Source organism: Pelobates fuscus, chromosome 5 (assembly GCF_036172605.1).
Source record: "Pelobates fuscus isolate aPelFus1 chromosome 5, aPelFus1.pri, whole genome shotgun sequence".
Taxonomy (NCBI): Eukaryota; Metazoa; Chordata; class Amphibia; order Anura; family Pelobatidae; genus Pelobates; species Pelobates fuscus.
In genome coordinates, this window is record NC_086321.1 from 44,948,119 (window position 1) to 45,236,476 (window position 288,358).

Here is a 288,358-nt window from a genome sequence, read left to right on the forward strand (position 1 = left end):
TCCTTTATGTTTGCTTGTTTTCTTTTTCTTTTATGTTATCCACAAATGTTCTACAGCTCTCTCACACTCTTACCACCCGGCCAACCATAAAATACATGCCCACCACGCTAACGCAGCATGAGCGATATAGCCTGACACGGCCCTAAAAGGCGTCTAATATACTGCACCTACGAGCGGTCACAGATTGATGATCCCCACTGGCAAACACATTTTATATACCACGCCCCGCCATCCCCATTGTTAGGGGCACCCCATGCAGAGGAGAACCCCAACACCAGAGTTGCTCAGACCTACACTACTAGCATGGAGAAGGGCTACTGCCCCCCTCATAACACAACGGGCACCACCGGTCACACTCCTTACTTCACCCCTCACTCTTACTCTACTCTCCCGATTCAACATGCAAAACACAACACTCATGCAATCTCTAGATCGAGTCCTGCATCACCCCCTCAACCTGTCATTTGTAAATGTAATCTTGACTCGTGTTACCTTGTTTAACTACCATATAAAACAGTGCTGAAACCCTAACAAGTGATACGATCTTGTACCATCATCTTAACTATCTTGCTGATGTCTTGAAGCGTTAATATGTCTTTGCAAAGCACCAACAAAATAAAGAAGTAAAAAAAAAAAAGTGGAATGCTAAAAATTGCAAGGAAACATCTTTACTAAGTATCTTAAGAAAAAGTGGTGTGTTTTTTGCGCACCAATTGTTTGAAATTATTTTTGACGTTTGTCTGAACTGTATCTTATAAAAATGGGAATTTAGGAAATCTGTGTTCATACTAGCAATCAATTAGTATAAATACACTGTATACCATAAGCCCTTTCCAATGCTGCTTAAAGGGACACTCCAAGCTTCATAACGGCTCCAGCTTATAGTATTTGTTATGGTGCAAAGGATTCTATGACCGCAAGATTCTCAGGCATCCAATGTCCAACGCTCATCTTGGTACGTCATATTATGTACAGGTAAGCAGGATCTAACTGTTTTAAATTGCAGTTAGACCTTTTGGTTCTGCTAAGTTTGATGCCGGCTCCAGTGAAGAGGTAACTGATGATTAGGTAGATCAGCATAAAGGGTACTGACTGAGAACTTAGACGGTGTCTGGTGTACTTGGTAAAGGCAGGAAAAATCTAGCCTTAAATTGACTATGTCTGCTGTGCTGGCCAATGATATGGTTAAGATGTGTTCAGGCTAAGCAGAGCAAGGTGTGATGGGGCATGTAATGGTGATATGTATCTGGATTAGATATTGAACGTTGTGTGGGATAAAGATTAAACTGGGAGATTACTATGCCAGACGTTGCAATTTGTGCTGTGGGCAGATAGGATATATATAAGTCAATGTAGTATAGGGTTGAGATGTAACCAAGACACTTAGTGTATAGTTATATAAGTGTATAGGGTATATTAGCGTATAGGGTATATTAGTGTATAGGGTAGTGGTCCCCAACCCAGTCCTCATGGACCACCAAAGTCCAGGATTTATGTATTTCCCTGTTTTATTCCAATAGAGATACTGACAAAACCTGGACTGTTGGTGGTCCATGAGAACTGGGTTAGGTTATATTAGCTTATAGGGAATATTAGCGTATAGGGTATGTTAGCGTACAGGGTATATTAGTGTATAGGATATATTAGCATGTAGGGTATACTAGTGTATATGGTATACTAGCTTATATGGTAGTTTTTATGCTACAGGGAGTGCAGAATTATTAGGCAAGTTGTATTTTTGAGGATTAATTTTATTATTGAACAACAACCATGTTCTCAATGAACCCAAAAAACTCATTAATATCAAAGCTGAATATTTTTGGAAGTAGTTTTTAGTTTGTTTTTAGTTATAGCTATTTTAGGGGGATATCTGTGTGTGCAGGTGACTATTACTGTGCATAATTATTAGGCAACTTAACAAAAAACAAATATATACCCATTTCAATTATTTATTTTTACCAGTGAAACCAATATAACATCTCAACATTCACAAATATACATTTCTGACATTCAAAAACAAAACAAAAACAAATCAGTGACCAATATAGCCACCTTTCTTTGCAAGGACACTCAAAAGCCTGCCATCCATGGATTCTGTCAGTGTTTTGATCTGTTCACCATCAACATTGCGTGCAGCAGCAACCACAGCCTCCCAGACACTGTTCAGAGAGGTGTACTGTTTTCCCTCCTTGTAAATCTCACATTTGATGATGGACCACAGGTTCTCAATGGGGTTCAGATCAGGTGAACAAGGAGGCCATGTCATTAGATTTTCTTCTTTTATACCCTTTCTTGCCAGCCACGCTGTGGAGTACTTGGACGCGTGTGATGGAGCATTGTCCTGCATGAAAATCATGTTTTTCTTGAAGGATGCAGAATTCTTCCTGTACCACTTGAAGAAGGTGTCTTCCAGAAACTGGCAGTAGGACTGGGAGTTGAGCTTGACTCCATCCTCAACCCGAAAAGGCCCCAGAAGCTCATCTTTGATGATACCAGCCCAAACCAGTACTCCACCTCCACCTTGCTGGCGTCTGAGTCGGACTGGAGCTCTCTGCCCTTTACCAATCCAGCCACGGGCCCATCCATCTGGCCCATCAAGACTCACTCTCATTTCATCAGTCCATAAAACCTTAGAAAAATGGTTGAGATATTTGAGATATTTCTTGGCCCAGTCTTGACATTTCAGCTTGTGTGTCTTGTTCAGTGGTGGTCGTCTTTCAGCCTTTCTTACCTTGGCCATGTCTCTGAGTATTGCACACCTTGTGCTTTTGGGCACTCCAGTGATGTTGCAGCTCTGAAATATGGCCAAACTGGTGGCAAGTGGCATCTTGGCAGCTGCACGCTTGACTTTTCTCAGTTCATGGGCAGTTATTTTGCGCCTTGGTTTTTCCACACGCTTCTTGCGACCCTGTTGACTATTTTGAATGAAACGCTTGATTGTTCGATGATCACGCTTCAGAAGCTTTGCAATTTTAAGAGTGCTGCATCCCTCTGCAAGATATCTCACTATTTTTGACTTTTCTGAGCCTGTCAAGTCCTTCTTTTGACCCATTTTGCCAAAGGAAAGGAAGTTGCCTAATAATTATGCACACCTGATATAGGGTGTTGATGTCATTAGACCACACCCCTTCTCATTACAGAGATGCACATCACCTAATATGCTTAATTGGTAGTAGGCTTTCGAGCCTATACAGCTTGGAGTAAGACAACATGCATAAAGAGGATGATGTGGTCAAAATACTAATTTGCCTAAAAATTCTGCACTCCCTGTATAATAGTGGGTGGGGTATATTAGTGCATATGTTATATTAATGTATAGGCTATATTAGTGTATAGGTTATATTAACATATAGGGTATATTAGCATATAGAATATACTAGCGTTCTTAGGCTATGTTAGTGTATAGGGTATATTAGTGTGCAGGTTATATTAGCGTATAGGGTATATTAGCATATAGGGTATATTAGTTCATAGGATATGCTAGCGTATTGGGTATATTAGTGTATATGTTATATTAGCGTATAGGCTATATTAACGTATAGGATATATTAGTGTATAGGGTATATTAACGTATAGGATACATTAGTGTATAGGTTATATTAGTGTATAGGGTATATTAGCATATAGGGTATATTAGTTTATAGGGTATACAAGCGAATAGGGTATATTAGTGTATAGGTATCTAGGTGTCAGGATTCTGGAACCAGAACACACAGACAGAATCACAAACCAGAATATTGTAATACCGATCCTTAGAATGGTTGGGTTATACAATAAAGAATAGTCAAAGTATGAGACGTAAGCCAGTCAAGAACCAAATCGCAAATCTGAAGGAATGCGCTATTGGGCTAACAAGAGACCACAACAGGGCAAGGAGGAATAGGTGAACAAATACACCAGGTTTACTTGTGATTGGTTAAACTTGCAAGTGAAATCTGTTGGTGGTCCATGAGAACTGGGTTAGGGTATATTAGCGTATAGGCTATGTTAGTATATAGGGTATATTAGCGTGCAGGTTATATTCGCGCATAGGGTATGTAACGGCACCCCGGGCATACAAGGGGCTAAACGCCGTTTAGTAGATATTCCCCTTCCAGATATAAAGGCAGCTACCGAATACATCAATCCGCCGAACAGGAAAACCATAAGCACTGCAGACCGAACCTCTCTTCCTGCAGAGAGCAACGCTGGAACAAGGTCTTAAAATAGCTTAATGATTATAGCTAGGGGAGTATACAGAGTATAGCAATCCCCCAGTGTAGATGCAGTCGTATCCCCCAATCATTAGACAAGGCTCTATGTTGAGGGTCAAAACAGGAACAGACTGAGCTGTGTCTTTATTGGCCATATATACACATTTTACAGACAAAGTCCCACCCACAGGGTTTTGTGGAACATCGAATCAAAACATACAACACAGATAAACACTCCCATTCATTCCAGCAAAATCCTCCCCTCTGCCTGTGATATAATTACTGAACACAATGGGCTAGCGTAATTATCGCAGGCGGGAAAATACACAGTTTTAAACAATATTCATAACTTTAAAAGTATACATCACATTCACATAAAACATTACATTTTCAGAATCAGCATACTCCAAATACAAACATACTCAAAAATCATGCAATTCCCTCCAGTGGTTTAAAAGTTAGGTTGAAGTCCTTTGTGACCAACTGAAGCATGGCTTTCCAGCCCAAACCTGTTCCACAGAGTCCTCTATCCTGGAGATAATTGGCTTAACTGGGTGTGGTAAGCCAACTATCTCCAGGTACAGAAAATATCTCTATTCACAACAGCAAAAATACAACTCCTATCATACTGAACAAAACCCCCACATTCAACCTATCCCTGGGTCTGAGCGCTCAATATATCCAAACCGCCCACAAACACAGTCAAATCGCCATGGGGCTGATGAGAGGGGCCATAGTCATGAGGCAAGAGGTTGGCAATCAGGCTTCTCCATAACCCAGTGGCGAGGTTAGTTTTGTCACAGGGTATATTAGTGTATATGGTATATTAGTGTATAGGGTATATTAGTGTATATGCTATCTTAGTGCATATGGTAGAGTTACCATAAGTCTGTATTCTCCCCAGATTTCTGACTATGTCCTAGTTGTACAACAGTTGTGGATCTACACTTTGGCCACCCATAGTCTAGCTGTTCACTCATTGAGTGAAAGGGGTGGTTAGTACAGGGCATTGAGTAAGCACATACCCTGCCAGGTGAAGAGTATGACATGCTGGCTTATTAAAATAGATATTTTGCATTTGATCCAATGTCATGAAGCTTGGTTTAGTTCTTTGAGATGTTTCTAGATCAGGAAATATAAGGTCTACTCTTTCACTGTTCGATGACAAGGCACACCCTACATTATTCGGTATGCTAAGAGTAGAATTCCTGGAGGTGCCAACAAAGCAGAACAAACATAGTTGTTCATTTGCTGGAACCAGGGATTGCTATCACTTTTCTCTTCTCCTGCTTCTCCTCGTTATATTACTTACATTTTATTTAATTCCCTGGGAAAGCTGGATTTATGGTGCCACTATATCGTTTTCAGATAAAAGAATACTATATTCACATCCAAAGCCTTTTACATTCTCCCCAAATGTATTTACCAAATTAGGAAATCTAACACCTCTATTGAAAAACCATTTACATGTGCTTGTAGTTCATTTTTAACATCTGCTAACGAAGCCTGTAAATTACTTTAAAGTAAAGTGCGGATAGATTTATAGTGTGCTGGCTGTGCAAAGTTACCTATGGCCCCTGTTTATGTTAGGAAAAATATAATCACTTAAAGTTTAGACACATAACGGTGAAAACTCAAACATTTCAGAACCTGGGAGCATGTTTTAAATGTGCCGAAGAGGTAGACACTTTGTTTTTGCACCTGTTTCACAAAAGGGATTCTTTCAGAAATGGCTCAATTTTGTTGGCTTGTTAAGCTTGATATACGACTAACCCAGGTTGTTGTTTTTGGCTGGTTTGATTACCTTCTCTCCTCCTTACAAAAATATGTAATTTGTGGCCCCGTGAGTTGGACTGATGCTTTTCTGTCAAACACACAGGGATGTTGAATGCCCACGGTTAGATTGAAAGGTACAAAGTCTGCCTTGTGTAAAGTGTTCAATTTCCTGTTTTGTCTTAATCCCTAATTAAAGTAGGCCACGAAACAAAGTGCCAGCCTAGCGTGGCCCCTGCCCGTGACAGATGTTTCAGCGGCTGTACAAACTGCACGGCACAGAACGAATTCAAGCGTAAATCACAGCATGTGTGTAAATATAATCTCGGTGTTTGTCTTGCGCTGCGCCGCTCTCCACAGGAAGCACGATGGGGCAGTGGAGGGGTGAGGACAAAAAAGGGTCTATCTGGTTTAAAAGAACACGGAGCAGCCAAGGGTAAATGTCCATCGGTGGCCACTGTGAAAGCTGCAGTTGTGCAGCTGCCAAAAATTCCTTCACCGTGAGGATAAATAAATGATTTAACTATTTACATACCCCTAGATCAATGTGCCCTCCATTGTTTGTTTTTGTAATTACTGCCACAGGATACGTTTAATCAAAGAAGGTACAAAATAAACTCCTTTTAACCCCTTTAGGATTACCATTTCCGTTAGAGAGAATGGTTAAAAAAAAAAAAAAAAGTCTGATAAAGAATGGTAAAAAAAAAAGACTGATAAAATAACATTTAAAAACAAATTAAACCCAAAACATGTATTTCTCTTTCTAGCAAAATGTTTAATTTGTCCGACTGTTTGCTTCTTTGCAGGGATCTAACCTTACATGTGATGTTGTTCCTGACAAAGCAAGACTTGACATTTTGTAGATTGTTAGGAAAAGTACAATTTCAATGGTTGCCAATAAGTCTTTAACCCCTTAAGGACCAAACATCTGGAATAAAATGGAATCATGACATGTCCCACATGTCATGTGTCCTTAAGGGGTTAAAGCAGGCGTGGGGAACCTTCGGGCCCCCAGATGTTTTGAACTACATCTCCCTTGATGCTTTGACAACATTATGGCTGTGGGAGCATTATGGGAGATGTAGTCCAAAACATCTGGAGGGCCGAAGGTTCACCACCCCTGCTTTAAAGGAACACTCCAAGCACTATAATCTGTACAGCCTACTGTAGTGGTTATGGTGCGAGAATTGCCCTGGCTCCTATCCATTATACGTAGTTAAATGTCTTGCTAATGTTTTGACCTCATTCCTGGGGTCCACTAGGTGCTGCTACCTGCCTTTCTGCAGCTAGAAGCTCTCTTCACTGAGCAAATCCCGATAGAGAAGGGAATAACTCAGCCAATGAGATGGCCCTGCACAGCGGCTTATGGCTTTCACTTTAAGCTGCAGAGAGGCAGAGTGTGGTGATCGGCAGACATTAGGTGGCCAGCAGAGGGTGGCAGGGCACTCCTGACACTATAACCACTACAGGGAGTTGCAGTGTATGTGGTGCGTGGAGTGTGCCTTTAATAACACTGATATGATCACAATGCCTCTGTGCTGATATTTTCTGACGCCACTTTTACTACCATGCAATCAGTAAAATGGGCTCTATACCTTATGTTAAACACTTGGATTTCTCAGAAGTTTTAAAAAGGACTTTAAAACACTTTTCTAACAAACAAGCAGAATCCTTAAATATTATTGTTGGTGCATGAGCAGATCAAACTACTAATTTGGTGATGTATGCAAGCCACATTGACAGGATTATTAGTACGAACGGCCCTGTATAGCATGGGGCAAAACCATCCGGCTACATAAGAGGCCATTTAAACTGCAAAATCCTAACATCATTCACGCTATTTAATAATCTCTGGATTTTGTAATTATATTTTGTAATATAGGTCCTAAATGGACCTGGATTTGGACTGAATGCTGCAAATCCAAACTATTTGCCCACTGGCAGCGCTAGCAGGTGGGTGCGTATATCCTAAATGTTTAACCCCAGCGACTTAGCAGCCATTGCTGTTCCGTAACTGGAAAGGTCCTATTCCATGGGGATTGTGCTGGCGAAAAAGCAGGGATGATGACATACTGGGGTGGACAAATCTCTGGAGGAGGGTATATTTTATTTTCCTTAACCACCCATTGTTAGGAGTCCGTAATTGTCATATTAAAGGGGAGGACCTAATGTCTCCCCCACCAGGGGGCTCAAACTATTGTCCAACTCCCAAATATTGGTAAGTCCATAGCCTCAAAGGCAGTTAGGAGTCCCCAATACCCATGCCAAACATATTTAAAAAATGTAATTTCCTAACCTACTCCCGCTCCCTTGCAAATAAATCTGATACCTGTAAAAATAAAAACTATACCCAGCCATCTAAAGTCTACTTTCTTTTAATTCTTCAGCCCTAAAAAAGGCAAAATAATTTCTAAATTCCGATATTACGAATACAAAAAAAATCCCAAAAAATAACACTATGTCAGCTGTTACATCGTATGAAAATATTTTGCACAGTATGTAATATCAGTAAGAGTCCTCCAATAGACAAGTCTTAAGGGATGAATTATTTCTTTTTTAGAATTCAAACAAAAGTTTAGTGAATAACTACACTTCTTTTAACATTTATTTTATCAATTACAGTAAATATAAATATAAATAAATTTGTTCTCAAAGTAATATATAATGCAGCATAATCAATAGCATAACAAATACACATATGCACAATATGGAAAATTCTGTTTGAAGACCATAAATGAAAACATACTGATATTTCTCTATGAAACATAATGGAGTAATTAAATACCTGTTACTTGTTACCAACATCATTGCACTTGGCTGCCCATAACCTTCAACCTGTGGTGTAATAGAAAATCAAGGAGCCAGTGTTTTGTTTGGGGTTTGTGGACCTTTCCGTTTTTGGGCCACTCATCAAAGTTTAGACCTGGTTTCGCGACTTTGACATTGTTCCCAACAGAAAATATAATTTATTAAATATGGATTGTGATCAAGTTGATGATAATAATATAATAATAACACTGGCAGACTTCATTGATCTATTACTTATGCATTTAACTCTTGACAGTTAAAGGGACACTATAGTCACCAGAGCAACTGCAGCTTATTGAATTTGTTCTGGTGAGTAGAATCATTACCTTCAGTTTTTTTTGCTATAAACACTGTCTTTTCAGAGAAACTGCAGTGTTTATATTACAGCCTAGTGATAACTTCACTGGCCACTCCTAAGATGACTGTTAGAGATCCTTCCTGGGTCATGGCTGCCTAAAATGCATCCAAACATTCAGTGTCTCCTCCCTCTGCATGCAGACACTGAACTTTCCTCATAGAGATTCATTGATTCAATTCATCTCTATGAGGAGATGCTGATTGGCCAGGGCTGTGTTTGAATCATGCTGGCTCTGCCCCTGATCTGCCTCCTTGTCAGTCTCAGCCAATCCTATGGGGTAGCATTGTGATTGGATCAGGCCACCTCTTCTGCTGATGTCAGCAGGCAGTGGGCAGGTCAAAAGAAAACAGGGACAAAGCCCGCAGCATCAGGCTTGAATACAAGTAAGATTTTACCATATTTAGGGAGGCATGACGGGGCCGGGGGGGGGGGGGGGGGGGGATAGATGGTGGTTTTAACCCAATAGGGTCAGGAATACATGTTTGTGTTCCTGACATTATAGTGCTCCTTTAACTGTCAGGGACTAAACCTCAAAATGTGTATCCAGCATAGCTATTTGTTGAATCCCTGCATCTAGGGATGCCAGAGGAAGTCAACCCAAAAAGGACAGTAAAAGTATATAGGCCATAGCTGTCATTGATTTTTTTGTTTTGTGCAAGAAAACTCCTACAGTGCTCCTGGCCAGGGCCGGATTAAGAGCCCAGTGGGCCTGGTGCTGATAATTATGATGGGCCTAATTACAAAATCTTATTGACCAAAAACACTAAAACAGTCCTACCTCCTAAGCATCATGTATCTGATGGAGATGATGCTGTAGGGAAACTCATAGGATGCAACTATGAGAAAACACATACCCTTTGCTAATCTCATGCTTTCATCTTTCAAGTAAACCCATACCCCCTAACAGCAGTGTCCAGTAAAGCAGGAAGTCTATGGATGCGGTAAAAGGGTGGGCTACTGACAGAAAAAAATCACATAACCAGAACGGCCGAAAGGGCGAACATACACAAAAAGGGGGAATGTCTGTGTCCCTATGTCTTCCAGTCCCTTAGTGTTTGTGTCCTCATGTCTCCCAGTGTCCCCATGTCACTAGGGGACATTGAGAGACATTGGGACACTGGGAGACATGGGGACACAGATACTAGGGAACACTGGGAGACCTGGGAAATCTGAGACTCTTGGGGACACTGGGTGACAGACACGAGGGGACACGGGGAGACATGGGGCACTGAGACACTGTGATATATAGGGGACCCTGGAGACTTGATAAAAACCTGGGTACAGGTCAAAATGTTGCAGTGTCCAATATACCTGCTTAAAGCTATCACAGTGAGTGCCTGAGATTTTTTTCTTTTATACTAGGGGACACAGACACTATGGGCACAGAGACACTGGGTGTCCAATAAACCTGCCTAAATCTATCACAGTGAGTGCCTGAGATTTTTTCTTTTATACTAGGGGACACTGAGACACTAGGAAACATGGGGACACAGAGACATTGGGAGACTAGGGGACTTTGGGAGTCTAGGGAACACTGAGACACTAGGGACACTGGCACACTACAGACACTGAGAGACACCAGGGACACATGGGGATACTGAGATACTAGGGACACTGGCTGGGAGACATGGGGACATGTCGCCCAGTGTTTGTATCCCCATGTCTCCCAGTGTCCCTTAGAGTCTGTGTCCTCATGTCTCCCAGTGTCCTGATGTCACTAGGACACTAGGGTCACTTAGAGACATGGGGACACTGGGAGACATGGGGCCACTGAGCCACTAGGGACAGTGGCTGGGAGACATGGGGCCACAGACTAGGGGCCACTGGGAGACATGGGGCCACTGTGTCCCTAGTGTCTCAGGGTCATGGGCATTCGAATGGGGGGGGTAAAGGGGGGTACTTGCCCCCCCCCCCACGATTTTTCAGCTTGTGCTGCTATTTTTCGTTTTAGTGTGAGAATACAGTGCAATACCAGCACTGGCCAGTAGGTGGCGCTGTGAATGGAGAAAGGCAGGAAGCTACAGCTTATCCCTGCCTCTCTCTCATGACTGAAACTGCAGGGGAGCAGCACAGAGGCAGCCTACAGAGCAGGAAGGTGAGGGATGGGGGGTGGGGGAGACCGCATAGAGGAAGGTAAAGTAGAAGGAGCAGAAAGGTTCTGCAAGGGGCAGGAGGGGTCAGCAAGGAATAGAAAAGGGCAGCAAGAAGCAGGAAGGGGTCGAAAGGTTTTCAAGGAGCAGGAGGGTAAAGTAGAAGGAGCAGCAAGAAGCAGGAGGGGTCAGCAAGGAGCAGGAGGGGTCAGCAAGGAGTAGAAAGGGTCTGCAAGAGGCAGGAGGGTTCAGCAAGGAATAGGAAGGGGCAGCAGGAAGGTCTGCAAGGAGCAGGAGGGGACACCAAGAAGTAGGAAGGGTCTGCAAGGAGCAAAAGGGGTCAGCAAGGAGTAGGAAGAGGCAGCAAGGAGTAGGAAGAGGCAGCAAGGAGCAGGAAGGGGCAGCAAGGAGTAGGAAGAGGGAGCAGGAAGGGTCTGCAAGGTGCAGGAAGGGTCTGCAAGGAGCAGGAAGGGTCTGCAAGGAGCAGGAAGGGGCAGCATGGAGTAGGAAGGGGCAGCATGGAGTAGGAAGGGGCAGCATGGCGTAGGAAGGGGCAGCAAGGAGTAGGAAGAGGCAGCAAGGAGTAGGAAGAGGCAGCAAGGAGCAGGCGGGGTCAGCAAGGAGTAGAAAGGGTCTGCAAGGAGCAGGAAGGGGCAGCAAGGAGCAGGAAGGGGCAGCAAGGAGCAGGAAGGGGCAGCAAGGAGCAGGAAGAATCAGAAGGAACAGAAAGGACCAGCAAGGGGCTGCAAGAAGCTGGAAGGGGCAGAAAGAAGCAGGAAGGGCAGTAAGAAGCAGGAAGGGTCTGCAAGAAGCAGGAAGGGCCATCAAGGAGCAGGAAGAGCCATCAAGGAGCAGAAAGGGATCAGAAAGAGAAAGGAGCAGAAGGGCGCAAAATAAGCAGAAAGTAGCAGAAAGGTAAAGGAGCAGAAGGAGCCTCAGAAGACAAAGAAGACTGTGTCAAATGAAGGAGAAAATGAGATTGGAGCACTTCATTCTGGACACCACATCATAAGGCGTTGGTACCTGGGCCTGGCAGGGAAACTTTGGACCTTCTCATCTCCCCAGGTAAAAACAAACAATATCAGTGTTAATGTGTTCACTTTTATTTACTGAGTGTCAGGAAACACAGAGGGCCGCTGGGTAGGGGTGCCGCTGATTGGCTAGATGGGTCAGCTAGCACTCTAAGCCAATCAGTAGCTCTCCATTCATAAAAACGTAAAACATTTTTATGAATCGGGAACTAGTGATTGGCTTAGAGTGTCAGCTGACCACTCTAGACAATCAACGGCACCCATGCCCAACGTCAATCTGCACTTCCTGACACTCTGTTTCAGAAGTCGAATACCACTGAGCGACCTGGAGATCTGGAGCTGAAGGAAGCCTTTGGGGGTAAACCATTTGAGAGCGGTTTCACCCCTTCAAAGAAAGAGCACCCAGGGGCCTCCTTGCATCCCAGCATTTTCATTTAGATAAAGTTGTTATGGTGACCAGAATGTTCCTGTAATTTGATGAAAGGAACACTATAGTGTCAGGAATACAAACATATATTCCTGACACCATAGTTGTGAAAACGCTATTCATCCTTGCTTTATGTGAAAATGACTATGCTCCTTCCCTTTCATGACCTGTCAAAAAGGGGCCAAGCATGGATGTCATTACAATTATGCCCCCCCACGGAAAAATTCCTGCGGACGTCCATGCTCAGGGTTCCCATGTTCCCCAGTGTCCCAATGTCTCAGCGTCCCCATGTCTCGGAGCTGCTGTCTGGAGTAGAGAGAGGCACGGAGGGAGATGCCGTAACTTCTTATCACTGCCTCTCTCCACACAAACAGCGACCCCTACTGGCCGGCGCTGGTATTGCAGAATAATCTATGTTTATACTGAGACAGACATTTGTATTGCTGATATTACTGCAATACCGGCACCGGCTAAGCAGCCTCAAATACCTGAGAAATACTTCTGAGAAATACCTGGCAACCCTAAGAAATACATGAGAAATACCTGGCAACCCTAAGAGTAGTGTGTAAAAAAAAATTTTTTTTTTTTTTTTAAACCAATGGGCCTATTCCATGGGCCTGGGCCTGGAGCTGCAGCTCCATCAGCCCCTATGTTAATCCGGCCCTGCTCCTAGCATGTGCTTGAGGGCTGGTAAATATGGCTGTGCCTCAGCCAAGCATTTTCTGACAACTTCTACGTTACCAGAACATAGGGAATAATTTAACAAATTTTCCACAGTTTTACATGCTTGCAAACTGTCCTGACTCTCAAAGTAATAACACTGGCAGACTTCATTGATCTATTACTTATGCATTTAACTCTTTACAGTTAAAGGGACACTATAGTCACCAGAGCAACTACAGCTTATTGAATTTGTTCTGGTGAGTAGAATCATTACCTTCAGTTACCAGAACATAGGGAATTCGATTGGCAAAAAATCGGAAATTCTGATGATGTCACCAAGAAAGAAGATCCGCGCGGCGCTGGAAATAAAGTAAGTTTTAACATTTTCTAAGGGAGGCATGCCCCCTAAATGGTGGATTAAACACTATAGGGTCGGGAATACATGTTTTTTGTTCCTGACCCTATAGTGTTCCTCCCATTATTCTCTATGGTCATCTCTCTGCTAAGCTGCTTACTTGCGAAATGTCCATGGAAATAAATCTCAAATGTTGACAACTATGCTCCCAAATAATAAATATGGCAATCAGCGTTATTCACTAAGCATTCATTTTTTTTTTTTTTTGGAATGCAAAGTGAATTTCACCTTTTAGACCAAAATATCAGCCTAAAACCATAGCTTGCCTGTAGAATTTTTCCATGTGGGTTATTTTGGGCTAAATTTGAAGATGCCTTTGAATTTCCCTTTGAATAATTCTGAAAAGCAAACAGTTTTTGACAGAAAATGTTTCTGTGGCAGACATTTCAAAGGTCTCAATGTCTCAAAAAGGTACAATTCAATGTTACGGTAATAACATTAAAATCCAAATAGAAAAAAAAAAAAATCAAAATAAGTTATTTTAACGTAAAAAACTAGCCGGAATAACATCTGTACATAAATCATTTGAAAGTGACACATTATTGGCTGTGAATGGACCTTTCACAAGACACGTCACATGCTGAGGTAGAAAGGGAAAAGGATCAAACAGCGGGTTCGGAGAGAGGACATTTTATATTGCTAAATATACACATTATTACATCTGTTGCATAACACCTCGTAACTTACATTCATTTAAACTCATTGACAAACTAAGACTTTATGTCTTCCACTTTATATGTAAATACTACACACAGTTTTAGGTTTTCAAATAAAATTTTGTTGAATAGAAGTGATTGTTTCAAATGGTGACTCTATCAGGAGGAGGAATAGCTGTGACTGGCTGTTTTATTTAATGGAAGTTAGCGTTAGAGTAGCGTTGTAGAAGCAATGGGTATTCATGGGCGTCCGCAGGACTTTTTCCAAGGTGAGTGGGGGGTATAATTGTAATGACATCCATGCTTGGTCCCTTTTTGATAGTGTCATGAAACAGAAGGGGCATAGTCATTATAACATAACGCCAGGGTGAATAGGGTTTTCACAACTATGGTGTCAGGAATACATATTTGTATGTATGTATGTTTAAGCAAATTAGAGGAACATTCTGGTAACCATAACAACTTCCTCTAAATGAAAATGCTTTGATGCCAGGAAGCCCCTCGGTGCTCGCTTTCCTTTAAGGGGTTAAACCGCTCTAAAATGGTTTAACCCCAAAGGCTTCCTCCACCTCCAGATTTCCAGGTCGCTCAGTGGTATTGGGCTTCTGAAACAAAATGTCAGGAAGTGCAGATTGACGTCAGGCATGGGTGCCGTTGATTGGCTAGAGTGGTCAGCTGACGCTCTAAGCCAATCGCTAGTTCCCGGTTCATAAAAAAATGTTTCGATTTTTTATGAATGGGGAGCTACTGACTGGCTTAGAGTGCCAGCTGACCGCTCTAGTCAATCAGCGACACCCCTACCCAGTGGCACTCTGTGCTTCCTGACACTCAGTAAATAAAAGTGAACACATTAACACATTTTATTTATTTTTTTACCTGGGGAGATGAAAAGGTCCAAGTTTCCCTGCCAGGCTGTCAGGATCGGGTCAGGGATCCAACACGCAAAGTACAAACAGGTAGAGGGTACGTATACCGGACCTTAGAATGGCCGGACTAACGTACAGAGAGTATAGAGAATGGTCAGAGACAAGCCGAGGTCGAGGGAACGAGAGGACAGGTAAGCGAGTAACAAGCGGGTCAAGGATAACAGAGGTAAACAGAGTAAGTCAAACAAGCCGGGTCGTAACCAAAAGGATAACTGAAAAACACCAGAGCACTGTGTGACTAGACAGGCTAGAACCACGACAGGGCAATGAGCAACAGGGCGAAGTATGTTTAAATACCCTGGCTAGAGAGGATAGACACGCCTCCGACGAGTCCTGATTGGTCTCCAACGGATTGAGTGACAGGTCGTTCCGGATTGGCGTCATGACGTCGGTCTCCGGGCACCATGCTACATAAGGAAGTAACTCCCTCGCGGCCGGCGTTTATGTGAACGGGTCGACCGCGAGGAACAGGAGAAACATGGCGTCCGGACGGATAAACGTCTAAGTCTCTACCTCTCTCGGAGGTAGAGACCTCAGGTACCCTGACAGTACCCCCCCTCTCAGATACGCCCACCGGGAACCGGGACGAGATGGGAAGCGGGAGTGATACGCCCTGCGGAGACGAGGAGCATGAACATCCTCTTGAGGTACCCAACTCCTCTCTTCAGGACCATAACCCTTCCAATCGACCAGATATTGAACCTTCCCCCGTGAGATTCGAGAATCAATAATAGAGTTAACCTCATACTCCTCCTGACCCTCCACCTGAACAGAGGAGGAGGGGCTGTTGTGGAGGAAAATCTGTTGCATATAAGTGGTTTCAGCAATGAAACATGAAACGAGTTAGGGATGCGTAAGGTAGTAGGAAGAGCTAGACGGTACGCAACTGGATTGATTCGAGTCAGTACCCTGTAAGGACCAATATAACGGGGAGCGAACTTCATGGAGGGCACTTTTAAACGGATGTTCCTTGTGCTCAGCCATACCCTATCACCTGGAACAAAGACCGGAGCCGCCCTTCTATGTTTATCAGCGTGTTTCTTAACCAGCATAGAGTTGTGCATAAGGATTTGTCGAGTTTGGTCCCACAACTTCCTCAAATTGGCCACATGAACATCAACCGACGGCACCCCCTGGGAAGGAGAAGCCGAAGGAAGAATAGACGGATGAAAGCCATAATTCATGAAGAAGGGGCTTGAATGAGTAGAATCGCAGACGAGATTGTTGTGTGCAAACTCCGCCCAAGGAATCAAACCGACCCAATCGTCCTGGTGTTCGGAAACAAAACATCGTAAATATTGTTCAATTTTCTGGTTGGTACGTTCAGCAGCTCCGTTAGACTGAGGATGATAGGCAGAAGAAAAGTTCAACTTGATACCTAGTTGTGAACAGAAGGCCCTCCAAAATCGGGAAATAAATTGAGAGCCTCTGTCAGATACAATTTGGGAGGGTATCCCATGTAGACGAAAAATCTCCATAGCGAATATCTCTGCCAATTCGGGAGAAGACGGTAGTTTAGGCAGAGGAATGAAGTGAGCCATCTTAGTGAATCTGTCAACCACGGTGAGAATAACAGTCCGTTTTTTAGAGATAGGTAGATCGACAATAAAGTCCATGGCCAAACAGGACCATGGTTTCTCTGGAACCTCTAAGGGATGCAGGAATCCACAAGGGAGTGTATGGGGTTGTTTGGTTTTAGTACAAACCTCACAAGCAGCGATGAAATCTTTAGTATCTTTACGTAAAGCAGGCCACCAGAAGTCTTTGGAGATCAAAGCAAATGTTTTGCGAATACCAGGATGTCCCGCCATCTTGCTGTTATGGAGACACTGCAACAGTTCCAGTTGAAGAGCAGGAGGAACGAAATGTCGACCCGCAGGAGTCTGTTTAGGTGCTAGATGTTGCAGCTTAATGATCTTGGCCAGTAACGGGGAGTGAATCCTGAGATTCGTATTAGCAACAATATTGCATTTCGGAACTATAGAAGAAAGAACCGGTTCCGGTATAGTAGAAGGTTCATATTGGCGAGATAAAGCATTTAGAGTTCTTAGAACCAGGTCTGTAAGTCAGCACATAATTGAAGTGAGTCAGGAATAAGAACCAACGCGCTTGCCTAGAAGACAGACGCTTGGCCTCCCCAATATAGGACAAGTTTTTGTGGTCCGTCAAAATAGTAATAGGGTGTAAGGTCCCCTCCAATAAATGTCTCCACTCCTTTAAGGCTTTAATGACCGCTAACAGTTCCCTGTCTCCGATGTCATATCTGCTCTCAGGCCCAGAAAGTTTCTTGGAAAAAAAACCACACGGGTGTAGTGGTTTATCCACCCCTAACCTTTGTGACAGAACCGCACCTACTCCTGTCTCAGAGGCATCGACCTCGAGTAGAAACGGCAAAGTCGTATCAGGATGGACTAAAATTGGAGCAGAGGCAAAAAGTTCTTTGAGATTCTTGAAAGCAACGAGAGCTTCAGTAGACCACGTCTTAGTATCCGCCCCCTGTTTGGTCATATTGGTAATGGGCGCAATAATAGACGAGTAACCCTTAATGAATAATAATTGGAGAACCCAATAAACCTCTGAATAGCCTTGAGTCCCTTAGGCAATGGCCAATCTAGAATAGACTGGAGTTTGTCAGGATCCATCTTAAAGCCTTCCCCAGAAATCACGTATCCCAGAAAGTCTATCTGGGTCTGGTCAAAACTGCATTTCTCCAACTTACAGTATAAACCGTGTTGCAGAAGTTTGTGTAACACCTTTCTGACTTGTCTATGGTGAGTCTCAATCTCTCTAGAGTGTATGAGTATGTCATCCAGGTAGACAATAACACAATCATGTTGGAATTCCCTAAGAACTTCGTTAATCAAATCTTGAAAAACTGCAGGTGCGTTGCAAAGACCAAAGGGCATGACCGTGTACTCATAATGACCATAGCGGGTATTAAACGCTGTCTTCCACTCGTGGCCTTGCTGAATTCTCACCAAGTTATATGCCCCTCTGAGATCCAACTTGGTGAAAATTTTAGAATCCTTTAACCGGTCAAAGAGCTCGGTAATCAGGGGAATAGGATAGGCATTTCTGATGGTTATTTTATTCAAACCTCGGTAATCGATGCAAGGTCTGAGTGAACCATCCTTCTTTTTAACAAAAAAAAATCCAGCCCCGGCAGGAGAGGAAGATCTCCTAATGAATCCCTTGTCTAAATTCTCCTGAATATACTCCTCTAAAACAGCATTCTCTTTAGTGGATAGAGGGTATACATGACCCCTGGGCGGCATGGTACCAGGCAATAGATTAATTTTACAATCAAATGTCCTGTGTGGGGGTAGCGTATCAGCGTTCTTCTTGTCGAACACTGCTTTTAAATCCAGGTATAGAGGAGGTATCTGTATCCCCTTAGACTGGGTAGAACTGTCTGGTGTGTTAATTACAGCCAATGGGGATACCCTGCGTAAACACCTCTCCTGACAACCCTGACCCCATGAGAGTATCTCCCCTAACTCCCAATCGATAATAGGATTATGTCTCCTTAACCATGGGTACCCCAGAACTATGGGAACAGAAGGAGACGAAATGAGCATAAGTGATAAGTTCTCCTCGTGTAAGATACCAACAGTTAAGTTAATAGGTATAGTCTCACGCGAGATAACAGGCTCGAGTAGCGGTCTACTATCTATGGCCTCAACGGCCAAAGCTATCTTTCTTAACTGGGATGGGATAGTGTGTTTAGTAGCAAAGGCTTGGTCGATAAAATTCTCAGCAGCACCGGAATCTATCAAGGCCATGGTCTTTAGCACTCCCTTCTCCCACGTTAAAGAAACTGGTAACAGCAACCTGTGATTTTTATAATCATGAGTAGAGGACAAAATAGAACACCCAAGGCCTGTCCTCTAGAGAAACTTAGGTGCGGGCGTTTCCCGAGCGAATAGGACAATTCAGGCGCAAGTGACCTCTGACTCCACAATACATACATAATCCCTCCCTTCTCCTGTACTGTTTCTCCTCCTCTGAAAGGCGAGTATTGCCTATCTGCATAGGTTCAGGAAACAGTGAGGTATTGGAATCAGGACTTTGAAATGCGGGTGCTAACTTAAAGGTAGGTCTAAGATTCCTCTCTCGAGTGTTCTGTCTCTCTCTTAAACGCTCATCAATGCGAGAAATGAACGAAATTAAGTCCTCTAAATTCTCAGGCAGCTCCCTAGTAGCAACTTCGTCAAGGATAACATCTGATAACCCGTTCAAAAATACATCTATATAAGCCTGCTCATTCCACTTGACTTCTGCCACCAGAGACCTGAACTCTAGTGCATAATCCACAAGTGTTCGGTTCTCCTGTCTCAGGCGCAACAGTAATCTGGCTGCATTGACCTTCCTACCAGGCGGGTCAAAAGTTCTTCTAAAGGCAGCTACAAAGGCATTATAATTATATACCAACGGGTTATCGTTCTCCCATAATGGGTTGGCCCATCTCAGAGCTTTCTCAATGAGTAAGGTGATAATAAATCCAACCTTTGCCCTATCGGTAGGATAGGAGCGAGGTTGCAATTCAAAATGAATACTGATCTGGTTTAAAAAACCACGACACTTCTCCGGTGAACCACCATAACGTACTGGTGGGGTAATACGGGAAGAGGCACCTACAGTGGCTACCTCTAGGCCTGAATTTACAGAGGAAATTGGAGTAGTACGCGTCTCCTCTGGTGGGTTATTAGCACGAGATAATAACGCCTGTAGTGCTAAGGCCATTTGGTCCATTCTGTGTTCCATGGCATCAAACCTGGAATCAGAGGGACAAACCTGACTGTTTGTACCTGCAGGATCCATTGGCCCTGTCGTAATGTCAGGATCGGGTCAGGGATCCAACACGCAAAGTACAAACAGGTACAGGGTACGTATACCGGACCTTAGAATGGCCGGACTAACGTACAGAGAGTATAGAGAATGGTCAGAGACAAGCCGAGGTCGAGGGAACGAGAGGACAGGTAAGCGAGTAACAAGCCGGGTCAAGGATAACAGAGGTAAACAGAGTAAGTCAAACAAGCCGGGTCGTAACCAAAAGGATAACTGAAAAACACCAGAGCACTGTGTGACTAGACAGGCTAGAACCACGACAGGGCAATGAGCAACAGGGCGAAGTATGTTTAAATACCCTGGCTAGAGAGGATAGACACGCCTCCGACGAGTCCTGATTGGTCTCCAACGGATTGAGTGACAGGTCGTTCCGGATTGGCGTCATGACGTCGGTCTCCGGGCACCATGCTACATAAGGAAGTAACTCCCTCGCGGCCGGCGTTTATGTGAACAGGTCGACCGCGAGGAACAGGAGAAACATGGCGTCCGGACGGATAAACGTCTAAGTCTCTACCTCTCTCGGAGGTAGAGACCTCAGGTACCCTGACACAGGCCCAGGTACCAAAGACTTATGATGTGGTGTCCAGAATGAAGTGGAGGGATCACTTCACTTGTCATTCCTGCTCCAGTCTCCTTTTCTTCTCTTTTATTTGACACAGTCTTCTTTTTCTTATGACACTGTCTTCTCTCCTCCTTGGCTCCTTCTGCTCCTTTACCTTTCTGCTACTTTCTGCTTCTTTTGCGCCCTTCTGCTCCTTTCTCTCCTGATCCCTTTCTGCTCCTTGCAGACCCTTTCTGCTCCTTCTCCTACTGCCCCTTTCTGCCCTTTCTGCTCATTGTTGTCCCTTCCTGTTCCTTTCTGCTCCTTCTCCTACTTTACCTTGCAGAGGGGGGGGATATCAAAATCACTTTTAAAAAAAAAATATATATATTTACTAATCTACCCTCTAACCCACAGATCCACAATCATTCTCCATTGTACACACACACTGCCCCCATACACACACAATGCCCCTATATACACACACACTGCCCCCTATATACACGCACTGCCCCCCATACACACACTTTGAGGCAGTTGAGGAGGCATTGTATCACAACCTGCAACTGGATTAGCTAACTGTCAGTTGATGGATCCAGAGGCTAGTATGCCTTATAGGCAAAGCAAACACAGCAATTGCTACGAAACGCATAAATCCATCCTTTTAAAGGTTGAGCCCATATTAATACATTTGCCCATAAACAAACCAGGGGCAGAAGCTCAAAGATTTCTCTTCGGGGAATCCTTTGTAAAAGATCTGGGGGCATACGTGCAGACCTTTACTGCGCTTGATAAGGCACAATCAAACATGTGTAGGGTCTTCAACCCTAAGGTTTTTGCTGGGATCGGAAGAGCCAGGAGCCGTCCCCCGAAAGGTTCATTTCGAGGTACAAGCCCAACCAACCATTCTTCCCACATCGGAGCAGGCCATGATCTGCCAGAGGACTATGGGGAACGCCTTCCGGAAGACGCCCTTATGGTAAGCTTGCTCAATCTCCCTTCTTACCTATGGTCTGTGGAGGGATGACTCACACGTTTTTTTTCCCATGTACGGGCTCTAATAACTCTAGACACATGGGTCCTCCAAGCTGTACGAGGATATGCTATAGAGTTTGTATCTCTGTCTCTCAAATTGTTCCCTCCCAAAGGGATTGTTTTTTCCCCGCAGGATGCTGACCTGGTCTCCCAGGAAATTCAGGAACCGGCCCACAAAAGGGACAGCCAAGAAACCCTGTTACCAACACCGGTATTTATTAGCAATCTGTTTCTAGTTCCCAAGAAAGGTGTTAGCGTCATCAACTTGAAACCTCTCAACGCGTATGTCAGGTACCAACACTTCAAAATAGAGGGGATCCATTGTCCACGCAATCTACTTCAGCCCTCAGATTGGATGGCCAAATTGGACCTAAAAGACGCATTCCTCACAGTGCCAATATCTATGACCGACCGCGACTTTCTCCAATTCATTTGGGAAGGAAATGGAGGTTCACATGCCTCCTATTCGGCCTCTCTTCAGCCCTGTGGTGCTTTACCAAAATTATGAAGCCAATGGTCGCCTTTCTGAGGAGCCAAGGCGGACGTCTCATCAACTACCTCGATGACATCCTCCTAATGTCGTCCTCCCAAAGGACACTGCATCTACACCTGGCCTGGATCATAAACCATCTCCAAAATCTGGGGTTCTTAATTCACGAGGAGAAAGCCCGTTCTCTTACCCACCCAACACATAGAATTTTTGGGGTTGCGGATAGATTTGTCCACACAGACTCTTCATCTACCCATGTCCAAAATAAAGTCTATCAAGAAGGAAATCTCCTGCTTGCTTCACACCCTACAGATCTCCCTCAAACAACTGGCTTGTATGGTCGGCCTTCTAGCGGCACTTATCCAGGCAATTTTTCCAGGACCGCTCCCTACAGGGCACTGCAACCCCTTCAAGCATCCTACCACCGAGCAGGTGCCTCTTACGAAGATGTTGTGCTCTTGGATGTGGACGCCAAAGAGGAACTCAAGTGGTGGCTGTGCCACATGGAGGCATGGAACGGGCACGCCATCTTTGGCATGTCTCCAGAAGAGATTGTAGAATACGACGCGAGTCTATGGTTGGGGAGCACGTTGCGGAGATATCTCCACTGACGGAAGGTGGTCCGAGGAAGAAAACGGCTGTCACATCAATTGTCTGGAACTTCTGGAAGGCTCGTTTGCAGTCAGATGCTTTTCCCAAACAAGCTTTCAATGTTCTATCCTCTTAAGGATGGACAATGTATTGACGGTCAGGTACATTAATCGCCTAGGCGGCGCACGCTCCAGGATTTTAGCAAACATGTCCTACGATTTTTGGCATTATTGCCTACATCTCGGTGACAGCAGAATATATTCCCGGCCTCTCCAACACTACAGTCGATTGGAACTCTCGTCAACCTGCGCGACTCCATCCTCTACTTTTTGTAGTTTTGAGTTTTTTTGTTTTTTTTTTAAATAAAGACATTTCTGATGAATACTGAGTGGAGTAATAAGAAATAAAACAACAGAACATTTTAATTGTAACTTTGGGTCCATTCCAAGGCCATTCCAATAGCCTCCCTGTCAATCTGGCACTGACAATGCGTAGGTTATGTATAAAAAGTGCTAAAAGTTGTAAAAAGACAAATGTTTTAAAAATAGACCAAACACCATTGGTACCATTAGTCTGTTATTGTTTATTTCATTGCTTTCCTTTGAGTTTTCTCAACTAATAAAATCTTCCGGCAGAACTTTACTACCAGTCTCTATACATCTCTTTCTCTGAATATCTTGTCATATTGGAAGATATGGAGGAAAAGAAGAAGAATGTAAAGATGCCGTAAAATATTAGATCAGTGGAATAGGTATGTACACAGTGAGAAGGAAAGAGTGGGCCTGCTGTACTGTTATATTTACCTTTCATTAATGTAATGAATGGCAGGCAGGCATATGGAGGTAAAATAAGACTTTAACAGTCTTATTGAAACCCACAAGATTGTTATTTACTTATTTATTTATTTTTATTTCAATCATTGTTTTATTGACCCCCGCAAGATTTTTATTTACCAGTTTTAAAAATGTTTTACATGTAGTGGCTGGCTAACAAGTGCTGGCCATCCACAACATAATTAACCTTTGCGCTGCCAACGGTTTTTAAAGGGACAGTATAGGCACCCAGACCATGTCATCTCAATGAGGTGGTTTGGGTGCACTTTCCTTGTTTCCCCTTAGTACTGCAATGTAAAACATTGAAGTTTTAGAGAAACTGCAATGTTTACATTGCAGTACTAAGACTGCCTCCAGTGGCTGTCTAACAGTCAGCCACTAGAGGCGCTTCCTGGAGTTTCAAGGAGTTTGACTACGAGAAACAATGCTGGATGTCATCAATTACAGAATCTTATCAACAGTCATACCTCCCAAGTGTCATGAATCTGATGGAGACAGTGTTTCTGAGGGAAACTCACAGAATATAGCTATCAGAAAACACACACCCTATGTTAATCTCTCTCCAATTTATACTTACATCTTTCAAGTAAATCCATACATCCTAACAACAGAGTCCAGTGAAGCAGGACGTCCATTGGTGGGGTAAAGGGGTGTGCCACTGACGCGAATCACGTAACCAGAACCGCTGAAAGGGGCGAACATACTCAAAAAGGGGGGCGTTTCTGCACAAGAATTGGAAGGTCAGAAGGGCATGAATGCATGTCAGGCTGCCTGCCAATCATGCAGGCTGACCAACTAAGGGCATACTGTGCAGACAGCACTCTGAGCTTGGCATAAATGCGTCTAATGATGCACTCGCTCCACTCTTTCTAAGGACTGTCCCCTAGCACTCACATGTCCACTTGTCTCCTTACCTTCTTACTAGCAGGCAGAAGCTCCTGGCATACAGTCTGAGAAGGAGAAAAGGTGGATGTAGTGAGTGTATAAGAAAGGGAACATGTCACAGTGTTAGAGAGACCAAAGTCAGCATTGCCCTAACTAATATCATTGTCAGACAGTAGAGATGTCCAGAACAGTTCGCCGGCGAACATAGCTTGTTCGCGGTCGCCGCGGCGGGCGAACATATGCGATGTTCGGTCCGCCCCCTATTCGTCATCATTGAGTAAACTTTGACCCTGTACCTCACAGTCAGCAGACACATTCCAGCCAATCAGCAGCAGACCCTCCCTCCCAGACCCTCCCACCTCCATGACGGGAGGGGGCGGACCGAACATCGCATATGTTCGCCCGCGGCGGCGACCGCGAACAAGCTATGTTCGCCAGCGAACAGTTCCCGGCGAACTGTTCAGGACATCTCTATCAGACAGTCCACACCAGTTTTGTTCCCCTACATCCCTCTCAAGTTTCCATACTTAAGCAGGAGTATGTGAAGAGTATTGTGTAAAAAAACAAACAAACAAAAAATTCCCCTATTTTGATCCAACCCTGCATACATACAAGTATTATAGCACATAAAACCAACAATCATAAAGCCAACAAACATATTAACAGGTGATTGGTTTACAACAAATATAAGAATAGACTGAAGGATGCACAAAAAAAGTGCAAAAGAAGGGCAAATCAAGCATTAGAGCCTAAATGGGATAACCTACAATGATCTAATAACTAGTAATAACACACCTCTTTCTATATATAGAAAGTGACACGTTGGTGAACCATAAAAAGAAACCAATATTGAACAGAAAAATAATATGAAAATAAAAAAGGGATATTTGGGCCCAAATATGAGAATAAATAGGTGCAAAGAGGAAAAATGTCAGAAAAACAGCCATTTAGATTTAGGTGAGAGTCGCATGCACCAATGTCTGTGCATTAGGAGGTTAGGAGGTAAAAAAATAAACGTTGTTTATTAGGAGGAGGTTAGAGGTACATAACTTTATGCCAGTGCAATAGGAGGGGTGTCTAACTAGAGTTAAACATGTCTGTGTATTAGGGGAGAATATATTTTCTGAGATATTCTATCAGCATTTTTTCCTGAGTTTCAGTTGGAATAATAGCTGCATTAGGAAATGTTTTCAGTCTAACTGTGTTGGTCTAACAGGAGCAGCTCTATAGAGGATCACCTTGCATGTGCTCTTTGTTAGTGCTTAGAATGAGCTCTGTGACTGTATGTGATTTATGGGAGCTCTGTGTTAGCATGCTCCTAACATGCATGCACAGGGGGAGCTGTACATATGACAGGGAGGCCCTCACACTCTAGGTGGGAGGAATGCAGGACCAGTGACTCATCTTACTTTGTAGAAGGAATGGGTCACACTACAAAGTGCTTACTGCCCCCTGCTCCTGACTGCACCTCCCCCTCACTCACAGGAAGAGCCCCCCAGCCCAGCCAGACTGGCAGCTGAACTCTCCAATGGGTGTGCTAGTGCAGCCTGTCCAGCCCTGCTTTACTGAGTTCTGTGTGGGGCAACAGGAGACAGAGATATCCAAGGGACACAGACAGGCTGAAAGAGACAAGCAATAGATGGGACTGGAGACAGAAGGAAAGTCAGAGCGAGCCTGCCTTACAGACATCAGGGGAGACAGACAGACAGTGGTGGAGACAGACAGAGCAGGAGAGAGGTGGGCAGGGTTCCCCACTCACACTATGGAGTTCCTGGCTGGATAAATGCTTGGGAGTATAAGGTAAGACTGGAATGACTGATTACAGTAAGTGGGCTGATACACAGAGTTCCATATGGAATGAACGTTAACCCATCACTTGCCAGAGATATTTGACACTGCACTGTGTGTACTGGATCTGAGCTCCTGCAGTGGCAGTTATGTGAAGTTGAATAATAGTTATATGGACATTGCACAATGATACCAGCAGCAATCTCTGCTTTTAACATGCAGTGTGCTGCAATGTGTGATGTTGCTGAATATTCCTGCTGTATGTATAGAATTGGTGTTCATTAGATGCAGGTCAGTAATAATAGCAGCTGTAATTGTTTTCATTTGACATCAGAAGATTGGCTGGCAATATGATTTGCCTATTTTAGTCATGCCAACTCTGCTGAGGTTTATAGTACTTTTTATTATATTAGCGTTTATATAGCGCCAACATATTCTGCAGCGCTTTGTAATTCATATAATAACATTGAGTTTGTTAGGTAGCTTCAATAGGGTTTTCTGTGTCAGGTTGGTATACCAAGATTCCCTGTGCCAGGTTGGTATACCAAGATTTACTCTGCCAGGCTAGTACACTTGCCAGGATGGTACACTGAGGTTTGCTGTGCCAGTTATGGTACACTGCACTTTTTTTTGCCAGATTCATACTGTAAGGGTTACAGTGCCAGGTTGGTACACTAATGTTTTCTGTGCGTGCCAGCTTAAGTACTCTAAGGTTTACTGTGGCATGTTGGTATATTAACATTCACGTTGCCAGTTAGGTATAGTAACATCTGCTGTGCTGGGTTTATACACTATGATTTACTGTAGCTGATTGGTATACTATCACTCTCTATTCCAGTTTGGTGCTCTAGGGATCATTGCGCATGATTGGTATACTAACATTCATGGAGTAGGAAGCTAAACAAGAAGCTAACAATCATAGAAACCAATAGACTATCTCCAAACATGTAGCACTTTGCACCAAAATAGCACCTGTTTTGCCATAATAAATCTCCCAGACATCCCATTAGTTACCATAGTAATTGTTACTTATTTTAGCAACTTGTCCTCGATTAGCACCTGCTTTTGCCTTGATAAATCTTTAAAGGGGCCCTCTGGGCACAATTACAACTTAATTTAAAATGAAGTTGTGATGGTGCCAGGAGGTCCCTAGTGCTGGCTTACCTTTTGTAGTTAAATCATTCACGAACAGTTTAACCCAAAAGTCTCCTTCCAGCGCCACATCACTCTGCCCCCTCCAACATCTTGAGAAACATATGTATTTTTCTCACGCCATTTTTATGAATCGGGTGCCACTGATTGGCTAAGAGAGTCAGCTGACTGCTAGGTTTCAATTTTGAAGCTTTTCAGCAAGCGCATGTTGGAGGGGGCAGAACAATGTGGCGCTGGAGAAGAGACTTTCAACGTAAACCATTTGTGAATGGTTTAACACTTGAAGGTAAGGGACCTTTTGTAGTATTCATTTAATGTCTGCATTGGCAGGGATGCTGCTGATTGACTAGAGCGGTCAACTGATGATATAAGCCATTCAGTAGCTTCCCATTCATTAAAAAAAGGTTTAACCGCTTAAGCTAAAAGTTCTCTTGGGGGCCTCCTGGCACCATAACAACTTAATTTAGATGGAGTTGTTATTGTGACCAGAGTGTCTCTTTAACCCCTTAAGGACCAAACTTCTGGAATAAAAGGGAATCATGACATGTCACACATGTCATGTGTCCTTAAGGGGTTAAACACTCTTAACAGTTTTTTGGCTTTTTTTTGTGGTCTTGGACTTGGACTGTGGTCTTGGACTCCCATCATATCACTTCCAGAACTAAAATGTGTAGTCCAATAACATCTGTATCAGCAATGCGCAGTGTAATATGCAATATGCAGATAGATCTCTGGATCTCTGTAATGTGTAGGAAGTCGTCTGTACAATGTATAATGCATAAAGGAAGTTATACAAAAAACTTATATGATGGTCCTGATGAAAGTTTTATGTGGAAACTGAAACGTTGATACTTTTTATCAAACAGATGGAATAAAAGTTATGTTTTATTTTTTTACATAAGTCTGTTGAGTTCTATCCTTATTACGGTATATATATATACCGTGGGGGGGAGACACAATAGTTAGGAACACAGACAGAGGGCAGGTAGGAATTGTATCTAGTTATCTAGTGCCATATTTTCCTGAAACCTGACCTTTGCACCCAAGCTGTATCTAAACAATAGTTCCCATGATACTTAGACAGACTCAAGGCTATCTGGATGGAGACCTATTCATTAACAGTACTGGACAAACACAAGCTTAGCCATTAGAACCTAATGATATCTGTGATGGTGGATATTTATATAGGCTGAAAAGTCTTGCATCTACCAAGTTCAGCCTCTCTCGCATCTATGGTGTTAAAGGTAAAAAAAACTGTTTGATGTTTTTTCCTTTCCTTTACTTTCTTTCTCTCTTTCTTTTTTTATTTAACAAACTAGGAAAAAAGTTCCTTTTTAACCTCAGAATGGCAGTCAGATCTCTCCTTGTATCAAGAAGCTGTTACCCCACAAAGTAAATATTATAGCGCTGAATAACTTTTTAAAGTAGCACTCCAAGCTCCATCACAGCTCCAGTTTGTTGTTGTGTTATTGTGCTAGGATTAGAAATCAAAAGTACGTAGAATCGAATGGGGCTTTTATTATTATTATTATTATTATTATTGGTATTTACATAGCGCCAACTAATTCCACAGCGCTTTACAATATTATAAAGGGGGGGAAATTTACAATTTGTGAGACAATTACATAGTGACAAAAGAACAATAGGTAGATAAGGGCCCTGCTCAAACGAGCTTGCAGTCTAGATGAGGTGGGGTACAAATGCACAACAGGGCAGCAAAGGTGACTGCCACCAAACAAGGTGTGGCTCTTTAGGAGAGCAAGTGACAGATTTGGATAAGTATAGATAGGTTTCTCTGGGAGTCCATAAGCATTCCTAAACAAATGTTTTTTGAGGGGCTTCTTAAACAATTGAAGGATAAGGGAGAGTCTGATGGGGGCAGGCAGGCTGTTCCAAAAGAAGGGAGCCACCCGCGAGAAGTCCTTCAAGCGCGAGTTAGCAGTAAGGGTGCGAGCAGTGGATAGGAGGTGGAGTTTTGAGGAAAAAGGAAGAAGGGATATGAGACAATAGTTGGCAGGGGAAAACTGGTCTAGGGATGACTTTTTTAGGATGGGTACGACAGTAGCATGTTTAAGGGGAGCAGGGACAACATCAAATGAAAGAGAGCAGTTTAGCATGTGTGTTAAGGATGGTACAAGACAAGGGGAGAGAGATCTGATAAGGTGGGAAGGTACTGGATCAAGCGGACAGGTGGTGGGACGAGAGGAGAAGAGAAGCAAAGCCACCCACCACCTGTTCTGTAACTGGGGAGAAGGCCTGTAGGGTAGGGAAGGTCCATGTGTAGTTGCGAGAGGGAGGAGCAATGGGGGGAGAATTCTTTCCTTAACTGTTCAATCTTGTCGGTAAAGTAGCATAGAAGGCTATCTGCTGAAAGGTCAGTTTGAGGAATGGTTTGAGGTGGGCGAAGGAGAGAGTTGAAGGTATTAAAGAGATGCCTGGGATGGCGTGAGCATGAACTAACAAGAGAAGAAAAGTAGGATTGTTTAGCAAGGGTGAGGGCTGTGCTATATGAACACAAAATGAATTTATAATGCAGGAAGTCTGACAAGGTGCGGGCTTCCTCCAGCAAAGCATCTCTGCAGGTAGTGGGTTGATTTAATGTGCCAAGGTTGGAGTCGCATCTTCCTTGAGGTGTAATTAAGCAAGTTCCATAGTTACAAGAAACAGTAGTTAAATGTATAGTTAAGACCTATGGACCTGTAGGACGAAACGGATTTTATGGTTTTATGTTTTCTCTTTTTTTCTCCTTATCTGTTTGAGTGCAGAAGACAACTTCTATTTGTTTATGGTCCTAGGAGGTTGCAGATACTATACCTTAGTTTTGTGTCATATCTTTTTTAATGGTTTGATAGAAACAGAGTGTCTCCCAGGAGTAATTGGCTCTCTCAAAACAGTTTGAATGCCTATTTAAAGGGTTACTCCTACCAAAAAAAGAGTCAACATAACACTTCCAATACTGGAACACCCCACCCCCCCAGTGCCAACTCCCTCCTGCCCCCCCCAAAAAACATTATATCTCTGGCAACAGAGGGATAAATCTGTGTATTATATAGAAATAGCAAAATGCTGCACGTACAGTCTCCATGTACCAGGACCATGTCAAATCACTGAAGTGGCCATGGTCTTTGGAGTAACCCTTTAAGCCTAATTACTATGTTGCTTAAAACAATGCATGACTAATCTATTTCAGTCTCTAAATGACCTGTTTGGTGATAAATCAGTCTTTCTACATGTTCTTGGCTCCTGTGTAGATGTGTACTTTAAGTGAATAGAGGTGATTTATGTCCCCGGTTGAGGCAGTGACATTTGATCCCTTGCTTTGCTGTTCTGTGCTATTGTTGTTTAGAGATTGTTGGCAAGTGATCTGAGCAGCTTGAGAGCTGTAAGAGGCATTGATTTCTCAAATGGAAATGTCTCTATAATGCAGAAAGACAGGAGACTGTGATCTAAAAACCACAACCACAAAGTAGCTATGATGTTTGTGCAGGTATTTCCAAGAAAAATAGTTTAAAACTGGCTGTGAGAAAGCGTTGTGGCTCTCGGATGTATGGCAGTTTGAAAGACGAGCTCCGTATCTCAGACCCGACAATCCACTGCAATCAGCCCATATACCGACTCCCAAACTGAAATCACAAGCAACGGTAGAAACCTCATGGGTCCAGCAACTTCCCAAAAGAAGCAAACCAAAAAACCATCTCCACTATTCTGGACGAAATCACTATTGAAAAAAAACAAACGGAGCTTTCCCCATTACCTAAGATGGTGGACGACATTGATCCCTCAACACGGCGTAGGTCACTTCACCACAAAGGTAGACTTGTGCCAACTATTTACCAAAGTGCAGATGTGCTTTAGAGAGGAGCTTACCTCCCATATTAATGAAAAACAAACAGACTTTACAGTGTTAACTTAGAGGACCACAGTGCTGGAGACCATGGTCAAGACCAACAAGATGAGCAGGCTGAAAGGCCTCTTAACATCGAAACCCACCTGCAGACCAGGATTTGGGCAACTGCAGGCCAACTTAGCAAGGAGATGCCAGTGGAAGTCACTGACAAGCTGAGAACTGGAGGCCTTAAATACGAATGGGGATTCCCCTTCAAGCTGAATCTGTTCTAAAACAGCTCAACCCAGGCCCGTCTCAACATACAGAGCTCTCAATCACCAAAAACTAGCTGTCTCATAAACCACTGGGCTCCCTGTTCATCAACAGATCACAGCCCATACCCAGTTGATACCAACTCGCCTGGACCATCTGGACTAAAGGTGAGCCTTTCTCTCCAGGGCATGGGCCCTCCAGACAGATGGTTTGACCTCTTTTTTGACCCCCTTTTATTTTTTGACATTTTTACAATGATGTAGGGGGTTTATTCTTAATTCCCCATGGTAATTTGCCCTGATATCATGGACCAATAGATACTCCCTGAGGGAACTTTGATGGTTGACCCTATGGAGCCTTGAACAGGTGTAGAACTGCACAAGTTGTACCTGACGGAGACTGGAAATTTGTTTGGGACTTCTTTCGGGTGTTTGAGGGGATGCGGCCAGACTGGGACATACGATCATCAATGGTGGGAGTTCAGAAACCATACTGGATGGATACAGGTAGCCTCATTGCTATTCCAAGCCTAACATAAACCTATTTAACCAAATCCATGGACACTTTTTCTCTCCAGGCCAGCGGAAGGCCTACAAAAGAATGAAAACAAGTTGATAGCTGCTGTAGCCCTAGTGGCCAGAAAACCACTATCTCGAAACTGGAAGCAGCCAACACTGCCCTCTCAGATGGAACTACACATAAACTCTCAGCACAAATGTTTTCCTTTCTCTTCTTCTTTTGTTCTCTCTCTGCTCCCCCTTATTGACTAGTTCATTTTTCATCAAAATGCAATTTGCATGCATAGTGTAATTAAACGAATACTAAAACAAAACAATTCTAAACAAATTCAGCAACTGTGTAAATAATAAATAGAATAGCGAGCATGATACTGGTACAAGAAACAGCATTTGCACTAGTGCTTCATATGGTTTTCAATTCTATTGCTGGGAAACTTTCGAACACAACAGTAGTACAGCCGACATTATTTACACTTGTTTTGTAAACCGATTAACACTTTATTGCAGAAATGATCCCCTTGTAATTTGTAAACTTAAAAACTTAAAAATAATAAAAAAAATAAAGAATTTTAAAAAACATAAAAAATTGTGATTAGTGAAACTGTAGGAGGACTAGGGGTTATTTGATATTTTATTAGTTAGCAAATCAATCAGTAAAAATGGAATATTGATTGCGCTTCTAAATGATTGATTGTGCTACTTGTCAGTTACGGTAAACAGCAGCATGCTGGTAATGTTGTTGACAATATTTATGGTTTATGGCAACCAGCTCGGTACTTGTAAACTTGTTTGGGCAGGACCCTCTTCACCCACTGCTCCCGTATGTCATAGATGTTTGGTATGGTAACCTAAAATTAGCAAAGGAAGATATCAAAAGAACAATAGCAAAAAAAAAAAAGAGAAACAAAGAAATCATCTTATCAAAAAATACATATACACTTACACATATAATACACATATTCCAGCTGTGGAAGAAAATGGAGACATCAAAATAAATGACACAATTTTTTTTTACTAGTGTCCTAGATGTAGAAAATACCTAGGGATGCACCGAAATGAAAATTCTGGGCCGAAACCAAAAATTCAGGATGCCCTTGGCCGAATAACTCTTCCCCCCCAAATGATTTTTAAATGTTTTTTCCTATGATTTTATGAATATTAGACTTTTTAATTAATTGAATTAATCTAATATGAAAAACTTCCCTTCTCTTTTAGTGGTCCCCCCCCTTAATGTTCCTCTCTCCCCCCTCTAGTGTTCCTCTCCCCTTCCTCCTTTTTAGTGTTCTTTCCTTCTTCCTCCCCAGTCCCATAGTGTTCTTTTCCCCCTCCTTCCCAGTCCTATAGTGTCCCCCGCCCTATCCTGTCCCATAGTGTTCTTGTAACCCCCCACACCCCGGTCCCATAGTGTTCATTTCTTTCCTCCCCTGTTCCAGTGTTCTTTCCCCCCCCCCTCCCCTGTCCCATAGTGTTCTCCCCCCCATCCCCGTCCCATAGTGTTCCTCCCACCTCCCCTGTCCCATAGTGTTCTCCTCCCCCCCCCCCCGTTGTCCCAAGTGCAGTATTCTTGACTTTTCATGTTATCATTACTATCTGTCATTGTGATATATAATCATTTGAATTGTTAATGCAAGCATGTCTGTTATACTATGCACTACAAAAATAAATGTTTTTTTTCAATTTCTGCAAAATTGACCCGTTTTCTGCCGAAACGGGATCGGCCCATTTTCGGCAGAAAATTTCGGCAGCTGAAATTTCGGTGCATCCTTAATATATCCAATATGCAAATACCTCAAAACATCCACTTACCGTATATACTCGAGTATAAGCCGAGTTTTTCAGCACATTTTTTGTGCTGAAAAACCCCAACTCGGCTTATACTCGAGTTAATAGTCTGTATTATGGCAATTTGCATTGCCATAATACAGACAGGGGCTGTGGGGGCTGGCAGAGAGTTTACTTACCTGTCCTGCAGCTCCTGTCAGCTCCCTCCTCCTTCGCGCCGTCAGTTCAGCTCTTCTGTCAGCTCACACTCTAAGTCTCGCGAGAGCCGCGGCTCTCGCGAGACTTACACTGGGAGCTGACCGAGGTGCTGAACTGACGGCGCGGAGGAGGAGGGAGCTGACAGGAGCTGCAGGACAGGTAAGTAAACTCTCTGCCAGCCCCCCTCTCCCCCCCACTGAACTGCCAATGCTGGACCACCAGGGAAGGAGAGCCCCCCTCCCTGCCATATATCAAGCAGGGAGGGGGGACGAATAAAATCTATATTAATAATAATAATGAAATGAAATAATAATAAAAAAGTAATAATAATGAAATTAAATACAAAATAATAATAAATAATAATAAAAAAAATTACAATAATAAAAAAAATAAAAAAAAATTGCCCACCCCCCACCAAGGCTCTGCAACACACACACACACACACACACACACACACACACACACACACACACACACACACACTGCACATATACACACACACACACACTGCACTCATACACACACACTGCATTCATACACACACTGCATTCATACACACACACTGCATTCATACACACACACTGCATTCATACACACACACTGCATTCATACACACACACTGCACTCATACACACGCTGCACTCATACACACGCTGCACTCATACAAACGCTGCATTCATACACTCACACTGCATTCATACACACACTGCATTCATACACACACACTGCATTCATACACACACTGCATTCATACACACACACTGCATTCATACACACACACTGCACTCATACACACGCTGCACTCATACACACGCTGCACTCATACACACACTGCATTCATACACTCACACTGCATTCATACACACACTGCACTCATATACACACACTGCATTCTCATACACACACACTGCATTCTCATACACACACACTGCATTCTCATACACACACTGCATTCATTATACACACACTGTAAATAAATATTCAACTAATATATATTTTTTTAGGATCTAATTTTATTTAGAAATTTACCAGTAGCTGCTGCATTTCCCACCCTAGTCTTATACTCGAGTCAATAAGTTTTCCCATTTTTTGGGGGTAAAATTAGGGGCCTCGGCTTATATTCGGGTCGGCTTATACTCGAGTATATACGGTATATTAATAGCATAGAATATAGAGAGAATAAAACAAAGCTATACTTCCAGGTTACAAAAATAAGCAATTACAGATTAGCAATTTTACATGTACAGTGCTTGTTACAGTATCTGGTAATATTACCTGTGCAGTGCTGGTTACAGTAATTAGTAATATTACCTGTGCAGCGCTGGTTACGGTAATTGCTCAGGTAATATTACCAATTACTATAACCAGCACTGCGCAGGTAATATTACCAATTACTGTAACCTGCATTGCACAGGTAATATTAACAGATACTGTAACTTGCAATGCACAGGCAATATTACCAATTACTGTAACCAGCACTGCACAGGTAATATTAACATATACTGTAACTTGCACTGCACAGGCAAAATTACCAATTACTGTAACCAGCGCTGCACAGGTAATATTACCAATTACTGTAACCAGCGCTGCACAGGTAATATTACCAATTACTGTAACCAGCGCTGCACAGGTAATATTACCAATTACTGTAACCAGCATTGAACAGGTAATATTACCAATTACTGTAACCAGCGCTACACAGGTTATATTACCAATTACTGTAACCAGCACTACACAGGTAATATTACCAATTACTGTAACCAGCGCTACACAGGTAATATTACCAATTACTGTAACCAGCGCTGCACAGATAATATTACCAATTAATGTAACCAGCGCTCCACAGGTAATATTACCAATTACTGTAACCAGCGCTGCACAGGTAATATTACCAATTACTGTAACCAGCGCTGCACAGGTAATATTACCAATTACTGTAACCAGCGCTGCACAGGTAATATTACCAATTACTGTAACCAGCATTGAACAGGTAATATTACCAATTACTGTAACCAGCGCTACACAGGTTATATTACCAATTACTGTAACCAGCACTACACAGGTAATATTACCAATTACTGTAACCAGCGCTACACAGGTAATATTACCAATTACTGTAACCAGCGCTGCACAGATAATATTACCAATTAATGTAACCAGCGCTCCACAGGTAATATTACCAATTACTGTAACCAGCGCTGCACAGGTAATATTACCAATTACTGTAACCAGCGCTACACAGGTAATATTACCAATTACTGTAACCAGCGCTACACAGGTAATATTACCAATTACTGTAACCAGCGCTGCACAGGTAATATTACCAATTACTGTAACCAGCGCTGCACAGGTAATATTACCAATTACTGTAACCAGCATTGCACAGGTAATATTAACAGATACTGTAACTTGCACTGCACAGGCAATATTACCAATTACTGTAACCAGCGCTGCACAGGTAATATTAACAGATACTGTAACTTGCACTGCACAGGTAATATTACCAATTACTGTAACCAGCGCTGCACAGGTAATATTACCAATTTCTATAACCAGCATTGCACAGGTAATATTAACAGATACTGTAAATGTAATATGGACTGACAGTGAGAAATAAATATACCCAATGGGATGAAATAACAGTAGGGCTGCGTCACATACAAGGGAGCGACTTATTAAATGAAACCGAAAAGATATAACTGGTATGTGAGCGCTCCAATTAATTATGCAGATCTACATAAAAATCAAGATGAGAATATCAATAAACTTAAAAATGACCAATCTCGCCGAGATCACCACAATGACCACCATAAACCACAATTGAATGTACTGGGTGAGTCTTATCTGAATCAGAATACTCTACACATATATATAAGAGTATAACAAAATATCATTTATTGTATAATAAACCAATCATAAAAAATGAAACAACATCTCAAAACGTCCAATATCAGATGTAATCGTGATGAATAGTAAGGGGCCCCTTATTCATATTCTTGTCGACAAAGGACTGATGTAAAAAATCCGAGATGTGCACATTAGCATAAAAACTATATGTGAACTCAAAAAAGTTCAAGCAGTAGGCTCCAGTCCAGTCCGTGAAAAAATATATAAGTGGATAAACGGATAGTGCCCAGACGACCAAGCCGTCTTACGGAGAGGGAGCTCAAACACCAGCCAAACACCCTGGTCAAGACTAAGAGGGAAGCGATAGGGATGGCCCCAAAGGTGAAAAATCACATCCAGATATGGAAAACTATGGGGATATCACTTCAGCAACTTACCCTATCCGTCCGACCATCGGGTGAGAAACTGGGAGCACATAAACTCCAAACCGTGAGGGCTGCAGGAAAAAGGCCGTTCTCGCCAGGTCGCTTGCCGAAAATCAATGGCGGGTCGTAAAGGACGAATCGGCTGGGAAGTTCAAATCCGTCGGCGGTGTGGTGAGGTAGCAAACAGCACGTCTACGCGTTTCGTCCTAGCTGGAGGACTTTTTCAAGACAATGTCTGCTGTCTAAGAGCCGGGTTTATATACCCACTCTTAATTGATTCATAGAATGGTCATGATTGTTAATTGATTCATAGAATGGTCATGATTGTTAATTGATAAACTGAGATCATTACAGATCTAAAGTAAATGGTCATAATTGTTAATTGATAAACTGAGATCATTACAGATCTAAAATAAAATATGCTGCAAGTGGATAGAAAAACACAAAATATAATAAATGAAAACATATATCCTTATTAGGACAATCTCATATTATTAACATCGAAAAATTATATATATATAGACATAAAATAAAGATTAAAAATATATTTTTATTTTTACTTTTATTTTTACTAATAAAGTATTTCAATCTCAAGTTTAACAGAGATAATTAATCAATCTTGATTTGTGAGCCTTTTTTTAAAAATAATAATAATGATAATATAGTTCAATTGTTTTATAAAAATCTGTTATTTATATATATTAGATTAGGAACAAGAACATTAAAATAAATGTTGAGCACTATATTTTTGTATATATATTTATATGTATAATTAAGAAAAAGAACATTGGAAAAAAATGCTGAACACTCATATAGGATTCATATAAGTGTTAAAGAGACCATGGGGTCTAAGGTGAATCGTAATATATATGTGGTTCCCGATTCATCCTCTCCCACATATAGAGACAGTGAAAGATCTTTCACTCACAGGGACAAATAAGTATGTCTTCCAAATTTTAAATGTTACATTCCACTTCTTCATTTAACCCATTAGGAGTAAGTGTGTTGAGTCTAAAGATCCATTTAGTTTCTGCTGTAATTAAGGCTAATTTTCTATTGGGTATATTCTCTGCAATATGCTCGATGCCCATTACTAAAAGCTGTGAAGGGTTACTGTCATGGGCCATTTGGAAGTGTCTGGCTACTGGAGATTTTTTATCACGGTTGCTGATGGCTCGTCTGTGTTCCCTGAACCTGGCTTTTAATGGTCTCGAAGTCTGACCTACATATAGCAAGTCACAAGTACATATCAACAGATATACCACAAATGAGGTATTGCACGAGATTCTAGTGGTTGTATGGAAGTTCTCATCTTTAGAGGATAAGACTCACCCAGTACATTCAATTGTGGTTTATGGTGGTCATTGTGGTGATCTCGGCGAGATTGGTCATTTTTAAGTTTATTGATATTCTCATCTTGATTTTTATGTAGATCTGCATAATTAATTGGAGCGCTCACATACCAGTTATATATTAACAGATACTGTAACTTGCACTGCACAGGTAATATTACCAATTACTGTAACCAGCGCTGCACAGGTAATATTACCAATTACTGTAACCAGCATTGCACAGGTAATATTAACAGATACTGTAACTTGCACTGCACAGGTAATATTAACAGATACTGTAACCAACACTGCACAGGTAATATTACCAATTACTGTAACCAGCATTGCACAGGTAATATTAACAGATACTGTAACTTGCACTGCACAGGTAATATTAACAGATACTGTAACCAGCACTGCACAGGTAATATTACCAATTACTGTAACCAGCGCTGCACAGGTAATATTACCAATTACTGTAACCAGCGCTACACAGGTAATATTACCAATTACTGTAACCAGCGCTGCACAGGTAATATTACCAATTACTGTAACCAGCACTACACAGGTAATATTACCAATTACTGTAACCAGCGCTGCACAGGTAATATTACCAATTACTGTAACCAGCACTACACAGGTAATATTACCAATTACTGTAACCAGCATTGCACAGGTAATATTAACAGATACTGTAACTTGCACTGCACAGGTAATATTATCAATTACTGTAACCAGCGCTACACAGGTAATATTACCAATTACTGTAACCAGCGATACACAGGTAATATTACCAATTACTGTAACCAGCGCTGCACAGGTAATACTACCAATTACTGTAACCAGCGCTGCACAGGTTATATTACCAATTACTGTAACCAGCGCTACACAGGTAATATTACCAATTATTGTAACCAGCACTACACAGGTAATATTAACAGATACTGTAACTTGCACTGCACAGGTAATATTACCAATTACTGTAACCAGCATTGCACAGGTAATATTAACAGATACTGTAACCAGCACTGCACAGGTAATATTACCAATTACTGTAACCAGCATTGCACAGGTAATATTAACAGATACTGTAACCAGCACTGCACAGGTAATATAACCAATTACTGTAACCAGCGCTGCACAGGTCATATTACCAATTACTGTAACCAGCACTACACAGGTAATATTACCAATTACTGTAACCAGCATTGCACAGGTAATATTAACAGATACTGTAACTTGCACTGCACAGGTAATATTAACAGATACTGTAACCAGCGCTGCACAGGTCATATTACCAATTACTGTAACCAGCACTACACAGGTAATATTACCAATTACTGTAACCAGCATTGCACAGGTAATATTAACAGATACTGTAACCAGCACTACACAGGTAATATTACCAATTACTGTAACCAGCGCTGCACAGGTAATATTAACAGATACTGTAACTTGCACTGCACAGGTAATATTACCAATTACTGTAACCAGCGCTGCACAGGTAATATTACCAATTACTGTAACCAGCGCTGCACAGGTTATATTACCAATTACTGTAACCAGCGCTACACAGGTAATATTACCAATTACTGTAACCAGCATTGCACAGGTAATATTACCAATTACTGTAACCAGCACTACACAGGTAATATTAACATATACTGTAACCAGCATTGCACAGGTAATATTAACAGATACTGTAACTTGCACTGCACAGGTAATATTACCAATTACTGTAACCAGCGCTACACAGGTAATATTACCAATTACTGTAACCGGTAATATTAACAGATACTGTAACTTGCACTGCACAGGTAATATTACCAATTACTGTAACCAGCGCTACACAGGTAATATTACCAATTACTGTAACCAGCGCTGCACAAGTAATATTAACAATTACTGTAACCAGCGCTGCACAGGTTATATTACCAATTACTGTAACCAGCGCTACACAGGTAATATTACCAATTATTGTAACCAGCGCTACACAGGTAATATTAACAGATACTGTAACTTGCACTGCACAGGTAATATTAACAGATACTGTAACCAGCACTGCACAGGTAATATTACCAATTACTGTAACCAGCATTGCACAGGTAATATTAACAGATACTGTAACTTGCACTGCACAGGTAATATTAACAGATACTGTAACCAGCACTGCACAGGTAATATAACCAATTAATGTAACCAGCGCTGCACAGGTAATATTACCAATTACTGTAACCAGCGCTGCACAGGTAATATTACCAATTACTGTAACCAGCATTGCACAGGTAATATTAACAGATACTGTAACTTGCACTGCACAAGTAATATTACCAATTACTGTAACCAGCGCTACACAGGTAATATTACCAATTACTGTAACCAGCATTGCACAGGTAATATTACCAATTACTGTAACCAGCACTGCACAGGTAATATTACCAATTACTGTAACCAGCGCTGCACAGGTAATATTACCAATTACTGTAACCAGCGCTACACAGGTTATATTACCAATTACTGTAACCAGCGCTACACAGGTAATATTACCAATTATTGTAACCAGTGCTACACAGGTAATATTACCAATTACTGTAACCAGCGCTACACAGGTAATATTACCAATTACTGTAACCAGCACTGCACAGGTAATATTACCAATTACTGTAACCAGCGCTGCACAGGTTATATTACCAATTACTGTAACCAGCGCTACACAGGTGATATTACCAATTACTGTAACCAGCGCAGCACAAGGAATATTACCAATTACTGTAACCAGCGCAGCACAGGTAATATTAACAGATACTGTAACTTGCACTGCACAGGTAATATTACCAATTACTGTAACCAGCTCTACACAGGTAATATTACCAATTACTGTAACCAGCGCAGCACAAGTAATATTACCAATTACTGTAACCAGCGCAGCACAGGTAATATTAACAGATACTGTAACTTGCACTGCATAGGCAATATTACCAATTACTGTAACCAGCGCTGCACAGGTAATATTACCAATTACTGTAACCAGTGTTACACAGGTAATATTACCAATTATTGTAACCAGCGCTACACAGGTTATATTACCAATTACTGTAACCAGCGCTACACAGGTAATATTACCAATTACTGTAACCAGCGCTGCACAGGTTATATTACCAATTACTGTAACCAGCGCTACACAGGTAATATTACCAATTACTGTAACCAGCGCTGCACAGGTAATATTACCAATTACTCTAACCAGCGCTGCACAGGTAATATTACCAATTACTGTAACCAGCGCTACACAGGTAATATTACCAATTACTGTAACCAGCGCCGCACAGGTAATATTACCAATTACTGTAACCAGCGCTACACAGGTAATATTACCAATTACTGTAACCAGCGCTGCACAGGTAATATTACCAATTACTGTAACCAGCGCTACACAGGTAATATTACCAATTACTGTAACCAGCGCTACACAGGTTATATTACCAATTACTGTAACCAGCGCTACACAGGTAATATTACCAATTATTGTAACCAGCGCTACACAGGTAATATTAACAGATACTTTAACCAGCGCTACACAGGTAATATTACCAATTACTGTAACCAGCGCTACACAGGTTATATTACCAATTACTGTAACCAGCGCTACACAGGTAATATTACCAATTATTGTAACCAGCGCTACACAGGTAATATTAACAGATACTTTAACCAGCGCTACACAGGTAATATTACCAATTACTGTAACCAGCACTACACAGGTAATATTACCAATTACTGTAACCAGCGCTACACAGGTAATATTAACAGATACTGTAACCAGCGCTGCACAGGTAAAATTACCAATTACTGTAACCAGCGCTACACAGGTAATATTACCGATTACTGTAACCAGCGCTGCACAGGTTATATTACCAATTACTGTAACCAGCGCTACACAGGTAATATTACCAATTACTGTAACCAGCGCTGCACAGGTAATATTACCAATTACTCTAACCAGCGCTGCACAGGTAATATTACCAATTACTGTAACCAGCGCTACACAGGTAATATTACCAATTACTGTAACCAGCGCTGCACAGGTAATATTACCAATTACTGTAACCAGCGCTGCACAGGTAATATTACCAATTACTGTAACCAGCGCTACACAGGTAATATTACCAATTACTGTAACCAGCGCTACACAGGTTATATTACCAATTACTGTAACCAGCGCTACACAGGTAATATTACCAATTATTGTAACCAGCGCTACACAGGTAATATTAACAGATACTTTAACCAGCGCTACACAGGTAATATTACCAATTACTGTAACCAGCACTACACAGGTAATATTACCAATTACTGTAACCAGCGCTACACAGGTAATATTAACAGATACTGTAACCAGCGCTGCACAGGTAAAATTACCAATTACTGTAACCAGCGCTACACAGGTAATATTACCAATTACTGTAACCAGCGATAAGAAGAAAAGAACATAGGAGAAATGTAAGTAAAGGAGTAAGCTATCAGGCAATGTGAAGAATATATTAAAAACGACACACCCATTGCTGGAAATATCTCCCATTTTTAAATTCAATACGTAAATAATGTATTAACCCCTTAAGACCGCAGCCAAATGTACAAGTTGTGAACCAAAAAAAATGTAAACAAACCACAGATTTTGACTATATGTCTGTTCAACAATAATTTACCTCTTTCATATTAAATGCACCCACACTTATTATATATCATTTTGTTCAGGGGAAACAGGGCTTTCATTTAACATCCAATATTTAGGTATGGAACATAACGTAATATGAATAAAATATAAAAAAATGAGAGAAAATATGATTTTTTTTAAATTTTCTTAGTTCTATGTGACATTCTAACTGTGAATGTCATAATACTGTTTGCTTTTACTGCAATAAAATACACATATTTGTATTCAGCGATGTCTCACGTGTAAAACAGTACCCCCTATGTACAGGTTTTATGGTGTTTTGGGAAGTTACAGGGTCAAATATAGCATGTTACACTTTTCAGTTTTTTCACATTGAAATTTGCCAGTTTGGTTATGTTGCCTTTGAGACTGTATGGTAGCCCAGGAATGAAAATTACCCCCATGATGGCATACCATTTGCAAAAGTAGACAACCCAAGGTATTGCAAATGGGGTATGTCCAGTCTTTTTTAGTAGCCACTTGGTCACAAACACTAGCCAAAGTTAACGTTAATATTTGTTTGTGTGTGAAAAATGCAAAAAACTAATTTGAAAGCCAATTTTGGCCAGTGTTTGTGACTAAGTGGCTACTAAAAAAGACTGAACATACCCCATTTGCAATACCTTGGGTTGTCTACTTTTGCAAATGGTATGCCATTATGGAGGTAATTCTTATTTCTGGGCTACTATACGGTCTCAAAGCCAACGTAACCAATCTGGCGAATTTCATTGTGAAAAAACTGAAACGCAAGCCTTATATTTGACTCTGTAACTTTTGAAAACACCATAAAACCTGTACATGAGGGGTACTGTTATACTCAGGAGACTTTGCTGAACACAAATATTTGTGTTTCAAAACAGTAAAAAGTATGACAGCAAAAATATCGTCAGTGTAAGTGCCGTTTGTGTGCGAAAAAGGCAATAAATTTCACTTTCCCTGACGATATCATTGTTGTAATAAATTTTACGGTTTTGAAACACAAATATTTGTATTCAGCGATGTCTCCCGAGTAAAACAGTACCCCCCATGTACAGGTTTTATAGTGTCTTGGAAAGTTATAGGGTTAAATATAGTGCTAGCAAATTAAATTCCCTATACTTTCGGCCTGGGTTGTTAGGCAGGTCCCGCTAATTGTAATTAATTAGGATACCTAATTATGTAAAATTATTACATAAATATATATGTAAAATTATTATATATACACGTGTGTGTGTATATATATATATGTATATATATGTATATAATTTTTTTACTATTATTTTTATTTATATATAGGTATACATATAGTGATGTATACGTATATACTTGGGTATATTATTTCGTTCTACGTGTATTTTGATATCTATATCTATATATATATATATCTATCTATATATATATATATATATATATATATATATATATATATATATATATATAGATAGATAGATATATATATATATATATTATCAAAATACAGTTAGAACGAAATTACACACATATATATTTTTTATTATTTATTTTTTTATTTTAATTTTTTTACGTATTTACATATTTTTTTATTATAATATATATATATATATATATATATATATATAATTATGTATATATTTAATCAATATCCTTCTACGTGTATTTTGATATTAATATATATATATATATAATTATATATATAAATATTAAAATACACTTAGTGTATGTGTAAATGTGTGCGTATATATATATATATATTATATATAGATCATATATATAATATATATATAAATGATGTAAGTGTATTTTATTTTTAACTCTAATTTATTTATTTTTTTACATTAAGGGGTTAATAGGGGAGGAGAGGGGCAGAGACAGTGTCAGCCAGTGATTTTACATCACTGGCTGACACACAGGATCAGTGATCACAGTGACAGGCTGTCACTGTGATCACCTCCTGCAGATCGCGGTAATTGGCCACAGGGGGAGTGCCTGGGTGGCCAGGCATGCCCCCCACCGCGATCTGCAGGGGGATCCTGCCTGCAGTTACTATGTGTCAGCCAATAGGCTGACACATAGTAACCTCTGATCGCAGTGACAGGCTGTCACTGCGATCAGATCGCAGGGAGAGGCTGTCTCTGCATTCAGATCGCAGAGACAGCCTCTCCCTGCGATCATACTCTGCAGATCGCGGTCACTGACCGCAGGGGGACTGCCTGGGGGGCCAGGCATGTCCCCCGACCGCGATCTGCTGCAGAGAATTCCGCCGGCTCCATGTGTCAGCCGATTTTAAAATCGGCTGACACATGGTAAATACCGATCGCAGTGACAGCCTGTCACTGCGATCGGAAGCTGCAGACCGCGGTCCCCAGGCACAGGGGGGCTGCCTGGGGGGCCAGGCATGCCCCCCGACCGCGATCTGCAGCGGCCATGTTCCGCCGGCCACGTGGGGCTGAAGACCGCCCAGGACGTACTATGCCGTCCTGCGGCGTTTAGAGCCACCAAAATAAGGACGGCATAGTACGTCCTGCGGTCTTAAGGGGTTAAAAATATACAAAAAAAAATAAAAAATCTTGGGTTTTGTGATGATTGGAGAGTCCATTTAAGAAGTAAAGATTAGGTTGAATATTTCCAGGTAGACGGATAATTATAAGGGAGACACCGGGGGCTATGTGTGATGAACAATGCTAGGGTAACATTCTAAAAATAGAATAGTTACCATGAAAACCATTTTAAGGTTCAGCATTTTCAAATACTCCACAGGAAAGCACTGGTTCAATGCTTTCCTATTGGGAAGTCCTAATGTGTGCACAGCACTCGCTGAGTATGAACAGAAAGCAGAGCCAGCTGCGAGGGTACAAAGCTCTGGAATCAGTTATTTATCCCCTTCAGTGGGGCATGGGGGACCAAAGGGGGGGCGGGAGGGGAGGCAGAGGAATACCTTAGTGTTAGCAATACAACTTTGTATTACTAACACTATAGTGTTCCTTTAAAAAGTGAACAGCACTGGGTGTGGTATAACAAATACAATGTGTAGTAGGACATGCAGATCCAAACTTTATGTATCATTAACTGTATATCATCTTTCAGTTTGACTGATGTTCTGAATTTCAAGAACTGTCTGAAAATTGTTTACGGGAGATTCCAGGCAGTTTTATGCATTTTATAGCCTTTGGGCTAAATAATTACCTGTTTTTTTACACGGTCCATGTTGTAAAATTGTAGAAATAAAAAAATCAAGTCTTGTAGCATTCTGCATCTTAAAGGAACACGATAGGCACCCAGACCATTTCATCTGGGTGAATAGGCACCCAGACCATTTCACCATTTCAGTGACGTTGTCTCAGTGCAGTGTCTCTGTCCTCTTAGCCTGCAATGTAAGACATTGTCGTTTTAAAGGAACACTATAGTGACCTAAATTACTTTAGCTAAATAAAGCAGTTTTAGTGTATAGATCATTCCCCTGCAATTTCACTGCTCAATTCACTGTCATTTAGGAGTTAAATCACTTTATTTATGTTTATGCAGCCATAATCACACCTCCCCTGGCTATGATTGACAGAGCCTCCATGAAAAAAAAAACTGGTTTCACTTTCAAACAGATGTAATTTGCCTTACATAATTGTATCTCAATCTCTAAATTGCACTTTAATCACATACAGGGGGCTCTTGTAGGGTCTAGCAAACTATTAACATAGCAGGGGATAAGAAAATCTCAATTAAACATAACTTGCAATAAAGAAAGCCTAAATAGGGCTCTCTTTACAGGAAGTGTTTATGGAAGGCTGTGCAAGTCACATGCAGGGAGGTGTGACTAGGGTTCATTAACAAAAGGATTTAACTCCTAAATGGCAGAGGATTGAGCAGTGAGGCTGCAGGGGCATGTTCTATACACCAACACTGCTTCATTAAGCTAAAGTTGTTCAGGTGACTATAGTGTCCCTTTAAAGAAACTTCAATGTTTATATTGCAAGGTTAAGACTGCCTCTAGTGGCTGTCTACAAGACCGCTACTAGATGCGCTTTCCGTGAAATTACACTGGACGTTCTTGTATGAAAGCTTTGTATAAAAAGCATTGAGTCAATGGGGAAGGCTTAATGCACGTGCAGTGCTTGCCCTTAGGTTCCGACCCAGCACTGAGGGAACAAGGAAGGAATCCAGATAATGTGGGGGCAAAGAGATTGGGGTTTGCCAGTCACTGAGGTTGAGAAACTCTGTAGTGTTATGAATACAGTTTGGTCTTCTCTGTCTCCCCCCTCTTGCACGTTGCTGGCTAGTATACCTGTGTACAGTTTTCTTTCTGTCCCTTACTCGTAACCCACAGCTTGTAGTCTCTTCATTGCTATAACTGAAAAAAAATTGACGTTGTTGTACATGGCATTAGGAAGCTTAACTAAGTTTTAAACAGAGTTTTAGTTCATAGATGGAAAGATGATAACTGAACATGTCACAGAAACCCCAATTTAAATATATCTAGATCTTAGATTGTAAGCTCACGGGCAGGGCCCTTTACCTGTTGTATCGGTCTGTTTTTATTGTATTGTCTTTTTCCCTAATTGTACAGCGCTGCGGAATATGTTGGCGCTTTATAAATACCAGTAATAAATAAATACATCTAAGGCTGTGCACAGAGAGGGTCATCCACCCCCTACACTGTATAAAATAAAGGGGCATTTTGACAGATTTATAGTGTGTGAGTTATCTCAGTGATGCAGTACTAGTCCAGTGACTAGCTGATTATCTCTGCAGAGATTAGAAATGTGATAGCCGCATGTCTGCATTTAAACTGTTGCACTGCTGGGTTAAACATGCCTGGTAGTCCAGATTTCAAAGGCCTAGAATGACAGGCCAAGTGTGGACAAAGGTTAATGCAGATTTGCACAAAAATGATTTATTATCTTGGATTGTTTTTATTATTATTATTATTTTTTTGTAAATGCATTATCTATACATTATATGGAATGTGTAGATTCCAAACTGGAATGCCACTTTAAATGAATGTATTGTTTGTGAAAAGCTTTGAGTCTTTATATGGGGATGTTAGGGATTAATATTTATATAAATGGTTATATAAGAAGGCTCATTCACATCTGGTAACGCTGCTGTTTGGAGAAGGGCTGGGACTCTGAGGGGAGCAGTTAGGCCGGTAATTAATGGCTCCCAACATCGGTCCATGTGGCAGAGACCCCCAGAAGAGGCAGCTATTGAGGCCTCTTAAAACATTTAGCAGCTTCCTGTCTTTGCAGAGAAGGTCTGGAAAACTGTCACTCATAAGCTGGATTTAGACATTAATAGTCCTCGGAAATGCAGAAACACACTTGGAGAGTATCCACGTGTTACGGCTGTGAATAGTACACAGTGTACCTTACACACTCTTCACATTCCCACCCTGGCCTCGGTACGCAACTGTAATACACTGAATATCTTCGCTGACCACATGTGGCTGGATGTAAAGCAGTAAAAGCTGTCAGCACTGCCTTGTGTACTAATATATTTATATTTCCCAATGCAAATTATGAACATACACACACACACATGCACACACACACTTGCACACTCTCTCACACTATATAGGTATGTAGAACAGGAGACATATCAAAATATATATATATATATACTCAAAAATGTGATTCTTTGTTAAACTAATTTGCATATGCCCACCCAGAATCCTTTGCGGTAGTAACATCACTGCAAATTTGTGATTTCTGTGGGAAAAGCAAGTCTTATGGCTTGATTGGTGTGCAGATTTTTTTTTAACATTGTATTAACTATATATATATTCCTGTTACACCTCAAACATCAGTGTCCTGTCAAGTGGAGTGCTGGTGGATGGGGTTAAAGGGCACTGGTACCTCCCACAGTGGGCAAGACCATCTGGAATGTAAGCATGTCCACCCGAAGGATTGGCAGGTCAGCCTAGTGTGAATGTACAAGAGGCTGCCTTGTCAATCATCCAGGCCAGCCCACTGAGGATGGACTATGGAGACACTGTTCCAGCAATCTCTGCTGGGTCCTAGTGCCATGGACATAGCGCAAGCACAAGCATGTCTGAAGCATTTATGCTGCGTTTCTAAGGGGCCAAAGCTGGACAACAAGGAACAGTCTGGACGGTGTCTGGACAGGACCCTAAATTTAGTAAATAACCATATTAACCCCTTCAGGACCGCTGACGGTTCAGGACCATCAGCGGTAAAACGTGCGTTTGGACCGCTGACGGTCCTGAACCGTCATAACGGTCTGGGGCTACTTACCTGATCGCCGTCGGTCCCACGGTGGCGATCAGCTCTCCTCCCGGTCCAGGGGGGTTGCCTGTCTGCCTGGGCAGTCTCCCCTCGGCAGATCAAGACCCCACGGCCACGTGATCACTCGATCACATGACCGCAATAGGGGTCCATGTGTCTGCCTGCAGGGGGACTGTTTGTGCTGACAGGCAGTCTCCCTGCAAGTGAAAAATCATAAAATAAAGTGAAATAAAATCAATCAGTGTAAAAAAAATAATAATATGTGTATATATATATGATATATATACATGTATTATATCTATATATACCTATATATAATATATGTATATATATCATATATATAATGTCATACTAAGTGTATTTTTATATTTATATATACGTATATTAATATAAAAATACACTTATATTTAAATTACACACAAATATATACAATATATATAATAACTATATATATAGTATATATATATTATTATAAAATACAAATAATATGTTAATAAAAATAAATAACAAAAAATAAAATAATTTGTAATAATTAAAAAAAAAATTATATATATATATATATATGCAATTTTATTCTAACAGTATTTTGATATTGATATATATATATTTATATCAAAATACACTTAGAATGTAATGATATATATATAGCTATGTATAAATAAATAAATAAAAATAATACGAAATATACATATGTCCACATACATAATTACATAAATAATTTCATAAATATACACGTAGACGTCAAATATATAAATATGTATATATATTAAAATTCTACGTGCGTATTTATGTAATATTTTTACCTAATTAAGTAATTTTAATGATTGCAATTTGAGGGACCTGCCTGCCAACCCAGGCCGAAAGTCCAGATAATTTAATTTGCTAGCACTGTGTTTAACCCTGTAACTTTCTATGTCACCCTAAATCCTGTACATGGGGGTACTGTTTTACTCGGGAGACTTCGCTGAACACAAATATTAGTGTTTCAAAACAGTAAAACATATCACAGCGATGATATTGTCAGTGAAAGTGGTTTATTTTGCATTTTTCACACACAAACAGCTCTTTCACTGAGGATATTATTGCTGTGATATATTTTACTGTTCTGATACACTAATATTTGTGTTCAGCGAAGTCTCCTGAGTATAACAGTACCCCACATGTAGAGGTTTTATAGTGTTTGTGAAAGTTACAGGGTCAAATATAAGGCTTGATTTTACTTTTTTATTGACATTTGTCAGATTGGTTAGGTTGCCAAGGAATGAGAATTAGCCCCATGATGGCATACCATTTGCAAAAGAAGACAACCCAAGGTATTGCAAATGGGGTATGTTCCACCGTTCCACCTTTTTTAGTAGCCACTTAGTCACAAACACCGGCCAAAGTTAGCGTTTTTTGAATTTTTTTTTTTTTTCAATGTTTCGTTTTTATTGAAATTTTGTTGCATTCAAATGTAAGGGGGTACAGAATGAAGAAAGGGGATGGGGACATGAATATGCAAAGTCGTATTATCTCATTTCACAGTACATATTAAACATTGATCTGAATTAAACAAAGGAGACGACAGGGGTTGATTCATTCAGGTGGTACATGCAAAATACATACAGAATGCATACATATTACACATCGTCTATTAAGTACCATACTCCAAGTTGTTTTCCTTCTGTAATTTTTGTGCCTATACTTGCATATAGTGCTGACTAATGTCCGCCCTGTGGACTGTGTGTGTTCGCCAGATTATATGCATATTCATAGGGTGGGGTATAGGGGGGGAAGTGGTGTTAGATAAAGTAAACAAGGGGGTAACTTAGTAACCAGTGTTTATACATTACGATACGAGAGTCTTGTACTAGTTCCATGTAGTGTTCAATTTGTGTTACTTGTCTGAGCTATGCGGTATACCTTAAATGCGTAAATTTGTAAGTTTGTAAATTTGTAAATTTGTAAATTCCCAGTTGCTAGCCTGTGGGGCGTTGGCTTTGAAGTCATGAAGTGTGTTAAATGATAGTGGTGTGAGTTTTCACTATTTCAATATTTCCTTGCGTGCCGTGTGCCAATTTTCCCAGTGTGTGGAGTAGGATTCGGCACGACCCTGCAGTTTGTATGCCATGCGTTCGTACATAGCGATATTGTCTAGTCTACCCCATACCTCTAGCGGTGTTGGGGCGCTCCTTTTCTTCCAGTGACATGCTATGCTGGTTTTAGCTGCGGTTAAAATGTGCAGGAGGACATGTTTAGTTTTGTCATTTAACAATTCTGGAGACAGGTGGAGGAGGAAGCATTCTGGTGTGAATGGGAGTCTGCGAGGTGTAATCAGTTTGATGGCTTTCCCTATTTGTCTCCAAAAGTCGGTCACTGCAGGGCATGTCCAAAAAATGTGTAGCATATCTCCCCTGGGGGCATCGCATCTCCAGCAATTAGGTGGTGTGGTCTTATATATGAGAGCCAGCCTGACTGGTACCATATACCACCTCATAAGTATTTTACAGTAAGCCTCCCAGTGCGCTAGGCTGTTAAACGTTTTTCTAGTTGTCTGAATGGCTTGTAGCCATAGTGGTATCGGGATGTTTACTTCGAGCTCGCGTTCCCACAGGCGCATGTAGGTGTGCTTGTGGAGCGGATCTCTATCGTTGAGAGCTGTATAGCACATGGATAATGATTTTGATTGCGTGGGTCGTTTTATGCAGTGTCGGCCGAAGTGTGTTAGTTGTGTTTCCTCACAGTAATGTGCGTTTAAATTTTGTAAGATGTGTTTTATCCTGATGTATTTGAAAATGTCCCTGGGGGGAAGGTTGAACTCCAGTTGGAGCACTGGAAACGGTTTCAGGCCTGCTTCTGTGTACAGTTGGGCTATCGAGTGTATGCCACTCGTAGTCCACGTTGTGATATTTTCAGCTAAGTCTGAGATTGTTTGTATAGGTGCGAAGTATAGGAGATTAGTCGCACCTGTGAGTGTGCCTGCCCACTTCTTCCAGCTTTTTAGTAGATGGTTTGTGCTCTGTAAGGGGTTGTTCGCGGGCGTCTTCCCGAGTACACCTGCCCGCAGTGCGGCTTGCACGGTGAGTGGCTTAATGCAGGCGTTTTCTAGGGAAACCCAAATGGGAGTGTGTTGGCGTGTGAGTATTTCCAGGCCTTGTGCCAGGATTGCTGCTCTATAGTACATCCTGATATTGGGGATGCCCAGCCCCCCTTTATTCGGGGAAAGCCAGGTTAGGCGCCTAGCTAGTCTTGGTGGCTTTTTTTTCCAAATGTAGGCATTGAAGATACTTTGGAATTTGTGTAGTAGTTTGTCATTAAGTGGTATGGGAATAGTGCGGAATAGATATAGGATATGTGGCAGTGCCATCATTTTGATGGTGTTCACCCTACCCAACCATGATATTTCCAGATCTTGCCAGCCATCTAGTAGCGATTGCAGTTTATGGGCCACCTTGGTGTGATTCTCTTTAGGAAGATGTTGGGCTGATTTGGTCAGATTAATACCTAAGTATTTTATGGATACCTTCCTCCAGTCAAATGAATGTGAGTCCATGAGGGACTGCACGGTGCGCTGGGGGAGGTTTATGGGCAGGGCTTGTGTCTTTTTGAGGTTATTCCTATAGTATGAAACTCTTCCATACTCTTGGAGAAGAGTCATTAAATTTGGGATGGATCGTTCTGGTTCGGAAACGTATACCAACACGTCATCTGCGAATAAGGCTAGTTTTTGGGTCCCTGCTGGAGTGTCTAAGCCTGTTATCAGGGGGTCATGTTTGATACGTTGTATAAGTGGTTCTAAACATAAGATGAAAAGTAGCGGGGACAACGGGCATCCTTGGCGTGTGCCGTTGCTTATGTGGAATGTGTTTGACAGGAAGCCGGAGTTGAAGATCTTGGCTGATGGCATTTGGTACAATGCCTTAATACCTCTCAGGGATTGGCTAGTGAAGCCCATTTTGGATAGGGTGGCCTCCATGTATAGCCAGTTCAGGCGGTCGAACGCTTTTTCAGCGTCAAGCGCCAGAACTGCTCCTGATTTCTTATATTTGTTAGCCCAGTTGATCATATTGATGAAGTGTCTAGTATTATCGCCCGCTTGTCTACATGGGACAAATCCCGCTTGTTCGGCCGAGACTAGGTCGGGGAGGTTACGTTTCAATCTTGTTGCCCAAAGTTTCGCATACAGTTTAATGTCTGCGTTCAGTAAGGAGATAGGTCGAAGATTTTCGCTTTGAGTGGGTGGCTTGCCTGGTTTGGGCAGGGTAACAATGTGTGCCTCCAGCATCTCCGCCGGGAGAGTGCCTGTTTGTTTAATGGTGTTGAATAGGTCTGTGAGGTGGGGTGTCAATGTCTGTGCTAATTTGTGGTAATAATAATTAGAGAGCCCGTCGGGGCCAGGTGCCTTGTGTTTGGGCAGGGACTTAATAGTGTTGAGCACCTCTTCTTCCGTGAATGGTTCGTCCAATTGCCTACAGGCTATTGGGGAGAGTCGCGGTAGTGATGTTTTGTTTAGAAAGGCCTCTATTGTCTCAAGTGTGGGTTGGGGTGTCGATGGGTCGTTTTCCAAGTTGTAAAGCGTGTCGTAGTAATGTGCCAGTTCGTTTACGATATCTAAGGGGTTATATAATCTGCCTCTTGTGGGGGAGTCAATGTAAGGGATTTTGGTTTGTAGTTGTTTGTGTTTGAGTTTCCTGGCCAGTATTTTCCCTGCTTTGTTCCCTTGCGTGTAATAGTTGAGTTTGAGAGACCTCATCCATCTTTCGGTGGATAAGAGGTCTAGTTCGTGTAGTTCCCTTTGTATTTCGGAGATTTGTTTTGTTATGGCTTTTGTTGGATTAGCTTTGTTTTTTGTCTCAAGGGGTGTCAGTTCTAGTCGCAGGAGGGCACGTTTGTCTTTAGTTATCTTTTTAAGTTTGGACCCTTCCCTTATGAGTACTCCCCGTAAAACTGCCTTGTGAGCAACCCAGATGGTTGGGGCTTGGATGTCATCTGATGAGTTGATATGGAAGTATTCCGTTGCTTCTTTGACTACTGTGTCAAGTATGTGTGGGTTATCTAGTAAGCTCTCGTTGAGTCTCCACTTTCCCCTACCTCTCGCCGAGTGTAAAGATCTAAAAGTGATTGATAGCGGGGCGTGGTCTGACCACGTCCTCAGTCCTATGTGTATGTCCTCTATATTATTTAAGGTCACCTTGTCTACCAGACAGTAGTCTATCCTTGAATACGTTCTGTGTACCTGTGAAAAGAACGTATAGTCTCTTTTGGTAGGGTATATAGAGCGCCATGTGTCATAAAGCTCATTGTGGGAAATTGTTTTGCTTAAGTCAGCGCTTATCGCTCTTGACTGAGCGGTGGGGGTTTTTTGGCCTTCTCGCTGTATATCAAGATCAGGGTTCAGGGTACAATTAAGGTCACCACATATTATCGTGTGGCCTTGTTTGATTTTAGCGAGGTGCAGCAAAGACTTACGAATAAACTTATTCTGGGCTTCATTTGGGGCATATAGTGTTGCTATAGTCATCATCATGCCATTTAGGTTACCCACCAGAACCAGCAGTCGCCCTTCTTTGTCAGTATATCTGTTTGTTTCTTGAAAGACCCAATCCTTGTGGAAGAGAATAGCGACCCCTTTGGATTTGGTAGGTGAGAGCGCGTGGAACACCTGGGGGTAGTGAGGGGAGTGAATGCGTGGGGTTTTGCGGACACAGAGATGTGTCTCCTGGAGGCATATAACTGCCGCTTTAGATTTCTGCATTTCTTGCACCAGGAGGCGCCTCTTATGCGGGCTATTCAGGCCTTTGACATTTAGCGAATAGATTTTAAACGTAGGCAGCGTCATGGTTGTGTGTGGGGATGCAGAGCTTTAGCGCCTGGGACCAGTAGGGCCTGGCGGCCAACCTGGGGAGTGTTGCGTGCGGTCAAGGGTAGGCAAACGCACAGACATTGCGTATTTAGGTCAGTTACACACATTATGAGTGGTGGAATACTGGTACCTTGCATAGCATCAAGGAACATTTTTATACATGTGAACAAATATCGTACAAACACATTTAAACCTTGGGATGGGGTGTAGGGGGGAGAACAAGGGGATACCTGTGTCCAGCACAGGGATGTAGATCGCCTCAGGTGAGAGTTTGGCATCTCTCGAGTGTGGGCGATGGGGGGTGCGGACAGACGGCTCCACCGAAGCCGAGCCTATTAAAATTCTACCTTGAGGAGCCAAATGGAATGAGATAGGTACCCATTAGAATATAGTGTTGGGGGCCCGAATCTAAAGCATACTAAAACATAACTGTCGGTAGCCCAATTTAGGTGATATATGTCCTAATGGTGTCGGATCTGGGGTGTACACCATACCGGCTCCCCCAACATGTTCCGACCACGCCTGTTAGGTAGGCTAAGGGTTTTACTTGTGGCGTTGAGAGACATTACTTCGCTATGGGGATCCACCTCATGGGCCAGTTGGGAGGTCAGCAGTTATTACTTTGCGTGGTTTCCTATAGGCAAGAGTCACCCTGTTGGTTTATGTAAACCTTATGCTGGATTGCATTAGTTTCGTTTACAGGGTGCTGGGTAGGCAAGTTGCTAAACTACTGTATTATAAACATAACACAAAACAGCTACGATCAGTTGCAATTAAAAACCGAGCATTAAGCAAAACCGTTATGTCCACTGATGTGGCTTAACCGGAAACCCTGAATACATGTATATAAGTTATTTAGTAAATCAAAAGCATATTGCAGAAAGTGATACTTAAGTGAGTGAGCCGGCAAGGCCTAGGCCCTGGATGTTCTGCTTCAAAGTTCTTAAGGTGCTGCCGCTTTCGAAGTCGATCCCGCCATCATCCAGTCAGCTGTCAGCTTCCTTGGTTGCGTGTGCGTGGGAGAGTTGCGGCCCATGTTATGGTGTAGGCCCCAGTCTTTAAGTTTCGCCATTCCGGCCTCCGGGTCTAATACTACTTCAGTTTTGCCTTTGTGCCAAATTAGCAGTTTAGTAGGGTAACCCCATCTGTACGGGATCTGTCGATTGCGTAGGGTTTTCGTAATATTAATAAACTCACGTCGTCTTGCCATGGTAGCTGCTGAGAGATCGGCAAAAATGTTGAGTCCTTGGTACGGTTCAGGTAGCGTTTCCAGTTTCCTCGTCGCAGACAAGACTGCTTCTTTTGAGCTGTAGTAGTGGAAGCGTGCTATAACATCTCTCGGCGTGTCTGCCGTTAGCCTGGCCGGTCTCGGCAACCTGTGCGCTCTGTCCAGCGTCCAGGCCTCAGCCCCGAGCTGTGGTACTATTGCTGAGCATAGGGTTTGTAGAAATTTTGGGAGGGCCTCATTCGGGATTGTATCAGCTATGCCCCTGAAGCGTAGATTATTTCTACGGGCCCTGTCCTCCATATCGGCCATTTTAAGCTTTAGAGTTGCTTGATCTTCCTCCAAGCGGTGTATGTGGTCCACCAACTCGTTGTGGGCTGTGCACATATCATCCGTTTTGGTTTCCAGGCGGTCAGTGCGGTCTCCTAGCTCTTGAATATCGTCGCGCAGTTCTTTGGTAATCTGCTTGAAATCGGTCCTAAGAGACTCTTTTAGGTCCTGCAGCATTAAACGAAGGCTGTGATTAGTTACCAGGGAGTCCCCGTGGGGGGTCTGATCTGCATCTTCGATGGATAATGCAGCGGCATCTGCAAAATCAGAGGCTTCTGGAGTTCCGCCGTCGCCATCTTGTTTTTGCCGCGGGCGGTCTTTTTTGGCATTCCGGACCGGGTCCGTCAATTTCAGCTGTCTTGATGGTGCCATGCTGTATTAGGATGTTGGGGCGACTGGATGGGTGAGTTTTGCGGTATGTCTGGCTCGTTTTAGACGGCTTTTAGGCTCGGTGGCTGCGGAGCTCCGTTACAGTGCGACTACTCCATGCGGTCGCAGGACACGCCCCCGTTTTTTTAATTTTTAACACACAAACAAATATAAATGCTAACTTTGGCCAGTGTTTGTGACTAGGTGGCTACTAAAAAAGACTGGACATACCCCATTTTGAATACCCTGGGTTGTCTACTTTAAAAAAATATGTACATGTTAGGTGTGTTTCGGGGATTTATGACAGATAACGGTGTTACAATGTCACTATTGATACATTTAATATATATATATATATTGAAACAGCAATTTCCTACTTGTATTTATAGGCCTGGGTGTGTTTAAACTCGGGACAAAATTTTGAATCTATTTAGCAGTTTTTTTCATTAGCTTTTGTAGATAAGTAAAAGATTTTTCAAGTAAAAGTCCAAAAACATGTTTTTTTTTTAAATTTTTCACCATATTTTATAAATTTTTTTAAATACAATATATGACATAATACAAATAATGGTATGTAAAGAAAGCCCTTCTTGTCGTGAAAAAAAAACAATATATAACTTGTATGGGAACCGTAAATGAGAGAGCGGAAAATTACAGCTAAACACAAACACCACAAAAGTGTTAAAACTGCTCTGGTCCTTAACGTACAAACATCGCAAAAACAGGCCGGTCCTTAAGGGGTTAAAGCAGATACAATGTAATCATGGTAATGGTAACTATATGTAGGTCTGCAAGACTTTAAATCGTAGGTCATTTAATATGAGCACCACTGTAGGGGATGCTGCTCTGTCTATTCCCGCAGTAAGAGATTTTTTACAGTGACAAGTAACTTTTGGGTTTGATCTATTTCATGGTACCTGCAATATACTGAGCCATGCCTTTATCATGTCTGACACATTATAACAAGGTGTGGGTCTGGTCTGACCCAAAATACAGTGCTGCCCACACCTTCCTTCTGGTGGTTTATAATATTGGATAGACATGTGACAAGCAATGATTGATATTGGGATTTACAATAGCCAGTCCTTCCTGTACCATAGGTGACATCATCCGAAAGCACTGCAGCCACTCCCTGCCCTTGTTTTTATACATTCCAACCGCTCATACATCTAGAAACAGTAATAGAAAAATAAACATTTTCTTTTTCCATAAGGACTATTGCTAAGTACTTACTAAATGTAGCCTGTTTGTGTAACCTGTGTGCTTTACCCTAGGCGTAAGCTGACCTCGTCATAGTTTTCACGAATTAAAGGGCATCTGTCATGCCCCAAACAATTTATGCTGATGAGATTGGGCACACGATTATATCTATACATTGTGCTACTAGCAAATGTATAGATTAGGAGAAAATAGCCTTTTTAATGATAGGATTTTCTCCCAGAAAAGTGTGCTGAGGCATTGGCTGACAATGGAGAGCATAAAAGACCTCCCACACAAGGTCCCTCTGCTCTCTACCCATAGCATGCGCTGCGGTTGCTATGGAAACTCCCTAGCCGATGCTTCTAGCGCCGGCTAGGGATTATTGGAATGGAGTGATGTGACATAACTCCTTTCCGACTCCGGCACGCTGGCAACAAAGCCAGTGTGTCATTGTCACTGACAAGGTTGCCCTCACCCATAACATCAACAAAGCATGAAAACAGCAGAGCTGGAACAGAGGAAAATTGACTAAACCTCTATATTTTACATTGCATTTACCATGTATCTTTGTAAAATATGGTGTATTGAATGGAACACTTAAAGGAACACTCTGATGTTCTAAATCAGGGGTGGGCAATCTGCTGCGCTCCAGATGTTTTGGACTACATCTCCCATAATGCTCTTAGGGCCATAATGCTAGCAAATCATCAAGGGAGATGTAGCTGTTCACTTTCGATAGCTAACAGGTGAACCATAACTTCTAGAAACCAAGTCATGCCATCATGTAATATTTTCTTCTGACAATTCACACTGTTAATTATCATATTATAACGGCATTTAAAAATCTGAAGAATACATTAGAGCGAAAAGTTTGTGGAGAAAGAGAGGCATTAACCTATTTGTGACCAGGAGGACCTGTACTGAGTTGGCTCATATGTCCTTTTGCGTGGAAAGTGGTCACAGCTGATCTTTCCCTTCCACATTCCTGCCTTAGTCACCCAGTTAGACATATTGCTGGCTTTGTTGGGAGGCTAGTAGACCTGTGATGTGTAAGGCTGGTGAGTGATGGAGACGGATGGTCCCTGAGAGATATGAAGTGTGCAGCCAGATGGATTGTGTCACTTCCCAGTTAATGGCACGTCAACAAAGGGTTAGAATGGAAAGTGGTAACATGAGTAAGCAGTGGTTTGGAGACGGGCAGGTTCAATTATGGCAGAACTTGCAATAACCTTTGCTGTGCGAGCTAAGAAAACAACACTGAACAACACTAAAAAGGAGCTTCGGCAACCAAACAGCCATCTTTGTTTCCATGTCGGTGCGTGCATTGCATCATGGGTAGGATGGCATGCTCTGTTTATCGTCTACTGTACATTCCATGGAGTGTGACTGTAAGTTATCGGATACCTTGTTCGAAAGGTGACGCCTAGGCCTAAATTGATTTTCTCATGGCTAACCTATGACACCTGTTCCCTAGCCATGACAGACGTTTTCCAGTGAGTGCTCTGAAGGGACATGAAGTAACCACCACGACCACTTCTGCTTTTAGAAATGGTCGTGGAGGAGGAGAGCATCACCCTGGCGCAGTTTTTTTAACTCTTTTTAAAGCCTTGGGGTCAAATAAAGTATCTTACTGCAGCAAATGAAAATCAAAAAAGAAGAAGGGGGATTTTAAAATGTATTTAAGTTGGTACATTTCTGATTGCTTATACTAGAAACACATTTCCCAGCATGCACTTGATATCCTAATTTTTCACAAACCCATCCAAAGGTTGGAGGGCAATGTTCCTTACAATTGGTTTGTTAAAGAAAGATGGTCATCATTTTGTATTACTGTATTTTTTTTTAATAAAGATTAGATATATTATAGCCTATGTCTACATTTTGTAATGCACATATATATCTTGTCAGTGCATCTCATGGCTTGGCGTTGCTCTATGGGCTCTAGTTAAGCCGCTTTGGTAAAAAGCTTTTCTTTACAAAAGCCTTGATGGTAGGTAGTGTGGGGTAGTGTGGGCTATACTAGTCAGTGAGCTAGTGCGGGGATATAAATCCATGCACAACCGCAGAGCATTTGAAATTACATTTTGGGATGGTTTGTGTAGATAACTACAACAATATAAAAGATGGCTGCCGCCATGCAGCATGTGTAAACTACGAGATGCAACATACTGGATAGTGTTTGCACTCAATTACTCGGTGGTGCTGGTATTTAAGAGGTATCCCTCTACTATAACCTCCAAAATTGTGAAAACCAAAATACAAATAAATAAAATACCGCACTCTCAATATAGTTTCCAAAAATGAAAAAGGTAGAAGTAATATAGTAATGCCAAAAAATAATTTAATAAGATATATATACAATCAAAAATTGATATCTATTCATCCAAAAAAAGTTTGATGATCTCAACCAGAATTTGACAATTCATCTGTTTGCTGCTTCAACTATTATGTAAATCAATGTGTACTAGTGTCCTACAAAATATATCAAATTAGAGATTACTTGAATGGAGCACAACATACTCCAGAATACATGTATATACCCATGTGCCTTTGCTAATCCAGAATATATCTCAAAATACATATATATACACACAATCACAGCTCTGCATAAAGGACAGACTATCCAATCAATCCTTTGAAATTCATAGGGTTAAAGTAACAAGTGCAGAACCTGCCTCTAAATTCATATATGTACACATTTGAGTATTAATCTGATCACTGTATATCCATCAATCAATGAGTTAATATAGAAATGGTGTCAGTAGTCATACATATAAATGAACAAACAGATAAATGTGCTGTTTAAACATAAAGGTCAGTCCTCAATCAATGTCATGGATCAGGGACTAATATCACAACTTATAGATCTGTATATAGCTCTGTAACATCACACAGTCCTGATAGATCCAGATCCTTGCAAGGATAAAAAAAGATGAAAAAGATGAAAAATTATATGGAGAAAAAATACCGCATTGAAAAAATGTGAAAAATATTGTAAGAAGAAAAAAAGGAAAAAGAAAAAATGAAAAAATGAAAAAATGAAAAAATAATAAGGAAAAAAGAGTCCTATGCGAAGTCACTATACACATGTGTAATGATCTTATGGATGGATCTCACCGCTTTAGTGTGTTAACACTTCCAACTCCCAGTGGTATTGCCGTCACTCCTGCGTTGTAATGAGCTGTCCTGGTAAATCCTCTTGAAGTGAAAAGTTCTCTGGATAAAGTCACACTGGAAGTCAGCTGGATAAAGTCCACTGATTGAGTTCCTCGGGCTGCGCGCTCGGGACAAACTATCCCTTCAATGGCCCAGGTTTCTCTGCTGAGTCAGAGACTTTTTAAATGCCGAAACCGGCGGATCATATCACCCCTAACACTCTGCTACATGTGTATAATTTAGCTAATTTAGCTATGGAATGTTACCAATTCAGTATAATAGTTCCCTGTTACTTACAAGAAGTTCCTTTAGGCATTCTGGTACAAATGGTTAATAGTGGTGTAACATTGTACATTAAAGTTAGTGAGGGTTTCCTCTTTTTATTTTATAACCTAGTATTTACAATACTATCAGTATCAAGATACTACATATGGTGTCTTTTTTACACCAAGGTCAATAAAGTCCATTTTGAATTGTATATGACGTTCCTAATTGATATTAGTGTCATTAGTTAAATGTCACATTAGGTATTTGTTACACCGTTGTTACAAGGTCAATAAAGTTTATTTGTGACGTTTTGTATTAGGATGACGTCATCACGTCCACACGGAAGTGGACGCCGTGTTTTACCGCCGGTTTCGGCATTTAAAAAGTCTCTGACTCAGCAGAGAAACCTGGGCCATTGAAGGGATAGTTTGTCCCGAGCGCGCAGCCCGAGGAACTCAATCAGTGGACTTTATCCAGCTGACTTCCAGTGTGACTTTATCCAGAGAACTTTTCACTTCAAGAGGATTTACCAGGACAGCTCATTACAACGCAGGAGTGACGGCAATACCACTGGGAGTTGGAAGTGTTAACACACTAAAGCGGTGAGATCCATCCATAAGATCATTACACATGTGTATAGTGACTTCGCATAGGACTCTTTTTTCCTTATTATTTTTTCATTTTTTCATTTTTTCATTTTTTCTTTTTCCTTTTTTTCTTCTTACAATATTTTTCACATTTTTTCAATGCGGTATTTTTTCTCCATATAATTTTTCATCTTTTTCATCTTTTTTTATCCTTGCAAGGATCTGGATCTATCAGGACTGTGTGATGTTACAGAGCTATATACAGATCTATAAGTTGTGATATTAGTCCCTGATCCATGACATTGATTGAGGACTGACCTTTATGTTTAAACAGCACATTTATCTGTTTGTTCATTTATATGTATGACTACTGACACCATTTCTATATTAACTCATTGATTGATGGATATACAGTGATCAGATTAATACTCAAATGTGTACATATATGAATTTAGAGGCAGGTTCTGCACTTGTTACTTTAACCCTATGAATTTCAAAGGATTGATTGGATAGTCTGTCCTTTATGCAGAGCTGTGATTGTGTGTATATATATGTATTTTGAGATATATTCTGGATTAGCAAAGGCACATGGGTATATACATGTATTCTGGAGTATGTTGTGCTCCATTCAAGTAATCTCTAATTTGATATATTTTGTAGGACACTAGTACACATTGATTTACATAATAGTTGAAGCAGCAAACAGATGAATTGTCAAATTCTGGTTGAGATCATCAAACTTTTTTTGGATGAATAGATATCAATTTTTGATTGTATATATATCTTATTAAATTATTTTTTGGCATTACTATATTAAACTACGAGATGGACAATAAAAAAAAAACAAAAAAAAAATGATAATAATATATATAAATATATAGTGGATTTCAAATTCAAATGGATACTCCATTGCCTAAATACAAAAACAAAAAATAAAAATATACCCCAATGTAAATGTAATATGCCTTATACATTAAGTATATTTCTAAAACCAGCTTGCAAATGCTGCCGATCTTTGGTCTGAAGCCTTAGCAAGCGCTCCCTTTCTTACCCTGCCCAGACTTTCTGTGCCTGTCCAATCACAGACTTCCCAGTGCAACTCAGTAGGAAGTCTTTGCAAAGTAGGTGCTCTCGGCCATTCCTGCCTCTTAAGTTTAGCTCCACTGAGCTAAACAAAACGGGAAGTAACAGGACCAACCAAGGGGGTGTAACAATGTTTGTTTATAAAAGTGCCATTTAATCTGCACTTTTTCTAAAATGAAAAAAGAAGGACACACTCTTCACACATAAAGTGGTCTGCAGTGTCTCTTTAACGCCAATGTAGCAGGCACTGTGCTCTGTTTTTGTTATATTAAGAAAATTATATTTAATATATTCAACAGCAGAAAGAATGGTTTAGATGTGCGTGCTCTCTCTACACTGTGTGTTAAATAACCGAGCTGTATATATTTGAGTAGATAACATTATTTTTCTCACTCTGGAGGATGAACGGTCTGCGTTGCGCGTACTGCCTGTTTGCCGTCGTATAACCTAAACATATATCACAAAATGAGTGAATAATCTGCACTCTGTGCACCTCTTTTGACACCACTGACCTTATGCGGCAAGTTTTGTAGCTGACAGTTTTGCCTTTAAATGGAGTATCCATCTTTTCGTGTCTTGCCCATACATGGAAGTGAGAATTGGAACCTGTTACACATACAGGGGATTTATCGTAGTAAACACTGGAGATTTCCTTCTCTGGAGTCTAATATTTCCACAAACCACTTTTCTACCTTCTTTAGTTTATAAATACACTGTCACTGCGCATTTAATGAAGGAGCTGGTGTAACCCTATAGTGACTGCGGAGAACTAAAACTCCTGGCAGCTAATTTGTACATTAAAGTAATATGTTGGTGACTGTTAATGGAGCTGAGGGATTAAAATACAAATTAATTGGTAGAATTTGTTTTCCATCATAGAAAAATAATTGTAATTAATTTTCCACGGAGCAAAATGCAGGTAACCAGGACTCTTAGAAGGGTACTGCAAACACTATAACTTCTTCAGTGATTTGAAGTGATCATGATGCCTATCATCTGTATTTGCAGAGTTTCCCAACATTGAGTGGTCGGTCTTAATGCTTAGGCAGAAATAAAACACACCAGAAATAAATACCGTACTAAAGAAATTCAGACCAGGATAATTCTATACCAAGAAGAACCAGTAAGGCATATTTCACTAAATACAGGATATGCCAAAGCTCAGGAGCAGGAACATGGTCAGGTCACACCTTAACTGCTATCGGGAATTCCTCACATGCTCCTGGGCGGTCTCTCTCGTTCCAGTGTGGACAGTGCCAGGTGTGTTGACGTCGGTCGACAGTGATGACAAATGCTCTGTTCCACTTTCCCTTTATGGTCACCATGACCTGCCTTTGTGTGAACGCCTGACCAATATACAATGCAGATGGTGTATGTTTTGGCATCACACGTGATGCAAGCCTATCAAAGGCCACCTTGCCCTTCGTGGTTTTATTAGCTCGAGAGTGTGTTCCTCTATATTTGTGTGTTTCTGGTATTGACTTGGCTTTGTATTACCTTGATTTCTATAATCCTTGACCCTTGGCTCTATTGTTCTCCATTATCTGATTTTTTTCCAGTCTTTAACCTTGGTCTGTATTTGTTTATTCTATGTTCTATACTTTCCTCATAAGTTAAGCCCGGACAGTCTAAGGTGTGGTAACATTTTCTTTTTTGAATAGGATACTAGCCTCTTGCATGTTCGGGAGGTTGTACTTGACACACATGAAATAGAGGACTAAGACTAAATGCAGGTTCAAGAACGTAGCCAGGTCTGATATACTGAGAAAGCTCAAAGTGGAGGACATGGCAAGGTCAGATAGACAGGACACAAAGACTAGACAAACCTTAGGGTGAAAGACGTAGCTGGGTCAGGAACAGATAATCAAGTAAGAGCAGCATGACATGCTGCATGAAAAGGCATTGGCCCAAAGCCCAAAGCTTACAGGGGTTTAAATACGTTCAGACCCTTGCATCATGTTTGCGTCACTTTTGCACAGGTACAGTGCCTCAAAAGAGATGCCAACACAAAAAGATGAAAAGGTGCAAAAGTCACAACTACTGCTTGGACTGCTGCCTAATTGACACTGCTGTGTCAGTATTGTAGTGAGGTTTCACAATTGATGTTGATATGTTAATATTGGTGAGTGACCTTGTAGCACTACAGCTCGCTTCAGTGGTTATGGTGCAAGATATCCCCAGGTGCCCCCATTATAAGGAGCCATACTGTTTTTGAAAAGTTTTGCTTCCTATCTCTTGTCCACCAATCACTGCTTCCCTCTTCCACTACTAATGACATAAAGATGGAAGTTCCTAAGTAGAATCTTTGGTTAGCTCTCCTGAGCTTATCTCATTGGCTGAGAGTGATCAGCTGATGCTCTCAACCAATAAGCTAAATCCTTCATTGTAGGACTTAGCTCAGTAGAACCTTTGGATCTCCGGCATCAGCAGTGGAGGTGAAAAGCTCTGCCCAGCAGACCAGGTAGTCTGTAGAGGTTATGGTGGTTGGAGTGTTCCTGTAAATCTACAAACCGTCACTTTTCTGGAAGGTACAGTTCCCAATTATTTCACACCATTAAACGCTATTGCAGCAGGGGTAAGTAAAAAAAAATACACAAGTTCCCCTGTAGCCTTTCCACATTCATACAAACATATTCTTCCAACGACGCTCTGCGCACGCTCTGGTGTGTTCAGGCATTTGCAGAACAGTGCTGTGCAACCATATACAGTATACACTTTGACATGTTTTTCATAGTGCTGCATTCGCACATTTGCCACATCTACAACACCATGAGGTTTATATTGACTTACAAGGCATGCTTTGACTGGGGAATGAAAGACCGGCACGCACTGTAAATTATAAAGTAAAAATCATTGGGAGTTTAAAAAACCCCATACCTAACATTTTGTTAGTTAAATAACTGCGCAAAGCCGCAAAATAACTCGCGTAACAGTTCAAATGCAGATAGATGCTCTGGAAACATTAATTTACTGCACTGTAGCCCAAGTCCTGCTACAAGCAGATTTATTGCGGCCTTGTCTCTGTAATGTACTCAGTCTCATTTTATCTCTGGTGGTTGAAACCACGACTGTTTTTATTTAAAGTGCACCCTTTAGTCCTGTTTAACCCTGCTATGTACACGATTTCAGTTTCTGGGAAAGAAGTGATGGTGGTGACTGACTAGGAGGTGGGATATGTGCAGAACACATGCACATTCAAATCTCTGAAAGGGTACGTGGGCTTATCTGCAGACATACATCGCCAATGACTAAAGGCTGATAGTCTGTCTGCCATGGAGTGAGGGGAAGACTATCTTTTAAACAAAATATTGGAAAATCAATAACGCTAGAACAATGTATAGATTCAATTACAGGGTGAATTAATTTATGCTAAATACATGTTAAAGTATAGGTATCCTTTAAAGAAACATCCATATTTTACCAATAAAAAGATTTATTTACAATTAAAAATCCACTACCCCACTTACACTTTTACTACATAGCGGCCCAACTAACGCAAATAACCCTATGGCATACCCCCCCAGAAACTAGACGATGGGTTGACCTGGAGTCATTACTCATGAAATCAGACCTCCCACAATTTTACATTTGGACCCCAAAAGAACACAGAGCATTACCAAGAACAGCATGCCCATCCATCACTAACTCCATCCAGCTGTGGGACACGACTGCCCTTAAATATGAACTAATGTCTTCACCCTCCCCCCAATATACCGCAACAGGGCCTTCTTGCCGGGCATGAGACCGTGGGACTTCAAGGGCCTCGAGCGCGCAGGCCTCCAGAGAGTCCACCAACTATATGTGGGGGACTCTGTGGTCTCATTCCCGGAATTGCAAACCAGAGCAACCCTAACCCCATCTGACTTTTTCAGATACCTTCAACTCCGAAAATACGCTACCCGAACGACAGTAAAAACCGCTGCCAAAACCAAACCGACCTTTTTTGAACAAATCTGCCACACAGAGACATACCAACGGGGCATGATCACCCGACTCTACTCCCACCTCTGTTCCACCACCAAGGAATGGGGCACTCTACATTACACTAATAAATAGGAAACTGACTTGGGCGAATCACTAGAGGGTATCGACTGGCAAGACATATGGGAGGCCAACTCAAAAACCTCTATATGCGTCACAATGCATATAAAACAATGTTCCGGTGGTACACCACGCCAGTCCAATTGTACCATATGAAAAAGACACCCACAGACCTCTGCTGGCGGTACTGCGGAGCAAAAGGGACATACACCCACATGTGGTGGACCTGTCCCCAGGTTAGAACATTTTGGGAAGGCATCCAAACACTGACATCCCAGATTCTATCCAGACCTGTCGAACTAAACCCATGGGCGTTCCTCCTGGCTAAACCATATGATAACTGGTCCAGGCCAGAACAACAGCTGTTCAACAAAATCGCCCTAACAGCCAGACGGGCCTTGGCCCAAACCTGGTTACGACCCACCACACCCCCCATGACCACAGTACTCTACAAAATTAAGGAATGTCACCTTATGGACAAAATGACAGCCCAAGTTCGAGGCTCCATAAAGTCATTCTCCAGGACGTGGGAACCATGGGAAAACTACATTGACAAACAATAATGACACCCGGATCGACCAACGAACCAACACATAATACACCAAACAAGACGCCATCCTTAAACCCACCTATTTACCCCCTTCCCCCCCTTCTCCTTACCCCCTTCCCCCCACCTCTCTTTCTTCTAGGCCGAGACAACCGGTACCCCGGCTTACTATCCACCACACTAAGCTACTGAAATACTACCTCAGTTAAACCCATTGTTACTTCCTGTTATGTAAGCAATTTCTCTTCATGTTCTACGAAAAACGCTGACAGACGGCGACTACGCCACAAGTGCAAATAAGACATATTAGGTATACTACCATTCTCCGTGCAAACTGCTCACTTTTGAACCATGCACTGGCTTTTGCACAAGCCTACATTGAGAAAATATGTCATATCCTCTGTCACCGCAAAAATAAAGAATTATAAAAAATAAAATAAAATCCAATTAGTTATATAGCGTCAACATATTCCTCAATAACAAAAAGTCTTCCTTTATTATTTATTTGTGACATTATCTATTATAGCTATTTGTATGCAGTGCTTTTGGAAGGCACAGTGCAATGAACCGCCAATCAGTTTTGTTTTTTGGGCTGTAAAGTTAATGGGATATCTGGGGCGCAGGATGGGAGACGACAAGAAACTTGCATTTTTCTCCTGTCACTGAAGCATGCGTGCTTATTTATAAGCCTATTCCTGTAGGCGAATAGTTTTAATATATTATAAAGGCAATTATTTCATCTGACTTGCCTGAGATATAGGTTGCTGGGAGAATGGAATGTCTGTGAAAGAAGGACAAAAAAAAAAAGTTTAAAATGGGCCACCGGAGCTGCTATGCCATTCCTCCTCCACGCTGGCATTCCTCAAGTCAAGAACGTCTGTCCCTATGCTGCTAAAGCATTCTTGCATAGGTTGAACAGCCTCAAGCACTTAGTGACCCTCTTTCACTGTACAATTCTCCCTTCTCCCAGAATTGGGACATCAGTGAAACAATGCAACATTTTTTGTTTTTTAAAATACTGTGGGATATGGCAACAAAATATAGAAATATTTTTGAACACAATAATATAATATGAATATTACCAAAATGATATGTTAGCAGTTTTGGTGTGTTCTCCTAATGTGCCCCTTATTCTCCTATACATGATCCTTACATGCTTCCAAAATGTCACTGGATTCCATCCTTCCATTCTATTTATACATTCTTCACATATCAAATCCCACAACATTCTATCCCATCCTCGCCACCCTGACCCTTGCCTTGTGCCCCAATCTCAGGGCTCCATCCCACTAGGGACATAGCCAGTTCGCTCAACTTCACTTGTTCCTGATCACATCGGATTATTATTTAATTATTTTTTACATTATTTATTATACATCTAGTCTGTAACAAATGAATGCTGGGTCCCATACAGTTACGTTGGATGCTACTTGTAACCAGCTGTAACTATTTGTATAACTCCCCCAAGTGGAAGTTGTGTATCACTACACCTAAACTCAGTGGGCTTTACTGTCTGTGTATCAGACGTAATTCGCAGGTGTGTACACATAGAATCTGTGCAGGTGCTGCTTGCAAGTTGCAACAGTCACCCCTTTATCCTGTACCTATTTCAAGAGCTCACAGCTTGTTCTACTGCTGTTTACACAGAAATTCGACTCTTATCGTGGCATGTGGATTATTATTTTTTACTATTGATAAACTTGAGTGCCAAGGACTTTTTGCAGGAGCTTAAACAGGCATAAATAGGGTTTTATTCATTTAATGTGTCAATCAATTTGAAATAATACACCAACTGCAAAGGAAAAAGTTAACAATATGAGAAAAAAAATTGTTTAATTGAGCCTTGATAGCACAAATTAGCACAGAACGAGGATAGAACTGCGTAGACCAAATTAAAGAGGCGGTATAGCATCATAGTAATTAAACAGGAGAAGAAACCTCAGGGTGGCTCAATACCCATGATTTTGGTAACATAGATCAAAGGGGCATTCTGTGTATCAAATAACTAGTTTATTGAAGTGATTATGGTGCAGAGAGGCTTTGGGCAGAACCCTAAGTATGTGTCAAATACTTTTCGAGTGGTTTTAAAAAAAACTGTAACTCTCAACAAAAGCTCTGCTTGGCTAATATAGAAGTGAATGTCTACATAAGACTGCCTAGCTTTGGGTGACCGTGATAGACCGAGAGCATTGGACTATAAGGTTATTTAGATATGGAATGAAAAGTTATATTTATTTGATCTATATAACCTTAGTATATAAATAGTGTGAGTCTAAAATCAGACAAGTAAATCTACAAGGAGTTAATTCATTAAAGGAAGATTTGTGATGAACTGAGCATCAAATTGCCAAATTTAGGACATATTAGACAGGCTGGAAAAATATCAGAATAGGAGAATTTGTCCAATGCGGTTCTTTTTGGCATAACGTTTACATTTTGAGTTACAATTTGCTAAATCTACTGTTTAATAAAAAATGTTTTAATACGTTCAAGATGGTGGCTTTCTAAATGGCACATGGGTGGGTAACATAAGTTGTAAGTACACCCATTGGTCATTATTCCAGTTTGGCTACTGTGACATAAAATTTGAAAATCACATTAAGTTCCTGACGGCTTAGTGAAAGACCCAGAATTTGTGTAGATCCAGACTTTGGTTGGTAGGTACACAACTTGTGATTCTCCCTGCATTTCGGAAGAACTGAATTTGGGAAATAAATAGACCCCTTATTGGTTATTTAATGTGTAGGATCATCCACTGGGTAGATATTAATTTCAACGTCCATCACTTGCTGACTTCTGAGTTTAGTTGAGCTATTTTACATCCTATGAAAGCTATGTAGATTTTACAATGAGTAATTTCTTTGACACCCCCAGGACTGGAGTCTTTATATCAAATGGACTGCTGGGGAGTGCGTGGGCTTATATAATAGCGATAACACATGTCCATTCTTAGGACAGCAGTGTCTGCGTCTCCTCATATAGAGAAATTTATAGTCATGTGCTGATTGCTGAGTTGGCAGGAAACGCTATGTCTCTAGTCTGCCATTACTGACATTTCCTGGAGTTTCGTTTTAGAAAGATTTGACTATTTGGCCTGTGTATGCAATTATTTTTTTTTGGATAAGGCATTTTTTAAATCCAGCAGTTTGTAGAAATTATTGCGAAATACATTACCTGCTTGCTGGATTTATGATACAAATATCTTTTATAGTCACGCTTCCTTTCATTACTTAAAGGGACAGTGCAGCTGATAGTTAAATAAATCCTTACATGATTTTAATTAGTTTATACTAGGCCAAATGTCCCTTTTCTCCACCCTTTCTGCTTTTATTGATAGCCAAGCATCACGTCTCTTACCATTTATGTGCCAGGAATACAATTTAAAGTACTAAACTAGAATACAGAGTAATGCTGAGCTCATAAACAGTGCCAGCCACAGCATATATATATCTGTACTATAAATATATATCTGTTGATCTTTTTGATGAGACTTTATCATGTGAGACTTTATGTTGTGTCTTTGTTGTTCTGAAGTATCCATAAATCATGTAACTCTCTTTCCCTGCTAGGCATGAAATGCTGGGATATTTACAAACACAATGTTTGCCACTCACAAATCACAGACCTGTTTTTTTGGCAGTAGACTTTTTAAACAAAAGCTCACACAATAATTTTCTGGTAGTTTAACTTTTTATTCACCCCAGAAACACTTTTAAACTCAACTCCCTCTGTATAAATATTTTAGTTGTATCAGTGCAACATGTTAACCATTCTCCTAAGGTTAATTGGTACAGTTACAGTCACTTAGAGATTCACAGCATTTTCTGTGATTGTCTTTTGACTCAGACCGATGACTGTGGTTATGATGATTATCAGGGTTAATTTACTCTGTTTGGTATCATATATTATGCCTGACACAGGGGTGATTGTCAGATGTAGCAAGTAATTTATATCTAGTTCATTACAGTGCTCAAATTAGAAACATAGAATGTGACCGCAGATAAGAACCATTCGGCCCATTTAGTCTGCCCAGTTTTCGAAATATTTTCATTAGTCTCTGGCCTTATCTTATAGTTAGGATAGCCTTATGCCTATCCTACGCATGCTTAAGCTCCTTTACTGTGTTAACCTCTACCACTTCAGCTGGAAGGCTATTCCATGTATCCACTACCCTCTCAGTAAAGTAATACTTCCTGATATTATTTTTAAACCTTTGCCCCTCTAATTTAAGACTATGTCCTCTTGTTGAAGGTGTTTAAGTTATTTTGCAAATGCAACAGAGATGCCAGCACTTAGACTGACACACCTGGGGTCCCCAGATAGATGAAGAAGCAGGGCTATTGCTCGATTTTTAGAAACACCCGGGTCTTTAGCTAGTGTTGTGTGCAGAAAAGTTCTGTTTATAATCTGTCATCTGGGGGGCACTTTTCATTTCCCCCTAAGTAGTCTAAAAGAGCTCTATTCAACTGATCTTCGCTCTATTCAACTGTTCTGCTCTATTAGAAGCAACTATCTGGTTTAAATTAAGATTTTAAAAAGCAATAATATTCTCCTTTCCGTTCTACCAGCTGTAGATATGTGGCACTAAAAGGGTGCTTCTGCTCCCTCCCAGCAACACCTATGCCAAGAAGTATTACAGTTGGGGTCCCTGTTCAGAGATATATGATGCCTACATCAGGCAGTCCTACGAGCTCAAATGTGGCTAAGCGTGAAAGTGTTTCCAATTTCAAGTAAGGGTGGTGAAGCACGCAATATAAATATCTAAATATAAATTGGACGCATTATGAATAGCAAGATATCAGTTCCGATAATGTTTTTCAGGAATGTTTCTGTATCTTTGGGTAGTTAAAATACAAATCTCAATAAAAACAGGGAAACGTCATGACAGGAACAAACAGATTGTAGTACTAATTTTTAGTAGCAGATTATAATCTTTTACAATCTGGACAGTGTTGACAGTCACAGCTGTTGGATACTGTCGTCATTCTCTGCGCTGTATTGTTAGCATTGTGTAAACAATCAGAAAACCGAAAACTGCAATACATCCTGAATGAGATAGGTGAGCGGCTTCAGGTCAGCGTGATCTTAGAATTCAATGCATTTGTATTTATTAGTGTGGTAGTATTGTGTGCAGTACAATAGCATGTGATAAACAGCTGTTACTCTCTCAGAGACACACAATTACGCAGCTGTTACGCAGGAGAGCTCAGTACTGAGTGTCTCAGACTGTCTCTGTGATGTATCAATGTACTACGTCTCTATGTGTGCTGATATCTCTATACTGACAGAGATATTCAGTAAAAGAAAACTGGCTGAAAAATTCACATTTTTAACTAAGAATGCCAAATTGGAAAACTTCTCGAAGTCAGCTTTATTTTCAATTCAGCAATTTAGACATTAAGTTTCAAATTCAGTTTGAATTCATTTTTATTCCTGTATAGTTTATCTTGTTCATTTTATTGGGGTTCATATGAAAAGTGTCACGTTCATTTTATTGGGGTTCATTTTAATGGGGTTGTATATGAAAAGTGGCACATTCATTTTATTGGGGTTCATTTTATTGGGGTTGTATATGAAAAGTGTCACGTTTACATTTTTTTTTGCCTAATTATACCATTGTTATTTTCCCAAAATAATCAGTTTTTGTGCATCTTGTGTTCTTTTATTTTCACTTTCCATTTTCATTCTTTTTTATAGGGGGGCGGGGGGGGGGAGGGCTTCGCACATTTGTTGGTTGAAGCCTATTTAAAGAAAAGTGTAAAAGGCACAATTTTTACTCAGCACAATTTTCTGACACAATCAGATTAGCAGGTTTTCCCAGACCTGTAATGAATTGTTAATGTATAAAAATCCTTCCAATTAATACGGATATTACTCATTAGTCTTCTTTTTTTGTGAATGCAATCAATAATTAAATGAAAATCCAGACGTGGACCCCGTGCTCACTGTGCCTAGGAAGTAATCAGCTACACCTCGCTGAAAAAAATATCGAAAGGGCCAAATCGATTGTCCGTTGTTTGCGGTATTTTTTGTGTTCTCATATCCTTTGTTTTTGCTCCAGTGTTAACATTATCAGAAAAGAAAGGATGTAAAAATCCAAAAATGAAATAAAAAGCGGTGAGATATGGATTATGTTGGTGTTCTACCGAAAAGGGGAAACATGTTATCAATGTGTATATGGCGGAATACCAGTTTCATATGAAAGATAATGGCATATGCACACAAAACCAGCGTAAATATGAACACTAACTCTGCACGTTTCATACGTGTATTTCTGCCTTTGGTGTCTCTTATTAAATATCTGTTTTGTGTCCACGGTGAGAAACTGTTGCATAGGTTGTTGTATAGGTTCTCCTTATACAGAAGAACCTTCAATTTTAGAAAAAGCTTTACTAAAAGCTTTAGATACATAAATACTTTCTAAGGTGCCGTAAACCTCCTACATTTCTCTCTTTGTCCCCTCTCCCTCTGACTGCCCCTTTAAGAGGAAGGATTGAATTTGTTTCCAATGACTGCTCAGTGTATCAGGAAAGACTTGGCCTGTAGACTGGGTTTATATAGTAATAGCCATGATGTCCTTCCAGGATCTATTTAAAACCAATTCTTTAAACACACCCAACACGCCTGTTCCCAATTACCATTCTGACTGCTGTGTGATAAGCAAAACTGTGTCCAACAGACATGTCTCCCGTCTCTGGACCCACTGGGACAATAAGCCGTAGAAGACCTTCTATTTGGATCTGATGATATTACTTCCATTTTGGGCTTTGTCTGGGTTGTTCAGAGGCTATTTCTGCTAGTCCAGATAAAATACACTTGTGTAACGAGTGCCGCAAAGCACCACTTTATCTCCCCGGATGTTAATGTCCTACTCCTGATTACAAGCTATTTATCTACCATACCCCCAGGCAGCAGATTAGGCAAAATATTTGTTTTGCTTATGTAGCAGAAGCATGTTCTGTAGCGTTTTACAATAGTCTTTGAGAGCCACAGTGTTTCTTTTTTAAAGGACCACTATAGTGCCAGGAAAGCATATTCGTTTTCCTGACACTATAGTGCCCTGAGGGTGCCCCCACCCTCAGGGACCCCCTTCCGCCGGGCACTGGAGAGAGGAAGGGGTTAAACACTTACCTTTCTCCAGCACCGGGCGGGGAGCTTTCCTCCTCCTCTCCTCCTTCCTCGCGATGTCATCGGCTGAATGCGCATGCGCGGCAGGAGCCGCGCGCGCATTCAGCCGGTCGCATAGGAAAGCATTTACAATGCTCTCCTATGGACGCTGGCGTCTTCTCACTGTGATTTTCACAGTGAGAAGCACGCAAGCGCCTCTAGCGGCTGTCAATGAGACAGCCACTGGAGGCTCTGGAGGCTGGATTAACCCTCAGTATAAACATAGCAGTTTCTCTGAAACTGCTATGTTTATAAAAAAAAGGGTTAACCCTAGCTGGACCAGGCACCCAGACCACTTCAATAAGCTGAAGTGGTCTGGGTGCCTAGAGTGGTCCTTTAACTGCATTTCGCTTTCATTTACATGTGTATGTGTTGGTCAGTCCACTTGGTCAGTCCAGATCAGTCCTCTTTTGATATCCGAAACATCTTGCATCTTTTTATAATCGGGGACAGTAGAATGTCTGCTGTGAATCACAGAGCTCCACAGTAATACAACTCCTAGTAATGTGTGGCATATTTTTGTGATCCACAGAGCTCCAGAGAAATAAGACTTTCACTGGGCTATTTACTAACATCAACCTTTAGCAAATACATCTAAGTGGCAAAATTGAAGCTAAAGTAGCAGATTTAGAAGAAGAAAAACGCTAACTTAGCTATCGTCAAAGTTTGGTTCTTGTAGCTTCAGATTTGCAGTTTGGTTACAATTTGGTGTTTATTGAATATCACCGTCAGTAATTTGCACTGGGTTAGTTATTAAAGTGTACATTTCCTAGACTTCGGTGTAAAGCAAAAATTAATGTAAAATTGAATGAAAAAATTGCCAAACTGAAAACATTGCTGATAAGGATATTTGTTTTTAAATTCAGCTGTTCAAGACTAAAATTTCAATTTTGTTTTGAATTCACTTTGAATTCCCAGCGATTCATACTTTTGTGAATAATCCTGTAATGTGTGGTGTGTACGCATGTGTTAGAGGTCCCCAGGAACGAACTCACATCAGTGTTTCTTTAAATGATATGTGATTGCTTTATCTTGTAGTTATCTAAATCGGTAGACGTGGCAACTACTGCAGCTGTTTGTCTTTGTCTGTTTGAAATGTTACGCTTATGTACCCTATGTTGAATAATAATCTGTCTGGTTATTCAATAAATTACGAGTTTTATAAATGAAATTGGAATGGAAAAGTTAAGGCAAAAATAGATCATCTTGAAAATTTCTCAAATTTAACCATAGTCACAATTTGCCTGTTTTTTACCCAAGTTTTATCATTCAGATTTAATTTGTGAAAATATGGAGTTTAGTGGATAGCACTTGTAATTATGAATGCCCCAAAGCTTGCTCTCTGACTTCTTGAGCAGGGATCATACAAGATTTGTAGATTGTTTAGTCTTTGAGAAATAATACCAGACTCTCTGCTGACAGATTAACCACAGAGGTACAGTTGGATCCTATGATGTGAACAATCACTGTCAGATCTCTCTGTGGATTACTGTTAAGTTCCTAAAATACTAACCATATTTACATCTCGGACCAACAGAGATAATGTGTGGGTATTTGAAAACAGAATGTCCACATAAGAGTCCCATGAGAGTTAAGCGAAATATGTACCTCGACTCGACAATCTGATTACTAGCACAGGATGAGGATACCAACGGAGAAATTATGCATTTTGAGATAAACGAATGAACAGTTGTAAAATGCACTAAGCAGAAAAGAATGAAAAAAAAAATGGCTAATAGATTTGATTTAAAAATTTCTGCAATTTGATAGATATATTTTAATAGTATTTTGTTCACAGCCAACATAGCAAAGTATAGGTTTAGACTCGGCTGTGTATCTAAACCACAACAGTAGTGTTTATAATATTGAGGAAGATTACTAATGAGGAAAAGGGATTTATTTACTAAAATTAATTTTCCAGAACTGACTAGAGAACTGAGCTTTATAGATAAAAATGTAAAAATATATTTGGGTTTTTATTGTTTGTGTTGCTATTTTGCCATGAAATTACCAATTCACTTCTCTGTTTCGTGAATAACAATAAACTCTTTTGGTTTTTAGAGCAGCTCCACAACTAAGAAATGCATGATAAAGATGTGCTCTCCAATTCCCTTTCAAGTGAATAAACGTTAACCCGTTAAACAAACAATTATTTATTTTTACCAGAGAAGTCAAGAATGCTTTGCTAGCCACTGTGAACCGAAATATTTCTATTTTAGCTCTTCATACCTTGCTTGATAGCCAAACATAACCGGTCAGGCTTACAAAGCAATATGGTACTTTGCAGAACTGACACTGATTTCTCCAATTCACACCGGTTTGAGAAGACAGTGTTTGAATTCTAAATGTGGTGATTTTCAAACAACATTATACGGTCTGGAACCTGAGTTAACCAGTGTAAATGTGTATGTCAATATTCTCTATGTGTACATATGTGTCAGTGTCTGCTGTGTGTAAATGTGCATGTGTGTCAGTGCCCTGTGTGTGTCAGTGTCCTGTGTGTGTGTGTGTGTAACTGTGTGTGTCGGTGTCCTCTGTGTGTAACGATTATGTGTATAATATATTTTCATTTTGTGACTTTTGTACTTCAAACTAATATTTTGTACACTCCTCCTTACATACGCAATATTCACATTACGTCATATTTATTATAAAAAAATATTATTTACTACCTTTAATCAGGCTTGTTCTCCAATATGGGATTTACTTAAATGTTAGTGTTTACATGTTTAATTTGGAATTTAAATTAATAGAAATTACTTTCTCAAAGCAGGGGACTTTTTTTTAAACCTGCAGGAGTCATTTTGCATTCCATTTTTCAAATCAATTTTTGTTAGCTACAATTTTCTCTTTAGTTAATAGACCCCCACTGCGTAGTACATATGGCTTTAACATTTGGTCCACAAAATATGTGGTTGATGGAAATTACACAATTTAATAAAACGTTTAAGATCACTTGTAATTTTTTTTTAACCTTTTTGTTATGTAATGCCACATTTTCTTTTACATTTATATTATAAATTTAGCGAATTACATCACATTTTAGGTCAGTCCAGGCACAACCAGGGCACACGTTGCAATTGAGGAGAACAAATCAAAGCAATGTTGTATTTCCTTTCTCTGTGTTGACTTTTAGGTGCAATGGGCAGACCTTATAACAAAGACTGACGGGAGCTAAAATGGATGCCCTAAAGAGGTGTGGATTTCTGCATTTAAAGATAGAATCTTCATGAAATACTCCTATTGAATGTGTTTGAATTTCACTAAAATGTCAACCCAGTCAAGATATATAATGAGACAAACTAGGAACTACTTTGTCTCAGTATTTTTCCTACGCCTGATACTGGGCAGAGCTAGCGTCATCTAGAAGTGTCAATATACCCGGTCGTCACCAGTGTTGGCTGCAGGGAAATTGACTCTTGCTATGGAGGATTCCATGGTCTCGCGAGATCCTCCACAGACCTATCTAATTAACTCTCACATATGCGCAAATTGTGGACTTGCATATTTATGTTTAAAACACTACCACACGGTACACTAATGCAGACAATATACTACAGTTGCTACACTTTTATTTACAATTTTTACATTGAATATAAGTTTTGGGCTCTATGTTTTTTTAAAACAAATTTTAGGGGGTTATTCACTAAAATGTAACTTGCAGCACATTAAAAAAACTGAATGTCAAGATTTATGCTAAAATAGCTTGGAAACAGTAATACTGTGATAGCAGCCCATTTGTTTTTAATATTTAGTCCATACGAAGATACATTTCAAATATCAAATTAAATAGAAATAGGATTTGCAGGATAGCCTGGAGTTAATGAACTGAATCAACAGGATCAAATTCAACTTGTGTCTTTTCCATAACATTAACAGTATGTTAGAAGCAGGCTATATGTAAAATATTGCATAAATACAAGACAATGTAAACCATTCCAATCTGGGAGGGTAATCAAATATGTCAGAGTAGTTATACGGAAAGAAAAAAAATACAGCATGGAAAATAATTACATATGACAGTCAGAACAAAAAGTCAAAACAGACGAATACTATAAACTTGCGACTTAGAACGAACAAACGGTAGAAAGTTCTGGCTTCACTGAGTCTCTGGGTCCTTAAAATTCGTTCCAGGTGGGATGACAGCCACCAGTGGTGGGATAGAAAGGAATTACTGTACATATATCCAAAAGATTTGTCTGTGGCTGTGTACTAGGAATAATGAATGGAAACGTCTCTGGTTTAAGTCTAAAGTTTTCAAGAATCCAAATACTCATATAGTCAGGGCAGAGTAGTCCTGTCTTTTGCAACTCTGTATAGTGTTGATGGCCCCAAAAGCACCTGACATTAGTTGTAAAGACTCCTGCTAACTGTGTAGAGGTAAGTGGCTGTAATGCCTTCTGTAATACTATCTGAGTAAGGGATGTTTAAAGGGACACTATAGTCACCTGAACAACTACAGCTGAATGTAGTTGTTCAGGTATGATCTATAGCTCCCTGCTGGCAATCTAATGTAAACACTGTATTCTCTCTCCAGCCTGTCAGCAGAGGAGGGGGGCGGGCAAAGACCGCAAGCTGAGCTGTCACTCAGCTCAGCTCGCGACCGCGCGCATGCGCGGTAGTGCGCTCAGGACTTCAGAGGGCGGCATGAATGCCGCCCTCTGAAGTATGTGCGCATGCGTGGCGAAGCCGCACATTCGCACAAGGGAAAGCGTCTGATTGCTCCCTGCTCGCGCCCGCCTATTTTGACGAAACCAGGTGAGTAAAGAGGCTTGGCTGGAGAGCTTGAGAGACTGCTTTCTCCGGTATTATGTTGTCCCTTTTGCTACATTATATTTTAGTTACAGTCTTTTTTTGTCCTTTAGTCGAATGCCTCGTTTCCACTGAGCGGATCGGTTCGGGTTGGTACAGTTTGGAAGGTTTAGAATGGACCAGCCCATTCTGGTGAGCGTTTCCACTGCAAGTCAGACCTTCAGGGCCATGCAGGGTTTAGAAAAAATGCTCTTCCTGTCCACCAATCAATGGATTGTATAGTAGTTCCGCCCTAACCGAACCGTTCCATTTTCTATGGCCCTACATCTGAAGCAGGACCCTGAATGGATTGGTACGGTTCGCTTGTATGGACCACTTTCATAATGGAAACACCCAAAATAGCGAACCGAACTGAACCGAACCGATCCGCTCAGTGGAAACGAGGCATAAGTGATTAACGAGGAATCGTCAGTTAACGTTGCTTGTACCTTGTCAGAAAAGTGTTTTCAAATCATTTTAGGTTTTGAATTTGCTATGTTTTTGTGTACCCTTTGTCATTAGATGAACATTGATTATAAAATCACACGGATGAGAATATAGAAGGATAAAATTAAGGTCAACTAACGGTGAGCACAAACCAGTTGCATCAGCCTGTCAGTTAGCTTTAATTATTTATTGTTTTGTTTTTATGAAGGCATCAAACCTAGATAATCTGTTATGCTATTCAAGTCTCAAATGAGTCAACATTTCAGAGTGTGACACACGGGGGTCAATAGAATAACTTGTCTCTGTAGTATCTTTGCATTAGTCATCTTCAGATCTTGTCAGTGTTTTGCAACATGGTATAGCTGATAAAAGATTTATTTCAGTTTTCTGACGAACTACACTCATGCAATCACAGACACACAGAGTTTATTAACAGTCGAGAAAAATGTAAAATTGTTACTGCCGGGAAACAAAAATCTAATATGTACTCTGCTGTTTATTACTCTGTTTAGAGGAACAGTCAGCATGGTATTTTTGGTAGTACTAAAAAAATAAACAAGCACTGATTTTGGTTCAGTTTATAATATTTATACGGTTTCTACATCTATAGCAGTGATGGTGGTCTTTGATACCCAACAAGTTTCAGAAAAATTTGGTTTGCCAAAGTTAGCCATTAGTGATCTAGAGCTTAACTCATTCAAATTTACATATATGATATAAGACTGTGTTAAAAGCTTTTTGTTTCATATATATGGCTCCGCAGACACGCTCAGACCTTTATCCACCCAACTCTTGTCCAACTCTATTGAAATATGGAGCAGAGTTACAAAGAAATTTCAGATCATAGACAATCCATCCCCACTCACCCCACTTTTGCAGAATAGTTTTCGCCCGGGTATGAACTCACAAGATTTTGTACAGTCTAAAGATAGCAATATCATTCGTTACTACAATTTCTTCATGAAAGGACAAATAATGCCATTCCAGAACTTGTCCCAACACCAAACTCCCCTCACCACTTTCAACAACCTTTAGATATTTCTAAATCATAAGTACAAATAGGAGCTTCCTAGATATCCCCAGCAACAAATTAGAAGGCACGTCAAAACCCACCGCTATGGAAAGGGCATTTTTACGCTATGTACCTCACCTACGCTGTATTAAAATCTGACAAATAATGAATGTGGAAAAAAATAAAATGATACATATATTTAGAACCTAGTAAGGAAGGGCTAAAACGAACTGCTTATTTTACCAGGCAAGTCCCCCCCATCGCGATCGCCGGCAGGGGATAGCCAGCGAGCAGGTAAATGGGAAGGACGGCGTGGACGTGCTATTATGCCGCCGGCGTTTAGAGCTGGGTCCCCAAGGACAACATAGCACGCCAGCCGTCCTTAGGGGTTAAACAGATTGTGCAATAAAGGAAGTTCAAACACTAGATCTCTCTACACAGGAAATGTTTAGGAAGGCTGTGCACGTTATATGCAGGGAGGTGTGGCTAGCGCTGCATAACCCCCAAATGGCAGAGAATTGATCAGTGAGACTGCAAGGGAGTGATCTATTCATCAAAACTGCTTCATTAAGCGAAAGTTGTTTTTGTGACTATAGTGTCCCTTTAATATGTTTGTTTTCTTTCTTTATTTCTGAAAGAAAGTAATAGTTAGAGAGGTTTCTTTTAATGACAGTAAATTAAATGCCAGTTACTATTTGTCTCTGTACCAGCATCAGGCGCCGTTGGTCTCAGAACCATGTGTTTTCTGCTTAGTATTGGCTTTGGCTCTTGAAGTGCCTCCATGGTACTTTATCCAGTTACGAATAGGCCAGACAAGCGCCCACACAGCGTGCAAGGACCAAGGGACAGTGCCAGCCCAGAAACCTTATATTCGCAAACTTAAAACAGGGACAAATGAAGCTGTATCATCGCTTTACAGGAGGTCAGATATCTGCCAGCAATCATTGGAAACATTGTGCCAAATCCTCTGCATCTTTAACGAGCTTAGTACTGAGAACTGATTTGCACTAAAAAGAACTGTCACTTCTCTAAAATGTACATCTTTGAATAAAACATTAAAATCACCTATAGACCTTGTATTTTCTCTTTTTTTCATTAGATTCTCAGTTTTCTTTGCAATGTATATTAAGAGTTTAGCAAATTACACCATAATGCAGTTTAGAGAAGACGACGGCCAGGGCAAACACACCAAATGAAGAAGAGGAGAAATATAAACATTATTTAATTTCTATTTTTCTGCCAGGTGCAAAGGACAGAGCTTCTAACAATGAGAGGAAGACACGATGGAGCCACCCGGTTGTAGGATAAAGAGGTTTAGGTTTCTACATTTCATTTTATTTTCAAACCTCGTAAACACACATTTGCTAAATATCGAGATAACTAAGCATTATATTAAGAAAACATGGAAAATGTCAGTTCTTCCTTAAAGGGGATCTTGGTACCGAGCTTGCAGTATAACAGGGGTTTCAATACCAAGCATCGTTGTTACAGGGTGCCTAGGTACTGAATTAGAGTGTTACATTTGGTCTAGGAATCGGACTGTAGTAGTAAAGGAACACTCTAGTGTTGGGAATACAAAGATATATTCCTAACACTAACGTGTTCCTGAGCCCCTGCCTTTCCCCAGCGATGGACATATAACGGTTAAATAACCCTTTATTTACTTACCCGATTCCAGCACCGCGGATGCAAGGCACTGGGTTACACCCCACCTTCTCCGAGCGCTGCGTGCATTAGGCCCTCCCCATAGAAAGCATTGACTGTGTTTTCCTGTGGAGTTTTCTCGAAGGCTGGATGTCCTCATGCAGAACATAAGGAGGTCCCTCGTTGTTTCATGGAGTCAAACTCTGTGAAACTTCCTGTCTGGTAAACAGCCACTAGAGACAATGTTTTACATTGCAGGACTAAGGGGGACAGGGAGAGTGCACCCCAACCGCTTCAATGAGATGAAGTGGTGTAGGTGCCTATAGTGTCCCTTTAATGGGAGTCTCCGTACTGAGCTGCAATATAATAAATGATGCACACTTCGTATTACAGTATAATAGGGAGTCTTGTTGCTGCTCTGTTGTAATATGGGTTCTAACAGTTGCAATCCAGGACATAATTTGAAACAAATATTAGTGTTCTTTTTATGATCTTTCTAAAAAAAATAAACAAATAAAAGAGGGTCTCATTAGGTAGGAGCTTTTTCACAGACATGCATCATGTTTATTACATTGATTCATAATACAGTAAATTGATTTATCTAATTTGCTGTGATCGCCACTTGCTGTAAATGTTTGTCAGTTGGTAACATCTGGGAAGACTGTGATCCCAATTGATTGATTAATTGTCTGGTAGCAGTTTTTTCTCTCTCCAGACATTTAAAAGGTCATTAGCAGATTGCTTTCTTTTATTGGAAATATTTTAACCGGAAAATGAAGGATGACATCAGACCAGCGCTTATTTTACATAAACATATGACGAGAATGATGGTTTGTCTAGAAGCATAGATTATAAATCATCGATAAGTTTAAGACCAGAGATGGACTCGTCCGAGGGGTTGGCAGGTTATTTCCTTGGATCATGCTAAAACAGGGTGCTCAAGGCTGCTTTTGTGAGGCCTGCTGATTACGCCATAGCCCATCACATTCTGATCAATAGGTATATTCCCAGAATTTATTCCCAGAATTTATTTCTGTGCATAGTTAAGTTCAGGCACCAAAAATGTTGCGTGTCACTGTCTAGCACCAATCTTGCTAATACAGTCTTGTTGCTTCAAATTCACGTAAGTGATCATTGTGCCAGTAGTTTGCTTCTCAGTAGTTGGGTCAGAAGATTAGAAAGTGCCTTCTTCCAGACAAAACATTCATGTCGCATTAGCAGAGCTGAGAGGAAAGACAGGAGAGTTATTTTTCTAGTGTTGGTTCCATCAATCTTTTACACCTTCATGGTGGGCCCATAGATTAAAAATATCTTTTAGTTGCCTCAGTCTTTTCCAGTTCTCTTGTGTCTTGCCCCCTGTCTGCTCCACTAAGCAATTGAAAATGCATATTTTACTTTGCACAAATATGCATTTTGCAATGTAATATTATTTCACATGTGTGCACCTCAAAGTATTTACAATACATTCTTTATTTTAAAGCAGCAAACACAAATATTTCTATAACATTTTACCTTTGAGTATCTGTGAAAAAGCAACCTGTATTTTATAGTATAACGCATCAATACTCATGTCTACAGGTGTGATGCCTGCAGGTTTTGAACAGGACAGTAAACCTCTCTTGCAGCCAACAGTAACACCTTCAGGGGGCAGTAAGTCTTACTTGCACTCATGTGTAATGCCTGCAGGTGTGGAAGGGGGCAGTAAGCCTTACTTATCCCCAGATGTAATGTCTGTAGGTGTGGAAGGGGCAATAAGTCTTACTTGCACCATGTGTAATGCCTGCAGGTGTGAAAGGGGGCAGTAATCCTTACTTGCTCCTTCCCTTGATACCCTCAGGTGACCGAAAGGACAGTAAGCCTTACTGAAACCAACAGGTAAGAGCTGCACACTTTTTATGTCTACCATTATTGCCATTAATGTTGTCCCTCTAATCAAGATATTCTCACCAAGAAACATGCCCTTGTTAATCCCAGTTCATCACAAGGTCACAACTCATCACACTGTCCATTACTTATATGACGTAAGCCAGTGCCCCAATGATATCAACAGTATCAGTCTATGTTTCCAGATATCCTTCAATGTAATCCTTATCTGTTTGGTGGCTGTACTGTCTCTGTAAGGTCTGTATTTGGAAAAGAGAAAGTGAAAGCCTTTTATTATCGCCCACATAGTTTCCTTCAGGAAAAGCTATAATAGTGGCAGTCTTTCGAAGGTCACAGGGTGCGGGGTGAGAAAGGGGCTGACTCACTATAAAATGGTGAGTAATTCTGAAAGTCTTCTCACTTGCAAAAGTCCAGTGTCTGCCTGTGGCCCCCAGGGACCCTTCTGTCTGCTCCAAGGCTACAGATGAACTCTTTCAGTACCGTTACAAAAGTGATTCGTTTTTCGCAAACTTTGTTTTAGCTTAAGTCTTAAAGAAAGTTGTGGTGAGAGCAAAACATTACAAATTTCAAAATGACTACTGTGCAAGTAAGACATACCTTCACACCTGCAGGCAAACATTTCAAAAAGTCTGTCTTGGACATAACAGTTCTTTGAGATCGTGTTTTAGCAATTTTCCCAGAATGCCTTTCTGAATATGCCCACGTATGTGCGCACGTTTTTGCTTGACTGACTATTCTGGACATGGGAAACGTCTTTATGTTCTCATATTGTGAAATTCCAGAAGAGCGTGTAAATAAGCAATGTTCAAATGTCTCATAATTCAAGTAGCGTAGTTTTGGCAGATTTTATTTCTATGTTGACTGTCGATTTTTTATTTTTTTTTATTTAAATATATTGAGCTCAGAGTCAGAAACTGAGAATTTTTATGTTTCGATTTTTGAAAGCAAAGTCTATCCTTCCTTAGTGCATTTCTCTTTTTTCTTAAGTTAAACCCAAATACAAGATCTCATTTGCGGGATTGCAGAGAAGCCCTTTTTGCTCCCCAGCCAGCCCCCTTAGATCTCCTAAAAACACCTTAAAGGGCTCAGTACAGGGGGTAGAAATGTCTTTCCAGAACAAGGAAGGTATTCAGTCTCACGAATGCTAAACCGATTATATCAACATAGGCTCTGGTACTCAGCCAACAGCACATATATATGCATTGTGGGATAATTGCAGAAACCTTTCCTGGTACTCAAACAGTCAAATATAAGAGCGTATAATAGTTTTCGTTTAATTTCATTCTTTGCTTTGCCAGCAAAGCCTGCAAATCATTCCTTTGTTTTATTCTGGGAATGGATTCGTGGAAAGTTGGATTTTTGGCCAGATCTGCAACCATTTTCTAACGATCAGACTGCGTCTCTCTGTCTGTGAAAGAGACCGCCAAGAACTGGGAGTGATGGGAGCAAAGATGGAAGTGCTTAGTGGTAGCTAGTAACTCACCAGAAAGCGTCTGCAGTTTGCATTACTAAATTGTTATAGACAGAGCCTTAAAAAAAATAAAAAAAAAATTAAAATGATCAAATAGACAAAATGGAATGTTGAGATCAGTGTATGAAGAGCTGCAGTGTTTAGACTCTTTTGACTGCAGCGAAAGCGTTCAATTCAAAGTCTTTGTTAGACACAGAGTTCACCTAAACTCAGAACAATCTCTTAGTGTGAGGTCTGGGGAAAGGTGATGGGTTCATCTCTCTCTGTGGACATAGGCATACAATAAACAGTTAAAATGTACAAAGTGAAACACTATAATTTTTAGGGTTGTGAGTGGGGGAGGTGGAGTCAGGAGTAGGGCTGTTCTGAGAAATTTTAGATGACTGATAAAAAAGTTCTTAAAATTTAAATGTAATTTAGTAAAAATTGTAATTGTAGTTTGAAGACACTTACCGGGAGTGTTATTGCTGTTATACACTTAGTCACCCAAGTGTATAGAGCTCCTACAAAAGAGGCACATTTGAATAGAAAAAAGCATCAGAGGAATTTGGGCTTAAAATAGGGGCTGTCCCCACCTAGGAGTATGAAGTCCAGGCAATTCCAGTGTTGTTAGAAAATAAGTATCTTTATTAATATACAATAAATTAATAAAAGCTACATGGGTAACAGTAACAACGCGTTTCGACACCACATTGTGAAAGCAATATGTTGTGACGAAATACGTTGTGCTACTTTTACCTATTTGTCTTTTCTTGTCGTATTGTACATTAATAGAGATAATTATTTTCGAAGTATCGTGCACCATCCTGCTTATCTTTGGGACCCCACAAATTGCCTGGACTTCTTACTCCTAGGTGGGGAGTGTATCACCAGAGCCTTACGGAGTGAGCAAAACCTTACTTTGCTCCTCAGCTAGTAAGTGAATTTTATTTATTTTCCACCAATTCTACTACTCACTGTGCACTGTATTGCTGTTCTCTTGTTTTGATATATATCACGAAGTAGACACCACACCACCTACACTTAGAATGGGGATCATACCACTCCATGCTGGCTAAAGAAGCCACATACTTGGCTTTGTTAATGTGAGTGCACTTCCTAATTGATCTATTCTATAATACTAAATACTATTAAATATTACTACACTATATAGAGTCCATTTATGTGTTCTGTTTCATATTCCTGGACCTTGTTAGTGTGATGTGTTAGTGTTACTGCGGTTTGCAGTTGTTGCAGACACTGTTAGTGTGATGTGTGTGTGTGTGTTAGTGTTATTGTTGTTTGCAGTAGGTATATACACTGCTAGTTGGATGTGTGTGTTATTGTTACTGTGGTTTGCAGTAGTTGCAGACACTTGTAGTATGATGTGTGTGTTACTGTGGTTTTCAGTAGTTCCAGACACTGTTAGTGTGATGTGTGTGTGTGTGTGTGTGTTAGTGTTACTGTGGCATGCAGTAGTTGCAGACACTGTTAGTGTGATGTGTGTGTGTGTGTGTGTGAGTGTTGGTGGTACTGCAGTTTGCAGTTGTTGCAGATACTGTTAGTGTGATGTGTTAGTGTTACTGTGGCATGCAGTAGTTGCAGACACTGTTAGTGTGATGTGTGTGTGAGTGTTAGTGGTACTGCAGTTTGCAGTTGTTGCAGATACTGTTAGTGTGATGTGTTAGTGTTATTGTGGTTTGCAGTAGTTCCAGACACTGCTAGTGTGATGTGTGTGTTAGTGTTACTTCGGTTCGCAGTAGTTGCAGACACTGTTAGTGGGATGTGTTCGTGTTACCGCGGTTGGAAGTTGTTGCAGACACTGTTAGTATGATGTGTGTGTGTTAATGTTACTATGGTTTGCAGTTGTTGCAGACACTGCTAGCGTGATGTGTGTGTTAGTGTTACTGTGGTTTGCAGTAGTTGCAGACACTATTAGTGTGATGTGTTAGTGTTACTTCACTTCACTGTAGTTGCAGACACTGTTACTGTGATGTGTTAGTGTTACTACGGTTTGCAGTTATTGCAGACACTGCTAGTGTGTTGTGTGTGTTAGTGTTACTGCGGTTTGCAGTAGTTGCAGACACTGTTAGTGTGATGTGTTAGTGTTACTGTTGTTCGCAGTAGTTGCAGACACTGTTAGTGTGATGTGTTAGTGTTACTGCGGTTTGCAATTGTTGCAGACACTGTTAGTGTGATGTGTGTGTGTTAGTGTTACTGTGGTTTGCATTTGTTGCAGACACTGTTAGTGTGATGTGTGTGTGTGTTAGTGTTACTGTGGTTTGCATTTGTTGCAGACACTGTTAGTGGGATGTGTGTGTGTTAGTGTTACTGTGGTTTGCAGTAGTTGCAGACACTGTTAGTTTGATGTGTGTGTTAGTGTTACTGCGGTTTGCATTTGTTGCAGACGCTGTTAGTGTGATGTGTGTGTTAGAGTGTTACTGTGGTTTTCAGTAGTTATAGACACTGTTAGTGTGATGTGTGTGTTAGTGTTACTGCGGTTTGCATTTGTTGCAGACACTGTTAGTGTGATGTGTGTGTGTGTTAGTGTTACTGTGGTTTGCAGTAGTTGCAGACTCTGTTAGTGTGTTGTGTGTTAGTGTTACTGTGGTTCACAGTTGTTGCAGACACTGTTAGTGTGATGTGTGTGTGTTAGTGTTACTGTGGTTTTCAGTAGTTATAGACACTGCTAGTGTGATGTGTGTGTGTTAGTGTTACTCTGGTTTGCAGTAGTTATAGACACTGCTAGTGTAAAGTGTGTGTGTTAGTGTTACTGTGGTTTGCAGTAGTTATAGACACTGCTAGTGTGGTGTGTGTGTGTTAGTGTTGCTGTGGTTTGCATTTGTTGCAGACACTGTTAGTGTGATGTGTGTGTTAGAGTGTTACTGTGGTTTGCAGTAGTTATAGACACTGCTAGTGTGATGTGTGCGTGTTAGTGTTACTGCGGTTCGCAGTTGTTACAGACACTGTTAGTGTGATGTGTGTGTGCTAGAGTGTTACTGCGGTTCGCAGTAGTTGCAGACACTGTGTGTGATGTATGTATTTGGTACAGCTGGCACTCTCCCCAGCTGTACCTCTATCCTGCTCTTGGCGGAGACTGGGAGCCTGGTTCTAGTTACAGATCGGGAGGGAGGGAGCTGGGCCACCTTGGCAGCCTTCTCCTCTCTCTCACATTACTAGTTTTATCATTTGCACTGCGAGTGTATTGCTGCTTTCCAAGGCTCGGGATCTGTCTCAGGCACAGGCGTCTAGATCCGCTACAATGTGCAGAGAAGGAGAATCGGATGGGAGGTGAAGGTGAGATAAGGTGCTCTGTGCTAGGTGACAAAATTAATATCATTACCATTGACTGGGAGAGCATCATCTACCTTTAGGTAGAGATCTAATATTTCAAGAATATTGACAGTGTAATGAGTTGCTTCTCTATTTTAAATCTCTATTATTCCAATTAGAATCCTTTCACTTTTTTTCTTTGTGGAAAAAGGGGTCATGCATTGCCCTCTAAAGCAAACCGTTTACCATTATATGGATCATTCACACTGACAATTGCATTAATATTTTAACAATTCTAATTCCAATTATCATTGGATATGTTGACCTCCGATGTCTATTTTGTGCTTATCCCTAGACTTTAATTTGTTGAAATGAATATTTTTAAATTAGAGATACTCCTTGATTCAAGGCATCTACCACCAAACACTGATTTAATCTCAAGCGTTATACTTTATCCATTTATAAACTGATGTGCAGCAAATGTATTAATCTTTAAAAAAAAAAAAAAAAAAAACAATTGGTAGTTATTATAAATCATTTGTATTGGTAGTTATTTGCGAAGAAGACATCTGGTTTAAAGTTATAAAAGTGGAGCACTCACCATGAAAACCAATTAAAGCTTGCCAAGTTTAGAATTGTCTCCAATGTTGCACTGAATATAGGCCTTTCTATAATCTAGATATGTCCATTGATAGCTTAGATAGAAAACAAGGGGAAATGTTGATTGGCATTAATGTCTGTCTTTTTGTTTGGTCTCTTTAAGAGTACTTTGTATGCCTGTTTACTGGCCTCTGTGGATGGGAACTGTAGAATAAAATACATGCTTTTAGCAAGAAAATACATTTTCTGTTAATGTATAAAAAAATAGTTGTTGTGCCCTGAGTAGCATACTTCGAGAAAAAAAAGATGCCTGGGCACATATTTTAAGATAATTGTGAATAGAATCATGTCAAATTCTGCGTGCAAAAACACTGGAACTAACTAAAGTTTCGAGATGATGCTTAAAATGGTGAAAACAATTGCTCAGTTCTTACAGGTAGATGTTTCTGTAGCATTCTTTGTGCGGTATTTTAAATTTTAAAGCGTGCGTATATATGGATTTATATATATATATCACATGACATTATATCAATTGTAAATGGTTGGGAACGAAAGTGAATCTATAATTTTAGTCTAATATTGCCAGATTGCCAAAATAGAACCAACTTCAAGAATTTGTCCATTTGCTTATAGTTTTAAATTGTTTATGCATTCACTTTGAATTTCTGACATGTCACAATTTAATGAATTACCTTATGTGGGAATAGAATATACTATGTGTATTCTATGATATGCTGGGTTATATACACCATGTATTAATCTGGCACTGGCATATAGCCATACAGTATACACAGACATAGCTCTAATTACCGCACAGATTAAGCGTGCTCTGGCACACGGCCACTAGGCTAACTTACACTAAAATGTGTTCTAAGTTCTTTAAAGGTACATTCATCATAAAATAGCAAACATACTAATGAATTGTGGTTTACCCTGTTAGTGGAAATGCAGCCAATTTAAACGTACTGCTTTCTCTCTCCTTTACCCATGGCTTACTGTTATAATAATGTTTATAAAGCACAAACATAGACCGCAGTGATGTACAACTCAACACCTTATAATTCAACATAGTTAGTTATGTATCACAACATTGTCTATAGCAAAATTGCCATTCCCGTTATTGTTGCTTTAACAGGTCCTTTAAAAAGGCTCTAAAGGGTTCTTGCAGTTTTATATGTACACTTATCCTAGAACTCTTCCCCTAGAATAACATTTACAATGCTTCTATAATACCTTCTCATCTGCTCCTTTCACCCAGCAGTATATACACAGCCTCCCAACCAATGCCCTATACCAGTCACCCTGCTTGTACCTAAACACTCAGAAAAAAATAACTCATGTATTAGTAAAATAAATCTATCCGAACACACAATAAAAAAAAGTAGTTTGGCATTGTAATGGCTTTATATTAATTTATAATGGCCCTATCGCATTTCATTGGAGTAGAGCGGAAAGGTACAGTAGTGTACCCATAAGTGAAATTCACAATGCAATATGGCTAACCTTGTGTCTCCATTACTCTTGCTCATTTTCAGTTACTAGAGAATGATTCGTTATAATGATGAGTTACAAGGCACATAAGCTTAAGTCCTAGTGAATTGTTCTCTAACCCTAGCAGAGGTTGAAAGATAACCTAAAAGCCATGCACCCTCTAACCCCAGTGGTATCATTGGTGATGGCACACTTACAAATAGTGTTTAAGTAATGTCACCACCGCCTTACGATTCCAGAACCAACACTTGGGATGTTAAATTGATACAAAATAGCTAATCGATCAGCTTTAACTATACCTTCCTTTGTACCCCTTGTATCTCCTGGTGTACTTGCATAGTAGGGATGGCCAATATACAGCCCCCTCCAGAATGATCCAGCTGCAAATATTTTATGACAGCTGGCGGGGGGGTTAATTTCATTTTTGCTCTAAACCCTTCTGTAAAATCTCTCATATCTGCATTTGTACATTAATGTTAGTCTTCTCTCTACCTAGAACATCTCTCTATTGAAGTTTCCTGCTCCTTTAAAGATCAATTTGTGTGTACAGTTGAATTTCTGGGCTGTGCAGCAGATCTCTGTGGTTCTTGTAAAAAAAAAAAAAAAAAAAAAAGTGCTTGAATTACAAACTCCCCTCCCCCCAACCTACTAAAGAGAAACTAAGTGTGATCTCTGAATATTTTGAATGCTGCCGCTTTGATGTTCCTGTGTACCAGGAGGAACAATGAGAGAGTGTACTGTAATTATATGTTAGGATGGTTAGGATGAAGGATGTGCTCTCATTTCCAGATTTCCCACATGAAAAAATGCACCAGGTGGGGGCCAGTCGTGGACAGATTTGGGACTCCCATGGAAAAAAATTTATTGGTGATTAACCCGTGCTGTTTAAACACTCATAACAGCACTCAAAACATGCTAAAAGTTGATGTTTCTCCCTTGCAAGTCTGCTATTTTAAACAAATTTAAGCAATCTAAAGGGGGCACTATAGTCACCAGAACAACTACAGCTTATTGTATTTGATCTTGTGAATAGAATCATTCCCTTTCAGACTTTTTGCAGTAAACACTGTCTTTTCAGAGAAAATGCAGTGTTTACATTACAGCCTAGGGATACCTCCGCTGGCCACTCATCAGATGACTATTAGAGGTGCTTCCTGTGACAGTGCTGCACAGTGTGCAGCACTACCATTCAGTGTCTCCACCCTCTGCATGGAAACACTAAACCTTCCTCATAGAGATGCATCGATTCAATGTCCCCAATGTGAAAATATTTTTTTCTTAATTTTTCTCCAGTGGCAAGTCCTCTCTAGCCGCTTCTCTGTTCCGCCTTGTGGTGACTATCACTGAAAATGTTTACCTGTTCTTCTTATCCAGAAGCTGGGTCAAAAACGATGGTGTTTTTACGCCAGTGTTTTGTTCATACAGTTGTGTCTGTGTTGCTAACATTACAAATCTAGATATCTCTTTGTGATAGTCTAGTTTCAGAGTTATTTACAGCTGCTATTTGTCAGCCTAAAAAGACTGTGAAAACATTTACTATTTTTCTCTAAGGCCTTTTCTGCATAGCCATCTGACAATTCCTGACATGTGGTTGCCTGTGGACTTCATAATTGTAGCCTTTACTGCTTTATAGCGTTTCATCTACACATTTGCAAGCAATTTGGCTATCGATTAAATTGGAATCATGTACGTGAAGTTAGAGAACCAATAAATTTTTTACATTAATTTAGCTGTCATTAATGCTTTTCTAATATATATTTTTCTTAGATGTTCCTCCACTTCTAAAAGGAGAGAGGAACTTACTGTTGATCTCTATCCACTATAAATCTGTCAGCCCTGTCTCTATGTTAAGGCAAGCTGTCTGAAGCAGTCTTTGAAGTACTTCATGCACTTTCATTTCCTATGTTGGGTGACGTCTGGTGGATGACCAGCAGATTTCTACACGCAGAGGTTTAAATTGCTGGTGCCCCTTTCTTTAAGTTTTTTTGTTTTACATTCAAGGCGCCTGTGGGGTCATGCAGCCCCTGTGCATTCCCTGGAGCATGGAAGAAAAACATATTTGCCATATTCGCCAGGGGTGACTTTTACCCTTGCCAATGGTCAGTATTTCAGTGGGAATTCAGAGCAGATGCTCTTAGTATTTTGCATGTTACATCACAGTAGAGGGGTACAGTAATTGTGTGTGCACATATTATAGAACTAACATGCATACTTAACAATCCGCCATTCACATTACAGTAGATATTAGTATAGTAAATGCAATAGTATATGTATGTATATTTTATTTATATAGCACTAAGGAAAGTTCAGTAATTGCAATAGTTCCAGTGTGTGTGTGCGTGTTTGAAAGTGTACTCGTCATTTTACAAGTCACATGAATACGGAAATTAAACTTTTGCCAGTTTTTCAAAGTAATTAACTTAGTGTAGCTTAATATAGTTGTTCTGCTGACTATAGCCTGTCCCTGCAGGCTTTTTGATGTAAATGCTGCCTTTTAAGAGAAAAGGCAGTGTTTTATTGCTGCCTAGGGACACCTCCAGTGGCAGTCATTGAGAGAGCCACTAGCGGTGCTTCCTGTGTCAGTGCTACAGATGTTCATGGTCTCCACGCTCTTCATGGAGATACTTAACACTCCCCATAGAGATGCATTGATTCAGTGCACCTCTATGAGGAGATGCTGATGACCAGCGTGGCATTTGGCTCCACCCCCGCCCCTCCTCTTTGGCTGAGATCATCAGAATTGCTGATTTCAGCCAATCCAATGCTTTCCTAGGGGAAAGCTATAAACCTTGCACCTAGCTCACACTGATATTGGAGTTACACTGCTTGCAACAGTTACACAGTGCTAATCCTCATAGACACTGAAAATTGGTCAAGACGTCTACTGGCGGGACGCTGTGTACCAGCAAGTGCCGATCCACACTCCACCATTGGGCTGATGACCACCACTTTCTGTGTATCAATAGTGTTATTGTAAACAATAACTGTATAATGTTTACAGCACCCTAAACAGGTTGATAGACATTTGTAGATTTTAGGAGCCATGGGGTTTTTAGTAAAAGCCAGGGATGAAGTACATCAGTAATATTTTAGGATCCTTTGCTGCATAGCTGCTGGGATTGGCTGAGCCCTTTCTAAAAGCTTCGCGTCACCTTTCATGTTGAGAAAAACTAAAATAATTACAGAGCCTTGAGGCTGCTGTGAGGAGCTGTGGGCAGGGTATTATGGCATAATAAATGCCCTGTTTTGCAGGGATTATTACCTAATTACTAGCTAATGCTTTTTCCTTGGAGTGTATTTGAGTATTGGCTGGCTGCTCCTGGCCTAATCCCCACACCGTGTTTGCTTTTGGTCTCGAAGGACGTGGGGCATTTCCCTTAACCCAAACACTGCCTGAACAGACTGGGCCTAATTTATTAAAAACTGATTTTGTGTCTATTTCCAGCAAAATAGGATTGTTTTCTTAGCATATTTACCACAGGAGAGCCGGCATTGCTGTGTATTATGGTGTGGTTGTAACAATATTTTATTCCTTTTTTTTGTTATTTACCAAAGTTAGCAACATCGGGGCAATCTAATACAACTCATAAAATGTTCAGCTAGTCTATAATAATCATTGTAGTTTTAGTGCCATCTGGGTATCTTTGATTTATGGGTGCTACTATTAAGTCATGTGAAGACGATATTCTAAAAGCTTCTAATTCATTGCACAGTTTTGGTTTTCCCAATTTATCAATAAATACTTGAGGTATTCTCATTTCGATGTTTTTTCAAAATTCTATAGTACCCAGTGGAAAAAAAATGGAATTAGAGGCACACCCACAACACGCATTTCTTAGCAATAGTGCTACTGTAGAGACCAAAATTTATACAAAATACAGTTTCAAATGTTGCAGCACTCCTTAAAATCACCTATCTCAGCTAACAAATATGGGGATTTAGGGCCACCATAAGGGCATAATGCGTTAAGCCCACCACTACACCACAGTACCCCAATATCGGTGGGTCCTACACTAATTCCAATGCTAGAGACAAATTAGATAGGCTAGTGCTAAATGAACAAAATTGTATGTAATTAATCTGTTGTTAAGAGCATTGTGAATATATGTAATGCAAAATTTGTGCGATTTTAAACCACAATTTAAAAAAATACAGTGTCAAAACGAAACAATTAGTGGTTGGGTTCAAAGCAAAACGCATATGAGGCATAATTGTTTGTGAACATAGAGTTGCTTTTCTTGTAATTCGCCCCAAGTTCATCTCTCAGTCACTGATAAAATCCGTGGACACTCAGACCTGAGATTGTGCTGGTTGTGCTAACACAAATGATTATTGAATTTAAAAAAATGTAAAGATTATTTTTGTGTGCCGCTAAAAATGGTTTCCGGCAGTACTGCAAAAGGAATGCCCACTATCTAATAGGAACTCTGTTTTTTTTAGAGTATAGACCTTCAGTCTATTTCCTGCTTTAAAATCTCACGTGCTTTCGAAAAAATTAGTGCTGTTTTCCTGGCACTATAGAGTTAATACGCCCCCGCGCCCCCTCTCCCATGGCGCTGAAGGGGTTAAAACTCCTTCAGCCACTTACCTAAATCCAGCACCGATGGGTCACGCTCCGCCCACGCTTCTCCCCCCGAAGTCAGCCAGCGGGGGAGACCTGATGCGCATGCACGGCAATGGCCGCTCACACATTAGTCCTCCTCATAGGAAAGCATTAATCTGTTCAATGCTTTCCATGGGAAAAATCTGACGCTGGAGGTCCTCATGCAGAGCGTGAGGATGTCCAGCGTCAGATAACGGACCAAAAGTCCGTTTGGATTCCGGAAGCCCTCTAGTGGCTGTCTGGTAGACAGCCACAGAGGGCAGACTTAGAGGTGAAATGTAAATATTGCAGTTATCTGGCACTGCAATGTTTTACATTGCAGCACTAAGTGCAAAAGGGTCACTGCACCCACCCTACTTCAATTAACTGATGTGGTCTGGGTGCCTTCAGTGTCCCTTTAAGGTCAGTTTAATAGAGTTGATAACGTAGATAAGGAAACCTCTTCAAGTCTTTGGTCTGCTAACTATTTCATGAATAGAACCTCTTTAGGTTGCTTTTCATTCTATTCATGTATTTTCTTTGTATCAATTATCACTAAATAAGTATTTTTAAAAAATTATGGTGAGTGATTTCACTCTAGTGACCTACAAGTGTAATCTGCATAGAATCTGAAAGAAGGGAAGGTCAACTTGGATGCTCTTTTAATTTTCTTCTACTAGTACAAAGAGATAATAGGTGTTCGCTATAGTATTATACAAAAGATATAAAGCAGGCAGCAGTAAACAATACAAGGATTACCAGACCTTTAAAGTGAATTAAATACAAGAAAAGTAAAACTGTGCACGAGTTGTATGTACAGAATATTATACGTACATAGGTCTTCAAAGGATAATACTCAATGAACCCTAAAAACAAAACAACAGAGACAAAATAATAGTGCAATACAGTATCATTAAATGTGTAAGTGGTAGATACTCTTGTGTCACTTCCATTCACATTTTTTAGAGCTAACTTAGAGCTCTGCTGTGTTGCGCATGGATGGAACAATCCCTGTCTAAGGATATATGTTGATGTAGTTACCCCAGGTACTTCAAATAAGGTGCAGTTTGCAGGACATATATGGAAGTAAAAAGAGGAAACTCCAATGGTTGTCAGGATTACTAGCTGATCCTGCACATAGAATAGTGTCACACCTAGGACTAAAAGGTAACGTCTTACCGGGCCTTAGAATGGCCAGACTTAATGTACCCAAGAATAGTCAGAATACTAGCCATGGTCGGGGACACAGTAAGAGACACAACGATCAGGGAAAGCCAAAAGTCAGGGATACCAGAATACAGGAAGTCAAACGAAGCCAAAGTCAACCAGAAAATAAACGCTCAGAAACACACTCTCGGACAACCAGTAGGGAAACCACGACAGGGCAATGAGGGAAAGTAAAAGGGGGGATTATACCACCAATGCTGTTTATACTAGAGCAGGTTCTGCTCTGGCAAATGTGAGTACAATATTTTACTTATCCATCTGACCTTCAATTTTTACTTACTTCACCATTGGAGATTCCTGTTTTTACTTCAATATATGTCCTGCATACTGCACGTTATTTGAAGTACCTGGGATAACTACATCAACATATATCCTTAGACGGGGATTGTTCTGTCCATGCGCAACACAGCAGAGCTCTAAATTAGTCTAAAAAATGTGAGTGGAAGTGACACAAGATTATCTACCACGCATATGTTATAATCTTGTTTATGTCTTTATATACCAAAATGTGCAATGTTTTTGATGCCATGTAAACACACGTGATTGCAAATCGGTTCGCACCAGCTGTTGTGGCAGTGCAAACTACATGTTTATTATCTGCACGAACAAAAATGAAGAATTTTAAAAAAAAATCAAAAATTATCTACCACTTACACATTCAATTATACTGTATTGCGCTATTATTTTGTCTCTGTTGTTTCGTTTTTGAGGTTAATTGTGTATTATCCTTTAAAGACCTATGTACGTATAATATTCTGTACATACACCTTGGGCGCGGTTTACTCTATTTTCTCTTGAATTTTTTTCTACTGACCATTGACATTTGTGGTTGTGTTAGGGTTAACTTACTGCTTCTAAAGACCTCTGTATAATGATGCATTGTATTTCACAGTCCCCTCCCAACCATCCAACTATGAAAACGTTCCAAAGAAACCCTTCTTTCAACTGGCCATAGTTTTGTGGCAGAGACGAGGACAGATGGGGGTCATGTGTTTGGCAAGCAGAAATGTTCTAGTGGAATAATTTTCACACTATACTTCTGTAGTCTATGCTGCAACAAACTAACCCTAACCCCTTCAGGTCCGATGCCTGGCTTGTCATTGGCTCCTATGAAACCTAAACATACATATAAATCATTAGTAGTTAATTGAATTTACAATCTGCTGTAAGTATTCCTTAGCAAGGTTTGGTAGTTTTCCAAATCCTTGCGAGCTGATCCTTAGGGAAGTGACACGTCTTAAATTAGCCCGCTTGCTCTTTGGCCATGAAGAAGCTCAATTACACCACAAAGGAAACACGTTCGAGGGGCTTTGGACCTTTCTAGTCTTCTTTGCAAGCCTAGCTATTAAATACGTTTTAGATTATCCTCCTCTTTTGCTTTCATGCGTTTGTTCTCCTATAAACTGTAACAAGCTATTTCCCACATAAAAGTCACTTTCACTCGCATTCTCACGTTAGCCAGCCTCCCTATGTCCTTATGAGGACTCCAGTCATATAGACATCTATCGAGTTCTTCACTGAGAAATGTTTTACTCTTCGTAGACTGAGTGGATAAGATATTCTAAAGTCCATAAATCAGATGAGAATATCCCATTGCACTATTTAATAATTCAACGCTTCATTGTCTCTTACTAAATGCTCCAAGCATGAGAAATGCACAAGGTAACCAATAATTTATTAATTGGAATGGACATACTCTTGTTACCTGTGAAAGAGTGTCACGCAAGAACCACTTTTGCCGTTCTTGTGATTGTAAGCTCTTTTGGTTGGATGCTTTTGTCCTCATTAATTCTTATTCATGCACTTGCTGAGCATCACTGTAAAAGTTATTCTCAAACTTACTTTTATTATGAAGTATGTATTTTTGTTGGGCTTTCTTTTAAAAACTGCAAACTATTTAATGTGCTTTACGTAATAAGAATAACACTGATTTAAAAAAAAAATATTTTATATTAAACAGAATATTTGCTGCAATGCTTTAAAGAGGACTCAATGTTTTACTGGCTTTTGTTGGCCATGGATGTTAAAAAAAATTGTTGCAAACAAGTAAAACTGTAGAACATTTGTAGTTCTAGATTTTCCTGCCAACATATCTCAGGCATTTTGGTACAAATAAATAAATATAAAAACTTTTTTTTCTAAAACGTTCACAAAAATTCCATTCAGGTACATTTATTCGCGTACAGAAGTAGGTATAAGAGTATTTGGCACATGAAGCTTTATTGACCATCTTGCCAGGTACAATTTGCATCAATTGAAAATCTAAAGAACATGGGACTTTATTTCTTCCTGCGGGGTTGGGGAGGGTTGTTGGAAATTCTTCAGCTTCTGTCCTATAAATCCTTGTGGTTTTATTTGCTGCCGAACCAAGGAAAGATTGCTGGATGTTCTACTGCTTCGATTTTATTAGTCCTTGTGTTTTATTTCCTGCTTGGTTGGTGGAGATTGTAGAAGATTTCACCACTCCTTGTGTTTTTCCTTACTGTTGGTTGATGGAGTTGCAGAAGGTATTGCCACACCTGTCCAATTATTCAGTTTGTTTTATTTGCTGTTGAGAGAGATTATAGAAACTTCTACCATCTTGTGTATTGATTCCATGTGTTTTGTTTACTGCTGGGTCACTGGGGCTTGTGGAAGGTTCTGCTACCCCTGGCTAATGATTCCTGATATTTCCTGGTGGGTCAAGGGGAGAACATAGAGGACTCCACCACTTCTGCTTAATGATTGCTGGTATTTTTCTTTGCTGATGGTTTGGGGAGACTGTATGAAGTTCTACTTATCCTGCCTAATGTTTCCATTTCCTGTTCTGTCAGGGCGTTGTATCATTACTATTTCTGTAGCGCTAACATTTTCTGCAGCTCTTTATAGTATTAAAAAGGGAAATAAAACAGAAGTTAATTTTCAAACAAAAATAAAGTTTACATCATCAAGAGGTTAAGAGGGCCACAAACAAGCTTTACTTGTCTAAAAATTCTCAATTTTATTATTTACCACTTGGTCGGATGAACTTGTAGGGTGATCTCCATCTCCCCCTTTAAAGATTTATATTGTTATATAATTTTAAAAATAAACAAAAAAATTCAGGATTAGAAGTGGGTGTAGAATGTTCTGACCATCCCATCTAATGAATTCTTGCGTTTTTATAATTCTTCCTCTGTTTTCCAGATGTGCATCTTGGCATCATGTCTTAGCCGGTTGATTGTGATTCTGGCAGTAATCTCTGTGTCATCCAGTTCATCTAAATGGGGAGAGGAAGGTAAGTAAGGTCACATCCTTATCAAGGTCATGTTCAAGTTAGAACGTGTAAGGTGATGTCAGGCAATCTCTTATAACGTCCCCCCAAAATAATAAAGTTTACTTACCCCTTTCCCAGAAGTTAATCTTCTCTTGCTGCTTCTCCCTTCTGTCTCCGGGAGACTGTCAGTGGCACCAAATTTAGTATGAATGTGCAGAAATTGGCACAAAAATTACAGGTGCGATAATCAAGACAAATGCCCTATAGAATTATTGTCAAAGGAAGGATTAGAGTTAGACTAACGCATCCCTGAGGAAGCCCTCATTTCTGATTGACTATATACTTGAGTGAATAAAAATGTTCTCCTAGCTGTCAGCTTGATGGTCAGTGGGTGTTTCTAAATTAATTTACAAAAGCACCGATTTCTCTTGGAATTGTATCATTGTATTGGTTGAGTTGCAAGGAGTTTTTAGGTGCCTTCTCCTCGTTTTCTGTTCAACCATTTTCAAGGTTTATGACAAAAAAATAAGTCTGCATGGAATGCAAAGCATAATTTTGACAGCAAGCAATGGTGACAGGAGAGTCATGATTTTCATCTAATCACTTAAAATGTTTTGACAGACAACAGGGGACTTCATCCTCAGACGTCTTGCACCATTACCTCTATAATAAGCTCTAGAGGTTATGCTGCTTAGAAAACCCTTTAATTATAACTTCGATTTAGCAGTAATGCTATATAACTTCATTATTGGCTCTGGACTCCCCAGTTCCATCCAAAAGTAGTTAAACATTGTGAATGATAAGAAAAAGAAGGTGGATGTAAACACTAGAAGTCAGTTGACATTTCTTTTAAAATTCTTGAAAGACTGTATACAATTAAAACATAACTGTACAAGTCTACATCATGAGCCCGTTGACCCAGATACTGAAACCAGAAGGTCCATATCAATTTAGTGCACATAAACACATTATCAGCTGTGTTATGTTATATTACAGTAATGGTTGGAAGGTCTCTAGTTCTCCATTTTTCTGCGAGAGCCCTCCTTGCAAACATAACTATCTCTAAATCTAATCTCAGTGATGAAAACATCACAGGGTCAACATAGAAGACATGTCCACAGGCCGATGATTATAGAAGAGTGAAAGACCCTTTACGTTAGAGCTCACAGAACTGGATAATTAGTGGGCAAGGCTACATGTATTTGATCACCTCTAGACCAACAATTTATCTGTTAACGTTTTGATTAGCTTATAGTTTGGATTTAGAAGGAAGATGCCATAAGTAAAATAGTTCCATCAATAATAAATAAAGATATAATGTGATAAAGAAAGAAAATATAAGTGAAATTATATTAAATTACAAGTTTAACATATATATTTCCTATGATGCTTTGCAAAACTGTGGCTTACGGAGCACGTGGGGAGATATATTTCCAAATGATTTTGAGAGGTAAATGTCCGCTACATTGACATCTTTGTTGGGATTAAATCTATAAAGAAAAAGCTAAACTTTTTTATTTATGGTACTACACCTGTTACAGTTGGTATTTTTGTCTAGAAATTACATATTTTCTTTTTTAAATGATATATTTCTATTATTTTCTAGGAGTCGAGTATGGAAGAATTGGAGGCAGTGTCACTTTAATGTGCAGCAATACAAATGAAAGGTGATATTCTGATTGGACCTTGTAGATTTTAGGGGTAACACCATATACCTTCTCATTCTGTAAATCGGAACACAAGTGCAACGTCAGCCAGAGATAAAAGGGTACCGGATCTGTTTGTTGCATTTTATTATCTTAGGTGGCAGTTTTCCATCTGATTATAACTTAACCTCAATGCTCGTGTGTTTCCTTCTAAATGAAGCCAGTAATCCCTACAGGACAGAGAGTGGATTAGCTATTTGGATGTTTCTGGTGTTGGATCAAGGACATGTTCTTTAAGTGAAAGCATGGTTTAGTGATTGAGTGGTTACATGTCTCCGATGAACAAGAGAGGGAGCAGAATCAGACTTACCTCCAAGACAGCAGATTAGGACAGTTGGTGGGATTGTGGCTTTATTATGAGTAAGCTTTTAGAGTTGTTGGAATGGAAGGTGAAGAGGGGATCACTAACAGCATCGTTTTTATGTGTCAAGCTTTAAAATTTGGGATGCGTTCCAGGAAGAGATTTTGGATAGACAGTGTCTGACATGTGATAGTGAAAAGGCAACAGGTGAGGAGAGGAAGACAGATGAGTATCTGGTCAGCACACAAATTATATTGAAAAACAAGGGGACATATAAACGGAGTAGAAGAAGATGCAGATATCAGAAACTGAAGATACAATGAGGAGACCTATGCTCTGATACCAGTTACATGCAATGACATGGCCTGTGCTGTGATATCAATGATCACAGGCACTCCAAATTTTAAGCCGTATGCAGCTTTAATGTAACAAAATGCAACGCAACGTTTCGACCAACATAGGTCTTTTTCAACCCCATATAGAATTCTTGTGGGAGTCTTAGATGGTATTGATCTTCTAGAAGTTACTGACAAAAGAAAAATGAATAACTGAACTCCCTGGATAGTCCAGCACCCTCAGGGGTCTGCCCACTAGTTATTCTTTGACACCTTGCACCCTCTTGTGTCTCCCTCTGACCCCCGATAATAAATGTTGTTTCTTGTTTCCATTAGTTCTGTGGCAGAATGGAGGTTCAACGGAGCTCCGGATATACCCTGGGGCTTCTTCACTGATCATGGGCACCTAGAGATTCCAAACATTGAGATCTCAGCCATGGGGAACTACAGTTGTCATAACCAGTCTGGCGGTCTCCTGTCTTCTGTGCTTCTGAGAGTGGGGTGTGAGTATGCACTTAGCGCAGGGGATAATAGCACCTGACAGTACCTGCGTTCTTCCTTCTTTTCCACCTATTTTTCCTCTCCACTTTTCACCTTCTTCCCTTTCTCTTCCGCTTCTCCTCCTCTCCAATCATCTGTCATTCACGTTTTCCATCCTTCTCCTTCCTGCTCCCCTCTCTTATTTGTCCCCTTCCTTCTTATCATTCCCCATTCTTCCCTTATCTAGTCATTTCTGTACATTTCTCTCTCTCTCAAAAGCCCAGTCCATTCACACCTCCTTACTCAATAGACACAGCTAATCGTTCTCTAATTTCTTATCTCAATGCCACGATCTGACATTATAACTTTTACTGTTTCTTATGTTATGTTTTATATCTAATGTGTATTTTTCCTTGTGGATTGTTTATTATGTGAGAGCAGTAACCCGGGAAGGGGATAAGCTGTAGTTAGCTTTCAAGTATTACTTTGTGTGTTGGTTTGGTAGAAAAGGCTAGTTTATGAACAATGACTTACCACAAAGGTATATTTAAATCTCCGATTCCTACTAATATCCCTACTTTTTTAGTTGTCGTCTGTAGATTTACGACTAAATCTTATGGCAGAATTCAGATTCTCTTTGAACTTGGCACTGATCCATAGACCTAACATTGAACTCTGAAAATCTGAAATTAGCAGACCCCGAGCAGTACAGGAATCCTGGTATGTTCCAGTATCAGTCAATAATTTCCATTTCTAATTATGAGGGCGTTTTGAGCTTTTGGTGACTCTGTAGCTCTCAGTTAACTAGGTCCTAATCTCTGCTGCTTCAGGATGCAGCCCTCTTATTTTCAAAAAGACCCTACGATTTATGTCTGGGTTCCTCTCTCTGTCGAGACGGATTCTCATACTTATAATAGAGACACTTTTCTGTTAGTGTAAATATTTAGAATAAGCCTTTGGAAGGGACCCAGTAACCTTGCACACAGCATTCCTTCTGATAATACTGAGAACTTTACTGCACGTCCCTGTACAGTCTGTTATCAGACCCATTAGTCGAAGGACAGATGTGCCTTGAATGCCAGTTTATCGAATGAATGATCTTGAAATTTCTAGAAGAGATAGTACGCATATGGTCATGACACTGGCTCGGAACGATAAGGGTTAGTAGCCCAGCAACTGTGTGCTCTACATTGCTCTAGACTGTAATTCAATTAGTACTTACTTAATCATATGTGTGTGCGTAGATCTGTGTCAATCTATTGTAAATGTCAAAGCACACCATAGATAGTGGAGAAAAAACAAACACTAAATAGAAATTAACAGGGTTATTAACTAAAGTGAGAATTGCCAGGAATTTAAAGCAAGTTTTAGGATTTAGGACAGAATTGTAGGCCAAATTTAAACATTTTAAAGTCAGTTCTGTTTTTATCCTGCCCTTAAATTTGAAATCCCAGGCAATTATCACTTTGGTGAATAACCCTGGTAGCGTTTCCAGTAGTGGAAATATTTTTTTTTTCATTTTGCTTGGCAAAAAACTGTAATGAATAAACTCATACATTTGTAGAATAAAGATGGATTAAATGTTTCCTTAATAGTAATACTTCCATCGCAGGGTTCATTTAATCAGCCTCTGCCTCTGCTGTTGAAGGGGTTAATCAATGCCTTGTGGAATGTGGAATGTTCTTACATTAATTGCCGCCTGATTTGAATATTTTTCCGTTCTCTGGTTTTTAAGATGCTCCTGGGCTGCTGTCTGTTTCCTGCAGAGCCTCAGATTACTATAACTTTTCCTGCTATTGGAAGTCCAGCGTGGAAACATTTCTGCCAACGAGATACTTTGCATCTTACAGGTGAGATACGCCATACCTTTTATGAATAGAGTCGATGAATTCATTTATTTAAATACAAAATACAGAATATCGTGTCCCCTCCATTGACATTGCTGTTCTTTTGGTGTCCCTTCATGTAGCATACTATGAAGTGACATGTGGCCATGAACTGCCCTATCTATATATAGATAACTAAATGCCAACCTTAGGCACTCCACAGTTGTTGGTTAGCCATGGCTCATCTATGAGGTCAAATGTTAGCTATCCTCATAAGACATCAAAATAAAGCAAAGGTCATTTAGGTCATTTTTTTTTTAAGAGAATCCTAAGATGGAATTTTTTTTTTCCCCTAAAAACAAACTTTGTTCAGTGTTCTGTATCTTTTATATTACATTACAAAAAAAATTGGCACTAGGGTCCTCTGATGATCACTTTGTGATCGGAGCTGGACAGCTAGCAAAGCTCAGCACCGATCACATTCTATAGGCAGTCACGCAGGGAGACCCTGTCATCGTCATTCAGATCCTGAAGGTCTCCCTTGGACAGCATGAAGCCAGAGAATCCCATTTAAAGCATAAGTCATTTTTTTGTAAATTATGCATTCAGCGGAGGAAAAGCATGCTTTATAAAATGTGAGAAATTACGACTTTAATTGTAAATCAATATCTAAAGATATATACTAGTTTCATCTGCTATGCTAGTTATACAGGGCAATATCTTCATGTGGCATTTGTCACTGCTGTTATAAATAGAGAGAACTTTTAACGTGGCAACTGTGTATTTCGTGAGAAATCTTCACGTGGCACCTGTGCTATTTAGTGAGAAATCTTTACGTGGCATTTGGCAGCTGTGTTATACAGTGATTAAATAATCACGTGGCACCTGGCGGCTGTGTTATATAGTGATAAATCTTCACATGACGGCTGCATTATTTAGTGAGAAATCTTCACGTGGCATCTGGCGGCTGTGTTATATAGTAAGAAATCGTCACGTGGCTTCTGGTGGCTGTGTTATATAGTAAGAAATCTTCACGTGGCATCTGGTGGCTGTGTTATATAGTAAGAAATCTTCACGTGGCATCTGACGGCTGTGTTATATAGTAAGAAATCGTCACGTGGCATCTGGCGGCTGTGTTGTATAGTAAGAAATCTTCACGTGGCATCTGGCGGCTGTGTTATATAGTAAGAAATCTTCACGTGGCATCTGGTGGCTGTGTTATATAGAAAGAAATCTTCACGTGGCATCTGGCGGCTGTGTTATATAGTAAGAAATCGTCACGTGACTTCTGGTGGCTGTGTTGTATAGTAAGAAATCTTCACGTGGCATCTGGTGGCTGTGTTATATAGTAAGAAATCTTCACGTGGCATCTGGCGGCTGTGTTATATAGTAAGAAATCGTCACGTGACTTCTGGCGGCTGTGTTATTTAGTGATAAATCATCTCATAGCAGCTGTGTTATATAGTAAGAAATCGTCACGTGGCATCTGACGGCTGTGTTATATATTGAGAAATCTTCACGTGGCATCTGGCGGCTGTGTTATATAATAAGAAATCTTCACGTGGCATCTGGCGGCTGTGTTGTATAGTAAGAAATCTTCACGTGGCATCTGGCGGCTGTGTTATATAATAAGAAATCTTCACGTGGCATCTGGCGGCTGTGTTATATAGTAAGAAATCTTCACGTGGCATCTGGCGGCTGTGTTATATAGTAAGAAATCTTCACGTGGCATCTGGCGGCTGTGTTATATAGTAAGAAATCGTCACGTGGCATCTGGCGGCTGTGTTATATAGTAAGAAATCTTCACGTGGCATCTGACGGCTGTGTTATATAGTAAGAAATCTTCACGTGGCATCTGGCGGCTGTGTTATTTAGTGAGAAATCATCCCATGGCAGCTGTGTTGTATAGTGAGAAATCTTCACGTGGAATCTGGCAGCTGTGTTATATAGTGAGAAATCTTCATGTGACATTATACAGCTGTGTTGTGTAGTGAGACATTTTTATGTGGCATCTGGCTGTTGTACGACAATAATACCCACTAGGGATGATAATAATTCATCCCTTACTTACTTTTCTAATTGCGAAACAGGAAATTAATTAGGGTGCTTATTTACCCCTCACTCTCGCCTCTAATTGTAGAACAGTAAACTAGGGTAATGATTTACCGCCGACTCACCCCTCTATTTGTGGAACAGTAAATCTAATTAGAATGATGATTTAACCCCCACTCGTCCCTCTGGCAGACGCAGAGCCTGTTAGGATTAATAAGCTATAAACCCTGCAGGTGCACTCTGTAAGTGGAGGATTTAAAGGTAACATAAAAAGATCTGCTCTGCAGGCTGCAGAACTCTAAAGACTTCTAAACAGAGAGATACTCTGCAGGTGCTGAGGAAATATGGGATTAGATTTGGATAAGTAACAGTGTTTTTGAGGTGTGAAGGGCAGTGCGAGATTAATGTTTAATGACTGTAGCAGCGCTGTACTGGTTCCCCGACACCTTCGATGTAACAGGACCCAAGGATAAGCCTGTACACTGCAGAGAAACTCCAGAACGTCTTAGTACATATAAACTCCTCCTGTACTCCGCACACACAGGCCCCATTCAGGACATCCTGGCACAGCCCTGCTTATCACTGCTGCTACTGAGAACAGGAAGGCGGCCGGGAGGGGCCCCGCTATGTATATATTTCGGGCTCCCTAAACCAGCTTCTGTGCTGAGAAGATCCATTGATATGTGCTACTGCAGCAGAGTTCAGTCTTACTAGAAGGGTTTAATTGAGGTCAGTGGATTAGCATTCGCCCAGGACTAAAAGCTGGCTAAGCATCATGGGAACTGTAGTTCACAAACATCTGCAGCACAACGATTACCCATCACCTAATGGGTATTAAAGCGTTGCAGGCGCCCAAGGAGCACATTTGCAATAAATTGTTATGTATGTTTGTGCATAATGTTAACATTTGAATAGTATTATTTAAAATATATAGCATAGCTGCAAAAAAATGGAAGCTAAGATTAGTTGGTTCATAGTCTCCAAACACTTAGACTTTTCTTTTAAAGGGTTACTCCAACCATCATTGCCACTTATGCTTTTCGAAGTGATTATGGTGGATGCAGTCTGAATGTGCAGTGTTTCAGCTTGAAACACTGTGCATCCCGAGTGATTAGAACTTGTGCGCTGGGGGCTAGTTGCGTGACATTTGCAACTTAAAACTGTGTTCCAGGCTGTCACTGTCAATTCTGTGCATATTTTACATCTGTCGTGCACTACACGCTGGCAACAGGCATAATGTGATTCTACCCTCACAGGCAGAGCCCACAAGGGGCGACCTTTGTGTCCCCTCCCACCTCTCTATTCCCTTTGATTGAACCGCTCGTGGCTGCCGTGACATCACGAGGAGGAGGTGTTGAAAGCACAAACAATTTGTGCTCAAAATTTGTAAAATTGCCTAATTTAATGAAGAAATTAAATTCAGTTATTTAGGAATGGATAAGGAGGTCAGGAGCATATTCAACTTTTTGTCTCAGATATTTCATTCGAATATAGAGGGCTCATTTTCAATCCTGTTGGTAAATAGTTGCCATAATTATATAATGGCGACTAGTTACCAACTGGTTTACAACAGTTGTCTTTTTTTTTTGGTTTTACTGACTGAGTACTAGCAACGTCTGCTTGCAAAGAGACCGACTAATCTCAGAAGAACTATTCACTGGTAAAGCACATCAAATTTGCTATATAAGTTGTGGTCGGAGCAATATTGCCGTAATGGTTAGATAAAATATAATTAGTAATAAACATCATAGTTAATAACACCAGTCGGTTGTGGTGTGCCCTGTAATAAAGAGGGCAAAAAGAAGTGTACCATACAAAATATATTCGTTCTACCATACCTCAAAATTACTTGGATAAGTCACAAATGCCTGACAGATCCCTAACCGGTTCTGGTGTATGTAATGTATAAATGGATGAGGTGTTGGGTTGAGACAGTACCCCAGTAACTTGGGAACTCGAGACATATGACTATACAAAGCCACCTTTAGTTTGAGCCATATAACGTACCGGCAGGCTAGCTATTGCCAAGTGGCGAAGAATTCAGCTAATGAGGATGACAGGTGAGGCCCTGCTAGTTGCCAAGCCCCACGTTTCCCTCCTCTATGGGGCCTGGAGTTCCCTGCCGCTGTCCCACTGTCCATACTGTTCATTGTTAAACCACTTTCGAATTGATTAAAAGTACCCAGCTGCCTTCCACCCAGTCCCTCTCTGCTGCCTGTTCCGCATTAAAAACACACAGACATAAGCCCTGCACGTAAACTTTTGGGATGTAGCAATGTCTACAGTATTCATCAGTCCAAATATATGAACAAAAACAGAAAAAGGTTACCTGCAAACGATCCCAAATCCCTGTGCACATATAAATAGGTTTTTAGTTCCACTGCAAAGGCAATTAAAGTGTAAGCTCTTAGCCTACCACTGTCACCCACTGCTGGTTTATGGCTAATGCGGAGTTACACTCTGTTTAACACTAAACTGTAGGACAGCACAATGGAACTCCAGGCACCATAATCACTTCCATGTGATGAACTAAGTGGTTTTGTGGTCAAGAGAGTTCCTTTAACATCTTCATGGCAGGTGCTTAACCAAAGAAAGGGTGGGTCCGTTCAAGATAGCTGAAGTATTTGTTTGTTGTAAAGTAGGATGGGTATAGTTTATTTACATACTCAGCTCTCTGTAGATAGTACGGGTCCATTTCAAGGATCCTGACTTTTTTCATCAAACTTTCCTTTAAATGCCAAAAAAAAAAAAAAAACATGTACATTTCAAAAACTGTTTCAGCCAATTTCAAAGAAATAAACTGCCTGGACCCCCCCTCCAAATTTAGTACATTTGGCATTTAGTAAAGAATCCTAATCAGGTAAGAACCTGACTTTAAAATAAATGTATGTAAAATCTACCCGCTAGCTGTATTCTGCTCAAATAACTAAAATAATTTGGTGAATACATTTTGCATTTGATAAGCGGGTTTAATTCTACTAAAACCTGTTTTTAATCTTCCATTTTGTATTCATGGGTCTTACTCGTTTAGATCCCTATCTGGCTAATGATACACTTTATGTAAGAGTTACTTTTGTCAGCGTGCCAGGGCACAGAGTGTATCAGCATTTGCTAGGCGGTTCTGTTTGAAGGGCTGCGAGTGTGCTCCGTTAGTTGGCACTTGCCAGTAGGTTTTTTCAGGAGCTAAGCTGGGTACTGCCAACTTCAGGTCAATAAACACTGAGATGCCAGAAAGCACACAGGATTCTGGGTAACAAAAACACATAGGGAAAGAACATGTGTTGCTGGCCACGATGGGGGAAATGGGCCCCTTGTATTGCTGCCTAGAGTTGGCTGTCTGTATGCCAGAGATCAGAGGCGATTAGAGGAAGATTGTTAAAGGCACAGAATACCTCAATCTTCAAGCTTTAACAAAGTATTTGAGTACGGGTAAGCAACATGCTGTGTTTGCATACGTTAGACGTTTAAATGCAAATCCTAAAATCCTGAAGCAGCTTTTGAATGTCATTTTAGAATGCATGAAACTATAACTGCTCGTTGTTCGTGAGATCCTCCTTAGCTGCTGTGACTGAAACAGGCAAACAAACTCTTATTGGTAAACAACCTATATTTCTTTAAATGGACATCGTGGAGTTTTGAGTCAACGCCATGAATACAGCTGTGGTGTCTTATCTCCTCCTAAAACCATCTGGAGTGCTGCGGACATTATTTTAGCAATCACAGTCCATCCAAACGTATGAAGTGAGCCTGGTTCAGATGCTGTACCCGCAGGAAATATCTGCATGATACATCAGTTATCATTCAGACAAGATCATCTATTAATAGACTTTTACTATGATCTGATTCCCCCAAATTCCACACGGCTAGATGAGACCAGGATTCCACACCCACACTGGAGCTATACAGATATAATATAAATGTCACAAGAGATATTAAGGCATACAATCTAATCATGGAGTTATGGTAGACACGTAAATAGAGATACAAAATATACAAACATTGATGTCAAATTTGGCATAAAAATATAAAGGAGTTTATGCACAAAATAGTGAGATGTGGTGAGTTCACGGCTGACTTGTAACCTTTTCACCAAACTTGTCGTGTTTTGAAGAAAAATGTCTAACTTCCCTGATCGGTTAATTTATTATAACTTGACTACATCGGCCAAAACTCTGCGGGTAAACTCCTGAATGCAGCAGATCTCACACATTTATAGAAATATTGAAATATTTAGACACAGAATTGGAGAATGTTCATTCTGAGAGAGAAAATATTCACTCAGAAAATCCCACATTTTCCACCCAAAGAAATAGTTAACATGCCCAAAATTGTAGATACTTGGGAGCCTAAACTGTACGGAAGCTGCCAGCAGATGTACTTTTCCAGGTTTCTTTGGATTCCACATTTTCAGTCGTCTAGCATGAATTATAGTTTAAAACAGATATAGTTTATTGTACTGATTACAGGATTATTCAACATAGGGAAATCAGCTGGGAATTCAAAGTGAAATTGACATTTAGAGCCGAAATAGCCGAAATTTTTCCAATTCGGATATAATCTAACCTAAATTTTTAAATTTGAATTTCTGGCAATTTTTCCTTTAGGGAATAACCCTGTTAATTTTTATTGTTTTGTCCTAGTGGTCCATTTGTCTGTATCCTTGACTTGAAGGCAACCGTCTTGCCTACCTGTCTGTCATTGTTATAAAAATCAGCTTTTACACCTGTCATCATAATTAAAGGACCACTATAGTTGCAGGTTGTAGCGAGGTGTGAATCGCTATATAAAAAGCAAAACGATTCCATTAACAAGGTTGGACTGTAATAATTATAATGTACATAGCAGTTTTATCTAATCTGGTCTCGTGTTGTTGGTGCATCAGGACGCACAAGCAAGACCTACATGTTGCAAACCCACTGGTTATTAAAGGGTTCCATAGTAATACTAGAATACATCTCTTGGTTTTGGATTCTAGTAATAATAAATCACAGCTGGTGGACTTGCAGAGATACATTGCGTGTTTGTAAGCAGTTCACACGGTAATCATAGTCAGAATTTTAGCAAATTCTGTCCAAGAGATTGAAGTCCTGTGTTTGATCTGATTGTTCTTCCCCTGCCGAATCTGTAATTACACAGCAGTGAGGGGGACTGGTATTCAGGCGATGTCTGGCTGCGATGAACAGCATCATTTCTCAATTAGTAGGACCCCCTTTAGCAATATGTGTCATGGCTTGTGTAAGAGATGGCTGTCTGCCAAACAAGGCCAAACGCCATTCAAAGAAAGCCTCGGCCTATTACACACCTTATACTCATAGAGAGGAACAAAGCCTAAAATAGTCAAAAATCTGAGACAGAATTGATAGGCCACAGCATTGTCTCAAGGAAGATTATATCTCTCTCTTAAAATGTACACGTTTTTGTAGCAAACCTCAGGGATTCTTGACTCATTCATTATAGAATGTAAAAGGGACACTCCACTGCCCAAATAAAAAAATAAATATCACTGGTTAGTAGATCTACCCCAATGAAAACATGCACGCTTTTAATTAAGCATTTTTTTTTCATTAAGGTATATCTAAAATCAGCTTGCCAAAGCTGCAGATCTCTTGTCTGAAGCCTTTGCAAGCCCTCCCCATCTAACCTGCCTAGACTTGGCTGTCCAGTCATAGACTTCCCGAATGCAGCTAAATGAGTAGTCTTTGCAAGGCAGGTGCTCTGGGAAATTTCCTGCCCCTTAGTACTGTCTTAGTTTAGGTATCAATATTGTGACAGAGGCTCTCATGCCATGGCCTTTAGGAGAGGCTTAAGGACCAGTCTCTTACCCACATGGCCTGGTCCCAGGAGCCCCTGACAGAGAAGTGTGACAGCAGCAATCATTGTACAAACTATACATTGTTACTTTGCCAACTCTGCAACGCCCTGTGCTGACCTACCAGAAGTGTGTAAATCTGCATAATCATGGTATGCAAATGAGGGCAACAAAATAAGCAGTTAAATGCACTTATTGTTTCTTTTATTGCGTTTGAATTATTAAAATATTGTATATTATATATTGTATCATATAGTTCATGTACTAACTATATTTGATCGTAATCCAATGTTCTATATATTTGTGTTTTAAATTTTTGTCATCACATGTTTAAGGACTAATCCTTTTGAAACTGTGTAATCTGTGTGGATTTTTTAGGGATCCCAGTAACAGAGAACTATTGGCTGGCTGCACGATCATTTTAGCCCGAGGACAAGTTGAAAAGAGAGCTAGGTCCGACAGCCACAAGTGTCTTTGTAAAGACAGGAGCAATCACTATAAGTTAAGCTGTTGATATCTGCTTGGGAAGGAAAGCTGCAGAGGAATGGGCAGATGGGGACGATACCTGCATGCAGTCTGGTTGGGTGGAAGAGTTCCGGGGAGACCCCAGTGAAGCTTCGGCGACTGGGATATAAAGTATTTTAGGCTCCCTCCCCAACGGCTAGGAAGCGAATTGGGAGGTGTATGTGAGCTCTGTCACAGATACCTACACTGATGAAGTGGGCCAGCTAGTACAGTATAACGTTATATATAGTGCACACAAGAAGTATACATTTATAAATATTCAGGAAGGTTTTACTGAGTTACTAAAACTCTATACAATCCCCTTTTTTATTGTTTTATTACCTTAATATTTTTATACCTGTCATCTACTTTCTTGGTTTACAAGCATCCTGCATATCCCAGGTGGGAATAATACCAACAAGCTCTACTAACAAGAGCAAGTTATTGCTCTGAAACTTGTAAGTAGGATACCACTTTTTTGTTACCTATATCTTGTATTGATATACTTGTCAGGGTTTCTTTGCTGTTTTAAACAGCAACCCTTTTCTGTTTCAGTGATTGAGTTTCAGTTGCAATTACTATCAGCTCCTTCTGCTTGTTGCCACGGTTACTCACCTGTGAGTAGTAATCAACCCTGCTGCTAATCAGTTCTGCCTATTTAACCCCTTAACACCGCAGCCAAATGTACAAGTTGTGAACGAAACAAAACGTAAACAAAACCTGGCATTTGCACTATATGTCTGTCCAACCGTAATTCACCTCTTTCATATTAAATGCACCCCCCCTTATTATATATCATTTTATTCAGGGGAAACAGGGCTTTCATTTAATATCAAATATTTAGCTATGAAACATAATTTAATATGAAAAAAATGGGACAAAATAAGATTTTTTTTTTTTTTTTCGTTCTACATGACATTTTAACTGTCAATGTCATAATACTGGTTGCTTTTACTGCAATAAAATACACATATTTGTATTCAGCAAAGTCTCACGTGTAAAACAGTACCCCCTATGTACAGGTTTTATGGTGTTTTGGGAAGTTACAGGGTCAAATATAGCGTGTTATATTTGAAATTGAAATTCGCCAGATTGGTTACGTTGCCTTTGAGACTGTATAGTAGCCCAGGAAATAAATTTACACCCATAATGGCATACCATTTGCAATAGTAGACGACCCAAGGTATTGCAAATAAGCGATGTCCAGTCTTTTTTAGTAGCCATTTGGTCACAAACACTGGCCAAAGTTAGCGTTCGTATTTGTTTGTGTGTGAAAAATGCAAAAAACGCCAATTTTGGCCAGTGTTTGTGACTAAGTGGCTACTAAAAAAGACTGGACATACCCCATTTGCAATACCTTTGGTTGTCTACTATTGCAAATGGTATGCCATCATAGGGGTAATTTTCATTCTTGGGCTACCATAGGGTCATAAAGGCAACGTAAGCAATCTGGCGAATTTTAATGTGAAAAAAATTAAACACAAGCCTTATATTTGACGCTGTAATTTTTGAAAACACCATAAAACCTGTACATGAGGGGTACTGTTGTACTCAGGAGACTTCGCTGAACACAAATATTTGTGTTTCAAAACAGTAAAAAGTATTGCAGCAATAATATCGTCCCTGTAAGTGCTGTTTGTGCGTGAAAAATGCAAAAAACGTCACTTTTACTGGCGATATCATGGTTGTAATACATTTTACTGTTTTGAAACACTAATATTTGTGTTCAGCGAAGTCTCCCGAGTAAAACAGTACCCCCCATGTACAGGTTTTATGGTGTCTTGGAAAGTTATAGGGTTAAATATAGTGCTAGCAAATTAAATTCCCTATACTTTCGGCATGGGTTGTCAGGCAGGTCCCGCTAATTGTAATTAATTAGGATACCTAATTATGTAAAATTATTACATAAATATATGTGTAGAATTAATGTATGTATATATATACATATGTGTATATATACGTATATATATATATATTTTTTTTAATATTTTTATTTATATATAGGTATATATATAGTGATATATACGTATATATTTATGTATATAGATATATATATTATTTCGTTCTACGTGTATTTTGATATAAATATATATATATTAATATCACAATACAGTTAGAACGAAATAAAACACATCTATATATTTTTTAATATTTTATTTTTAATTATTTATTTTATTTTATTTTTTTACGTATTTACATATTTATTTTTTTTATATTATTTATAAATATATATATAACAATAATTATATATATATTTAATCAGTATCAGTCTACGTGTAATTTGATATTAATATATATATATAATTATATATATATTAATATTAAAATACACCTAGACGGTGTATGTGTGTGTATGTATATGTGTATATATATACTTAGATCATATATATATAACATATATATATATGATCTAAGTATAAATTTTTTTTTTTACACTTTTAACATTATTTTTATTTTATTTTTAGCCAGCAGGGGGACCAACTGTCATTACAGTTGGTCCCCCTGCTGGCAATGCCTGAGCCAGCTTTACCGGCCATGTGATTGTGAGGTCCTCGCAAGGACCTCACTCTCACATGACCGGGAGGCACCGGAGGAGGAAGATGTGCCGCGGGGGGGCTCCCTGGGAGTCCCCCCAACCGCGATCGCCGGCGTGGGACCACCGGCGACCGGGTAAGTTACTAAAAACCGGAGGGCGTACTATTACGTCCGGCGGCGTTTAGAGCCGCTTTTAAAAGGACGTAATAGTACGCCCTCCGGACTTAAGGGGTTAAACAGCTAAGCCCAGAACCTCCTTGCCCTTGCGTGGTTTCCTGTTTCCCAGAAGTCTCCTTGTTCCTGTGTTTCCTGTTTGCTCCTGGTTCCTGACTCCGGCCTTGTTCCTGACTCCGCTGCTCTCCGTGCTCCTGATCCTGGCTTGTCTGACTACCCGCTCTGGTGACTGACCCCTGCTTGATTCCTGGACTTTGCTTTTGTTTATTATTTGTTATTTATTAATAAAGGTGTGTTTGCATCTACTTCTGTCTCTGTCTGGTTCCTGGTCCCTGACATTACGCAAGGGCCATGAATACAGATGGTACAGGCAAGACACCTATACCTAACCTGCTTACCCAGTGGGACCAGCAGAACCACCATTTGGACCAGTATGCCCATCTGGATCCAGTACCCGGCCAGCCTGCGATTGCGGCCGCCTCTGCCTCACTTCCTGTTCTAGCACCGGTTGTAGCCTCCAAACCTGTAGCGGCTAGAGAAATGGCAACCCAGCTCAGTGCAGAGAATTTATAAATCAAGTTAAAGGATACCTTAAAATCCTGCCCCAGGCATTTCCTACAGACAGTGACAAAGTTCACTTCATGATTTCTTTGCTGTCTGGAAAGGCCGTAGCTTGGGCAAAACCTCTCTGGGAGGCAGAGAGGCCTATTATTTACAATTACCCTGAATTTGTTGCGTCCTTTAAAAGGGTTTTTGATATTCCAGCTCGCTCCACCCCTACTGCCGAACTACTCATGCCTAATGCTCAGGGCACAAAAACTATTGTCGAGTATGCCAGTGAATTCGAGTATGCCAGTCGAGTATGCAGCAGAGGGTGACTGGAACAACGAGACTCTCGTGGCTGCCTTTGCACAGGGTCTCTCCGATGTGTTTAAAAATGAGATTGCAGCCAGAGAGTTGCCTAAAGATCTCGAGGAACTGATCTCATTTGTCACCCTCATTGACATCAGACTCCGAGAGAGATCCTCATCCAGGGAGCGCCGGCGGAGGCCTCCTGTATATTTGGAACCAAGCTTTTCTTGCCCACCCAAACCTCCCTCACCTCCTATGCCTCCTGGGCCTGAGTCCTCTGTCTGTGTGGAGCCAAGGCGGTTAGGCTTCTCACGCCTCTCGGTCGAGGAGAGAGCCTTTAGGAGGAGGGAGGGCCTGTGCCTATACTGCGGACACCACGGTCACATGTTAAAGTTTTGCCCGATCCGTCCGGCAAAGGGTCCGCACCCAAGATACTGTCAGGGGCAGATCTTGGGTGGTCTTTCTGCAGACCCAGAGATATGTGTGGGCAAACCCTTGGTGCCTATTATCCTCTCCTGGCCTGATTCATCCATTGAGACCCGGGCATTTCTTGATTCTGGGGCCGCAGGCTTGTTTATAGATTGTGCATTTGCAGCAAAGCACTCTATACCCTTACAGTCTCGCAACTTCCCACTAGCCTTCGAAGCCATCGATGGCAGACCAATACAGCCAACCCACGTGACCCAAGAAACCGTGCCCATATCTCTGACTGTAGGGGCTCTACATCATGAGACGATCCAATTCCAGGTCATTTCCTCTCCATATTACCAGGTTGTTTTGGGATACCCTTGGTTACAGAAGCATAACCCCACAATTGATTGGCGCAAAGCTGAGATATTATCATGGTCCCAGCAATGCACATTGTCCTGTCTCCAGAAACCGGTCAAAGTTTTGGGCGCATGTTCTTCCTCTTCCTTACCCGCTGAGTACCAAGAATTCCAAGATGTATTTGACAAGGGTCAAGCCAGCGTTCAGCCACCACACCGTCCGTATGACTGTGGTATCGAACTCCAACCGGGTACCAATCCTCCCCGGGGCCGGATTTACCCACTGTCTGTAGCAGAGAATCGAGCCATGGAGGAGTATGTTACCGATGCACTGTCTAAGGGTTTTATTTAAGTCATCTTCTCCTGCCGTGGCCGGCTTTTTCTTTGTAAAGAAAAAAGATGGCGAGTTGAGACCCTGTATCGACTATAGGGGTCTCAATCGCATTACTATTAAGAATGCCTACCCCATTCCATTAATCACGGAGTTATTTGACCGCCTCAAGGGAGCAACGGTCTTCACCAAACTTGATCTGAGAGGGGCATATAATCTCGTCCGGATAAAAGAGGACCACGAATGGAAAACCGCATTTAACACCAGGAGCGGCCATTACGAATACCTAGTAATGCCCTTTGGTCATTGCAATGCTCCGGCGGTTTTCCAAGAATTTATAAATGACGTCCTGCGAGATATGCTGCAGCAATGCGTGGTGGTTTATCTTGATGATATTCTGATCCATTCCACATCTCTCGAGAACCATCACGCAGACGTTTCTCGTGTTCTACAGAGACTTAGAGAGAATAATCTGTTCTGCAAATTGGAGAAATGTGAGTTTCACTGCAAACAGGTCACATTCTTGGGATATGTTATCTCAGATGCTGGATTCTCTATGGATCCGGAGAAACTTTCGGCTGTACTAAAATGGCCTCGACCTACGGGTCTTCGCTCTATACAACGTTTTCTGGGCTTCGCCAATTATTATCGGAAGTTCATACGCAACTTTTCTTCCTTGGTTAAACCTCTCACGGACATGACCAGGAGAGATGCTGATCCACAGCATTGGTCACAGGAAGCCATTACTGCCTTTGAGTCTCTCAAAGTCGCCTTTGCTGCTGCTCCTATACTGGCACACCCTAACCCTGCCTTACCATTCATTCTTGAGGTCGATGCGTCTGAGACAGGAGTGGGCGCCCTCCTGTCTCAACGTCCTAACCCAGAGAGCTCCAGGCATCCGTGCGGGTATTTCTCGAGGAAATTGAACCCGGCGGAATGCAATTACCAGATTGGTGATAGAGAACTTCTAGCCATAATTTTAGCTCTCAAAGAATGGAGGCACCTTCTTGAGGGTACTTCAGTGCCAATCCTCATACTCACAGACCACAAGAATCTAACATATCTTTCGGAAGCTAAGCGACTTTACCCCCGGCAAGCTAGATGGGCTCTCTTCCTATCAAGATTCAATTATGTGGTTTCTTACTTGCCCGGTACAAAAAACATTCGGGCTGATGCCTTGTCTCGACAGTTCTCCCCTCCATCTAGAGAGGAGATAACCCCTACTCCTGTGATCCTCTGGACCATATACTGGCAACCATCCGTACTAACCTCACCTCACCCCTAGGCGAGGAGATTCTGGCTGCACAAAGTAATGCTCCTCCAGAGAAACCTAATGGCCGTTGTTTTGTACCTATTAACCTCCGTACGAAACTATTGAGTACATACCACGACCCCAAAGCAGCTGGACATCCAGGCAAAAACCAGTTAATCTGGTCCGTATCCCGGCAATTTTGGTGGCCTGGTCTCCGTTCGGATGTCACCGCTTTTGTAGCTGCCTGTCCTGTGTGCGCTCAAAATAAAACCCCACGACGCCCTCCAGTGGGTCTCCTGCAAACCATACCTAATGGTGAACGACCCTGGACCCACTTGTCCATGGATTTTATCGTAGATCTTCCGGTCTCCCGTGGCAATACAGTCGTTCTCATGGTTGTTGACCGATTCTCGAAGATGTCGCATTGCATTCCCTTGAAAAAACTACCAACTTCCCAGGAACTTGCAACAATTTTTGGTCGGGAGATCTTTCGTTTGCATGGGTTACCCAAAGTGATAGTCTCAGATAGGGGTAGCCAGTTCGTGTCCAGATTTTGGAGAGCTTTTTGTAAGCAAATAGGAATTCAGCTTTCCTTCTCCTCGGCCTACCACCCGCAATCCAATGGTGCAGCGGAACGAGCTAACCAAACACTGGAACAGTTTCTGCGTTGTTACATTTCTGACCACCAGAACAACTGGTCTGATCTGCTACCCTGGGCGGAGTTTGCCCACAATAGTGCGATTAATGCCTCCTCCCGGCTATCCCCATTCCTGGCAAACTATGGGTTTCAACCATCCATGTTGCCTGATACGTTCTTGCCACAGGAGATACCGGCATTGGAGGAACATCTCAGGGAACTCCGTTCCACTTGGGTGCAGGTCCAGAGTTCTTTGCAACGCGCAATGCAGAACTACAAACTCCAGGCCGACCGCAGACGCCTTCCTGCACCTACCTATCAGGTCGGAGAGAGGGTCTGGCTGTCTTCCCGCAACCTACGCCTCCGTGTTCCCTCACAAAAACTGGCACCCCGATACGTTGGGCCATTTCGTATACTTCGAAGGGTTAACCCTGTAGCTTACGCACTTGACCTTCCTGCTAACATGCGCATCTCAAATGTTTTCCATGTTTCCCTCTTGAAACCGTTGGTTTGTAATCGCTACACCACCTCAGTGCCACGTCCACGTCCTGTTCTGATTGACAATCATGAGGAATATGAAATACGCAGCATCATTGACTCACGGGTCTTCAGAGGACAGATCCAATACTTGGTGCACTGGAAAGGATACGGTCCAGAGGAACGCTCCTGGGTTCCTGCCTCTGATGTCCATGCACCATCCCTCCTTCGTTCATATCACGCCCGCTTCCCCATGAAGCCCGGACCCACCAACAGAGATGGGGGGAGTCGTTGAGGGGGAGGTACTGTCAGGGTTTCTTTGCTGTTTTAAACAGCAACCCTTTTCTGTTTTAGTGATTGAGTTTCAGTTGCAATTACTATCAGCTCCTTCTGCTTGTTGCCACGGTTACTCACCTGTGAGTAGTAATCAACCCTGCTGCTAATCAGTTCTGCCTATTTAAACAGCTAAGCCCAGAACCTCCTTGCCCTTGCGTGGTTTCCTGTTTCCCAGAAGTCTCCTTGTTCCTGTGTTTCCTGTTTGCTCCTGGTTCCTGACTCCGGCCTTGTTCCTGACTCCGCTGCTCTCCGTGCTCCTGATCCTGGCTTGTCTGACTACCCGCTCTGGTGACTGACCCCTGCTTGATTCCTGGACTTTGCTTTTGTTTATTATTTGTTATTTATTAATAAAGGTGTGTTTGCATCTACTTCTGTCTCTGTCTGGTTCCTGGTCCCTGACAATACTACACTATAAGACTCTTCCTGTTTTATCACTCCTATATATATATATTGGACGTCAACTAAAACCACGCTACCTATATCGTAAGACGGGGATTACACTGTCCATGCGACATACAGGAGAGCTCTTAGTAGCTCAGTAAAGTATGAATTAGTTTTCTATACACTTTTCTCAAAGCATTGCAAATATAAGTTACATATTGCACTATTAATTGTTTGTTTTTCTTTGTTTTGTATAACCGATTAAGACCTGTATTAATTGACTCCGAACAAGTGTATGTAAATGTATACATTTATATTAACACAAGCGTACTGTATACACTGTTTGCTTATACTATATCTTTTGGGTGTGGTTCATCATATTGTTTGCCACATTTTGGACTGTTTGCTAGGTTCTGGGAATCTTTGACGATTTACTGTTGCTACTTTTTGTACTATTGTAGCACGCGCCTATTTCTGTTTTTATTTTTTTTAAACTCTACGTGTTTGCGTGTCTCATGCTAATTCTTATGTGCTAAGTTTATTGACTTCTAAAGGGACCAGAGCCCATGATATTCATCTACTTAATAGTCGGTCATTAAACCTATTTCTGATTTAAGATGCTTCAGGTCATTTTTCCAGTGCATTAGTGACACAAGTAAACATTGACTCAATGCTTCCACTGTACAGAAATCATGTGAAATGTTCAAACAGTGACATCTTTGTTTCACTCATGATTTTATTTCTCTTATCTCATATAACTGAGTTGTATCTTATTATACCTATGTATAGTTTAAGGCAGCGTATTATCTTAGTACAATGGGATCCTTGAGAAATAACATTTCTGAGTTCTGGTAACATTTGCCCAAAACCCAAAGAGGAACATTTTTCCAATTCCTCCTGACAAGCAGAGATTTAGGGGTGCATACGTTAAATGTTGAACTGCAGCTGACTGCTGATTGCTTTTTATAAAACGGCTGTTTTAACCAGTTCAGTATTTACTAAGGACAGATCTGGTTATTTCATCCAAATTTGCCTTTCCATTCAGCTGCTGTTCGACTGTCAACTGTTAAAATCATCCCAATCTCCATGTAACACGGCTGGTTTGATTTTTCAAAATAAATTGAAACTGAATTGTTATCATTCTGTTGTTCCAAGTACATCTCGATAGACCAAGGATCATGAATTTAAAATTTCCCCTGACACTCTCACATCTCCCCCACTCCCACCTCTATGCTGAGACTCCATCAGCATGGGATGATGTGCAGAGCAGTGTGTAAGTAATGCATTTTAGAACTGATTTGCACCCACATTCTTTTCCTAATACTCATGTCTGTAGAATAGTAAGATTCCACAGAAAGCATCATGTTAACCCAGAGCTTGAGCTGCGCTGTAGCGAGGATGCATTGTACTGGGGAATGTGTAGAACCTGCTATAGAACCTGCTATGCAAAAAGTGCTGTTCTTTATTATAGACAGGGGACTCGTCATCTCCAGAACACATAAGGCATAGAGCGGGGTATATAGCGGGGTATATATGATGGGCATAGATTTTCATATTAGCCCCCTGGAGCGGCACTCTCTCCTGGAGCTCGGGTGTGTGTATTACACTTCTTTCTCGTTCCTTCTTTCCCTTTCCCTTACTTCTCCCCCTTGTTGTCTCCTCTTCCTCCCCTCCCTTCTTCCATCATTTACACTTGGCTTCTCTGTAGCAAATCTTGAGATTTATACAGCTGTTTTTGGTTGTTACTATTAGCTGTCGTTGGCTGGTTGCAAATTCATGAATATCTCACTTGTGAATTCCCATTGATTTATATTTGTAGTTTCATATTTATTATATTCTCGGCCAACGGTTTATTTGGTTACAGACTTTGTCCCTGCCTTATGTCTTAACTGTATGGCTCTTCAATGAAAAAGACGTTACTCAATATAATTATCTGGAACCATTCAGCTCAGATCAGTTATACTGTTTTAGGAAATACATTATTCGTGCGTGCTGCATCATTCTCCAAGGCGTTGGCTGTGCCTTCGCCACTAACTCACCTGCTATCTCTGAGCCAGCAAGACGTTTTCACAGAATTTAGAAAAGCTGCATGTCCTGGAAATGCTAACTTTTATTGGACTTTCTGCTTAGTTTTGTTTGTTATCCTTTTTATATATTTTTTTATTGTATTGTTCCTTTAAATAAAATTTGTTTTCCGTAAGACCCGTCAGCATACAATGCACCATTCCTTATCTCTATTTTTTTACTTTCTGTGCAGTCTTTAAGTATACTCCATTCGTTATGAAAATGTTTACTAACCGACTTCCTAACCTGTTCCTTGCACTGCATCCTGGATTATCTTTACAGCCACCTCTGTCTGTTTATATTACTGAATGCGAAATATTATCGATGCACAAAGGATTGGAACAAAACTGGTCTTTGCTGTGTAATGAAACCGACTCAAATTCCCTGAATGAACAGATAAAACAAACAAGTATATATGACTCAGAGTCTTGACATCTCAAAAATGAAACGGGTAATGTCAGGGCGCTCTCTTAACCCCACAACATCTGGGAGGGCTGGAGATATGCTTCTAGGAAGATGGAAACATATTAAGAAAACCTTCGCAGTATGTGAGCCCGTCTGCTGCTAGAGGGGAATGTACAATTTTAAGGATTGGATGAAAATATTGACTGGGGCTTTAGTTCTGCATCTGGATCTATTTATTTTTTAGCCCCTTCCATTACAAATTTGTTTGTATGTGGGGAGAGGATTCCAACCAGTTATTACATAGCTTTGATTTTATTTCCATAGTGAGGAATATGATGACCGGTTACCTAGTCCTCTAGATTAGTGTAGGCATTTTTGGTAGATGCATTTCCTTTTCTCCAAGCAGATGGTCGCCACTTGGCCAGTCATTCATCCACTCCTCTGCTCCATAACTGGAGGTAAACTTGTAGCCAGTTGAGTATTCAAGTACGCATCAACATAAATCTAAACAGTGTTATTCACTAAAATGAGAATTGTCTGGAATTCAAAGCATAGCCAACGTAGAATTTTTCCAGTTTGACAATTTTTTTCTTAAATTTGAAATTCACTTTGAATTCTCAACAAAACTCCCTTTAGCGAATACCCCTGTTAGTGTTAGAGAAAACGGGGTTTAGAACTGCAGTGATTTGGAGTACTTGATGCTGTGCCTTTCACTTTTCTGAACTTGCATTTCTGTTCTTTCATGATGGAAGCCCCTCTTGATGCAGTTTCTTTTGCATGCCTAGGAACCATTGCTGAGGAGAAAAATGTATTCTCAAAACCAGTATTGGTGCTAGTGCTTACACAATGGGAGACATTTAACAAACTGTTATGTATTCAATAGTGCTGTAGAATTCAATTTTTTTTTTTTAGAATGGTGCAGTTACCATGGAAACCAGTGCAATCACCAGTCACATTCCATTGGAGTTCCATGAGATTTATCACTTTTATAACATTGCGCCATTTTCCAGATAACAGCATTTTTGCTATAATCTCCCCTATATGTGCATGCGTAAATCGTGCCTTTCGTTGAGATATACGCCTAAATGTATTTCCATGAAAGTATTTAGAGAATTGGGCAGACTAGATGGGCCGAATGGTTCTTATCTGCCGTCACATTCTATGTTTCTATGAGACAAGTAGCACAATTGCAACAAATTCAGGGCCTGCACTTTTGTATCAAATGTTTCCTGACAGAAACAGGTAACCGCATCAAAACGGATCGTCAGTGGACATTAGTTATACATAACCCGCAATATTTCATGTGTGTGACTTATCAAAAAGGATGTGTATCATTTTATTTTATTTTAAAAAACGCTCCTACCACTGAAGTAAAAGATTTCAAAGCAATGTAAAAAAAGAGTTCATTTTAATCATGCCTGGACATTATCTAATATATTACTCCCCCGCTACTGAAAGAGTCAAATGAGTCACCTTATTTTTTATTTTAGAATCAGGACCTGTGTCTGCGTTCACGTTCCCATGGTCTCTGTGTGGTTTCAGTGTATCTTGAAGGTCATCTTTGTTGGGCTTGCAGAAATACCTACAAACAATCATTTCCCACCAAATGTTAGCCCAAATCCTCCTTTCGCATCTCTTTGATGCTGTGGCCACACACACGTCCTGACCCTTCTCAGTTGTGGCTAAGGTAGCAGTCTCCCGTGGTTAGAAAGTTCATATCACTAAACCACCATCACTTCCTGTGTCTTTGCCTGTTGTGAAATATCATGGCGAGCGTGCTAATCACACAGTCTTCCACTGTGCAGTGTGCAACCGCTTTACAAGTTTTTTATACGGCATCAAAACTACACATATAAACTTGAGACCAGGGAATTAAAGGACAACCAACATTGTAAACATTCCAGGGTTTGATATCACCACCACTTCTCTTCCTCCACTCATTTGTTCATTCCTTCTTTGCTGTGAGGTGTTTAGCTTGCAGCTGTTACAGCAATCAGTCAGAAAGACTTAAATTGAAATTAAAAGAATTAAAGGAAAATGTTACAATATCTAAACAACCTTCTCCTTACTGGAGTTTGGCTGCTTAAAAAACAAACCACTCGGACTAAGAATATTGTGAAGGAGCACCCAATCAAAATAAAGAAGCCAGGTACATGATAGTCATTATTCATACCGTGAATAAAATGTCATATTGGCAAAACTATATATATATTTTTTTAAAGGTGTTTAAATTTACATTGCCATAATACAGACAGGGGGCTGTGGGGGCTGGCAGAGAGCGTTTACTTACCTCTCCTGCAGCTCCTGTCAGCTCCCTTCTCCTTCGCGCCGGTCCGGTCAGCACCCCTGTCAGCTCCCAGTGTAAGTCTCGCGAGAGCGGCGGGGTCATAGTGCGGCTCTCGCGAGACTTACAGTGGGACTTGCAGAGGGAGCTGACCGGACCGACGCGGTGGAGGAGGGAGCTGACAGGAGCTGCAGGAAAGGTAAGTAAACGCTCTGCCAGCTCCCCTCCTACACAGTGCCCATCCACTGGTCCACCAGGGACTGAGAGCCCCCTCTCTGCCATGTATCACGAAACATTTTTTTGAAAAAAATATATATATAAATAATAAAATAAAAAAATAATAATAATTAAAAAAAATTTATATAGCAAAAAAACTATTAATATTAAAATAATAAAAAAATTATATAAATGCCCACCCCCCCCACCAAGGCTCTGCATCACACTCTGCATCACACACACACTGCATTCATACCCACATACTGCACTCATACACACACACTGCAATCATACACACACACTGCATTCATACACACACACTGCACTCATACGCACACACTGCACTCATACACACACTGCATTCATACACACACACACTGCATTCATACACACACACTGCACTCATACATACACACACTGCACTCATACACACACTGCATTCATACACACACACTGCACTCACACACACACACTGCACTCTTACACACACTGCATTCATACACACACTGCACTCATACACACACACACCGCATTCATACACACACTGCATTCATACACACACTGCACTCATACACACACACACCGCATTCATACACACACTGCATTCATACACACACACTGCACTCACACACACTGCACTCATACACACACTGCACTCACACACACACTGCACTCATGTACACACACTTCACTCATACACACACTGCATTCACACACACACTGCACTCATACACACACTGCATTCACACACACACTGCACTCATGTACACACACTGCATTCATACACACACACTGCATTCACACACACACACACACTGTAAATAAATATTCAATTAATAAAAAATGTTTCGGATCTAATTTTATTTAGAAATTTACCAGTAGCTGCTGCATTTCCCACCCTAGTCTTATACTCGAGTCAATACGTTTTCCCAGTTTTTTTGGGTAAAATTAGGGGCCTCGGCTTATATTCGGGTCGGCTTATACTCGAGTATATACGGTAGGTGTTAAGGATAGTTAAACCATGGACATTCTTTCATGCTAGGATATTGTTTGTGAGAAAAGGTGGGAAGGGAACAGCGCTACAGTACTGATCACAAGGGGAAAAAAAGCTGCACACCTGAGAGGAAGGGCTACCCTCAAACCCTTCAGAAAATGGAGAAAACAAAAGACAGCAAATACAGGGTGCGCTGGATAAAATAAACGAAAACGATAACACGAAAAGGAAAGTCTCTATAGGTACAGTGTAGATGTAATGTGATTAAGCCAGGATTATTATCTTTACACTTGAAAAAGCCTACTGTTTGGCGAAACGCGTTGTGTATTTTTACTCTGTTTTATATTAAAGTATTTTGTTACTACCTTTTACTTTGGGTTAGTTCATTTACTTTATATGCTGCTGTTTTATCCTGGCTGATTTTTTTATCATCATTTTTAACAAGATCCAGTACTGCAAAAGGAATCCCTGGTGGGGATTATTCCACCTACGCTTGGTTCATAGAGCACTGTAAGTACGTTTCTTTTTATCACTTTGTCATTTTTACATATGGAAAACACTATGGGCCCTCTCTTGTGATTTTATTTTTCATAAGACCGGCACTACAAGCATCACTAGAGGAATATCCTACACGTGGGGAGTTTAAATACCACTGTATGCTGTTTTACTCAGAGCTGGTTATAGCTCTTTAGATTGTAAGTTGGCACTCTTAGGACCTCTGTGTTGTCTGTTGTTGCAGTACTACCAAAGTTATTGCACCATTGGGTTTTTTTCTTTTATATATTTTATATGCTGACGTCTGTCTCAGAAGTTTTAAAGAATCGTGTGGAGACTCCAATTGCCCAGTTATATCCTACATGTGGGGAGTATCAAATACCACTGTAAGCTGTTTTACCTAGAGCTGGGCTTAGCTCTAAAAATTGTAAGTTGGCATTTCTCTACGTCTGTGTTGTTCGTGATCCTCTCAACAATACGGTTTTGCACTATTGGTCCCCCCCTTCTCTGCTTTTGTGTTTCATATCCAACCACTGCGATTCCAAAGCGAGAACAGAAGAACAGTTACTCAAGGTCTACACTGTACCTATAGAGACTTTCCTTTTCGTGTTATCGTTTTCGTTTATTTTATCCAGCGCACCCTGTATTTGCTGTCTAGGATATTGTTTGTTGTATTATAATTCTAGTTACATGTTACGCATATTGAGGGTGGGTTTTGGATGAAACCCCCAAGTTGTTTCAATGAGTGTGATTGAAATGCACTATATAGTGTGCAACATCTGCAGATATAGCAGATGCATATTTGGCCATACATTTGGGTATACTACAAAGACGTTAGCACGCATTACACATTTATTCATACACTACACGGGTACTGACACACACTACACATACATTTCCGCACTACTCATTCATTTGCATACAGTGCACGTGAATTTAAACACATGCTTGCAGACATGTTTTCATGCACACACATATTAAGCTATAAGGTAGGATTCAAGTTGTGTGTGTGTGTGTGTATGTATATATATATATACATTTAAATTTTTTTTATATATATATACAGTTGCAAGAAAAAGTATGTGAACCCTTTGGAATGATATGGATTTCTCCTCAAATTGGTCTTAACATGTGATCTGATCATCATCTAAGTCACAACAATAGACCATCAAAGTCTGCTTAAACTAATAACACACAAAGAATGAAATGTTGCCATGTTTTTATTGAACACACCATGTAAACATTCACAGTGCAGGTGGAAAAAGTATGTGAACCCCTAGACTAATGGCATCTCCAAGACCTATTTGGAGTGAGATGTCAGCCAACTGGAGTCCAATCAATGAGATGAGATTGGAGGTGTTGGTTACAGCTTCCCTGCCTTATAAAAAACACACACCAGTTCTGGGTTTGTATTCACAAGAAGCATTGCCTGATGTGAATGATGCCTCGCACAAAAGAGCTCTCAGAAGACCTACGATTAAGAATTGTTGACTTGCATAAAGCTGGAAAGGGTTATAAAAGTATCTCCAAAAGCCTTGCTGTTCATCAGTCCACGGTAAGACAAATTGTCTATAAATGGAGAAAGTTCAGCACTGCTGCTACTCTCCCTAGGAGTGGCCGTCCTGTAAAGATGACTGCAAGAGCACAGCGCAGACTGCTCAATGAGGTGAAGAAGAATCCTAGAGTGTCAGCTAAAGACTTACAAAAGTCACTGGCAAATGCTAACATCCCTGTTAGCGAATCTACAATACGTAAAACACTAAACAAGAATGGATTTCATGGGAGGATACCACAGAGAAAGCCACTGCTGTCCAAACAAAACATTGCTGCACGTTTACAGTTTGCACAAGAGCACCTGGATGTTCCACAGCAGTACTGGCAAAATATTCTGTGGACAGATGAAACCAAAGTTGAGTTGTTTGGAAGAAACACACAACACTATGTGTGTCGAAAAAGAGGCACAGCACACCAACATCAAAACCTCATCCCAACTGTGAAGTATGGTGGTTGGGGCTGCTTTGCTGCGTCGGGGCCTGGACGGATTGCTATCATCGAAGGAAAAATGAATTCCCAAGTTTATCAAGACATTTTGCAGGAGAACTTAAGGCCATGCATGACCTCAAGAAAGCGATTCACACCAGACATCCCAAGAATATTGCTGAACTGAAACAGTTCTGTAAAGAGGAATGGTCAAGAATTACTCCTGACCGTTGTGCACGTCTGATCTGCAACTACAGGAAACGTTTGGTTGAAGTTATTGCTGCCAAAGGAGGTTCAACCAGTTATTAAATCCAATGGTTCACATACGTTTTCCACCTGCACTGTGAATGTTTGCATGGTGTGTTCAATAAAAACATGGCAACATTTCATTCTTTGTGTGTTATTAGTTTAAGCAGACTGTGATTGTTGTGACTTAGATGATGATCAGATCACGTTTTATGACCAATTTGTGCAGAAATCCATATCATTCCAAAGGGTTCACATTCTATTTCTTGCAACTGTTTATATATATATAATTACTTTAAAAAATATATATTTTTTTTAACTATGTATAACTTCATACACAGCTCTCTTATCCAGAGTTATTTGTAAGAAATAGGTTGGGTTACAAACAGTGAGATGTATAATTAGAGATACTGAAACAAAAATGATTAGAGAACCCAGCCTGTGGGTTGTCATGTGATTAATTTGCAGCAGTTTTACACAGCGTTCTATGTAAGGAGACACGTGAATGTACACTTGGATTGTGGTCTCACGATGATGCAGTTTCACAGCTGAAACACTTATTAATTCAACCCTAATTGTGGCTATCCCAGTGTGGGTGACTCATTGTGCAACTTAATACATCAAGTGAGAGTGTCTGTCCTAGAGAAGTATTAAATTGTATTCACAAATACCATGAACACATCTACAATTTGAACTACGTGTGAATGGTAACTAGCCGCCTCTAGTGGACTAAAGTCACCATGCCTGGGGTGACACATTGAGAACTTGCACAAACATGTCATTTGTACACATACTTTGTGTCCTGTCTTCAAACACTATCAAGTTAGGTTCTGTCTTTTTTATTTTTAACTTGCTTCCCCCTAGTGGTAGTTGTGTGCTAGCATACTTCCTGTAAACATGTTTGGGTTTTGTATACACAAATAGGTCCAATGACTTCACTGTTTAATTATTTATTTTATGTAAGCAATGTGTTTATAACTCAACAGATGTTATAAGAATTGTGTACATTCTTTATTATTTCCCATAAACTGCTTAAGCATTCTACCCTTTATCATTTTAACTATTAACTCATTGATTAGTACTGCTACTGTAAGAACATCTCTCACCAACTCTGTCTTAATACTGTTTACGTATGTGTGTGCAACGCAATACTCTATGATGTGCACCTAGACAAAAATACAGTCTAAGCCACATAATGTGGTTTTGTAGTATAGTATGCTTGGACACACAAACACATTACGCATGCCCTTGATTGCTCCTACCCCGTTGAACAATTTCTAGGCCTTAACTAAAAGGTTTCATTCAACCTCAGTCAACCTCATAAGATTAAAGCCCCACCTCATCTCACGGTCCTCTAGACTTCAGTCCAACTTATTGTCCTTCAAACATCACCTTGAGAGACTGATGGACTTGTGCAGGCTTTCTCTCCGATCACAGTTTTACCAAATCTTTAAACTTCAACAAAACAGACTATTCTCCACACTTCTTTCAAAAATATGTTTCCCCCCAAAAAAACATCCCAAGAGACTGTCCTACAGAACTGACTGTTTCCCAACTTTTGCCCATACACAGTTTAGCCTTGTCATATTGAACCAAACCCATTCTCCATGTAGCCTTTAGAACTTTCATTGTATTCTCCATTTCTGCTTACAGAGGTACCTGGATAAATTGCTTGCCTCAAATGGGGGGTTCCGTTCATTTCTTTATTTGTTAAATGGTGTTGCTTGTTAATTTTTACCTTGTTTGGTTGATTGTTTAAACATCTTAAAAGTTTGCTGTTTGAAAAGAATGTTTATAGACATCACAAAACATCTTCTTACCGATTATTTATAGGAGTAACAATCACGTTACTGGGACCTGCCTGCAGGAAGCTCTGCGACCCAACATGTGCTCGGTGAGAGAGTCTCAGCCTTGGAGCATTTACCAGATGAACATCACGGAAACCAATCCCCTTGGATCCAGCATCCGCATCATTGAATTCACTGTGCAGTCCATTGGTGAGTGTCTAATATAAAAATGATATCATTGTGTAATGTGTTGGTCAATATGCAATCAGAAGTCAGTGCATCATTGTGCAATATTAAAGCGGCACTGTCATGCCGAACTTACCTTTCCTCAATCTCTTCCTCTTCTCCCCCTCTCTCAGGATCTGTTATTCTTTTCTTCCATTCTTCTTTAGTTTTCTTTAAAATCATAAGACAAAGTAGGGACTCTGTCTTATGGAGGATTCCTCCGCTTGACCAGCTCTGACCAGCGGAGGAGCAAAGTGTGCTTCATTTCCGCTGGTCAGAGCAATTTTCCCATGATCCCTAGCTTTCCTCCCTGTTCCCACAATGCTTCCTGTCAGTATTGCCGAAAGTCCTGTCACTTAGACAGAACGCCGGCAAAACTGCCGAATTGCATCCTAACAGAATGAGCACTGTTTCTCCATTGGTGTTAGGATGCAATTCGGTACTTTGATCGTATCGGAATTTCATTCTAATGAATGAAACTCCGATCCTATTCATTGCTGTGGCTGCATCTTGCAGCCGCTTAGTAGATAACTCCCTAATTCCCACGGTATCAGGGAGCTATCTACTAAAAGGCTGAAAGACCTGAATTGGTCTTGAAGCCAAATGTACTAATACTAAGTAAAGATTACTTAGTATTAGTAAATAATATGCCCCTACTCGCTATACCGCGAGTAGGGGCATGTCTAGTAAGCAGTGAGCAGCCTGTGGCTGCTCACTGTAAAAAAAAAACAAAAACAAAAACAAAAAAAACACCTAATAACCCCCCCCCCCCTGCGCGGGGGTTAAAGATGGGGGGACCTACTGTCCTCCCCCCTGGCCCCCACCCCTGCGCGGTGGGTGGGGGCCCTAATAAAATAATAAGGGGGGGACCTACTGTCCTCCCCCCTGGCCCCCACCCCTGCGCGGTGGGTGGGGGCCCTAATAAAATAATAAGGGGGGGGACCTACTGTCCTCCCCCCCTGGCCCCCACCCCTGCGCTGTGGGTGGGGGCCCTAATAAAATAATAGGGGGGGGACCTACTGTCCTCCCCCCCTGGCCCCCACCCCTGCGCTGTGGGTGGGGGCCCTAATAAAATAATAAGGGGGGGGACCTACTGTCCTCCCCCCCTGGCCCCCACCCCTGCGCGGTGGGTGGGGGCCCTAATAAAATAATAAGGGGGGGGGAACCTACTGTCCTCCCCCCCCTGGCCCCCACCCCTGCACGGTGGGTGGGGGCCCTAGTAAAATAATAAGGGGGGGGACTTACTGTCCTCCCCCCCTGGCCCCCACCCCTGCGCTGTGGGTGGGGGCCCTAATAAAATAATAGGGGGGGGACCTACTGTCCTCCCCCCCTGGCCCCCACCCCTGCGCGGTGGGTGGGGGCCCTAATAAAATAATAAGGGGGGGGACCTACTGTCCTCCCCCCCCTGGCCCCCACCCCTGAGCGGTGGGTGGGGGCCCTAAATGAACCCCCCCCCATCAAGGTGACTAGGGGTCCCAAGCCCCTAGTCACCCCCCCCCCCCCACCCAAAACATTCTATCCCCTACCTACCCCCCTCACCCTAAAAATAGTGAGGGGGGAATAAAATAACTAACCTGTAAAAAAAATAAATTAAACTTACCATTTGACGTCTTCTTTTTTCTAAATTCTTCTTTCTTCAGCCCCCAAAAAAGCCAAATAAAAATCCATCATACCCGTCGCACTTTAAAAAAAAAAAAAAAAAAAAAAACGAGCGCAAAAAAAAATTAATCCATGTTCACCCATGGAGGGCACGCCGCGTACTGAGCTCCGCAGGGCGGATCAAGGCTTATATAGCCTTGCCCCGCCCTGCAATTAGGCTTAGAACACACTGATTGGTTGGTTTAAGCCAATCAGAGTGCTCTGTGTCATTTTACACAGCGTGGGAAAATTCAAAAGAACTTTCCCACGCTGTGTAAAATGACAGATCACTGTGATTGGATGGTTTTCAAGCCATCCAATCACAGTGCTCTGTGTCATTTTACAAGCGTGGGAAAATTCCAAAGAACTTTCCCACGCTTGTAAAATGACACAGAGCACTGTGATAGGATGGATTTCAAGCCATCCAATCACAGTGCTCTGTGTCATTTTACAAGCGTGGGAAAATTCCAAAGAACTTTCCCAAGCTTGTAAAATTACACAGAGCACTGTGATTGGATGGCTTGAAAACCATCCTATCACAATGCTCTGTGTCATTTTACAAGCGTGGGAAAGTTCTTTGGAATTTTCCCACGCTTGTAAAATGACACAGAGCACTCTGATTGGCTTAAACCAACCAATCAGTGTGTTCTAAGCCTAATTGCAGGGCGGGGCAAGGCTATATAAGCCTTGACCCGCCCTGCGGAGCTCAGTACGCGGCGTGCCCTCCATGGGTGAACATGGATTAATTTTTTTTTGGCGCTCGTTTTTTTTTTTTTTTTTTTTAAAGTGCGACGGGTATGATGGATTTTTATTTGGCCTTTTTGGGGGCTGAAGAAAGAAGAATTTAGAAAAAAGAAGACGTCAAATGGTAAGTTTAATTATTTTTTTTACAGGTTAGTTATTTTATTCCCCCCTCACTATTTTTAGGGTGAGGGGGGTAGGTAGGGGATAGAATGTTTTGGGTGGGGGGGGGTGACTAGGGGCTTGGGACCCCTAGTCACCTTGATGGGGGGGGGGGGGGTTCATTTAGGGCCCCCACCCACCGCTCAGGGGTGGGGGCCAGGGGGGGGAGGACAGTAGGTCCCCCCCCCCTTATTATTTTATTAGGGCCCCACCCACAGCGCAGGGGTGGGGGCCAGGGGGGGAGGACAGTAGGTCCCCCCCCCTTATTATTTTATTAGGGCCCCCACCCACCGCGCAGGGGTGGGGGCCAGCGGGGGAGGACAGTAGGTCCCCCCCCCCTATTATTTTATTAGGGCCCCCACCCACCGCGCAGGGGTGGGGGCCAGGGGGGAGGACAGTAGGTCCCCCCCCCTATCTTTATTTAGGGCCCCCACCCAGCGCTCAGGGGTGGGGGCCAGGGGGGGAGGACAGTAGGTCCCCCCCCCTTATTATTTTATTAGGGCCCCCACCCACCGCGCAGGGGTGGGGGCCGGGGGGGAGGACAGTAGGTCCCCCCCCCTTATTATTTTATTAGGGCCCCACCCACCGCGCAGGGGTGGGGGCCGGGGGGAGGACAGTAGGTCCCCCCCCTTATTGTTTTATTAGGGCCCCCACCCACCGCGCAGGGGTGGGGGCCGGGGGGGAGGACAGTAGGTCCCCCCCCTTATTATTTTATTAGTGCCCCCACCCACCGCGCAGGGGTGGGGGCCAGGGGGGAGGACAGTAGGTCCCCCCCCCTTATTACCATTTATGTTTTTACAGTGAGCAGTCACAGGCTGCTCACTGTTTAGTGGACATGCCCCTACTCGCGGTATAGCGAGTAGGGGCATTGGGGAGATTTTAATCTCCCTTGTGCTATTATGGGGGTCATATTGACCCCCATAGAGTGAGGGGGGGACCTGGGGGGCTTATGAAGTGGTGGGGAGCACAGCTCCCCACCGCTTCTGTCTTTACATAATGCAAGGAGGGAGCTGCACGTCGGTAGCTCCCTCCTTGTAATAAACTGATCGAACAAACGAACACTGATACACAGTGATACACAGTGTTAGTTTGTTCGTCTGATTTTTTCTATTCATTCATTCGTCTGTCTGATGAATGAATGAATAGATGAAATTCCCGTTCGCATGTCCAGATGTTTCACTGGGCATGTGCGGGAATCTCACAGTCTGTCTAGTGTGGGCAGATGACGTGTCCCACAGGGACTTCACCTACCCACACAAAGATGGCGGCGCCCTGAATAAAGATCGGGGCAGAAGATACAGATTTAAAAATAGGTAATCTGGGGGGCTTAGGGGCATTTGGGGGTGACTAGGGGGTCGATTGGATGTAGTGGAGGCGGGAGGGGGGTTAAAAAAAAACGGGATTCGGCATGACAGTGCCGCTTTAAGTAACCTTGTAGTGCTTTAGTGATTGTGTAACATCAAGGTACTGTTTGAAGTTTCTTTTGCAAAATTATATTAATTATTTTGGAGCTGGAGTGAGTGAAAGTTAATATTCTGTTTAAAGGACCTTGCTGTAGGACTACAAATAATCAGTTAATGTTCAGCATTTTTGTTAGTTCTAGTCTCTTCTTAACTTTCCAGAGCCTGGCTTCCCAATGTGAGGCTCCCCATTTTTGTTAGAGGGGAGCCATTTGTACTACATTTGTCAGAAAAGATGCCTTTTACATTTCTTAATTTGTAGCACATAACTTTTTAACTCAGTGGGTTATAGAATCTCAGCTGAGGGTCGGTGAGCCCCTGGAGACCATATCCATCTAAATGCCTGTCTCTTCATGTGCGCCGTTCCACCCAGCCAGGGATGCAGAAGCAGTGGAGAATGAAGAGTGAATGAGTCAGACACTCGGCCATCGCAGAGTCCTTGGAGTGTTAGATCCTAATCTGGTCGAGAAGCTGACAGCACAATGACTGCATTGTTAAACCATTCGACTCACAGCTCTGAGACTGCGGCACTTACACTCTGCACGAGCAGATTCCATCCATTGTGTTACTGGAAAACTGGCTGGCCTTTGAGTCTGTATAAACTGCTTTAACTTCCCTGTCACATAATCACCAAGAACATTTCTAATGGAGCAAAGTAACTGTTTTCTGTTTTTTTTTTTTTTTTTTTATGAGAATGTGTTTGCGGAGCGCCGGCCTGTTCATTTCTCAAGCAGTGTGAGATCTCGTAAAGTTACTGTCATTAAATGCTTCTCTAAGAAGGAATTAAACGTCTGTTTTATACAAATACAGATCTCTTTTTAGCCGTTGTTTCCCATCTGTAACTGTAAGAATAATATCTGATTAGTTAACCAGAAAGGCTATGTTTAGCTTTCACTGGATTTCAGTATTATTATTTCATTCAGTCCCTGCCTATTGCCAATTAAAACTAAACATTCCTGTGAGATGAGAGAAATATGTTGACACAGTTTTTGTTTATTTTTTTGAATTTAATTACAAGTAGAATTTGTCATGCATCAGATGAGTGAGCAAAACTTTACTTCGACTGATTCCAAATATTTATTAATATTTCAGTGGACTGTACATTGACCTTAGTGGAATCCATTACCAGTGATCATAGTGACCGTAACACTACATACTGACTGCAAAGTGACTTTACAGGATGCAGTGACCAGCAGTCTGCACGGTGACCTTTATGCTGTATACCTTGAGAGGTTTATCACATTAGATGGCTCTGCAGTACATGCACTGCTCAGTGATCATAGCATGAAACTCAAATCCACAGGCAGTGCTGTGACTTTACACAATACATTGCTCAACAGATTGCCATAACTTTATACAGTGCACTGACCAACAGACTGTGCCAAAACTTTACCCAATGTATTGACCAACAGACTGTGCCATAACTTTACACAATGCACTGACCAACAGACTGTGCCATAACTTTACACAATGCACTGATCAAGAGACTGTTCCATAACATTACACAATGCACTGACCAACAGACTGTGCCATAACTTTACACAATGCACAGACCAAGAGAATGTGCCATAACTTTACACAATGCACTGACCAACAGACTGTGCCATAACTTTACACAATGCACAGACCAAGAGACTGTGCCATAACTTTACACAATGCACTGACCAACAGACTGTGCCATAACATTACACAATGCACTGACCAACATACTGTGCCATAACTTTACGCAATGCACAGACCAACAGACTGTGCTTTAAACTTACACAATGCACTGACCAACAGACTGTGCCAAAACATTACACAATGTACTGACCAACAGACTGTGCCATAACTTTACACAATGCACAGACCAACAGACTGTGCCATAACTTTACACAATGCACTGACCAGCAGAGTGTGCCATAACTTCACACAATGCACTGACCAACAGACTGTGCTATAACTTTACACAATGCACTGACCAACAGACTGTGCCATAACATTACACAATGTACTGACCAACAGACTGTGCCATAACTTTACACAATGTACTGACCAAGAGACTGTGCCATCACTTTACACAATTCACTGATCAAAAGACTGTGCTTTAAACTTACACAATTTACTGATCAAAAGATAGTGTAATGACTAAAAAACACAGACTGACCAAGAGACTGTGCCATAACTTTACACAATGCACTGACCAACAGACTGTGCCATAACTTTATACAATGCACAGACCAACAGACTGTGCCATAACTTTACACAATGCACTGACCAACAGACTGTGCCATAACTTTACACAATGCACTGACCAACAGACTGTGCCATAACTTTACACAATGCACTGACCAACAGACTGTGCCACAACTTTACACAATGCACTGACCAACAGACCGTGTCATAACTTTACACAATGCACTGACCAACAGACTGTGCCATAACTTTACACAATGCACTGACCAATAGACTGTACCATAACTTTACACAATGCACTGACCAATAGACTGTGCCATAACATTACACAATGCACTGACCAACGACTGTGCCATAACTTTACACAATGCACTGACCAGCAGAGTGTGCCATAACTTTACACAATGCACTGACCAACAGACTGTGCCATAACTTTACACAATGCACTGACCAACAGACTGTGCCACAACTTTACACAATGCACTGACCAACAGACCGTGTCATAACTTTACACAATGCACTGACCAACAGACTGTGCCATAACTTTACACAATGCACTGACCAATAGACTGTACCATAACTTTACACAATGCACTGACCAATAGACTGTGCCATAACATTACACAATGCACTGACCAACGACTGTGCCATAACTTTGCACAATGCACTGACCAACAGACTTGCCATAACTTTACACAATGCTCTGACCAATAGACTGTCATAACTTTTCACAATGCACTGACCAACAGACTGTGCCATAACTTTACACAATGCACTGACCAATAGACTGTGCCATAACATTACACAATGCACTGACCAACATACTGTGCCTTAACTTTACGCAATGCACAGACCAACAGACTGTGCTTTAAACTTACACAATGCACTGACCAACTGACTGTGCTTTAACCCCTTAGTGACCAGGCCATTTTTCAAATGTATTACCGTTAAGGACCAGAGCTCTTTTTACATTTCTGCAGTGGTTGTGTTTAGATGTAATTTGCCTCTTACACATTTACTGTACCCATACATATTATATACCATTTTTCTCGCTATTAAATGTTCATTCTAAAGATACCATCATTTTCATCATATCATATAATTTACTAGAATAAAAAAAGTAAAATATGATAAAAAAACAAAAAAAAAACACAGCTGGCCATCATGCACCCATGTCCCAGTTGGAACATGTCTGAAGCTGACCAATGTAATTCACCTCCGTCAAACTGTATGTTTTTGAAAAGTACACACCCTAGGGCATGACCGGTGTATAGTCGCCATATGGGCTGGCGGAACCTTGGACAAAAACCCCCCCACATACCTAACCCAATAACACACTGACACCTGGTATATGGGAAAATTTGTCCACAGCTTTATTAAATAATTTATAATATATATAACGATAATATTGCTTTAAATAAGTTAACATATAAACATGGGTCATTGCCCCCACCTTCCGCCCCTCTCATCCGTATCCTTCTTTTTAATAGAGGGCAATGACCCCCAACATAACAAATACAAATATGTAACGACATTTTCCAACCTCGCCAACTTGAACCGAACAAGTGCCAACCATAAGTAACCATGGCAGGGGTATACCCGGATACCCCTGCCCCACCAGGTTCTGAGCCACCTCCAGGACTCGAAACCACCATTGACCATAATTCCAATTTTTTCCATGTTCCTCACGTTCCTCATAGGGAGCCTATGTCCTCTCTCTCAGCTCCCTATCCCGCCGCTGTGAAAAAACGGGAAACCCATATCTAAACATAAATATATAGGGAGGGTGGGCGGGACAAACTGAACCGGGTAGGAAATTAGAAGTGAACCTTACAAAATGGCTCCTCCCTTAAATAGCCAAACCCACATATCCCATAACCCACCTGTCCTGTCTGTTCCTCCTGGGCCCGCCTCCTAACCCCTGTCAAGGCCCTGTTCCGCTTAAGCTGCGCTTTGGCTACATGGGGCTACATGACCGGTGTATAGTCGCCATATGGGCTGGCGGAACCTTGGACAAAAACCCCCCCACATACCTAACCCAATAACACACTGACACCTGGTATATGGGAAAATTTGTCCACAGCTTTATTAAATAATTTATAATATATATAACGATAATATTGCTTTAAATAAGTTAACATATAAACATGGGTCATTGCCCCCACCTTCCGCCCCTCTCATCCGTATCCTTCTTTTTAATAGAGGGCAATGACCCCCAACATAACAAATACAAATATGTAACGACATTTTCCAACCTCGCCAACTTGAACCGAACAAGTGCCAACCATAAGTAACCATGGCAGGGGTATACCCGGATACCCCTGCCCCACCAGGTTCTGAGCCACCTCCAGGACTCGAAACCACCATTGACCATAATTCCAATTTTTTCCATGTTCCTCACGTTCCTCATAGGGAGCCTATGTCCTCTCTCTCAGCTCCCTATCCCGCCACAAGCTCAGACCTTGACCCCTTAAGCTGTCTGAGCTCCGCCACCCCGAAGAAGGAACGCCCTCCGCATCCCTTCCTGCAGACCCAAGTTCAGCAGGTCGTAACCCACTGCCGAAAGGTGTACACCGTCCGAGCGGTAATACCCATCCAACCCCTCCTCCAGTTCCTGGTGCCTTACCACCACTCCCCCCAGTTTCCTGACAAAACTCGCCATCAGGCTGTTCACCTTACCCCTGCATCTATCAATGGCTACCGGGTCCCGGGCGTAACGCCACCGCTGCCTCGGAACAATCTCAGACCATACCAGCATCACCCCGGGAAGCAGATCAACCAACCGGTTAAGATCCTGCTTCATCCATTTTACCAGCCTCCGCTGCGGGGTGAGGCCCAGGTCATTACCGCCTGCATGTAAAACTAGCATATCCGGCCGCGCCCCGCCTGCGACCATACCAAATATTGCCCTGCAGACGTCCCCCCAGCAGAAGCCCCGATACCCCCACCAGCGCACTACGAGCTGGTCCTCCGGAAAGCCCAGCTGCTGGCCTTGAGCTCGAGCTGCAGCCCTCCGTCCGGCCCAGAAAATGAAGGAATGACCCACGATCCAAGCGACCCGGCCTGGGGAAGAAAGAAAAAACACAGGATAAAACCACCCGTACCCCCCAGGCCGCCCCCATGCCCCTTAGTGTTCCAACAAACCCAAGCGTACATATGAGCGGAACCTAACAGATTCCCATCTCCCAATCCGCTTGACTACCTCATCCCCCAAACCTAGACGTGTGGCCTCCGTGGCCGCCCCAATACGAAAGGAGTGGGTACCGTATGTGCCGGCATCCAATCCCATCCGACCCAGACCCAGGCTGAAAACTTTCCGAAATTGGAAGCGAGAGAGCGACGAGCCATCCGCGTGGACCAACAGGGACCCGCCAACCGCGGGCCTCTGATCCAGATACTCCGATACCGCAGCTACCGGGCACAGTGCCGAGCCCGGCAGGGCCCCCAGCGTAACGTCCCGGCCCTTACCTTCCACATCCGTCTTGGACCTAGCCAAGTGCACTACCAGCTTCCCATCCAGCATCCGTACCCCAGACACCTGTATGCCCCCCGTGGCCGCCCGGGTGTTGCTCACCAACTCCCCGACGCGGAACGCCCCAAAGAAAGCCAAAAGAAATGCCACACGGAATAACGACACCTCAAATGCATTGAAACAAATGGTGGGCAGCGCCTGAACAAGCCCTTCCAGCACATGCACCGACACCGGGCGCCTAGCGTCGGGGGCCCTCCGAGCCCTCCGGTACCCTTTGAGTGCTTGCCGGACGATAAACGCCTTGGTAAGGTCCGCTCCCCCATGGAGCTTGAACCAGAACGCCATTGCAGCCATGTTCCTGTCAATCACCGCCGGGGAGGCGCCCCCCGCCAGTAATTGAAAGGTAAACCACAAGAAGGCATCCAGAGGCGGCTCCCCTCGTACCCCTCGGCCCAGCCCACCCCAGGAACGTTCCCATGAACTCCAGACCTTACTGTATGCGGCCCATGTGGCCGGTGCCAGCGAAGCCTTCACGAGTCCGCCAAGCAGGACGCTCCTAGCTGCCACATCTCGATCGGGCACGGCTGACCCCTGTCCTGGGCCTCCGGGGCCATCGTTCGAAACCGGGACCACTGAAAACGAGACAGAGCGTCAGCCACCTCGTTCAAGTACCCAGGCACATGGCGCGCGCGAAAAACCACATTCAGGGACATGCACAACAAAACAAAGCGCCGCAGCAGAGTCACCACCGGCCTCGATGCTGCAGACTGATTATTAACCGCGTGCACCACGGACATGTTGTCCGAGAAGAAAACCACTTTCCTGTCCCTCAACCGGTCCCCCCACAGCGCCAACGCCACCACCAGTGGGAACAGCTCCAGAAACGCCAGGTTACGCATGAGGGGGCTCTGCCCCCATGCCTCCGGCCATTTTTCTGCACACCAGCTCCCGCTGAAGTAGGCCCCAAAACCCACGCTACCCGACGCGTCGGTGTACAGCTCCAGCTCGGCTGTCGACACGCCCCCTTGCCGAAAGAACACCGTCCCGTTAAAGTCCCTGAGGAAGGTATCCCACACCCCCAAGTCCGCCCGCATGGACGAAGATACCCGGATGAAATGGTGAGGGGACCTAACCCCCGCGGTAGCCGCCGATAAGCTGCGGCTAAACACCCTACCCATGGGTATCACCCTACAGGCGAAATTGAGCATTCCGACCAATGACTGCAGTCGGCGCAGGGTCACTTTCCGTGCCCGACGCACCTCTGCCACCACGCCGCGCAAACCTTCCAGCTTTGCCAGCGGCAGCCGACATTCCCCCCGCACTGAATCTATCTCCAGACCCAGGAAACTAAGGCACTCAGTCGGGCCCTCAGTTTTATCCGCCGCCAGCGGCACCCCAAAGCAGCCCGCCACCCATTGAATGGTACCTAACAAGTGCTGGCACGCGGGAGATCCGGCCGGCCCCACACACAGGAAATCATCCAGATAGTGCACCACCGCTTTATCTCCCGCTTCCGTCAACACCACCGACTCGAGAAATGAACTAAACTTCTCAAAGTAAGAGCACGAAATGGAACACCCCATGGGAAGGCACAAATCCACAAAGTAGCCCCCCTCAAAGAAGCACCCTAACAGGTGGTGACACGCCGGGTGCACCGGAAGCAACCTAAAAGCAGCCTCGATGTCCACCTTGGCCATCAACGCACCACGCCCGGCTCTCTTCACCAGCTCGACCGCCTGGTCAAATGATGCGTAAGAGACCGAGCATAGGTCCCTGTCAATGTCGTCGTTCACCGACTCCCCTTTAGGATAGGAAAGATGGTGAATGAGCCGAAACTTCCCTGTTTCTTTCTTGGGGACCACCCCGAGGGGAGAGACCCGAAGGCCCTCCAGTGGCGGGGCCACAAAAGGCCCCGCCATCCTACCCAACCGCACCTCCTTGTCCAACTTCTCCCGAACCACCTCTGGAAACTCCACCACGGACTTGAGATTATGAGGGCACGCAGTGCCACCCCTCTCCCGAAACGGAATGACAAACCCTTGCCCAAACCCCGCTCTAAGCAGCTCCGCGTCTGCCCTGTTACCGTAGCGGTTTAGCCAGGGCTCCATCGCGTCTAATTTCACTGGGGTTAGCCCCCGAGGTAGTGGGAGACCCTCCGCCGCCAACCGCGGCAGAGGCTCCCGTCCCCCCGGACTTCCCTTTCTTGAAACAACGTTGGAGCCCATGAGCCCCACCGCAGCCCGAGCACTCGTGCTTGAAGCGGCAGGCTGCGCCCCACTTGCACTGGCCCTCATTAAAGAGCCAGCATAAGCCCTTCTGCGAGGCGGCCGACGAGGAGGACTGACCCTTAGCGCCAGCCGCGTGCTGAAAGGGCTGCGCCTTCTGCGCCATCATGAGCTTCATCCAGAGCGGCAGGTCCATCTGGTCCCACCGCATGCCCGGATTCGCCGCCAGCCGCTGCCGGAACTGCTCATCATACCGCCACCATGCCAATCCGCCATAGGTGCGGTATGCCTCCCATATGCCGTCCAAGTAGCAAAACAGGGACGAGCAGGAGCCCGGCGATTTTTCCCCGATCACGCTGGCCAGGATACAGAATGCCCTTAGCCAGTTACCAAAAGACTTTGGTATCTTGCGATACCTCCGCCGTTTCTCCTCCTCCTCTTTCTTTTCGTCCTTCTTGTCCTCCTCCTTGAGGTCAAGAAAGTCCTCCAAGGGAAGAAGCGAGAAGATCTCGCAAAATTCCCCCTTCCAGATTTTATCTTTCACCTCCTGCTTGAGGTGCACCCCCAGCGGGCCCGCGAAGGACACATACGCATGTTGCCTCGCTGCTTCCGTCACCCCCCCCGTCAACTCCGCCCGTTCGCTTCCCGCCTCACCCACGCTGGAAGCCGACACAGCTTCCCCGCCCGCAACTGCCGCCGGGGTCCCTAGACCGGGCCCCGCCTCGCCTCCCCCTTGCGTCCACACCTGCCCTACGCTACCTTGTGTGCCACCCCCCGCCCCCAGTGAGTGGAGTAGTGACTGCAGTGTTTGTACTAGTGCACTGGACTGTAGCGATTCAATAGACTCACCGGCCAAGCCCCTGGGGCCGATGACACCCGGGGCTGCGCAGTCCGTCACTGCTCGTCCAGGATGAACGCCATCCGCCGATGTCCCGCCAACCAGGCATCCCCCCCGGTGCCTGGAAAAATCAGATGAGGAGCGACTCCGGGACCTGGAAAGAGGAGAAGTAGTCCTGGGCAAGGCGTACTGTTCCCCCACCACCTTCCCGTCCCGAACCGGGGAGCGCCTGCTAACCGCCAAAGCCTCCCGCCGGGTATCCTCCCGCCGTCGCGCCCCAAAGGCCCTGAGAGCCCTGCCACGTGGACTACGACTCCTACCATCGCCTTTGGATGCCAACCCCCGTTGAGGCAACCTGGGGGACCCGGACCCTGCCGAACTCCCTGACATTGCGCGCCTGCGCCGGGGCCTCCGTCTGCGTGTCCTGGGGGCCCTAACCGGCGAGGGGCTAGCACTACCCGACTCCGAACTAGACCCACCCTCCCCGCTTCCCGCCCCGCGCCCCAACCCCGCTGCAGCCCGACCTACCACTACACCTACGGAACCCGGACCAGGGGCACCTCCCCCGGGGCCCTCCACGGACGCGGATGGTGACACCCCGCTCCCCGAAACAGTTATCCCCGACCGACCGGACCTCGGAGCCTTACCTTTCCCCTTACCCTCTACCACCCTCCTAATATCCATCGAACCCGCAGGCACTACCTTCCGCCCCGCAAGAGAACTACCGAGGGACCCCCCATCCTCCCCCACGGAAGCCCGCCCAGTCTGCACTCCGCGGGACCCCTTCGCAGCATCCCGCACCCCCCCCAGGGGCCCTCCGCCCGACCCCTGCTCCCCTTGGGCCGCTCGCCTACCCGCCCCCCCGTCCGCCCGCTCCCTGGAATCGGGCCTCACTCCCCGCCTGCCCACCACGCCAAGGGGACCCTCGGAAGGGGCCCCTGCACTTGCCTGCTGTACGTTGGGCCCGTCGTGGACCGTCCCAGTCCGCGTGCTGCAGTCCACCGCCAAGACCGATGGGGGTGCCCTCCTGGGTCGAGACCCCGCCCCGCCAGGCCCCGCACCAGGCCGTCCGGCCGCCATCTTGGATCCTGCTCCGCGCACGGCCCCATCCGTGTTAGGGGTTGGTGCAGCGATGTCCAGGGCAGCCGCCCGTCTCAACTCACCACGCCGAAGCCCCGGCCGCACACTGGGAGGCAGAGCCTCAACCAGGCAGCTCCTGGGCCTGTTACGACTTCCACTGGCTGTCTCCTGCACTCCCGTGCCACCGACCTCCGGTTCTCCTCCCGGGCTTAAACGCCTCGGGGGCCTCCTGGCCCTCGCCGGGCGTGAGTCTCCGGCCTCCTGTCCTGCCGCCGCAGCAAGGACCGGGCCCAGCTGGGCCTGCACCCAATCCGCTCCTTGTTGCCGCGCCGCTGTCCTGATCCCCTCCAGAAGCTTCTCCACGATATCCATGGCCCTGCAGAGGAGACAAAAAAGAAACCCTACCCAGAAAGTATAGAGAGCACCGGGATGCACACAAACTGAACCGGGTAGGAAATTAGAAGTGAACCTTACAAAATGGCTCCTCCCTTAAATAGCCAAACCCACATATCCCATAACCCACCTGTCCTGTCTGTTCCTCCTGGGCCCGCCTCCTAACCCCTGTCAAGGCCCTGTTCCGCTTAAGCTGCGCTTTGGCTACATGGGGCTACATTTCACATGGTGGCATTTGAACACTTTACATGCACTAATTCTACCACCAGTCTCTGTCAAAAATTTTTGTGGTGTTATTTTTCACTCACACATTCTACTTTGTGCATAGATTCTAAGCTCCTGTTAGGTGTTACTGCCAAAGGACACCACAATATGTACTTGGCATCATCTCCCGAGTACAGCGATAACACTCATGCATACTTTTGTCGGGTTCACTGGGGGGGTGCAAAGCGAAATGTCTGATATGCGTTTTTCAAATTTTATATATCTTGTTTGCCTATCTTGCTTTTGAGGGCCTTATCAGATATCCCAATGTATTTTCTTGCCATGAGCGTGCATATATTTGAAAAGTTTACACCCCACAGTAGTTGAAGAACGTGTGTGGAGGTAACTGTTCAATCCTCAATTTTACACACGCACACCGCTTTTTGACTGTGATTTAGGAGAGCCCGCTGTTGGTTATTGCAAGAACACACCCCGGGTTGTTTTCTGCGAGGCCTCCTAAGGACACCCATGCCCCCCCATGCATAGGTCTGCCAGGATTTGGGGAAGGTACGGTAACAATTGAATGACTTGCCATTTGAGTTGAAATTGAGAGTATGTCTTCTGATAGGCCTATCTTTAGCTTGGGGCTTATCACATACCCCAGTTTTATATATCGCCACAAAAGGGTACATACTTGAAACGTAGACACCCCGAGGTATTGCATGTATGTGGAGTGCTTTGATGCAACTTTTTTTTAGACAGACAAAAGATAAAACAAGTTGAAGAACGTGTGTGGAGGTAACTGTTCAATCCTCAATTTTACACACGCACACCGCTTTTTGACTGTGATTTAGGAGAGCCCGCTGTTGGTTATTGCAAGAACACACCCCGGGTTGTTTTCTGCAAAGCCTCCTAAGGACACCCATGCCCCCCCATGCATAGGTCTGCCAGGATTTGGGGAAGGTACGGTAACAATTGAATGACTTGCCATTTGAGTTGAAATTGAGAGTATGTCTTCTGATAGGCCTATCTTTAGCTTGGGGCTTATCACATACCCCAGTTTTATATATCGCCACAAAAGGGTACATACTTGAAACGTAGACAACCCGAGGTATTGCATGTATGTGGAGTGCTTTGATGCAACTTTTTTTTAGCCAGACAAAAGATAAAACAAGTTGAAGAACGTGTGTGGAGGTAACTGTTCAATCCTCAATTTTACACACGCACACCGCTTTTTGACTGTGATTTAGGAGAGCCCGCTGTTGGTTATTGCAAGAACACACCCCGGGTTGTTTTATGCGAGGCCTCCTAAGGACACCCATGCCCCCCCATGCATAGGTCTGCCAGGATTTGGGGAAGGTACGGTTACAATTGTATGACTTGCCATTTGAGTTGAAATTGAGAGTATGTCTTCTGATAGGCCTATCTTTAGCTTGGGGCTTATCACATACCCCAGTTTTATATATCGCCACAAAAGGGTACATACTTGAAACGTAGACACGCACACCGCTTTTTGACTGTGGAACACACCCCGGGTTTATCACGATTCCGGGAACCTAACACGCTAACAGACACACACACACACACAGAAAAGGTGCCGTACCGGACCTTAGAGTGGCCGGGCTAAGCACACACAGAATAGTCAGGAGACAAGCCGAGTCAGGGGAACCAGAAAACAGAATAACGAGAAACAAGCCGAGGTCAAAGGGTAGGAGAAAGTCACAAAGTCAGTTTAACAAGCCAGAGAGTACGTAACCACAAATCACAAGTTCAGAATCAATACTATACAGCAAAGACCACAACAGGGCAGGGAGGAACAGGAAAGGTGAGTATAAATACCCTAGGTTAAATTCTGATTGGATAACTTCCAATCAGAATTAACAATCACATGTGGGAGATATCTAAGCCTCCCACTGTGATAGTGGTACTGTTGCTTTAACGCCGGGTCACTCACGTGACCCCGGCGTTTGCATAAATCAACGACCTTCCAGCGTGCAGCGTTATACATGCTGCCGCTGGGAGGCGTGACGGATGCGAGCGGCGGAGAGGACCCCTGACAGGGTTGTTTTCTGCGAGGCCTCCTAAGGACTCCCATGCCCCCCCATGCACGGGGTAAATGTAACAACCCCCCCAAAGAAAAAGACACCAAAAAAAAAAACTGAACGGCAAAAAATAAATTAAAAATGGGCCAGCGTGTGGTATCGTTTGAAACAGTCTCCAATGCAGAGTCCAGGCTGCCCAGGGCAATCAGGACAGTAATATACACTGTCTTTTCTCTGCCCCCTCTTAGAACAGACCCTGCATCTTTTTTGGGGATTCTGTTTTGCCGCAGTAGGGGGAATTTTAAAAATAAAATGTGTAGCCCCAACTCTGCTCTCTCCCATCACCGCCCGGGGAGCAGGTGCATCACGGTACAAAATCCCCGAAATGATCTGGAGCTGAAACTGTAAAAATCTCAGTTGCGTCCCGGGGTTTGCTTTTTTGAACAACAAGAAAGCGTTGTGGGTTGCAATCTGCATTAGGTAGATTGCAACCTTTTTGTACCAGGCCCTTGTCTTTCGTATAACTAGGTAGGGCTGCAGCAGCTGATCTGCCAGATCAACCCCACCCATATGACGGTTATAGGCCTTGATGCACACTGGCTTCCTCGTTCTCTCAGCTCTGCCACGTACAGGGACCTCCACAGTCCCCTCAGTGTGGATGGTGGTAAGAAGGTACACATCCTTCTTGTCTCTGTACTTAACTGCCAACAGCTCCTCTTGGCGCAGAGCTGAGGTCTCCCCCCTCCGTAGCCGGGTGCGTGCAAGTTGTCCTGGGAAACCTGTGCTGTTCTTTTTAATTGTGCCGCAAGCTACTGTATCAAAACAGTACAGTAGCTTGAACAAAGGGACACTTGTATAAAAATTGTCACTATACAAGTGGTACCCTTTGTTCATCAGGGGGAATATCAGGTCCCAGACAATCTTGCCACTGGTTCCCATATGTTCTGGGCAACCTGGAGGGTCAAGGTGGCTATCCTTTCCCTCGTACACCCGGAAGGCCTGAGTATACCCAGTCTCGCTATCACAGAGCTTATACATCTTTACACCATACCTAGAGCGCTTGGAAGGAACATACTGCTTGAATCCCAGCCTTCCCTTATACTTCATCAGGGATTCATCCACGCATATATTCCTTCCAGGTGTATAAGCCTCTGCAAACCTGGCAGCAAAGTGGGTAATCAGGGGGCGGATTTTATACAGCCTGTCAAACTGGGGATGCTCCCTAGGGGGACACAGGCTGTTGTCGCTGAAGTGCATGAAATGCAGAATCATTTCATACCTCTTCCTCGACATACATTGGGAGTAAATGGGGGTAGAGCAGATGGAGCTACTGCTCCAGTAGGAGCGGATGGAGGGCTTCTTTATGATGCCCATCAGCATAGTCAATGCCCAGAATCTTTTAAATTCTGGCACATCGATGGGGGCCCATTGCTGCTTTGCCAAAAAAGAGTCCGGTTTTGTAGCTCGGAATTGATGGGCATATAAATTAGTTTGGGCGACAATGTTCCCCAATACATCATCGCCCAGAAACACCTCCATAAACTGCTGAGAGCTAAATCCTGTGACATCCAAATTAATGCCAGGATTTGCAGTAAAGGATGGGATGTCTGGCCTCTGGTTATGAGGCACTACCCACTCCTCAGCAGTTCTGCCAGCTGGAGCAGCACGTCTCCTTCTGGCAGGGGGACTAGCAGGCACAGATACAACATCACCAGATACATCACTAGCAGTAGACACTGTATCGAGTGATGATGTATCTGAGCACCTGGCAGGGTCAAAATCAGGGTCAGAGTCTGACATAGACGCGTCAGACTCTAGCGCAAGGGTGGCACATGACTGCTCAGCGCGGGTTGTCTTCCGTGACCTGTGTGCCATGATCACAATTGCTTTACTTAGTGACCTGTCACAAAAAAAAATAAAAAATAACCCCTGAAAAAATGAACAGACAGCAAAATAAGTGATGCTGTGCAAGAGCCTGTGATCTGTATAGTGATCACTGGCAGGGCAGGGGTTAATCGTTCTGAAAAGAGCTTTTGGGTCTCAAAAAAGATCACAAAAAAATGAACCCCTAAAAAAAAAAAAGGCACAAACAGCAGAAAAGATCTGCTGTGCAAGAGACAGTGATTATAGTGATCACTGGCAAGACAGGGGTTAATGGCTCTGAAAAGAGCCTTTGGGTCTCAAGATTTTACAAATCCCTACCTATAAATACCTAAATCTCTCTAGCTAAACCACAGATCTCTCTCTCTCTCTCTCTCACACTAAAACACAAGTGAAGAGAGGGAGGCAGATCCACACTAATCAGAGAAATGGGGAACACACTTGGGATGAAATTGCTAATGGGGCAAGCTGTGATTGTATGACTCCAGCCTGCCCCTTATGATGCGGCATGCTAGGGACGCCCCCAGAAGCCCCATGATTCACTGCCTTTCGAAAAAAAAAAGGGGGGGGGGGAGTTAATATTGATCATTTTATTTATTTTATATTTATTTTTTTATATATATTATTTTATATGCACGGAGTGCCAGGACCCCTCAAGGCACTCATCACATGCAGTACATCACTGCTATACTATCAGAGCTTCCAGAGCTCAAAATAGGTGCAGACGTACCAGGTACGTCCAAGGTCATTATGGACTGTTTTCTGCCAGACGTACCTGATACGTCCGCAGTCGGGAACGGGTTAAAGTTACACAATTTACTGATCAAAAGATAGTGCTATGACTACAAAACACTGACTGACCAACAGACTGTGCCATAACTTTACACAATGCACTGACCAATAGACTGTACCATAACTTTACACAATGCACTGACCAATAGACTGTGCCATAACATTACACAATGCACTGACCAACGACTGTGCCATAACTTTACACAATGCACTGACCAGCAGAGTGTGCCATAACTTTACACAATGCACTGACCAACAGACTGTGCCATAACTTTACACAATGCACTGACCAACAGACTGTGCCACAACTTTACACAATGCACTGACCAACAGACCGTGTCATAACTTTACACAATGCACTGACCAACAGACTGTGCCATAACTTTACACAATGCACTGACCAATAGACTGTACCATAACTTTACACAATGCACTGACCAATAGACTGTGCCATAACATTACACAATGCACTGACCAACGACTGTGCCATAACTTTGCACAATGCACTGACCAACAGACTTGCCATAACTTTACACAATGCTCTGACCAATAGACTGTCATAACTTTTCACAATGCACTGACCAACAGACTGTGCCATAACTTTACACAATGCACTGACCAATAGACTGTGCCATAACATTACACAATGCACTGACCAACATACTGTGCCATAACTTTACGCAATGCACAGACCAACAGACTGTGCTTTAAACTTACACAATGCACTGACCAACTGACTGTGCTTTAACCCCTTAGTGACCAGGCCATTTTTCAAATGTATTACCGTTAAGGACCAGAGCTCTTTTTACATTTCTGCAGTGGTTGTGTTTAGATGTAATTTGCCTCTTACACATTTACTGTACCCATACATATTATATACCATTTTTCTCGCTATTAAATGTTCATTCTAAAGATACCATCATTTTCATCATATCATATAATTTACTAGAATAAAAAAAGTAAAATATGATAAAAAAACAAAAAAAAAACACAGCTGGCCATCATGCACCCATGTCCCAGTTGGAACATGTCTGAAGCTGACCAATGTAATTCACCTCCGTCAAACTGTATGTTTTTGAAAAGTACACACCCTAGGGCATGACCGGTGTATAGTCGCCATATGGGCTGGCGGAACCTTGGACAAAAACCCCCCCACATACCTAACCCAATAACACACTGACACCTGGTATATGGGAAAATTTGTCCACAGCTTTATTAAATAATTTATAATATATATAACGATAATATTGCTTTAAATAAGTTAACATATAAACATGGGTCATTGCCCCCACCTTCCGCCCCTCTCATCCGTATCCTTCTTTTTAATAGAGGGCAATGACCCCCAACATAACAAATACAAATATGTAACGACATTTTCCAACCTCGCCAACTTGAACCGAACAAGTGCCAACCATAAGTAACCATGGCAGGGGTATACCCGGATACCCCTGCCCCACCAGGTTCTGAGCCACCTCCAGGACTCGAAACCACCATTGACCATAATTCCAATTTTTTCCATGTTCCTCACGTTCCTCATAGGGAGCCTATGTCCTCTCTCTCAGCTCCCTATCCCGCCGCTGTGAAAAAACGGGAAACCCATATCTAAACATAAATATATAGGGAGGGTGGGCGGGACAAACTGAACCGGGTAGGAAATTAGAAGTGAACCTTACAAAATGGCTCCTCCCTTAAATAGCCAAACCCACATATCCCATAACCCACCTGTCCTGTCTGTTCCTCCTGGGCCCGCCTCCTAACCCCTGTCAAGGCCCTGTTCCGCTTAAGCTGCGCTTTGGCTACATGGGGCTACATGACCGGTGTATAGTCGCCATATGGGCTGGCGGAACCTTGGACAAAAACCCCCCCACATACCTAACCCAATAACACACTGACACCTGGTATATGGGAAAATTTGTCCACAGCTTTATTAAATAATTTATAATATATATAACGATAATATTGCTTTAAATAAGTTAACATATAAACATGGGTCATTGCCCCCACCTTCCGCCCCTCTCATCCGTATCCTTCTTTTTAATAGAGGGCAATGACCCCCAACATAACAAATACAAATATGTAACGACATTTTCCAACCTCGCCAACTTGAACCGAACAAGTGCCAACCATAAGTAACCATGGCAGGGGTATACCCGGATACCCCTGCCCCACCAGGTTCTGAGCCACCTCCAGGACTCGAAACCACCATTGACCATAATTCCAATTTTTTCCATGTTCCTCACGTTCCTCATAGGGAGCCTATGTCCTCTCTCTCAGCTCCCTATCCCGCCACAAGCTCAGACCTTGACCCCTTAAGCTGTCTGAGCTCCGCCACCCCGAAGAAGGAACGCCCTCCGCATCCCTTCCTGCAGACCCAAGTTCAGCAGGTCGTAACCCACTGCCGAAAGGTGTACACCGTCCGAGCGGTAATACCCATCCAACCCCTCCTCCAGTTCCTGGTGCCTTACCACCACTCCCCCCAGTTTCCTGACAAAACTCGCCATCAGGCTGTTCACCTTACCCCTGCATCTATCAATGGCTACCGGGTCCCGGGCGTAACGCCACCGCTGCCTCGGAACAATCTCAGACCATACCAGCATCACCCCGGGAAGCAGATCAACCAACCGGTTAAGATCCTGCTTCATCCATTTTACCAGCCTCCGCTGCGGGGTGAGGCCCAGGTCATTACCGCCTGCATGTAAAACTAGCATATCCGGCCGCGCCCCGCCTGCGACCATACCAAATATTGCCCTGCAGACGTCCCCCCAGCAGAAGCCCCGATACCCCCACCAGCGCACTACGAGCTGGTCCTCCGGAAAGCCCAGCTGCTGGCCTTGAGCTCGAGCTGCAGCCCTCCGTCCGGCCCAGAAAATGAAGGAATGACCCACGATCCAAGCGACCCGGCCTGGGGAAGAAAGAAAAAACACAGGATAAAACCACCCGTACCCCCCAGGCCGCCCCCATGCCCCTTAGTGTTCCAACAAACCCAAGCGTACATATGAGCGGAACCTAACAGATTCCCATCTCCCAATCCGCTTGACTACCTCATCCCCCAAACCTAGACGTGTGGCCTCCGTGGTCGCCCCAATACGAAAGGAGTGGGTACCGTATGTGCCGGCATCCAATCCCATCCGACCCAGACCCAGGCTGAAAACTTTCCGAAATTGGAAGCGAGAGAGCGACGAGCCATCCGCGTGGACCAACAGGGACCCGCCAACCGCGGGCCTCTGATCCAGATACTCCGATACCGCAGCTACCGGGCACAGTGCCGAGCCCGGCAGGGCCCCCAGCGTAACGTCCCGGCCCTTACCTTCCACATCCGTCTTGGACCTAGCCAAGTGCACTACCAGCTTCCCATCCAGCATCCGTACCCCAGACACCTGTATGCCCCCCGTGGCCGCCCGGGTGTTGCTCACCAACTCCCCGACGCGGAACGCCCCAAAGAAAGCCAAAAGAAATGCCACACGGAATAACGACACCTCAAATGCATTGAAACAAATGGTGGGCAGCGCCTGAACAAGCCCTTCCAGCACATGCACCGACACCGGGCGCCTAGCGTCGGGGGCCCTCCGAGCCCTCCGGTACCCTTTGAGTGCTTGCCGGACGATAAACGCCTTGGTAAGGTCCGCTCCCCCATGGAGCTTGAACCAGAACGCCATTGCAGCCATGTTCCTGTCAATCACCGCCGGGGAGGCGCCCCCCGCCAGTAATTGAAAGGTAAACCACAAGAAGGCATCCAGAGGCGGCTCCCCTCGTACCCCTCGGCCCAGCCCACCCCAGGAACGTTCCCATGAACTCCAGACCTTACTGTATGCGGCCCATGTGGCCGGTGCCAGCGAAGCCTTCACGAGTCCGCCAAGCAGGACGCTCCTAGCTGCCACATCTCGATCGGGCACGGCTGACCCCTGTCCTGGGCCTCCGGGGCCATCGTTCGAAACCGGGACCACTGAAAACGAGACAGAGCGTCAGCCACCTCGTTCAAGTACCCAGGCACATGGCGCGCGCGAAAAACCACATTCAGGGACATGCACAACAAAACAAAGCGCCGCAGCAGAGTCACCACCGGCCTCGATGCTGCAGACTGATTATTAACCGCGTGCACCACGGACATGTTGTCCGAGAAGAAAACCACTTTCCTGTCCCTCAACCGGTCCCCCCACAGCGCCAACGCCACCACCAGTGGGAACAGCTCCAGAAACGCCAGGTTACGCATGAGGGGGCTCTGCCCCCATGCCTCCGGCCATTTTTCTGCACACCAGCTCCCGCTGAAGTAGGCCCCAAAACCCACGCTACCCGACGCGTCGGTGTACAGCTCCAGCTCGGCTGTCGACACGCCCCCTTGCCGAAAGAACACCGTCCCGTTAAAGTCCCTGAGGAAGGTATCCCACACCCCCAAGTCCGCCCGCATGGACGAAGATACCCGGATGAAATGGTGAGGGGACCTAACCCCCGCGGTAGCCGCCGATAAGCTGCGGCTAAACACCCTACCCATGGGTATCACCCTACAGGCGAAATTGAGCATTCCGACCAATGACTGCAGTCGGCGCAGGGTCACTTTCCGTGCCCGACGCACCTCTGCCACCACGCCGCGCAAACCTTCCAGCTTTGCCAGCGGCAGCCGACATTCCCCCCGCACTGAATCTATCTCCAGACCCAGGAAACTAAGGCACTCAGTCGGGCCCTCAGTTTTATCCGCCGCCAGCGGCACCCCAAAGCAGCCCGCCACCCATTGAATGGTACCTAACAAGTGCTGGCACGCGGGAGATCCGGCCGGCCCCACACACAGGAAATCATCCAGATAGTGCACCACCGCTTTATCTCCCGCTTCCGTCAACACCACCGACTCGAGAAATGAACTAAACTTCTCAAAGTAAGAGCACGAAATGGAACACCCCATGGGAAGGCACAAATCCACAAAGTAGCCCCCCTCAAAGAAGCACCCTAACAGGTGGTGACACGCCGGGTGCACCGGAAGCAACCTAAAAGCAGCCTCGATGTCCACCTTGGCCATCAACGCACCACGCCCGGCTCTCTTCACCAGCTCGACCGCCTGGTCAAATGATGCGTAAGAGACCGAGCATAGGTCCCTGTCAATGTCGTCGTTCACCGACTCCCCTTTAGGATAGGAAAGATGGTGAATGAGCCGAAACTTCCCTGTTTCTTTCTTGGGGACCACCCCGAGGGGAGAGACCCGAAGGCCCTCCAGTGGCGGGGCCACAAAAGGCCCCGCCATCCTACCCAACCGCACCTCCTTGTCCAACTTCTCCCGAACCACCTCTGGAAACTCCACCACGGACTTGAGATTATGAGGGCACGCAGTGCCACCCCTCTCCCGAAACGGAATGACAAACCCTTGCCCAAACCCCGCTCTAAGCAGCTCCGCGTCTGCCCTGTTACCGTAGCGGTTTAGCCAGGGCTCCATCGCGTCTAATTTCACTGGGGTTAGCCCCCGAGGTAGTGGGAGACCCTCCGCCGCCAACCGCGGCAGAGGCTCCCGTCCCCCCGGACTTCCCTTTCTTGAAACAACGTTGGAGCCCATGAGCCCCACCGCAGCCCGAGCACTCGTGCTTGAAGCGGCAGGCTGCGCCCCACTTGCACTGGCCCTCATTAAAGAGCCAGCATAAGCCCTTCTGCGAGGCGGCCGACGAGGAGGACTGACCCTTAGCGCCAGCCGCGTGCTGAAAGGGCTGCGCCTTCTGCGCCATCATGAGCTTCATCCAGAGCGGCAGGTCCATCTGGTCCCACCGCATGCCCGGATTCGCCGCCAGCCGCTGCCGGAACTGCTCATCATACCGCCACCATGCCAATCCGCCATAGGTGCGGTATGCCTCCCATATGCCGTCCAAGTAGCAAAACAGGGACGAGCAGGAGCCCGGCGATTTTTCCCCGATCACGCTGGCCAGGATACAGAATGCCCTTAGCCAGTTACCAAAAGACTTTGGTATCTTGCGATACCTCCGCCGTTTCTCCTCCTCCTCTTTCTTTTCGTCCTTCTTGTCCTCCTCCTTGAGGTCAAGAAAGTCCTCCAAGGGAAGAAGCGAGAAGATCTCGCAAAATTCCCCCTTCCAGATTTTATCTTTCACCTCCTGCTTGAGGTGCACCCCCAGCGGGCCCGCGAAGGACACATACGCATGTTGCCTCGCTGCTTCCGTCACCCCCCCCGTCAACTCCGCCCGTTCGCTTCCCGCCTCACCCACGCTGGAAGCCGACACAGCTTCCCCGCCCGCAACTGCCGCCGGGGTCCCTAGACCGGGCCCCGCCTCGCCTCCCCCTTGCGTCCACACCTGCCCTACGCTACCTTGTGTGCCACCCCCCGCCCCCAGTGAGTGGAGTAGTGACTGCAGTGTTTGTACTAGTGCACTGGACTGTAGCGATTCAATAGACTCACCGGCCAAGCCCCTGGGGCCGATGACACCCGGGGCTGCGCAGTCCGTCACTGCTCGTCCAGGATGAACGCCATCCGCCGATGTCCCGCCAACCAGGCATCCCCCCCGGTGCCTGGAAAAATCAGATGAGGAGCGACTCCGGGACCTGGAAAGAGGAGAAGTAGTCCTGGGCAAGGCGTACTGTTCCCCCACCACCTTCCCGTCCCGAACCGGGGAGCGCCTGCTAACCGCCAAAGCCTCCCGCCGGGTATCCTCCCGCCGTCGCGCCCCAAAGGCCCTGAGAGCCCTGCCACGTGGACTACGACTCCTACCATCGCCTTTGGATGCCAACCCCCGTTGAGGCAACCTGGGGGACCCGGACCCTGCCGAACTCCCTGACATTGCGCGCCTGCGCCGGGGCCTCCGTCTGCGTGTCCTGGGGGCCCTAACCGGCGAGGGGCTAGCACTACCCGACTCCGAACTAGACCCACCCTCCCCGCTTCCCGCCCCGCGCCCCAACCCCGCTGCAGCCCGACCTACCACTACACCTACGGAACCCGGACCAGGGGCACCTCCCCCGGGGCCCTCCACGGACGCGGATGGTGACACCCCGCTCCCCGAAACAGTTATCCCCGACCGACCGGACCTCGGAGCCTTACCTTTCCCCTTACCCTCTACCACCCTCCTAATATCCATCGAACCCGCAGGCACTACCTTCCGCCCCGCAAGAGAACTACCGAGGGACCCCCCATCCTCCCCCACGGAAGCCCGCCCAGTCTGCACTCCGCGGGACCCCTTCGCAGCATCCCGCACCCCCCCCAGGGGCCCTCCGCCCGACCCCTGCTCCCCTTGGGCCGCTCGCCTACCCGCCCCCCCGTCCGCCCGCTCCCTGGAATCGGGCCTCACTCCCCGCCTGCCCACCACGCCAAGGGGACCCTCGGAAGGGGCCCCTGCACTTGCCTGCTGTACGTTGGGCCCGTCGTGGACCGTCCCAGTCCGCGTGCTGCAGTCCACCGCCAAGACCGATGGGGGTGCCCTCCTGGGTCGAGACCCCGCCCCGCCAGGCCCCGCACCAGGCCGTCCGGCCGCCATCTTGGATCCTGCTCCGCGCACGGCCCCATCCGTGTTAGGGGTTGGTGCAGCGATGTCCAGGGCAGCCGCCCGTCTCAACTCACCACGCCGAAGCCCCGGCCGCACACTGGGAGGCAGAGCCTCAACCAGGCAGCTCCTGGGCCTGTTACGACTTCCACTGGCTGTCTCCTGCACTCCCGTGCCACCGACCTCCGGTTCTCCTCCCGGGCTTAAACGCCTCGGGGGCCTCCTGGCCCTCGCCGGGCGTGAGTCTCCGGCCTCCTGTCCTGCCGCCGCAGCAAGGACCGGGCCCAGCTGGGCCTGCACCCAATCCGCTCCTTGTTGCCGCGCCGCTGTCCTGATCCCCTCCAGAAGCTTCTCCACGATATCCATGGCCCTGCAGAGGAGACAAAAAAGAAACCCTACCCAGAAAGTATAGAGAGCACCGGGATGCACACAAACTGAACCGGGTAGGAAATTAGAAGTGAACCTTACAAAATGGCTCCTCCCTTAAATAGCCAAACCCACATATCCCATAACCCACCTGTCCTGTCTGTTCCTCCTGGGCCCGCCTCCTAACCCCTGTCAAGGCCCTGTTCCGCTTAAGCTGCGCTTTGGCTACATGGGGCTACATTTCACATGGTGGCATTTGAACACTTTACATGCACTAATTCTACCACCAGTCTCTGTCAAAAATTTTTGTGGTGTTATTTTTCACTCACACATTCTACTTTGTGCATAGATTCTAAGCTCCTGTTAGGTGTTACTGCCAAAGGACACCACAATATGTACTTGGCATCATCTCCCGAGTACAGCGATAACACTCATGCATACTTTTGTCGGGTTCACTGGAGGGGTGCAAAGCGAAATGTCTGATATGCGTTTTTCAAATTTTATATATCTTGTTTGCCTATCTTGCTTTTGAGGGCCTTATCAGATATCCCAATGTATTTTCTTGCCATGAGCGTGCATATATTTGAAAAGTTTACACCCCACAGTAGTTGAAGAACGTGTGTGGAGGTAACTGTTCAATCCTCAATTTTACACACGCACACCGCTTTTTGACTGTGATTTAGGAGAGCCCGCTGTTGGTTATTGCAAGAACACACCCCGGGTTGTTTTCTGCGAGGCCTCCTAAGGACACCCATGCCCCCCCATGCATAGGTCTGCCAGGATTTGGGGAAGGTACGGTAACAATTGAATGACTTGCCATTTGAGTTGAAATTGAGAGTATGTCTTCTGATAGGCCTATCTTTAGCTTGGGGCTTATCACATACCCCAGTTTTATATATCGCCACAAAAGGGTACATACTTGAAACGTAGACACCCCGAGGTATTGCATGTATGTGGAGTGCTTTGATGCAACTTTTTTTTAGACAGACAAAAGATAAAACAAGTTGAAGAACGTGTGTGGAGGTAACTGTTCAATCCTCAATTTTACACACGCACACCGCTTTTTGACTGTGATTTAGGAGAGCCCGCTGTTGGTTATTGCAAGAACACACCCCGGGTTGTTTTCTGCAAAGCCTCCTAAGGACACCCATGCCCCCCCATGCATAGGTCTGCCAGGATTTGGGGAAGGTACGGTAACAATTGAATGACTTGCCATTTGAGTTGAAATTGAGAGTATGTCTTCTGATAGGCCTATCTTTAGCTTGGGGCTTATCACATACCCCAGTTTTATATATCGCCACAAAAGGGTACATACTTGAAACGTAGACAACCCGAGGTATTGCATGTATGTGGAGTGCTTTGATGCAACTTTTTTTTAGCCAGACAAAAGATAAAACAAGTTGAAGAACGTGTGTGGAGGTAACTGTTCAATCCTCAATTTTACACACGCACACCGCTTTTTGACTGTGATTTAGGAGAGCCCGCTGTTGGTTATTGCAAGAACACACCCCGGGTTGTTTTATGCGAGGCCTCCTAAGGACACCCATGCCCCCCCATGCATAGGTCTGCCAGGATTTGGGGAAGGTACGGTTACAATTGTATGACTTGCCATTTGAGTTGAAATTGAGAGTATGTCTTCTGATAGGCCTATCTTTAGCTTGGGGCTTATCACATACCCCAGTTTTATATATCGCCACAAAAGGGTACATACTTGAAACGTAGACACGCACACCGCTTTTTGACTGTGGAACACACCCCGGGTTTATCACGATTCCGGGAACCTAACACGCTAACAGACACACACACACACACAGAAAAGGTGCCGTACCGGACCTTAGAGTGGCCGGGCTAAGCACACACAGAATAGTCAGGAGACAAGCCGAGTCAGGGGAACCAGAAAACAGAATAACGAGAAACAAGCCGAGGTCAAAGGGTAGGAGAAAGTCACAAAGTCAGTTTAACAAGCCAGAGAGTACGTAACCACAAATCACAAGTTCAGAATCAATACTATACAGCAAAGACCACAACAGGGCAGGGAGGAACAGGAAAGGTGAGTATAAATACCCTAGGTTAAATTCTGATTGGATAACTTCCAATCAGAATTAACAATCACATGTGGGAGATATCTAAGCCTCCCACTGTGATAGTGGTACTGTTGCTTTAACGCCGGGTCACTCACGTGACCCCGGCGTTTGCATAAATCAACGACCTTCCAGCGTGCAGCGTTATACATGCTGCCGCTGGGAGGCGTGACGGATGCGAGCGGCGGAGAGGACCCCTGACAGGGTTGTTTTCTGCGAGGCCTCCTAAGGACTCCCATGCCCCCCCATGCACGGGGTAAATGTAACAACCCCCCCAAAGAAAAAGACACCAAAAAAAAAAACTGAACGGCAAAAAATAAATTAAAAATGGGCCAGCGTGTGGTATCGTTTGAAACAGTCTCCAATGCAGAGTCCAGGCTGCCCAGGGCAATCAGGACAGTAATATACACTGTCTTTTCTCTGCCCCCTCTTAGAACAGACCCTGCATCTTTTTTGGGGATTCTGTTTTGCCGCAGTAGGGGGAATTTTAAAAATAAAATGTGTAGCCCCAACTCTGCTCTCTCCCATCACCGCCCGGGGAGCAGGTGCATCACGGTACAAAATCCCCGAAATGATCTGGAGCTGAAACTGTAAAAATCTCAGTTGCGTCCCGGGGTTTGCTTTTTTGAACAACAAGAAAGCGTTGTGGGTTGCAATCTGCATTAGGTAGATTGCAACCTTTTTGTACCAGGCCCTTGTCTTTCGTATAACTAGGTAGGGCTGCAGCAGCTGATCTGCCAGATCAACCCCACCCATATGACGGTTATAGGCCTTGATGCACACTGGCTTCCTCGTTCTCTCAGCTCTGCCACGTACAGGGACCTCCACAGTCCCCTCAGTGTGGATGGTGGTAAGAAGGTACACATCCTTCTTGTCTCTGTACTTAACTGCCAACAGCTCCTCTTGGCGCAGAGCTGAGGTCTCCCCCCTCCGTAGCCGGGTGCGTGCAAGTTGTCCTGGGAAACCTGTGCTGTTCTTTTTAATTGTGCCGCAAGCTACTGTATCAAAACAGTACAGTAGCTTGAACAAAGGGACACTTGTATAAAAATTGTCACTATACAAGTGGTACCCTTTGTTCATCAGGGGGAATATCAGGTCCCAGACAATCTTGCCACTGGTTCCCATATGTTCTGGGCAACCTGGAGGGTCAAGGTGGCTATCCTTTCCCTCGTACACCCGGAAGGCCTGAGTATACCCAGTCTCGCTATCACAGAGCTTATACATCTTTACACCATACCTAGAGCGCTTGGAAGGAACATACTGCTTGAATCCCAGCCTTCCCTTATACTTCATCAGGGATTCATCCACGCATATATTCCTTCCAGGTGTATAAGCCTCTGCAAACCTGGCAGCAAAGTGGGTAATCAGGGGGCGGATTTTATACAGCCTGTCAAACTGGGGATGCTCCCTAGGGGGACACAGGCTGTTGTCGCTGAAGTGCATGAAATGCAGAATCATTTCATACCTCTTCCTCGACATACATTGGGAGTAAATGGGGGTAGAGCAGATGGAGCTACTGCTCCAGTAGGAGCGGATGGAGGGCTTCTTTATGATGCCCATCAGCATAGTCAATGCCCAGAATCTTTTAAATTCTGGCACATCGATGGGGGCCCATTGCTGCTTTGCCAAAAAAGAGTCCGGTTTTGTAGCTCGGAATTGATGGGCATATAAATTAGTTTGGGCGACAATGTTCCCCAATACATCATCGCCCAGAAACACCTCCATAAACTGCTGAGAGCTAAATCCTGTGACATCCAAATTAATGCCAGGATTTGCAGTAAAGGATGGGATGTCTGGCCTCTGGTTATGAGGCACTACCCACTCCTCAGCAGTTCTGCCAGCTGGAGCAGCACGTCTCCTTCTGGCAGGGGGACTAGCAGGCACAGATACAACATCACCAGATACATCACTAGCAGTAGACACTGTATCGAGTGATGATGTATCTGAGCACCTGGCAGGGTCAAAATCAGGGTCAGAGTCTGACATAGACGCGTCAGACTCTAGCGCAAGGGTGGCACATGACTGCTCAGCGCGGGTTGTCTTCCGTGACCTGTGTGCCATGATCACAATTGCTTTACTTAGTGACCTGTCACAAAAAAAAATAAAAAATAACCCCTGAAAAAATGAACAGACAGCAAAATAAGTGATGCTGTGCAAGAGCCTGTGATCTGTATAGTGATCACTGGCAGGGCAGGGGTTAATCGTTCTGAAAAGAGCTTTTGGGTCTCAAAAAAGATCACAAAAAAATGAACCCCTAAAAAAAAAAAAGGCACAAACAGCAGAAAAGATCTGCTGTGCAAGAGACAGTGATTATAGTGATCACTGGCAAGACAGGGGTTAATGGCTCTGAAAAGAGCCTTTGGGTCTCAAGATTTTACAAATCCCTACCTATAAATACCTAAATCTCTCTAGCTAAACCACAGATCTCTCTCTCTCTCTCTCTCACACTAAAACACAAGTGAAGAGAGGGAGGCAGATCCACACTAATCAGAGAAATGGGGAACACACTTGGGATGAAATTGCTAATGGGGCAAGCTGTGATTGTATGACTCCAGCCTGCCCCTTATGATGCGGCATGCTAGGGACGCCCCCAGAAGCCCCATGATTCACTGCCTTTCGAAAAAAAAAAGGGGGGGGGGGAGTTAATATTGATCATTTTATTTATTTTATATTTATTTTTTTATATATATTATTTTATATGCACGGAGTGCCAGGACCCCTCAAGGCACTCATCACATGCAGTACATCACTGCTATACTATCAGAGCTTCCAGAGCTCAAAATAGGTGCAGACGTACCAGGTACGTCCAAGGTCATTATGGACTGTTTTCTGCCAGACGTACCTGATACGTCCGCAGTCGGGAACGGGTTAAAGTTACACAATTTACTGATCAAAAGATAGTGCTATGACTACAAAACACTGACTGACCAAAAGACTGTGCCATAACTTTACACAATGCACTGATGAATAGATTACACATCCTCACTAACTCAGTACAATGAATTGCGCTGTGTCTTCTTGTGATATTCTAACCAACAAACTGCATTGTTTCACATGAAACTGCCAAACAGACAGCACAGTAACCTCACACAATATAATAATCTGTGCTGTAATTTCCCTAAGCATAGAGGCTGCACTGTAACTTCACACGTTATACAATGACCATTGGACTGCACAGTGACCATGGGACTGCGCTGTAACCTTGCACAATACAGTGATTAATGGTCTGCCCTCTAACATTACATGAAACAGTGACCATTGGATTGCTCTCTAACCTCACACGATTCAGAGACCAATGGATTACATTGTAATTTCACTTGATACATCGACCACTGGACGTTACTGTGACCTCACTGGCCAAAGGAATGCAGTGACTTAACGTGATACTAACTGACTACATGGTTACTTCGCAGGACACACACACACTAACAGACTGCATAACAGTATCCCATTACAAAGCCACATTGATCACATGCAAACAATTAGTGAGGGTAATCCTACCCAAACCTATGACTAGCTCCACTCTTTTTGCTACATACACATGTTTGCTTTTATATGTGCTTTTTAAAAATATATAATTGTATCATCTTATTTACTTTTTAAGTATAATTGACTCTCTGTCTGTGGTATGTAAAACTATAAGGAAATGGTCTGTGTAAATTGTACTTTATGGCAATTCAAAGAGATTAAATCAAAATCTTTTTGCAGTCTGCGTCATTTAAACCAATAGAACCAACCACTTCTTCTGTGATTACTGGAAGGAGTTGCAGAGATCTGGGTTAATGCACCATGCTTTTAATGTTGTTCTTGGCTGTTTCTGAACCCTGTGTCTGGTGTATATCTGTGTTTACGGGATATGATTGGGAGCAGATTGGAGACAGCTTGTGTTTCACATTGTTGACAATGTATTTTGTCTGAGGGAGACGGCGTGAAAACCATTTTGCACAGTGCTGTGACCTTATAAATCCTCACATCTACTACGGTATTCAATATTCAACCTTTGAACTTTCTTTCCCATCATTTCTGACCAGGATCATTCTGGCGTTGTCATTACTGCACTCTATAACCCACTGACCTTGCCTGTCAATCCCATCATCTGCCTCCTTCCTTATTGCCATCATCAAGTAAATATCCCCATTCAACTACTGCCTTATTTCCTTGCTACCATTTGCCTCCAAAATCCTTGAGAAAGTTGTGTAGAAGAGGTTGACCTATTTCCTTGAATCTAATTCCCTTCTTGACCCAGTCTAGATTTTACACTCATCACTCTGTCGAAATGGCCCTGACCAAAGTATCCAATTAAGTAATTGCTGCAAAATCCAGAAGTCACTAGTCCGTTCTTATTCTCTTATTCCCTCTGATGTTTTTGACATTGTTGACCAACAACTTCTTCTCATCCTTCACAACCTAGGTCCACAAGACTGCTCTCTCCTGATTCTCCTCCTACCTTTCCCAGTGTTCTTTCAGTGTCTTTTTTCTGGTTCTTCCTATCCTCAACAACCCCTCTCTGTTGGTGTTCCCCAAGGTTCTATCCTCAGTCCCCTACTGTTCTCAATCAATATTACCTCCCTTGGTGAACTAATCAGTTTCAGGGGCGGACTGAGAACCCTCAGGGCCCCCGGGCAAAATAAATCAAGGGCCCCCTTACAGGCCCCACCCATACTCCGCAGCAAGCACCACCCATGTCCTGCCTCCATGCACCGCCTCCAGCCACACCCTACACAATCTTTAGACACAAGGAACAAAAGTGCAATAATCCCTTCAAGGCCCCAGTAGAGACTACAATTGAGGGCTAATGGGCCATGGAGGGGGGTCTTTCTAGCAGAGGCTATCTCAGTGTCCTTTAGAGAGTGTGTTAGAAAGAATCCCCTCCAGGCCCTATTAGAGACTACAATGGAGTCTAACAGGCTTGGAAGGGGGTCTTTCTAACAGAGGCCATCTCAGTGTCCCTGCTGGAAACAGTCGCCTCCAGGCCCCAGTAGAGACTACAATTGAGGGCTAATGGGCCATGGAGGGGGGGAGCATTCTAGCAGAGGCTATCTCAGTGTCCTTTAGAGAGTGTGTTAGAAAGAATTTCCTCCAGGTCCCATTAGAGACTACAATGGAGTCTAATGGGGCCTGGAGGGGGGTCTCTCCAACACTCTGGTTCCTATTCACAATATAGCAACACAACATAGCTGATACCTAGGCCAAGTTGGCTCCTCTTACCTTAATTACTGTTGCTGGCTGGCAGTCTGTGGGCTTGCTGGAAGGCTGTGGGCTTACTGGCTGCGGCTGGCAGGCTGTGGGCTTGCTGGCAGGCTGTGGGCTTGCTGGCTACTGCCGGCAGGCTGTGGGCTTGCTGGCTGCGGCTGGCAGGCTGTGGGCTTGCTGGAAGGCTGTGGGCTTACTGGCTGCGGCTGGCAGGCTGTGGGCTTGCTGGCAGGCTGTGGGCTTACTGGCTACTGCCGGCAGGCTGTGGGCTTGCTGGCTGCAGCTGGCAGGCTGTGGGCTTGCTGGCTGCGGCTGGCAGGCTGTGGCTTGCTGGCTGGCAGGCTGTGGCTTGCTGGCTGCGGTTGGCAGGCTGTGGGGTTGCTGGCTTTAAGCCTAACTGGTGGCCTGTAGGCTGGCTGGCTGTCTACTGGCCAGCCTGTGGGCTGGCTGGCTTGCTGGCTACTGGGGCACTCGTAGATTATTTAAAGAAATAATCCATGCACAATAACCACTACTACTCTGTGTAGTCGTTATGGTGCCAGGAGGGCCGGGCCCCCCTCCCAGAGTAAGTAGTCAAACCGTTTAAGAACATATGAGGCTGTAGGGATATGAGGCTGTTGTAGGGTATAGGAGCAGTGGTGCAATGTGTAAGGGGTGCAGTCTGTGTGAAAGGTTCAGTGTGTGTGAGGGGGTGTAGTGTGTGAATGTGTAGGGTGTGATGGGCAATGTGTGTACGAGGGGGCTGTGTATGTGTGTGGCAATGTTAGTATGGGGGGCTGTGTGTGTATGGGTGGGCAGTGTATGTGTGTGTGTGTGAGGCAATGTGTGTAAATGTGTATGGTGTGTGGGGGCAGTGTGTGTGTATGGTGTGTGTGGGGGCAGTGTGTGTGTATGGGGGGCAGTGTGTGAATGTGTATGGTGTGGGGGCAGTGTGTTTATGGGGCTAAAGTTCACTCTCACCACTGCGACCACCAGGAATACCTGGTGGTCACAGTGTTGAGAGTGAACTCTAGCCCGTAGCTCCAGGGCTAGAGTTTACTCTTGCAAGAGCCGTAACGTTGCCGTGGTAACCGCGGCAACGATCTGTGCTCGCGCAAGAAGGACCCAGAGGAGCTGCAGGCTGAGCTCCCGGGTCCTCTCTTCCTCCCTCCCCTGCCGGCTGCCCGCACGGTGCCTGCGGACAGGGGAGGGGGCAATTGCCCTCCTCTTACTCCCCCCTCCCCCTCTTCTTACCCCCCCTTCCCCTCTTCTTACCCCCTTTCTTACCCCCATTCTTACTCTCCCCTCTTCTTACTCCCCCCTCCCCCTCTCCTTACTCCCCCTTCTTACTCTCCCCATCTTCTTACTCCCCCTCCCCCTCTTCTTACTCCCCCCTTCCTCTTTTACTCCCCCTCCCCCTCTTCTTACTCCCCCCTCCCTTCTTACCCCCTCTCTCTCTTCTTACCCCCTCCCTCTTCTTACCCCCCCTCCCTCTTCTTACCCCCTCCCTCTCTCTTCTTACCCCCCTCCCTCTCTCTTTTTACCCCCCTCCCTCTCTCTTTTTACCCCCCTCCCTCTCTCTTTTTACCCCCCCTCCCTCTCTCTCTTAACCCCCCTCTCTCTTTTAACCTCCCCTCTCTCTTTTAACCTCCCCTCCCTCTCTCTTTTAACCCCTCCTCTCTCTTTTAACCCCCCTCCCTCTTTTAACCCCCCTCCCTCTCTCTTTTAACCCCCCTCCCTCTTTTAAACCCCCCTCCCTCTCTCTTTTAACCCATCTCTTTTAACAACCCCCCCTCTCTTAACCCCCCCTCCCTTTTAACCCCCCCTCCCTCTCTCTTTTAACCCCCCTCCCTCTCTCTTTTAACCCATCTCTTTTAACAACCCCCCCTCTCTTAACCCCCCTCCCTTTTAACCCCCCCTCCCTCTCTCTTTTAACCCCCCTCCCTCTCTCTTTTTACCCCCCCCTCTCTCTTTTAACCCCCCCTCCCTCTCTCTTTTTACCCCCCTCCCTCTCTCTTTTTACCCCCCCTCCCTCTCTCTTTTTACCCCCCCTCCCTCTCTCTTTTAACCCCCCAACCCTCTCTCTTTTAACCCCCCCTCTCTCTTTTAACCCCCCCTCTCTCTTTTAACCCCCCCTCCCTCTTTTAACCCCTCTCCCTCTCTCTTTTAACCCCCCCTCCCTCTCTCTTTTAACCCCCCCTCCCTCTCTCTTTTAACCCCCCCTCCCTCTCTCTTTTAACCCCCCCTCCCTCTCTCTTTTAACCCCCCCCTCCCTCTCTCTTTTAACCCCCCCCTCCCTCTCTCTTTTAACCCCCCCCTCCCTCTCTCTTTTAACCCCCCCCTCCCTCTCTCTTTTAACCCCCCCTCCCTCTCTCTTTTAACTCCCCCCCTCTCTCTTTTAACTCCCCCCCCCTCTCTCTTTTAACTACCCCCCCCCCCTCCCTCCCCCTCTCTTTTTACCCCCTCCCCGTAGCGTGGCCGAGAGGCTCTGCGTCCGCGGTGCTGACCGGATTGATAGGAAGGTGCACACACACTGAGTGTGCACCTTCCTGTCAGTCCGGCCGGGTACAGGAAACAGAAACTCCTGTTCCGCGCGGAACAGGAGTTTCTGTTTCCTGTACCCGGCCGGACTGACAGGAAGGTGCACACTCAGTGTGTGTGCACCTTCCTATAACTCCGGCCGGCACCGCGGACGCAGAGCAGCTCGGCCACGCTACGGGGAGGGGAGGTGAGAAGCTGCAGCCGCCTGAGCGCTCTTAAGAGAGCGCTCAGGCGGCTGCAGCATTTAAAGGGGCGGCCGGGCCCCCTGATGGCGGGCCCCCCTCCCGGCCGGGCCCTCGGACCATGTCCGAAGTGCCCGACCGGTCAGTCCGCCCCTGATCAGTTTATTTTGCTTCCAGTATTATCTCTGTGCAGATGACATGCAAATCTATTTGTCTTTTCTTGATCTTTCTCCATCTCTCTTGAATCGTGTCTCCGACTGCCTCTATACTATTTCTAACTTGATGTGTGAGAAATACAAATGTTACGTTTACAGATTATCTAAAAGCAAAAAAAAAACACATTGCATAATACTGTTTTAAAAGTTCACATAGGCTAGAGTTAATTGCACTCACAGGATTTCAAAGATATGTAGCGCTCACTGGTGCCTCCCATCGATGTAGGTGGCGGGTTATTGGTGTCCACACCTTCTTTCACCTTTTCCTTATGCAGAAAAAAGTATGATCTTACATCTTTCTCCGACACCGGAATCAAGGTTCTAGAGCAGGGGTTGCCAATACATTTTTCCCGTGCAACCCTTTGACATAGTAGCACAAACCTTTTAGTAAGTGGCTTTTTTATTATCATTTTTTAATATTTTGCTGATAAACTGTTTAGTCTTATGATACTCCTGAAGCTTTTGCTTATAAAAGGCAATGTCTTCATCTTTGTACTCTGCGTGGTTTTGCTCAAACTGACGACGTAATTTAGCAGGTGCTAACAAACTGTTTGGAAATATTTTCTTGCAGAGTAAGCATTGTGCTTGAGGAATATTTTTTATTTCTGGCACTTGTGAATCCAAATGACAAGTAGCTGTCATCATATTTTCTTTTCTTTGTTTGAGAAGAAGATTGGGTAGCATTCTGTGCTTTTTTTTTCTCTTTGATTTGTCACTTGTTTTGTTATTTGAGGAACAGTAGATTCAACTACGTTGGACTTGTTGTCTTGATTTCTTGTTGTATTGTCTTTCTCAGTTTCTATAATTGTCGAACAGTTAGAAGCAGTAGTCATTTTTCTCTTGATAGTTCCTTGTTTTAACCAGGTGTCCTAATTCATGGTTGTTGGTTGGTAAAAAAATAAAAACACTTCTCTAACCTGAAAAATACAGATCTCACTACCTGACTGCAATGAATGCTGTTTTTTTTATAATGCTCTTAGAAAGAACTTAATGTAAGAAGAATTTTGAATCAGTCTTGAAGCAAAAAAATTAGAACACTTTTAAACAGGTCTCACTAGCTGACTGCAAAAGACGCTGTTTTAAAAAAAATAAAAAAATTTTGTTAACAGCTCTTAGAAAGTACATTTTCTGGTATTTCACAGATTTCTACTGATACGCAGACAAAAATACTAATACTAATAATAATAATAATAATAATAAAAAAAATGAATTTATATATACACACAAAATGATATGTAAATAAGTACAAATAAATAAAAAAAATATTTAAAAATTGCCAAAATCACGTGGATACTCTCATTTTACTCTTGCAATTATGTGGTAGTTAGAAGAAACTGCAGCTACTCCCATGAACACTATATGTCACTATGCAAGCAAGCACCAAAAGTCAAACCCCTGCTCTTGTGAGAACAATAGGGAACTACATGGAGCATTTATCAAAATAAATTAGATATTGCACTTGGATCAATATGCCAAGTCAGTGTAAGGCAGCCAATTACTTGACCCACAAATGCACTGACACCAAATTTCAAAGTTTAGTTTATAAGGATGGGGTGAGGCGATAATAATACGGAGAAATGTAAGTGGCAGATTGCAGAAAAGACACATCCCCAAATATTCACTAATTATATCTAATTATTTATTTAGAAATACAAATTTTAAAAAATCGGGAACTTTTAGGTTCTCATTGAACAATTCTTATACTTTGGAATTTATTCACTTAACATTGAATTGTAGCAAGCTGAAAATTCAGGCTAAAATCTGCAAGTTCAGTGTTGGATTGTGTGGGATGACCAGTCTATAATGCTAATGGTGTACGTTTCCTTTATAATGAGGGAGGTGGGATAAAATCTGCAGATTCAGTGTTGAACTGTAGTGTGGGATGACCAGTCTATAAGGCTAATGGTGTATGTTTCCTTTATAATGAGGGAGGTGAGATAAAATCTAATTTAGCCCTTTTGTATGTGCTATTTATAGAGCTAGCTATTTTTATTTGTCCCATCTTGGTCTGTAAGTTTTTGGCTCATCTTGACAACAAAAATCTACTCCTACAAAATATATAAATACAGAATCACACCCTTGGCTTGTGTATGGTAACAATGCCTCTCCAGATAAGTAGAGATATGTTACCTCATTATGGTGCACAGTGTTGAGTTTCAAACCAGCAGTAATGGAGGTCTGTGCAAGAGAGATACTCTAGTGGAGAGATGGAGGGAGATAAGGAAATAAATAGAGCGACTCTGGGAAGAGAGATGTTGTGACAAATGAAGAAAGAGATGGAGTGATATTGGAGAAAAGAAAGGGTTAGCGTAACACTATGGGAGAGAGGAATGGGAGAATAATGAAGGAGAGAGGAGTAAAAGAATACAGGGAGGAAAGAGGAGTGAAAGAATACTGAAAGAGAGAGGAGTAAAATAATACAGGGAGGAAAGAGGAGTAAAGGTATCCTGGGAGGAGAGAAGAGTTAATGAATTATGGGCTGAGAGAGTACAGCCTGGAAGGAATTCTTACCTTAAATGATGCTGGGCGGGCTGACAAAGGGCAGGCATGCATAAGTGTGTGGCAATCTCTTTATAAAATCGCGGCCGCGCGATCTCTGCTGTTTCCGACCTTCCAGGAACAGCAGGGAGTGGCTGCCATCTTGGATGAGGCGATTCAAGGGCGGAACCCCAATTTTGTTCTCGCGGAACACTGGGGGACACCAATTGGGAAACACTGCTCTAGGGGTACAGATTTGTTGATAACTTTAATTTTCTAGACTGTAAGCTCGTTTGAGCGAGGTCCTCAACTACCTATTGTTCCTGTTACATTTTGTTATTGTCTCATTTGGTAAATTCCCCTTTTATTGTAAAGCGCTGTGGAATAAGCTGGCGCTATATAAATATCAATAATAATAAATTCAAAAGCATTATTGGTCCTATGTGTTTCAGCTATAGAATATAGACTTGCTCAAAGACCATTGCAATAAAAACATATAACAAAAAATGACAGTGTCCCTATAAATAGCAGTGCAGTGTTCCCTTTTCACACGCCATGTGCGTTATACTACCCACTGATATAACTATCCTCTTATTTGCACCATGGTTTTCCTGCAAAATCCTTGCTATAATACCTTCTATAATCCCCATGCATGACTGCAAACCCACGAACCCATCCTTTGCCCAATAAACACACGACACCTGTATAATGGATAAGGGCAACAGCCACAGCTTTATTTAACATTTTGACCAGCATTAATACCAACTGTCAGCTGCTGGGGTGATTCATCCATCAGACAGATCTCCTTTTACCAGAGTCCAAAGCAGTCTGCCTTCCGCCTTCAGCCCAAGCAGGCTGCGACTCCCCAATCCGACTTGGCACTTGCCTTTCCATGCGCTGGCCAGGTATTCCGCTGTGACAAAAACAAAAACAGAGACAACCAGACACAGAGAAAAACACCACCACTTTCTACTAACATTGACCATCACAGGGAGGGAGGGTGGGAAAGCTCCTGTTAGATATCTTCCTTCCTGCTGAGTGGCAAGGGCCCACCCCCAGCTTCCCTTATATACAGGCCCCCTTTTGCTACATATGTATCCCCCTTAATCCATCCCCCCTTCCTGGGCAGCAGCCATGTCTTTCCCTTCCTTAGCCAGGCCAGGGAAACCCTTTCTTTTTTCCAAACTACCTGTTCTAATACAGTCTATAACTTGCAAATATGTTTCTGTACAACCATGTCTTGACATTATCCCACCCGTATATACCTCTGTGTTACCCCCTTAACATAGAAATATATGCAACATATGCAAAACATATGTGACACATTTATAATTAAGCAAAATGACAAACGTAGAAATGTAAGAACGAAATTTCAGGCGGGCGTCCGACGGAGCAAACACGGACAAACACGCAGGCGGGAAGCAGACCGGGCCAACCCGGGCACGTATACCTACACAAGCGGTGAAAAAAAAATCAGACAATCCCAAGGCCCCAGCAGTATGTCAAGATGCAACACCTCTGACCAGCTAGCCACTATGCTGCAACCCAAGAACGCCGGCCCATGGAGGTCACCACCTTTCCAAGTTCGACGCCGCACACGGAAAGAGCGAGGAGGGGAGGCAGAACCCGATACCATGCTACCTCATCAGACCTGGACTCTAAGTGGCATTGGCTAAATGTCTTGTGTAGACTCATACTAAACCAAGGGTAACCAGGGTTTCAGCCAGCTTTACCTTGCTAACATGTTATAACTTAGATTGCATTCACTTTTCTTTTTCTTTTTCTTTCCTCTGACTAGAACACCTCAAATCTACAATCATCAGTAGCATTTGTACGCATGCCTGCTATATGCTTATGCTCCCCTTCATACTGATTGATCTATTCCTATTGTACACAGTGCTACCTAATCTAACCTATTCTATTAACACTCTCATGTCTGCCGTTTCTACTCATGTCTCAACGTATAACCAATCATACCGTTATCTTTTGTTTTCCCAAGAATGATACATCAGTCATGTTTCCTGTATTATAAGCATGTTACATTAACCACTCGGCGATGACTGTTTTTACCCAGACTTGTAGGTTAACGCTCATACTATACGGTGATAGTACATAGTAACTCCGTCTTAACTTGCATGCCAAACTACAGTGCAGTAACTATTAACCATTGTTCAGCCTGTTATTCAGCTTACGGACCTGTCTAACCTACAACTGTTTATTAAGCATGACCACCATATATATGCTCCTAGCTAGGCATACAGCGGTCATAACGTCCCACTGCTCCTCTTCTACTCATGTCTCAATGTATAACCAATCATACCGTTATCTTTTGTTGAAATCTCTGCTACGATCTCACAACTTAACCTCTTAAAGCGTGTATAATCTACTGCACATAGCGTGTTTAAAACATAACATTTAAAAATGTGCCAATATTCTTATGTCACAAATGTACAACTACTGGGTCTATCTCTTTTGAATATGCTGTTGTGGCATTGACAAACGTTTTGTTACTCCCTGCACAAAGAAAAAGAAAGAATAAAAAAAAAAGAAAAAGAAATGTAAGAACAAAATAAGATATAATATCTAAAAATGGTATTACCTAAACAGCAGCAGGCGCCATCACAACCTCTGCAACTAGTACACAGCAATTAGATCACAGGAACCATCTCGAAATGTACTCCAGTCATCCCACAGACACGCAACGTTGTAATTTCATATGTTTTAATATTTGATATAAAATGACATCTCCTATGTTAAAATCCTCCAATGAGCAAGGATCCATGCAGAACATGGTAGCCTTAGCAAACTGAGTTGCTCGGTTTAAACGTAGGGCACCAACACGATAGCCCCAAGCCCTATATGTTGTGAACCAACAATTCATGTGATGATAGGCTCTCCTTAAGGCTGGCAAAAAATCATGGGAAATTTAACTCTACTATTGTTGGATGTTTTCCTGTTGTCAATTTTTGATATAAGCTGTTAAAGGCCCCATTTATGTTGTGCATTAGTATCATTCAAATTGACCCCACCGTTTTTTGGGGCTTTTTTTAATTCAAGGATTAATATTAAGTATTCTCTTATTAGTATCCTAACATACTACATGTTTTTTGGCACTGAAATAGGTGTGTACAAATAAAGGTGCCCAATTATGGATATGATGATTATTATTGTAATCACATTTCTGCAACTATATCAAAGAATACATTAATGTCAGTAGACGATGCCGAGTGCTGTATTCCCCGGGCAGTGATCATCCGCAGGAAATGTTCTACACCGCAGAGATTGCTACTGTTCTATTTGCCAAGTTGAGGAAACATGAAAACTTGGCTCGATGGCCACTCTTTACGCTGAGGATAATAAACGTGTTAAATAGGATAATAAACAGACTTTGCATGTGGTTGATGTGGTGCCATAAATAGTCTTTTATTGTTCTCTTAAAGCTATAATGTGAGATAGGCCAAGTAAAGATCAGCTATTACACAATGAGTCCACTAAACAAGTGTAACTAGAAAGAGCACTTCTTATAACATAAAATATAATAATCTCCTTGTTGAGTGGCTCTCCATGATGGTTATATTCCTACAGTAGCAATGAATAATATTTTATACTTGGTGTTTTCATAATTTTTGCGTGGTTCTGTTCATATCTCTGAATTCTGGGATTATACTAAGAAATATGTCTAGAATATGATACTTCAAATCATGAGGTTTTGTTTGTTTTGTTTGAAAGGAGGGGGTTTCAAACTAGACCAAAACCAAAGTTGGGAGAAGTGAAATTTAGCAATGTTGTAATAATTAAGTCGCTTTGCATAGCCTTCCAATAAAGCAGTCGTATGGAGGAAGAGTTAAAGAAAGGTTGGATTCGTACTCTAAATGGGAAACTCCAGAATTATGCCAATGTTTTTCGAGAACCAAATTGTCTATCAGTCCATCCATCTTGAAGGACCTTTGTCTTTCTATGACTTAGAGAATGTTTTCAATGTATGACGTAATGTCTTCAAGCTTTTAACTTGTAAGCTCCACACAGCTCTCAGTTGATGAATATGTTTATTAAACAGTAACACTCCATAGTAAAACTCTATATTGAGATGCCGTGCGCCCTAATAATCCAAGTTTCTAAAAGTCCTACATGTTTCTGATTGTTTTACTGCAGTTAAACCAGATCCTCCTGAAAAGCTGATGGTTGAACCTGTTCCTTTTGTCCCCAAACGACTCCGTGTAAGTTGGATTTATCCGTCCACCTGGCCATGGGAGCCTCAATTCCAGCTCAGATTCCGGCTGCAGTACCGTCCTGTCCTTCATCAGTCCTGGTCGGTGGTAGGTTCAGTTTTGTACTTACTTATAAAACCCTCCAGAGTGTTGATTGTATCGCTACCTATGGATGCTTGCCCTTATTCGTCTACCTGTTCCGATACATGACTACATTCTATGCAGTTTGAACAATTAAAAGCACATTGCAAACTGTACCAAAAATAGTTCAGCTGTGGTTATAGTCAAGTTGGAGAATTCATTCGAATCAGCACATTTCCCCTAAATTCTGTATTTAATTTACATATCTTTGCTTAGTGGGCAGAGTACAGAATATTTGATAGAGTCCTAACCTTAACATCTGAGGAAAGGGATTTAGGGGTGATTATTTCTGATGACTTAAAGGTAGGCAGACAATGTAATAGAGCAGCAGGAAATGCTAGCCGAATGCTTGGTTGTATAGGGAGAGGTATTAGCAGTAGAAAGAGGGACGTGCTAATTGTACAGAACACTGGTGAGACCTCACTTGGAGTATTGTACGCAGTACTGGAGACCGTATCTTCAGAAGCATATTGATACCTTAGAAAGAGTTCAGAGAAGAGCTACTAAACTGGTTCATGGATTGCAGGATAAAACTTACCAGGAAAGGTTAAAGGATCTTAACATGTATAGCTTGGAGGAAAGACGAGACAACGGGGATATGATAGAAACATTTAAATACATAAAGGGAATCAACACAGTAAAGGAGGAGACTATATTTAAAAGAAGAAAAACTACCACAACAAGAGGACATAGTCTTAAATTAGAGGGACAAAGGTGTTAAAATAATATCAGGAAGTATTACTTTACTGAGAGGGTAGTGGATGCATGGAATAGCCTTCCAGCTGAAGTGGTAGAGGTTAACACAGTAAAGGAGTTTAAGCATGCGTGGGATAGCCATAAGGCTATCCTAACTATAAGATAAGGCCAGGGACTAATGAAAGTATTTAGAAAATTGGGCAGACTAGATGGGCAGAATGGTTCTTATCTGCCGTCACATTCTGTGTTTCTATGTTTCTATGTTTCTATGTTTAGTGAATAAACTACTTTACTCTGGGTTTTATTGCTACAGATTTCTGATACATTAAAAGGCCTCATCAGTATGTGTTTTGTTTGCTCTGAAAGTTGAAGATACAGCCAAACATTACTTTAGTTTTTTATTGCCCTGGCACTCTTACATATGCTGATAGATACTGCATATTATTCACAGTTTTATTGTGGTGGAGCTCAATGATGTAGTCATATATAAATCATATTATTGTGACTCTTATTGACGTAGAGCAGTTTGATATATATGAACACCTCTGGCTTCTGCAAGTTTTAATCCTGTAGAACTCTGTAATACACGCATACACGCAGTACATTGCTGTGGTTTCTCACAGCTCTCTCCCACGTACTTGCTTCCACTATATTTAGCTAGATGCAGTTTCCATGCACGGGGTGAATATAGAATTTGCCTTGTTTTACCATCAAAATTAATAAGAACAGTTGGAATTTATATTGAACTCGTGATTTAGTGAAAATTCTGCGTTACCTAGACACATATGGAACCAACAAAGCAGAAATCCCTTTGCGCGGTTATATTATACAGCGCGTTGTGCTTATACTTGTAACTCTCCACTCGTGAAGAAAGAAACAAGAATCTTACGTGTCCTGAACTTGCTTCCCCATTGTATAGGTGGAGACCGTTAACCTGACAGATGTTATCACAGATGCGTTTGCTGGTGTAGAACATGTGATCCAAGTCAGCGCCAGAGATTTCCTCGATGCTGGAAATTGGAGTGAATGGAGCCCAGAAGTCAGAGCCACACCATGGACCAGTAAGATTAAGCTTTTTTTTTTTTTTTTTAATGGGAGTTATGTTTAGGCTTTGTAGATATTTACGCAACTGTGGAATATAAAATTACACATTGTGTAACAGCTACAGAAACATGGCTGACAGCTGGTACGGATGGAAGGAGATTCATTGAGAGATTGTCTGACTTTTAGATCATTTCAGGAATCTAGAATTGAGTCATGAAGATGCAAATATTCTCATAGAAGCAAATTGTACTCCACTAGTAAACTATATCTAACCACCCTCTTTTATGCGTTAATAAAAATCAGTGTACGGTTACTGTATCTTGTGCAAATTTTGTTTTGTGTCTAGGTCCTACAACAAAGGCCAGCGAAGAAACCACTATATCAGAGATCGAGTCTGAACCGGAAGAGCCAATTAGTAAGTGATCCTCAATATCGTTCCCTAGCGATTTGGGGGATTTGTGTCTGTAAGAAAATGGTATTCACTCAATGAGAGGTTGAACACACTAATAAGTAGAAATGTAAAGAGACACTATAGTCACCAGAACAACTACAGCTTATTGTATTTGTTCTGGTGATTAGAATCAGACCCTTCAGGCTTTTTGCTGTAAACACTGTCTTTTCAGAGAAAATGCAGTGTTTACATTACAGCCTAGTGATAACTTCACTGGCCACTCCTCAGATGGCTACTAGAGGTGCTTTCTGAGGCAGTGCTGCACAGTGTGACTGACATTCAGTGTCTCCGCCCTCTGCATGGAGACACTGAACTTTCCTCATAGAGATGCGTTGATTCAATGCATCTCTATGAGGAGATGCTGATTGGCCAGGGCTGTGTTTGGCTTGTGCTGGCTCTGCCCCTGATCTGCCTCCTTGACAGTCTCAGACAATCCAATGCTTTCCAATGGGAAAGCATTGTGATTGGCTCAGAAACCCCTTCTGATGATGTCAGCCAAGGAGGCAGATCAGGGGCAGAGCCAGCAGCAGCAGACTGGAATAAAGGTAAAATGTTACTATATTTATGGCCATTGGGGCTAGATGGTGGTTTTAACACTATAGGGTCAGGAATACATGTTTGTGCTCCTGACCCGATAGTGTTACTTTAAGAAAGGGAAGACTGCGTGATTTCATCTGATGGTAGTTTTACACAATTAAACATTTTCCATAATCTGAAACTACAGTCTTTTTTATGTCTTTTTTTTTAGAGTCATATTATTGTAGTGTTGGGAAGCTGGTACAAATGTGATCATTGAAACCTGAATCCTTTTATTTTCCATAACTAGCGTTGGTCACATGAATTTGCACTCACGTTTCCCTAAAGCTTGGTATACCTTATATAGAACCCTACAGTTTGTAATGTTGGCCTGAATTTTCACAGTGAGAAGCTTTGTTTGAAGTATTTCTGGGAATATAGATTATCGCCAACAATCCTTCTATTTGCTATAGGAGAAGTACTCACTAAAATTAGCACTGTTTAAAATACTGCTACCCTGTAGGATGTCTTCAGGTAAATGGTTCACTTGTCCAACATCATAGAGTACTTTGGTACTCCGATTGTGTTTGTCTCAGTTTGTGAACATGGTGCTGCCATCTTGTGGTGGTGAAAATTATTTCAAGGGGTCTAAAACGGATACTGCAATTAAAAACAGTGTTTCATTAAAAAACTGTTTTTTCGGGTGTTCTTTTGTTTGTAGTAAACCTTGCTAGCAGGGTTCCCTCCAGCAAAACAAATAAATAATAAGAAAGAAATAAACAATAAACTTACCTGCAATTCTAATATGAGCAAAAGTTCTCCCTGCAACCCGATCCGTCTCTGATGATGTCACTCCCTCTCACTGGAGGGTGAGGGACGTGCCGATAATGGGCTCATTGATCATCTGTTACCGTTCATGCCACGTGTGCTGACTTCTTATTAATGCACAGAATTAGCAATAAATAACAATGTTAATTCTCTTTATAGAGGACGCTGCTGGTGGTGGACTTAAACGATTAGCAGCAACGTGCTTTAACTCTGTATGTGCAGCGTTTCTCAGTGAAACTCTTCAGGTACAGGCTCAAAGCACCATAACTACTTTGCATTGTTTAAGTGATCATGGTGCCTGGAGTATCCCTTTCAGTTTCTGACAACCATTCTCATCTAGAGTTTAAGCATTCAGTCTTAGGGGTAGGACTAGACAGGCATTCTTACCCAGAATTCTGCTGTATGTTTTCTAGATTAGAGTGCAGCGATTGATCCTCACATGTCTCTTTCCTTTAGATCGCGATGACCCATGGGAAAAAGTGGCTATTTTGATCTCCTTTGGAGTTTTAGCTTTTGTTGTTTTGGTACTTTTTCTGATTATCGGTGTCCTCATCTGGTGAGCATTATTATTATTATTCCATAACAGCCATTGTTACTGACATCTGGCTTATATGATATTCGACTCCAGTGCTCTATATCTTAGACCCAATCTTCCAGCACCTACATAAGACTTACAGGACCTTTTTTTCCCAGGGTTTTCGTAGGAAGAAAAGGAAAAGAGAGTGGTATTAAGATGAATTTCCTGGCGGCCATACACATGAAAGCATTACCAAGTAAGTACTAAAATTCCAAAGCTGTTCACGGGTATTAGTTTCCAACTTTTAAACGAACACTCCAACTACCATAACCACGGCAGTCCTGTGTAGTGGTTATAGTACCAGGAGTGCCCTGGAACCCTCCCAAGGCAAGTAATCAACCTATTTGCGCCTCTGCCTTCTGTGGAGCCAGAAGCTCTTGCTAGAATTGAGCCAATGAACACCTCCCTGCACTGCAAGATTAGCTGAGTTCGGGTAATTCTGGCTGTGCAGAATGCTGAGACTGGTGCCCAGTGGAACCCAGGTAAGTGTTCACATTGTTTGTAAACTACCTATCCTGGAGGGGCACCATGGCACTCTTGGATTGTTCATTTAAAAACATATTGCCTGCTTTGTGCTTGTAGTTAGTGTATCATGATTTTTGCTAAATAAATTAGACATTTGTACAAGAAAAAAGGAAAGTGTTTATCTACCCACCAAAGTGGATGGAATTCACTAAATGATGGTGTGAATAAATACTCTTTACTTTTAATTCATGTGTTACTTTTCACAGCTACAGTTTTTACTTTTTTAATTTGCGCTAATATATTTTTTTATTTATTTCGGTGCAAACAAAAATTCCATTTTAGTTGCATATAAATCTAATTTATGACAAGTGATGTGAGAAAACATTTAGAAAAAACTTTTTGCTTGTAATATTTTAAAACGTTGCTTAGCAAAATGGAAAACAGAAAATAAATATGTCTTCAGATTTAAATTTTAGATAAATTCTGTCAATGCTAATGCCTGTTTTTCGTTTTATTGACAGCAGACATTCTTTAGGGCCTTTGTTATAGGCAAAGTATCTATTGCAGGGTGGCAAAAATACAATGTGCTTTATGGCTAGGGTTAAATTCTGGATCTCTGCCCACATGAATTGATTTAAGCCATTCCCCAAATCCTGCCCTATATCACACCTTATATCCAACCCAGCACTCTAACATCCTGTAAGTCACATTATAACAACCTATATTTGCTGAGTTATATATTTATTAACCCATCGCTTGCTAAATTAACCTCACACCCACTGTATTAGCCCTGCAGCTGCAGTATTGACCCCCAAGCTTGTAGAATTAAATCTCCTCCAAATTGCATTAAAATCCTGGGCCCACAGCAACACCCCAACACTGTGCTGTATCATTGACTCTAAATATGGTGCAGTAAAGTGTAGTGGTTCTTGTCCCTGCAGGGTGAGCCCTGTAAATGCTGCTTTTTCACAGAAAAGGCATTATACACGTTGCTGCCTAGAAACACTTCTAGGGTCACTCACTCAGACAGCCACTAGAGGTGCTTCCTAGTGCAGTGCTGCACAGTGTGCAGCACCTACACTGAGCGTCTTCATGATTCAATGCATCTCTATGAGGTGATGCAGATTGGCGCAGCGCAATGTTTTGCCACACATGCACAATAGCCTCCCAGTGCTTTCCTGTGGGATTGGCTGAGATCATCAACTTTGATGATCTCAGCCAAAGTGAAGAACACACTCATAGGACTTTTTTTACCGCAGTGCGTTTGGATTGTTCGGGATTCTAAATGAATTTCAATTTGTAGGCCATAAATAGTGTAATTAGAAAAATTATCCAAGTCAGTTTTCAGTTCTGTTGATTTAGTTTCAAATGTTTAATTTATTAAAAATTTCCTACGGTGAATAAACCTATCAAAAAAATCTTCAACCCAGCAGTGCTACAAATTGTTTTATTTTTACATCTACGGTATTTTGAAAGTTTGTTTTTCAGCTCAATGCAAGTCACTACTGAGTTAATCTACCCTGTACTGATCATATAATTATGGCTACCTATCCGAAATATTGCTTTATACAGAAAAGAATTGATACATGCATAAAAGCTGAATGATATTATTTTGATGACACATGCTCTCAGTGTAATGATTTCTTCTTTTCCCCAGAAACACAGATTTTGTAGTCATCTTACAACGGGCAAGTTATCCGCAACAATAAAACAAGGTCAGATGAAGCCTAAAGGGTCAATCAGATCCCGTTCTGCACAGGAGCTTTCACTCTATTTGCTGGGTCAGGAACAGATGTGAAAGAATTTTCACCAGAAGACATTGAAAGGTTTGCTTATCGGACTCTGGGTCTGGTGCAGGTTAGCTTGACAGTGGATCCAAAACTGATTTGTTCAGTCGGAATCTTCTGGTCCATTTCTTCAGATTAAAGGAGGTAACTACCAGAGCCTGAAGAGAACGGTTGGCAGTCTGTGTGCCGTAGGGATGGGTGGCAATAAACACATTGCTACTATTGGATATTGATTCTTTACACAGAACTCTATCGCCATCAAACGCATGATAATGGTCTCTTACACTTCAGGATGGCTTGAACAGAATCTATCAACATGCTCAGAATGGACGGTGTTTAAACAGATAACAGATAGATCCTCGTCAGGACATTTATCTTAATGTTTAGCTTCTCACCTCTATACAGGTGTGTGCATTGTACATATAAATATATATATATAAAATATCTGAGCAGTTATTAAAGCTAAACAAGACAATGCCGAACTGCTTTTCACACGGTTATAATACCTGAACATAAAGACACATTGGAGAGCTACTAGAGTGGTCACGTAATTTTTTTTATTTTTTATTTTAATAATGATTTGTTTTTTTTACTTCCTGAGGCTGGGTTTACTTGTCTGAGTTCTAATGATGTGGGTTTTTTGGTTTTTTTTTGCTTAGTTTTTTTAAAATAAATGAATATTTTATAGGAACAGCATTTCACTGCCACGTGTAATGTCCGCGACCGCATTCGTTTTAGTTACAAACTAAACTCTTAAGACTTAAAGAGCATCATGCAGTCTGTAATATATCTCCGTAGTAAGAAAAAACATCATACTCAAAATAATATTGTGTTCTCAAGTATAGAGGCTAACATTTTCAGTCTGACAGGTGTGAAAGGGAAAAAAACAGCTCTCTAAATGTGTTACTGTCTACTTCAGCCTGGACCCAGGAAGTCCTATAGAGGTTAAACCTGTCCTAATTTGACATTTATGCACCAGCGCAGCTGACTTATTAACCCACCTGTGCTAAAACAGGAATATCATACAATTCTGCCCCTGTGGGTCTTTAGGAAGTTAGGAGAATGCAGCTTTGGTCAAGAGAAGGGGGTCAAGATCACGTAGGTCTCTAGGCAGATTGCCAGTTCGTGACCTACCTTCATTCTTCTCAAAGTGATGGTGAAAGGGGGCAGGGAAATTCCTGGTTCTGAGACCCCTGTCTAATCCCTGGGTTTTAGGCAGCTGCATCATAAGTTCTTAAGATATCTTCTAGAAATTATCCCACTTCTAACTTGAAGTTTATTGGTTTTTATATTATAACTGCTCCACAATATATAAATCTGTGATTATTCACTTTCAGTTGTCTGAATAACAATTAAAACTATATTCTCTAGGTGGAGGGACTGAGGGGGTTAAGCAATATTAGGAGGTTTGTTGCTGGCTTCAATCACATAAAAAAAAATAATAATATATATAAATCTGTCCAAGTGAGCTTTATTCAGAAAATGCGCACTTTTTATCTGAAGAGCGACATTGGAGCAAAAAGAACCATTTTTCCGACTCCACTTTGTGTCAGAATTACAGTCTGTGGTGTGGACCCCAGGAGACAATCTCAGCAGTTTGCGTAGTTCCAGTTCTCAGAAATAAAATAAAGTATCTTCTTGATGTGTGATGAAAATATACTCTTCTTTTTTCAGAATAAAGCTAAAATTGTCTGAGTGCTTGAGAAGCTATTATACGTTTGTTTTGCTTTGTTGTGTAAGCAGAGGTGATGCAGTATCAATTATCTCCCAGTTTGTACATTTTTACATAATGTGTTCTCACAAAACCTGTGGGGGCTGCTGTAAAAAATGTGACCTCTCCCAGTAGCTGTATTTTGATAATTTTGCTGATGGCTGTAGAATGGAGGGAAAGTTTAATCAGGAATCTAAGGTTGAGAGTGAGGTAACGCAAATAATGGATAACTACCGTATATACTCGAGTATTAGCTGAGTTTTTTAGCACATTTTCTGTGCTGAAAAACCCCAACTCGGCTTATACTCGAGTCACTGTCTGTATTATGGCAATTTACATTGCCATAATACAGACTGGGGGCTGTGTGCGGTTACTTACCTCTCCTGCAGAGCGGTCCGTTCAGCACCTCGGTCAGCTCCCAGTGTAAGTCTTGCGAGAGCCGCGGGGTCATAGTGCGGCTCTCGCGAGACTTACAGTGTGAGCTGACAGAGGAGCTGCACAGACCGGCGCGGAGGAGAAGGGAGCTGACAGGAGCTGCAGGAGAGGTAAGCGCTTCCTGTCAGCCCCCTCCCCCTCCCACTGAACTGCCAATGCCACTGGAACACCAGGTAGTGAGAGCCCCCCTCCCTGCCATGTATCAAGCAGGGAGGGGGGACGGAAAAAAAAAATTATAATAAAATATTAAAAATAATAATAATTTAAATAAAATAACAATCTAACAATTTTTTTTTAATAATTAATAAAATAAATAATAATAGAACAAAAAAAATGATTACAATAATAATAAAATAACAATAATCAAAATGCCCACCAACACATACACAAACACACACTGACACTTCATTCATATACACACACTGCATTCATACACACACACTGCATTCATACACACACTCTGCATTCATACACACACTCTGCATTCATACACACACTCTGCATTCATACACACACTCTGCATTCATACACACACTCTGCACTCATACACACACTGCACTCATACATACACACACTGCACTCATACACCAACACTGCACTCATACACCAACACTGCATTCACACACACACTGCACTCATACATACATACACTGCACTCATACATACACACACTGCACTCATACATACACACACTGCACTCATACACACACACACACTGCACTCATACACACACACACACACACACACTGCACTCATACACACACACTGCATTCATACACACACACTGTAAATAAATATTCAATTAATATAATTTTTTTAGAAATTTACCAGTAGCTGCTGCATTTCCCACCCTAGTCTTATACTCGAGTCAATAAGTTTTCCCAGTTTTTTTGGGGTAAAATTAGGGGCCTCGGCTTATATTCGGGTCGGCTTATACTCGAGTATATACGGTATATCTATTCTACCTAATAGAGCTGAATTGATTTGAATTGTAATATATTGTTTTCGTGGTTGGGGATTCATTCCATTGCACACAAAGCGTTATCTAGTGTAGTCAATGGCTGCTCACTATTACTTCTTCGGAATTCTGTTCACTTGCATCTGGAGTGTCAAGGTTAGCAGTCGCTGTCCCAGAAAAATGCCTATTTTTGTGCTTTGTATCTCCTTAAAGGGATACTATAGTTAGCGAAACCACTACAGCATAATTTAGTGGTTTGTTTTTTTTGGTGTCTATAGTATGTCCCTGCAGGCTTTTCATTGTAAACACTGCCTTTTCAGAGTGTTTAAATTGCTGCCTAGTAACACCTCTTGTGACAGTCACTCAGGCGGCCACTAGAGCTGGTTCCTAGTCCTGTGATTCAATGGTTCAGCACTGCATTTTGCTGCTCGTGCGCAATAGCCTCCCAATGCCTTCCTATGGGAAAGCATTGGATTGGCTGAGATCGTCAAAATTGCCGATCTTGGCAATGGAGGCGCAACAAGCCACAATCACCTTTTCAGCATGATCAGAGTGAGGCCGTTCACCTAAACAGCCACACCAGGACTATAGTGTCAGGAATACATGTTTGTGTTAGTGTTCCTTTAATTAACATCCCTGGCATTTGGCATGGCAGGGTTTGGTTGGAACATTAGGGCAAGTATTTAAAGGGACACTCTATGTATCATAACTGACACAGCTTATTGTATTGAGTATGATGTAGTATTTTTTGGGGCACCCCCAAGACCTTTCCCCATTTAATTTTTTTTTATGATTTCCGTGCAAACGTGGGCCTCCACCAACAGCCAAAGCCTTGAACCTCAGCGTCGAACACAATAATGCAGACATTTTAGTGCTGCATTATTTGCACCATCTTGGACAACAGTGATAGGCTGCAAGCGCTGATGGTAGCTTAACTTTATACACAGACACACACACAAGGAAATATGTACAGACACGGACATGAAAATAAGCAAATATACACAAACACACACGCACCAAGATACGCATATACTGGCCTGACCAAGATTTGTGTGAGCAGCTGCTCTTTGCAGCAGTCACTATTACTTCAGTAATGCTGGTAAAGGTACTGGGAAGAGAGAGAGAAACTTTATAGACCCTCGTCTGGCATTAAAGGAACACTATAGGTTCAAGAACACAAACATGCATTCCTACAGTGTAAAAACCATCATGTAGCCCCCCTGATCCCTTAAATATACTAAAATCTTAATTCTATTCAAGTCTGCATCTGCTGCTTCTGGCCCTGATCTGCTTGCTTGACTGACATCATCAGAAGTGGTGTTCTGAGTCAAACACAATGCTTTCACATAGTATTGGCTAAGACTGTCAAGGAGCCAGCACAAGCCAATCAGCATCTCAATGCATCTCTATGAGGAAAGTTCAGTGTCTCCATACAGAGGTTGGAGACACTGAATAGCAGTGCTGCACACTGTGCAGCACTGCCCCAGGAGCACCTATAGGAGCCACCTGAGGAGTGGCCAGTGGAGTTATCCCAAGTATAGGCAACCTTTGGCACTCCAGATGCTCTTACACCTATAATGCTGGCAAAAGATCAAGGTAGGTGTAGTTCAAAACATCTGGAGTGCCGAAGGTTGCCTATGCCTTCTAGCCTAGGCTGTAATGTAAACATTGCATTTTCTCTAAAAACACAGTTTATACTGCAAAAAAAACTGAAGGGAATGATTCTACTCACCAGAACAAATACAATAAGCTGTAGTTGTGCTGGCGACTATAGTGTCCCTTTAATGATAGCGTCTGTATATAGCACATTCTACCTGGAAGTGTTTCTCCTATCAATTTTGGACAGGCTAGGGAAAAGTGCTAAAAGTGGAGCAATCACCATGGAAACCAATGAAATATTGCAGCTCATTGGTCTACTTGTAGTACATTGCTCCAGAATTGCACTTTTTACAGCATCATTCCAGACACAAGAGTAAAGGATGTTGCAGAGTTTTGACCATTTCTGCAGGCTATGGAAGTTGTAAAATAGATGAACACGAAACATTTCAAGTCTAATTAATGTGGTCCAGAGGTGCGGATTTATTCAATTTCCATAAAATATGGAGAAATGTGGATTTCAAGGGACCTAACTAGGTTCACTCAACCTTGGTGCAGCCTCGATTTAAAGATGCCAATTGAATCATGAATGTATAACAAATGTATGATATTGCCAGATATTTGTCGTTTGGGTCAATAAGTCTGGTGCTGCCTGCTATTATCAAATGGCAGCCAGTAGCATTTTCAATGCCTGATGTTCAGGTGCCACATATCGCAAGCCAGTCTGAGCTATTGTGCTTCCTTTGGCGCTGACAGAGTTAACACAATATACTGTAGTATTTTTAGGTAGCCATGTACATAGACAGTAATCTAGATATGGACAGTATCTGTCCCCTTGGAGGCATTTTACATATTTGTATATCTAAGTTAGATGTATGTTAGTAGATCACTTGTCCCAGTGATAAGTAATACTCATTTTGTGTACGTTGTGACTTGCGGTGTGTATTCAGCAAATAATTCCATTGTATCCATTCAGCATTACACCAGTAACCAATCGTAGTAAAATATTCTTGCTCTTGAACCTCACCTAAATTAGAACGATTCACGGGTTATTCACGAATATATTGCAATATTTAAACCTTAAGTCTTCGTTTTCATGTTTTTTCTAACATGTCCATTTTTGGTATATATTGTCAACTGTCAGCCAGCCGGTAGAAGGTAAATTATCAGGGTTTAAATTACATAAAACTCATGGTGATGCATCATACCTACTATATGCCAGGTTACTGTGCGATTTATATTTACCTGTTTACACTGTGGTTGGCTGGTAACAGGAATCGGAGAAACAGAGTTATTCACTAAACACCGAATTTTAGCAAATTAAATCCAAATGGCAGAACTGTGGATACTAACTAAAACAGAGTTGCAGAATGTTTACAAATAAGTTATGGTTATCTTAATCTTGCAAATCACTAAAATTCACTGTTTAGTGGGTAACCCTGAAACTGTTAATGAACTACAATTTTCTATACAAGCATACGAGCATAGTAAGGTGCTGGTCCTTCCTTGTCATAATTCCCACAGTGTTTTGCCAGCCTAATATAACTTATCGAAGGCTGAAATGCTGTGTATATTCTACACTTTGTATATCAGAAAAGAAAAAAAAGTGAAAAAAATAAATCTTTATATTAAAAAAAATTGAATGTTGCAATGTATTTCCCTTAAGCTAGCTTTTCCATCACGTGTCGGAGAACTATTTTAGACACCGATGATAGTTAAAATAACTGATTGATTCATGACCCAAATGGTTCGAAGAAAGGGGCGTCACAGACAGAGTTACAAGATATGATTTATTACATGCTGAGATCCTCTGTGCAGTATTTTCCTGGTTTGAGTCTATACTACATTCTTATATATTTGGTGTTTATTGTATATAATGCATTATCTGCTGGCTTTTCCTATTGCTGCTGTTATTAAACACATTACATTGTTAAATAAACACAAAGTATTCAAAGTATTGAACTTGTGCTAATTTGTATGATTATACCACAAATGTGCATGACAAAGAATGGACAAGCAAGTTTGATACGTAACGTTACATGAATTAATAAAGCGTTAAATAACCGTACATTATGTTGAGCAAATGGTTTCTTTTTGGAGGGAGTTTTTGTTTTGTTTAGTTAAAATGACACTATAGGATCAGAAACACAAAAGCATTCCTGACCCTATATTGCTAAAACCACCATCTAGCACCCCCCCCCCACCCAATTATAGTAAAATCTTACTTGTATTCAAGTCTGCAGCTGCTGCCTCTGACCTGTCTGCTTGCCTGACATCATCAGAAGTGGTGGTCTGAGACAATCACAATGCTTCCCCATAGGATTGGCTGAAACTGCCATGGAGGCAGATAAGGGACAGAGCCAGCCCAAGTCAAACACAGCCCTGGCCAAACAGCATATCTTTACAGAGATTCATTGAATCAGTGCATCTCTATGAGGAAAGTTCAGTGTCTGCATGCAAAAGGTGGAGAAACTGAATGGCAGTACTGCACACTGTGCAGCACTGCCCCAGGAAGCACCTCTAGCAGCCATCTGAGGTGTGGCCAGTGGAGTTATCACTCGGCTTTAATGTAAACACTGCATTTCCTCTTTAAAGACAGTGTTTACTGCAAAAAGCCTGAAAGGACTGATTATATTCACCAGAACAAATACTGCTGTACCTGTAGTTCTGGTGACTATAGTGTCCCTTTAATTTATCAGCATTATTTAAACGAAGTATTCAATTTTCACACGTCCCATTAAAGACATTAGCAGAGAGATCAATAGCATTCATTTATTTTTTCAGGTATAACAAATCACACCTTGATACAACGACTCACCACATTGAATACAGCATTGAGCTATACATCAAACATAACAGATATAAGTCCATTGTTACAATGCAGTATGAGCAGTCAGGGAGTCCTTGGTTTAGAATTAGGGATTTAGATTGGGATCAAGATTATATTTTTTACTTTCCAAAGATAATACGTATGGGGTATTGTTGCTGAGCTAAGAACAGCTAAGATATTTTTATTATAGTGGGACACACAAAAAAATAAGCATTAAAAGTACTATATGTATGTAAAGATTTTAAAATGAAAATTAATATTACAAACTTTGAAAAAAAATGGCACCCAAATAAAGCTCAAAATACACTGCTCAAACAAATAAAGGGAACACTTAAACAGCACAATGTAACTCACACTTCTGTGAAATCAAACTGTCCACTTAGGAAGCAACACTGAGTGACAATCAATTTCACATGCTGTTGTGCAAATGGGATAGACAACAGGTGGAAATTATAGGCAATTAGCAAGACACCCCCAGTAAAGGAGTGGTTCTGCAGGTGGTGACCACAGACCACTTCTCAGTTCCTATGCTTCCTGGCTGATATTTTGGTCACTTTTGAATGCTGGCGGTGCTTTCACTCTAGTGGTAGCATGAGACGGAGTCTACAACCCACACAAGTGGCTCAGGTAGTGCAGCTATCCAGGATGGCACATCAATGCGAGCTGTGGCAAGAAAGTTTGCTGTGTCTGTCAGCGTAGTGTCCAGAGCATGGAGGCACTACCAGGACACAGGCCAGTACATCAGGAGACGTGGAGGTGGCCGTAGGAGGGCAACAACCCAGCAGCAGGACCGCTACCTCCACCTTTGTGCAAGGAGGAACAGGAGGAGCACTGCCAGAGTCCTGCAAAATGACCTCTAGCAGGCCACAAATGTGCATGTGTCTGCTCAAACGGTCAGAAACAGACTCCATGAGGGTCCGACGTCCACAGGTGGGGGTTGTGCTTACAGCCCAACACCGTGCAGGACGTTTGGCATTTGCCAGAGAACACCAAGATTGGCAAATTTGCCACTGGCGCCCTGTGCTCTTCACAGATGAAAGCAGGTTCACACTGAGCACTGAGTCTGGAGACGCCGTGGAGAACGTTCTGCTGCCGGCAACATCCTCCAGCATGACGGGTTTGGCAGTGGGTCGGTAATGGTGTGGGGTGGCATTTCTTTGGGGGGCCGCACAGCCCTCCATGTGCTCGCCAGAGGTAGCCTGACTGCCATTAGGTACCGAGATGAGATCCTCAGACCCCTGGTGAGACCATATGCTGGTGCGGGCCCTGGGTTCCTCCTAATGCAAGACAATGCTAGACCTCATGTGGCTGGAGTGTGTCAGCAGTTCCTGCAAGACAAAGGCATTGATGCTATGGACTGGCCCGCCCGTTCCCCAGACCTGAATCCAATTGAGCACATCTGGGACATCATGTCTCGCTCCATCCACCAACGTCACGTTGCACCACAGACTGTCCAGGAGTTGGCAGATGCTTTAGTCCAGGTCTGGGAGGAGATCCCTCAGGAGACCATCCACCACCTCATCAGGAGCATGCACAGGCGTTGTAGGGAGGTTATACAGGCACGTGGAGGACACACACACTACTGAGCCTCATTTTGACTTGTTTTAAGGACATTACATGAAAGTTGGATCAGCCTGTAGTGTGTTTTTCCACTTTCATTTTGAGTGTGACTCCAAACCCAGACCTCCATGGGTTGAAAATGTTGATTTCCAATTGTCAGCATATTCAACTATGTAAAGAACAAAGTATTTCAGAAGAATATTTAATTCATTCAGATCTAGGATGTGTTATTTTTGTGTTCCCTTTATTATTTTGAGCAGTGTATATTATGTGAGAGTTCCATCGGTGCCCACTTTTGCAAATAGCATGCATTTATGGCATCATTTAAATATATGAGCTACTAAAATGTGCAAAACAAAACATCTTCAATTTGCCATTTTTTTCAGAATCTGGCCTGGGCAGAATATAATTTCGGTCCTGTACTTTCACAAAAACCTGGCAAAGGTATGCAGAGGCGGTCATTTTGCTCAGGAGATATAGCTGAGCATAATTTAGTGATTTTTATTACAGTAGCTTATATAAAGTTTACAATATAAACCGCTAAAATGCTGTGTGTTCAAAAATGCAAAAATAACAGAATACAATAACATTTTACAAAAGAATTGGTGCTAAAATGGCCGTATAATAAGGTTAAAAAAATACCATGTGACTCCCGGGGTATCTACTTTCCTGTAATTAAATGCAAGACTTCTGAACCTGCGTCCTTAAGGGGTTAAATAATCGTGCATAGATTGTGGATGATGTACCAACTATTCGGCCTCTTTGGAACTCTGGAAGTTGCCTCTTGTTCCTTTTGACAACTCATATATCAAGGTACTAATAGCCAGAGGCTAAAAATCATGGTTGTAAGCTCGTCTGAACAGAACCTTCTTCACCTCTTGTCTGTCAACATTATTTGTGTATGTCAATTGCTTATAGTTAAATATTCTCATTGGATAATTGTAAAACCCTATATAAATACTACTAATAATAATTCTAACCAGAAAAAATGTTTGTACCTGTCCTATCAAGTTAAACATTGAAAATAATGTCGGCAACACAAAACTGCACTTCAAAATAACCAAAAGAGATGCATTGCTCTAAACAGATTGTAATATCTTACAGCCAGTGTTTTAGTCCCATTGCCGTCTTGTGAAAACTCATGTTTTGGGATTGAAACATTGACTGTATGCTATTGTACATCTGATTAAGATAATCATTTATTTGGTTAATTATTATCTTTAGATATGCGATACTGTACGGCCAGAGTCTTGTATGTACGTAGTGGGGAATCGCGATGCAGCCTAGAACAAAATCTAACCCCATTAAACACCCCCCAATAACGACAGACCACTTAGTATGGATGAAACAGGCCACAGCATTTATTATCACAACTAAATTACTGCATACACATCCATAACTTTATTTATTAAATCTCTTCTTTTCTGTAACCAAAACATTAGACATAAATAAGCATAAATTAACATATATACATATATAACTCCACCCATAGTGTTATACAGTGACCCAACCGTCCTTGCCAATAAAAACATGGAGTGGTTCCTAATCACCACTCCCTCTCACCTCCCCCCTCGTCATAAAAATCCTTCCAATGCCTGCCATCAGCCGACCTTATCCACGCTCGATGGGCACGAGACCTCAGGCAACCTAAAGTTAAAACCTTTAGAGCAGGGGAGGTTTGAGACCTTAAAAAACTTGTTCATCTCATTCCATCTACTTAAACGTAACCTCAAACTCAATTGGCAAGGACATACCCCCGGCTAGCTGCGACAAAATATAGTAGAGGGTGGGCGGGAGGGAAACTGTTTGCTGGCCCGAATCCCAAGTGGCACTGAGGTAAGACCTCCCCCACACTGTCTTACACAGAACATAATCACACCCACAGATTCTTCACAACCAATCCCATGCATCTATCCCCACACTCCTACATGTGCCCTTGTCCGCTTAGCTGCGCTATCTCCCCAGGGCCTGATACCAGGTTAAGAAAAGCTGAATTGTACAATTTAGACCAAAATAGTCAATCTGTCACTGTAGATGCTCCCAAATCAGCTGCTTTGGCCTAAAGAATGCCATCTGGACTTTCACTTCATACATTTCAAAGTTTAGTAAAAAACCTGTGAGGAATCTGCAGCTCTCATTAATGTATGTATGTTATATCCATGTCTGTGTGTATATTATAAACATATAAACATATTTTTAAAAGTATGCCTATAATATAGACATATAAATATAATGTACATAAATATACAAATGTATAATAGAGTTGTGGTGGAATCTCGGTAAAAATAAATTTAGTAGGCCGAGATTACCACGTGGCATGTGTACGTACATATGCTGACGTATCGATCAGTTAGTTGCACGTGGCAAGATACGATCAGTAGTGTACGGAGCATGTGCAAGAATACAGGATGTAGTATTCCCCTCCTCCATTGTGCTGGACAGGCCATGCGGTCAAGCAGGAAGTTAATTCTTATTTGTATTGATTGGTCAAGAGAATGTGCGGGTGGAGCTTAATATGGGAGGAGTTACATGCCTATATAAGGAGCCTGCACTATTGTCCGGGGCTCAGAACTTGCTGTATTTTGGTGACATTAGTCCCTCTGAGTCCCGATCGGTGAACCGAATAAAGAATCTCTTCCTTCCTGAAGAAACCTGTGTCCATCTCTCTGTGCTTGGCTTCCGTCAGTTTCTCCGGTATCATTTGGTGCATTGGCCGGGAAGCTCATCGTTCAACGGTAGCTGAGAGGCTGAGGCGTGAGACGGTCTATCTTTGCCCACGTTCTCTACGGCTGCACCCCTGAACTTCTGCGTGGACCTCCCTTCGTCTCGGCGCCACTGGTCTGTTGTCCAGGAGATCATCGGCCTCTACGTAAGAAGTGCTGGGGTGTCCCCGTCGATGAGTGTGAACTCAGGTTCAGGAACGAGGAGGTAAGACGACCGCTGTTTTAGACGGCGGACCCACTAGGGGTATACCGATTGTGCGGTAGGCCCATAAGGGGTTTAAATCTGTGTATGGAATCTGCCCCCTCTGTCGGAGGGAAGGAGCGAAGGCGCACCGCTCAATCGAACGCTCTTTAGTAAGACCGTTTGATTTGGTTTGGAGTCAGGCGGGGTTCTGGTGTAAATAGCCCTAGCCGGACACCGGTGTCTTGTCTAGACTAGCGTTCTAGGGTGTACAATTCGTTCGCTAGGTCGGAGGGACCGGGAGACTAAGCAGACTCTGATGTACATTATCGTTTGCTAGATCTCAACCTATCTTGGCTAAGTGGGAAGGCGTGTAAATTTGGAACCCACTAGACTATTGATAGAGTAGAAAGACTAAAAGGGTTCTGTTGTAAATTCCGCCCTCTAGTTTGCTATATGTGGTGCTTGGGCAGTGTGGCTAACCAAAACGGATGTAGATAGTTTTAGGTAGTCCATCAAGGTACTGGCCAATAGTTTAGTTGGGATTGTATATGTGTTAAAGATTGTTAGTAAAGTGTATATCTTGTTAGATAGCGCGAGCTCAGCCGTCTAGCGAGAGTGTTAATAGTGTGTTGCTGTATTATAGTGCACGGTACCATAACCCTGTATATTTACTGACACTGTATATAAGTACTAATCATTGTCGTTTATTGCATGTTTAACACCATAATCACTAATAATTGTATTGTGACCTTAAATTGTGCTTTGACCTATGCTAACCGTACTGTAACTACTATTTGTAAAAGACGATGTTACTGGGGTGTGTTATAGACGGGTAATTCATATATAGAGAATTATAGCGTGGGTGACTGTATAGTTTCGCCAAAGGGCATAATATTGATTATTTAGTGACTGGTGTAACAGCTGTGTGTGTACGGGAATTCCCTGAGTGTTTATTGTGTACGTTTCACTTGGTAACTGTACCACGTGGTGCTGTTGCCGGAAGAAACGGGTGTGACTGTTGAATAGAACGTGTGCATAGTATTCGTTGTCAACGACGCTCCATTGATAAGTATGGGCGCGTCGGAGTCGACGATTTTGGATCCCTTAGGTTGTATGGTAAAGAATTTTAAAAAGGGATTTACAACATGTGATTTTGGGGTTAAAATGTGCCCTGTACGTTTGGTCACTTTGTGCACTAGGGAGTGGCCTACTTTGGTTGCGGCATGGCCGCCACGTGGCAGTTTGGATCCAACTCTGGTACAGCGTGTACACGTGGCTGTATCAGGTAGGCCTGAACTTTACGGACAGTTTCCATATATTGATTGCTGGAGACAGGCCGTAAACGACTCGCCAAGATGGATTCGGATATGCCACGAGGAGCAATGTCGCCTCATGGTGGCCAGGACTTGTTTGTCCACTAGGACTATGGTTAGGCCCATTTTGGACACGCCCCCTGAGTCCGAGATCCCTTTGCCGCCCCCTTACTTCCCTTTAGAAGGAAGTGATACGAGTACAGGAAGTTCTACACCCCTTCCCCCATTGCCCCCATCCGCTTCCGCTTCCTCCTCCAGAATCCACCCCCCGTCGTACTAAACCTCCCCTTCCGGAACCAACCCCCGTTAGATCCGATTATCCTGATTTGGCGCCACTTCAAACTTCCGGTCAAGCTTCTTCTAGCTCGGCTCGGAATATTGTATTCACCGACCTTCCCCAAAATCAAGCTTCTACATCCTCATGTCTTACTACCCCCCGACCGGAACCCATAACCGACGCCCCTCCACGTAGCCCTATACTAACCCGACAACTGACCGGTACCCAACGACCCAAACATTACCAGATGCCTCTTCGTCTGAATCCTGGGTCAGCCTATCTCGATGCCGCAGGTCAAATGGTATATGCTGACCCAGTCTTCGTATATGTCCCGTTCACGACTACCGATCTCTTGAATTGGAAGACCCACAATTCCTCGTACACTGAGAAACCACAAGCTATGACCGATCTGTTCACCTCGATAGTTCAGACACATAATCCGACATGGGCTGATTGCCAGCAGTTATTAATGACATTGTTCAATAATGAGGAAAGGACTAGTATTAACCAAGCGGCTATTAAAGCGCTAGAGGATGAAGCCCGTGCTTTAAATCAAGCCAATCCAGCAGCATGGGCCGCAACACATCCTAACACCGATCCCGACTGGAATGTTAATGGCGCAGATATGGTTCAACTAAAAGCCTATAGAGACGCTATAATTGCTGGCATGAAAGCCGGAGGGAAGAAAGCCATTAATATGTCGAAGACAGTTGAGGTGATTCAGAAAAGTGATGAAGCGCCCAGTGTCTTTTATGACCGATTATTGGAGGCATACCGCTTGTATACCCCCTTTAATCCGGAAGACGCTGATAATTCCCGAATGGTAAACTCCGCCTTTGTCAGCCAAGCTTACGGAGATATTAAGCGCAAGCTACAAAAGTTAGAAGGGTTTGCAGGAATGTCCATCGCCCAACTAATGGAGGTAGCGAATAAGCTGTACATGAATAGGGAGTCAGAAAGTAAGAAAGAGGAAGAGCGCAAGATGCGTAAAAAGGCTGATATGCTAGCGGTAGCGATCGCAGGCGTAGATAGACGGGGCCCAGATAGAGGCGATAGTAGGTGGAATAGGGAGCCCCTGAGTAGGAATCAGTGCGCGTATTGCAGGGAAGAAGGGCATTGGAGAAGCGAGTGTCCGCAAAGAGAGCAGTACGAGAGAGACCCACCCAGGGCAGGTTATGGAAACTTTAGAGGCAGAGCGAGAGGTAGAGGAGGCCCCGGAGGGAGTAATGGTAATAGAGGGAGTAATGGTAACAGAGGAAGTGTAAGAGAAGACAGGTACTATCCAGCAGCGCAAAGGTCCCGCGATAGAGAAGGTAGGGACTTTGTAGGATTGGCTGACACGGTCATGGAGGACTATTGATACCGACCGGGCTCCATCCCCCTTGGTCGAGCGGAGCCTATGGTCGATGTATCAATAGGGGGAAAAAGGAGTGCATTCATGATCGACACTGGTGCTGAACATTCGGTGGTGACTAACCTAGTTGCTCCTCCATCTGGAAGAACTATTACCGTAATAGGAGCAACTGGAAGAAGTGCTGCAAAACCGGTTCTTAAAAGTCGACTCTGTACATTGGGAGGCCACGTAGTAAAACATCAATTCCTTTACATGCCTGAATGTCCAGTCCAATTGCTGGGACGTGATATGCTATCCAAATTACAAGCGCAGATTACGTTCCTACCAAACGGAACAACATCCTTAAAGTTTAATGGACCTTCAGGTATTATGACATTATCCGTACCAAAGGAAGAAGAGTGGCGACTTTATACAGCGTTGACTAGCCAAAACCCTAGGAGTGATGAATCCTTATTCAACATACCAGGAGTTTGGGCAGAGAACAACCCACCAGGACTGGCCCGCAATATTCCACCTATTAAGATCGAACTAAAACTTGGGGTTTATCCAGTGAGCCTACGGCAATATCACATCCCGCAGAAGGCTAAGAAGAACATTCAATCTTATCTGGATAAGTTCATACGGTATGGTATCCTAAAATTCTGTACTTCCCCCTGGAACACCCCATTGCTGCCTGTTCAAAAGCCTGGTACAGATGAGTATCGACCTGTGCAGGACTTGAGAGCAGTCAATGATGCGGTTGTTAGTATACATCCAGTTGTGCCCAATCCGTATAACCTGCTTGCTTTAATTCCGGGCGGGGCTACTTATTTTACAGTCTTAGACCTCAAAGATGCCTTCTTTTGCCTCCGAATTGCCGCAGAAAGCCAATGTATCTTCACTTTCCAATGGGAAAACGCTGTGACGGGCTCAAAACGCCAAATGACCTGGACAAGACTGCCCCAAGGGTTTAAAAATTCACCTACCCTATTTGGTTCAGCTCTAAGTCAAGATCTACTGGATTTCGAGTCCATCCCAGGAGAGTGTGTATTGTTACAATATGTAGATGACTTGTTGATAGCAGCAGTTACAAAGGAAATATGTCAGCAAGCAACGCACGATCTACTACACATTCTCTGGAAGGCAGGATACAAGGTGTCTAGAAAGAAGGCTCAGTTGTGTTTGCCAACTGTCAAATATCTGGGATTCCATATCTCTGAAGGTCAAAGAATTATGGGGCCAGAGAGAAAAGAAGCTGTGTGCCAAATGCCGATACCCAGGAATAGAAGACAAGTGCGAGAATTCTTGGGGGCAGCAGGCTTCTGCAGGATATGGATTCCCAGCTACGCGATACTGGCAAAACCTCTGTATGCAGCTATCAAAGGTACAGAGCACGACCCCTTCTTATGGACTCAAGAACAGCAAACGGCATTTGAAGATGTGAAGAAGGCTTTGATGAGTGCCCCAGCATTAGGTCTACCTGATCATACACGACCATTCTACCTGTATGTACATGAGCAAAGAAGAATGGCTGTGGGAGTATTGACACAGTACTTGGGATCATGGCAAAGACATGTTGCCTACATGTCTAAGCAACTGGATGCAGTGGCCAGCGGACTTCCACCTTGTCTAAGAGCCGTAGCTGCAGCCGCCCTGCTAGTAGCTGAAGCCGATAAACTCACTCTGGGTCAAGAACTTTATGTACGAGTTCCACATGCAGTACAGACGTTGTTGGATTACAAAGGAAATCATTAGTTTAGTAACAGCCGTATGACCAAGTATCAAGCAATGTTGTGTGAAAACCCAAGAGTGCATTTAGAGACTGTTAATACCTTAAATCCAGCTACCCTTTTGCCACAACCTACTGAAAGTCAACATGATTGTTTGGAAGTGATGGATGAAGTATTTTCAAGTAGACCAGATCTTTGTGATTTTCCCATCCAGAATCCTGATGTTCAATATTACACAGACGGCAGTAGTTATGTGAAACAAGGGATCCGCTATGCAGGATATGCAGTAACAACGATAGACAAGGTGATAGAAGCTCGGCCACTGGCAAAAGGAACATCAGCACAAAAAGCAGAATTGATAGCACTGACACGAGCGTTACAATTGGCTGAAGGTTTAAGAGTGAACATCTACACGGACTCCAAGTATGCGTTTTTAACCACTCATGCCCACGGAGCTTTGTATAAAGAAAGAGGACTATTGAATTCAGAAGGCAAAGAAATCAAGTACGCAGCTGAAATCCTACAACTATTGGAAGCAGTGTGGGAGCCGAAAGAAGTCGGTATCATACATTGTCGAGCGCATCTGCGAGGAGATGGTGATGTAACCAAAGGAAATCGGATGGCAGATAATGCAGCTAAGCGTGCGCTGAATCAGAAAGACAGGAATACGTGGAGCATATAGCTGCTCTTATACCAACTCCACTGTCTCAATGGACTCAAGAAGAGGAGTGGTTAAAGACTGAACCTGGAAAGTATTTGGAGAACAAATGGTATCAGTTAGAAGATGGGAGAATAGTCATTCCAGCATCACTAGCGGTAGAAATTGTCCAAAACTATCACAACGGGACACATTCTGGGAGAGATAGTACAGAAGAATCTCTCAGAAAACATTTCTACATACCAAGATTGTCCAACTTAACTCAAGCCATTGTACGAAGATGTGTAATGTGTGCTAAAAATAATGCAAGGCAAGGACCAGTAAAGCCACCAGGAGTCCAGTTTATGGGGGGACTCCCCATGTCCGATCTACAAATTGACTATACAGTAATGCCTAAATCTGGTGGACATCGCTACCTACTGGTAGTTGTGTGCACCTATTCAGGCTGGGTAGAAGCATGTCCTACTCGTACAGAGAAAGCAGGAGAAGTTGTGAGATTCCTGCTACGAGAAATAATACCCCGATATGGACTACCCTGCTCTATAGGATCGGACAATGGTCCAGCTTTTGTTCATCAGTGCCTACAACAACTGACTCATATGCTTGGTATAAAGTGGAGGCTTCATACGGCATATAGACCCCAGAGTTCTGGTAAGGTAGAGAGAATGAATAGAACTATTAAGAACCAGTTGGCTAAAATGTGTCAGGAAACCCAACTTAAGTGGAACGTTCTCTTGCCCATAGCTCTATTGCGAATCCGTAGTACACCTACCAGAAGGTTGGGCCTCTCTCCTTTTGAAATCATGTATGGGCGACCACCTCCCGTACTTGGTAACTTAAGGGGGGATTTGAGTCAGTTGGGAGAAGGAATTACCCGGCAGCAGGTTGTAGAGTTGGGTAAGACTATGGAGGAGGTACAGAAATGGGTACAAGATAGATTACCTGTGAATATTTATCCCCCAGTTCATAATTACCACCCAGGAGACCAAGTGTGGATTAAAGAGTGGAATAATGTACCGTTAGGGCCCAAGTGGAGAGGTCCTTATATTGTTCTTTTGTCTACCCCTACAGCGATAAAAGTGGCCGAAGTGACTCCGTGGATACATCACTCCAGGGTTAAACCAGCAGCAGTCGATTCTTGGCAAGCTACAGCAGATCCAGAGAATCCCTGCAAGATCCGGTTAAAGCGCACGACTCAGTCGGAGTGACGAGGAACCTTGTGGATTACAAATTTTATTGTTTCAGAGATTGGTAAGTGAGTGAGAAGGCCATAATAAAGCCTGTCCGCTCACCGACGTGTAGTGTATAATTCAGGAAAAGTCTCGAAGGGACCCCTGTGAAGACGAGCAGAACTCCATTCCCTGCAGCCCTTACACCCTGGAAGCTGAGGTGCCATCGCACGGACGAAGACTGAGGATGACGACGAAAGATGTGTTTCTTTTTTTTTTTTATATTCTTTATTTTTCTTTGCAAGACAGCAGATACATATCATACATAAAAGCAACAACACAGAACGGAAATACGGTATGATGGTGTGCAACTATGTAATGTTAATGGTATTCCATGATAACCTCTTTCGTGACGACGCACTGTGCATGTGTGTCACATTCCAATGTCCATGCTCGTCCAATATGGTGTTGCCCATAATTTCCAGTCCTGATAAAGCGATCTTAAGTATCGCTGTACATCTCGCAAAGTGTTTTTAGTTTTTTTAAATCTTAAAACAACAAGATATAACAAGGAACTATCGTAATGTAGTCACAATACTATGCAACTAAGGGAGTTATGAATAATCGCATTTGCATCTCTAGCTGTGCGGCAAGCCCCCCATAACCCCGGCGGCTGCAAGTAAACCCTTATGCTGGTCTCATAAGATAGTTCAAAATATCGTGATTTCAAAGATAGGAAAGAAGGTAAGTTTCCTCGAAGATTCGAGGAAAAGGAGATATGCAGATATAAAGAGGGGAGAAAAAAGAAAGGAGAAGGGGAAGGAAAAAAGGGAGGGAAGGCGAGTGGGGATGAGGCGGATTATGGGGAGGAGGTCGGTCCGAGCAGCACCTCTGTTCCAGTAACGATAATAGGGAAGGGGGAGTGATCCCCCTCCACCAGCTATCTGTCCTAGGCGTCACTGTGAGCAATCGCTCTGCGACATAAGATACATGTGGGACGGTGGGAGTCCAAACCCCCCGACTTCGTTAGTGTGGCGGGGTTTTAATCAAGAACAATCTTGTCTGGTTACATCTCAGTCGTTAGCTATGCTGTTAACCCACGGGTCCCAGATCTTTTCGAATTTCCTGATAGTCCCCCTAACCTGAGCCGTCAGTTTATCCATCAGATGTGTGTCCTTTATTTTATGTTTTGTGAATGCTAAGGTGGGGGTGTCGCTCTGTAGCCACGTTTGCGCTAAGGCTCGCCTTGCGGCTAGGGTTATTCTGTGGAGGAGGGTCTGTTCTGTTCGTGACCAATTCTCTAGGGATCTCGATAACAGGAATACCCACGGGTCTGGCTCCACCACCCTGTCAAATACATCTCCTAATAACGTCGCTATTTTCTTCCAGTATATCTGCACTATCGGGCATTCCCACCACATATGAATATACGTACCCTTCTGGCCGCAGCCTCTCCAGCATACGTCCGTCGGAACCTTTCCCATGCGGAAAAGTGTCGCCGGGGTGGCATACCATCGGAAAAGGGTCTTATACGATTGTTCTTGCAGGGTTACACACACTGAAGAGGCCGCGGCTGCTTCCCAAATTTCTTGCCACTCAGCTCCTTCTAACACTTCGTTTAAGTCCGCTTCCCATTGATCAGTGTATTTTATGGTCCCCCATTCCGAGGTGTGGGTACTCAGGTGTGCGTATATGCAGGAGATGAGTCCTCTCGGAAACTGTTCCCTGGAGCATATCTTCTCGAAGAACGTAAAGGGCATCTGTGCCGCTCGTTTGATCCTGGCAGCTCGGGCATAATTCCGAAGTTGAATATAACGGAAGTAGTCAAAGGGCTTCAGCGGGGTCCTGCCGTTCAAATCCTCGAAGGAGATCATAGACTGATTAACATATAGATGATGCAGTCTCTGCAGTCCCGCGGTTTCCAAGCCTTTAAAGTCTCGGGCCCGCATACCTGGAGGGAAATCTCTATTTCTCAAGTACGGAGTCATCGGGGATAAAGCGGCAGTCAGGTCATGCTTAAGGGCGTTCGTGTCCCAGACCTTCAAGGAGGTCTGAACCGCTTGGCACGGGACTCTGTCTAGGGGTCTAAATTCTTTTGGGGTCCATATGAGGAATTGGGGGAGGTCCGGGTTCAACAAAGAGGATTCTAAGTCCACCCACCGCCTCTCGTCAGGGGGTGTATGCCACAACGCAATCTGGGCTAATTGGGCCGCCACATAGTAATAATAAAGATTTGGCAGCCCCAGGCCCCCCCTCTCTTTCGCCCTGTAAAGTATATTTCGCGACGTCCTATGTTTCCTGTTGTGCCAGATAAACCTACCGATTGCCTGTTGGAGCGGCCCCAAGCTGGATTTGGTCAAGTGTATCGGGAGGGCTTGAAAGAGAAAAAGTATCCGAGGCAAGATATTCATTTTTACCGAATGAATCCTCCCGATCCACGAAATTGGTTTATCTACCCACACCTCCAGGTCACGCATTAATTGTCTAATTAGGGGCACGTAGTTCTGTTGGTGTAGCAGGGAGGGGTCGGCTGTTAGCCAGATGCCTAAGTATTTAATATGATCCCTCACCACTTGGACGTTAAATACTCTCCCGATGTGCGTAATCTCGGCATCGCTCATCCCTATGGGGAGTGCGGACGACTTGTGGAGGTTAACCTTGTAACCGGCCACCACGCCGTAATCTGCCAATATCCTCTGCAGGGCTGTCATTGACTTCAACGGAGCCGTCAATGACAGTAGTACGTCATCGGCGAAGCCCGAGATTACGTATTCCTGTCCCCGTATCGCGATGCCCTCGATCTCTGGGGTGGTGCGTATCTTTTGCATGAGAGGTTCCAATGATAGGACGAATAGCAGCGGCGACAGGGGACAGCCCTGTCTCGTGCCGTTGCTCAGCGGGAATGGGATCGACCTCGCTCCCGTTATCCTAACCTGTGCCCTGACATTAGTGTATAAGGCTTGTATTGTCGTGATAAAACGATCCGGCATCCCGAATTGACGCAGTGTTTCGAATAGGAACGGCCATTTAACTCTGTCGAACGCTTTTTCAGCGTCCAGTGATAGCATCAACGTCGGGATCTGTAGTCGAGCTTGTCTCTCTATGAGATCGATGTTTCGTCTCGTATTCTCGAACAACTGCCTCCCCGGCACGAAACCCACCTGGTCTGGATGGACCAGGCTAGTGAGGATCGGGTTCAATCTGATCGCTAACACCTTCGCTAGGATCTTGGAATCATGGTTAATTAAAGATATCGGGCGGAAATTCTCCGGGAGGGAGTCATCCTTTCCTGGTTTTGGCAGTAAGACAATATTCGCAAGGGACATATCTCGATCCGTGATCCCCCCGTCTTGGAGGTCATTAAACCATGACTCGAGGTGGGGTACCAGTTCTTCCCGGAAAGTCTTATAGTAGCTTCCGTCGAAGCCGTCCGGACCAGGTGCCTTATTGCTCTTCAGAGTTGATATCGCTGCGTCTATCTCCTCCGTCGATATCTGGCTACTAAGGGTGGTCGCATCGGCTTCGCTCAGTGTCGGGAGATGAATCCCCGATAGGAAACCACGAATCTCTTCCATACGTTTTTGAGGTTCTGTGTCTTCACCTCTGGAGTGGTTGTATAGGTCAGAGTAAAATTCTGAGAATATTTTGGCGATATCATTGGGATCCGTCCGGTATGCTCCCGCAGCATCTTTAATCCTTGTAATATGCGTGTTCCGCGGGCGCGGCCTGAGGGATCTTGCCAACAAGGTGTCCATTTTATTAGCCTTCTCATAGAAGGACCGCCGAGACCACAAGACAGCTCTCGTGGTATCCTCCATAAGTAAGTCGCGAATACTGTGCCTCAACTCTTGTACTGTGTCCAAGTTGGTCCGTGTGGGATCCGACTTGTGTCTCTGTTCCGCCGATCTCAGAGCGCTCAACTGCGATGCCAGCAATTGGGTTTTCCGGCGTTTCTTTAAGGTCGCTTCCCTGATGAGTATTCCCCGAATGACAGATTTATGTGCCGCCCATATTACGGCTTTAGATACCCCCGATGCGGCTTCTCTAAGGAAGTAGTCGGCCAGTTCCCTGCGTACAATTTCAACTATCTCCGGGTCCCTCAACAGGGAATTATTTAGTCTCCACGTCCATGGAGTTGCCGCGCTCAGTTTGTCCAGGGTAATGGAGACATCCGCGTGGTCCGACCAGGATATGGATCCCACCGTGGAGTCCACAATCCTAGAAACAGTCTGGGGGTTGACCAGGAACAAGTCGATCCTGGAATACGTGTTATGGGGCTGTGAATAAAACGTGTAGTCGTTCGTGTCCGGGTGCTGGGCTCTCCAGATGTCGATAAGGCCCGACTGTTGTATAAACGTATGAAGCAGCTTGTCCTGGCCTCCTCTTCTATGGGACCGTGGGAGTCCTCTGCATGGCCCCCTGTCTGCCGCCGGGGATGGGGCTGCATTAAAGTCTCCGCCCACTATCACCATACCATTCGGGAGTGTAGTGACAACTTTGGCGAGGTCTGCCCAAAACTCTTTGGAAGGGTCGTTAGGAGCGTAAACATTGGAGATGTGGATCGTGTGGGAGAACAGGGAACCTGACAGGTGTACGCTACGTCCTGCTGGGTCTGTACTAACTCTATGGATGCTAATCGGGCATCTCCGATGCACTAGGATGGCGACGCCATTCCTCTTGTTGAGGGCTCTCGCTTCAAAGGTGGTGTTATAAGTGTGGTCTTTAAGTGCGAATTTGGCCGATCTGGGAAGATGTGTCTCCTGTATAAGAGCTATATCCGGGTCTAAACGTTTAAGTTCCCTAAATAAGAGCCGCCTTTTTTTGGGTGCGTTTAGGCCCTTTACATTAAGTGAAACCAGTTTAATGGGCATGTGTCAAACTATGGTGGACCGCTATGTATAGGCCGTGTCTCGTCCCCGTGTCTTGTCTATGATTTTGGACCGCCTCCTCCCGCCACCCCCTACGAGATAAAAGAGGGAGAAGGGGCAAGGGAGTGGAGAGTGGGGTAAAGGGAAAATAGAAGAGGGTTAGAGAAAGTGATAGAATAACTTTGTACAGAAATCGCCTGGTCTTACCCACAGCCAGGCCACGTTGGGGTAAATGTTCCATTCCCCCCAGCGCCTAGTAAGAAAGCCCTGGAGCAGAAGGGACATGGACCAGCCAATGCGGGCACTGTCCAGTGCCAGCTTGCATCTAAAGAGATAAACTCCTCACCCTGGGTGACAAGAGCCCCTGCCCGAGGCCTCAGCCTGGCAAAAATGCAATTATTCATAAAAAAAACATATAAGATAGAGGCATATGACCCATAACCATGTGCGTTACTTTAAGGTATGCAGGAGAGGAAGATAAAGCATCAGTCATCTACATCTTTATACCAAACACATTCCAAACGCCACAACAGTATACATTTTTATAGCAGCGGAACGAGAAGGCCTGACATTCATGAAAACCGCTGCACATTTAAAGATTCGGTGCTTACAGCAGTACTCTAGACAAATCATGAGGCAAACATAATCTATAGCCGAAATGGGGAAAAAACATTCAGTGTTCAGTCCTGAAGGGACTGGACTAGATGGGAAATCACGTTATATTAATTGTGCTGCCAGTAATTCGCTAGCGTGGCGGAGGATCCACCGTTTAGGAGCGCAATCCCATGGAGCACAACCGAGCCGGCCAGTCATCCCCCACGCAAATTAGCATACGAGAAGCCTGCCGCCGGCTCAGCCGCCCAGGGAACAGCGCGTCCGGACACCAGCAGTAATACACACTTTGTTACGCATTCCCCCTAGCGATCATTTTGAGGTCCCCGATCGGGGAGACAGACCTCTCGCGGCGGCGGTGGCAGCAGCGATTAAGCGATACAGGGGGACACGGTGATATCCGGAGACAGTGTATCTATACGTGATAGAGGGGAAACGCTTCAATCCCAAGTGCCCCGACCCCCCTGGACCGGCTTGCCCCTCAACCCTCCCCGTGACTCATAGGAAGCAGCCGCCCCCTAACGGACCCCCGTGTTAAAATTACAATCAGTATAATAAGGATCCGGGCCTGAAAAGCACCTCTTAGAAAACCGGCTCTAAGTTTGTTAGCCCGGGGTGTCAGGCCACTGCCCCCGCTCCCCGCTCCCCCACCCCCGGCCTGTGACCCCTTCGACTCGAATTCCACATGCCCCTTCCCCGAGAACCAAGCAGCGTTGGGAATACCCCAGCGCATCCCTTGAGGTTTGGGCCTGTTAAATGACCGCAAAAACTGCGTACTATCGAGCGTGAGAGCCCCAACTTCCGCTCGGTTGCTATCCTGCCCCCACCCGTCCGACGAAGGGAGAGGACAAGAGAATATACAAACCCAAAAAATACATACGTTAAACACGTTTAAACACTGAACAAGCATGAGCATAAACATGGTCGAAACATTGCAAGGGTGTAGAAACTTTGAAGTCTCAGTCTACTAACGACCCCCAGGCCTCCATACGTGGGGGCAGCCCGGCGGGAATAAAACCAGCGGGTGGAGGGGTCCCCCCACCGAGGCCTTCCCCCCCCCCCCCAAAAAAGATGAAAAAGGTCGCTGCACCGGCCAGAGACCCTCCGACCCAAACAATGCCCCCCCGTGCAGGCAACCGGTAGCCTAAACTCTCACCCCTAACCCACCCAAAGATGGGCTCCGGCGGCCCTGGTGCGCCCCACCCATTTGCCAAGCGCCCCTCCTAAAAATAGCAAAACAGGGGGAGAGAGTAAAAAAAAAAATATAAGTTGGCTCTCTACTCATTGGGGCCCCCCAGGCTTAGCCCGTCGCCCGCAAGAGCCCCCCCAACGGTCCTTCACCTACCCAGCCAATAATGCAGGCGGGATCTCACCGCCGACTGCTAACCCATCTGGCCTCGGTCGCCTGCCGAGTACCATTCTCGTGGGAGGGGTCGGAGCTCCTCTACCGCCGGGGGTAACGCCGCTGCCTCGAGGCCATCCTGGATCCCCACGCTCCGCAAGAAGGCAACCGGATCTCCTTCCGGGTACAGGGTTCTAGTGCGCCCGTCCCGGAATGCAAGTAGACGAAAAGGGAAGCCCCAAGCGTACCGCACTTTATTTTTCTGGAGGAGTTCTGTCACCGGCCGCCACCGCCTCCGTTTTTGCAGAGTCTCCGGTGTCAAATCCTGGTAAAGGGTAAGTTCAATACCGCCATGTCTGATGGGGGCCTCACGCCCGCGTCTCATAAGGGCTTCTTTCGTTTGAAAGAACATGAATTTAATGATAATGTCTCTGGGGCGTTTATCATCCGCACGTTGTTGCCTCAGTGCCCTATGTGCCCGCTCGATATGCCAGTGGGAGTCAGGGATCTCGGGGAGAAGCGGCCTCAGTATCTCCAGAACGACCTCCATGAGGGGGCCTTCACCCTCCTTCTCTGGCAGACCCCGCAGTCGAATATTGTTCCTGCGGGATCTGTTCCCCATGTCATCCAGGGCAGCTTCCGCCATAGACAGTCGCGAGGTCAGCGTGTTAATGTGAGCTGTAGCAGTGTTGTGAGCCAGGACCGTGGACTCAACCCGCGTTTCCAGCTCGGTCGTTCTCGCGCCCAGGGCGCATATTTCCGCTTTAATTTCTTTCGTGTTTCTGGCGATTTCGGTGGCTAGGTAACTACGCACCTCCGCCAGATTTGCCAATATCTGTGCGGCACTAGTGTCTGAGACCTCCGACGTCGCCGCCATTCCAGGGCTGGAAGGTGAGTGGGACACTCGCGGGCTCACCCGTCCGCCATCTTGAGGCGTGGATCTCATGGCGCGGGAGGCCGCGAACATTTCAGAGACTGTGTTGCCCTGTTCCGTCTGCTTTTTGGGCTGTTTTTTCAGGGTCCGCTTCTCCATGTCCGTTTCCCCGGTAGCACCCCAGGTTTCTCTGTGAGTTTATGTGCTAAAATAAGCTATTGGCTGTGTGGTCCCAGCGGAGCTTCACATGGAGACGTCCATCTTGCTCCGGCTGTGAAAAGATGTGTTTCTGATAACGTTTTTATATATGTATTTTTATATTCAGGAAGGTAGAGGTACCGACACTCCTAGCTGTGAGGTATGCATTAAGACTACAAGAACAGGTAACCATATTTCCCAGACCCTAATTTGGCATTCGCAATACGAGTGTAAAGGAGATGTATCAAGATGTAGATATTTAAATATAGAATATAGTGTGTGCCATTTAGGAGTAGGAGAACCTAAGTGCTTCAGTCCAGAGTATCAACCCCGTACAATTTGGTTGACCCTCAGGAATGGAGATCCTCAGGGGACCCTAATTAACAAAACGGTATTAGAATCCGTATATTCTTCAGGTGTTCTGCTATTTGATGCGTGTAAGGCGATATCAAGTGGTAGAAAGCCGTGGAATGTATGTGGGGATCTTAGATGGGAGAGAACGTATGGGTCTAACGATAAATATATTTGTCCCAGTAGTAAAAATAAGTATGTGAGTCCTAGATGCCCAAATAGAGATTATAACTTTTGCCCATATTGGTCTTGTGTGGGGTGGGCAACTTGGGGACAGACAGCAGACAAGGACATGATTGTGACTAAGTTGCCTACCAATCCATACTGTAAGTCTATGGAATGCAATCCAGTCCATATACTTATAAATAACCCCGACAAGTTCTTAGATAAATATGGTAATTTATTTGGGTTTCAAATATACGGGATGGGTTTAGACCCTGGGACAATATTATTTATAGGGATAGAGACTGATACGGTAACCTCCCAGACTCATCAGGTATACCATTCCTTCTATGAAGAAATGAGTATAGATAATAAGATCCCCCATAATGCTAAAAACCTGTTCATTGATTTAGCTGAGAGTATTGCCGGTAGTCTTAATGTTACCAACTGCTATATGTGTGGAGGTACTAACATGGGAGACCAGGGGGCGTGGCTTGGCTGCCGATGGAGTAGGACGCAGGAGACCAGAGCTCCTAGGCCCCAACCCGCTAAAACCCGGTAAAACGCAGCGAACTTTGCAGACTTTATGGGGAAATCCAGACGAGGGGCCACCCCCAAACCTCCGCACACACACGGGACCCAAACACCGGGCCCGATGGATGATTATCTCTCTACCCCGCTCACCCTGGGGAGACCACGCGACCAAGGCAAGATGGCGCCCTCGTCACCGGGACCTAGCAGTCCGGCAGACTCCACAAGGAGCTCCCCGAGGGGAGATGCCCTCTCCCAGCTGTCCGCAGACCTCGCAGCCATATCAGCAAACATGCTCACACGCAAAGACAAAGCAGACCTTGTTGCGGAGCTCCGCACCGCGATCCGAGAGGAAATCACGGCAGTTCGGAGGGATCTTGCGGCCTTGGAGACGAGGGTGGACGCCCTGGAGGAACACCGCTTGCACACCACCAATCACTCGCAGGCAGCTGATCTAGCAGCGTCGAGGCAAGGTAACATGCTCCTAGACCTCAGACGACAAACGGAGGACCTCGATAACCGAGGGCGCCGCAATAACATCCGGGTGCGCGGCCTACCGGAATCAGAGGGGGAGACACCCCACGAGCTCCTGACAGGCCTGTTCTCCCATATCCTAGGGGGAGAGGCCCCAGCAGACTTCGGCCTGGAAAGAGCCCACAGAGCATTGAGGGCCCCACGCAGAGATGGTTTGCCCAGGGACCTAATCTGCTGCTTGCAGTCCTTCCAACTGAAAGAAACCATCATGAGGGCTGCCAGATCGCAACACACCATCAGATATAGGGAAGCTCAAATATCCCTATACCAGGACTTATCCACGCTCACATTGGATGCCCGACGAGCACTGAAAACAGTAACCAGCCTCCTGCGGGAAAAGAGGATCCCATACAAATGGGGGTTCCCATTTAGCCTACAAGCTAGAGTGGACGGGCAATGGCATATTATGAGATGGCCTAACGACACTCCCCGATTTCTACGGGCTGTTGGCCTACCACCCATGACAATTCCAAACTGGATATTGGACTGCCCTCTGACTCGCCCCACTGGACCCACCATCCCGGCGGAGAATCTTTTTGATGACCACACAGGCCTGCGCCCGAGACGGGGCGGCCCTGTAGTTCCAGAGGAATAGACGAGAGACCACTTTGCACTGACCCCCGGGCTGCTACTACACCACTGGACGCCGGATCCCTGCACCATAAGCGGAGATGAACTTGCCGAACACCTGCCCCCTCGCCGTAAAAGCCCAGTTACACCCTGTGAAGCAGACTCCATCCGAACTGGTATGTACTACATACACACTCCACCCCCGCCATTCATACACAGGCCCGGGATATATGCCCACTTGGGAGGGGAGAGGGTATGCGAAGATGGGAGTCCACGGCGGCACCGAGATGGAGACTACCCCCTCACAGTAATAGCAACGATAAGGGGGAACCAGCATAGGTTGGGGGGGAGGGGGCTGGGGATTCCACCCGGGGTTATTGGTTGTCACCAAGCTGAGGGGACACTGCTGCCCAAACCCAACAGGGCCGTTGAGTCTGGAGCTGCTCGATGACCTAGCCAGACCCTGAACTCTCCTCAATGGACCTAACATGAGACACTCGGTACTCGCAGCCGTTCAAACTTATACAAGGCGACCCACGGGTACTAGGCCCTAAGGCGCGCAGCACACGTCAGCCTTAACGGCTGGACTGATCCATAGCCAAGGTTAGTTAAGAATGGGTCACCCCGACACAAAAACTCAGACGATACGCACTAAACTGGCCTGGATTAGAACAGATGAGCCTATTTACGATCAAGAAACCCTGTGGTCATGTAATATGGTTGGGCATTGACACATAGGGGGGGGGACCAAGGGGAACGAGAAGGCCCATGACTCAGTACATTACGAGTAAGCAATGCAGGGAAACGCACCCACCGCACCCCCGGGACCTAGAGGGCCTCCCGCCGCTACCACAGTTATTGGCAGGCTTGGGGCCCGATTGCGGGATCCGGCGGCCGCGGCATTTAGATAACCTGAGAAGGGGGTCATGCAAGGTGTAAAGTAATGTCAATGTTTATTGTCTGCTACTTCATGGTTTTCTTGTTTTTGTTAAATGTTGCTCTAGACCGGCCTTAACATGTCCAGATAGTAATGGCCCTATGCTGTAACCGACTAGACGGGAAAGCTGAACTACCCCAACCAACGAGCCCATGACCCTAGGCCTGACAGAGGTCACCTGAGCGATAATCAGACCAGTGGGACCCCGGCGGCCAGAGAGCCGAGACAATGACAATGAGACTGAATGCGACAGGTGGCCCCTCCAAAGCCTGATCCCCAGCAGACCCTGACTAAGACGCCCCCCTCTCATACGATTCCACTACCTTAACAATGACACACCCCACTCGACAGACGATAATGAAAACGGACAGTCACCCCCAGCGGGTTGGGGGACCTGGGAGACGGACACGGACAAACTTCAGACAACTGTGTGACTGACACCGTTGGCTACCCTCCTCGCACCTCACGCAACTGACCAGACTTGTACATACCGGTCGGAATTCGGCGGAGCTACAGGTTGGCCCCCGCCGAAGATAGCCTCCGACCGAGGTTCGACGTTGCACCCACCTGACCTAACCACCCCCCCAGACTTCCCCCCCCACCTGGTTATACGACCCCTTAACCCCCCCTCACCCCAGACCCATCCCGTTACCCCGGCCGCACGCACAGGGCTCCCGAGGGGGACCCCCGGCCCGCGGGACCATGTCGGGCACTCGCCCAGCACAATTGAAAATATGGTCAAACAACACCCGAGGCTTGAATGTCCCGGAGAAGCGATCCCAATTACTTCGCCACCTGTGGGCCGAGAGAGTGTCGGTAGCGTTCCTGCAGGAGACGCACTTCATGAGCAGAACCCAGCCCAAACTCGAGAACAACAGATTCCCCCAGGGGTTTTACGCTAACCACCCAGACGCCAAAAAAACGGGGGTCGCGATACTAATAGCACACACGGTCCCATATCAACACAGGGAAACACTCGCTGACCCGAATGGGAGGTATATATTCATCAAGGGCACAATCGCTGATCACACATACACACTGGCATGCATCTATAGTCCAAACCGAACACAACACACATTCCTAGCCAAGACATTAGCTAAACTGGACCGCTTTAGAGAGGGCCTCCTAATACTAGCGGGAGATCTGAACCTTCCCCTGAACCCACGCCAAGACACCTCGAGAGGTGTTAGTGCCATACCACCACACTGCCTACAGGCAGCTAGGAGATCCCTGCACAAGGCGGGGTTAGCTGACAGCTGGAGGACAGCCCACCCAGATGGTAAGGATTATACCTGTTATTCGGCTGTACACAAGTTGTACAGCCGAATAGATTACATCTTCATATCGCAGGAACACCTGTCGCTCCTCCGGGAAGCGCACATAGGGATAGCCTGCCAGTCTGATCATGCCCCTACAATGATGCAAATCAACTCCCCCCTTTTTAAACCATCGGAACGCCAATGGAAACTCAACGAGTCCATCCTAGCGGACCTGGTGATCCGTACCGAGGCACACCAGACCATCACCCAATACTTTGAACTTAACGAGACCCCCGACATGCCCCCGCTGACACTGTGGGAAGCACATAAATGTGTGGTCCGGGGGCACTTTATATCCAAATGCACCCACCGCAAGAGGGAAAAGACACGCCGCATCACAGACCTGACAAGACGAATCGCAGACCTGGAATGCACCCACAAACAGACGTTAGACGACGCCACCTATCTCCAGTTAACAGAGACCCGAAGAGAGCTCAGAGACCTCCTCGCACAGGAACACCTACACATACTGAGGAAATCATCCAGGTTCTTCTACGAGTTCTCCAATAAGAGCGGGAGACTCTTGGCACAAATGCTCCGAAACAAGAGGAGGGCCCAACACATACACAAGCTCCAGACACGGGCGGGCACCCACACCAGCATGCCCAAAGGGATCATGGAAGCCTTCAGATCCTACTATACAGACCTTTACAACCTTAATCCGCCCTCACAGGACGCCCCGAGTCGGACCCAACTCCAGAATATAGCAGACTACCTATCGAAACACATCACCCGCAAGATAACTCCCGAAATCGCAGAAGACCTGGACAGCCCCCTGACACTGGAGGAATTGACCCTGGCACTAAAACGCTCAAAAACGCATCGGGCTCCGGGCCCGGACGGTCTCCCGCTCACATACTTGCGGTCGTTCCAGGACATACTCCTACCGAGGCTCCTCGCGGGCCTTAACTCCATAAGAGATGGTGGGAGCTTCCCCACGGACTCCCTGGCGGCAACAGTCACGGTCATTCCCAAAGAGGGCAAGGACCCCACCATCTGTGCTAACTACAGGCCTATTTCGCTATTGAATGCCGACCTGAAATTATTCACCAAGGCCCTTTCCCTGAGGTTGGCACGAATAATGCCTGACCTGGTCCACCCGGACCAGGTGGGCTTTATCCCGGGAAGAGAAGCCAGGGATGACACCATACGAGCCCTTAATGTCATTCACGTCGCCAGGAAGTCCAACAGAGCGACGGTACTCATATCAACAGACGCCGAAAAGGCATTCGATAGGGTGAACTGGAGGTTTATGGCCGAAACGTTGCGGCATATGGGCCTCGGACCACACATGCGCTCTTGGGTCTCCACGCTTTATACCACCCCGACCGCGAGGATCAGAATCAATGGAGCCTTGACAAAGGCCTTCCCTATCAGTAACGGCACACGACAGGGATGTCCCCTGTCCCCTCTCCTGTTTGCCCTCACCCTGGAACCGTTCCTGGAGGCGGTCAGACGGGACGGGGGTATAACGGGGGTCCGAGTGGGCGGAGAAGAACATCGGGTGGCGGCATACGCCGACGATATGCTCTTCTTTCTAGAACAGCCACTTTAAGCTTGCTTCTCTCGTCAGCTCATTGCCCTGTCGTGGTTCTAGCTTGTCTAGTCACTCAGTGCTCTTGTATTCTAGTATTCTCTTTGGTTCTGACCCGGCTTGTTGTACTATTCTGCTTATCTCTGTTATCCCTCTGACCCGGCTTGTCTCTCGCTTACCTGTCTTCTCGTTCCCTCGACCTCGGCTTGTCTCTGACCATTCTCTGTTATTCTCTGTACGTTAGTCCGGCCATTCTAAGGCCCGGTATACGTACCTTTCTACTGTTTGTACTCTGCGTGTTGGATCCCTGTCCCGATCCTGACATTACGACAGGGCCAATGGATCCTGCAGGTACAAACAGTCAGCTTGGTTCTTCCGACCCCAGGTTTGATGCCATGGAACACAGGATGGATCAGATGGCCCTAGCACTACAGGCGCTATTGTCTCGTGCTAGTAACCCACCAGAGGAGACACGTACTCCTTCGATCTCTCCTGTAAGTTCAGGTCTAGAAGTAGCTACTGTTGGTGCTTCTTCTCGTATTACTCCACCAGTACGTTATGGCGGTTCTCCTGAGAAGTGTCGTGGCTTTTTGAACCAGATCAGCATCCATTTCGAATTACAACCCTGCTCCTATCCTACAGATAGAGCGAAGGTTGGATTTATTGTTACGTTACTCATTGAGAAGGCTCTGAGATGGGCTAATCCTTTATGGGAGAATGATAACCCGTTAGTCTATAACTATAATGCCTTTGTAGCTGCTTTTAAAAGAACTTTTGACCCCCCTGGTAGGAAGGTCAATGCAGCTAGATTACTGTTGCGCCTTAGACAGGAAAATCGAACACTTGTGGATTATGCACTAGAGTTCAGATCCTTGGCGGCAGAAGTTAAGTGGAACGAACAGGCTTATATAGACGTATTTTTAAATGGGTTATCAGATGTAATCCTTGACGAGGTCGCTACTAGAGAGCTCCCTGAGAATTTGGAGGATTTAATTTCTTTTATCTCTCGCATTGATGAACGCTTAAGAGAGAGGCAGAACACTCGAGATAGGACTCGTAGACCCTCCTTTAAACTAGCTCCTGCATTTCGAAATTCTGAGATCGAGACCTCACGTTTCCCTGAGCCTATGCAGATAGGTAATACTCACCTCACAGAGGAGGAGAGACAGTACAGGAGAAGGGAGGGTTTATGTATGTACTGTGGAGACAGAGGTCATCTACGCCTAAATTGTCCCAATCGTTCGGGAAACGCTCGCACCTAAGTTTCTCTAGAGGACAGGCCTTGGGTGTATCTATTTTGTCCTCTGTTCACAATTATAAAGATCACAGGCTTCTGCTACCCGTTTCTTTGACTTGGGAGAAGGGAGTAGTAAAAACCATGGCTTTGATTGATTCTGGAGCCGCTGAGAGCTTTATCGATCAAGTCTTTGTTAACAAGCATACTATCCCATCCCAGTTAAGGGAGACACCTCTGGCCGTTGAGGCCATAGATGGTAGACCTTTACTTGAGCCTGTTATTTTCCGTGAGACCATACCTATTAATTTAACTGTTGGTATCTTGCATGAGGAAGACCTATCCCTGTTGATCATTTCCTCTCCTTCTATTCCCATAGTCCTGGGGTACTCCTGGTTAAAGAGACATAACCCTATCATTAATTGGGAGTTAGGGGAGATAGTTTCATGGGGTCAGAATTGTCAAGAGAAATGCTTGCGGAAAGTCTCGCCTCTTTGCCTGGCGAATACGTCGGCTAACCCCTCTAATCCTACAGAGACACAAATACCGCCTCAGTACCTGGATTTAAAGGCAGTATTTGATAAAAAGAGAGCCGATACCTTACCTCCACACAGATCCTTTGATTGCAAGATTAACCTACTCCCTGGTACCATGCCTCCCAGGGGTCATGTATACCCGTTATCTACTAAAGAGAATTCAGTTCTAGAGGAGTATATTCACGAGAATTTAGACAAGGGATTCATTAGGAGATCCTCCTCCCCTGCCGGGGCTGGATTTTTTTTTGTTAAAAAGAAGGATGGTTCTCTTAGGCCTTGTATTGATTATCGAGGTTTGAACAAGATAACCATTAGGAATGCTTATCCCATTCCTTTGATTACCGAACTCTTTGATCGTTTAAAGGGTTCTAACATTTTCACCAAGTTAGATCTCAGAGGGGCATACAACTTGGTGAGAGTCCAGCAGGGACACGAGTGGATGACGGCGTTCAATACTCGTTACGGTCACTATGAATATACAGTTATGCCTTTTGGGTTATGTAATGCACCGGCTGTATTCCAGGATCTGATAAATGAGGTTCTTAGGGAATTTCAGCAGGAGTGTGTTATTGTATACCTGGACGATATACTCATACATTCTAGAGAGATTGAGACTCACCACGAACAGGTCAGAAGGGTTTTGCACAAACTTCTTCAACATGGTCTGTACTGCAAATTGGAGAAATGTAGTTTCGATCAATCCCAAGTAAATTTCCTCGGTTATGTGATCTCTGGGGAGGGATTTAAGATGGACCCGGATAAACTCCAGTCCATTCTAGATTGGCCTCTACCCAAGGGTCTCAAGGCCGTTCAGAGATTTATTGGGTTCTCCAATTATTATAGGCGCTTTATTAAGGGTTATTCTTCTATTATTGCGCCCATCACCAATATGACCAAACAGGGGGTTGATACTAAGAATTGGTCTACGGAAGCTCTCCTTGCTTTCAAAAATCTCAAGGAGCTTTTTGCTTCCGCCCCAATTTTAGTTCACCCTAATACCACTCTTCCGTTCCTACTGGAGGTAGACGCCTCGGAGACTGGCGTAGGTGCTATCCTATCCCAAAGGCTAGGTGTGGATAAACCATTACATCCATGTGGATTTTTTTCTAAAAAGTTGTCTGGTGCTGAGAGCAGATATGACATTGGTGACAGAGAACTACTAGCTGTTATCAAGGCTTTAAAAGAATGGAGACATTTATTGGAAGGGACATTACATCCTGTTACTATTTTAACGGATCACAAGAACTTGTCCTATATTGGAGAGGCCAGGCGATTGTCTTCCAGGCAAGCTCGTTGGTCGTTGTTCCTCACCCATTTCAATTACGTTCTTACTTATAGGCCTGGTTCAAAGAATTCTAAAGCCGATGCTCTATCTCGCCAATATGAACCTTTGGCTTCTTCTGAACCGGTTCTGTCCTCTATAGTACCCCAATGCAATATTATTGCTAACACGAGTCTCAAAATCCATTCTCCGTTGCTTGCCCAGATCTTGAACTTACAGCATCTGGCACCTGGACAGACTCCTGAGGGAAGAAAATTTGTCCCCCCTGAACTCCAACTGGAGCTCTTACAGTGTTTCCACGAAAGCAAGGTGGCTGGTCATCCTGGCATTCGCAAGACTTATTCCTTGATCTCCAAGGATTTCTGGTGGCCTTCCTTACGAAAGGATATTAAGGAGTTCGTCGGAGCTTGCGAGACTTGTACCAGGACTAAACAGCCTCACGCATCTCCTTGTGGTTTGTTGCTCCCCTTGGACATTCCTGAGAAACCATGGTCCTGTTTGGCCATGGACTTTATTGTGGATTTACCTGCTTCCAAGAGACAGACTGTTATTCTCACGGTGGTGGATAGATTCACTAAGATGGCTCATTTTGTGCCGTTGCCTAAACTCCCCACGTCTCCTGAATTGGCGGAGATTTTTGCGAGAGAAGTTTTTCGCTTACATGGGATACCTTCTGAAATCGTTTCTGATAGAGGCCCTCAATTTGTCTCACGATTCTGGAGATCCTTCTGTTCTCAATTAGGTATCAAATTGAGCTTTTCCTCTGCATATCACCCTCAGTCTAACGGAGCCGCTGAGCGTACTAATCAAAAGGTTGAACAATATCTGCGCTACTTTGTTTCCGAACACCAGGATGATTGGGTCGGTTTGATTCCTTGGGCAGAGTTCGCACACAATAATCTCGTTTGTGATTCTACTCGTTCCAGCCCCTTCTTCATGAACTATGGCTTTCATCCCTCCATTTTTCCTTCGGTCTCTTCTTCCCAAGGAGTACCGTCGGTTGATGATCATGTCACCAATCTGAAGAAGTTGTGGGATCAGACTCGTCAAATTCTCCTGCATAATTCTATGTTGTTCAAAAAACACGCTGATAAACACAGAAGGGCGGCTCCAGTTTTTGTCCCTGGGGATAGAGTATGGCTGAGTACTAAGAACATTCGTTTAAAAGTTCCCTCTATGAAATTTGCGCCTCGGTACATAGGTCCTTACAGGGTTTTGTCTCGTATCAACCCGGTTGCGTATCGCCTAGCCCTGCCATCGGCCTTACGTATTCCCAACTCCTTTCATGTGTCTTTGCTGAAACCACTGATTTGCAACAGATTCTCCTCTACGGTTTCCTCACCTCGTTCGGTTCAGGTGAACGGTCAGGAGGAGTACGAGGTCAACTCCATTATCAATTCCCGATTCTCCCGGGGAGGATTACAGTATCTGGTCAACTGGAAGGGATATGGTCCTGAGGAGAGGAGTTGGGTACCTCAGGAGGACGTTCATGCTCCTCGTCTCCGCAGGGCGTTTCACTCCCGCTTCCCATCTCGTCCCGGTTCCTTCCGCCCGGTGGGCGTATCTGAGAGGGGGGGTACTGTCAGGGTACCTGAGGTCTCTACCTTTGAGAAGGGTAGAGACTTAGTTGTTTATCCGTCTAGACACGCCATATCTCCCGTTCCTCGCGGTCCATCCAGTCATTCTAACGCTGGCCGCAAGGGATCCGCTTCCTTTTCTAACATGACGCTCGATACGTGACGTCTTGACGCTATCCCGAGCGACCTGTCACTCTATTGGCTTTATCCAATCAGCACCCAGCTGAGGCGTGTCTACTCTCCGGACTCAGGGTATTTAAGCTTGCTTCTCTCGTCAGCTCATTGCCCTGTCGTGGTTCTAGCTTGTCTAGTCACTCAGTGCTCTTGTATTCTAGTATTCTCTTTGGTTCTGACCCGGCTTGTTGTACTATTCTGCTTATCTCTGTTATCCCTCTGACCCGGCTTGTCTCTCGCTTACCTGTCTTCTCGTTCCCTCGACCTCGGCTTGTCTCTGACCATTCTCTGTTATTCTCTGTACGTTAGTCCGGCCATTCTAAGGCCCGGTATACGTACCTTTCTACTGTTTGTACTCTGCGTGTTGGATCCCTGTCCCGATCCTGACACCACCCACTGTAAGCCCTGACATAAGGAGCTCCTCTACTAAGCCCCTCAGTTCCACATACAAAGAAGGGAACAGGTTACGCAAACCCCAGACCTCGATATCGCTCTCTTAAAGTACCCACAGTTTTAACCTACCCTGTTGGATTAACCTATAAAGTTATATAGTTACATAAAAACTGGATAGAATGGTAACACGACTTATGCCTGGAACTAGACACTGTTAGAACTCAGCTATTATGTATAAACTACTGTTGTAACACTTGAGACACGGCTCTTGCATGAGCCTACAAATTGTCTATATTTCAAATACTTGTATTAATTGACTGTACCATTCGAAAAAAATAAAGAATTACAAAAAAAAAAAACATGGGAGACCAATGGCCTTGGGAAGCAAAGGAGGTAATGTCCGGTTCTGAGGCAGTTGAACAATTAATATCTTCACAAGCCGATTATCATATGAGTGTTAGAGGTAAATCTGAGTGGAGATTAAAGACCTCCATCATAGGTTATGTTTGCATAGCGAGGAAAGGAATGATGTATAATACTTCTGTAGGAGAATTAACTTGTCTAGGGCAAAAAGCTTATGATGATGATACAAAGAATACAACTTGGTGGTCGGCTTCAAATGTCTCAGAACCATCTAACCCGTTTGCTAGATATGCCAATTTAAAGGATGTGTGGTTTGATCTATCCATCACATCTAGTTGGAGAGCCCCAGCAAATTTGTACTGGATCTGTGGTAAGAAAGCCTATTCGGAGTTGCCACAGGACTGGGAAGGGGCATGTGTGTTGGGTATGCTCAAACCATCCTTCTTCTTGTTACCAATCGAAACAGGTGAGACTTTAGGTGTTAAAGTGTATGATGTGAATCATAGGAAGAAAAGGGGACCCATAGAGATAGGCGCCTGGGAAGATGATGAATGGCCTCCCCAGCGTATTATAGATTACTATGGGCCAGCCACGTGGGCAGAGGATGGTACCTTTGGTTATAGAACCCCAATTTATATGCTCAACCGTATTATAAGATTACAGGCGGTGGTTGAGATTATTACTAATGAGACCTCACAAGCGCTCAATCTTCTAGCGAACCATAATACCAGGATGAGGACAGCAGTATACCAAAATAGATTAGCCTTGGATTACCTATTGGCAGTAGAGGTAAGTGTATGTGGGAAGTTTAACCTGAGCAATTGCTGTCTTCAAATAGATGACGAAGGGCAAGCAATAGCTGAGCTTACTAGCCATATGGTTAAACTAGCACATGTGCCTACTCAGGTATGGAAAGGGTACAATCCAAGTAGTTGGTTTGGTAGCTGGTATGAGCAGTTTGGAGGGCTTAAGGCACTGGTAGGTGGAGTCCTACTGATTTTAATGTTGTGTCTACTCCTGCCATGTCTTATACCCTTAGTAGTTAGGTCTGTGCAAAGCCTGATAGAAAATATAGCAGAGAGGAAGGCTGCTGCACAGATAATGGCAATTTATAAATATAAGGCTCTAGATCAGGGAGAACCAATGCAGGAAGATGTGTTGAAGATTCACATCATAGATAAGTCTGGTCTGGTTCATGGTAACTTGCGGTGTATGCAAACCAAGGTTAAGTGATGCCTCAAGTAATTGTGAAATATCAAGAGGCATCAAAGGGGGGAATGTGGTGGAATCTCGGTAAAAATAAATTTAGTAGGCCGAGATTACCACGTGGCATGTGTACGTACATATGCTGACGTATCGATCAGTTAGTTGCACGTGGCAAGATACGATCAGTAGTGTACAGAGCATGTGCAAGAATACAGGATGTAGTATTCCCCTCCTCCATTGTGCTGGACAGGCCATGCGGTCAAGCAGGAAGTTAATTCTTATTTGTATTGATTGGTCAAGAGAATGTGCGGGTGGAGCTTAATATGGGAGGAGTTACATGCCTATATAAGGAGCCTGCACTATTGTCCGGGGCTCAGAACTTGCTGTATTTTGGTGACATTAGTCCCTCTGAGTCCCGATCGGTGAACCGAATAAAGAATCTCTTCCTTCCTGAAGAAACCTGTGTCCATCTCTCTGTGCTTGGCTTCCGTCAGTTTCTCCGGTATCAGAGTCAGAAAAACTTTTTACATTTCTGACGCTCACTGACATACAGTTTGACTTACCCATACAAACACACACACAGGTACACACACTGACACAAATTAAATGATGCACAAACACATTCACATACACTCATTGATACACTTTGGGAGACAGTGACTCATACACACACTGACACACACAAACTCATTGACCGATACACACACTGACACACACAATCACTGGTGCACACACAAACCCATTGATACATGCTCACATACACTACACTAATCAGCACACACACTGACACATCCACACAGTGACTCTTACACTGATGCACACACACACACACACACACACACACACTTACAGACATACATATAGTGACCAATGTCTTCTTTACAAAGGTCACATTGAGTGACTGAAACCTTGTCACAAGTGCTATAATGTCCCATTACAGTCTGCTATCAAACTAATCTTGATTGCCTGGATTCTCTACTAATTTCTACTAAGTGATAAGCTTAACCCCTTAAGGACCAAACTTCTGGAATAAAAGGGAATCATGACATGTCACACATGTCATGTGTCCTTAAGGTGTTAAAGCAGCCGGCCCAACGCTTATCACAACACTTACAGCTATTTGGCCTTCAACCTAATATGACTCACCTCTGCAGCTGCATTTGTAGCTGTGATTTGGGCACCTCATTTTAATACTCCTTTTTTGTTTCAATTCTTTTTTTTTTTTTTTCCTCTACATGTAACGATGCACACAGATGAGGGTTTGATTTCTTTGACTTTCTTGATATTTTTTTTTCTAAAAACATGATCTGTATAAATAGATCATATAAACATCTGGCTGAGTTGTATGATATAAACATGCAACGTGAACTGCATGTTACTGCATGATACCGCCTGTAGCTCTTTATTACCAGATACGTTTCACTCACCTGGATTCTAAATATCACCCAGATATCAACCTAATGTGACAGCATATACAGCTGTGAGAAATAAATCAGCTATTATTTATTACACAAGTGGGAGTTTGGGTGGGAAGAAGCACAAGTGGGGATGGGACGGGGAGAAAGTGAGAGATTAGCAAAGGAGAGGCACACGTTGGGAATTAAACATTTAAGTCCCAATAAGCTTATAATAATATAAACTAGATTGGCATTGAAAATGACAGCTGAGAAATATAGAATCATTAGTCAGCTTAAGAAATTTGAGTGTAAATCGTTAGTATTAACAATGCACAGCAAGTTGTCCTGTGTATCCTGGAACTCCACAGCAATAAGATTTAAAGTAACGTGCACTGGGACACTCTGTAGATATTGTTGTGTTATAACGTGCAGTGTGCATGAATGTATCCCAGAGCTCCACAGCAATAAAATCTCATAGTAAGGTGGATGTGTATGAGTTTATCACAGTGCTCCACAGCAATAGAACTCACAGCTATGTGCAATGTGTATGAGCATATCGCAAAGCTCACCGGTAATAAAACTCACAGTTATGTATTTTGTTTTGTCATTGTTTTATTTTGATGAGTGGTGGTTGTCATAAAGCAGACATGGTACTGTGCAAAACAATAATAACAGTAAAATAGCCATAGTCATACCTTTTGTCAGGTAGTATGCATACAGACTACTCTTTTTTTTGGTTTAATATAAGTAGATGACAGCAGATTAAACATGCATAAAGGAACACTATAGTATCAGCAATACAAACGTATTTCTGACACTATAGGTGTGAAAACTTTCTTTAGTGAAAAAAGTAGTTTACCTTTTTCCAGCTGCGAGCGGGTCTTTTCGCGGCCGGCAGTGCCCACGCCCCTCCTCCTTGGCTGATATCATCAAATTTAATCATCTCAGCCAATCCAATGCTTTCCTGTAGGAAATCATTGGGAGGCTATTGCCCATGCGAGGCAAAACACCCCACTGACCAATTAGGATCTTACACACACTGATACACACGCACTCGCTGACATACATATAGTGACCAATGTGTACTTTACAAAGGTCACATTGCTTAACTGAAATGTTGTCCCAAGTGCTATAATATTCCATTAAAGTCTTCTATTAAAAGAGTCTTGACTGCCTCGATTCTCTCCTAATTTCTACTAAGTGATATTGGGGGTCTGGGCACCCCAACAATCTGGATCACCTTTCTTTATGATGAAACAAGTCTTTCAAGATGAAAAATAAATTCTAACTTGAGTGCAGCCCCTCCTCTGTGTGTTTATTGCCATTATGATTTCCAGCAGGCTTTGGCTCTGTGTATAGTGTGAGGAGCGACTGGTTTCTGCTGCTCCTGGCACCTCTTAGTCCCCTAAGCTCATCCAGCAGCCATCCTGCCAGCCCCAGGTTAAAGCAGCCAGTCAGGTGCTTATCCCAACAAATATAGCTATTTGGTCGTCAGCCTAATGTGATTCACCTCTGCAGCCTGCATTTGTAGCTGTGATTTGGGCACCTCATTTTAAAATTTATTTTTTTACAATTTCCCAATTTCTTTATTTTCCCCCACTACGATGCACGCAGACTAGGTTTTTATTCTTTGCCTTTCTTGATATTTTGTTTTTTTAAAAACATGATCTGTACTCATAAGAGTCAAAGAAACCAGTACCATGACCCCCCTTAACTCTCCTCCTCCCCTTTTTACAACCTCCCCCCTTTTTTTTTTCAAAAATGGTTAGGCTCGAACGTATGTAACATGTCCTGCTATGCCAGAGATGGAAGAACAATACACCTGCCTGGGGGCAGTGAAGCAATATTGGGCTTCCGTAGTCATTGTGCATGATACAGAAGAAGAAGCTTGATAAATCCAACGGTATAATGGGAGTGTACACATGGAACGTTTATATTGATCAGTTTATGTACGAATTTGAATATGGTTGCATGTGTACAAGAGTATGAATATGTAAATGTGTCCGGGATGTGTTTTTTCATCCCTAGATAAGGTTCTACATTGTTTTTGATTATCTCAAAAAGCTGACTACTGGAGGCCAGTGGGGACATTTCGCAATTCACAATGTAATTTCCTGACAGTGTGCAAATATAAATATAATGTAGAATGGAAAATGTCATGCATGCACTTAATATGATTTGTTGTCTCACGCCTTTGTTTGTCTTTTTTTTTATAAATAAAGATTGGGGGAAAAAAACACGATCTGTATAAATGGATCATATAAAAATCTGGTATTTTGTTGTATGATATAAACATGCAACGTGAATTGCATGTTACTGCATGATACCGCCTGTAGCTCCTTATCACCAGATACATTTCACTCATCTGGATTCCAAATATCACCCAGATATCAACCTAATGTGACAGCATATACAGCTGTGAGAAATAAATCAGCTATTATGTATTACAGTATCTTCAGTTAGGATAATATAAATCTGTTTAGGAATTCTTGAAGGAGGGAGGGCCTGGTACTAACAAGGGACAGGGGCACTCTAGTGCTAGGAATACAGGTTTGTTTTCCAAATACTAAGTTCACAGCACTGTGCCGTCAGTCCTTGTATTTGTAATTAGATTATTATAGCAAAATAGAATATTACAGCAATGTCTACATTTTACACTGTAGATGCCTATGAATTGCAGTTCCCGTTACGTGCAGCTAGCCTGAATAATTTTCTAAAAATACATAAACTTCTAAATGAATCAGGAGTTCATAGATTGTATTCTGGGTTGAGCAGGTCCTTCTTTACCTCTTTAATTCTACCTGCAAATAATAATAATAATAATAAGTAAAAAAAATGGAAATTTGTTGCTCACTATAATAAAGGGGGACCAGGCAGCAATAACCTAGAGTAACCCTAAAATAAAAGATACGGTAACTGCCCTGTGTATAAAAAGTAAAGTAGTTGATATAAATAAAGTTTTACAATCCTTTAGTGCAATATTCAAAAATACAGTACATACATACTGTGTGTATATAGGGGTTCTTTGATAAGCCACAGGAATCTCAAAAGGAAATATATATAAAGAGATAGGCTTGCAATATAGCCAATTTAATAAAGTACATATAAGGTGTATATGAGAAATAACTCACACTTCTAGGAGCCAGGGCCGGCCTTAGGGTGTGCGAGCTGTGCGGCCGCACAGGGCGCCATGGAGCAGGGGGCGCCGTGCGGCCGCACAGCCGATTAAAAAAAAAAATATATATTATTATATATATTTTTTTTTTTAAATTTGCAGCGGGGGCGGAGCTTACCGTGCGGCGGGGGCGGAGCTAAAAGCGCCGGAAAACGGCTGCAGGGGAAGCAGGAAGGAGTCCCTGCTTCCCCACCAAACAGTCGCCAGGAGCTGCACTGCCTCAACAATGAACTCCACAGGTAACTGTGTGATTGTCAGGTGAGTGTGCTCTCTGCCTGTGTGTATGACTGTCTGCCTCTGTGTGTGTGTGTGTGTGTGTGTGTGTATGACTGTCTGCCTCTGTATGTCTGTGTGTATGACTGTCTGCCTGTGTGTGTCTCTGTGTGTGTGTATGTATGACTGTCTGCCTGTGTGTGTGTGTATGACTGTGTGTGTGTGTGTGTATGACTGTCTGCCACTGTGTCTGTGTGTATTACTGTCTGCCTCTGTGTGTGTGTCTGTGTGTATGACTGTCTGCCTCTGTGTGTATGACTATCTGCCTGTGTGTGTCTGTGTGTGTGTGTGTATGACTGTCTGCGCGTGTGTGTGTGTGTGTGTATATGACTGTCTGCCACTGTGTGTCTGTGTGTATTACTGTCTGCCTCTGTGTGTTTGTCTGTGTGTATTACTGTCTGCCTCTGTGTGTGTGACTGTGTATGACTGCCTCTGTGTGAATGACTGTCTGCCTGTGTGTGTGTGTGTGTGTGTATGACTGTCTGCCTCTATGTGTATGACTGTGTGTGTGTCTGTGTGTGTTACTGTCTGCCTCTGTGTGTGTCTGTGTGTATTACTGTCTGTGTGTGTCTGTGTGTATGACTAACTGCGTGTGTGTGTGTGTGTGTGTCTGCCTGTGTGTGTGTGTGTGTGTGTATGACTGTGTGTGTGTCTGTGTGTATTACTGTCTGCCTCTGTGTGTGTCTGTGTGTATTACTGTCTGTGTGTGTCTGGGTGTATGACTGACTGCGTGTGTGTGTGTGTCTGCCTGTGTGTGTGTGTGTGTGTGTGTATGACTGTGTGTGTGTCTGTGTGTATTACTGTCTGCCTCTGTGTGTGTCTATGTGTATTACTGTCTGTGTGTGTCTGTGTGTATGACTGACTGTCTGCCTGTGTGTGTATGACTGACTGCCTGTGTGTGTCTGTGTGTGTGTGTGTGTGTGTGTGTGTGACTGTCTGCCTGTGTGTGTGTGTGTATGACTGTCTGCTTGTGTGTGTGTGGATGTCTTCCTGTGTGTGTATGGCCGTCTGACTCTGTGTGTGTGTGTGTGTGTGTGTCACATACAACCAATACACACATATCACACACTGTTAATATACCCATTACAAATATCACACATAGCATACATATCACACACAGTCATTACACGTACTATTACATACACAGACAACACAAACATAACAGCATACATGGATGGGGGGGGGGCGCTGTGAAGATTTTTCGCACAGGGCGTCTAAATGCCTAAGGCCGGCCCTGCTAGGAGCTACTAAGTACTCACACTTCTATGAGCTACTAAGAGCTCAGCTGAAATCCCATCTAAGGATATACACTGGTCAATGGTGAGTGGTCTCAACTTTCAATTGCAATGTGATATGTAAATACACAAAACAGGACATCACGGAGTTATAAATAATCTAAAATAAATATTCTGCTTGAACTTTTATGAGCAACAAAACCCACTCTGGTGGTATAAGGTATTGGTGGTATAACCAGAAACCAGGTATGCAGGAACCAGGAAGCCAGTGGATGGACCGAAGATATTTCTTCAAAATAATGTGAAGAAATAAACTTTGTTTGAATTAAAGCAATAACTAAAACCAAAATAGTCAAAAACAGACCACAAATCGCAACTAACACGTTTTACCTTGATTTCATCAGATGTGTGCTTGGTCCATCGTGAGTACAGGTATACATAAGCAGTCTAATATCCATTAATGTATTCCTGTTGGCTTCCTGTAGGCCTTCTGATTTGGGCGTTACACGGAAGTGGCATCATATAGGATGTGGGCGCTGCCAATATTGCGTGCTGATAATTCCTTTGCCCTTAGTTTGGCGAGCGTCATACTGGAAGCACCCACATCCTATGTCCTATATGTATGTATTTTTGTATATTGCACTAAAGAGTTGTAAAACTCAATTTATATCACCTACTTTACGATTAATAGAAGGCGCCGTTAGCTTATCATTTGTTTTGGGTTTACTATAATAATAAGCGTAGTTTAGAAAAATGATTTAAAGCTCCTCCCACTACGCAGAGTGCAATGCTATTGGCTCACACAGAGCCTTGTCAATGTCAGCTCTTTGACACATGAGGAATCCTTCCTCATTTTTCCTTTAACTAGGCAACAGAGTACTGCAAACACTCATTGGTTCAATGTCAATGCCAGACTGTTAATCATTCCGGCTGAGCTGGCTGGCGTCAAGTTCAGAGTTTGCAGATCAGTTTGTCTGCAAACTCTTGATTTATTGACATGGCAATCGGGAAGCAGTGTGTAGGGGACTGTGTAACAGTAGTGCTTTATCTACATCAGGCAGCTGAGGAGGTAACAAGCAGCTGTCGCAAGAACAATTAACTATTCCCTTGCTGTCCCCTGCACACTGCTTGAAGAGATAGCCTCTTAGTAGGCCCTAAAGGACCTAATGCCCACCCCAAGTGACGTCTATGTTCACAATATGCTCTACGCATATAACCATCAAGATTAAAAAATTAATTGTCTGCAAAAATCATGAATCACCCCAAATGAATGCAGGTACTTAAATCATTGTGTGGCTTCATCATGATGTTTTAATACCTCTGCATTTATTGTAGGTGATTCACAGTATGTGCACCATTTACAAGTGGAGAATTAGGGAGGGTAGGGCATTTCAAGGAGAAAGAAGCATAAGTGTTGGATTGGGGAGGTGAAGCACAAATAGGGAGTTAGGGGGAAGAAACACAAGTCTGGAATTAGGGAACAGCAACACACGTTAAAGTTATTGGGTTGAGCAAAATTAGACAACCCTTGATGCCATGTATATTATATTTCACTAACGAGGGGCCCAGGGCCTGATTAGCTGTCCCAGATTGCTGTCAGTCTAAATGGAAAGGTCAGTCTTAAAAATACCTATGAATTTTAATGGCATTTCAATAAAAAAAAATATATATATATATACCACATTTACAAAAAAATGTATTTATTTAAAAAAACGTTTTTATTTAAAACCATGGATGAATAAGTAGAATATATTCATATTTGAAAATCTGAATGTATTTATGTACATTTACAGAATTTAATTTTTTATTTTTTATGTATATCAGAAATGCTGGTTCTGAAAAAGTGTAGAAGCACACAAACCGATTTTTTTAATCCTACAATTGATATTATTTAGCATTTTCTAGAGAGCCCCCCTCACCGCATCTTTTACTTATTTGTTTTTTCTTATTCATAATTTTTTATATTTTTAATTTTGCATTCTTGTATATGGAACAACTTACTAATTTTATGTATTGCTCAGTTATATCAATCATATTTTATTTTATGTACATTTGGGGCAGTCAAAAAGTAAATTAAGTATCTTACGAAGGAAAACAAATAGCTGGAGAGACAGAAATAGAAGAATATGTAATTTTGTGTGGTTACCTATGGCTCTGCCTATATTTTTAAAAAGTGTCTCATTGACTGGAAAGTTCTAAATATATTTAACACACAGGATGATAATGGCTTTAACCAGGTAGAAAACTTTAGCCTTACCAGGAAGGGTAAAAAACAATTGTTGCGTTATTCGTTGTTATTATAAAATAGGTGGCAAACACAATATGGATTGCAACACAACCTTAATTAAAGGAATACGCCAAGCACCATAACTACTAAAAGGCAATGTAGTGGTTATGTTGTCAGGAGTGCCCTGGTGATCTCCAATGTAAGTAGTCAAACTGTTTTAGCTTACCCGGGGTCCGCTGGGCACTGCTCTCTATCTCCACTACAGCCTACATTAAAGACGGAAGTTCTCCGAGCTTAGCGTGGCAAGGCTGTGCTGTAACTCTCAGCCAATGAGCTGGTCCCTCGCTGCCGGGCTGAGCTCAGGAGAGCTAGTGAAATCTCTAAAGCAATTCTTTCCAGTTTTTCTGGTAGAAGACGCCAGGTAAGAAGTCATACCATTCTAAAACAGAATGTCTACTTACATTGGAGGGCAGGGGGGAGCACCAGGCCACTCCTGGAACCCTAACCACTATGGCTTGCTGCAGTGTTTATGGTTTTTAAAATTTTCCTTTAACTCAGCCCTCTGTGTGTGTTTATGAAACAGGAGTCTCATCTGTAATTGTATTTTAAATGTAGAAATGTATTTGGTTACCTCCTCATTAATCTGTTATGAGGACATTCTATACGATTGGAATGTTTCCTAATGAACAGCAGATGCCATGCCTGTGTAGAGCTCTGGAGAGCCAAAAGTAACTGTATAAAGTGAAGTAAGCAATGCTCAATGAAGCTATTCTTGTTATATGGTTATTTTTATGAATTACAAAGCTGTCACTCCCTGTCCCCACTAGTCACCCAAAATGTTGATGCTTGTTTTTGTTGTATTTCTTTAATAAAATGTTAATGCCGTAATCCGACTTATAGTTATAATAGCTGTGCGCTATGTCCATTTAAAAAAAAGCAATTCTGGGGGGCGGAGCCTGGCTGTGGAGCGGATCAGACGTGTGTAGCACGAGCTCCCGTCTGAATTGCCAATCTACACCAAAAATAACCCGGTATACAAACTACAAACTACATAAAACTGCCCCACCTGAGTATGGGATGCACAGGAGTTCGCAAGAAATACAGCTGGGGCCCACTGCAACGATAAACGCTCGGTCCTGCGGCCTAAGTAGAGACAAAGGCGAGGATGAGGCGGACAATCGCCCAGCCCAAGACTCCATGGAAGCTGACCCTAAAGAAGCAAAGGACCGCCCGCAAGCCTTTCTCCCCCCCCCTGCCGGTGAGGGATATCCCGGCACCAAAGGCTTACCTGCTGCAGACACCGCATGCCCCAGAGACTGATCACCCACGGACCTCTCACTCCAAAATGGCGGAGGCCAAGTGCCAGTCGACAGGCGTGGGGACCAGTGGAGATCCAGCAACGCAAACTATGAAAAAACTCGACAAACTCTTTGCTGCCTTCTGTTCTCGGATAACCGAGAGGAAGCTGAAATCCACACCAACTAAACAGACCTCTCCTGTAAGTGCAGCCCCGGCGGCCTCTAACTCTAAACCCAGACGAAGAGTGATAACCGTCAGCGGCTCCCCCAGGGGGCACCGACGTCGTATACAGCAACACAAGCAGCGACGCAGGGCTTGCTCACCGCCCAGCATCCACCTCCACTTTAAGCCATCACAATTCCGGACGGGTCAAGAAACAATCAACCCACCGGGGAAACACCGAACCCCCCGAAACGCACATTTCTACCACCAACAACCTGAGGCCTGGCTCCAGTCCCTGTCTATGTTGTGGACACCGCAGGAGATGGAGACTCATAGGGGCTGCACCAGGCGTGCAGAGGGGATTGGTTGAGAAGGACTACGAGACTGGAACCTGCCGGGTATAATCCGCTGTGGCTGGACTCCCCCATTACGCCTTCAAACACATGGACTGTTACCGGACTTTCGACTAAACAACAGTAATGATTACTTACCTGTTCTTAATTCACACTACGCGAAGGGACATTCAAGTCTTTGCTTGTTAACTAAATTAATCTACCGGGGCAACCTAAACCTAAACCTATATAAAATTCAAAAGGAGGCCGTTGGTTTACACGCATGTAATCCCACTTGAAGGTACAAATCTATAGATACTCTCTCAAGCATAGGTGAGAATGGAAGCCTGTTGTAACTCATTAATTATTCTAACTACCTAACATACATACATCCAACAGTGTTGAGCATTATCTGTTCCCACTTGTTTTATGTACCTTCAACCTGAAGTTTAAGCTCTCTCATATTAGAGATTTAAAGCAATGTTCCCAGATATTGCTGCATATGAGTATAACTAATCTTAAGCGTGACAATGTTGGCAATATCAGAATCACTAGTTTAAAACTTATCTCATATTCTGACATAACCTTTTACAGAACTAGCTTGATATTATTATTAAAAAATTTGCTGTCCCCAATTAGCTTGCCAATGCTGTCGTGGCATTGCAAGAAAACTGTTACCTGTATTTACATGCACAAGAAAAAAAAAGAATAAAAAAAAAAAAGCAATTCTTCCATTCCTTAAAGAATAGTCTAGGCTCCGGTACAGACATGGTGTTTAACCCCTTAAGGACCAAACTTCTGGAATAAAATGCAATCATGACATGTCACACATGTCATGTGTCCTTAAGGGGTTAAGGAACTGCTATTGTAATTGACTAATTGGGCTTAGGTGACAGGACAGTGTGCTAGAGCCTTCCTCGCCATTATCAGCATTACTGAATACACCAACAGATAGACAAAATAAGTAACATTTAACATGAAAAAAAATACAAAATATTAGAACTTTTATTGTATATTTCTTAAACAAAATAGCAGACCTTTGCTGCACTATTAAAAACATGGGTAAGACTTCACTAAACTGTATCTAAGCTCTAGATAAAAATAAGCGTGGGCGCCACAGTAATGACGTCACCTACAAAAAAAACTGCACATACTGTGAAAGTAGAACTGTGCGGGTACAAATAATCTATTATAAAATAAGCAAATAGCTCTTACACAATTTGAATTCAGTAGTTACAATTTAATTGCAAAAAGCAACATTATTAATATCATGAAAAATAATGGGTCATAATGGATACAAAAAATATGGAGCGCAATGCATTACAAAGCACTCCAACAGCAGGGAAAAATATTTAGTTTGCTTTTGGTCAGTGTTAAAAAAAGAATAAATTAATTCACTGCATTTTCATCCATAAACACTCTCTATATGTGTTCCATTTCTTTCCCTCTGTTTTGAGATCGAAAAATATACCCTCACATGTCTAACATTAGGAGCGACCCAGGAATATGGTGTGGATTACACCATGCACTAATTATCATAGTCCTTCTGCTTTTATTATGGGGTTTCTCTGTGCTTGGGCTGCGTCCTATAATCCTGGGGTACAGCTCTGGCATTAGAGCAGGGAGTCCTACCTCCAATTATTTCTGATTAGCTGTAAAGACGTTTGTTGATTGGATTCGATGTTCTTTTGGCTAATCAGGTTGGAAAGATTAAAACAATCATGTTGGAAGATGGTCCCTAACATACAGGGCAGAAGGGAGATTTGCACAGTGAAGAGAAGCAGACTTCTTAAACCAGGACAGAAATACCCCAACTATCCAATGTGTTTAGGAAACCAGCATCTTCTCTGCAACAAATTAGACTCTCACGCCACTTGCGGCAAGGTGATTTTTGATCCACTTTCTCAGAGACTTGATGTTAGGATCCATACATTTCTTCTGGTTGCGGACATGGAGCCTGTTTGGAGAGAAATAAAATTAAAGGATTCATTAAAATGAAACAGATTGATTCAACCCTATGTTTTCTCTACATTTGCTTAGGAAGCCACTGGATTGTTCTTAAACACTTTAACCCTAGTCAACGTGTAAAATTTTAATGTAGTAGTTAAGTGTGGTTAGATGTTGTTACTGTGTGGGTGGGAAACATGTGGATTGTGCATTTTGGGCAGTGGGATTGTGAATTTTGTACAGCGGGATGAGAAGGATGTAGATTTAGGCACAATGTAAATAGGCTGCATGCAGATATTGGCAAAGCATTAGGTTTTCTTGTGGCATGCATGGGATGGATGTGGGTTTAGCTATGGCAGATTTGGATTTAGGCATGGTGGTGTTAGATAGGATGTGGACTTGAGTCATGGTGTGGGTAGATAGGATCTGGAACTGAGTCATGGTGTGGTTAGTTAGGTTGTGGATTTGAGTCATGGTGTGGGTAGACAGGATGTGGATTTCAGTCATGGTGTGGGTAGACAGGATGTGAATTTCAGTCATGGTGTTGGTATTTGAGTCATGGTGTGGTTAGATAGGATGTGGATTTGAGTCATGGTGTGGGTAGATAGGATGTGGAATTGAGTCATGGTGTGTCTAGATAGGATGTGGATTTGAGTCATGGTGTGGGTAGATAGGATGTGGATTTGAGTCATGGTGTGGGTAGATAGGATGTGGAATTGAGTCATGATGTGGGTAGATAGGGTGTGGATTTGAGTCATGGTGTGGGTAGACAGGATGTGGATTTCAGTCATGGTGTGGATAGACAGGATGTGAATTTCAGTCGTGGTGTGGGTATTTGAGTCATGGTGTGGGTAGATAGGATGTGGAACTAAGTCATGGTGTGGGTAGATAGGATGTGGATTTGAGTCATGGTTTGGGTAGACAGGACGTGGAATTGAGTCATAGTGTGGGTAGATAGGATGTGGAATTGAGTCATGGTGTGTGTAGATAGGATGTGGATTTGAGTCATGGTGTGGGTAGATAGGATGTGGAATTGAGTCATGGTGAGGGTAGATAGGATGTGGAATTGAGTCATGTTGTGGGTAGATAGGATGTGGGATTGAGTCATGGTGTGGGTAGATAGGATGTGGAATTGAGTCATGGTGTGGTTAGATAGGATGGGGATTTGAGTCATGGTGTGGGTAGATAGGATGTGGAATTGAGTCATGGTGTGTCTAGATAGGATGTGGATTTGAGTCATGGTGTGGGTAGATAGGATGTGGATTTGAGTCATGGTGTGGGTAGATAGGATGTGGATTTGAGTCATGGTGTGGGTAGATAGGATGTGGAATTGAGTCATGATGTGGGTAGATAGGGTGTGGATTTGAGTCATGGTGTGGGTAGACAGGATGTGGATTCCAGTCATGGTGTGGATAGACAGGATGTGAATTTCAGTCGCGGTGTGGGTATTTGAGTCATGGTGTGGGTAGATAGGATGTGGATTTGAGTCATGGTGTGGGTAGATAGGATGTGGAACTAAGTCATGGTGTGGGTAGATAGGATGTGGATTTGAGTCATGGTTTGGGTAGACAGGACGTGGAATTGAGTCATAGTGTGGGTAGATAGGATGTGGAATTGAGTCATGGTGTGTGTAGATAGGATGTGGAATTGAGTCATGGTGTGTCTAGATAGGATGTGGATTTGAGTCATGGTGTGGGTAGATAGGATGTGGATTTGAGTCATGGTGTGGGTAGATAGGATGTGGATTTGAGTCATGGTGTGGGTAGATAGGATGTGGAATTGAGTCATGATGTGGGTAGATAGGGTGTGGATTTGAGTCATGGTGTGGGTAGACAGGATGTGGATTTCAGTCATGGTGTGGATAGACAGGATGTGAATTTCAGTCGCGGTGTGGGTATTTGAGTCATGGTGTGGGTAGATAGGATGTGGATTTGAGTCATGGTGTGAGTAGATAGGATGTGGAACTAAGTCATGGTGCGGGTAGATAGGATGTGGATTTGAGTCATGGTTTGGGTAGACAGGACGTGGAATTGAGTCATAGTGTGGGTAGATAGGATGTGGAATTGAGTCATGGTGTGTGTAGATAGGATGTGGAATTGAGTCATGGTGTGTGTAGATAGGATGTGGATTTGAGTCATGGTGTGGGTCGATAGAATGTGGAATTGAGTCATGGTGAGGGTAGATAGGATGTGGAATTGAGTCATGGTGTGGGTAAATAGGATGTGGAATTGAGTCATGTTGTGTCTAGATAGGATGTGGATTTGAGTCATGGTGTGGGTACATAGGAACGGGATTTGAGTCATGGTGTGGGTAGATAGGATGTGGATTTGAGTCATGGTGTGGGTAGATAGGATGTGGAATTGAGTCATGATGTGGGTAGATAGGGTGTGGATTTGAGTCATGGTGTGGGTAGACAGGATGTGGATTTCAGTCATGGTGTGGATAGACAGGATGTGAATTTCAGTCGCGGTGTGGGTATTTGAGTCATGGTGTGGGTAGATAGGATGTGGATTTGAGTCATGGTGTGGGTAGATAGGATGTGGAACTAAGTCATGGTGTGGGTAGATAGGATGTGGATTTGAGTCATGGTTTGGGTAGTGTCAGGGTACCTGAGGTCTCTACCTTTGAGAAGGGTAGAGACTTAGTTGTTTATCCGTCTAGACACGCCATATCTCCCGTTCCTCGCGGTCCATCCAGTCATTCTAACGCTGGCCGCAAGGGATCCGCTTCCTTTTCTAACATGACGCTCGATACGTGACGTCTTGACGCTATCCCGAGCGACCTGCCACTCTATTGGCTTTATCCTATCAGCACCCAGCTGAGGCGTGTCTACTCTCCGGACTCAGGGTATTTAAGCTTGCTTCTCTCGTCAGCTCATTGCCCTGTCGTGGTTCTAGCTTGTCTAGTCACTCAGTGCTCTTGTATTCTAGTATTCTCTTTGGTTTTGACCCGGCTTGTTGTACTATTCTGCTTATCTCTGTTATCCCTCTGACCCGGCTTGTCTCTCGCTTACCTGTCTTCTCGTTCCCTCGACCTCGGCTTGTCTCTGACTATTCTCTGTTATACTCTGTACGTTAGTCCGGCCATTCTAAGGCCCGGTATACGTACCTTTCTACTGTTTGTACTCTGCGTGTTGGATCCCTGTCCCGATCCTGACAGGTAGACAGGATGTGGAATTGAGTCATAGTGTGGGTAGATAGGATGTGGAATTGAGTCATGGTGTGTGTAGATAGGATGTGGAATTGAGTCATGGTGTGTCTAGATAGGATGTGGATTTGAGTCATGGTGTGGGTAGATAGGATGTGGATTTGAGTCATGGTGTGGGTAGATAGGATGTGGATTTGAGTCATGGTGTGGGTAGATAGGATGTGGAATTGAGTCATGATGTGGGTAGATAGGGTGTGGATTTGAGTCATGGTGTGGGTAGACAGGATGTGGATTTCAGTCATGGTGTGGATAGACAAGATGTGAATTTCAGTCGCGGTGTGGGTATTTGAGTCATGGTGTGGGTAGATAGGATGTGGATTTGAGTCATGGTGTGGGTAGATAGGATGTGGAACTAAGTCATGGTGCGGGTAGATAGGATGTGGATTTGAGTCATGGTTTGGGTAGACAGGACGTGGAATTGAGTCATAGTGTGGGTAGATAGGATGTGGAATTGAGTCATGGTGTGTGTAGATAGGATGTGGAATTGAGTCATGGTGTGTGTAGATAGGATGTGGATTTGAGTCATGGTGTGGGTAGATAGAATGTGGAATTGAGTCATGGTGAGGGTAGATAGGATGTGGAATTGAGTCATGGTGTGGGTAAATAGGATGTGGAATTGAGTCATGTTGTGTCTAGATAGGATGTGGATTTGAGTCATGGTGTGGGTAGATAGGAACGGGATTTGAGTCATGGTGTGGGTAGATAGGATGTGGATTTGAGTCATGGTGTGGGTAGATAGGATGTGGAATTGAGTCATGATGTGGGTAGATAGGGTGTGGATTTGAGTCATGGTGTGGGTAGACAGGATGTGGATTTCAGTCATGGTGTGGATAGACAGGATGTGAATTTCAGTCGCGGTGTGGGTATTTGAGTAATGGTGTGGGTAGATAGGATGTGGATTTGAGTCATGGTGTGGGTAGATAGGATGTGGAACTAAGTCATGGTGTGGGTAGATAGGATGTGGATTTGAGTCATGGTTTGGGTAGACAGGACGTGGAATTGAGTCATAGTGTGGGTAGATAGGATGTGGAATTGAGTCATGGTGTGTGTAGATAGGATGTGGAATTGAGTCATGGTGTGTCTAGATAGGATGTGGATTTGAGTCATGGTGTGGGTAGATAGGATGTGGATTTGAGTCATGGTGTGGGTAGATAGGATGTGGATTTGAGTCATGGTGTGGGTAGATAGGATGTGGAATTGAGTCATGATGTGGGTAGATAGGGTGTGGATTTGAGTCATGGTGTGGGTAGACAGGATGTGGATTTCAGTCATGGTGTGGATAGACAGGATGTGAATTTCAGTCGCAGTGTGGGTATTTGAGTCATGGTGTGGGTAGATAGGATGTGGATTTGAGTCATGGTGTGGGTAGATAGGATGTGGAACTAAGTCATGGTGTGGGTAGATAGGATGTGGATTTGAGTCATGGTTTGGGTAGACAGGACATAGAATTGAGTCATAGTGTGGGTAGATAGGATGTGGAATTGAGTCATGGTGTGTGTAGATAGGATGTGGAATTGAGTCATGGTGTGTGTAGATAGGATGTGGATTTGAGTCATGGTGTGGGTAGATAGAATGTGGAATTGAGTCATGGTGAGGGTAGATAGGATGTGGAATTGAGTCATGGTGTGGGTAAATAGGATGTGGAATTGAGTCATGTTGTGGGTAGATAGGATGTGGAATTGAGTCATGGTGTGTGTAGATAGGATGTGGAATTGAGTCATGGTGTGTCTAGATAGGATGTGGATTTGAGTCATGGTGTGGGTAGATAGGATGTGGATTTGAGTCATGGTGTGGGTAGATAGGATGTGGATTTGAGTCATGGTGTGGGTAGATAGGATGTGGAATTGAGTCATGATGTGGGTAGATAGGGTGTGGATTTGAGTCATGGTGTGGGTAGACAGGATGTGGATTTCAGTCATGGTGTGGATAGACAGGATGTGAATTTCAGTCGCAGTGTGGGTATTTGAGTCATGGTGTGGGTAGATAGGATGTGGATTTGAGTCATGGTGTGGGTAGATAGGATGTGGAACTAAGTCATGGTGTGGGTAGATAGGATGTGGATTTGAGTCATGGTTTGGGTAGACAGGACATAGAATTGAGTCATAGTGTGGGTAGATAGGATGTGGAATTGAGTCATGGTGTGTGTAGATAGGATGTGGAATTGAGTCATGGTGTGTGTAGATAGGATGTGGATTTGAGTCATGGTGTGGGTAGATAGAATGTGGAATTGAGTCATGGTGAGGGTAGATAGGATGTGGAATTGAGTCATGGTGTGGGTAAATAGGATGTGGAATTGAGTCATGTTGTGGGTAGATAGGATGTGGGATTGAGTCATGGTGTGTCTAGATAGGATGTGGATTTGAGTCATGGTGTGGGTAGATAGGATGTGGATTTGAGTCATGGTGTGGGTAGATAGGATGTGGATTTGAGTCATGGTGTGGGTAGATAGGATGTGGAATTGAGTCATGATGTGGGTAAATAGGATGTGGAATTGAGTCATGTTGTGGGTAGATAGGATGTGGGATTGAGTCATGGTGTGGGTAGATAGGATGTGGAATTGAGTCATGGTGTGGATAGATAGGAGATGGATTTGAGTCATGGTGTGGGTAGATAGTATGTGGATTTGAGTCATGGTGTGGGTAGATAGGATGTGGATTTGAGTCATGGTGTGGGTAGATAGGATGTGGATTTGAGTCATGGTCTGGGTAGATAGGATGTGGAATTGAGTCATGATGTGGGTAAATAGGATGTGGAATTGAGTCATGGTGTGGGTAGATAGGATGTGGAATTGAGTCATGGTGTGGGTAAATAGGATGAGGAATTGAGTCATTGTGTGGGTAGCTAGGATGTGGAATTGAGTCATGGTGAGGGTAAATAGAATGAGGAATTGACATCATCTTCCGGCTCTGGAATCAGTACGCGGCGCGCGAGGGAGCTGAACAGGAAGCACTCAGGGGAGAGTGCTCCCTCGCGCGCCGGCCAGCGTGCCCGGTGACCGGCCGCCCAGCAGTACCACTGGACCCCAGGGAATCCTAAATCCTAAAGGTAAGGAGGCTGGGGGATTAAAATTTTTTTTGTGTGTGTGTTAGAGTGTGTATGTTAGTGTGTTAGAATGTGTGTGTGTGTTAGAGTGTGTGTGTGTGTGTTAGAGTGTGTGTGTGTGTGTGTGTGTGTGTGTTAGTGTGTGTGTGTGTTAGAGTGTGTGTGTGTGTGTTAGAGTGTGTGTGTGTGTTAGTGTGTGTGTGTGTGTTAGTTTTTGTGTCAGTGTGTGTGTTAGTTTGTGTGTCAGTGAGTGGTTTCTGTGTGTGTGTGTGTGTGTTACTGAGTGTGTTAGTTTGTGTGCATCTGTTAGTGAGTGTGTTTGGTGTCTGTTAGTGAGTGTGTGTTTTGTAAGTGAGTGTGTATGTGTCTGTCAGTGATTGTGTATGCATGTCTGTCAATGAGTGTGTGTCTGTCAGTAAATGTGTGTGTCTGTTAGCTAGTGTGTATGCGTCTGTTCGTGAGAGTGTGTGTGTCTTTTAGCTAGTGTGTATGCGTCTGTTCGTGAGTGTGTGTGTCTTCAGCACTTACCTTTCTCCAGCGCCGGACTCCCTTGGCGCTGGGGATCCCTCAGCCCCGATTCGCCTCTCAGCTCCGAATGCGCATACGCAGCAAGAGCCACACGCATTCAAACCACCCATAGGAAAGCATTACTCAATGCTTTCCTATGGACGTTCAGCGTCTGCGACCAGGTGCCCGCCGCCATGTGTTGCGGCCCTGGTCCGTGCAGAGCAAGCGTGGGGGTGCCCACGGATCAGTTTTCGCACCGGGGCACCATGGGTTGTGTGTGTACACCACTGGACCATGGTATGTATGTCAATGGCTACAGTGACAAAATTAGCCATCACTGGAATTCCCTAATACGTGGTGTTTTACCTGGCAATCTGTGCAGAAAACTGAATGAAATACTATAGCAACAAACTACTTATAAAGCAAATTTAAACATGCACTGGGGTTTTAGTAAAGGGAATTGACATTACTATTCCTCATTTTTTTGATGGCCAAGTAAGGACGAAGCGTGGAGTTGATTCAGAAACCTTTTGATTGTTACTATAGTTGAGACTATGGAGATATCCCATCTATAATTTTTAAGCAGTCCGTGATATATATATATTTCTTTTAATATTTCTATTTCCTGTATGTTCAACTCGTCGGGTTGCAATTACATGTTTGTTAGTCCACCCATTGTAAAGCGCTGTGAAATTTGTTGGCGCTATATAAATAATAACAAAAATAATAATAGTGTCATCCATGGATTGGTTTCTGTAATCCACGGTCTGACTGACACTGTGCAATGTCCCAAATAATATTTTCATAGTTATAGTAAATTACTTTTGAAACATTTAATTAAAATAAATACCTAAGGGCGCACAAGAGAGTGGAGCTGCATAGACGCTCTGGCCCCACGACATAACAAACCTGGAGCAATAACTTGCACCCCCAAGAGACAAGATGGAGCGCAGAAATAAAAAAACATCAGCGCCCAGAAACATATTGGGCACAAGATTTTAGGCTCTCCTTTGTGTCACCTACACTACCTGTGCCTCCAAAGATGGCGCCCGCAGCTCCTGCTGAATCAGAGGCCTCCGAGGACTCCCAGGAGGAAGACAGATCCCTTGCCTCGCCTGAGCCTGGAAAATTATACCAGTCCTCAGAATCTGATGAGGATTCATCCCCATTGACGAAAGGGGACATAAAAAGGCTATTAACAGACCTCAAATAAGGTCGAGAAGTACAGACAGAGATGGTTGTGGTACACCAAAAAGTAAGAGCAGTAGAAAAAAGGGAGGAAGTCAGAGATGGGTTGATCCACGAAAATAAAAACAAGATAACAGAACTTACCTCACAGGTACAACAGCTAAGTCGAGTGGTGACCTCATTAGAAATTCCCCATAGGTAACAAAATATACGCATCAGGGAGGGGGCGGTGCCGGACCGCCGAGCTGGACGGACCAGCTCCAGCAAAACCTGAGCCTTGCCACGATTAACCTGCTGTTTGGGCCAAATATTCCGACCGGCAACGGCGGCCCTCGACGGGCATAGTGCCCTGGACCCAGGGAGAGGCTAGCTTGCCGAGTTTTAGTCCCCTGGGAGGGAAATCCGGCGGTGAGCGGAGCGGACGGCCGACGCCCCGCTATCCCGCCGAACAGTACCCAGCCGGGGGCCTGGGCCCTCGATAAACCGGCTCCGTTCCCCTGGACCGGGGGGTGATCCCGGTCCTCACCCCGAAACCCTGACACCCAGACCGCCACGATTAGGACTGAGGCCTTGCAGTACTGCCAGATCTCAAAATGGCGGAGGACACACACTAAACTTCAAGATCTCGGCGGGAGAGATCTACCCCACAACTGCCGCATCCAACGTGGCTCAATAGCACTGCGGGATCAGCCACACATGGACTCCAGCCGTGTACCTGCAATATGGCACCTTACTGGGACACTTACCTTGTGGAACTCCCCTCAGGCTCTCAGCTCCGGTAAGGAGAGAGATCAACAACCAGCGGCGGGAAAAAAAAAAGGCGCAACGCACCAAGCCTGCAACCACCAGACCAGCAGAGCATACCAGCCCTCACTCTGCACCACATCACCCCCTGGAAACTCCGGGGTCCAAGCCCAGAAAATCGGATGTCGCACAGCAACCCATACAGCACTGGCTAGCCAGCCCACAGCAGCCGCACCGCGAGCAGACCATCAGGCAACAGGGAGAACGCACTGAATCCACAGAAGGCAGGACTTTCCGGACGCAAAGAGTCCTTCTAAGCATGAACAGAATAGTCCTTACCCTCCCTAGTGTAAAAATAAAATGCTACCTGCCTTACTGTATTACATGCACTCATGTATAGCTATCAGCGGCTAGGGGTTAACAGTGTATTCATTGGGCCTCACCTACTGCATCCATGGGTGGCTAAGGGGCGTAAAGGGTGAAATTAAATCGCTCATACCTAAGCATGTACTTAACTATAAACTAAGCATATTACCTGCATGTAACCATATAATTCTAGTGCAAAGCTATATTCCTGTATATTTTCCTGATGTCTCATAGAATCTCAATCTATACCATACCTAATCAGCATGATTTAAACGTGACCATATATAAATAAAAAATAGTGCACCGTACTACCACACCCTAATGTTTCCTATGCAATGTACTCTTTATCTTGCAATATGCATGTGGATTGCCTTTGGGGTACCATGTGCCTGTATGTTACCATCTTATGCACTACAAAAATAAAGAATTAAAAAAAAATATATATATACGCATCAGGGGAATCCTATTATCTGTTGGCGATGAGAATCTGCTACAGTTCACCAGAAACCTTATAATCTCTATGGGTTTTAGAGGAAGCATAGACCATTTACCGATCACCTCAACATTTTGTGTGAGCAAGTCTGCAGCAGGGCCCAGTGAAGCCCCCAGAGACACCATCGCTGCCACTAGACACATAGCAATGAGAGCCGTGATCATGAATTGCTCAAGAGTAACGGGGAACATAGAATACAATGGCTGCACATGTGCTTTTTACACTGACATCCCATTTGTGGTACTAGGTGAGAAGAGGAGACCAGCCCCGGTGGCTAGGCGGCTGGGAGAGGGCTCCATTAAATACCACTGGGGAGTGGAGGAATTACTTCAGGTGACACTCTAACCTCATCAGATGACCCAGAGGTTTTCCTGAAGCGATTGGGCCTACCGACCGCACCACTGGCAGAATACCAGCAACCCCAACTTCTCTGTACACTCATATCTATATCGAGAAATTGGAAAAGGTGTATATGTATAAACTCGAATAAAACACAATCTGAAAGAAAATGACCGAAATAATGTTTTAACATCTTAAATAATGTTTTAACCTGTTTCCCACCTCAGTCATCTGTTAAAACCACATTTAACTTCACTCTACATATTGAGACAAATTTTGTTTCTTCTCTTTTTCTTTGCTGTCTCTTGAAGTCACTTGTCTCGAGTTCCATACACGTACCATCTCTGACACGTACATTTTTAAAATGATTTAATATTATGAAAACTAATATATTTTTTACATATTATATTTTTTTTTTATAATTTAATATTTTTGAAAAAAAAATTCTTTAAAAAGTTTATCCAAAAATATTAAATAATTTGAAAATGTAATCAAAAATATGAAATCAAGGCCATAGTTAGAAAAAGTGCTTACCCCTAAAACTCCAAAAAATCTAAAAAAAAAAAAGGTTCAGAAGCACAAAGGTTAAATTGTACAAAATGTTTTTTCTTTTTTTTTTTTTAAATTTGTATTTTATTGAATTTTATGCGCATAGGCAAATATTCATATCAGGGTATGGAAGTTAGAAAAGAGAGAAACAATATTCAAAAGAAACAACCATTTGACATATCGATATACAATATACAATATGCTGGGCTCTGTATTGGGTTCTATCCTGGGCAGTATATCGTGTAGTGTATTGGGCATGGGGCGTACTAGGTTGGACAGTCTATGTAGACCCCAGTGAGGTTTGGACCGGTGGTGTTTCCCTCTGGCATATGCCTATGGTGCTGGCCAGATTGGCCGTGATACAGTGCCGGTGAAGGGTGAGCGAGTGGGCCCGTGTGAAGGGCGGGGATCTGGGTAGTGACATGCGGTCAGAAATCAAGGCAGTCTCTGGGTTTTAGTCTCTGTTGATGATCCATGTGTACTCTGCTCTCTCTGCGTTCCGCTGTGATCAGTCTGCGAATTCCCGGGTAGTCATTCTTGGGGTATTTCCTCAGCTTGTCTTCCCCTGTTGCTCCCCCCTCTTCTCCTGTGCGGTTATTCGTGTTTGACTTTGCTGGCGGGTGCTCTCCATCCGTGCAGCATCTTATTTTCTCTGGATCCTCAGCCGAGGTAAGTGTGAGGGTTTTGCCTTCGTGTGACACCATCAGGGTTCCATCGGCTCCCCAGCGGTACCTCACCGCGTTGTCTCTCAGTTTTTTTGCTATTGGGGCCAGCTTTCTCTTCTCTAGGAGTGCAGCAAAGGGGATGTCACTAAAGAACATAATATTAGCTCCTTCAAATTTCGCGCTCCCCATCTCTCTGGAACGCGACATAATGGCCGCTCGTACGGCTGTGTCTCTGGTTACTATTATGGTGTCTCTGGGTGCATCCTCTGGTGCCGACGGGGCTTTCCTGACTCTAAAGGCCGCCGTAATTATTGTAGGGTCTGTTTGGCCCTGCAAGCCAATGGATGCAAGTAGCTTTAGTGTGTATGATAAAAGTGCGTCCCCTTTAACGGCCTCGGGTACCCCCCTCAAGCGCACGTTTCGGCGTCTATGCCTGGCCTCGAGGGTCGCCACCGAGCGGTGTAATCTTTGTACCTGCTGGGTCAAGCCGTCTAGGGTGCCTTTTGTGGCTAGTAGCCGGGTTTCCCGGGCCTTGTCTGTTTCCTCCACCACTTGGAGCTTGTTTTGTAATGCTCCCATTTCCTGCTTAATGTCTCGTAGGTCCGACTTCCAAATTTGTCTCATTTCCAGGAGCATGTGTTTAATGTCCCCCTTGGTTGCTGGGGACGAGTCTTCGTCTGAGTTAGCTTCCCAGTAAATGTCTCCCCGCCTCGGAGAGTTAGGTGATGCTTCCCTTTCCTCGTGGGAGTCTTCCGACGAGTCTGCTGTGCGGCCTTCCACGGGCGCCATTTTTGGCGGCGCTTGCGGGGCATGCCGCTCAAATGAGAGCCTAATGTCTCTTTGTGTGGTGATTTCAGGCGCTTGGAACTTGCGGTGTTTGCGCCCCATGTTGTCTCTGGTGGGGTGGGATTGTGGAGGGTTCTCTCCGGGTGCTATTTTCGTCTTGGTAGGTGATTGTTCCGTGTGATTCAGCGGAGCTCCACAGAAACACGTCTGTTCCGTCTCTAGGTTGGCCACGCCCCCCAATGTTTTTTCTTTTGAATCAAAATAAAATACATTGTTTGCACAAGTGTCAGACCGACACCATTATACTAACTTACTATATTGAAGGGACACTGTGGTGCTCCTTATTGTAATTGTTATGGTGTAAGGAGTATTTGAGGGCTGTCCTCCCAAGAGGGCCTCTCTTAGCACTCAATGTGGCTACGGTGTTTAGAACGTTCCACTAATAAGAATTAATACAGTATATGTTTTATGAAGTGCCAGACATGTTGGGACCCGAGTTTTGAAATTCAATGACTTACGCTTTGCTATATTAGAGATGTTGATCTGCAATTAGTGTCACATGGACAGGCCCAGAACTGCTTTGCACTGCTTCATAAACATAACTGAATTCCAGTGAGAAAGTGATCAGATTTTATACTTTTCCATTTGCATTCATCTTCTACACATAAACAGATGTCAATGCCATGCCGGAAACTATTATTAGATTCTTATATGATATGACCACAGCCCTTTAGTTTGGAAGATAATAACCAATGGAGAAAGGATAAGCATGGACATTAAGAATTAAGTTTTTGGGGGGCGCGGCCTGACACTCAAGATGGCTAGACGCACATTCTGTTAGCCCCGGCCATACAAGCTTCATATACTGGCTATCTTGCACTGTAGCAACGCAGACAACAATTTCTTTCAGCAGCTGTCCGTCCTTCACTAAGCCTGCACCGTCCTGTGCCCAGATAAACTCGGTCAGACAAGCACTCACCCCATGCTGGATCTGCGGCCTTGCGACCCGGGGAAAAAGGCCAATCTCCCGAACCGGTGAGCACTATCTACAGTCCAGTTACCCCCCCGCAAACGTCGGGGGATATCCCGGTCTGCACTGGAAAGCTGATATGCCCACGGCTAGTAACAGACAGGCCTGCACTGAATCCCAGCCTTGTGCGTCCCAAGATGGCCGCCGTACGAGGACATGGTGAATGGCCTGTACTGCCTGAATATGTGGGAGCAAGCACTCAGACATCAAAGAACAAGGCCTATGACGCTATTGAGTTACCTGCACATAGCAGCAACATTGTGGTATCTCTGGAGGCTGTGTTTGCCAGTTTCTGGGCATGTTTGGAAGAGCTCTTGTCCGAGATCTTGTCCCACGGACCCAGCACGCTGGTCATTGCCACGAGGTGAGGCCTCACCCGCGCAACCAGCGAGAGTCCCCAACAAGCTCAGGGAACAAGCAGCAGCCCTGGCTAGCTCATATCTGCAGATATAGAAAGACGGAGACAGGAAAGCGGGGGCCGCGACTGGAGCAGGACCACAGCACACAGACTCCTGAGCCCCGCCGACGTGCTCCTGCTGGCTGCTCCAGACGGTGCCAACTCCGCAAGTGTCGTCCGCGCTCTTACAGAATCCACGCTGGGAAGGGCTGCTGGTGCGCCACGAGATGCTCACAGGGCCTTACTCCCATGGTGGGCTACTGTGTGTCTCCTGGAGGAGCGGAGTGGACGTGCCCACACACTGGGAGCCGATGGAGCCTCCCGCTAAGACACAATGAACTTATGCATCCACCTGCCACCGGCCTCCCATCTTGGGGCATAGGCTGAACTGCCCTCCACATGGACTGCAAGCACCACTCACCCATGACCCACATATGCCCCCACACCATACTGATGACACCATACACCTTTTAATTTGCATTATGTTTTAGTTTACCCTTGCATAGCTATACTGGGCAAATGACAGGCACCAGGATGTGATACGGCATAACCATATAGGTCTTAGCTTGTGTCGCTTTACGTGTTTGCATGTCTTGCTACAACACTTACTTGTTAATTGACCCAATACTTTCAGTGGTTTTACCTCTTACACTCACACACAGCTTTCTGTTTTAACGTAGACAGTATGTAATGTAGAACTGTGTTCAACATATGTTTTCCTTTTTTGTCCCTCCTCTGATTATCTCTCCTGCACGTTTTTTCTTGGAAAAAAAAAAATATAGAAAAAAAATGAGGTAGTTTCTGCATAGGAGTTTATGTCATTGTTGACTTATACTGCACCCATGATATACTATGGCTAACTCCATTTCTTCCTTCTGTAAGAATAAATAAAATACAGATTGACACAATCCATCACAGTGTCTCCAAAATAAATAAATAAAACAAAATAAAAAAGAATTACGTTTTCACTACACTATTGTGTGCATAGTGATTATTTACAGGAAAACAGGAAACATGTTTTAATCTAAAGCATAATGATAGAAAGAACTTTGCAAAGTAACCTGGACTGATAACCTGTTGTACAGTATATCAATCTATTCTATTCTTCATTCTGATTTAAAATGAAAATTTCAAATTGAAGGTCAAAATAGTCAAAATGGAAACATTAATTAATGGTTTTAAATTTGAAATTCTCTCTGAATTCACTTTAAATTCTCACTTTGGTAAATAACCCTGTTAGACGTGTTTGCTATACACTGTTGTCAGTGATTGTCAGTAAGTGGAATATGCTTTTATTTGGTAGAAAAGATAAATCACTGCACCTCACCTTCCAAGACCTCACATTTTGGCATATGAAAACTAAATACTTTTAAAACCACGGGTCATAAGATAAAAGAAGAGAAGCTAATTTTGGGCAGGCTTATGTATGATGTTTGAATCAGCCTCTACGTGTGCCTCCTTGGAGACAATCCTAGAATTTAAAATGCAGGAATTCAGTAAACAGGTCACACTCTAGTCTTGAAATGCATTTGCAAATCAGAAGCATTCAGTGTTTGCTAAAAAGGTGGGGAAAAAGAGCCAAGAAAAAGTTTAACCCCTTAAGGACCAAACGTCTGGAATAAAAGGGAATCATGACATAACACACATGTCATGTGTCCTTAAGGGGTTAAATAAATTGATCTCAAATTACTGCTTTTGCTTTTTACATATTTAAAGTTTTCTGCTAGTAAAAACTCCAAATTATGTGTTAATTGTTCAAAAAAAACAACAACATTCTAAAAGGAAATAGGGTTCCCTCTGGCGCCTTACTAATAGGAGGTGGTTTCATGCCAAGCCCCTCTCCAATTCCATCACAGCATTTCTATATAGCCCTAGTACCCCCAAACTATGAAAGACATAACCTTAAATCTTATTTGAGAATAGCAATTACAGACTTCAAGATGCACCACAAGGAATGTGTCTGGAATTCCCAAGCAGTTACCATTTGAAACACACCTCAGTGGATTGGCAGTTTTATATTTTTGGGCAGACAGCCACATTGAATCTATTGGGTGGCAAAAGGACCTGACTGATGATAAAAATCAAGAAAAGTTGTTTTTTTTGTGAACTGTGTCATCCCGTAGGTTTTCGTTTACTTCCATTTTCTCATGCTTGCAACTATGCACAATCAACAGTCTTGAGAGATCATTATTAACCCCTTAAGGACCAAACTTCTGGAATAAAAGGGAATCATGACATGTCACACATGTCATGTGTCCTTAAGGGGTTAAAGGGGCACTATAGTCACCTGAACAACTTCAGCTTAATTAGGTTGTTCAGGTGAGAACTATAGCTCCCTGCAGCTTTTCTCATGTAAACACTGTATTTTCTGAGAAAATACATTGTTTACATTGAAAGCTAGGAACACATCCAGTTGCAGTCACTCAGAATGCCACCAGAGGGACTTCCGAGTTGATTGATACATAAAACTCCTCCATCCACTCCAATCTGCTGTCAGCAGAGCACAGGGCAGCACTGTGCACAGCATCCTGTGATTCAGTATCTCCTCCCTCTGCATGCAGACACTGAACTTTCCTCATAGAGATTCATTGATTCAATTCATCTCTATGAGGAGATGCTGATTGGCCAGGGCTGTGTTTGAATCATGCTGGCTCTGCCCCTGATCTGCCTCCTTGTCAGTCTCAGTCAATCCTAGCACTGTGATTGGATCAGCCTACCACTTCGGATGATGTCAGCAGACTGTATTTTTTTTAGGCAAACAGCATGCAGAGTTACAGCTTCTGGCTTGAATACAGTAAGAGTTTTACTATATTTATGGAGGCATGAGGGGCCCAGGGGGGCTAGATGGTCGTGTTAACACTATACGGTCAGGAATACATGTAGTTGCACTGGTGACTATAGTGTCCCTTTAACCCCTTAAGGACCAAACTTCTGGAATAAAAGGGAATCATGACATGTCACACATGTCATGTGTCCTTAAGGGGTTAAATGAATTATCAACTAATAAATCAGCTAGAGGAAGCAGTGAAACTCTGTTATTTAGACATATAACAGAACAAATATCCCTACAAATATTTCTTGAGTATCTTTGTCATTTTCTTGTGTGGACAAAAAAAGGCAAAAAAGGTCACCAACCACAAACGTATTACCTTAAGAGTTTGCTAACTTCTCTGCAAAGTCCACCCAAATGTCAATCCAAGGTTCATCAGGAAACATTTACAACAAAACTTGAAGATGTCCGCAGGAAATTTTAAATGTAGAGTGAGCTAAAATGCTGCAAAGCTTGGAGCTTTTCCAAATGATTCCATACTGTTAGAAACGCTCTCCAAATGATTCCATACTGTTAGAAACGCTCTCCAAATGATTCCATACTGTTAGAAACGCTCTCCAAATGATTCCATACTGTTAGAAACGCTCTCCAAATGATTCCATACTGTTAGAAACGCTCTCCAAATGATTCCATACTGTTAGAACGCTTTCCAAATGATTCCATACTGTTAGAAACGCTCTCCAAATGATTCCATACTGTTAGAACGCTTTCCAAATGATTCCATACTGTTAGAAGCGCTTTAGAAAGGATTTATCTACATAACATTTTTATCAACTTTAATGGTGAATGCTGTTGATAAGTCATTTAGAAAATGTTTCTAACTGTATTGATTCATTAGGAAATCTTAAAAATCAAGGCCTATGTTGGAAATAATCAAGTTAGGGATGCTGTGAAACATAGGGACATTGGGAGACACTGAGAAATTGGGACACAGAGACACTGTCCCCATTTCTCCCAGTGTCCCCATGTCCCCATCCAGTGTCGCTAGTGTCTCAGTGTCCCCAAGTCTCACAGTGTCTGTGTCCCATGTCTCTCAGTGTGCCTAGTGTCCCCATGTGTCCCAGTGTCCCTATATGTCCCAGTGTTCCCATGTCTATGTCCACAACTGTCCCCATGTCTCCCAGTGTCCCCAAGTGTCTGTCTCCCAGCCAGTGTCCCATAGTCTCCCGGTGTCCCCATGTCTCTGTGTCCCTAGTGTCTTAGTGTCCCCAAATGTTTCAGTGTCCCCATGTCTCCCAGTGTCTGTGTTCCTAGTGTCTCAGTGTGCCTAGAGTCCCCATGTCTCCCAGTGTCCCTATATGTCCCAGTGTCCCCATGTCTATGTCCACAACTGTCCCCATGTCTCCCAGTGTCTCCAAGTGTCTGTCTCCCAGCAAGTGTCCCCAGTGTCCCCTAGTCTCCCAGTTTCCCCTAGTCTCTCAGTGTCTGTGTTCCCATGTCTCTGTGTCCCTAGTGTCTTAGTGTCCACAAATGTTTCAGTGTCCCCATGTCTCCCTAGTGTCTCAGTGTCCCCATTTCTCCCAGTTTCCCTAAATGTCTCAGTGTCCCCATGTCTCTGTGTCCCCCGGTCTCTCAGTGTCCCTGGGTCTCTCAGTGTCCCCATGTCTCACTGTGTCCCCAGTATCCTAGTGACAACGGGACACACTGAGACATTGGGACACTGGGAGAAATGGGGACACTGAGACACTGAGAGACTAGGGGACTGGGCGACATGGGGACACTGACACTGTGATACATAGGGACACTGAGACACTGGGTGACTTGCGAGACTGAGACACTGGGAGCAATCCATCTATACAGCAGAATCAAACTGTGAGTAGTCTGTTGGTGATTTTACAGAATTTTCTCTGATGTCACTCCTTGTGATTATACAAATGATTAAGGCTGGTATATTTTTCCAAGAAAGGTGGCAACCCTAACTACTCTTCACATACTCTTGTTTAAAGGAGCACTATATGGTCAGGAACACAATCATGTATTTCTGACCCTATTATGTTAAAACCACCACCCTGGCCCCTTCTTGCCTCCCTAAGTATAGTAAAATATAAATTGTATTCAAGTCTGCAGCTGCTGGCTCTGCCTCTGAACTGACTGTCTGCTGACATCATCAGAAGTGGTGGTCTGAGCAAATTACAATACTTCCCCATAGGATTGGCTGAGACTGTCAACTATGCAGATCAGGGGCAGAGCCAGCACAAGTCCAACATAGCCCTGGCCAATCAGCATCTCCTCATAAAGATAAATTGAATCAATGCATCTGTATGAGGAAAGTTCAGTGTCTGCATGCCGGGGGGTGGAGACACTGAATGGCAGTGCTGCACACTAGGCAGTACTGCCCCAGGAAGCACATCTAGAAGCCATCTAAGGAGTGCCCAGTGGAGTTATTTTCTATGAAAAGACAGTGTTTACTGCAAAAGGCCTGGATGGAATGATTCTACTTACCAGAACAAATACAATAAGCTGTAGTTGTTATGGTGACTATAGTGTCCCTTTAAGTTTGGAAGCTTAAGAGGGATATATGGGAACAAAACTTGTGTGGACTGGCTGACAATAAAATGATTTTGGGTAATGCAGACGCTGGTCTCTCTAACACTGTGGCATGTCCCCTTTCTTCTACACTCACTACATACACCTTTTCTCTGTCTCAGACTATATACCAGGAACTTCTGCCTGCTAGTAAGAAGGTAAGGAGACAAGTGGACATGTGAGTGCTAGGGGACCGTCCTTAGAAAGCATGGAGTGAGCGCATTTTAGGATGCATTTATGTCAAGCTCAGGGTGCTGCCTGCATAGTATGCCCTTAGTTGGACAGCCTGCCGGATTGGCTGGCAGCCTGATGTGCCTTCATGCCAGGCTGTCCTTCAAATTCTTTAGACAGACATGCCCCCTTTTTGGGAGGCATGACTGTTTTAGTGTTTTTGGTCAATAAGATCCCATAATTAGGCCCATCATAATTGTCAGCACCAGGCCCAGTGTGCTCTTAATCCGGCCCTGCACGTACAGGGCCAGATTAAGAGCCCAGTGGGCCTGGTGAAGACAATTATGACGGGCCTAATTACAGAATCATATCGACCAAAAACAGTAAAACACTCCCAAGCGTCGTGTATCTGATGGAGATGGTGCTGGAGAGAAAGAAAAAAGCAGCTATAAGAAAACACATACCCTAGGCTAATCTCTCTCTAATTTATGTTTTCATCTTTCAAGTAAATCCATAACCCCTAACAACAGTGTCCAGTCAAGCAGGAAGTCAATGGGCATGGTAAAAGGCTGTGCCACTGACACAAATCACGTAACCTGCCAAAAGGGGCGAACATGCCCAAAAAGAGGACATGTCTGCACAAAGAATTAGAAGGCCAGCTTGGCATGAATGCATGTCAGGCTGCCTGCCAATCATGCAGCTGGCCAACTAAGGCCATACTATACAGACAGCACCCTGAGCTTGGCATTAATGCATCTAATGATGCGCTCGCTCAACGCTTTCTAAGGACTGTCCCCTAGCACTCGCTGGTCCACTTGTCTCCTTACCTTCTTACTAGCAGGCAGAAGCTCCTGGTATATAGTCTGGGACAGAGAAAAGCTGTATGTAGCGAGTGTAGAAGAAAGGGAACATGCCATAGTGTTAGAGAGAGCAAAGTCAGCATTACGTTAAAGGATCACTATAGGGTCAGGAACACAAACATGAATTCATGACCCTAGTGTTAACACCACCATCTAGCCCCCCTGGGCCCATCATGCCGGCATAAATATAGCAAAATCTTACTATATTCAAGCCTGAAGCTGTAACTCTGCATGCTGTTTGCCTCAGAAAAAAAGCAGTCTGCTGACATCATTAGAAGTGGTGGCCTGATCCAATCACAGTGCTTCCCCATAGGATTGGCTGAGACTGACAAAGAGTCAGGTCAGAGCCAGCATGATTCAAACACAGCCCTTGCCAATCAGCATCTCCTTAGAGAGATGAAATTAATTAATGAATCTCTATGAGGAAAGTTCAGTGTCTGCATGCAGAGGGAGGAGACACTGAATGTTTGGATGCATTTTAGGCAGCCATGACCTAGGAAGGATCTCTAACAGCCATCTGAGGAGTGGCCAGTGAAGTTATCACTAGGCTGTAATGTAAAGACTGCATTTTCTCTGAAAAGACAGTGTTTGCAGCAAAAAGCCTGACAGTAATGATTCTACTCACCAGAACAAATTCAATAAGCTGCAGTTGTTCTGGTGACTATAGTGTCCCTTTAACTATATTCACTGTCAGCCAGTCCACACAAGTTTTATTTCCATACATCCCTCTTAAGTTTCCATACTTAAGAGTATGTGAAAAGTAGTTAGGGTTGCCACTTTTCTTGGAAAAACATACCGGGCTTACTAATTTGCATAATTAAATATGTATGGGTGACATCGCATGATGTAAATCACAAGGAGTGACATAAGAGAAAATGCTGTAAAATGACCAAAAAACGACTTAGTTTGATTCTGCTGTATAGATGGATTCCTCCCAGTGCCCCCCATGTCTCCCATTGCCCTCATGACTCAGTGCCCCCATGTGTCGATCACTCCAGGTCTCAGTGTTCCTATGTATCAGTGTCTCATTGCCCCATGTCTCCCAGTGTCCCCTAGTGCCGTGTCCCCAGGTCTCCCAGTGATCCTATGTATCACAGTGTCTTAATGCCCTATGTCTCCATGTGTCCCCATGTATCCGAGGGTCCCCATGTCACTAGGACACTAGGAAGATGGGGAGACCTGGGGACACGGGGAGACCTAGAGACATGGAGACACCAGTGACACTGGGAGACTAGGGGACTCTGGCTGGGACACATGGGGACACTGGGAAAACAGGGGACACTTGAAGACATGGGGACGCAGGCACCAGGGACACAGACACTAGAGACATTGGCTGGGGGACATGGGGACATTGAGACATGGGGACACTGAGACACCATGGCCACAGACACTAGGGACACTAGCTTGGAGACATCGAGACACTTGAGGCACTGGGATACATGGAGGCACTAGGAGACATGGAGACAGTGAGACACTGGCAGACTGGGGGCACTGGGAGACTAGGGGTCACTGTGAGACTAGGGACACTGTGTCCCCATGTGTCTGTGTCATAATGTCTCCCAATGTCCCTTAGTGTCTCAGTGTCTGCCATAATGTCTCCCAGTGTCCCTTAGTGCCTCAGTGTATGTCTCCTTGCAGCCTTTCCCCCCATTCCTTACTTCGCTGAGCTGTAGGCTGTCTCTGCAGGGTGGGTGTTGCTGTCTGGACTCTCTGTAGCTGCACCCCTGCAGATCAGTGAGTAGAGATAGGCAGGGAGGGATATGCTGGAACTTCCTATCCCTGCCTGTCTCCACATACAGCGACCCCTACTGGCCAGTGCTGGTATTGCAGAGTAATCTCTTGTTTATACTGAGAAAAATACCAGCATTTGTATTGCCAGTATCACTGCAATATTGGCACCAGCCAGGCAGCCTCAAATACTGGCTGTGCCAATAAAATAAAAGAAAGGTGGAATCCCTATGAGTAGTGTGTGTGTGTGAAAAAAAAAATGTAAAAAAAAAAATTTTTTTTTTTTTTTTTTTAAAATCAATGGGCCAATTCCATGGGCCTGGGCCTGGAGCTGCAGCTCCATCAGCCCCTATGTTAATCCGGCCCTGTGCACGTATACATTACTGTAACAGAAACCTGAAGGTCATAATACATTCAAACTGTAAAGAGATTCCTGAGCAAGTGTTTCACATTTTATATGACTGGAAGCTGACGTCACCCCCTTTACAGTTTGGCATCACTGCATCATTGCTAAATATTTTCTTTTATTGGGAAGCGAACATGTACCGGAAGATAACGTAGCTGCTATAGTGCTTTGGTTGGACATCCCTGAGTCTTGTAGATAAAGAGCGATAAAGTAAATGAGTTCTAAGACCAGGGTGCGAACTGGTGAGTACCAATAAGATAATTAAAAACTCCACACACATACGCACGCACACATGTTTGATCAAACAGAGATACTTTGTACTCTTTTTTCCCCCCTTGCCTGTTTTTTCCCTGTAGAAGCCATAGACAAGGAGTCTCCACCATAGTGGCTATTTTCACTGAGGGAGAGATGTTTTCCCTAAAATGTTTGAGTTGCTCACCGATACTCTGCAAATAAATAGGATTTCACTTGTGAGTACAGACTGTAATCTGTGCTAAGTGTTTGTTTTTCTTTTTCAATCTATATGATTTTAGTGCTGATAGTCTATTAGTAACACTGGTGCCAAACTGCAATAGTGCTGGAAACTATTATTTACAACTAATGTTATGTTCTTTATTTTTTTGCCTTTCTGTTAGTTTTAGTGGATACACATGTCAAGGAAAAGGCAAGGTCTACATAAACCCCAGAACAAATAGGTTTGACAGATTGTTAAACACAGCTCCATTCTTGGAGGGCAGTGCTTGTTACGCTGTTGTAATACCCATCGTCTGCTGCTGCCCTCTCTTTGCCGCAGTTGGTCCCCCTTGGGGACACTATCACAAGCAAATCAATACTGATGATGCTGACAGTCTAGTTTAGTGCCAGAACATCAGCGTCAGAGCGTCCTATACAACATCAGTAAGACTAAGAAAGACTTGCTCGGGAGGTAGCACTGTGACAGGGGAAAAGAAAACAACACTTGCTTTAAATGTCACTCAATCCCTTGCTTAACACAGAAGAGGTACCACACTCAATTCCTGGAAACCACATGGTGCTTGCTGTCTGCTGAAGCAGGATCAGCTAATTCTTAGCATATGGTACATAGAAGAAGGGTCTGCAGGCACTCACAAGGTTGAAAGATAAAGCAGATTTATTGGATCAAAGCAGAGCAATGTTTGATGGTCTTTGTTAAGCTAGTACCACATAAAAACTAAATGCATAATTATACACACATCGCATCATAAACCAATCAAAAAAGAGTACCAAAGTAATCAAAGTAAGTTATTACTTGGCCCCTTGTGTCAATTTGCAAGAGAGAATAGGAGGTAGGAAATAAGATGCATCAAATACATAAAATAAAAATAAAAAAAAGAAACAGCCCAGAGCACGTATGAAACATACGAAGCGTTTTAAGCGAAGGTGAAACGCAAGCAGGAATTCCTTCCGCTCTAAATGTGCAGGTACAAATAATAAAATGTATTCAAATAATAAAATGGAGCAAGAATGCGCATGTGCAAAGCTCCTGACCCAGACAGAGACCTCACAAAAGCGTGCCTGCCATATACACGAAGAGGGAACACCCCCTTTCTTGGTGAGCGCCTCAACTTAAAGGAAAAGGCGCAAAGCGCTTAAAGCTACTGGCGTACATGGCTCCAACAAAGGAGAAAACACCTTCACCAGCCAACTCCTAGATTAAAAAAGGGTTCCAGGGAACCACCAAATAAAGGACTACCCATGCCTATATCACAAGGGTGCACAGGACTCAAAATAAAACGGTGCATGCGCAGAATACAATCCTCTGCTTAAACCAACATTCCACAGGGATACAGGGCTAATGTTGAGGACTGATTGACATGTGGGGTATGGACCAAACTTTCAACGGGCATGAAATTAAAATGTATACATTTTCTAGCATTCCTTCTAGCACAATTTACATATGTGTATATGTTGTATATGTCATGACAGGCACATTTAAATTTATTTTTCACACATCCCAAAATACATATTTGTTAAATATGGACAATATAGTAATCTTAATATTATAAATTCCACAACATTACAGTTCTCTGTTAACCTTAAAAAAGGCATACCGGGGGGCGGGGCCGGACCGCCAAGCTGGACGGCCGCAAGTCAGAGCGGCTCCAGCAAAACGCTACTGAAAACCCGACAAAAATAAGCATTTCCAACCAAAATCGGACCGACAGCGCGGATGCCCAGAGCTAGAGGACTGCTGGACCCGGGGAGAGGCTGGCTCATTGAGCTTCAGTCCCCTGGGGGAGAACATCTCGTTGCCAAAACCTGGGCCTTCTCTCGCGGTGAGCGGGGCAGACGGCCGCTGCCTCACTATCCTGCACCACAGATCCTGGCTGGGGGTCCGGACCGGCGCGGATCCGGCTCCGTTCCCGCCCCATGGACCGGGGGGGTGATCCCGGTCCTCACCCTGCAGACATGACCGCGACTCTGCTCACAAGGCCGGGGAGCCTAACCACTGCATCCAAAATGGCAGGTGCCATGTGCGTGGACGGCACGGAGAATACCTCCCTCCTAGCGCCTATTAATAGCAAGACGGCTCCTGGTGTCCAGTCCCGCCACATGGGGAAGCTACAAAACCCGTGGCAATCCTCACAACCACTCAAGCCACCATCACGAGACACAGGCGGCTTGAAGAGGCGAGAGATAGGACAGAACGTCAAACAGTGACCATTCCCGCCCGGGGTGACCGCACCTTCTACCCAGCGAGACACCTTCAGTAGCGGACCGACCCAGTGCTCGCCCACCATACAGCCTGCAACAGAACAGCCCGGAAAACGGCAGACCCCTGCAAATAATACCCAGCCATTACAACATGGCCAACACCAACCGACGGATGGCCTTAAGCGGCAAGCCCACCACAGCAAGGCTGCTACCTGGAGGAACAAACGGACAAAACATATCCTGATGCCTGCTCTGAAGGACCCTTACTCCCGACTACTCAGACAACAGAGCAGGTATCGGACAAAAACGGGACTGTCCCTGAGTGGGGGGCCTTGGGCCCACCGAGATGCCGACCCCATCCCGAGCCACCAGGGTGAAAGCTTGGTTCATTCTCTTATGCTCTTTCATTTACATGTAGACGGCAAATCAGCTCATTATTAACATATACTAGATTAACTGCAATGGCATAACTTAACTGTATACCACACTTAACTCAACTATTAGGGTACTGCATAAAACGCTTTAACAGACTTGCTCACTTTGCTGTGTATGTATGTGGTACTTTGATGACCAGCTCTGCAGGGTTGGTAGGCACCCTAGCTTGTTTATCACTACGACACTCATACTGCATTCCATACCTACACCAGCATAATGTATTTTACATAGTCACTCCATACACCAGTAGGTTAAATCACACTTAACTGCTAACTAGCCTCAGAGGATCACTCATCCCCTCTCTCTGTTGCATTATATACCGTTCACACCTATATGCATTCACACTAAGAGAGAGTACACTACATGTCTCATTTTCTCTGCCCCATGTCCCCTTTTTATCTGCCCTAGGTTTCCTGCTTCTCTTCTGCCCAGACTCCCCTGCTCCAGGCTCCCTTCCTCTTCCTCTGTTCCAGCCCCTCCCCCCCTACTCTTCCTCTGTTCCAGGCTCCCTTCTTCTTCCTCTGTTCCAGGCTCCCTTTCTCTTCCTCTGTTCCAGGCTCCCTTCTTCTTCCTCTGTTCCAGGCTCCCCTGCTCTTTCTCTGTTCCAGGCTTCCCTGCTCTTCCTCTGTTCCAGACTCCCCTGCTCTTCCTCTGTTCCATACTGCCCTGCTTCTCCCCTGACCCAGGTTCCCCTGCTTCTCCTCCAGCCCAGGCTCTTCTGTTCTTATTCTGCCCCAGGCTCCCCCTGCTTCTCCTCTGCACCAGGAATATATATATATATATATATATAAAAAAAAATATATATATATATATATATATATGTGTGTGTGTGTTTCTATATGTGTGTCAGTGTTTGTTTCTGTGTGTCTGTGTATCTGTATGTGTATCAGTGTCTCTGTAACTATATGGATGTCAGTGTTTTTGTCTGTGTCTTTGTATTTGCATATGTGTCAGTGTGTGTCTGTGTATTTGCATGTGTGTATCTATCTATCTCTCTCTCTCTATATATATATACATATTTAGATACACACATATACGTACCACATGTTGAGAACTGCTGCCATAGATTTTTTGATATAATTACAAAGTCCCCGTGTGTCCATATACCATATGCCCTTTTAAACACTTACACGATGGCTTGTAGATTGCAGATACCATCCTTCTTTTGGAAATGGACCTTGGTCACTTGCGGTAGCATGTTTTTTGGGATACGTTTGGCCAGCTGAGTGCAGCACGACATAAAATTATCCCGAAGTCCTGTGTAACAAAATGAAAATCGCCGAGAATGTAATAATAAAACTCACATTACAGCAAATCTAGGATTTGTAGATTTTAGACCAAACCTGGACAGTTGCTTTGCCATGAGGAATGGTTTGGGAAACACTGGCACAGAGTAACCCTTTACGTTTTTTGCCCGAAAATAATTTATTCTTTAAATGGTTTTGTCAACAGAAATATTCCATGCATCGTCGTATAGCACTGTAAAAACCATCGATACCCTGTGTTGAACATTTCCAATCCGTAGAGAAGACGTGTGCCATAAAAAAAAAACAGTTAGCTTTGGGCATTGTGGGCACTGAGCATCATGAGAGAGATCAAAAAGCCATTATCTGGCTAAGTAAGATTTGATCATGCCATAAGTGGTGCAGTAAATCGTTGTGACCAAATCATTCAATAGTGTCAGGGACAGGGTTATTCAGTAAAGTGAGAATTCAAAGGGAATTCATAGCTAATTTACAAGTTTCTGGAAGTATAGCTGGCTTATAGTTTTATATATATATATATATATATATATATATATATACTTTCCATTTTGAATGTGTTTTAATGTAACTTTTGTCTACATTTAATGTTTTCTATGAAGAATGTTTTAGAATAGACATGTTTACACTTGCTCTTTGTAGAATAACCCTGGGGTGCTTTTAAAAGCGTGACACCGAAATATGAAATCTCTGTAGTAAAGGAATAAAAATTAAGTTTTTGGATTTTAAGTTAATAAATTAAAACTCATTTAAAATGATAATGTAGTTTTGGATTTAAGGTTAATAAACACTCATAAAGTTCTATATATACTCGGTAACACCAGTGTCTAAGAGAGAAAAACATATTACAAAGATTGAATTGTAGGTAGTTTGTTAATGAAGTGCAATTAAAACAAAAATACACTAAAATGCAAAAATATACTCAGTTATCAGACCTGGAAAAACAACTATGCACAAAAAATGTGTAAATGTACAGCAATAATTAGGGAAACTGGGGAAAGAAATACAAAACTTGCAAGCTAAAGGTAAATAAAAAATATAATAAGCAAATGTGAAAACTGACATAAAACATACAAAGAACATACAGGTACCCTTACATAATTCAGCACATAGGGCTAGCCCACAGAGCTGGACTATAACACACCTGTTCCCTCACGAACAGCCCAACTCCTCTACAATCACCACCTAGCCTATTGAACATACATATCGTTAAAACAAGCCATGCCTTACCTGAAACCCAATGACACAAAACAGTCGAACATCTCTGCCTAGATCGCTAAAAATCGTTCAAAATGTTACTGTTGTATCTAACTGTTTAATGCTTGACCCAAAATGGTGCGAATATCACACGAAATTATCTCTAAACTTAATGCACAAATGTATAAAAATGTGATACTGATGCACCGAAATGAAACATAAAGAATTTTTAAAAAAAACATACAAAGAAGAAAAAAAATGTTTTCATTTCTTTTTGTTAAAGTAATCTTACCATCAGAAGACTGTAGGAAGAGAAAGAGAATCAGAGCTGCAGTAACTAAGTGTTTTACAGATCGCATGTCGTGGTTTTGGATAGCAGATGATGAGCAGACGAGGGCTGGCTGCAGTTGTCAAGTCAGTGGTATAAAGTTGCAGAAGGAAATGGTTTTATACCTGCTGAGAGGCGACCCACCCTTTCGTAACTCGAGGGCCATTCCATTGCACAGGGTGGGGAATTTCTGCTTTGCTTATTATAATGGAAACAGTTTCAAGGAAATTATAATCCTTACATTGTAATGAAAATGCTTATTTATAGGAAATTTTTAAAAGGGTTTTTTCGTTAATATTTTTTTTTTACATACTTTCTTCATACATGTTGGTGTTGTAACAAAAATAGACATTTATAGAATAACTCTCTTAAATAGGTCACAGGTATACGTTTGATAAAAATTTATTGTAAACTGCTTATTGAAAAATATTGATGTAAAGAAAAGCCATTTTGAAAGGACCATGAATGATATTTTTTCATACATAAGGGAAATCTACTGCCTGATTTTGCAACTTTTGGGCCAGTAGGTGATTTGGTAAGAGGTTGGTGGAGGAGTTAAGAGTTATTGCATCGGATAGGTCAGAATGGACCCTGTTTACGCCGAGATAAGTGTAGGTGACAGAGACATGTTTTACAAATTGTTAGATGCTTAGAATGCTTGTAGTTTTTTATCTTTTTCCGTTGTCATCTTTGACCATCTTTTTTTCCCTTTTCTCTTATCGGGGTTATCAAAGAAATGGTAATTATTTTTTAGTATTTAAAATAAAATATTGCATTTATGACAGCCTCAGTGCATATTGTGTTATAATGCTTGCTTATTATATAAGTGAATGCATCTTTACACTGTATCTATTAGCTGTCTGGAAGCCAACAGCTTGAAGTCCTCTTTTTTTGAAAGCATGGCGTATCTGACCAAAAGACCAGTGCAGATAATCTAAAGAGCTAGCATGAATCCTGACATATACAAGCACCAAGCAGCCAAAAATACATTCTCGGGTGGTTTCAGACATTTAATTTATGCATGGTCCAATCAGATAAGTGATGCTTCTAACCTAGATGGCCTATTCCAAAGAGCAAAAGGAAAACGCACTGAAAAGGTTATTAAGTAATATTTAATTACAAATAATACACAATAAAACTATATTACACGTAACATTTATTTTCACTGATAACGAATAATAACATTGTATATTTTCCAGTATTGGTAAGTATTAAAGGGTTACTCAAGCCACAATGACCCCTTCGGCTTCTAGAAATGCTGCACATACAGAGCATTCTGCACTTTTGTGCAAGTGGCTAGTTACACCTCTGGCACATGTGACTTATGCACCCCAGAACTATATTTATCATTAGCGCACAGGGATTTAATATTGTCACAGTACACAGTGAAGGCAGGCTGCAAACGTATAAAAACAAATACTTAACACCGTTATCTAGCCACAAAACCCAGCCCCATTATGTCCCTATCCCTATAAACACTAAAATCCCTTATTAGGTTCACAAATTGTTTTTAGGTGTATCCAGTTCTATTCTGTATTTGGTGGCCTGCATCCATATCAAATCGCATGACTTCCGTTTCAGTGGGTCTACATATGACATGACCGAAAGTCCGGTTACTTGATATACCTGCAAACAATGTGGGAACCTAACATGGTCCCTGTTTATAGGTAGAGGGATACAGCGAGGCTGGATCTGCACCAGAGGAAGGCATTCTGCCGAAACGCATCTTCCCAGGGGTGGCTTGCCAGCAGTGTTAAGCATTTGTTTTTATACTATTTCAGTCTGCATCCACAGTGTACTGTGGCAGTACTAAGACCCTGTCTATAGTTGTTTTGTATATTTAAGGATGGACCTGTAGTTGTGGGAGGGGCTTGGGTCCTCTTCATAAGGGCATCCAATCCTCTCCCACATTACCGTGGTTGGTCTGGCGACTTACACTTACCTGTATCCACGTGGTCCGGTCTCCTTGCTTGCTTCTCCGTTTTCTTTGCGCTTGCCAACCGCTGGATTTTTCCTCCCTCGTGGTTTTGCCGTGCAGACGCTTCGCGGTGTTCCTGCTCCTTGCTGCTGACGGGCGTTTGTCTGTTTCGTGGGGTCCGTTCACTTGCGGGTGAGTTGGCCTGACGGGTGCCTCTCTGCACGCCGTCGGAGCAGGTTGCTCGGGTGTCTTCCGTCTCCGTGTTCCCCTGCACTGCCCTGTCTGTTCCTGTCCTGATCCTGTACCTAACTGGCAGCCAGAAGCAGGGGTCCGGGACATAAGGGAGTACTGGTCCCGAGGCGAGGCTTGCAAACTCTGTTCTAGTCCCTCGGGAGGATATTTGTCGTCTTCCTAGAATGAGGCCTACTAACAACAACTCCGTATGGAGAAAACATATAAACAAAGTATCACTAGGTGCTATTACTCACAGGTACTCCCTCAAGTACCCAACAAATACTAAATGTAACAGAAAGAGAATGCACACTGGAATCACTATAAAAAGTTATGTAAATGCTTTAAAAAGACCAATAAATGGTACAGCAAATAGAAAGCAAAAATACAAAGTGACAATATAAGGCAAAAGAAAGCAAACAGTAATAATAACAACAATTCTCACAAGCCTATTATGGCAGAAACACGAGCCCTGAATATCCCCCAACGTTTCAGCACCTCCTGCCTGCCTTTATCAAGGCCGCTTAGTGATGCTCGGAGCCGGAGTGAAGTCATATTCCCGCTCCCGGCATCCCTAAGCAGCACGCGAGGGAGCTGAGCAGGAAGAGCAGCTGCCCACCTTGGGGGGGGGGGGGGGGCCTGAGGTTGCCAGCCGGCCAGCTCTTGGGCCCCCCATGAAATGAGGCCAACAGTGCATCTGCCAGGGCGTTTGGGTGGCAGCGTTTTTTGTCGCCCCCATGAAACTGCCTCCCAAGGCAAATGCCTTGTTAGCCTCGCTGTAAATATAGCGCTGGATAGGATACCCCATTTGTTCCTGCTGAATAGGCTGCCACAGATATGTAGTGAGCTTCTGCCATTAGACCGTGTGTATTTTTTCTAGCGAGGAGGGAAGGTTGGCATCCACCTAGGCGCGAGCTTTGGGAGTCGCAGTTTCCGCCATTTTAAGTGAGACACCTGGTCTGAATAGCGGTATAATGGTATCTTGGGGCTGCGGAGTCGCTGTCATGGCAGGGGCCACAGGGTGTGGACTGGGATCACCCCCACCGATCCAGAGGGGCGCGGGGGTGGGGAGGGGGGGAACAGGGCCAGGTGAACACAGCTTTGAAAGTCCAGCTTGACACAGTCAGGCAGGGTAGCGGCCTTCCACCCCACTCACCGCCTGAGTAGGCCTCATTCTAAGAAGAGGACAAATATCCTCCCGAGGGACTAGAACAGAGTTTGCAAGCCTCGGGACCAGTACTCCCTTATGTCTCGGACCCCTGCTTCTGGCTGCCAGGTAGGTACAGGATCAGCTTTAGTGGGCTGAAAAGTTGAAAGGTTGTTGGAGCTGCTGTCTCATGCAGCCTTCATATAGACAGGCAAAAAGAAACACATGCAAACATAAACTGATATGCACTCATGCACAGAGATGTGCATGCAAATTAACACACAGATATGACAAACAAAGATACTTTGAAGCACCATTGTCATCAGGCGCATACATAGAAACTCTCACACATATGCACACAGACCGACACAGACAAGCACACACATTAATGTACATACAGACTCCGAAAGACAGCTATACAGATGGAGAGCTGGGGGTCATGCATATAAGAGGTGACATAGCAATCTTGAGACATAAAAGGAATTACTGCTTTAGGAAACCAGGAGTTGGCCCTGGAGGTTAAGAAAGTGTTGCTGTGAACAAGAGGTGGTTAAGGGGCAGACAATTGGCTTGTTTAAACACCTTGAGATATGCAGAGTGAAATGATCTATCACATCAATGAAAATTTGTGGGGTTTTTGTATTTGCTTATTCCTCCTCATTAAACGTTCTTTCTTTTCCAATATTCTGAAATAAACTTAACACACAGGTGAACTCATTCACAAAAACGTAATGAATTGAAAACTCAGTAGCAAAAGCTGAATTTTTTAATTTGTTTTTAAATTCATTGCAAGTCCCCACTTAGTGAGTAAACCCCTGTAACGGTGTTGTTGCTGCCATTTATTCTTTGTGAGTCAAGCTCCAGAGAGCGTTCCTTTCAGTAACTGCATGTAATATGTAAGGAGACATTTAAAGTATGCTTTTCACGATAACATACAACTTATACTCTAATTGAAGATCATGATATTTCATCTACACTTTGGGCTAGCAAAATTGCTAGAACGTTTATAGATTCTTAATTTAAAAATCAAAAAATCTTTTTTTTTTACATACAGAGCTATGCTGATTGAATAGAACAGCGACGGCGAACCTATGGCACACGTGCCACAGCTGGCATGCCGAGCCCTCTCTGTGGCTAGCGCCAGTCAGCAGCCTTAGGCCCCTCGGCGGTAATGCAGAATAGGCACCTGCCTGCCCAAAACGGCAGGCGCCTACTCTGCTTTCGTATCGTTGGTGGGTGGGTTGGATGCAGTGGCGGATCCTGGGGGGGAAACGGGGCAATTGCTCCCACCCCCCGAGAAAATATGCCGCCAAACGATTTCACTTGTAAGGGTCTTTGCAGAGCTGTGCAGCAGGAAGGGTGGAATGAGGCTCTCAGCCTTTTTTTCTACGTGTGCCGCCGATTCCACGTGGTTCCGGGACTCGCGGGAAGTGCATTCACCTGACGAAGCCGCAGAGGTAAAGATTGAGACCCCCTACCTAGAGCTCCATGGGACCACCAGGGAATACAGTGCCACCGGACCACCAGGGAAAAAGCTGCCCCCCTCCTTGGAAGCAGGTAAGAAACAGGGAGGGGGAAACACTAAAAAAAAGATTACATTAAAATATTAAAAAATATATATATAATAATAAAATTAAACAAGATGCTCCCATCTTAGACCCTGCAACACTCAGCCCCAGTCCAAAACTTCAAAGTTTCTCTCACACTACACACACTGCACCCCCTCACAACCACACACACTGTACCCCTCACAACCACACACACTGTACCCCTCACAACCACACACACTGCACCCCTCACAATCACACACACACTACACCCCTTACAGCCACACACACTGCACCCCCTCACAACCACATACACTGTACCCTTCACAATCACACACACTGCACCCCTCACAACCACACACACTGCACCCCTCACAACCACAAACACTGCACCCCTCACAATCACACACACACTACACCCCTCACAGCCACACACACTGCCCCCCTCACAACCACACACACTGTACCCTTTACAACCACACACACTGCACCCCTCACAACCACACACACTGCACCCCTCACAACAGCAAACACTGCACCCCTCAAAATCACAGTGCTATGTTGGCACTTTGAGGGAAAAATGTTGGTTTGTATTGCGATTTGGGAACTCTGGCTCAAAAATGTTTGCCATCACTGAAATAGAATACATGCCGAGAATTGATAGGGAGATGTGTTGCAGAACAACGCTTCTACAGGCAGCTTCACAGCCCCTACAGAGAATTCTATGCAGCTGCTGAGATTATTCTTATGCATTGCCAGAGGAACAGAGTACTAGACATCACTCCATTCATCAGCCAGCATGTCCACATCATAGAAGAGTAATGTTATAAGAAGCATTACTGTGCTCCTAAACTTGGTCAGCAGGCGTTCCTCCCAACACTGGAAGGGCACCCCATGTTCAGATCATTACTGAATAACTCTGAGCATGGGCTGTATGCCTTGTCAGCACTCTACACAGTGAAAGCACATTTAATAGAACACTCACACTACACTGATTGGTGATAGTTTCCTGGTGTCCCTACTTACAGGACACTAGAAAACTAACCTGGGACAGGGGCAGAACCCCAATTTCAAGAGGGACTCTCCAATCAAAGGACAATTGAACGGTACCCAGTTGGTTAGGAGGGTGTAGAGAGTAGGAGTATACAAAGGGTGGGTCGTAAACGTGCGTGGCATCCTCAAAGACTGGATCACAGGTTACTGGAGAGAGGATCTGTATTTAATTAATAGCACTTAATAAAGTATATAATTTATGGTTATGATAAATGATCCATTATTTTATTAAAGATGAGCTGGCACTTAATGTGAGCGTGTGGTGACTGGTTCACTTTAAATACTGCTTTTTTGTTTGGTTACACTCTGTTGCAACTTGTTCATCTGGGAATTACAGCTCTGTGACGTTATATATTTTTATTACCATAAACTAAAGAATTTTACAACATATCTGACTATAAATTATTACAATTGGCTTAGACTAACAGATAGATAGACTTAAACCCGTTTCCTTGTTATAAAAGCAGCATAAATTTCCTCCTGTTTAAAACGAATGTCAGTGGCTAGCGATGAATAATATATACAACTCTTTAAATGGAAAGAAAAATATATTTCTAGCAAGAGCATATTTATATATTAGATATCACTAGTCACTGAACAACCGTCAAAAATAATTCACAGCCAACCTCCCTTCCCTGTTCTTTTGTGTATTCGAGGTTATCCCTGAGTTTCTTGCAAAAAAAGTCTCTCACAAAACTAAAGGATAAACAACATTTTAAGACAATTAACAAAATGAAAACGAAATAGGCCAGGATAAAGTTACTGTTCTGCATCTTCACTAGAAAACATTTATAATATCTGTGAATAATACATTTGAACAACTTACCCCTTCATATCGAACATCTTCAGCGTGTCACCACCGACAGTATAAACAAAAATAAATACTGATCAATAGGATGAAGCAACAAAGACACTATAGTGCTATCCATGAAGGAATTTGGCAGGATACCTTCAGGGGACAACTGGTTGACCTTTGACTTACGATGCCTGTTTCCTCCCAGATGTCCCCCCAAGGCCCAGACATCTTCTTTACTGCTATGCAACCTGACCCACCAAGTAGAGGACCATTAAAATCATGGAAGACACAGTAACTTTATAGAGCTGGATCCCCTGGAGGATCAATATGCCATGCATGCAGTAGTTTTTGATACTTAAGGGGCAGAACTTATATTCTTTTTATTATATCTCCAATCACTGCCTTAGGAAAAAAGCACAGGCCAGTTGAAGGCTGCCTGAACATTGGGTACATGAAGATAGGAAGGTCTCTTCACTAAGTGCTGAAAGGCAGCTGAACTACTTTTTTGTTGTCCATTTAATACTTCGCAAAAGGAAAATTAATATTTTTCAGTTGTAATTTCACTTTGCATTAGGCTATAATTTGATTAGCTGTTGAAGTCAGCTGTATCTATATAGAAAAGTAAAACAGGTAATAAGAGGTTCCTACCCAAAAACCAAATGCCAAATTAACTTATATAAACAGGTAAGATTCCTATTTAAAGCATAGAGAAAAAATATATGTGATCAAAATCTCTAAATTATTTGTGATCTTCGGTAATCAGAAATACATGAAAACCAAAAATAACAACACTATAGTTCTCTCTGTTAAATGTAGTTGCCAATGAAATAAAGAAGTACATGGACTGAGCAAGAGAGAGCACGGAATTAGGAGACCCACGTACACTATCAGGGTTCTTCACAGTCTAGGATGAGATTGTTTGGGGCATGAGATGAGAGAAGGGGGACATGTAGCAGAGAGGTGGAAATGTGGAGGTTGTTGGTCGTTGAGATAAATCAAATATGGAAGTGAGCAAAACTAGTTCCATGATCAGGGTCAAATAAAGTATGAAACTGGCTGTCTGAGAAAGAAAAGGGTTATTCACTTAAGTGAGAATTCAAATTGAATTTCAAATTTAAGTCAAAATAGCCAAACTGGGAAAACTCTATAACTCTGGCCTTAAAGTTGCAATTTGAATTCTCACGTTAGTAAATAACCCTGTATAAAATGATGTGGTGTTACCTGAGCAAACTACATGGTCCTTGCATTTTTATACTGTAAGCTTAAGTTTTACTTTTTTAATTTTTTGTTAACATATTTTTTTCTATCCTTTCCTTTTTTTTTAAATTTTATACTTTATTTATAGGTCTGTAACCATACAGTCTAAATACATCAGAAATAGTTACAATATTTTGGTACAGAAGCATGTGACTCTTAACATTGTTGTAGTTATCCGAATTTCATACGATTGTAGTCACATTCGATGAACAACATCTCATGGCATTCAGAAACAGAACTCAAGATAACTGGTTAGTATAACACTAAAACAATAAAACATTCTCCTGTTTTCGAGTCTGTACCTCTTCTCAGTGTGGTTCGTGAAAGCCAGATTGTGTGTTGGAACTGGGAGGCGAGAGTCTATCCCCATTTGTATCTTTGTTCAAAGGGTTGACAGTTGTGACAAAGTGCCCTTCGCCACTTGTGCCTGGAGAGGACTAATTGACAGCCTCTTGCCTTGTGACTATGGCCCCTGGGAGAGTTTGCCCTGTAAAAACATTATTTGAGCATATTGAATTTTATTGCACTATTTCTGCCCCTTTGATTCCATGGGAGAATGTGCCTCTTCCCCTTTCCCTTTTTCCTTTGTCCCATTGTTCTCCAGCAGGGCTTTGTCCCTCCTCAATCTCTCATCAGCCCTTGCTATTGTTTAACCCCATGGCGATCCAACTGTATTCGTGAGATATAAGTTATGTATTTTTATGTAGTTTTTGGACTTGGAAATTGTATGTATAGTTTTGAAGTTATGAAAATTGGGTAAAACTGTATATTTTCTTGCCTGTGATAATTAAGTTAGCCCATTGTGTTTAGTAATTATATCACAGGCAGAGGGGAGGGTTTGTGTGCCTTGGCTGGGAGTGTCTGACTGTACTGTAATGTGTTTGATTGGTTGCTGTAACTCTGAATCCTGTGTACCACAAGGTCCACGTGGGTGGTAACCTTGTGGGAAAATGTGTATATAAGAGCAATAAAGCCTCAGTGCATTCTGTTCATGTTTCACCCTCAACACGTAGTCTAGTCTCGTGATTGGAGGGAAACTGCTATAATCATATTGGGGATTGCTATACTTTGTATACTCCCTTGAGCTTTAATCACTTAGCTCTTTTAAGAGCTGTTCCTGATACCCTCTCCTGGAGGAGAGGTCTTTCCCACATGGTCCTGGAGGACAGAGGCTGATACAGGGTGGAAGGAGGACGGCGAGACTCCAGTTAAGCTACGGCGGTTGTGGAGTCTGCGGTTGTAGCGGATTGGTACCGGGCTGTCCCACGACATGTATGAGAATAAGTGTATTTGGTCATATGGCTGGTTTAATGTGTATGTACATGTATAGAAAGCATGGTATCCGGGTATAATGACAGTTAAATGTATGTAAAGAATTGTATTCCTCTAGTTGTTCGGTAGAATCATTCAAATAAAACAAGGGAATGAAACTACCGAACAACCAGACCACCCAGGAATGAGTGTGCCTCCAATTACCGTTTGCAACAATGTTGCAAACAGGTAATTGGCAATCAGTGCAGTGTGGTCTTTGTCCTCTGGGTGGCCGCCATTCGGGAAACAAACACGTGGCGGCGGCCATCTTAAACTACCGAACAGCGGTGTTTTGCCGTCGAGTGTCTGGAACTAAAATCGGACACTTGACTAGGCAAACACCGCTGAGACCTCCATACTTCCAGAAATTCGTATGGAAACTACCGAATGACCCGCCGTTCGGTAGAAAGAGCCCCATAAACAAGGGAATTCATTCAAACCCTCTCCAGGCTCTATAACACAGGCAATTCGCCTGTTTTCATTCCCTTGTTTGTGACCGACCGCAGGGCCAAAATGCATGGAACTGTTTTCGGATACTTTACCCATGCGGTCGGTCAAATCTTTGGAACCCCATATCTCACGAACCATTCATCCGAATGGGCTAATTTTTAAGTATGTTGGTCCCCCAGAATAGAGCTATCTGGGGATGTTGGATTTGTGGATGTACCCCAAGTATTTAGGGTACATCCAAAACTCGGGGAAAACTGTGTACACAATAAGGGGATTATGATGCTAGAGGAGGGGAGGAGATCTGTGGGAGGTTACTACTTAGAGATTGGATAATGTCTTAAGTGTTAGAACCTCCTCCCTTGCATGGGAGAGGGCTTTATAAGGAACTGTGGAATAAAGCTTGTCAGTCTACTCCTGAAACTGTGTGTCGTCCAGTTATTGGGATTGCGATGGGGATACTGCTGTATTACTTTACCTGCTGGAAACCTTGCCTATAGACTTAACATCACCTTGTTCCTGAGCCTCACTGGAATCTCTAGTGGAGAATAGCTGTGCAAGATCGGCTCTCCGCTACATTGGTTGGCAGCGCTGGGATCCAAACTCACAGAGGAACAAGCGTAAATGGAGTACGGATGGAGATTGATTTTTCTGCGCTAAAACGCTCCACGCTAAAGGACCTCCTAGAGGCAAGGGGTATACAAGCCAGCAATAAGAAGAAAGCAGTACTTGTTACAGAACTCATGGCAGAGTACAGAATGGAGGGCGATTCAGTTCCGGCACAGAGGGAGCCGGGAGGAACACCACAAGGATCGGAATTCCAGAGGCAGGTTCAGTTCAGGCTATCCTTTTATGGGGAAAACCCCCCAACAGAAATTGTTACCAGGACAATGGCCGAGGTACAAGAATTCATCCTAAGGACACAGGCACCAGAACAAAGCTCTGCAATTAATGTGCCACAGGAAGGTAAGCCTAAAATACCATACCAGGCTTTTAAAACATATGTGGAGGCAGAGGAAGATATAGACACTTTCCTGCAAGACTTTGAAAGACTGTGTGCACTGCATAAAATTAACGCAGAGGACTGGGTACCTATTTTGGCCGGAAGGTTAACCGGGAGGGCAGCAGAGGCATATCGGACTGTACCTAATGACGAAATAAGGAATTACAGTAAAGTGAAAGAAATTATACTCGCCAGGTATGCTATAACACCCGAGGCATACCGGCGGAGGTTCCGGGATCTAAAGAAAACAGAGAAGGACTCGCACGCAGAGTGGGCATGCCGATTACAGGGGGCAGCGCTCGGGTGGGTGCAAGCTAGCAAGGCACGTTCTATGGAGGATGTAATACAAATGTTGCTGATGGAGCAGTTCTATGAGGGAGTAACCAATGAGGTCCAGGAATGGGTAAGGGACAGAAATCCTACTTCCCTTACCGAGGCGGCTAGGAAAGCGGATGACTACCTGGATGCACGCAGGTCACAAAAACCTGCAGCTCCAAAAGCAACCTTTAAAACATTCGGGGGAAACAACTACACCCCAGCTCCACCGAGACCACTACCACCACCTCCACCACCCGCTGCACAGCCCCGGTTCCGACAACCCACCGCTGGCCCCTGTCATCACTGCCAGAAGTGGGGACATTATAAAAGGGAATGCCCACAGCTATGGGACCGTTCCACCTGGATTCGTCCAGGCCCACCTCCACCCAGGGCGGCCGCAGCCCACCACTACCAGGACCTAGTCACCACCCCATATGGTTCCGCAGTCCCCATTACTACTGTGGAACAATGGGAGGTACTGCACGAGGCAGATCCGGTCCAGGCCAATGTGGATAATCTACGGCACCATCGACAGACGGTATATCTGAATGGTACAGCAGTCCGGGGATTACGAGATTCGGGAGCCACCATCACTTTGGTACAGAGCCACCTGATTTCAGATCAGGCAAAACTGAACAAAACTGTTGCCGTCCGGGTAGCTGGGGGAGCAGTGTACCGGCTACCTACAGCAAGGGTACATTTACATTGGGGAGCGGGGGCAGGGGAAGTGGAGGTGGGGTTGATGCCACATTTACCGGCGGAGGTTTTATTGGGGAACGATCTGGGGAGGCTCACTTCTGCTTTTGAGCCCCAGTCACCCACCACAGGAGAGGTCAACCCTGTAGTCACCCGACAACAGGCCCGCACCCAGGACCACAACACACTGCCGGAGGTCCAGGTAAGCAACCCTACCCCCCCTCTAGAATGTGTCCCCTGGGCTCCACCTAATGAATTTGTAGCTGAAGTCGCAACAGACCCCACGCTTCAGGTGTATAGGGACAAGGTTGGCACGGGTTCCCCCGGGGCGGAGGGAGAGAAGTTTATCTGGGATAAACAACTTTTATACAGGGAAACAACCAAACAGATTACGGGGTTAGACCCGATAGCGAGGAGACAATTAGTGGTACCACAGCGGTACCGGGCTGAATTACTCCGGATAGCGCATGATATTCCGCTATCCGGACATCTAGGGGTTAGTCGCACCAGGTACAGACTAACCCAGAGTTTCTTCTGGCCAGGGATTAGCCAGGAAGTACGCAGATATTGCACGACTTGCGATACCTGCCAGAGAGTGGGAAAAAGGGGGGATCGCAGGAAGGCTAAACTTCACCCCTTACCCATAATAGAGGAACCTTTTAGCCGAATAGCGGTGGATCTGATAGGCCCCCTCAATAAAGTTAGCCCGTCAGGAAAACGGTATATTTTAACGGTCGTAGATTATGCCACCAGGTATCCAGAAGCAGTGGCTCTGACCAACATCCACGCTGAGACGGTCGCGGATGCCCTCATGCAGATATTCTCCCGGATGGGATTACCCAGGGAGATTATCTCGGATCAGGGTACCCAGTTTACCGCAGAATTCACCCAACACCTCTGGAGGATCTGTGGCATTAAGCCTATTATCAGCGCCCCTTACCACCCCCAGACGAACGGGCTCTGCGAACGATTCAATGGTACCTTGAAGCAGATGCTCCGAACCTTCGCAGAGACCCACAAGGACTGGGAACGATTCCTGCCGCACCTCCTATTTGCATACCGGGAGGTGCCGCAGGAATCCACAGGGTTCTCCCCGTTTGAATTATTGTTTGGAAGGAGGGTCCGAGGCCCATTGGATCTTATTAGAGAGCATTGGGAGGGAGACCGGAGCACAGATGGCACTCCCATCCTACCATATGTGTTGGCCTTTCGGGACCGCCTAGAAGCGTTGACCAAGACGGTACGGGAAAACCTTCAGGAGGCCCAGACCCGCCAGCGTACATGGTATGATCGGGGAGCCAGGGACCGTAGCTTTCAGGTCGGGCAGAAGGTACTAATTTTAAAACCTGTCCGACATGATAAGTTACAGGCCGCCTGGCAGGGCCCATATAAGGTGGTGGAGCAAAGATGCGATACCACCTATATTATCGGCCCCTGCACAGGGACTGGGGGGCGACGCATGCTCCATGTGAACATGCTGAAGCCCTACCACGAGCGTACTGAGGAGGTAACCGCCATCTGTGCCCCTAACACGGAAGAGTTTGACAGCTTACCCCTCCCCGATTTGCTGGGGGATGGGCAGCTGTCCGGAGATTTAGGGGAGGTTACGCTGGGAGATCGGCTGAGCCCACAGGAGCGGATCGAGGTACAGCAACTATTGGAAGAGAAACGCGACACGTTCTCTAATGTACCTGGATACACGCCTCTGGCAACTCACCGGGTCGAGACCCCAGGGCAACTACCCATGCGCCAGACGCCATACCGCATTCCAGAAGCGGTACGGGCAAACATGCGTAAGGAGATCGACGAAATGCTCCAACTGGGGGTGATTGAACCCTCAGACAGTCCTTGGGCATCTCCTGTAGTCCTCGTACCAAAGCGAGACGGTACGACCCGCTTCTGCGTGGACTATAGGAGATTGAACGAGAAGACTGTATCTGACGCCTATCCGATGCCCCGGATAGACGAGTTACTGGACAGAATGGCCAGGGGCCAATACCTCACCACTATTGACTTGTGTAAAGGGTATTGGCAAATCCCCCTGGCCCCAGACGCCATCCCGAAGTCGGCCTTTGTCACCCCATTTGGCTTGTACCAGTTTAAGGTCATGCCATTTGGGATGAAAAACGCCCCAGCCACCTTCCAAAGGATGGTGGATCGACTCCTAGATGGATTCCAGGACTATACATGTGCCTACCTGGACGATATTGCTATTTTTAGCAATACGTGGCAGGAACACTTAGCTCACATCGGAGCTGTACTAGATAGGATAAGGGAAGCAGGTCTGACCTTGAAGCCGGCCAAGTGTAGTATCGGCATGGCTGAGGTACAATACCTGGGACATAGAGTAGGGTGCGGTAAACAAAAACCCGAACCCGCCAAAGTAGAGGCTGTAGCCCAGTGGCCCACCCCTAGGACTAAGACCCAGGTTTTAGCGTTTCTAGGGACTGCAGGGTATTACCGGAAGTTTGTTCCCAATTATAGCGCCCTGGCCAAACCCCTCACTGACCTGACCCGTAAGAACCTTCCCCGCCAAGTAAACTGGACCCCGGAGTGTGAGCAGGCATTCCAACAATTGAAAAATGCACTGATAAATGCCCCTGTCTTGGCAGCTCCCAATCCAACTAAACGTTTTCTTGTTCACACAGACGCTTCTATGTTTGGATTGGGGGCAGTACTGAGTCAAGTCGGGGCCGATGGCGGGGAACATCCAGTGGCTTACATCAGTCGCAAACTGTTACCTCGAGAAGTAAGCTACGCCGCCATCGAAAAGGAATGCCTGGCTGTGGTGTGGGCCCTAAAGAAGCTACAACCCTATTTATATGGACAGCCCTTTTCCTTGCTCACGGATCACAACCCGTTAGTCTGGCTGAACCGGGTGGCTGGAGACAACGCCAGGCTGCTGCGCTGGAGTTTGGCGCTACAGCCTTTTGACTTTAATATCCAGTACCGGCCGGGTAAGCAGAATGGAAATGCTGACGGGTTGTCAAGACAAACTGACTTAGAGAAATGATCCGTGAGCCCCCGGACATCCCCAAGCCGATCCGTGTTGGATCAGACTGTGTATGCCGGCTTGTGGGCAAGGGGGAGCAGTGTAGCGGATTGGTACCGGGCTGTCCCACGACATGTATGAGAATAAGTGTATTTGGTCATATGGCTGGTTTAATGTGTATGTACATGTATAGAAAGCATGGTATCCGGGTATAATGACAGTTAAATGTATGTAAAGAATTGTATTCCTCTAGTTGTTCGGTAGAATCATTCAAATAAAACAAGGGAATGAAACTACCGAACAACCAGACCACCCAGGAATGAGTGTGCCTCCAATTACCGTTTGCAACAATGTTGCAAACAGGTAATTGGCAATCAGTGCAGTGTGGTCTTTGTCCTCTGGGTGGCCGCCATTCGGGAAACAAACACGTGGCGGCGGCCATCTTAAACTACCGAACAGCGGTGTTTTGCCGTCGAGTGTCTGGAACTAAAATCGGACACTTGACTAGGCAAACACCGCTGAGACCTCCATACTTCCAGAAATTCGTATGGAAACTACCGAATGACCCGCCGTTCGGTAGAAAGAGCCCCATAAACAAGGGAATTCATTCAAACCCTCTCCAGGCTCTATAACACAGGCAATTCGCCTGTTTTCATTCCCTTGTTTGTGACCGACCGCAGGGCCAAAATGCATGGAACTGTTTTCGGATACTTTACCCATGCGGTCGGTCAAATTTTTGGAACCCCATATCTCACGAACCATTCATCCGAATGGGCTAATTTTTAAGTATGTTGGTCCCCCAGAATAGAGCTATCTGGGGATGTTGGATTTGTGGATGTACCCCAAGTATTTAGGGTACATCCAAAACTCGGGGAAAACTGTGTACACAATAAGGGGATTATGATGCTAGAGGAGGGGAGGAGATCTGTGGGAGGTCACTACTTAGAGATTGGATAATGTCTTAAGTGTTAGAACCTCCTCCCTTGCATGGGAGAGGGCTTTATAAGGAACTGTGTAATAAAGCTTGTCAGTCTACTCCTGAAACTGTGTGTCGTCCAGTTATTGGGATTGCGATGGGGATACTGCTGTATTACTTTACCTGCTGGAAACCTTGCCTATAGACTTAACATCACCTTGTTCCTGAGCCTCACTGGAATCTCTAGTGGAGAATAGCTGTGCAAGATCGGCTCTCCGCTACAGCGGTGGTTGTGGTGTCCGGTGCGGTGCTTGTGGTCCTCGGCGCAAGCTAGGAAGCGTCCATCAATGGAAGGTACTCGGTCGGAATATAGGTGATCCGTTAAAACAGTAGACAGAGGTTAGCAATTTAGGCCATATATGTTGGTGTCCTGTTACAGGTTCATGACCACTGTGGGCTCAGCCCAACCATTGAACAAACTGAGATCAAGGCCTCTTGGAGGTGAGGGCACCATTCGGTATACCTGGGAGAAGTCACCCGCAACCCCCAGATTCCTTCAGTTGGGAGCGCGCGCTAGGATGGAGTTGTCGGGGTATTATCCTTTTCTTTTCTAATAATTTATCAGCACTGATGTATGGAGGTATAACCTAGAAGGCCGGTCTGCACATACGATTCGGTGGAGGTAATCAGGAATGAAAATAACCTAAGCTGGGTCAAAAGCAAATAAACACAAAAAAAGAGACACACTAAAGGAACTGGAAATCACAACAGGCGCTACCTATAAGGTGACCTAGATTTATATACTGTGAAACTTAGCTGCAGTATAGTCATCACCCAGCTGCAATTAATTTTCCTACTGCCAGTCTTCCATAGGCGTGAGCAGCGCCATGTTTCCCAGCATCCTGATTTCCTTTCCTGTAGGACTGACCTTATGAAATATAATGATAAAAAATACTGTTTAAGAGGCAGAAAAATAACCAGCAATTCTCGATTTCCTACATCATAGGTTTGTTTTACCATTGATAATTTTTTTTTTTTAAATAACTGCATAGGTACAGAAGGGCATCTTGTGACGCCCTCCAGGACAAACCACTCCAACACCTACTTCTGAGGCTTCAACATTGAGGACAAAAAAAAGAGAAGGATCGGGTCTGGACAGAACTGGAGCAGAGGCAAGCATCTTCAAGTGTTTCAAAGGCATTAAAGGAACACTATAGGGTCAAGAACCCAAACATGTATTCCTGACCCAGTAGTGTTAAAACCACCATCTATCCTCTCTTGCCTCCCTAAATATAGTAACATTTTACTTGTATTCAAGTCTGCAGCTGCTGGCTCTGCACCTGTCTGCCTCTGACCTGCCTGCTGACATCATCAGAAGTGGTGATCTGAGCCAATCACAATGCTTTTCCATAGGATTGGCAGAGAATGTCAAGGAGGCAGATCAGGAGCAGAGCCAGCACAAGTCAAACACAGCCCTTTCAAATCAGCATCTCTGCATAGAGATGTATACAATCAATGCATCATTATGGGAAAAGTTCAGTGTCTGTATGCAGAGGGTGGAGACACTGAATGGCAGTGCTGTTAACTGTGCAGCACTGCCCCAGGAAGCACCTCTAGTAGCTATCTGAGGAGTGGTCAGTGGAGTTATCACTAGGCTGTAATATAAACACTGCATTTTCTCTGAAAATACAGTGTTTACAGAAAAAAGCCTGAAGGGAATGATTATACTCACCAGAACAAATACAATAAGCTGTAGTTGTTCTGGTGACTATAGTGTCCCTTTAATAGCCGCAGGAGGCCATTTGTACATGGCAACTTATTTCTTCATTGAGGCAGGTATAGGAAAAATGAACAAAGAAAAACCCTTGCTAAAATTCCTATGATTGTTGGCAAATCATATAAATCACTAAATAGCCTTTAAATCCTGGGGTACAGGCCATACTACGATAACGTTTTGTTTCTTAGAAGTCAAAGGTCATACTCATATACTCATAATGAACACGTTTGGCATTGAAGTCGTCTTATATTCATGTCTCTCTTTAATACAAACAAGGTTATACACTGATCACCCACAGTATTAAAACCACTGACAGGAGGTGGGGTATATTGGGCAGCAAGTGAACAGTCAGTTTTTCAATTTCATGTGTTGGAAGCAGGAAAAATAGTCAAAGGAAAAGATCTGAGTGACTTTGACAAGGGCCAAACAGTGATGGCTAGATGACTGGGTTCAGAGCATCTCCAAAATGACAATGGCAAGCAAGGTGCAGTGATAGACAACGGTGTCATGATCATGGGCTCCTAAGACTGATTGATCCATGTAAGGAGCTGATCTGAGCACACAAAAGAGCTACAGTAGATCAGATCGCTGAAAAACATAATATTGTCCATGATACAAATGTATCAGAACACACATTGCATCACAGTTTGTTGCAGATGGAGCTGCATAGACCCAGAGTGTCCATGATAAACCATGTCCACCATGAAAGCACCTTCATTGAGGATGTGAGATTCAGAACTGGACCATGGAGCAATAGAAGGTTGCCTGGTCTGATGAATCCCATTTTATTTTAGGTCAGGTGGATAACTGGGTGCGAGCATCATTTACCTAGGTAAGAGATGGCAGCAGGATGCACTATAGCAAGACAGCAGCTGGCGGGGGAACCTGGCATTCATGCGGATGTTACTTTGACACGTACCACCTACCTAGAGATTGTTGAAGACCACATACACCCCTTCATGCCAATGGTGCTTCTTGATGGCAGTGCTCTAATTCAGTAGGATAATGTACCCTAACACGCTGCAAATATTGCTCATGAATGGTTTGAGGAACATGAAAAAGAGTTGAAAGTATTGCCTGTGCCTCCAAATTTCTCAGATCGAGATTGAGCATCTGAGGGATGTGCTGGACAACAAATCAATCCATGAAGGCCTCGCCACGCAACTTGCAGGACTTTTGCTAATATCTTGGCGGCAGATACAGGGCCGGACTGGCCCACCGGGATACCGGGAAATTTCCCAGTGGGCCGTCGGCACCTGGGGCCGGGGGAGACATTTGGGTGACCTGCGGCCGCCATCCAAGCTCTCCCTGCGGCCGCAGGTCACCCAAATGTCTCCCCCGGCCCCAGGTGCCGACGGCCCACTGGGAGAACTTGGATGGCGGCCGCAGGGAGAGCTCTTCTGGCGGCCGCAGGGGGAGTGTGTGTGTGTGTGTCTGTCATGCTGTGTGTGTGTCTGTCATGGTGTGTGTCTGTGTCATGGTGTGTGTATGTCTGTCATGGTGTGTGTGTGTGTGTCATGATGTCATGTGTGTCTGTGTCACGGTGTGTGTGTGTGTGTGTGTCTATCATGGTGTGTGTGTGTGTCTGTCTGTGTCATGGTGTGTGTGTCTGTCTGTCTGTGTCATGGTGTGTGTGTCTGTCTGTGTCATGGTGTGTGTCTGTCTGTGTCATGGTGTGTGTGTCTGTGTCATGGTGTGTGTGTGTCTGTGTCATGGTGTGTGTGTGTCTGTCTGTGTCATGTGTGTCTGTGTCATGGTGTGTGTGTGTCTGTGTCATGGTGTGTCTGTATCATGGTGTGTGTGTGTCTGTCTGTGTCATGGTGTGTCTGTCATGGTATATGTGGAGCAGGCTGTTGTGTCTCTTCTCCCCTGCCCTCGCGCGCTACTAAATTAGACCGGGGCTGGAATATGACGTCATATTCCGGCCCCAGTCTCATTAAGCTGCGCACTGGGGAGCAGAGACAGAACAGCCAGCTCCCCCTGCGGCCGCCAGAAGAGCTCTCCCTGCGGCCGCCATCCAAGTTCTCCCTGCGGCCGCCAGCACACCTATCTGTCTGCCCACCCACAGGTAGCAAACAGGTGTGTGTGTGTCTGTCTTGGTGTGTGTGTGTCTGTCTGTGTCATGCTGTGTGTGTGTGTCTGTCTGTGTCATTGTGTGTGTGTCTGTATCATGGTGTGTGTGTGTGTGTGTGTCTGTCTGTCTGTCATGGTGTGTGTGTCTATTTCATGGTGTGTGTGTCTGTCTGTGTCATGGTGTGTGTGTGTGTGTCTGTCATGCTGTGTGTGTGTCTGGCATGGTGTGTGTCTGTGTCATGGTGTGTGTCTGTCTGTCATGGTGTGTGTGTGTCATGATGTGTGTGTGTGTCTGTGTCATGGTGTGTGTGTGTCTGTATGTCTGTGTCATGGTGTGTGTGTCTGTGTCATGGTGTGTGTGTCTGTCTGTGTCATGTGTGTCTGTGTCATGCTGTGTGTGTGTGTCTGTCTGTGTCATTGTGTGTGTGTCTGTATCATGGTGTGTGTGTGTGTGTCTGTCTGTCATGGTGTGCGTGTCTATTTCATGGTGTGTGTGTCTGTCTGTGTCATGGTGTGTGTGTGTGTGTCTGTCATGCTGTGTGTGTGTCTGTCATGGTGTGTGTCTGTGTCATGGTGTGTGTATGTCTGTCATGGTGTGTGTGTGTGTGTGTCATGATGTGTGTGTGTGTCTGTGTCATGGTGTGTGTGTGTCTGTATGTCTGTGTCATGGTGTGTGTGTCTGTGTCATGGTGTGTGTGTCTGTCTGTGTCATGTGTGTCTGTGTCACGGTGTGTGTGTGTGTGTCTATCATGGTGTGTGTGTGTCTGTCTGTGTCATGGTGTGTGTGTGTCTGTCTGTCTGTGTCATGGTGTGTGTGTCTGTCTGTGTCATGGTGTGTGTGTGTCTGTCTGTGTCATGGTGTGTGTGTCTGTGTCATGGTGTGTGTGTGTGTCTGTGTCATGGTGTGTGTGTGTCTGTCTGTGTCATGTGTGTCTGTGTCATGGTGTGTGTGTGTCTGTGTCATGGTGTGTCTGTATCATGGTGTGTGTGTGTCTGTCTGTGTCATGGTGTGTCTGTCATGGTATATGTGTGTGTCAAGGTGTGTGTATGTCTGTCATGGTGTGTGTGTGTGTCTGTCATAGTATATGTATGTCATGCGGTGTGTGTGTGTGTCTGTCGTGGTGTCTGTGTGTGTTTATAAAAATAGTGTTTTACTCACCTTTTTTTTTTCCAACGTCGTGCTGGTCTCCCTTCGACTGGCCCTGCCTCTATGACTGAGATCATCAAGCTTGATGATCTCAGTCAATCCGCACTGACACAGGAAGCGCCTCTAGTGACCGTCTGAGTGTCTGTCACTAGAGGTGTCACTAGGAAGCAATGTAAACACTGCCTTTTCTCTGAAAAGTCAGTGTTTACATTCAAAAGCCTGCAGGGACAGGCTATAGACACCAGAACCACTACATTAAGTTGTGTGTGTGTGCGCCTGCTAGTGAGTGAGCTTGCTTGCATGTGTGTGTGTGCCTGCTAGTGAGTGACCTTGTGTTTTTTTTGTCAATGAGCTTATGTATATCAGTGAGATTGTTTGTCTATGAGGCTGTGTATCAATGAGCTTGTGTGTGTCAGTGAGATTATCTGTGTCTGCATGTGAGTATGTTTACTGTATAATTCAATGTTTTACTCTGAAAGGACCAATATTTTATATTAGAAAAAGCAATATATATATATATATATATATATATATATATATATATATTAATCAATCATCTGGGGTGGCAAGACATAGCCTTCCATATTACATGCGACAATATATGGCGCAATGACTTATAGGGCTGGCATAGATTTTTTTTTTTCCAGGGCTGCTTTGTATCCCCAGTCCGGCCCTGGGCAGATAACACAGAACACCTGGAGTCTATGCCTTGACGCATAAGAGCAGTTTAGGAAGCACTTGGTCAGTGATGGTGAACCTTTTTGAGCCCGAATGCCCAAACCGCAATACAAAACTCTTTTTTCCTCAAAGTGCCAACACTGCAATTAACCCCTTAAGGACTTAAGGAATAAACTTCTGGAATAAAAGGGAATTGTGATATGTCACACATGTCATGTGTCCTTAAGGGGTTAAACTTGAATACTGAGGTTTAAGTTTAGAAAAAAACAACTCATACAGTTGTCCGAACTAATTAACATATTTTGTTTTAAAAGAACACAACAGAGAGTTCAATGATACTAATTATAAATAATGATATAAATTATAGATAAAATTAAGCTTATATTTATTAGTATCTCCAACAAATGCAATACATACATACAATACATACACACAGACTGCTGAATACAGTCACAGACTGCTGAACACATTCACACACCAACTGCTGAATACATACACACAGACTGCTAAGTACACACACAGACTGCTAAGTACACACACAGACAGAATGCTGAGTACACACAGACCAACCGCTGAATACATACACACAGTCCCCTGAATACATGCACACAGTCTGCTAAATACATGCACAGTCTGCTGAATACACACAAACATACACACAGACTGCAAAATACGTACACACAGTCCGCTGAGTATACAAACACACAGACTGCTAAATACACACAAACTGCTGAATACATACAGACTGCTGAATACACACACAGAGAATGCGGAGTACACACAGACAGACTGCTGAGTACAAACGGACTGCTGAATACATACACACAGTCTGCTGAATACATACACACAAACACACACAGAGTCCGCTGAATGCACACACACACACACACACACACAGACTGATGGGCTAGAGGTTCATATCTCCAGATAGCCATTACGTGAGCTGCTGTCTTCCTTTCTATAGTGCTCTCAATAACACTACGTATGGACTGAATTATTAATGGAATCAATCAGGGTAGTAAGAGGCATAAGATAATAATAAATACCACTCCTCCTATCAGTGCCTTTAACCCTCCAAACTGTTCGTACCAGCTTCCAAACCAAGTACCTGAATTACACCTGTTCCAGATGTGAGTTGGTACGTGCGTTAATTTAACCATGTAGCTAGTAAGGTCAACCACAGCTTGTCCTTCGTCATCTATATGCAGACAGCAATTACTGAGACTAAACTTTCCCACACACTCCTTCTACCGCTAATAAATAGTCAAGGGCCAGCCTATTTTGGTAAATGGCTGACCTCATACGGGTATTCTGTTTTGCCAGGAGTACTTCCGCTTTCTCATTGGTTATGATCTCAACCACCGTCTGTAATCTTATGATGCGGTTGAGCATGTATATGGGGGTTTGATAACCATAAGTACCATCTTCAGCCCAAGTAGCAGGTCCATAGTAATTAATCATTCGCTGGGGTGGCCATTCATCATCTTCCCAATTACCTATATTTAATGGTGCTCGCTTCTACCTATGGTTTACATTATAGACCTTAACTCCCAAGTTCTCTCCTGTTTGGATTGGTAACAAGAAGAAGGATGGTTTGAGCATACCTAGCACACATGCCCCCGCCCAATCTTGTGGTAATTCTGAATACGCCTTCTTACCACAAATCCAGTATAAATTTTCTGGGGCTCTCCAGTTAGATGTAGCCAAAAGATCAAAACATAGCTCTCTTAAATTGGTGTAATTATCAAAAGGGTTGGTAGGTTCTGAGACATTTGAAGCTGACCACCAGGTAGTATTATGACTACTAGCATTGTATGCTTTCTGCCCTAAACAAGTCAACTCACCTACAGCTGTTTTATACATTGGGCCTGCCCTAGCTAAGCATACATGACCGATTATGGATGTTTTTGCCATTTCGATTTTTCCCATATGGTTGCTTGATTACTGGAGTGGCAAGGCATCTGTTGCTCATCTGTCTCGGAACCAGGGTACCATATGTCTCTCGCTTCCCATGGCCATTGGTCTCCCATATTTGAACCTCCACATACAAAGCAGTTAGTTATATAAAGACTACTTGCCATACTCTCAGCCAGATCGATGAACAGGTTTTTAACAGTGTAGGGGAACTTCATCTTCAACACTCATCTCTGATGAGTTTGGGCATTCGGGGTCTCGGTTTCAAGGCCTATATATATATGGCTCCTGGGTGTGTCCCTGTACCATATATTTGGAAAGCAAAAAGATTACCAAACCTATTAATAAATTGCTGGGGTTAGAAATTGTCATGTGTACAGGATTACACTCCATTATTTACAATGAGGAGTAGTAGGTAACTTGGTCTACTGTATTTTTTTATTTTTTATTTTTTTTATTTTTTATATTCTTTATTTTTGATAGTGCATAGCATAACAATTAGCTAGATAATGACATTCCACAAGAGTATAAGTATAAACATTGCATAAGCGTATAGTGGTTAGGAAATGTCAGCATACAGCACATTTTTTTATATTTTATATTTAAACAGGCGGAATCATAGGTCTGCGCTTAAGTCCTGAGAGAGACTATAGAAGTGCTCGCAGATACTAAACAAGCTTGCTCAATTTTTGAATACGCTGAGATAATGTCTAGGCACAAACTTATACATTTCTACGTTTTTAGTGCAGCCTTGGGTGTGTACTAATCTAACTGGGTCTAGACATGGGATATGCTTTTTTGTTATAAGATAGGTGTTCAGGCTCTATATGTTGTAAGCTGTACACATTCAGAATATACAGGCTGTGTTAGTGTGCCTGAGCTTAATGCCACTGGGTCATAAAGGCAACAAATAATAATGCCGTTGGGTTGTGAAGGCAACAAGTAGTAAGAGAAATCATGTGCAACCAAAAAGAAACAAAAGAACATGAGGTATCAAACATTCAGTCCACTCTGATCAGCCGATGCCGGCTCTGGAGGCTTGACAGGTGGGCCAGGGGTAGTAGCAGAGCTGGTGCCTCGGTAAGATTCCATCTCCGATGGGCCCTGAAGGGGCTCTCAGCCTGCGTCTTTCACTGGTAGGAATCTGTGCTGTCTCCCGGTGAGCTTCGTGGCTGCCTGCATGCGTTGGTCTACTGTATTTCCCCAAGTCGCCCAACCTACACATGACTAGTATGGGCAAAAGTTGAAGTCCCTATTTGGACTACTGTTGACTACTGTTCTTTTACTAGGGTATAGGTTTTCATCATTAAACCCATAGGTTCGTTCCCCCTTAAGATTACCACATATGTTCCAAGGTTTTTCTCTACCAGAAATTGCTTTGCATGCATTGAATAGTAGGATGCCTAGGGAAGAGGTGGTACTTAACAAAGTCAAATGTATCAATGCCCTTTGAGAGTAGGCATTTCGACATCATCATTTTGTATTATTATTTTTCTCACCCCCTTGTTCTACTTTTATATACTATTTCTTTCTATGTATTTATCTACAGACTATAGCTCAATACCCCCCTTTTTTGGGATATTTTAATGTCAATCAATAAAAGTTATATTTTAAAGTGCTCACACCACACTAATTTATTTGAATTTACAACAGAGTTAAACTAGTCCAGAAACCAGAATCCGACTGAACATATATACACACCAGAATTCAGCCGGACAAACAGACCATATGCTAAATGGGCTAGTTACAGAGCGTTTAGCTTAAGGAGGTGATCTTTTCAATGGGAAAGGTCAGATACCAGATACCGATTTAACCCCTAATGGGTTTACCTTCAATTCCTGGACCCGGGATCAGAATTAATCGACGGGACACCCCAATGCCAACTGCGCAGAAGCCTATGGTCTCTTGGACGAAGAAGACCCAATGGTGCCGAAACGCGAGGAAGTCCACGCAGTATTGGTCCAGGGGTGTTGTCGTGGAGAGGTGGGTAAAATTTTTACCGTCTCGGTGGTCTCTGCGATGACATCCCGGTCAATAACACCAGAAATGTTAAAGGCTAACTCTGAAGAAGCCACGCACAGAGAGTCCGGACACATGTCAGTTCAGGAAGCAAAGGTCTTTATTCTCACCAATCGGGTCTCAGCTGAACTCATGTTCAAAATGTCTGAGTACATGGAGTACAGGCTTCTTATAAGCTATTCATCCCCCATCTGTACCCTTACTCCAATTAACAAACAAACAAACAGTATTTACAGCATTACCTTATATGGATAGGCAGTGTGGCACTAGGAGAATGGAATGTGGTTTTTCAAATCCAGCACATGCTCAGTACATTGGTAACAGTATCTTAGCTGCGTGTAACTAACAGATACCTGCACTTGTATATGCCACATGGAGATTTTAGGCCTACAAAATTTTGGGCCTAGCTGAAATCCCATCACAAAACTACTTAATAAAGACTATAGCAGCTTCATCCATGGCATTGATATAAAGTTCTCGATAAGTCTTGGCCTGGTATTTCTTTTTACCAAGCTGGGGCACGATGAAGTATTGTTTTTACTCAGTTGGCATCACCATTGTTTGTGTATACACTTATCTGTTGGCATTTTCACATTTCATTTCTAACATGCCATTTCCTGCAATGAAAACAGAAGATTCCTTCTGAGAAAAAAGCACACATTGTAGTAACAGAGGCGTGGAAGTAAACATACACATCACACAATATATTAATTCTGAAAGATGCTTTAACCCGCACAACTAATATATTGTATGGCTCAATGTTTAAAGGAACATGCCAGGCACCAAACCCACTGCACCACACTGTCGTGATTATGGTGCAAGAAGTGCCCTGATGACCTCTCTCAGAGTAAGAAGTCACACCATTTAAGAAACAGCAGCCTCCTCCTCTGCTGTCAGAAGTTCCTTCAAGGAGATTCCCATTAACTCCCTAGAGGAAAAGCTGACCATGGAGGGACATGCTCATTGGTTAAATGAGCACAGCCCTGCATGGACAGAATTAGCTCTGTGGCAGGAGCTTCTGGCAGCTGGGATGCTGTCAGTTATCAAAAACTTAAATGGTTTCACTACTTACCTATGTCCTTTCCACCGGCCCAATACCCCATGCCACGTTTACTCTGACAGCGCCATGCCACTTCAACCCATCCACTTCCCTCCTATATCCTTCTCTCCATTGTACCCACACCTTTGTCATATCATTTCATATATCCCATGTCACTTCTAACAACACTCTTACCCATTTTAGTCATGTCGACTAGTTTTCTATCTCATTTCTGCTCACTCTTTCCCCTTTTTGGTTATTTTTTTTACTTGTTTTGAGGCTTACCAAGTTGTATCTCAGGAGGCCTCATGCCTGTTGACATTATAACGGCATGAGGTAGCAGCAGGCTGGTGTGGTTCAACTAGATCTAGCTCTGCTCCCTTGCCGCTCGCACTGTGGTGATGCA

General features: G+C 43.6%; 2 protein-coding genes across 3 annotated transcripts; one reads left to right on the plus strand and one right to left on the minus strand.

Moving 5' to 3' along the window:
* The first annotated feature begins 26,020 nt into the window (after nucleotides 1-26,020).
* Nucleotides 26,021-183,378, plus strand: IL11RA (interleukin 11 receptor subunit alpha). 2 transcript variants are annotated; one of them, XM_063453793.1, is made up of 12 exons: nucleotides 26,021-26,363; nucleotides 100,992-101,082; nucleotides 102,668-102,728; nucleotides 103,740-103,906; nucleotides 105,619-105,733; nucleotides 132,334-132,497; nucleotides 176,263-176,426; nucleotides 178,075-178,216; nucleotides 178,546-178,614; nucleotides 180,451-180,550; nucleotides 180,688-180,767; nucleotides 182,694-183,378. In XM_063453793.1, the coding sequence occupies exons 2-12, from the start codon at nucleotides 100,992-100,994 to the stop codon at nucleotides 182,708-182,710; spliced, it is 1,170 nt and encodes a 389-aa protein (XP_063309863.1). In that variant the 5' UTR covers nucleotides 26,021-26,363; the 3' UTR covers nucleotides 182,711-183,378. The 2 variants fall into 2 exon arrangements, with proteins under 2 accessions (XP_063309863.1, XP_063309862.1); XM_063453792.1 differs by lacking the exon at nucleotides 26,021-26,363 and adding an exon at nucleotides 89,848-89,950.
* A 49,606-nt stretch (nucleotides 183,379-232,984) lies between these two features.
* CCL27 (C-C motif chemokine ligand 27) lies at nucleotides 232,985-261,751 on the minus strand. Its single transcript, XM_063456787.1, has 3 exons — nucleotides 261,638-261,751; nucleotides 260,017-260,143; nucleotides 232,985-233,954 (listed from the first exon to the last, which is right to left on the minus strand). Exons 1-3 carry the CDS (start codon nucleotides 261,702-261,704, stop codon nucleotides 233,855-233,857), a joined length of 294 nt encoding a protein of 97 aa, XP_063312857.1. The 5' UTR covers nucleotides 261,705-261,751; the 3' UTR covers nucleotides 232,985-233,854.
* Nucleotides 261,752-288,358: the final 26,607 nt, after the last annotated feature.

Coding starts and splice junctions, on each gene's coding strand:
- IL11RA (XM_063453793.1), top strand. CDS start 100,992: ATGTGCATCTTGGCATCATGTCTTAGCCGGTTGATTGTGATTCTGGCA. Junction 105,734..132,333: donor AGATACTTTGCATCTTACAG/GTGAGATACGCC, acceptor GATTATTTATAG/GAGTAACAATCACGTTACTG. Junction 178,217..178,545: donor CAGAGCCACACCATGGACCA/GTAAGATTAAGC, acceptor TTTTGTGTCTAG/GTCCTACAACAAAGGCCAGC.
- CCL27 (XM_063456787.1), bottom strand. CDS start 261,704: ATGCGATCTGTAAAACACTTAGTTACTGCAGCTCTGATTCTCTTTCTC. Junction 260,144..261,637: donor CTTCCTACAGTCTTCTGATG/GTAAGATTACTT, acceptor TTTGTTACACAG/GACTTCGGGATAATTTTATG. Junction 233,955..260,016: donor TGCAATCTACAAGCCATCGT/GTAAGTGTTTAA, acceptor CTCTCCAAACAG/GCTCCATGTCCGCAACCAGA.